This window comes from Prionailurus viverrinus, chromosome E1, assembly GCF_022837055.1.
Source record: "Prionailurus viverrinus isolate Anna chromosome E1, UM_Priviv_1.0, whole genome shotgun sequence".
Lineage (NCBI taxonomy): Eukaryota > Metazoa > Chordata > Mammalia > Carnivora > Felidae > Prionailurus > Prionailurus viverrinus.
The window spans coordinates 44,705,629-44,956,308 of record NC_062574.1 but is presented as its reverse complement, the minus strand read 5'-3'; the positions used below and the strand labels follow the sequence as shown (position 1 = coordinate 44,956,308).

At 51.4% G+C, this 250,680-nt stretch overlaps 1 long non-coding RNA gene across 1 annotated transcript; it reads left to right on the top strand.

The window, feature by feature from the left end:
* Positions 1–8,100: 8,100 nt before the first annotated feature.
* On the top strand, positions 8,101–166,942 carry LOC125151288 (uncharacterized). Its single transcript, XR_007146719.1, has 3 exons — positions 8,101–8,652; positions 146,878–146,946; positions 164,449–166,942. It is a non-coding gene; the product is annotated as an uncharacterized LOC125151288 (long non-coding RNA).
* Positions 166,943–250,680: the final 83,738 nt, after the last annotated feature.

Genomic DNA, 250,680 nt, shown 5'->3' with positions numbered 1-250,680 from the left:
TGGGTGAATGAATGAATGGTCACCATCGTTCAGCGTAGAGACAAAAAGCCATCAACTCTCATTCTTCATGGTATTTCAAGGGCAAACACCATCCTTTCTCTCATGAGGCCATGAACCAGCAAAAATACTGACTGTAGTCGGATGCTGGCATGTAGGTGTAGCCTAATTAATTCTACCCTCTTGGTCAGCTTGCTGTAACGTCAGACTTTTGGGCAGAGCTTTGTGGGTGAGACTTCTGGGGGTTATTCAGTATGTGTGGGGGATAAGTGTTCGTCCACCTGCCAGGGCACTATTTACCTGCATTTACCTTGTTAATGATGTAAGCTTGTCAGTCACATGAAACCAGCCTAATGTTGACTGAGCCCCAATTAAGGAGATTTTTTTTTTTTAAAAAGCATATGATACAGGGGCACCTGGGTGGCCCAGTCAATTAAGATTCTGACTTTGGCTCAGGTCATGATCTCACCATCCGTGGGTTCAAGCCCCACATCGGGCTCTGTGCTGTTAGCACGGAGCCCGCTTTGGATCCTCTGTCCCCTCTCTCCCTGCCCCTCCCTCTCTGGTGCTCACTCTGTCTCTCTGTCTCTGTCTCTGTCTCTCTCTCCCCCCCTGAAAATAAATGAACATAAAAAAATTTTTAAAAAAAGCATATGATGCAGTTCTCGACCCTAATGTCCTTAAAATTAATTGGAGGAGTGAGACATGCACACGTGTAAGTAACCAATGCTGAAATACCACAGACTGCCAACATCAAGTGAATGGAGCGGATAACATTGTGAAGGAAGTACAGAGAAGAAAACCGTCTTTGGAATGGGGGGCAGGGAAGACCATTCCAGAGGAGCTTGAAGGACACACCTAGCACAAGGCATGGCAGAGAGGAGCCACTCAAGGGCAAACCTGAGGAGCATTCCTGGCAGATTGAATGGGTTGAGTTAGGTGGAGGTGGGGGGGTGCGGTTCATCAAGGTGGGAGGTTATAAGGATTTGAACTAGGGTGGGAACAATGGAAAAATGGACATAAGATATGTCAAAGCATGAATCAGGACGACTCAGGGAGGTGGAAGGCGGAGAGCAAAGGAATAAAAAAGGAATCGGGGCATCTGGGTGCCTCAGCCAGTTAAACATATGACTCTTGATTTCCACTCAGGCCATGATCTCACGGTTTGTGAGTTTGAGCCCCACATTGGGCTTTACATGGGCAGCACGGAGCCTGCTTTGAATTCTCTCTCTCTCTGCCCCTGCCCCACTCACTTTCTCTGTGTCTCTCTCTCAAAATAAATAAGCTTAAAAAAAAAAAAAAAGGATTTGTGAGTTCAGCCCTGATGTCCGAGAGACCTAGAAAATCGGGGGCATAAATAAAGAATCCAGAAATGCAAACCAGTTTGTGGATGGGGTCTGACTTTGGATTCTTCTCAAAGCAGACACATAACGTGGGTACCATAAGTCATTGATCAGAGCGTTTGCGTTCAGCAGCACCAGCGGAGGACGAGGGGAGAGTGACTAGGAGGGAGAACAGGCAATCATATAAATGGTGGGTTAATGAGAAGTTACGCCGAGGGCGTCCAGGGCTGAATCTCACTGGAGACCCTCTAGGCAACTGGGTGAACCTCAGAACTGCCAAGTGGCAGGGTGAAGATGAAGTGTTTATCCAAAGACTTCCTTCCTTCCCTCATTGCTTGAGGGCCGTCCTTGGAGATGCTCTTGCCGAGAGCTAAACAGTCCCCAGGAGCATCAGGAGACAGAAAACAGGACCACAGCTGGCTGGGGCAGAGGCGGTCACTTGCTAGAAGTGCCCACCGGTGGCGTGGCTCTGTTGGGCGAGGCAGCGACAGTACGTGGGTCAAGGTGCTTGTTCTTAGGCAGCCTGGGGTGGAGACATCCGGCAGGCAGGTGGGAGACAGAGCTGGAGTCGAGCCACACTCCCTGGTGGGCAGGACTGGTGCAAGAGGAAAAGTAACCCAAGGAGGGAGACAAGTGGGCAGCTCGGCCCTGGAGCCTGGCATGTGCCCCCCTTAGTGTGGGGCGGGTGGACCCGTGCAGACCCCAGCACCTGGCACGTTACTGCAGAAGCCTAGGGAAGGAAGGATTTCGGGAAACTAAGAAGGCCCGGACAAGCTCCCTGGAGGCAGAGGAGGGGCTGAGTCTGTGTGATAAAGGCAGGTGGACGGAAGTAAGCAGGTGGCAGGCCAGGCTGTTTGGCCCCAGGCAGGTCACCCTGTGTCTCATCTGTAAGACAGCAGTGATCCTCTTTCCTATTTTTTTTAAGGTCACTGTCTGCCTGAAATGTTTAAGTGCTTGGCACGGAGCCTGCCATTTAATTAGTGCTTGATGAAATTTTTCAGAATCATTTATTATTGAGAACTGAGCATGTTGCCAAGCAGAAAGGGAAAGAATGATAGTCTTGTGACCTGGAGAGAGAGGTGTGGGCTCTGATGACTCCTCGCGTGGTTGCACATGTGACCGCACACAAACTTGGAATTTTCCAGAAATCTAATGGCTTGGCTGATCCCTTCTGAAACTTCCTGGTGGTTCTAGAGCACTCCCTTCCATTTAATTATAGCATTTTTTTCCCCTGAAATCTGTCTGAGTTTGCGTCTCTTAGTTATTTTAATCTCTGCAACCAAGCAGAGAAAAACCGGCAAGCTGGGTTTCATAATTAGAGCCCACAGATATGCCCTGTCTACTTCTCAAACATGCCCCAGTACCTTTGGCTCTTCCCTTGTGCAGTCCCTGCTTTGATATCTTCAGGTGTCGGCACCAAGTTCATCTGCGTGTTTTAACCCGCCACCGTGAGTGTCCTGGGATCTCAGTGCACAAGACGGGGGCCGTTGGGTCGGTCTTGGACTTTGTTGAATTTCTTTCACGTCAAACTATTTCCGAATGCTCCATCTCCCTTGCACTGCTCAACTTATGAAGGCTCTCTAAATCATATTGCTAATAAGAGAAAGGATATTGTGGATCGAGAGGTGGGCATTCCATTTGTTTAAAATCAACAGTCTGTCATGGGGCGCCTGGGTGGCTCAGTCGGTTGAATCTCCTGACTTTGGTTCCAGTCAGGATCTCGCGGTTCACGAGTTCGAGCCCTGCATCAGGCTCTGTGCTAACAGCTCAGAGCCTGGAGCCTGCTGGGATTCTCTCTCTCTCTCTCTCTCTCTCTCTCTCTGCCTCTCTCCGCGTGCCCCACACTGGTACTCTCTCTCTCAAAAATAAATGAACATTAAAAAAAATTTTAAATCAACACTCTGTCCAAGCCTTTTAATTTTTAAAAAAATTTTTTTTAACGTTTATTTATTTTTGAGACAGAGAGAGACAGAGCATGAACGGGGGAGAGGCAGAGAGAGAGGGAGACACAGAATCCGAAACAGGCTCCAGGCTCCGAGCTGAGGGCACAGAGTCCAACGCGGGGCTCGAACTCACGGACCGTGAGATCATGACCTGAGCCGAAGTCGGCTGCCCAACCGACTGAGCCACCCAGGCACCCCATAAGCCTTTTAATTTTTAAAGTAGGATTGTGTATGTATGTAGGATTGTGCCCACTTGCAGAATAAAAAAAATGTTTAAATGTACATCAGATGGTGCAGTTTCTGGGGCCGGGGGTGCAGCCTGAGAGTGTGCGTTTCGAGATGCCCTCCTGCGTGGCCTCCTGATGCTGATGTAACTCTGTGCAGTAGAACTTGGGCAGCGACGGAAATGTTCCATATCTGCGCTGCCCAGTACGTTAGCCTCTAGCCACCTGTTGCTACTAAGCACTTAAAAAGGTGACTAGCGAAAGTAAGGAACTGAATTTTAAACGATTTACTTCTAATTACTTTTTCGATTTAAAGAGCCACACGTGGGCTGGTGGCTCACTGTAGGAGACAGTGCCGTTCTCAACTGTTAACTTTCTGGGATTATGTCTTGTTTATCTGTGTGCCTCTTCGGGATTTGCATGTTGTAGGAACAAGCATGATGACACTAATGTTTCCTTATGTTACACTCAGGTTGTGTTTTAGGGACTCCTTTCATGTATAGGATCTTACTGAAGCTTCCCAATGGTCCTAGTATCGCCCATGTGGGTACCGAGCGATCGCTTTGTGCCAGTCACCGTCCCAGATGTTTTCCAGGTACTAAGTCATTTGTGCCTTGAAACAACCCAATGAATGAGCCCCATTCTACAGATGAGGACATTGAGGCACAGATCCATCAGAACCCTGCTCAAGTCACTGCACTAGGCAGTGATGTCAAAGCTGGGCTTTGAGCCTAGGATCTAGTCTGGCTCAGACCGCCCGCATTTAGCTTGACGCTTTATTGCCTTAGCACATACCTTCTCTTCCATAGGTGTTTCCTTTTTAACAGGTGCAACAGTGCTGCTTAGACTTTCCCAAAGGCGTGACCGGCAGACCAGTGCCCAGCTACCACGTTTTATGTATGTTGATTGATGGAGACAAGGTGACTGGTTCTGAGCACTTCTGTCCCAAGCCAGGTCCCACCGTCACGCTGGCCCTGTGTCCTGCACTCAGGCCGCTTTACATCCGCCACCTGGCTGGTCGCCATCAGCCCCAGGACCTTAGGCAGTGCCTCCTTTCAACCAGGAAGAGTAGAATGGGTGATGGAAGAGTGTGGGCAGGGCAGGGAAGGGGCAGAAGGAAGGACAGGAGGACAGGTGGCCTCCCGCCCGAATGGCTAACATTTATGGAGCGCCTGTAATTGTCAAGGTCGCGCTGGGTGCTTCCTACTTATTCAACCACTCTCACAGCAGCTTGTGCAGAGCACCTGCTGTTCCTGTAACGAACCCCAGGGCGGTGGGTACCAGAATGAGAGGATCAGCCCATGCTGCAGGGAAATGTATAGACAGACACACCATCTGGAACTGTGGAGGAGCCGGGGATGTTTCTGAGCCCTGACTCTGCTATTTGTTTGCTCTGTGACATGAACCGAGTCACCTAACTGCTCCCAGCTTCGATTTTGCCTCTGACAAGTGATTAATACAACACCGGCTGCTGACACCTTGGGAAGTCATATGACACGATATGTCACAAACATTCGGGACAGTGCCTGGCACGTAGCAAGCTCTCAGGAAACGTCCGCATCCATGGCATTGGTACAGGTGCTACCCCTAAAAGCAGGTGTGCAACTGGCTCTAAGAACCCCAGTAAGAGACTACCATGTGCCCTTCCCCCAGCAAAGCAGACAGGAGGATCCTGATAAACAGGAGATAAATGCATGGCCTGCAGAAACTTGGTCTAGAGAAGACTCAAAGCGCTTGGAGGTTGGATGGGGGTCTCTCAGGTCATGGGCTTTTAAGAGGACTTCCCGGAAGAGGTGGCATGTGAGTTGGCCTTGAAGGCTAGGTAGAAGACGAGTCCGACATTCTGTAGCTAGGGCTGGGGGCGTTCTGGCTAGAAGAGGCACAAGCAGCCACAGTGAGGGCTGGAGAAGTCTGGGGTGCTTGCAAATAGCAAGTATTCCAGTTTTTTCGGAGTTCAAGGGGATTTGTTGGTGAGTGTGGGAGATACAGATGAAGAACAGGGTTAAAGTCAGACTGCGGAAGGCTCTGATGCCAGGCCGTCGAGTTTATATGTCATTTTGTGGGCAGTGAGGGGCTTCTGGAGGTACTTTTCTTCCCCAGTTTTCGCTTTTATTTACTTGAAATTTCACACCCATTCTACATTTAATATGGAAAGTCAGAGGTCCAAGAGTAGCCAAGAAACTCTTTTTTTTTGTAAAATTTTTCTTGACGTGTATTTATTTTGAGAGACAGAACAGAGCGTGAGCTGGGGAGGGGCAGAGAAAGAGAGAGGGAGAGAGAGAATCCCCAGCAGGCTCCATGCTGTCAGCACAGAGCCTGATGAGGTAACTCACGAACCGTGAGATCATGACCTGACCTGAGATCAAGAGTCAGATGCTTCACCAACTGAGCCACCCAGGCACCCCCAGATTTCCTTAGTTTTGACCTAACATCCTTTTTCTGGGCCAGAGTGTCCCTTTAGCGTCCTCTGGGCTGTGACAGCTTTTCAGATTTTCCCTGTTTTTGTTGACCTTCACATTTTTGAGGGGGACCGGTCAGGTATTTTGTAGACTGTCCCACCATTGGAATTTTTCTCTTAACTAGATGATGAGGGGGTTACAACCACCCCTCCGCCTTTTATCCTTTACTCTTGAAAGGAAGTCACTCGAGGCAGCCTACACTTAAGGGTTCTACGTCCTTGAGGGCAGAATACCTACGTAAATTTTTGGAATTCTGCACAGATTTGTTTATTTTTCTTCATATATTTATTTATTCAATTATCTAATTGTATCAGTATGGACTCATGAATATTTATGGTTTACTTTGGGTTATAATCCAATAGTACTGGACTTATTTTGTTATTCAGATTGTTCTCAACTTCGGACCAACGTTCAGTTGGTTTTTGTGTCCCTTTGATGTTCTCCCATCATTGTGGGGTGTGTGTGTGTGTGTGTGTGTGTGTGTGTGCGCGCGTGCGCACGCGTGTGCATGTGCGTGCACATGCTTTCTTACTTCCTGGCACTACAGGATGCTGCTCCAGGTTCATCTTGTATATTTCTTGCCCCAATCCTAAAATCGGCCATTGCTCTGAGGAAACCTGGTTCCTTTTATGGGGCAATCGTGATAGAGACAAACCATGGATCCAATGCTCATTGCCACCTGGGTGTCATCGTTTCTACATCCACATACAGCAGAGGGAGCCGGGAGATCTCTGTGTGTATACGAACCTGTCTACATACACGTCTGTAAATATTCTCCAGGACTGTGAAATGATAAGTTCCTGTTGCTCTAAGGCAGCCAGTTTGTACAGCAGCTCTAGGAAATTAGTACAAGTCCCTTCCCCTCCTCTTCAGTGAGTTCCCCTTTCCTTTTTTTTCTTGCAAAAAAATTTTAATGTTTGTTTTTGAGAGAGAGAGAGAGAGAGAGAGAGCGAGAGAGCACAAGTGGGGGAGGAGCAGAGAGAGAGGGAGGCACAGAATCCGAAGCAGGCTCCAGGCTCCGAGCTGTCAACACAGAGCCCGACGCAGGGCTCAAAGTCACAAACTGTGAGAACATGACCTGAGCTGAATTCAGGCGCTTAACCGACAGAGACACCCAGGTGCCCCTGCCTTCTTTCTTCTTTACCCTCATGGTGTCCTCCACATGGCCAGCTCTCTGCCTGCCTTTGTCGTTTTGTGTTTTGTGTGCCTCTTTGGCTCCTTCCTACCCATTCCTTCCAAACTCCACTCAGAGACCAGCCCTCTAGATGCCTTGGCTCATGCCCCTGAGCGGAGTTAGGTCCCCTGTTGCATACGGCCCTTTGCACATCCCCACAGTTACCGCCGTGTTGTATCCTCCTCTTACCTGACTGTCAGCTTCTTGAGGGAGGACTCCTACCTTTGTGCTTCCGGGGTGTGCAGGTGCTCAGGTGTCGGATAAATGAGGAGGCAGCTGCAGAAACGGAAGCCTGCGATTAAGTGCCTGGCAGCTCCAGAATGTGATCTGGGAGCGTCTTGGATGGCATTTGGTTTGCAGAAGTTGAGCCTTGAAACTGAATTTGCTTAGCACTTAACAAGTGTAAGGAAATTATAGTTGTTGAAATTAGAGATGGGGAGATCAGGCCGCCCTGTGCAGGCGGGTCAGCAACGAGTGTGGTCGCCTCCCTCTACAACCCCATGGAAGCAGTCACCAGTATCCTCTGTGTCGGATGAAGTATCCAAGGTGTACATGGGAACTCCTCCGTGAAGGTCATACACAGCTAGTTCGCGCAGGCTGGGACTGCAACCTAGCTGGGTTTGTCTGACTCCAGGGCTAACGAGGTTTGTCATCCTGGGCGGCATTTAGGTGCTTGAGGTCACCCACCTTGTGCACAAAGACCAGTCTAGACCTAACGGAGGTGAGAGCGAGGCCGGAATCCCAGCCTTACGTAAGACGGAAGGGTGCAAGGGAGCACAGCTGTTCCGTGTGGACCCCAACCGTTCCCACAGCTGTTCTGCATTTGCTGTGACTGGGTGAAGAGAACTACACCTCCCAGGAAGCAGCGCGGCGCCCTGGCTGCCCCCTCCCTACGCCCCGCCCCGGGGAGGCTCATATATAAGGGCGGAATGGCCCGGCCTCCGGCAGAGCGCAGGGGCAGCGAGGGCGCGCGGCGCGGCCCTGGGCTTGGGGGAAAGCGGCCACCAGGGCTGGCCTCCGCGGCTCCGCGCCTCTCCCCCGGCCTCTCCTGCCCCGCGGCGTCCAACCTGCGCCGCCAGGGCCCCGCGGACCTGCCAGCCCGAGGCCAAGAGTGGAATTGCCCTGCCGCTTTCCCGGGCTTGGCGGAGGGGATCCCGGCGGGGAGCTCGGCGCTCGCGATGGCGATGCGCAGCGAGGAAAGGCGAGGAGCTGCGTGCGGGCTGGGTGCCCTCGGAGCGCCGGGAGGCGGGGAGCGCCCGCCGCCGGGCCGGGGGATGCTGCCGCTTGGGAACCCCCGCGGCGAAGTCCCTCCATCTCCGCGGGGCTCCAGCACAGAGGTCGGGGCTGCAGGCCCTTTGGCCTTGGATGGAAAGTGGGAAATGGGGCGCGGGGCTGCGGACCCCCTAACGTGGATTACTTGGTGCGTGTCAGCCGGGCTCAGAAGACCCACGACCTCGTCTCCATCCTCGGATTGATTCATTCCACCTGGCAGTCGGGCCGCTTTACCTGGAGGTAAGTTTCCCTGCGATTCGAGGGAGGGGGTTTGAGTGGACTCGTCTGCCCCCTGCCCCCCTACCCCGCGACGCTTTCTGAAGGTCTTGGAGTAAAGTTTTGTCGTTGTACTGACATCTTCGCAGAGGTCGTTTGGCCGTCCTTCTGCCTCCAGGCGGAGCCGACTGGCCGGGTCGCGGTGGTCAGCGTTCATGCCGGGCGTGCGGGGTCATCGCCGTCCGCCCCCCAGCGCCGCCAAGCCTCTGGCTGCCCCGCGGTACGGACCCTCCGCGGGGGAAAAGGCCCCTCGCCCTTACCTTTTCCCTTGTCGCCCTCCGGGGCCCGTTACTTCGGGAGCGGTGCCGCCTCGGGGAGCTCCCGACCTCTGCCCACGGGCGACCCAGAATGCGGCTGGGGCGCAGCGCCTGGCGGTGGCGCCCGGGCCGAGCCCCTCTCGCCGTGCGGGGTGGGGGCTGGGGCGTGTCTGGATGTCCCTGTCGCCGGTGCCTTGGTGAGCGGCTTTGCTGCAAGCCCCCTCCCCCCCAACTCCGGGTCAGGCGGACGCCAGGGTGGTGTGGGCAGGGCTTTCTGGAGAGGTGGGAGACGGCAGGATTTCGGTGCACCGCGTCCACCCGCGCCCCTACCCCGTACGCCCCCACCCCAGCGCAATCTGTTTCTGGAAGGGGTTTCAGGGCCAGCGTGGCGGGGTGGGGAGGCGGGGGCACTTAGTCTTGAGTCCTGAGCTAACCGCTCTGAATCCACATCTCCTTCCTCTCCCTGTCCTTTTGTGTCGGTGCTGTTTGGGGCAACTCCGTGCCTGTCACTGCACTGAGTAGGCGCGGAATACTGTTTGTTGAATGAATGACTGAGCGACTCCGCCTTGATGTACAGATAAAGCCGGGTCCCTCCTTTACCTTCTCCCTCCTTGCCACTTGTCCTCAACTCCAGGACAACCTCCGCCCCCCCCCCTCCAAGATGGCTTCCTGGAGATGCTTTCCCAGATGTGGGACTCCCTTCCTTCCTCCCAACCCTGTTGGCAGCCTGTTGGCGATGGTCCTTTCCCACCCAGAAGTCCCTCCTGCGCAGATAATTTATGGAAGCTGTCAGGGGTCTCCCTCAGGGCGCCATGCCTCCAGTGAGCACCTGCTTGGGGAAGAAGGGAGGGCCAGGCGTTGCCGGAGGGAAAGAGGTAATATGTATTAATACTGCCCCCTCCCCCCAGGAGCCTGTGCCTGTGGCAGTGCCCAGGTCCCTGGACCTGTCCACGTTGGTGTGGCTCCTTTTCTTTTGGCCCTTCCCCACCCTCGCCCCCTGCCAGCCCCTGGGAGACTGTTAAACTGCTCCACGATTGGATTGACTCGTAGCTTCACCACGGCAGCTCACTCTGACCTTAGAAGTAATCCGCGCACTCTCTCTCTTTAGGAAACTACAAAAAAAGTGTAAAGAGCAGGAAAAAAAATACCCAGTTCCAAGTTGTGCTGGCAGCTTGACGTATTTGCTCACTGCTGAAATCTTGCGCCAGAGACAACTTTGTTGTCTTTCCTCTCGGTTTTACTTAACAGTCCCCACGTGATGACTGGGTTCCACTGCCCGCGTCAACTCACGATCTGCTTGAAAGTTCCCCTACTGTTGGGCGCTAAGGTACTTGTAGATTTTTACCCTTAGAACTAAGGCATCAGTGGGGCGCCTGGGTGGCTCAGCCGGTTGAGCGTCCAGCTTCGGCTCAGGTCATGATCTCGTGGTCCGTGGGTTCGAGCCCCACGTCGGGCTCTGTGCTGACAGCTCAGAGCCTGGAGCCTGTTTCGGATTGTGTCTCCCTCTCTCTTTCTCTGCTCCTCCCCCGCTCACGCTCTGTCTCTCTCTCTCAGAAATAAATAAACATTTAAAAAATGAAGAAAAAAAAGAACTAAGGCATCATTGAGCATCATTTGTACATAAAGATGTGTCCACTTTTTGGATGATCTCCTTTGGAGAATTCCCAGAAATCACTCTGTCTGCTTTTAGTCAGAGTCATGGCTGCAGTGGACATTCCCAAGGTGGGCTTGAAGAGAGCCCCATGTCCCCATCAGATAATATCACAACTGGGAGCCAGAGTACAGGAGCTGGGAAGACACTTGCTGAGTAAATGCAGTGTTTCATTTCGAGTTTCCTGAAGCCCAGGGTTGACCAGCACTGGTGTGAGAGTAACTTAAAAATTTGTGTCCAGGATTATGATGTAAATTATTTTAGCAAGGCCCCAAGCTAAGATTTAGTAGGCAGCTGGATTAAAAATGCTGTCCTTTTTAAAAAGAATTAACTTTTGGGGCGCCTGGGTGGCTCGGTCGGTTAAGGGTCCGACTTCCGCTCAGGTCACGATCTCACACTTTGAGTTCGAGCCCCGCGTCGGGCTCTGTGCTGACTGCTCAGAGCCTGGAGCCTGTTTCAGAGTCTGTGTCTCCCTCTCTCTCTGCCCCTCCCCTGTTCATGCTCTGTCTCTCTCTGTCTCAAAAATAAATAAACGTTAAAAAATAAAAAATTAAAAAATTAAAAAAAATAAAAAGAATTAACTTTTGGTTTGGATGGAAATCTATATTTATAGGAAAGTCACAAAAATAGTACATGGAGGTCCCCTATACCCTTTACCCAGCTCCCCTAAATGTTAACATCTTACGTATCCACAGTGCTATGGTCAAAGCCGGCGGACTGACACTGACAGGATACTTTGAACTCACCTTCACGCCTTATTCAAGTTTCTCCAGTTGTCCCACTAATGTCCTTTTTCTGGTCCAGGATCCCGTTCAGGATCTTGCATTGCAGAAAATTCTGTCTTGTAAAAAAAAGTGGGAGAGGAGAGGGATTCAGAAGACCCTCTTCTTTCTTTTCAACCACTTTATCGAGGTGTGATTGACAGACACAAAGCTGTACATATTTAATGGATATCACTTGATGAGCTTGGTAATAAGTATACACCTTGAGACCCTTACCGCAACCTAGGCCACAAACATCCATTGCCTACAGAAGTTTCCTCCGCCCTCTTTATTATCATTATTATTTTGTTGATAAGAACACTCAACGAAAGATCTTCCCTCTTAGCAAATGTTTAAGTATACAATGCAGTATTGTTAACTGTGGACGCTGAGAGGGAACACTAGGCCTTGCTCATTTCAGCAGACTGTCTTTATTCTGGAGAAGGTTTTAAATGGGGACTGCTTTCCTCTTTTTCCCCAGGTTAACTTGCCCGTGTCCTCCCCCCCCTCCCCCCCCCCCCCCCCCCCCCCCGCCCGGTGACAGCACAACAGCTGAGACCCTTCAGAGCCTAGAGGAGACTGGAGACCTGACTGTGAATGGCCGAAACTCCTCTGCGCACCCCTCCTTCCTCCCCCTCCCCCCCACCCCTCCACTGGGAGTGAGTCGTTTAGTAAAAATCGGGTTATAGCCTGATCTGTCCCGACACGTCTTCCAAGGGGTAGGTGGATAGATGACATCCGGTGTGCGTGAGAATGAGCTGCCGAGCACCGAATCGGCGGCTGGCAAGTCCGGCGTGCAGTGCCTGTGTGGGTGACTCACGCGGGCCCAGCAGCAGGTGTGCTGGGGCTGCTAAGCGTGCAACCCCGCCAGAGACCGTGTTTTCTGGTTATCCGGGCACACGTAAAGGTTGCTCTTGCCTCAGACTGGATGTAGGGAATTGTCAACCGGTCTGGGGCTTACGAAGTGATCCCCTTTTCTTTCGGGGACTTCTTTCTCCTGCCAGGGGTGAGGAGAGCCAGCCCGAAGGGGTTTGGGAAGCAGCTGACGCGGATGCGGGCTGGCTGGCCCTCGTGTGTCTTTGCAGAAGAGAACATCTGAGTTCACAGCTGAGGAAGCCCAAGAAACAGGCCCTGCTCCTGCCCCTACAGCAGAGACCACGTTAGCCTGAATCTTCTGCCAACAGTGTGCACTCAAATTAGGGCTGTCCCTTCCAGCTTGGGGTGGCTGCCCGCACAGAGCGTAGGTGCTGTTTATTGGGAGAAGGACGTTTTGAGTTGCTTGGATCTCAACACAACAGACTTCAGTTGTCCAGGTGGAGTTTCTGTGCTGCCTTTAGGGTATGGTCGCCTAGAGTGGGTTTTTCTTTTCCTCTTTGAAGCGCTTCTGGCCTTCCTTTTCTATCTCGCAAGCTGGAAGATCCCCCTCCTCTCCCTCTCCCCGTCTCCCATCCTGCACCGGCCCAGACGTTTTCCATGACCGGGCAGCTCCAGCGAGGAGCATAACAGGAAGTCTTGGTGGGAGAGGGGTTGGGGATGTTGTGACTAACCAGCTCTGGAACAGCCCTTCCGTCTACACCTGCCTTCTCTGTCTCCTCAGTGACTCCTCACAGGCCCTCCCTCCGGAGCCTTCCCTCCGGAGCCTCTGCTCTTCCCAGTTAAGACCGTTCACCTAGCACTACTCCACCGCGGTCCCTCAGGTTGTGGTTTGCCTGAGAACAGATTGCTTGGAGACCTTGTTTAAAAGGAGTACTGATAGCAGCCATCCTGCCCTCCCCGACCTTAACGGTTTGCTTTCTGTACAGGTGGGGGCAGGGGAGGGCTCTGAGGTCTCGCCATTCCAGGACAGATGGATACCTTTAAGAATCAGAGAGTTGACTGACGTCTTGGCCAGCAAAAGTCCGAGCTGAGTTTTTTTCCCTCTGAAACTTACCAGGCACAAAGCTGCATGCTCTCTCTCTCTCTTTTTTTTCCTCCTCTAGGAAGCCTTCCAGGCTTACTTCCCTCCACCTGGTCTGGGCCTCCACATGCACTTAACTTGGTTTGTTGGTTTCGAAACGTAAAGTCTTGAAATCAGGTATCCTTTATGCTTGGTTAGGACAGAAATGGCTGCCTTTGGGTGAACGACAGAGGATCTTCAGTTCTGGGCTTTGGGAATAAATTAGATCTGCAGGTTTCCCCCCCAACCACCCGCCCGGGTCTGTGAGTTCCCCGGGAGCTTGGAAGAAGGTGCCTGGTGATAGGCAGTTCCCGGTCTGCCTACGCAGACCACTGCCACTTCTGTTTCTGGACAGCGTCATCCTAGGCTATGTCCTCGATCGCCGTGGAGCTGGTCGGTGTCCTCCACGGCAAGGGAGCACCCCCTTCGTCACGTGGTACATGCACCCAGCTCACTTTATGCGAGGAAGACAATGGTCCTGGACGAAGGCCCTCGCTTCGAACTATGCCGTCGGCCAAAAAGGCACCCTGTTCAAAATCGCTCACTCTGCAGACCATGTTTGTGCCCGAAAAAATGTCTATACAAAACCAATCTCGGTTGATCACATGACCCGCGAAAGGCCTGGAGGGAACATCCAAGCGGTGGAATGCTGAAAAGGCTAGTTTCTGTCAAAGCATTCTTTCTGTGATGTGAATCATCGCCTACTCCCGCATTTGATTTGTTGGTACAGGTTTTCACATAGAAGCCTTGAAACCAGGTGCTTTCTGTCGTTGGTTAAGGCAGAAGTGGCTGCACTGGGGCGAAGGATAAAGTTCTGGGTTTCCAGAAATCAGTCAGACCTTCAGTCTCTCCCCTCAGCTCTGTGAGCACAACACCCCCTCCCCCACCATCCCACCATCCCACCATCCCACCATCCTTTGGAAAATGCCCCTTACAAGGGTCTGATTTTAGTGGTTTCCTGACCCATTTCCTTTCCTAAAAAGTGATGTGGTCTCGCTTCAGAATTGCCATTGCTTTCCTTTGACTGGACGGAGAAGCCTGAGGGGGACAGGACAGGGCAGACCATCTCTGCTGCCCCGCCATCCATCTGGTAATGCGTTAGCCATGTCGGTGCGGGCTTTTTTTTTTTTTTTTTCAGTTTATTTATTTTGAGAGAGAGAGAGAGAGAGAGCGCGCGCGCATAAGCAGGGGAGAGGCAGAGAGAGAATCCCAAGCAGGCGCAGCATCGTCTGTGTGGATTCTGATGTGGGGCTTGACCTCGCAGACCACGAGGCCACAGCCTGAGCTGAAGTCCGACACTTAACTGGCTGAGACACGCAGGTGCCCCGGTGCATGCTTTTTGAGCCTCCAATGGACTGTTCCCTTTCCCTCGCTGTGGACATGTTGCCAATCATTTGCCAGTAAGGCTCCCCCTCTCTTAACTTCTGCAGGTAGTAAGTGCCTGCTGGATGCTTCCTCACGGGTTCCTCTCCTGTGGCCAACTAAACAAGTTTTACCCTTTTAGTATGGGCATGCGCCTCATTCACACTGCCTTTCCATCTTCCCACCATCCGTCTCCAGAACTTTGTCAGCGTCCCCAACTGAAACTCTGTGCCCTTTAAACACGAACTCCCTGTCCTCCCCCTTGCTCAGCCCCTGGCAACCACCATTCTGCTTTCTGTCTCTATCAATAGGGACTTCATGTAAGTATAATCATAGAATGTTTGTCCTTCTGTGGCTGCCTTCCGCCACTGAGCATAATGTCCTCGAGGCACCCCCATGTCGTAACAGGTGCCAGAATTCTTTTCCATTTTAAGGCTGAATAATTTTCCGCTGTACGTGGAGGCCACGTTTTGTTTATTCGTCCGTCCGTCGATGGCCACTTGGGTTGTGGCTGCCTCTTGGCGATGGTGGCTAATGCTGCTTTTGAACCCGAGTGTGCGGAAAGCTGTTCGAGGTCCTGCTCTCAGCTCTTTTGTGGGTATGCCCAGGAGTAGGACTGCTGGATCCCAGGGTCATTTCGTGTGTGATTTTTATTGATTGATTGATTGATTGATTGATTGTTTTGAGGAACCACCAGACTGTTTTCCACAGCAGCTGCAGAATTTACATTCCCACCGGCAAGGCAGAAGGGTTCCAGTTTTCCCCCATCCTTGCCAAAATGTTTTTGTTTTTTGGTAGTAGCCATCCCATTGGGTGTGAAGCGGCACTTTAATTTTAAAGGCAGATTGACCGGGATGGTTAGATATTCCCCCCCCCCCCCCACCCCGGTTTACACTCAGCGTGCCCGCAGATCTCCTTTTAATCTCGGAGGAAGAATCTTCACTGGGAGCGAAGTGATGGGAAGAAAGAGCAGCCGTGGGCAGGCAGCCGTCAGCTCCCAGCCAGCTGCATCTGTTCTTGGTAAATTAAAAGGTCTGGTGATCTAGTGAGTTCTTAGGTCCTGATTATTTGCACCGGCGTTGTTCAAGCGATTCTGTGTCCATATCCCATCTGGTACCAGCCCCAACCTGGTGAAAGGGTCAGGTGTCATCCCCACTTTTCCGGAAGAAAATGGAGATCGGCATTGCCACTGGAGAGCACTCTAGGGGGAACTCTATCCTCCATGGTCAAGTTTGTGTGGCTGTGGGATTTCGTATGTGAAGTTTGCTGGCTGTGGGATTTTTTTTTTTTTTTTGAAAGAAAAATTTAATTCTTCTTCTGTGGAACTCTTTTCTGCACGGTCACATGGCTGAAGAAATGCCTTTCTGAGCACGTGGGTGCCATGTCAGATTCCTGTCGCAGCTCCCGCGGAGAGCCCTGGTTAGTAGCTGGGTCAGGGTGACCAGCTCCCTCTTAGGGTTTGCTTCCTGAAGCTGTGTGTGAGTCCCGAGAGCTCAGTCTGTTCTGGTTGGTCATTGGACATCCCAGGTGTGAGTCCAGCCTTGAGGGGGTTAGGCGTTTGCAGTGAGTGATGTTAGTGGACTGGGGACCGACTGTTCCCCAAGTTTGTCTCTCCCAGCCTCTGCACCTTCCCCCATGCGGCAGAAGGAAGGTGACTTTGTGTCCCTGGAGCCATAATGAATGTAGTTCTATTTCATTTAATTATTTTTCATTCTGATGTTCTTTTTCTTATTTTAGAGAGAGAGAAAGCATGAGTTAGGGAGTGGGGCAGAGGGGGAGAGAAAGAGAGAATCTTTAAAAAAAATTTTTTTTAAATCTTTATTTTTGAGAGAGAGAGAGAGAGAGAGAGAGACAGAGCATGAGTAGGGGAGGGGCAGAGAGAGAGAGAGGGAGACACAGAATCCAAAGCAGCCTCCAGGCTCTGAGCTGTCAGCACAGAGCCTCATGCAGGGCTCAAACTCAGCCACCAAAGCACCCTGAGAAAGAGAAGCTTAAGCAGGTTCCGTGCTCAACGTGGAGCCTGATGCAGGGCTCGATCCCACAACCCTGGGATCATGACTTGAGCTGAAATTAAGAGTCGGATGCTCAGCCAAGGAAGCCACCCAGGCGCCCCTGTTTCTTTTTATTTTTTAAATTAAGCAGCAAGAAACAAAGCTCTTATTCCTCTGGATGGGGTGACAGAACAGGATGGTCCCAACCCCGAGGAGGCTGTCTTCTCTCTGGGAGGGGAGGGGAGGAGGAACCTGCCCCTGACATGTCCCCATGGCCCTGCGTGTGACCCTTCCTCCTCTGACTTCACACAAGACTTGTCTAGTGGCCCCAGAGTCACCCTGAGGGAGGCTTCTCTGAATCTAAGGAATCTGTGGCCACTGGCAAGCCAGTTGGGAAATTGAGATGTTTGGGTTTTTAATTAAATTTCTTCAGTAGAGACCAGGAATGTGGTTAACCAAAGAGCTGAGATGGTCCCGGTTTCTAATTCCACCCTGACCACTGTGCTTTTCCGCCTTTCCTGGAATTGCTCTCTTGGTCACTTTCCGCTGACCTGGTTTTATCCTGTTCCCCTCCCTTCCCCACCCGAGCCCCTCATGCTGCACCTGAACTAATGTCTTTCCTCTCCTCCGTGTTCGTTCTCTCTGCCCTTATCATCCTGGCATCTGTCCACTCGGGCTCTGACTTGGAGAAGATGCTTGTGTGGCTGCATTCATGGCTCACAGTCGAAATGGCCATTTGATATCCCTGTCCCCTAAACTAGGACCTTGTCCTGTTCCTTCCGCACCCCTGTGTAAGGGTTCAACAGATGGAATCCACCAACCAGTGCCGGCCACCAGAGCAGGAGTGTTCTGTTGGGAAAGAGCGAGAAGCCAACCTTTCACAGGCTCGTAGCAGGTGTTCCCAGCATCTCTTTCTTAATCCTTGTAGGCCTGGAGGTGGGCATTATTACCTCTGATGTCAGATGTTTAGAGACTTGAAGGAACACCTTAATGCCCAAGAGCCTGGCAGGATGGAACCATGGTTCCGTGTCATGCCTGACACTGGGGTCCCATCCTGACCTAGTCACCACTGTCTGTGTGACATTGGGCAAGTCACTGGGCCTCTCTGGGCTCACTTCCTCATCCGTAAAAGAAGAGTCTGTTTTTAGATTGGGTGCTTTTGGTTGCGAGTTAGAGAAACCGATTCTAACTGGCTTAAACAATCAAGTTTGGGGTTGTTCATCTACCTGGAAAGTCTAGGAGTTGTGCCTTGGGGTGATTTGGCTCTCTGTTTTTCTCCAGTTCTTTTTGTTCTTAGGTTTTAATTCCCTGATGGAAGCAGAAAGGGCAGGGGTATTGGCACATCCCTGTCTCTACAGATCCAGAGCAAGAGAATGCCTTCATTTCAGCTTTCTGGAGAGCTGGCCCGTCAGCAGGGCTCACCCCTGGACCCATCCCTGTGGCCCAGTGGGATACACTGATTGGCTGTCCTGTGGTCACATGCCTCACAGCGCCTCTGCAGGTGGAGCCGGCTTCCCTCCACCCAAAGCCACTGGGATGTGCAAATGGGAGTGAGGGCCGTAGGAACAGGGAAGGACGCAGAGAAACATCGGAAGTTTGCTATGAGTTAAACTGGACTACTGGATAATCCACCAGAATGAATGGTGGGCAGGGGGTTACTTGTGTTTCCCATTGTATAGCTAGGACCAAGGGGGGTGGCGAGGTGTTGTAAGGCTCAGTGACAGGTGGCAAATGGATGGACCTCGCCAGTTCTTTCCTCCTCTGAGCTTCTGGACCCGAGATTCTATTTTTTTTCACAGGACATCCTCTTGCTCCATCAAGAAATGGGATTTGGCTCTTGGACCTCCAGATCTGGCCTTGCAGGGGATTGCCCATGTCTGGGTTCTCATTTACCTGCAGGAAAGGGTTACTGGAATAGCAACTTGACGCTTGGCGTGGCAGCTGTCAGCTGAGAGGACACATTCTGTCCTATTCCTGATATGAAAAGCCCAGTGATGGGAGATGGGGCTAATGGATGTGTGCAGACTTCTTGCGAAGCTCCTGCATGTGGCAGCCTGGGGAGGAGCCTGAGCGCCCCGTTAGACGAGACAGAGGGCTTGTCCTGGCGCAAGCACATATGTGGACTTGTCTAGATGGCTCCTTTGCGTCCACACATTCACATGCCAACTGGTGTCCCAGCTTCCGGGGGCTCCGTGTTAAAGAGATGGCTTTGCTCTCCAGGCCGTTGAACTCCAGGTAGGGGGCCGTATGTGCTTGCTTTGTCTGCATGTCAGACAGGTAGGCTTTGAGGAGCACTGATTTATGCTCGTGGGTCCTGTGAGCTCTAACGGCCGCCACGCTGCCCTGGCAGGTGCTCTCAGCTGCCCTCGTTTGCCGTTGTGAGGGGGAAAGTTCACGGTCATGATGAGAGATCATTTCTACCCCCGAGCATGAGTGTGATTCGGCTTTTTCGCAAGAGTGGTGCGGTGGAGGAGAGGGGGTGATTATCTTGATTAAAGTGATGGAGGTCCTCAGACGTGTGCTAGCTTCCGCGTTTAGTACTGCTCCGTTGAATAGACGAGGAAGCTGAGGCTCCCAGGGCTTCCGTCACTTGTCCAGAGTCACCCTGCCGGCCAGTGGCAGAGCCAGACCTCCATCTGCTCCAAGTTGGCACTTGACTGCATCTATCTCGCCTCAAGCTGCAAGCGTGGATCCCTGCTTCTTTTGGAAAGTGCTCAAAGTCACGGATCAGATGGATTTGATAAGGTCTCCGTAGCTGTGATTCATCTTTCACCCCTTCCTCCGGAGCAACCGCAGACAAGTTTAAAACAGTGCTTCCTTGTCCCTTCTCAGTGAAGTCAATGTTAAAAAATTTACACCAAACCAATCGAAAGATTCTTCTGCCAGAGTTTCGCTGATGAGGAGCTATCGTCAACTTCTCCCCAGGTTCCAGGCCTTTCCCTGAGGTCTACCTCTTCTGTTTTGCCATCTTCCCATTATTCCCAGCGGATGGAGGACCTGGCTGGGAGAGCTAGAAACCATTGCGTGCCATTTCCCAACCGGCAAGCATGGAGTCAGGATCCACATGCAGGTAAACCACTACCTTTCCCTATAGTATTGTCCTGACTCTGTTCACGGGGGAGATGCTTACGTCCCAGACCCGCATCCACGTCCTCAACCCCCTTGTTGCTGAAATCCCACCAGGGATGCTCGGGCCACATTGTACTGAGTTGGGTTCCTGTGACTTTTTTCCATCTCCTGCGACCACTGGCATTTAGAGTGATGATTGTGGGGAGGCCTAGTGTCCTCGCTCAAGGAGCCTCACGAGGTTGGGTGCACACGTTTGAGGGGGACAGGGAGGTAGATTGGCCCACGATCAAGGTGTTTAATGGAAGTGTTTGTGTTGAAGGATTGTAACTGTCCTATAACAGGGCAGTGTCGTGTGCACTTTACTCCTTGAGCTCAAAGCTGAGCTGGGCTTTCAGACCACACCTGTGGCTGGCCTGTCCTTCTGATTGACGTTGGAGGGTAGAAATAGAGCCTGGGTGGCCTTGGGGCTGGGGAGGGGTGGCAGTCAAGGTGTGTCTAGTTCACTGGACCAGGTGGACTGCATCTTGGATTCCTCCTCCCACTTCTTTTCTTGCCCCTTCTTGGCTGGAAACCTGTGTAAATGTTATAGAAATGGACGAGCTCCATGGCTATATCTGCTTGGGCTGCCGTTGTCTCTCTACTGTGATGTCGCTGGATTTAACTGGGGAAGGAAATTTCCACTTTCTAGTCGAGGAGTCCAGTTCTCTTTGGGTTTTCTTCTCAGAAGTGAAGAATTTGGGCTACAGAGGGGAGAACTTGGGGAGTCCAGGCTTAAGTGCAGTGACCTGTGTGAAGGTGGTTTATGAGTGTGACTCACGAGTCTCGGGAGCTCTGTTGGCCTGAGGAGGCAGACAGCAGCAGGGTGTGGGGGAGGAGGCGGTGAGGTGCCCTCGATGGTTCTTCCTGGGGTCTGCATCGGGCTTGACTCAACCCACTCTTCCCTGTGACCCGTGAGCCACTCCTTTCCTTAGGGGTTGGGTCCTTCTTGTCTCTTTCCCTGGCTGTCCCTGTGCTTAGTCGGTGACACTCCCAGGTGGAGGGGACCTAGGGTCCAATACTGCTGTTACAGTGGTTGCTCAGGTTGTACTTAAACTCACCGATGGGTACTCACCCTTTCTTTTTTCAAATTTCTCTTTTATCCAGTCTTTCCCGTCCCTGAATTTGTATTACTAATGATCTAATATATACCGCCATGACCGGTTCACGTACGTGGATTTTTCTTCTTCAGTAAAATCAGAAGCGTGCTTTCCCGGCGCCTGGCCTGATGCCGACTCCAGTGAAAACAGTGTGTGCTTGATGAGGTGACAGGTCAGGGGCCCACGCCACCCTGCCATTTTGCTGCTGTGTGTGGCTGTGGATGCTGGGTCCGTGGACTCGGGCTGGTTTACCCAGACACATTGCGTTGGAAAAATGGCTTTTCACATCTTGCTTTTGGAAGGCGTTGCTGGTCTTTGCTCCAAGTAGTCCTGGGCATTGCGCACCTCTGTCCCTTGTGCCTACAAATGGTGGCTCAGCCAGGAGCGCTGGTTTTGCCTGTTTTCAGTCTCCTAACTTGCCTTGTGGCTTTGGGCAGGTTCTGTCACATCTTGGGGCCTCAGTTTCCCCCCCCTTTGTACCTTACTGTGTACTCGATGGTTCCTTGATTAATTTCGGCATAGAGGGTGCCTCCTTGTCTCCCTGGCTGTTGTTGGCAGATTTCCGTGAGCCAGGTAGGCGAGAAGAAACACCCAATTGTTCTTGGTGGACACATCATTCCCAGCTCTTTGTGCTGTACCGCTCAGCTTCTTGGAGAAGTACTCAATTAAACATAAATGAAATCAAAACATACAACGGTCTCGTGGGGGCAGTTTTTATAAAACATCATTTGTGATAGTTTGGGATGCCTTCAGAAATAAGTGAGGGTGACCTTGTACCAAAATAAACATCTAGAAGAGTAAATTACCCTCTTTGCCCTGTGGCTGGAGAGAATTTTATTTATTTAAGGGCCTGTGGCTGCTTGCCTCCCCCTTTCCACAGTGAACATTTGGACCCAAACTGCCTTCAAAGGATCGATCCTTTAGTACAGTGTAACAGAGGCCCTTCACTTAGGTAAAAATGAGATTCTTTTCTGCTTGCGGGCGGTTCCCGAGCTGGATTCGGGAAGCAGACCCAGCTGCCGGGCACACAGCCGTGTCGCCAGAGTTCTGCTCCGTGGGGTTGCCTCTTTGCTAGCATTTCTGTTGCTTTTGAGGCTGAGATGCCTGGTTATAACCTGAATTGTTCTGGGAGGGAGCCGTCCTCGCCACGCCCCCTTTTCCTTCCCGCCCTCCCCTCCCTCCCCTCCTCTTAGGGGGAAAAAAAAAATCCTTCCCCTTTTCTGCATCTGTGAATTTAAGAATTCCCTCCATTGTAGCCCTGGGACAGAGACCCTTCTGTGAAAGTCTGTTGGAGGCCTGTCCTCTGTGACACCCCGCCCCCCGTATTAAAAGACCATCGGAACAAGCTCCCCATTCTCCTCTGGAGAGGGTCCCTCTGTCCCAAGCCAAGCAACTCTTAAGGGAGCGTTTATCCTGGGACACTCAGCTTACAAAGACTGTTGCAGCTTCAGATAAACTCACTCAGACCCGCGGGGAGGAGGACAAAACCCCCTTTCTTTTCACCCCTGCGGAGAGACCAATAGAGACTTTGTGCTGGAGAGCAGGGGTCTGAGCAAACAGAGGAGGGGTCTGTGGTGGGGCTGGTGGGGGAGAGCCTCCTGGGTTATTATCTTATCAGTTTATCTTTCAGGGGGAAATCTCCGCAGGGGGCAGTGGACTGTAACTCTCCCAGAACCGCTGCCTCAGCTCTGGCTCTCCCCTCCACTCCCCTCCAGGTCCGCAAGACTCTCTTGGGCAAGTTTGTCTTGGTTTGCCTGGAGGGATCCGTTTTTTGTTTTTTCTTCAACCTGTTGGGTAGGGCAAAACTCACCCGCTTGGTGGGCCAGGCCCCAACTGTGTGTGTGTGTGTGTGTGTGTGTGTGTGTGTGTGTGTGTGTGTATAAAGATTCTTGGTCTAGGGGTGCCAGGGTGGCTCAGTTGGTTAAGCTTCCCAGTCTTGCTTTCGGGTCAGGTCACAATCTCACGGTTCATGGGTTCAAGCCCCGCATCAGGCTCTGTGCTGACAGCACGGAGCCTGCTTGGGATTCTCTCTCCCTCCCTCCCTCCCTCCCTCTCTCTCTCTGCCCCTCCCCAACTTATGCTGTCTCTCTCAAAATAAATAAATGAACTTAAAAAAAAAAGATTCTTGGTCTAAAGGTCTTCAGGTGGCAAGCATCATTGGTAAATTTGGCCGCCTGGGAACGTGTGTGTGTGTGTGTGTGCACTCATGCGCCTCATCTGGAGGTATGTGGGTGCCCCTGGCCCTCACATGTGGCCATTGCCGTAACTCTGGCATAGCCTTTGTTATATGTGGCAAGAGGTAAACCACAAACGTCTGTGATTCGCTATTCAAATTGGAGTCCGAGTCGAACACTGCAGGTTCCTGGCCTGGCGTCACCAGGCAGTGGGGCGCCTGAGGTTCGGCCCTGCTATGGCTGAGCCTGGAGCTTCTGCCTGCTGCTGAGCTGGAGGCCACGCGCGAGGGTCCAGCACAGCGAGAGGGCCAGCGGGGAAGAGCTGAGGGTGCCAGGGTCACAGCAGAATGAGGGTGCTACCAGGCCCTAGCCTTCCCGCCTGGCTTTGGTTTTGTCCTCTGCCTCCTGCCGTTCCTGCTGCCTTCCCCCAGGGTTGGAAATCTACTCACGGCTCTGGGTCCCCGTCTGTCTCGCACCCACGTAGGCCTGTGCCCTTGCAGTGCTCGGCTCCCACGCGTGCCCGCTGTGGTGGGGAGACGGCAGAGAGGCTGGAGCCTGCGGGGCCCAGTTGCAGCTGGGAGGGAGATGCCTGGCTGCTTGTGCACACAGGCTGGGTCGAGGCGCCTTGCTGGAGCTGGAGGAAAGCGCCTTCCCCACTGATGTCTTAGAGAGGAACTCTGACCCAGCTCCCGGCCCCAAATCTGTGACTTGGTCTTCCCATTTTCTTTTCTCAGGGTGGGGGACCCTGGGGGCCGACCTGTGTGCGGGAGTTGGGGGGTGGGGACAGGAGGGATGGCTCCTGAAATGCCCGAGTCACCTGTGCTCTGTCTCCGTGCATGATCCTCCTGCGATGCCAGGGGTGAGTGCCTAGAGGAGGCAGGGTGGGGGTGCAGGGGCAGTGAGAGAGGCCTTCTTCTCTGCAGGGCTTTATGGCCAAGGGCAGAGTCCCTGTTCACATATCACAGCTGCCAGGGCAGTCGGGGTCTCGCATCCCAGGGCAGGAGGCTCCTGGGCCTTCCCCTTGTCTGGCGGAGCCTGTCTTGGCCGCGGAGGGCTGGCTGCACCCTGGGCCTGCTTGCCTCGTGAACCAGGAGGGTGAGAGTCGCCCTGAATCACTGCACATGGACCTCCTGCGCGGGAGAGGCGGTCTCAGAAGCAGGCGCTAGGCACCCATGGGGGTGGGGAAGAGGGGTTTGCAGAATTCAGGATGGAGCCAAGAGGGCGTTGGGCGAGAAACAAACCGCGCTCCTTTGCATGGCTGTGCGGACCCACTGGGACCGATGACGGCAGGAGGGAAGGTTGGCCGGTGGCAGGGTTTGGGGGGACGGCATGGAGCAAAAGAGGGGAGTCCAAGTTCTTGTCTTGGGGATGGGGTGGGAAGGGTGGTGACCTCGGGGGCGAGGACGCGGAACAGCGGCCAATGTCAGCCCTGCTGGGGAAGCAGCAGCATCGCCATCCCGGACATCGGAGAGTGGGTCTCTGCATCCTGGGGGCGTTCCTGGACTCCCAGGACAGGGCCAGGAAAATGAGTACTACTGGCTCCAAGTCCCCGCCAACCGCGGGATCCAGAATAATCCCCAGGGACATTTGCACAATGGCAGCGTGCGCCAGAGGGGACCAGGGCCGGATGGGCAGGTCAGGGTCACTCCTGGCAGGATGTCTGCCTTTGTGGGGCTGCCCAGGTTGTTTCTGTACCTTTGCCACGGCGTGAGCCCTCGTTTCGTACAGGCCGGTGTTTCTGAACCACTTATTGCCGTAGATGGAGGCGGTGGTGCCACGGGATCTATCGATTGGCCGTCTGAGGGAGGGGGAGACGTGCCTTAGGTCCGGCCGGGGTCTCCATGTTTGCTTGCTTCTCTCCCAGGCGAGCGAGAGATCTCGGATCGCTCACCCTGCCTCTCTGTGCCTCCGCGCATCCCATAGGTAAAATACCGAGGATGTGTTCCCAAGTTCTGTCCAGCTCTAGACATCACGCGATCCCATGTTTTATGATGTGCGTCCACGGGGGGCTGGGAGTGTGGCTGGGCATGTGCACGGGCTCCCTTGTCCCTCGGTTCTTGTGCACCTTTCCCTGTGGCTCAAGTCACTTCTGCCCCGGAAGGGTGTCATCCCACCTCTCCACCCCGTCCCAAGGAGAAGGGGACCCTTGCCTTGGCGACGGTGAGGATGTGAGAACCCATTGGCCCGTATACAGCCTGGCGGAGGGCAGGGAGGGACAGGAGAGTCAGCTTGGGATCAGAAGTCAGGCTGCTGGTCTCCTGGGGGGACTCACCTCCATTGCGTCCGCCCCGATGGGTGGTTGGTGAACGGGCAGCACCGAGCGTGAGGTCCGGAGGCTCGGAGCAGGCGGTCGAGGAGGTAGGGCGGCTGCTGTCCCTTTCTGGCTTCTTGCACACCCGAGGAAAGCTGGAGGCTCTGGGGATTGTCCGGTGGGCCTGGGACGATGCTTGTGTGAGTCTGTGTCTGGGCAGGGTGACGTGTGCCTCGTCCTTTGGCTCGTTGTTCACACACACTGGCACAGCCCACATTCAGGCAGCCCAGAAGAAGCCCTTTTTACTGTATCCGACCTTCCTTGGGCACCAACACGCCCTCCCCCAGCGTGGCAGGTCGGCCTTACTGATCTGACTAGGAAAAAAGTCTGCTTGGCTTAATTCCTCCTGTCACTGACTTTTTCAGTGGGCGAGGGAGCTTTCTTGATGAGGCGTGTGTTTTGGAAAACGGACGGACGGAACATCCTTATCATCGGCGCTCTTAACTGCCACCTTTGTGTGTTCCCTTTGGTTCCAGGCCCGATCAGAAGGGAGGAGGCTGGGTTTGGGAGTTGCCCACAGGCGCAAGCCTCTCTTTGGACTGAAGCTTCACCTGGTAACACGTGGATGGCACCTTGAGCACAGGGCAGGGCTCTCCCTGCCCTGGACTCGAGCCTCCCATTCTTGCGTTGGTGGAGGGCGACACTTAGCACAAGGGAGACTTTGGCGGGAAAGGGGGAGCTGGGCGGGCTAGTGAGATAAGCAGCAGGGGGTGAGGGAGTGTTGTCATTTATTAGTGAAAACAATACAGGGTTTGTCTCCAGGGTACGGTGGTGCCTGGGGAGGCGAGTCATGTTGGTCCCAAGCAAAAAGAAAATCTGACCCCAGGGAGCAGGGAGAATAGCACCTTGTTTAGGGAGGTCAGGGCAAGTGAGGGGCGGGGAGGCCCGGAGGAGGCGGATGAGGAGCATTCCCAGGCAGGGACCATATGTCTCGGGAACCTGGCCCCCTAAAAGGACCGCAAGCTGGGTGGGATTTGTGCGGTGGCTGGCCCCCAAGGCCTTGCATTCTGGGGTGGGTTTGGGGGAACCGTCTCCTTATCAGCTCTGCTCCTTGAGGGTGGCCTAAAGAAGGTCCCCCATTGGGAGGGAGGATCCTAGAGGGGTCTGCCTTCATGTGGGGGCCCCCGGTGGGCTCCCGTCTTGCTTCCCACTCAGCCCGACTGCATGATCTGACTCCAGGCAGAGAAGCCCTCTGAACCCAGGGGCAGGCCCTGTGGGAATCTCCCGGGGCGCCCCTCACCTGGCCGCACTGTGGGGACGGAGACCTTAGGGGTCTGGGGGCTGTAAGAGGAAGCACAGAGACCTCCCTGCTGCAGTGTTTTCTGCCTCGGACCCTCCGTGACCACGCCTGTGCACTTCCCCCAGCTGTATCTTTCCTGCAGACACCCTGCCCCCTCCTGTAGACGTGTCTCCCCAAACCCAGTGACTCACTTCTGTTTCTAGCTAACAATTCCTTATCTTTTAAAGCAGAGGGGCTTGTAGACCGTCCCTTCTCTCATTGGCAGAAGCACTCCCCTGTCTGGTGTGACCCTGCAGCTCTTGGTGACTTTGCCCTTGCTCACCTGATCCGTGACTTCAGCAGGCTCAGCAGTCCCTGCCCCCCCCCTCTTCAACCCCGACCCCCTGCTCTCTGCTGAGGGATCTTGTTCCCAGAACAGCAGCCCTCACTGCCCATAAGGAGCCCCGAGCTGGGTGAACTTGGAGCGCCAGCCACCTGCCAGAAGGAACCGCGATGGAGAATCCCGGTGGTGGGTGTGGACACTCAGCTCTGACACGCTCCTCGCAGGGTGTGGGGGGTCTGGATCACACTGGGGCCGGTACAACCCCGTTCTGAGAGAGGGGTTCTGCACTGTTGAAGTTCGGTGGTTGAGGGTTAACAAGAAAAGCTAATACTATTAGCCGATAATAGTTGCTGACACTCCAGCATGTTCTGTGTTCCGAGCATCCGTCATTCTAGGACACACACATACAGCATACGTGTAAGCTTGCTCAGACACACGCGTGCACACGCACACTCCTGTATCCCTCACAACGGCCCTGTGAGGAAGCCGTCATTATGATCCATATTTTACAGATGAGGAAAGTCAGGCACAGAGAGGGCAAGTAACCTCAAAGATCACACAGCCATCACGCGGTGCGAGCTGGCCCCAAAGCCAAGCTCTCGGGCTCCGGGGGTTGCGATCGAGCACCAGGCTGTGTTCCCAGGGAGCCGGAGGACGGCTGTGTGCCAGCTCCGTGGTCATGTCCACCCGCCCTGTAGCCTTGGAAGGGCTTTGTGTAGCCTCCTTCTCCAGTGGCAGAGCCTGAGGCTCACGGAGGTCAAATGACTCGGCTCAGGGTCACCCGCTTGCGCCCTTAGCTCAGCCAGCTCGAAAAGCCGGCGCCCCCGCGCAGAGACGAATGCTGTGGTTCCCCCCTACCCGTATGCGGGTTGTCTCGCAGGAGGTTTTGGATCATCCGATCCCTGTATTTTGTTTGAGGGAGGGTCTGGAGAAGCCGGCATCATCCCCGGCTCACTGAGGGGGGCGGTGGTGGGAGGAAGAGGGGTTGGCTCTGCCCCCTGCCTGCGGGGTGCCCTGTCCTGCTGTTTTCCTGGCTCAGCCCCCAGGGTCCCAGCCCCTGGGCCTTGCACACTGTCGATGCGAGTCCCCCCCCTTTTTCTCCCCCCCACTTCAGATGACGCGTCAGCCTCAAGAGGCGGCCCCCTTCGGCCCATGGGTGCCAAGTGGGACCTGTTTGTTCCTTGAAGGAAATGCATCTTCCCTGTTAAGTGTTTGGGGTCCGCCTGGCTTAGCGGGGCTTCCTTCATTGCAGGAGCTAGGGTGGGAGGAAGGGGAGCAGAGGCGGCCCTGGGCTGGGTTCCTGGCCTTGAGCAGCAGGTCCGGTGGGTTTTCTGAGGGAGGAAGGGGGGGATCAAGGGTGCAGCGTTCTGTGAGGCTGCTCCCTTCCTGGCCTCCCCTGTGAGTCTTCATCTTTATTGATTTGGGGTGTGCTCCCCCTGCCCCCTCCCTCCCCCTCCTCCTCCCCCCCACTTCGTCCCCACCTCGTCCCCCTCCTCATCCCCTCCCCCTCCTCATCCTCCTCCTCATCCCCCTCCTTGTCCCCCTCCCTCGTCCCACCTCGTCCCCCCCTTGTCCCCCCTCATCCCCCCCTTGTCCCCCCCTTGTTCCCGTCCCCCCATCCCCCCTTCATCTCCCCTTCATCCCCCCTCATCCCCCCCTCGTCCCCCCTTGTCCTCCCCATCCCCCCTCCTTGTGCCCCCCTCTTCGTCCCCCCTTCCTCCCCCCTCCTCCCCCTCCTCTTCCTCCCTCCTGTTCCCTCATCCCCCCTCCTCCTCATCCCCCTCATCCCCCCTTCCCCCTCATTCTCCTCCCCCCCTCATCCTCCTCCAACTCTACCTCATCCCCCCTCCACCTCGTCCCCCCACCACCTCCTCCCCCCTCCACCACCACGTCCCCCCTCCTCCTCCTCATTCCCTCCTCCTCCTCGTCCCCCCTCCTCATCCCCCTCATCCCCCTTGTCTCCCTACTCACCCCCCTTGTCCTCCTCCTCCTTCCCCTCCTCCTCGCCCTCCTCCTCCCTCTCCCTGCTCACCCTCCCTTCTCTCATCCTCCCTCCTCCACCACCCTCCTTTGCTTCACTCTCCTCCTTGCCCACCCTCCCTCCCTCTTTATCCTCTTCCTCCTTGCCTTCCTCCTCCTTGTCCTCCCTCCCCCTGTTCACCCTCCCTCCTCCTCGTCCTCTTCTTCCTCCTCATCCTCCTCCTCAGCCTCCTTGCCCCGCTCCTCGCCCCCTTCCTCGCCCCCCTCCTCGCCCCCTTCCTCACCCCCCTCCTCGCCCCCCTCTCCTCTCCCCCCTCGCCCTCCCTCCTCTCCCCCCTCGCCCTCCCTCCTCTCCCCCCTCGCCCTCCCTCCTCTCCCCCCTCGCCCTCCCTCCTCTCCCCCCCTCGCCCTCCCTCCTCCTCGCCCTTGCATGGCTACCTCTCTTTAAAGGCACCCGATGATAGCTGAGCACGTACTGTGTGTTGGGTTCTGTGACATTCTCTCCACGTGCCACATCACCCCTCCTGACACAGACGTTGGAAGTGATTCCATCTTGCAGCTGGTTCTGCTGATGTGGTCGAGATGTGCAATATCCTGCCCAGCATCCCAGCTGGTGAGGGGCAGAGCAGGGATTTTAAATCAGGCTTGGGGTCTGGAAAGCCGTATTCTTCCTGACCCTCCTGCCTCTGTTCGAAGCTGGCTCAGCCCCTAGCTCCCCTGAGAGGCCCTCCTGGGGACCCCTTCCTCCCAGGCCATGGCTCCACCTTTGGATTTTTCGGCACTGCGAGTTTTTGACCCTGATGATGAGGTTTTATCCTCAGCCACTGTGAGTTGCTTTTTAAATGTGTCCACAGGTTGTAAGCCTGAAAATACAAGGCACTTTTTTCTATTACTTTTGTGTCCCTCAGAGCATCCAGTACAGGGCCAGGCACACTGTAGAGATCTCTTTAAGTCTTGTTAAATGGAAAGGAAAAGCACTAATGTTGAGTGTGTAAGACGTGTCACCTTCTGGTGGCATGATGCATGCTTGTGAATATTATTAGCATCGTCACAGGTGAGAAGACAGGAAAGCACGTGCAGGATCAAACTGCTGATGAGGGGCTTGGCTGGTCTGAGCCGGGAGCCCACCGGCTGCAGCCCAGCACTGTCGGCTGGGGCTTTTGGCCCCTGGGGGGCAGGAGAGCAACATTCGTGGTAAGGCTTGCTGGGGTGTGGGGTAAGGCTTGCTGGGGGTGTGGGGTTCGGCTCTGAGCATGATGCCTCATTCTCTTACCTTGAGCTGCCTACCTGCACACCAACTCTTTTTTTTTTTAACAGCTTTGTATTTTTATATTTTATTTTATTTTATTTAAAAAAATTTTTTTTCAACGTTTTTTATTTATTTTTGGGACAGAGAGACACAGACCATGAACGGGGGAGGGACAGAGAGAGAGGGAGACACAGAATCGGAAACAGGCTCCAGGCTCCGAGCCATCGGCCCAGAGCCCGACGCGGGGCTCGAACTCACGGACCGCGAGATCGTGACCTGGCTGAAGTCGGACGCTTAACCGACTGCGCCACCCAGGCGCCCCTACAGCTTTGTATTTTTAAATGTTTGTTTAGTTTTGAGAGAGAGCACGCGCTCGTGATCACGTGTGTACGCGCTAGTGGGTGAGCGGGAGCGAGACAGAGACCAGGATCCAAAGTGGGCTCTGTGCTGACAGCAGAGAGCCTGGTGTGGGGCTTGAATCCATGAACCTCGAGACCATGACCTGAGCTGAATTCGGACGCTCAACTGACGGAGCCACCCAGGTGCCCCAAAACCGGCTTTATCAAGAAATAACTTAACATCATACAAAACTCATCTATTGTAAACATTCAACTGAGTGAATTTCAGTAAATTTGGAAGCTTGAGTGACCATCACCGCAATGCAGGGGTTTTGTCCCACAATTCAGTTTTGAGATATCCATCAATCACCGCCCCCCCCCCCCCCCCCCCCGCCCTGGCCAACCCCCTGCAGATTTCTTCGGGCTGCCATTCCCCACTCCCCTGGGCAGCCCTAGGTAACCGCTGATATGCTCTGTCACTTTGCCCTATGTGGGCATTTTGTATCCATGCGATTAGACAACATCTGGCTTCCTTCGCTTAGGATGATTCTGAGAAAGTGGCCTCCACTGAGTTTTCATTGAGGTGCGTGTGTGTGTGTGTGTGTGTGGCAGCAAATGGGTTAACCGGAAACGTGCAACACGTTTATGTTATGGTAGGAGGGTGGGGGCTGTACCTGGGGATGTGAGGAGTGTCTTGTCTTCAGTGCTTCCTTCCTGCCTGGGCTCCTGATTGTACACGCCCCACCTTGCCAGCCAGCTTTAAAGGACCTGGCTTCCTCCTTCCGGGCGGTTTCAGCTTAATTAAGTCATAATGACAGACGGAGAAGCTGTTTCCTGGCAATTAAAGTAAGTGGAAGATTGGAACCTGGGCCAGCCCTCCTCTCAGCCGGGAAGGACTTGACCCTCCCGTGGCCTTGTTCCCGCTCCCCAGAGGGGGTCTGGGAGGATGTTGGCAAAGTCCCTCCTCTCTCCAGGGCTCCCCTTTGCTGCAACTGATTTTTCTCTTCCCTTGCTGATTCTCTAGACTGTTGTCTACCAGGGTAAAAAGGCCCCATTTCATGTAGTTTTAGGTTTTTTCCCTCCCCGCCTCCCCAGCCCCGATCCAAGGAGACAGAGAGAGGAGCCGTTTATTCATTCAGCGAACTGGTCTTGGGTGCCTAGCGCAGGCAGGGGAGGAGATCCAGCCCCAGACCTCTGGAGGCTTCCAGCCGGGAGGGGGAGAGGAGGCGTGAAGTGGACAAACTGAGGCCGAGAGAACAAAAGCACCTGTTCCCAGATGGGGGCGACCACAGTGCCGCCTGGGATGGTCGGGAAGAAGAGGACATAGAAACCCGACGGCTCTGCTTTGGGAAGCGGGGAGGGGAGCTCTGGAAGAGAGGACCACGGTGTGGGCTGGCTGCAGGTGGAGGGGAGGCGCGTGGCCCCTGCAGGGCTGTGCCGGGGCCGTGGCCAGAGAAGGTGGGGATGCTCCGCTCCCAGGGTCCCACATCCGCAGATGTGCCATCAGAAGGCTGTGACCGCTGCTAAGCTGCAGAGCCAGGAGGAGAAAGCGGGTGGGAGCGGCCTGGTCCCACGCTCTAGATGGGTGGGGTCTTGAGGAAGCCTGCCGTGCCCCCAGACCCACAGTCAGAGCTGTCCTCGGCTGCCGTCCCTGTGAGTTGTGTGCTGGTGACTTTCCTCCTATTTTACACCACTATTCATCCAAACCATACATTTTCTTCCCAACCACTGTGTCCTTAAGCTGTCCGCAGCGTCCCGCCTCCCTGCTGCGCGCTTGTGTTTTCCCGTCCGTCCAGCCCACTCCCGGTCTGCGTCTGGGTTTCGCAGAGTCCTGATCTCTGAGCCGGCGGTTTGATTCTCCTTCTCAACCCCTCCTTCTGTTCTCGTCTTTCCATGTTCTTGCGTTCCTCGTCTCTGTGTTCGCTTTCATTGCCTGTGTGGTATTCTGCCAAACCAACGCCACAGTTTGCTTCATGTGTAACTAACTAACTCTTCAGCAGAAGACCACCAGCTTTAGTTTAGGCTCATGTAAATGGGGCTACGAAACTTCTTATATTGTGCTTCTTGTGCCTTTTGGTCAAACTGGGTATTTCGGTGGCAGGATGCACGCTGCTGGCGTATTCCTGGTCTCTGGGGTCTCGGGTCTTTCTGCTCTCAAGATGCATATCTGGGAGGCGTTAGGAGAGTCTTCAGTTTTGCTCTTGGACCTGCCTGGCGCTCGGCTGCTGCTGAAGAGATGTTTCTTCCCCTTGCGTGGATTTCCAGGCTCCAGGTGGGGTGCAGAATTCTTAACCTTTAAAGGAGAAACTTGAGTCTCAGGCTTGCTCTGTGTCCCCTCTCCGTGTCCATGTTTCCACGTTGGCTGAGCCCCTCTCTCTCCCTGCCTTCCCGTCCTGGAAGGACCACTGGGCACAGGAGGGACGGGGAGAAGGGAGCAGCTTGCTCTGGGATTCCTTCCAGGCGTTGAAAAGTCTTCCTCTTTTTATAGCCCTGCCCAGGCTCAGGGGCTCTGAGCGTTGAGCAAACACCCCTTGAACAAGAAAAGCTGCTTTGTGCTCCCAGTGCCGATGGCCCGGTCTCAAGTGTCACCAGTGGCCCTGACTTGAGAATCACTAAGGGGCAGTGCAGAATGCATGTGTGTGCGTGTGTGTGCATGCATGCAGATGTACACAAACACGTTTGGGGAGGGGGGCACTGAGCTTTTATTCCAGAAGAGCTCTCGCAAGTCCTGTGGGAAGAGGGAAGGTGATGGGAAATGTTCCGGAGGTCAATGTGACCGTGAGCGATGCAGACACTGTTCCTGTTTATTCTGACGGCCATGGACATTTTAGAACACTGTCAGAAAATGAACCCTTGATGGTGGCCTAAAGATGAAATATGTCGGATGACCCCTTGACGTGCTTGACCAGACATGCATAGTATGGGTCCTATTCTTCTGTCATTTATTTATTTATTTATTTATTTATTTATTTATTTATTCATTCATTCATTCATTCATTCATTCATTTATTTATTTAAAGATGTTTACTGAATCCCTACTACTTGTCAGACACTGGGAGGTGTTGAGTACCAGGGTTTATTTTTTTATTTTTTATTTTTAAAAATTTTTTTTAGTGTTTGTTTATTTTTGAGACAGAGAGAGACAGAGCATGAATGGGGGAGGGTCAGAGAGAGAGGGAGACACAGAATCCTAAGCAGGCTCCAGGCTCTGAGTTGTCAGCACAGAGCCTGACGCGGGGCTCGAACTCACGGACCGCGAGATCACGACCTGAGCCGAAGTCGGACGCTTAACCGACTGAGCCACCCAGGCGCCCCTATTTATTTTTTAATGTTTTCATTTATTTTTCAGAGAGAGAGAGAGAGAGAGACAGAGCATGAGCTGGGGAGGGGCAGAGAGAGAGAGGGAGACACAGAATCTGAAGCAGGCTCCAGGCTCTGAGCTGTCAGCCCAGAGCCCAACGCGGGGCTCGAACTCACGGACCGCGAGATCACGACCTGAGCCGAAGTTGGACGCTTAACCGACTGAGCCACCCAGGCACCCCTGCTGTCATTTCTATAACAGGGGAGATTTTCCTGTGTCCCGGCCTACCTGGTTCATGGTCCTTCATGGCATGAGGGCCCCTGAGTCAATGGGTCATTGTTTTCTTAACACGTCCCCGGTGCTGGGCCTTTGGATTTCCATTTTTCACCCCGAGGCTGTCATAAACATTTTTGTACTTTTTTTTTTTTTTTTTTAAATAATAAGAGCATCTGAAGTGACTTGGGTCTCTGACTTGACAATCATAACCCTTATCCAGTTTCTTAAAACTCGAACGAGGCTGGGGAAAGGAGCAAAGCTGTGTGTGCCCCTGTTCTCTCACTGACTGCAGGTGGGGCGGTGTCAGAAGCCAAGGCTGTGGGAAGTGGCCTTCACTGTGGGGGGGGGGGAGGGGTCTCACTCGCTGTCTTTCTCGGGGGGGCCCTACACTCTTCCTCTCCTCATCCTCCTTCACTTCAGGTAAAAAGCTTTCTCATTTTTCAAAGCTTGGAGCCTCATTCCTGCCTGTGTTCCTCAAGCTTACCTCTGTTCCCTCCCACCCGCCCCCTCCCGAGTCTGCTTTTCCCGGGACACAAGGCTGGTTCTCCCCTTCCTCATGGAGGAGGGAGGGTGGAGGGAAGCCCAGCAGCCAGCGTTGTCCAGAGGGCCAGGTGAGATGGGCTATGGCCAGGACTGTGCAGACCCCCCCTCACCTTGCTTCTAGAATCCCCTAATCCAAGTGCTTGATCAGCACTTGACTTCCGGGCCCTGGATGATGGACCAGAGGGAAGGATGTCAGGGCGGCAGCCAAAGAAAATGTCTGTCTGTATGCACATCTGATTTTGTGCGTGCTGAAAGTTCAGTGTCCCTCTATCTCTGACCGAGCTGAGCGCTTTTAACTGAAGTTTGATGATGTCAATCATAGAGGTTTATGCTTATCCGTTCCGCTCTGAGTGCCCTCATGCCTACCAAGGGGAGAGAAGAAATACAAGGTAGCGTACAACAGAATGATCCTCAGCCATAGAAAGAATTAAGTGCTGACCCTTCCTACAGTATAGACGAACCTTGAAAACATTGTGCTCAGTGAAAGAAACAGAAAAACAAAAGGAACGCGCCTTGTCTGATTCCACTTACGTGAAAGAGACAGAAAGCCGGTTAATGATTGCCGGGTCCTGGGAGAGGGTGGGGGTGAGGGCTGTGACTGCTTAATGGGCGTGTGGGTTTCCTTTTGGTGGGTTGATGATGTTCTGGGACAGAGAGTGGGGATGGCTGCCCCACACTGTGGACATGCTCGGTTGCCTCTGAAACGTACACGTTAAAATGGTGAGTTTTGTTAGGTGAATGTTATACCAATAGGATGGAAAGGGCACACCCGGGACTTTGTGATAGGATTTGTCTCAGGAGAAGGCTCAGAGTTCCATCCGCTTGGTTTTCTGCCCCCATCCAGTCCTCTCTGCTTCTTAGGAGTCCCGGCCCCAGAACTGGATGAGGCCCTTTGCAAGGTGGACCTGATTCTGGAAGTCTCTTGGCAGCAGGAAACTATGTGAGCAAGGTGGAACCGTGCCCTGGTGTGGTGAGTGCAGAAACTCTACCCTCAGGGCAGAGGAGGAGGGGCTCCTGCGGAGCTTTCTGGGGTCTACTTGGAAGTGTGCGTGAGCCGTCCTGCTAAGAGACGCGGATCGTCCTGCTAAGAGACCCGGATCCTCCCTTCCAGGCTGCTCCTGGCTGCATGCAGACTTTGCCAGGCGCTTCTGCCTTCACGGGCCCCCTCTTCCTTAAAAAGAAAAAAAAAAGTAACTTTTATCACTACCAAAATATTAGTATATATTAAGACATGTTCTTCAGCCTAAACGTTTGTGTTCTTTTATTCCTCTGATTTCAAAATAAAACATTTTCATAGCCCTTAAAAACACCATAGCTTCTACCACTGTGCCTCCAGGCCTAAGTTTCCGTGACCAACCCCTCTTACTCTGAGATGAAGGTCCCCAGAGAGCGGCTACAGCACCCCGCAGGAGCTCGGCACCCAGACTGCCCCCCCCCCCATCCTCCGTCCACCCCGACAAGGTGGAAATGAGGGGAGTGGCTGGAAAAGGGCTCCCGTATCTCCGCGCACAGGCCCTGCTGAGCCTTGGTTTATGCATCAGGTGGATGTTGTTCTTGGACAAAGACTATGGTTATGGACCCAAAGCAAAGCTTATCTCCAGATCGTTTTCTCCCGGCGTTTGGGTTCATGCATCGTGGGGGACACAGGGAGAAGCAGGTGCTGCTACCTCCCAGGAATGATGGTGCGTACACACTGGCTTAGCTCGTGCGTAGCCCAGAATTTCAAGGCAGCGTGTGATGCAGGCCGCTGATGGGGACCAGGCGGGAGTTCACAGGCACCTGGGGCTGGAACGAAGGCGGCTTTTCTGATCGAGGGGTGACGTGTCTTTGGGACCTACGTAGGTTCAACAGACTCCTCTTTCTTCTGGATGCGGGAAAGGTCGACGTTGTCCTTCTCTGCCCAGAAACCATGTTGGGGGGATTGTTCTTGACATACGATTTTTTTTTAGTACAAGACAGAAGTGGAGTAAGGACAGAAAATTGGAACCAGGGTATGTAACCGACGTTTCTGTTCCTATTGTGGAGTAAAAATTGGTGGCTGCTTCCTGCTGTGTTAGTTTTGCAGGCCAGTTCGGGCTTTGATGTCCCCGGTGCCCGGGGAGTCAGGCTGGGTGACCAGGAGGTCATGCCGCGCCGTCGGCCTTGGGGGCAGGAACCCCGCCTGCAAAGTGTCCGCCTGTCCTCTGGGGCTTGCACACCTCTGTGAAATTTGGGGCAGGGGCTTGGTTCCTTTCGTGTATCTTCCAAATTTCTGTGGGGCGGAACCTGCTGAGAATGAGAATAGGACGCTGGCCGTGGTGGCCGGACCACGGTGCCGGGAGGGACCCTGACTTTCAGGGCTCCTGGTGCCTCTGGGGGTGGGGAACATGCACTTGAACCAACACCCACACCCATTCCTATCTTACTTTTTAAAAATAATTTCTTTGAAGTTTATTCATTTATTATTTCTGAGAGAGACAGAGCATGAGCAGGGGAGGGGGAGAGAGAGGGAGACGCAGAATCCGAAGCAGGCTCCAGGCTCCGAGCTGTCAGCACAGAGCCCAACATGGGGCTCGAACTCACAAACCGTGAGATCATGACCTGAGCCAAAGTCAGACACTTAACTGACTGAGCCATCCAGGTGCTCCGAAAATGTGTTTTGAGTAGAGCTAGTCTTGGGATTAGTAACCTTTTCATAGTCCTAACTGATAACCCAACATTGGGCAGACACGAGGAAGAAGTTTTATTTGTATTTATTTATTTATAATATTTATTTTTGAGAGACAGAGAGAGACAGAGCATGAGTGGGGGAAGGGCAGAGAGCGAGGGAGACGCAGAATCTGAAGCAGGCTCCAGGCTCCAAGCTGTCAGCACAGAGCCTGACGTGGGGCTCGACTTCATGAACCGTGAGATCATGACCTGAGCCGAAGTCAGACGCTCAACTGACTGAGCCACTCAGGTGCCCCCCGCCCCCATCTTACTTTTTATAGAGTGAGATACAGCGGTGTATGTAGCCTAAGCAGGAGCATAAATTGCAAATGTTGTAAGAACTGGGGGAGGAAGTCTCAGGGCAGATAAAGGGACTCCAGACCTCCGAATGGTGGCTTAACTCCCCCCCCTCGCCCCCCCACCCCCGTTTGCTGGCAATGAGCCAAGTCTCCTGGGGACCCGCCCCTGGGCTCCACCAGCAACATTCACCCCAAGTTTATCCCAGCTCTGGGTCACCGAGGCCAGCACTTCTGAGAACGGGCTCCCATTTGCCTTTTGGGAGGTGCTGGGCTACTGTGAAAAGCACCCCGTCCGGGTGACACTTGCCCAAGCTCGGCCCACAGCCGGCCCAGATCTCTGGCCATGGAGGTGACTTTGCACTCTGGGGATTCGTGCTCCTCATCTGCAAGCGGGGTGATGGAACCAGCCCCCCCAGCTGCTGCTGCTGGTCTAACTGAGGTGGAATGCGCCTGTGCCTGTCGATGTGTGGGAGAAAATGTCCTGCAAAGTGATGTGATCACCGGTGCTCCGTGGCACCACCTCCTTTTATCCTCAGAGCACTCGGCGAGTGTGGGAACTGCTACAAATGCAGACTGAGCGGCCCGCGGTTTGCAGCTCTGGGTGTCCCCGGGTGCCTACTCACTGACCAGGCCCGTGTGTGAACACGAACGGGCGGGGGATGGACAGGTGCCGGGCCGAGAGGGGCCTGCCTCTTGCAGCATCATGTAGCTCAGATGGTTATGGGGTCTGCAGTGGGCCTTTCTCTTATTGTGTTTCTTGTCCCTGGAGCCTGCCCAGGGCCTGGTCGGGGCCGGCCAGACTCATGGGCTATGGTGCCCTCTAGTGTATACGTTAGGTTGTTGCAGGCGCTTTTCCAAATCGTACCAACTTCAGGCTGGGGCTGAAAAGCTGAAAATCCAAGCTGCCTTTTCTCTCCCCAGGTGGACATCGCTTTAAGGAAGTTGTGTCGCAACTTTGCAAGACGTCAAACATACTTATGCCTGGCCTGACAAGGCCAAGTGAATTTAAGGCAGTTTATTTACAATCTTATTTTTATACATAAAGAAAATAAAAGTAGGGAAAATAAAGGTGGAAAAAATAAGATGAAGCCACGAACAAAGCTAGGATCAAGTGGTCTGCTGTAATCCCTAAATGCGTCATGGGTACGATCTAGAGTAGTCTAGAGCTTTCTAGATCAGTTCTATCATTTCTCAGTAGATTACGATCTAGAGTAGTCTAGAGCTTTCTAGATCAGTTCTAGCATTTCTCAGTAGATTACGATCTAGAGTAGTCTAGAGCTTTCTAGATCAGTTCTATCATTTCTCAGTAGATTTCATTGTCCATATGCTTTGATTGGTAGAGATGCTCAGGGCCTCTGGACTCCCTGCAAAATGCCATGTGGCTGAGGCATCGTATTCTTACAGGAATTCTGAACCTCAAGGAACTTCTGGGTTCATTCCGTGTCATTTCCCTTCAAGGAGGCCTGCAGTGTAAACAGCAAAGAGCAAGCCTGTGACTCAGAGGAAGGCCAGAACAGGGCAGCGACAGCCGGTGTGATGAAGAATGGATACTCTTGAATATCCAGAGTGGTGGTTCTCCAGCCTAAGTGCATTTGAGCTGCATGGAGTGCTGTTAGAACACGGATCCCTGCTTCCACCCCCAGAGTTTCTGATACAGTAGTTCTTGGGGGGAGGGGGGGCGGGAGTCTGCATTTCTAATAAGCTCCCATGATGCTCCTACTGCCGGTCGAAGGACCCCCACTGGTCTAGAGAGAATAGATGTATGCTTGCTGGCAACGGAGTTTTATGGTGTCTATTCACTGGCACAACCTTGGAAGCTTTGCTCTGCCAGACCAGGGAGGGTCTCTCTTTGATGCGGGTGTTACAGCAGAAACCCCCTGCTGAGACAGGGCAGACATTTCACCTTAAAATTAAGGGGCTCTCTCAAGAATGGGAGACCTTGTCTCTGCTCTAGCTCGACTGCCTCTAGAAAACATTTGCGTGTCTGTTACACACATGAATAACAAGAATGACAGACTCCAGTTCCAAGGTTTGGATACAGGCTGTGGTATTTTAGCCTAGAAAAAAATATTTTTTTCTTTTTTTAAGTTTATTTATTTTGAGAGAGAGAGAGAGAGAGAGAACGTGAGGGTGTGCGCAAGCAGGGGAGGAGCGGAGAGCGAGGAAGAGAGAATCCCAAGCAGTCTCCACGCTGTCAGCACAGAGCCCAACGCAGGGCTCAAACCCACAAACCATGAGATCATGACCTAAGCTGAAATCCAGAGTCGGATGCTTAACCGACTGAGTCGCCCAGGCGCCCCCTAGCCTAGAAAAAAATTTTAAAGCAGTTGTTCCTAAACATTCACCTTGACCTTAAAACAAAAAGAAAAACATCTCAGTACCACCAGGATAAAACCTTGCCTTGTTGCCATGCAAATTCCTGGTGTCTCCCTCAAGACACGGGTTGCCTCATGTTCTCCCCGCATAAGGGGGTGGTCCGCTGTGGTGGGTTCTTCGAAACTGGCTAGAGGTTGAGACACCCTCCCACCAACTGAGCCTTCAGTTCTTGCAACTGGTTACATAGGGCAGGTATTCATTAGGGCTCCTTCTAGAGCCTATCCTGTCCATATCCTGTCCATGTGACAGCTGGGGGGTTGAGGCGTGGGGTAAATATACCCCCTCAAGAGGGGGGAACGACCACCAAAAAAAAAAAAAAATGGCAAACATTTATGAAGCACCGATTGAAGTGATGTTTCCCCTGTGAACGTATTTAATCACACAGGGCATCTAGAGAGCTCGGCCCTCCTCGCCATCTCCAGGAGCCGGATGAGGAAGTGAGGTCCTTGACTAGGCCAGGTGCCCGAGGTCACTCCTTATAGCAAGTGACAGAACTGGGTCAAACCCAGGCAGTCGGGTTTTCAATCTGGAGCTCCTGAGGTTTAAAAATGGGGTCCAGAACCCCTGTTTTCCACAGTGGTGAGTCAAGATGAGTTCTGCGAACCTTGACTCTGAAGACCGAATATAAAGATCCGTCTCAGGTGTGTGTGCATGTGCGTGTGTGTGTGTGTGTGTGTGTGTGTGTGTGTGCATGCCAATGGCCAAGGAAACACTGCCTAGCCTATAAAAAGCTTTGCTGTTCGGAAGTCTGAGGCAAAGAACAGTGTCTGAGCTAGGGATGGCCACTCCGTGCCTGGACGCCTCTCCTTGACATTGGTAGGGTCTGTCGCCACCTAGTGGTTCTTTGCTGTATCACCTCTCAGTAGAACTCTCCAGGGCCTGGGACCGTGAACGTCTGACAGAGGGCCCCTTCCACTCCTTCCAGTTGGGCCTGTCTCTTCCATGGCTCTGGTCTTGAAAGGCACAGGGGGGTGCTCGTGGGAAGACAGTAGGAGGTGCTCGTGAAGCACCCACATGTGCTTCAGGGCCAGCCCTGAATCAGAGGCACACCTGAATGCCAGGTGACTTTGTCGGGTTACTTAACTTCCCCCACTGTCTGTTTCCCATTTATAGGGAGGCTGATGCTCGAGGTGGTTTGGGAATTAGAGATAATGAGGCGGCCGGCATGTACTAGCTGTTCATCTGTCTTTCGTGATGGACCGTGGGTCTGTGGCCAGTGAAGCTGTGTATACAGCTTTCGGACATCATCCTGTTGTGTAATTCCTGGACGGGTGGTGGACAGGATGGTAATGGTTCTGACCAGTTATCCACCCGTTGTATCCAGTACAATTTCTTCTTATTCTGGAATAATTCTGAATTTACCAAAAAGTCGCATCGGTAGCACAGAGAGTTGCTCTAACGTCTTCCGTAACCCTGGTATAGTTGTCAAAACTACGAAGTTAACGTGGGTGCAATGCTGTTACCTAAACTACAGACCTGATGTGTATTTCACTAGTCTTTTCACCGATAACCTTCTTCTGTTCGGGGATCCAATTTGGATTCCCGCATTGCATTTAGCTCTCTCTGAGTCGGTGCAGTTTTTAATGACCTTGACAGTTCTGGAGAGGACCGGTCGTGTGTTTTGCAGAAGGCTCTTCAATTTTGGTTTGCCTGATGTTTTCTCATAATAGACCGGCATGTGGGGAAGAATACCACAGAGGGGCGGACTATCCTCATTGCATCACATCATGGGTATGTGATATCCACGTGACTTCTCCCTGGCCATGATTATGACCTTCACTACTCAGAAGGTGGCTCAGCCAGGTGTCTCCATTTCAGACTTGCTGTTTTTCCCCTTCCGTACTCTGTTCATTAGAAGAGAGTCCCTGAGCTCAGCCTGCACCCAGCAGGAGGGGAAGCCAGCCTATCTCCCGGACGGGGCAGGACCTGTGTGTGTTGCTGGGAATTCTTCTGTAAGGGAATTTTGTCCCTCTCCACCCCACTAACGTATCTGTTTGATCGTTTATTTATATCAGGATGGGCTCATGGATGCCTGTTAAAACACATTTCTCCTTGTCTTGATTGTGGAATAATTCTTTCCAAGCTTGGAGGGATAATCCCTAAGTTCTGGTTTTGGGGTTTTGGGTGAATACTTCTTGGTCATTTCTTTTAGTGCTATGTTTATAAAAAGCCCGTAATAACGTGGATGTCTAATTACCACTTGGATTTGGACCTTGCGGGGTCTTTGGGTAAGAGAGCTGGGTTTCACGTGGGAGTCTGTTGGTGGCAGTCGAGGCGATACCCCCGTGGTGATTGAGGACTGCGGACGTCTCATTTGTGGGAGGCAGCAGGGTGTGGGCTCCACTCCCGCGGGGAAATCCCGGTGCTGCTCACACTGAGTGTGCCTCTGCGGGGGGGGCCTGCCCTGGTCCCTGCCTCCAGCTTTCCATCTGCAAAGGCAGGGGCCGGGACTGGACTTCAAGTCTGTATACCGCTGGGCACATAGGTCTTTGTTGTTACTACCCCTGAAAACGTGCTGTGAGCAGGGCTCTGGCATCACGCATCGCTCTATGTTCCTGATGAGGAAGCCCGTGGGCCACACTGCTCAGGGTCCTCTGCAGGGTCATGGCCAAACCTCAGTAGGACTGGATCTAGACCATCACTCACATATCACATTCCAGCCTGAATGGTCTCCGTGGTATCCACAGTAGCACATCTTGGGGTGGGGGGGAGGGCTGACCTCGGATATGTATGGGGCCACCCATCCCTGCTTCCCTTGTCCTTCCTCCTGACCTCCCAGCGCCCCAGCATTAAGTGGTGGTCTGGGCTGTGAGCCAAGGCTGACGCCAGGGGGAGAGGGAAATTCAGAGGGCGTCAGAGGCCTCGCGATCCTCCAGGGTCTGGGAATCAGTCTCCGAGGTCCTGGCTCCATCGGGATTGGATGACCAGGTGCCTGGGGACAGCCCGACTCTGGAGGGAAACAGGGCAGATGTGCACATCAGGTGCTGGTGCGTCTGTGAAGGTAGGAGCCATCCTTTTCCAGGTGTTGGAATTCTCAGAGCTTCTGCCATGGCAACCCGCATCCCGGTTTCAGGGCATCTAAGAGGCCCCCTTATTGTTCAGGCTGTTGCCTGGTGAACACGGGGTTAGCGGTTGGCAGGGGGGGTGCCCTCAGCCTCCAGAGTCCGCCTCATTCTCCCTGGGTGGAGGTGGCCATGCACTGCCTCGGTCCGCCCTTCGAACCCGGGATGAGTGTGCATGACTGAGGGGGCATGTGCACACGGGAGCTGTGTGTGTGTGTACATGTGCGTGTGTCCATAGATAACGAGGGCGTGTGTACATGGGTGTGGTTTTGTGAGTGCACGTGTGTGTGGGATGTGCACGCCTGTGCGTGGGAGCGTGCACACGCATGTGTCCGTGTATATGGTAACTGAGTTCAGGTGTATGGGTGTGCACGCACACATGTGTGATCGTGTGGGCGTGGGCATCGAGTATGAATGCGTGCATGTGCACGTGGGTACGTGCGTGCATGTGGGGTTTGTACAAATGTGTGGGGGGGTGTGCGTGCAGGTGTGAGTGTGTATGATGCACGAGTGTGTGCGTGCTTACAAGCGTGTGGACGTGTACATGTGTGGGGTATGTGCACGCGTGTGTGATTGCACGTGTGCGACTCGTGTGCCTGAAGGCCACTGCTTCCACGTGATGCCGCCTTTCGATGCATCCGTGTGACCTGCCAAGCGTCACAGTCTCGCTCGTCCGGGGACTGTCTGTTCTCTTTATCTGCTGCTTTAATTAGTTTGACTTCATAATAAAACATTTTTTTCTTGATTTTTTTTTCGAGTTTCCTGTGACCATCCCACGAGTCACTTACATAGGGTTCCTCCCATGATCCATTTCGTGTTTTCCTGTGGCTAAAATTTCACTTCTATTAAACACAAACGGGCATGATGTCATGATGTTAACGTCCTTCATGATCGGCTCAAAGCTGTGGGACAGAGCACAGCATGGGGCCAGTGCGCCTAAATGTGCGTGTGTGTGTGCGTGCGTGCGTGCGTGTGTGTGTGAGGAGGTGAGTGTAAAAGGAGGAAATGCTAATGGGGTGGATCCTAGGAGGTGAGGGAAGAACTGAGTGGGGCAGAGGCTTTAGGAGCCGGAAGGAGATTCTCTTTTCCAACGGGATTCCGACACCACCCTCCCCCAGGAGTTTATGGGATGGTCGGGCTAAAGCCAGCATACTTCCAGGCATGTAACGTAAGATACGCCAGGAATTCCCCGGGGAGGAGCCTCACCTCTCTCAGTGGAGGGGGACAGGGGAGGAGCCAGCAGCCGTGGAGTTTCTGTGGGATTGTTGGGAGGGGAGGTCAAGTCCAGCCCAGTGGTTTATTTCAAAGGGGACATTTGCACGTGCACTGGGGTTAGGGATGTGGATGTTGGGGACAGTCCTACGGCCGCCCCCCCAAGACCGCTTATCTAGGGGTAACACTGGAGGTCTGGGAGCGAGATGACCAGGAAGGTGTTCAGGACGAGCAATGTGAGGGAGAGTCCTGCCGAGGGTTTGGCTAGCAGCGGAAGGACCAGTGCTGACCTAAGTGACGTGGCCTTGCTGCTCAGGCCTCACCAAGGAAGTTGTTCTTCTTACTACAGTGGGAAAGACTTTAATCAAATCAGGAGATGGAGAGCAATTTAGAGGGTGTCCTGGTTAAGTGCCCCTAAATTACATTCATCTAGGACCTTCTGAGCAAGAAGGAGCTAGATTGCAGAGAGCAGAGACATGAGCACTAGCTGCGGGGGGGGGGGGGGTGGGGGGGGTGGGGAGTGTCAGACACGGCCTAGGGGTGCCCTGCTTAACTTTCTAGACCGAAGGGCGGGGGTCAGCGGCAGGGTCGGCAAGGGGGTGGCCGCGGGGGCCGGCAAGAGCTTGCCAGGCTGAGGAGAAGAGTCAGACTTCCGTGGTGAGTGGGCTCTGTGCGTCTACAGTGGACTTCTGATTTACCCGGTTCTGTACACTAGGTTGTGGCAGAAGGATTAGTGCACAAAGTAGATTCTTAATGCTTTACACGCTGCCGGACGGGGGACGTGGGGGTGAGGGCAGCTCGGGAGGGCCTTCCGTCCTGAGTCACGGTTTTGACCGTGATGTTGCAGGTGTTGGGTAGCACCTGAAAGGCTTCGGACAGGGGGCTTTGGGGAAGGTAAACCTGCACCCCGTCTGTGGGGGGGGGGGTGTGGGCAGGGGAGGACACTGGTCACAGGCTGCTGTCACCGTGCCACGGTGTGAAACTGTGACCAGGACGCTGGCAAGGCGCAGGCTGGCCCTCATGCCGGGGGGTTGTGCCGACCTGGCAGAGAAGTCGATATTTCTACGGTTGTTCGTTTATACCCTGCCTTCATTGAAAAGAGAGTCGAGGTGGTAAGTCATCACCTTAGAATCTAATTTTCTTTCTCTTCACTCGTTCAGCAAATATGCAAGTACCTCCTATGTGCCAGGCACCGTTCCCGGCACGCACTTGCTGTATTCGTGACCTAACGCTGTGTAACAAACCATCCCAAACTTAGCAGCTTGAAACAACATGTATTCTTAAAGTTTTGTTCATGTTTATTTTCTGAGAGAGGGAGGGAGAGAGCATGAGTGGAGGCGGGGCAGAGAGAGAGAATCCCAAGCAGGCTTTGCTCTGTGCACGCAGCGCCCAGCTCGGGGCTCGATCCCACGAATCCAGAGTTGGTCACTTAACTGACTGCGCCCCCCCCAGGCGCCCCCCTCCCCTTTATTTTATTTTTTTTCTCCAGAAACATGTGTCATCTGAGGTTTCTGTGGGGGCAGGGATGTGGGTGTGACTCAGGGTGTCAGGGTGTCTCTGGAGGCTGCAGTCAGGGTGGTGACTGGGGCTGCCACCATCTGAAGGTTCAAGCGGGGCAGGGTCTACTCCACGCTCACTCGAGGGTTGTCGGCCAGATCGAGTTCCTTATGGGCTGTTGGTTGAAGGCCTTGCCTCCTTGTCACGTGGATCTCTCAATAAGACAGGCCACATTGTGGCAGCTGGCTGAGAGAGACCAGGAGAGAGGACGAATGAGAGAGGGTCCAGCACATCGGAAGTCACAGCCTTTGGTATCCTCGACGCCTGTGCTCTTGGAGTGCTGCACAGCCAGCCTGGACGTGGAGTGCTGTCCTGCCCCTTTGTTTGTTTTAAAATAAGGGTAATTAGTATTTCCCAGGTAATAAACGTGTTTTGGGCAGGATGTACTAACTGCGAGACCTTGGGCAAATTATGTGAGTCATCCATGAGATGGAAAGAATAACACCTGCGTCTTGGAGAGAAGTAATAGAAATTCTGGCTTATGGCATAGTAGTGCTAAAATCCTTTCCATTCGCTTATCATATCCTCGTATAGAAAGGTAATTAGAGTAGAGAGCACATATAATTAATACACGGTAAGTATGTCATTCCCCTCCAGGGTGATGTGCTGGGCCATGGGAAGCAGAAATGAATAAAGATGGAATTGTGTCTCACGCTCAGCTCGTGCCGGTGGGGGAGGCAGATACCTAAACGGATTATTACATCGGATGGGTGCGGGCCACTGCTCAGCTCTGCATTAGCAGTGGGGAGTGCACAAGAGGTGGGAGCCACCGTCTGGCCTTGCAGACCAGAATGCAAACACTACCCTCGTGAAAAACCCGAAGGCAAGGCATCCACCTACAAGCTTCAGGGACGGGTGGACCCTCCCTCACCTGAGAGTTTTGGCCTGAAGAATCGGGTCGTGGCCTCCGTATGACTTACAGGACTTTTGTAGGATTGTGGCTTCCTGCTTTGCAGGGAAGCAAGAGGACACAGGTTGAGACACATTCATTTCCCATCTGTAAAAACCTGCCTTACAGGTGACCACCTCAGCATCCTCCACCCAGGAATAGCCTTACCTGCCTGGGCAGGAGGCCCGGGGCTCAGGGCCCACGATACTTTTTGGAGCCCACAGAAATGTTTCAATTTTAATTTTTTTTTTCAGTTTTTTAAAATGTTTATTTATTTTTGAGAGAGAGAGAGAGAGCACAAGCAGGGGAAGGGCAGAGAGAGACAGACAGACAGACAGACAGACAGAGCCTGAGCAGGGGAGGGGCAGAGAGAGAGGGAGACACAGAATCTGAAGCAGGCTTCAGGCTCTGAACTGTCAGCACAGAGTCTGATGCGGGGCTTGAACCCATGAACCTTGAGGTCATGACCTGAGCTGAAGTCAGACGCTTAACCAACTGAGCCACCCAGGCGCCCCGAGCTGAAGTCAGACGCTTAACCAACTGAGCCACCCAGGCGCCCCGAGCTGAAGTCAGACGCTTAACCAACTGAGCCACCCAGGCGCCCCGTGCTTGTTGTTTTGATGAGGAAAATGACTGGGTGCTTGGCACATAGCAGATACTGAGTGAACGCATGTTGAAAATGTCTTTCCTGAGACCATTTAATTGTGCTCGTTTTTACTTTGCACACACTGGTAGCCTGCCCAGACTGTGGATACACAATGAAAACTAACCGAAATCCACAATGACAGAGGAAGACACAAGAATTCTTGTCTATTGGCTCAAAATGGCAGAGACTCCCTTGCACAGATTACGCCCCAAGCTCAAGGGCCCTGGGAGGCCATGTGATGAGCTGGGTGGCTGCCCGGTGATCACGGGGACCGGAACATTGCAGGGGGGCCGAGTCGGGGACCCCCTAGACCACCCCCAGTTTCAGTGGCTCACTGGAACTCACAGGACTCCACATACAGCTATACTCACAGCTCTGACTGATTTCAGCGGAAGGATAAAATGCAAAGTCAGCCGAAGTCAGGGGGAGACGAGGTGCAAGCTGCCCGGCGTCCCTCCCCTGGGGAGTCACCCGGTGCCGCTTCGCGTGCGTGAATTGAGAGGCGCTGTGGTCAGTGCCAAAAGCGGGCGCTGGATTTCAGACACTCGCTACGGAAAAGTAGCACCATCGCTCATGAATAATGTTTACAAATTTGGTTCGTGTCGAAACGAGAAGACTTGAGATGTATTGGGTTCAATAAACATTATTAAAATTAGCGATGGCTGTTTCTTTGGAGCTCTTGCAAGTGGCTGCTAGAACATTCTGGATGACTTGTGGGACTCACGGTCTGCTGCTTTTGGCCCATGCTGGCCTATGTCAAGTACTCTCTAAGCCAGTCCCTCCCCTCCACCCACCGCCACCTGCTCTGAGGGAGACCCCGCCCACATCCCATGATGCAGAGGAGGAAGGCTCCGAGAAGTGATGGAACTTCTGCCAGCTGTCTGGGAAAGGCTAGATAGAGCCGGGACTTGTCCCAGGGTGTCTGGTTCCAGAACTCGCCCTCCGCACCGGACTCCCTTGCCTTTCAAGATGTCACTGTTCTCGGAAAGCTCGCCATATAGCCTGGGAAACCGTAAATCGACACTAATGTCGTAGGGTTTGCATAGTGCTGTGATGGGCATGCATAGGGCTTGCCCAGGATACAGAGGGAATTGGTGTATCATTGAGGAGTCATCCTGGAGGGATTCCAAGAGGAGGTGACATTTGAACTAGGTTCTGACGGCAGTCGGCAGAGAAAGGGGTGAGCGTTCCAAGTGCTGGAATAGCGCGTGCCCAGGCACAGAGGGGACAGGCACCAGGTGCCATGCTTGGGAAATGCACAGTCTGGGATGTCTGAATGGAACGTAATCGTGCGGGGGGCCCTATGGGGAGATGTGGCAGGCACAGGGGTGACAGGAGTCTGATAATCCTGGGCTTTGTAATGCGGTCGAACCTCACACTGATGGCAAAGGAAAGACCTTGCCTCTTATGTAGAGAAACAGCGTAATTTGAAATGCGTTTGAGGAAGCTCACTCTTCTGATGAGGGGGACGGGTAGGAGGCGGGGCAACAGGGGTGCGCATCCTGTAGGAGGCTCTTCAGAGATCGGGAGCAAGATCTGGAGAAACTGGGCACAAGCCGGAGAGGAGGGCACAGGCTGAGGGAGGGAGATTCTTGGTGTGGTTGATGGATTCCAGGGAGACTGTTGGTGTGGTGGAAGGTGGATTCAGGACGAGTCCTGGATTTCTTGTCTCCATGCATCATCACCTGTGCCATGCAGAAATGAGCCGAGGGAGGGCACAGGCTTGAGGGTGATGATGCCAAGAGCACTTGTAGACAAGATGAGGTCCTCAGAGGGACCACGGGTGAGCTGATCTGCAGTAGGTGCTGGAATTAGTCATCTAGTGCCCCGGACAGAGTGACGAACTGGCACTTGGGGCTGACACTGGCCATCAGGGATCGCGGAGCCCTACTACGTGCTGGACATCCTACTGAGCACTCCTCATGTATTCATGTTTTCAAATAACTTAACGGTGTTTCATCCCAATTGTACAGAAGAGAAGACGGGCTCAGAGAGGGTGACTGATTTGCTGTCGGCCACACAGCTCCTACCAGGGACAGGGTTGCGGGGGGTAGGGGTGAGGAGGGGTTAAACCCTGGGTCTGGCTGTCTCAGAGGGTACGCGCTTTCCTCTGCCACGCTCAGCTGGACATTTAAGGAGCAGGTGACGGGAACTCCATCAGCGAGGAACACGGAGAAACAGTGGCCAGCGTTGAGAGGAACACAGGGATGCCAGAAGAGAGTTTTCTGGAGCGGAAATGTAAGGGGTGTAATTCTTCCAGGGGGAAGGGCACTCATTGTACTTGGCAGCTGGGGTGTCATTGGTGACCTTGACTCAGAGCAGTTTCGGGGACAAGCAGGGCATGGCTGTCAATTGCAGAGGCCAGAGCAGTGGCCGGGAGGGGTGAATGTAGAGTGTTGCAGGGAAGCCAGCGGCAGGGGAGGGTGGGGGAGAGCAGAGGCGGATCTTCCCTGGAGGTAATGAAGCAACAGCCCCCACCTGCATGGGCCCTCTGCTCTGCATCAAACTATGTATGTCTAACCTCACATGTGCCTTTCACCTCATTATTTTTCTGAAAGAAGATGCCCCTCCCTCCAGAAAAATGTATAAGCTTCAGGTCCCATAAAACCCAAGTCTACCCCTGGGAGACAGGGGCTGGATGCAAAGAGTGGGTTCAGGAACCAATAAGCAAGGGAGTGGGTTCGGGGCTCGGAGATCCAGGTGTGGCCATGTGACTTACCAGCTGCAGACCTCGGGCAAGTTATCTGGGTCCTTCCCTTTCCTTTTCTTTTTCTTTTTTTTTTTTTTTAATTTTTTTTTCAACGTTTATTTATTTTTGGGACAGAGAGAGACAGACAGAGCATGAACGGGGGAGGGGCAGAGAGAGAGGGAGACACAGAATCGGAAACAGGCTCCAGGCTCCGAGCCATCAGCCCAGAGCCTGACGCGGGGCTCGAACTCACGGACTGCGAGATCGTGACCTGGCTGAAGTCGGACGCTTAACCGACTGCGCCACCCAGGCGCCCCTCTCTTTCCTTTTCTGTACAACAAAAACCATAAAAGTGCTCATCTCCTAAGGTGGTTTGAAGATTAAATGAGATAATGTGTATAAAGGAATTAGCACAGTCATTCACACAGAGCCAACCGCTCAATGCCTTTGCAGCGATTTCCTGTTAGATACTATTTTCCCGGTTGGTGTTCTAAGGATTTGTAACTTTTCCTGTGTTGGGTTCCTCCCGTGGTCTGTGAATGGAGAGCATGTGTTTTTCTCTTGCGTTGCCCCGTAATTTGTTTCAGAGGACCAGATTCAGTCCCGGGAGGCACACGGATGGAATCACGCACCACGTCCCAGGGGAGACGTGTCCTAGTTTGTGGTCCTGGCAGGGCCAGGACCCAAACCCAGATTCTCTGGGAACACGCCAAGTGGCCTGTCTCACAGCCCTGGGGCCACACACCTGATGCGTGGCTGCTGTGTGCCTGTCTGCAGCCCCGAAGGGTGTGACCGGTACTCCTCTGCCCATCAGAGCTCCCCTTTGCTCTGGCCCCCGCTCTTCTTGGGAAACAACCCTTTTTAAGCTTGGAGCAAGTGGCTGGAGGAGAGGGTGGGTCTGGGATTGCAAAAACAGCCCCAGAGCATCCTCTAGGGCAGCCGGTTCCTGGCCAGCCCCGGGTTGCGTAGTGCGCCCGGACAGCTGGTGTCCGTCTGCAGGCTCCTGCCTGCGGGCCTGGAGTGACAGCTTGGCAGGCCCAGGCCCTGCTCCAGACCCTCCCCCGGAGCCAGTCAGGGCTGGGAGCCCTGGACCTCTTTCCCGGTCCCTGCGCGGCCGTTCCCAGAGTGGCCGCTTGATGGCGCTGTGGCTCCACTGAGCGCCTTCGCCGGTGGCCGCGGGCCGCTGCTGCCTCAGCAAGCACAAAGCCCCTGCCGGGTCCCAGCGGCTCCCCAACTTACACCCCGCATGGAAGAAGCTTGGGGCTTTGGCGTTGTTTCCCCTGCCCTTGTCCTGGCAATGCCCGGGACCCTCGCCACTGACTTTATTCTAACTAAAACTTTTTTTTTTTTTTCTTGTTTTGATTTGTTTACTTGCCTGCACCACGTTTCCGCGGTCTTACTAATAGCTATTTACCAGGTCCGGGGCCCCAAGCCCCAGGCCTGCCGAAGAACTACAATTTAATTTAATCTCTGCTCTGATTTTGGGGAGGAATTGAACGGAGCCATGGCCGGGCTGGCCTGTTTCCTTTTTTCAAGCTTTTCTGTGGCTCTAACTTCACTCCAGAAAAAAAAAAAAAAAAAAAAAAAAAAAATCCTTCTTGGGTCTGGTGCTTGGGAGAGAACGGTGTTTGAACACAAAGTTCAAGCAAGCCGCTAGCATGGAATGCAAAGAAAATTAAGAAGAAGAAAAGAAGCTCTTTAAAAATGGGCTTTTTATCTGACTCCAAACATTCTGAAGTGCACATGTATAAAATCGTGCAAAACGCAGAGAAAGAAATAGAAAGTATTCGTACTTTTTCACCCGGAAGTGACTTCTATTTCAGTATCTTATTCCAAGATATATTGTCACTGCACGGATCTGTCTTCTGTAATCCCCCCCCCCCCCCCCCGACTGGATCCGTTGATTCATCGGTTTGCTTGCCCAATTTTTAATTTAATACATGGAGCACGGTTCTCCTTGGCAAGCTGGCTTTTGAACACTCACTGAAGCAGGTCTGTGTTTGAAGTTTTGCACACAGACGGTGCTCAGCTAGGTTTTTGTGTGAAAAGGTCTCCGTGGAGCCGTGATTCAGACGTTCGGAAGAGAGTGGTTGAACGGTAGCTTCCAGGGAGGGCAGAACTCTGTAGATGTGGCTTTCCTCAAGGCCAGAGTTGCCCTGTTTCGATTTGCAAAGCGAGCCGCCCCATTTAACTCAGCAGGTCTGAGGACACCCAGAGCAGGGTGCTTGGGCTCCTGAGCTTTGAGCTTCGCCTCGCAGAACCTCTGGGCATCTATATACAGGTGGTGGGGGGGGGGGAGGGAGGGCTCTGCAGGCTGAGAGGCAGGCTCAGGGCTCACCGAGTCAGGCCCTCGTTCCTCTGGAGGATCCCCAGACAGATGCAGAAGGCCCGGGTGTGTGTGCATGCATGTGTGTGCTTATGTGCACACGTGCGTGTGCATGCGTGTGTGTGTGTGTGTGTGTGTGTGTGTGTGTGTGTGTGCATGTGCGTGTCAGGTTGCTGCTTCCGGCTCTGCCTTCCCTCCCTGGGGGCAGACACAGCAGCAAGCCTGTCTGAGCCGACTGGCCTGTCCAAACCCAGGACTCTGCACACTTGTGCTCCGCCCGAGAGCAGCAAAGGGCAGGGGCAGAAAGAAGGCTGGACCTGGCATTGCTGGGTCCCCCGAGGTCCCCTGTTCCCAGGGCAGCGGGACATCTAGCCCCAGGAGACAGAAAAAGGTTTTTTATTTGTCTTCTCTCTCTCTCTCTTTCCCCTCCTGCTGTTACTCTCCCTCTGCCCTGCCTGGCTGCCCCATGGAGGCACAAGGGGTCCCGGGCTCTCTCAGGACTCTGGGAAGAAACCGCAGGGGATGGGGACAAAGGAGACAGCACTCCGGTCATCAGAGCCTTGATGGCCCAGGTGCCCTTCAGGTCCCCTGTGCCTGCGGTGGCCCTGGGGCAGGAACAGCGTCCCGCAGCCACACTGACCAGAGCTCACACCCTGGCTTTGCCTGCCTCTAGCTTTGTGTTCTTGGGGGAGTCACACAACTCTCTCAGCTTTGGTTTTCTTATCCAGAAAATCGAGAAACGTTGGCCAGTCCATAGGGTTGATGTGAAGAAAGCTGGGGTAAAGGAGGGTAATTTCTTTAAAGCTGCTAGTTATTAAATGCTCCCACGGGCCACTCATCGTGTAAGGATTTTGCTTAGATTATTCTAGTTAATCCTCACAAGACCTAGACGTGGTATTATGGTCCCTGTGGTGGGCAACAGACACCCAGACAGGTCGTTGTTACCGTGCCCAGAGTCACCCAGATGGCGAGACTGGAGCCTCCGAGCTCGACTGGGACACCTTTGCTGAATGGCTCTCACCCCACCTCCCCCGCATCACTTTCCCCTTCTGCCCCCCACCCCGTGTGCTCCTGTGTGGGAGGCATCCAGTCAGATGGCAGCTCATCCCACCCCATGCCAAGGACCTCCGGTTTGGAGCCTTGTGGCTTTCTTCTTCTAGAAGTCATGGGATCCACTTCCTGTTTCCGAAACTACACCAGATACAACCGTGGAGCTTTGAATAAAGGAGCAGCATATTCAATAATGAATATGCACAACTGTGGTCAATAAGACGTGAAAAGTCTCCACTGAGGAAGAACACGCCTTCCAAGGGTGTGTGTGCGTGTGTGTGTGTGTGTGTGTGTGTGAACATGCGCTTGTGCGTATGGAGACTCCTCACCCCTGCAGGTGGAAAGAATATAGGAACTGGAAGACGCGACCCAGGGCATCAGGTAGGGGCGATGCCATGAGATGAAGCATCTCTCTGGAAGGAAGGCAGGGGCAGGGGCGCGTGGGGAGGAGGACAGGAAGAGAAAGCCTTCTAGAGCAGGATGAAAGGCCGGGGAGCCTTCTGGGGCTCCCCCGCCCAAGTGCCTTCTGTCTCCTGGCTGCTGTGGTTCTTCACATCTTTTAAAGAAGAAAAAGTCCTTTCATTTGACTCTGGGGTGGGGGCGGGGCAGGGGAGACTTAACAGGGCAGTGCCTGAGGTGACGCTCCGGTGTGAGTTGCCATTAAAGCAAAATCAATCATGGAGGGAGCACTAGTGCCTTCAGGCCCATCCACTGGCGAGGATGACGGTGGTGGTGAAGGATTGTCACCTGGTGGATCGGCGAGAGGAAGGAAGACACACAGCAAACGCGGGGACGCGACTCGGCCAGGGTGACATTGCTTACTGTCTAGCGGGCCAGGTGTCTGTAGTGAGGGGCCTTCTGATAGCCAGGTGTCGGCCAGTGCGTTTCCTTCTCGGAGCTGGCCAGCTTGATGCAAGATCCTCTCCCTAGGATTTGCTATCTGAGGAATCTTTCCACCGTGTGTGACAAGGCGTGAGAGAGAGCACAGTACGGTTTTAGAAAACACACACACACACACACACACACGCACACACACACACAGTTGTAAACGGAGTACATCTCCAGCTGTGATGAGAGGCTGTCATCGTCTGTGAAAGCCCAAAGTGGCCCCGGGCAGAAGGAGATGGCCCCTTGACTCCCCTTCCCATGTTCCACCCTGAAAACCCACTTGTATGGGTCCCATGTTCCCCTGATGCTCCCACAGGTGACGGCACCCGTTTCCACTTTAGGAAGCTGGTGGTTGGCCCGAGGATTGACGGCCGGGGTGGAGACGCGGCCTTTTCTTGTAGCTCTAAAAATAACCCCACAGCGGCAGTTTTGGGAAACTGTGGGGAAAATGGTCCTGGGTGAATGGTGGCATTTCTCGTCTGTCTCAGGTGGTGCGGCTGAGGCTTCTGCTGTGTTAGCTTGATTATCGCTGGCGGGAGCCTCTCGCGTGCCTGTCCCAGAGACCCCTCTGCGTTAGGAGGTGTGTGTCATCGTTTGTGCCTGCCGCCTGCAGCTAGGGTAGGGCGACAGGCCTATGCTGAGACCAGTACTTCACAGAAGCTATGAAAGGCTGCCCTCCTGGGCTTATCGGCAAACACTCCATGTCGGTACCGTAAGTAACGGCTTCTGCTTATTGACTACACGCTATGCCCAAATTTCACAATTCTGGACAGTAGGTATTATTTACGTTTTATGAATGAAGAAGCATATTCAGAGAAGTTAAGCAACTTGCCTGAGGCCACACAGCTTTAGGGGCAGAGCTGAGCGCACCCGACTGTCATCTGTCTGCCTCTCCAGATAGCGAGTGCCCTTCCTGCTTAGCTCCAGGTGACACTGAGGTCTAGAGGCCGGGCTGTGACGCACAGGGAGGGCTCAAAGCAAGTAAATGACTGACTTGCTTAACCTGACCCTCTGGAGGCGCCTGGGTGGCTCAGTGGGTTAAGCGTCTGACTTTGGCTCAGGTCACGATCTCATGGTGCGTGGGTTCAAGCCCCGCGTCGGGCTCTGTGCTGACGGCTCGGAGCCTGGAGCTGCTTCAGAGTCTGTGTCTCCCTCTCTCGCTCTCTGCCCCTCTCCCCTTCAAAAATAAACACACATTAAAACAAAAACAAAACCAGAAACCTTTACCCTCGAATGAGGCTGCTGCAGCTAGAAACACCCCATTGGACTGACACTGCAGCCCCCCGCCCTTCTGGAGGATGAGGAGGAGGGGGGAAGTGTCACATAGCCCCCTGGGCAAAGATGACAGAGGAGCGTGTGGTTGTCTCCTGAGATTTGATCTTTGCTGTCTGGCAGGTTTTCAGAAACCAGCCGGACGGCTACGTGCTGTGGTTGGACCCCTCTGGGGTTTCTGCTTCCCCATGGGATCTGCAAGCAGGAAAGTGTCTAAGACGCAACCCGCTGACCTCGTGGTGACAGCCATGTGCACATCCCTGAGTCAGATCAGCTCTGGATGTCGATGTCGCAAGCGGGAAGCACGTGCCGTCTGGGGTTTGTACGTCGGCAGCCCTTCTCCCCGCCTGTCGACTTGGGTCCGGGGTCGGCTTCATCTGGCGGGGTTATTCTGAGTGAGGAATCTCCTCCTTGGATTGAGGGGTCGAGAAGCCAGGATCCCCCTGCGGGGGCTTAGGACTTGAGCCTTCAAATACAGTCAGGCTGGCACCCCTACCCCTTCCCGCGTTCCTTCCTGCAGTTAGAGGCCGCTTTCTGAAGATTGTAAGTGAGCAAGAGTGAAAAGCAGGGCGGTTGTTTGCTTGGGCGAGACAGACGGTGGGGAAATTTGCTTGAGCAAATTGTAGGCGGCACACCATCCCCGTAGACTGCCCTCGGGTTGAGGTGTGGGAATGACACTTGTCAACATCTGTGCCTGCGATGAGTTGTGGTATGTGTTTTGTGTTCCAAAAAATGAAGCCTCTAATCTGGAGATCTTCATGGAAAGAAATCGATTCATTTGTTAATTAATTCAACAAATATTTGTTTGGCGTGTATTGTTGGCCTGGCGCGGTGCTGCTTGCCGGGGATACGGAGGTGCGTGCAGATACGTGCCCTCGAGGACAGTCCTCAGATGGTGGAGAGGGAGAAGCTTGAACCAGTAAGCATAATGGCACAAAGTCTGTGCTAAGTGGCTGGAGAGAGAAGTCTGGGCTTCTAGGGATCCACTGAGCGATGTATGACTCCATCTGTGGTCAGCGGGAAGACTTCGTCAGGGACATTCATTCGGTGAGCCTTGAAAGTTTAAGAGGTATTCAAAGAGTGTTGCATGGAGGAAGTGAGAGGAAGGGCATTTCAGGCAGAGGGAACAGCATGTGCGGACGTACAGAGGCTTGGAAGGGAGCCTCTTGGAAGGGAGTGTTTAAGGAACAGTACGTACAGATGCACAGAGGCTTGGAAGGCAATGTCTAAGAAACAGTAACACTGGGGCGCCTGGGAGGCTCAGTCGGTTGAGCGTCCGACTTCGGCTCGGGTCCTGATCTCACGGTCTGTGGGTCCGAGCCCCGCGTCGGGCTCTGTGCTGACAGCTCGGAGCCCGGAGCCTGCTTCGGGTTCTGTGTCTCCCTCTCTCTCTCTGCCCCTCCCCTGCTAATGCTCTGTCTGTCTCCCTCAAAAAACGAATAAACATTAAAAAAGAAACAGTAACACCAGAGCTTGGGCATACGCTGGAGGTAGAGGTTTTGGGGAGGAGAACATGAGGTGGTACGTATAAAATGCATAGCTCAGTGCCAGGCAGGAAGGCTCCAAGAAAAGGTTAGCTCTTACTATCTTTCTGGTATGAAAATGACATCATTACCCCCCTTTTCTCCACCCGTCAGAGTTTATCTCCCTTCATTTTGTATCCTTGGTGTATTTCTTCATGAGATAATGAGCGGCTCTGTGATGGCAGTTATCAAAGGAAATCTTGACATAAATACCATCTTCGTGAAACCCTGGATGTCCTTTTGAACATAGTCATATCATGTGTTGCTTCGGACAGATGTGATCTGTTCCCTTTCAAGAGTGATCATAACTGAGTTTGGGTTGAATCGGATGGCTGGAATTTGAGTTCTGGAGACTTGGTATTACTGTGGGTGACCAATGTGTTTGGACGGTAGAAGGAAATTTGTTTTTAAATCGCTTTTCACACGTTCTGTGTTCTTACGCACGCTGACTTTAGGCAGTGGCCCCTCAGAAAGCGTTCCTATGTATCTCGGAGTTTGCAGGGGGGCTTTAAAAAAAAACTTTTTTGAAATGTTTATTTTCAAGAGAGAGCACATGCAGGGGAAGGGAGCAGAGAGGTTGGGGAGGAGAGAATCCCAAGCAGGCTCTGAGCTGTCAGTGCAGAGCCCGATGTGGGGCTAGAACCCTTGGAACTGTGAGATCATGACCTGAGCCAAGTTGGATGTTTGACCGACTGAGCCACCCAGGTGCCCCTGGAGGGGGGCTTTATTGGGAGGATGCTGAGGTCAAGGGAGAGGCCATAGTGGGTGGATCCAAGGGGAGCTTGGAAGAAGGAGAAGACATTCTCTTCCTTTAAATAATTTCCAAAGCTTTAAAAAAAATACTTATTTTTAGGAGAGCACAAGTGGGGGAGGGATTGAGAGAGGGGGGCGGAGGATCTGAAGTGGGCTTCTGCACTGAAAGGCTGACGGCAACGAGCCTGACGTGGAGCTCGAACTCACGGACCACGAGATCATGACCTGAGCTGAAGTCAGGCGCTCAACCGCCTGAGCCCCCCAGGCACCCCTAAATAATTTTCAAGTTTTAACGTCACAACACTCTCGGGAGATTATAGACACAGAAAAGAATGGAAATTCTCATAAGGTCTAGCGACTTGGCCTGGGTATTTCTTTGTAGCCTGGAGTTTTCTTGGAAGCCACCTTTATCGATTCTCAAAATTCCTGGGAATTCTGCAACCTATTCCCCCGTGAAATGTCGCATTTCACAGTGTGCCCATTGTGTGTTTCCAGTGCCCTCTTGTCCCAAACCCCAGCACCGCCTGAGAAGTTACAAAGGGCGCTTCCTTCCTGACCCTCCCCTCTCTATTAAATTAATTAATTAAAAGGCACCAACCCTTGCAGCCCGAGAACATTCTCCGTTTCTTTCAGTTGACTTCCGTGCACTCAACAAAAATCTTCCCACCACTTGGGTGACTTTACCGGGCTGCAACCTGCAACATTATTTCAGGCTTTGTTCTTAACATCTTGTGCTCCAGATAGCGCCAGCAAGGGAGTTTGTCTGTTTGTTTGTTCATAAAGTGCCTACGTGGTTGGAAAGGAGGGAGGGAGACGGTGATGAGAAAGAAGGGTTGGCCAGGGAGCCGACCTCCTGCAAGATAATCAAAATGAAAAAAGAAACAAATGTGTTGAGAGGGAGTTACTTTAAGCGTCACATGAGCTGCAGGATTTGGGCCAGGAGGGGGTTGTGTTTTCAAGCGCAAAGGGTAACCGAACTTGGGTCCTCGCTTGGCGTATCTCTCCTGCAGCCTCTGGGTCCACAGCAACCAGTGAAAAATCTCATTAGGAATGTTTTCCCCGTCCCCGGTCCCCACCCCTGTGAGATGATCTGAACACCGAGTGGATGGAGCAGATGCAGCGGTTCCCAAATAGCAGAGTAGAGACGAGGGGAGGGAGTTTTGTCCTGGTGGGGACGGGCTGCTTGGGGGGGGATCAGTTTTGGAGGCCAGGTATTCTCCTGTTTGGCTCTCCCTCCATTTTCCAAATTCTCAGGTTAAGTAAGAGCAAAGTGAGAAAAATCGTGGAGTTTGTACTGTGTGCACACTACTGGCTGTGACTTTGAGGGTTAGGTTGACTAGATGTTTCTTTTGGGGTGTTTCTGGAAGCGAAAATGGGAAAGGTGGTAGCGTCTTGTCTGAAAGAATCAGGGAATGGACTTACCTTTAACTGTGTCTGTGCACAAATAAATCTTGCTGCGCCTGATATTGTGTGTGTGTGTGTGTGTGTGTGTGTGTGTGTGTGTGTGTGTTTACATACACCTGGGTCCATGCTTCCTGGCTGGCATATCTGTTTGTGCATAAATATGTGCAGAACTATAAATAAAAACCACAAACGAATGCCTTTGAATGAAACATGAGGGCTACGCTTTCTATTTTGTGCAGGAAATGAGGCATGCACGTCTGGTTCAGAGACCAAGTCTGAACAGCAGCTCTGGGAAGGGACGGACAGGGGGTGCTGGGGCTCCCAGGGCTCTGTTTACCCAGGAGGGATATTTTCCTTATATGGAATTTAAGGAGGGATCCCTCTTTGATGCTCCAAGGTGACACGGCGTGAGCCTCAAACACAGACTGGTCATTCTCCCACGTGTCTTCCTATGGGTGACATTTGTGGGTTTCTGAGGCCACTAGACGGCCTGTCAGACTGGCTGTGCTGCGGAGTGACCCTTGTGAGCAGGTGTAGTACCCACAGTTAGCATTGTTTGAGCACCAAAGGTGTACCGAGCCCTGGGCTAAGAGTGTTATCTCAGCACTCGAGGACCCTGGGAGGTGGGTCATATTGTCATCAGTTTATACACATAAAGAGACAACTGCTAGGAGGGCCCACACATCACCAGTATCCCCCAGATTGACGTAGAGCTGGGATAATAACTCAGGATGGCAGAGCGTAAAGCCTGCATTTATCCTTCCCTCAAAAGAGAGGATGGGGTGACCGGGTGGCTCAGTGGGTTAAGTGTTGAACTCTTGCTTCCAGCTCCGGTCATGGTCTCCCGGTTCGTGAGTTCTAGCCCCGAGGGGGGCTCTGTGCTGACAGCGTGGAGCCTGCTTGGGATTCTCTCTCTCTTTGCCCCTCACGTGCACCCACGTGTGTGCACGTGTACTCTCTCTCTCTCTCTCTCTCAAAATAAGTAAAACAAAACAAAACAAAAAACCTTAAGGGATATATACTAAAGAAGCTGAATAAATGCTTCCTGAGTGGATGAAATGTTCTAGCAGTTTGAGAAGTTAAAACACATACACGCTCTCTTTGTGTTTACCATGTAGTAGACGTTAGCTGTGCACCTGGAAGCAAGGTCTAGAACTTGCTCTCCATTTCTTCACTTGTACACACGGGGAAAGTCAGCACACACATTCATGAGGATTCAACGGGGTAAGGGTCACACGGCTCTTGGGACAGAGGTGCCTAGTGCCACCGCACTTGCCCTTACTAGGGCGATGGCTGCAGTTACCGTCGGGTGCGGCAGGAGCACGTGGGCGAGTGCAGGCAGAGACAGCATGTGTCACGGGTAGAGGGTGGCACAGAGGAGGCTGAAGGCACCCAGGGAGGGGGCACCGGCCGACGGGGTGTCTGGTGTGCACTGGGCCAGGTTCCCGAGGATGGCACGGATGACAAGACCGATACCCCAAGGGTGCAGGGACAACATGTGGGGGTGACAGGAAGGAGCCGGGCCTTGCCGGAAAGGTCCGTTGTCGGTGAAAGTGCCAGCCGAGGAGAGCACGTGAAAACCCTGCTGGGCCAGTAGGCAGAAGGGGAGCCCGGTCAGTGGCTCTGAGCTGAAGAAGCATCGAACGAATGGATGGTATTGGGTGTGTGAGAGGGCAGCCTGGGTATTGAGATCGAGGAGGGGAAGGCGAGATGGGCTCTGCAGGCACCCGGTCCAGGCCCCCTGTGCAGCGCAACGCCCTGGTTCCTTTGCGTGAGCCCGGGTACGTGGAGGCGGGCACGTGAGCCTGGGTGTGCGCTGTGCGAGGGGCGGGGGGGGGGGCGGGGGGGGGGAATGGTCACGTGAGCATGGGCGGGCACTGGGGGGTGGTCACGTGAGCATGGGCGGGCGCTGGGGGGTGATCACGTGAGCATAGGCGGGCGCTGGGGGTGATCACGTGAGCACGGGTGGGCTCTAGGGGCGATGGTCACGTGAGCACGGGTGGGCGCTGGGGGGTGGTCACGTGAGCACGCGTGGGCGCTAGGGGGGATGGTCATGTGTGCATGGGTGGGCGCTGGGTGGGGGTGGTCACGTGAGCATGGGTGGGTGGGCTAGGGGGGATGGTCACGTGAGCGTGGGGGTGGGCGCGTGAGCCTGCGTGTGAGCTGTGTGCATGTGGGGGTGGTCACGTGAGCATGCGTGTGCTCCGCAGGGATGGGCAGGGGAACCAGGGTTCCCTCCGTGGAGGTGAGCATGGGAGCGTGGGTGCGCTCCACAGGCGTGGGCAGGTGAGCCTCGGTGCACTCGTGGGGGTGGGTATAGGGTGGGGGACAACGGGAACGTGAGGATACCTCGCAGTTTAGGTAGATCGGCTACCAGGGCTGTTTAGAGGCAAGACGACATCAGGAGAGTGGACAAAGCTGGTTGGTAGAGTGCCAGACAGGAGACTGAGGGTTTGTGGGTTCAGGCAAGACGAAGGGAGCTGCGCGTGGGCCGGGGAGGTCTTAGGAAGACCTCTGTGGCTGCGCCCCAGAGCCAGCCTTAGTTCGTGTCGCCAGTGCACATCACTTTCGACATCGACTCAGCGTCGGGCTCTGAGGCTGAATCCAACACACATTTGTACCGACCCAAGGGTGGAGCGTGACCCACCCACCATCCCGGGGACTACATAACATTAAAGCATTACGTTTCCCCCGAGGAAACAGCAGCAAGGCCAGTGGGGACGTGAGGGATGACAGAAGAGGATTTGTACACGAGACCAAGAGAGCAGTTTCCTGATTGCGTAGCTGGGAGATGAGGGGGGGTGATGGACGTGGAGAAACGGAGTCTGGAACCTTGCTCCGACTTGATAGTTGTGGAGGGCTGGCCAGTCCCAGACCTGTTGCAGGCAGCAAGCATCCTGATTGCGGAAAATACGATGCTTCTTTTTGGTGTGCTTCTGGATGAGATAAAGAGTTGCAGGGTGGATGGTAGAAACTAGGAACCTTCAGTGTATTTGCATCCCCAGGTGTGCAGACGGGTGGACTTGTTTCGAACCCTGTGGGCTTCGGCAGAGGCTGCTGGCATGTTGTTTGCATCATGCATGTTGCATCATGCATGTTGATTGCATCCCGCAATCAGGATAGACTGGAGCTATGGAATTCAGAGATGGCCCCAGCTGGGAGGCTGGCTGGCACACCAAGACGTTGAGGTTCCACGTGGCCAAAAGAGGCAGGGACTATGGGCTGAAATCAACAGGATGAAACTCAGCAGTGTTGGGTCCTACACAATTGTATAAGGGAGGAAAAGGGGTGATACTTTGGAAGTCGATTGTATGATTAAAATAGGAAGCTGCATCAAGACAGTCACAATGTCTGAGGTAAGGAAAGGAATAGTCAAGTGATTCTGGTCCATACAGAGCCCTAGGGGTAGCTGGTTATTTTGGGGTCCAGTAATTCGAGTGTATTTGGAGGAGGGTCTCCAGGATAGTGAGGGGGTCTGAAAAATCATTCTGTGTAAGAAATAGTTGTCATATCACTGTCGTCCACTAAATATGTCGAATGAGCGAATTGCCTGAATGAACAATACCAACGGATTTTGCTGTTTGAAAGGGTGCCATGTTGAGAAGAGAATGTTCATAAGACGTTCATGGCGTCCTATAATTCAGGAAGAGGACACGTTCGTTAAAGTTCTTGAGTGACAGATTTCAGCATGATTTGGGGGGAGTTTGGGGACTTTCCTTCCTCCAGATGACCTGGTAGAGCCAGCTTGGGTAACAGGAGTGTGGGGCTCAGGGGAGGAGAGGTAGGAGTTTGGAAGAAGGAATTAATTGTTGATTGGGACCTTTTTTGACAAACAGCCTGGCTCTTTTTGGGCATGAAATAAGCCTGTGGAGACTTAAAATTTGTGTGTGTGTGTCTATGTGTGTATATGTATTACTTTTTACTAAATAATGCATCGAAAATAAACAAAGACTGAATGTAGAGCTTGATGAATTTTTACATATGTATACATCTGTATAACTACCATCCATAATCAAGATCTAGAATATTTCCAGCAACCTGGAAGGTACTATTGTGCCAGTTCTTCCCCACTTACCCCAGATATTTCATGGTTCATCGTGGTGTTTTGTTGCAGAAAGGAAGGGTTGCGTGCTCACAGCTAGGTGGTCGACAGATGAGCCCATCCAGCAAAGAAAGAAAGAAGGGCTTCTGGTAGAGAGGTGCCTGAAATGAAAGTGAAATGGAGCTCGATTCTGAGTTGGAATGAAGTTTGGTGGGTCCTAGAACCTTTCTTTTAGGCTGAGACATTTAGGCACTGCATTTTAAGAAAACTGTTTTGCTCATGTGTAGACTTTTATCCGGCCAGATTTCCATCCTGAGGGTTTTTCTTTCTACTTATCTGACAAACCATAAATTTTATTTCCTTTAGGGGCAAAACCAACCTTCGAGTGCATTCATGGCCCACGTTTTAAGAGTCGGCTCCCTTTCTATCCTGGGTCTCTGGTTAAACACATTTTCTTTTTCTTGGAGCAGACTTCGCACAGAGGGGCTGACGATATGTATTCCTCCAGAAGGAACTCCCGCCTGCCCCGCAGGAGAAGAGAAAGCCAGGTTCCACCTCATTCTGCTCTGGTAGCTGTGCCTGTCCTGCTGAAAGTCTTACTCCTGGTGCGCGGGAATCCTTCTCTGCCTAACCTTGGTCGCTTAGCACTTCTTGGTTTCTAGTTTCTTTTCCTCTGCCTCCTTTAAAGAGTGGCAGAGTTTTGGACTTTGGACAATTTATAATGCCGGAAATCACGTTGATTTTCGGGAGTCTGTTTGTTTCCGAAACAGCAGCCCGCTTCCCGGTGAACTGGCTGGCGATTGGTTGATGAAATGAAGGAAGTAGCCTCAGAATGCTGGGGAAGGCTTTAACGCCCCTGGTGTTGTCTCCTTGTCTTGTGTTTGGGACGTCAGAGACCGAGGCATAGGCACCAAGACTTTGATGATGTCTGTTGAAGGAATCTCCTGCCTCTTGCCCTGTTGGGAACATGGTGGTTGAAGACATAAGTTTCTCTTTGAGCATAGGAGTTTCTTTTTTCATTATTTATTTACCTATAGTTGTGGTAACAGTCATACATAATATAAAATTAACCATTTTAACCCTTCTTATGTGTAACACTCAGTGCCATTAAGCACATTCACATCGTTGTGCAGACATCATCACCATCCCCCCACGGAACTTTTTTCATCTTGCGAAACTGAAACGCCGCTCTGTTGAACAAGAGCTCTCCATTCACAGAGTCCCCTGACAGCCACGATTCTACTCTGTTTTTCTGTGATTGGACTGTTCCAGGGGCTTTGTTGAAGTGGAATTATACACAACTTGCCCTTTTGTGACTGGCTCATTTCACTCAGCATAATGTCCTCAAGGTTCATCCATACTGTAGCTTGTCTCAGAGGTTCCTTCCTTTTCAGGGCCGAGTAATATTCCACGATGGACACACCCCATTTAGAGCATTGTCTTTATATATTTTTTAATTTTTATTTATTTTTCAGAGAGAGGGAGACAGAGTGTTACTGGGGGAGGGGCAGAGAGAGAGAGAGAAGGAGACATCGAATCTGAAGCAGGTTCCAGGCTCCGAGCTGTCAGCACAGAGCCTGACACGGGGCTCGAACTCATGAACCATGAGACCATGACCTGAGCCAAAGTCAGACGCTTAATCGATTGAGCCACCCAGGCACCCCTGGAGCATAGTTTTTAATGCGAGTGCATCATGGACCGAGTCTTAATTTCACGTATATGGAGCACCTACTGTGTTCCTGACCACACACCCATTATCTTGTGGCCGGGGGTGGGGGAGGGGTGGACTCCCAGGTGTAGCATCAGTGTTTTTCATGGGGAAACAGAAGTACGCATGGGTGAAGGTGAGCTCTTTGGGGGAAATACCGCCTAGAGCTCCTCCTTTCCAGTGTTTGCTGCACAGAAGGCTGTGAGGTATGGTCTAATAGTTCTCTTTTGGCAAGCCATCTTTCCTAGATTTCCAGAAATATGATTAGGATTGTTTTCCTGGGCTTCAGAGCCACAAACAGTGATGTGGTTTTAGGCATAGGCTATTGGCAAGGCTGATGAAATGTGGGATCATTTCATATCCCCCTAAGTCAGTGTTGCCTGAAGGCTTTTAATGTGATGTGTAGGTAGGTAGGTAGATACAGGGGTTTTTTTTTGGAGAGACTCTAAAACACCACGCTAAGGGAATTGGAAATAAGAGGGTGAACGAGCCGAAAGTTAGACCCAGCTCTTCTGTTAATTCATTTTGAGACTCTAGGGAGGCTTTTCATTGCATTCTCTGGTTTTCTGCTTGGTCACACGTGAAGAGTAATCCTACCCTCTCTGTGTCACAGAGGTCTTCATGGGGAAGGGTGGTTCCAAGCCCAGAAACCTTTTAAACAGGGTCGTCCGTCCGTTGAAATGGAACTCCCAGCCCATCTCCAGTCTCTGGATCTGTACAACAAAATGCGTGCTCAGGTCACATGCATTATCTGTCTCACGGTTTGCCTTGAAAGGCTTATTTGCCAAACGCGTTCACCTGTTCATCGAACATTCACGGACCGATTCCCTGTGCTAGGCACTGAATGAGTGTCCCAATGGAGAGAGGGGTGAACAAAACTCCAGACATTAAGGATCAAACTGTTTTGAGGAAAAAAGGATGATTACCAGATGATTATAATGCTCGGAGGCTAATTCATACTTTGCAGCCTGTCCTTTCCCTGTCCCTCCAAGAGACAAAGAAAAAAAAATGAAAAAAAGCTGAGTTGGACTCTTAGTAGCTCTTTGTCCCTTTTGGATGAGTGTCCGGTGTGTTCCTCATGCTCACAGATAATCCTTCAAGGTCTTGGATGCAAACAGTTTTTCTGTGTCTCCATAGTTTTCTCTATCAAAGGGGAATATCAACAGGTGTGGATCCTCAGGGCTCGGTGGTGACTGCAGGGGGGTGGGGCAGGGGGGTGGGGCAGATAGGTTTTGGTGCAGGGGTCCTTGCTGTCTGAGAAGGAGACTGTCTCAACCCAGACATTCCAAGTTCATTTTGCAAATGACACCTTCCCCTTGGGACTGAGACTGTGGTAGCCACAAGTGTTTCCCAGATTACCGGTCCCATGCTAGGTAAGACTCACATGCTGAAGAACCAAGAGGTAGTCATAAAGATGCACTCTTCTGAGTAGGGATAATAATTGCACCCTGAAAATGAAGATTTGGGGCAGAGATTCATGTGAAGGAACCCTTTTGTGAGGTGATTTCTTGGCCGGTACGGTAGGAGGCAGATCTCATTCGTGTGCTGCTCTCAGTCATGGAATGAGAAGAAACAAACTGTTGATAACTTGGAAAGTGCTGGATGTACCTCGGGGAGACCCGCCACTACCTCCCGGGGCGTCTGCTTCCCCACTGATGAGATGAAGGAGGTTGACCAGATGCCCCTGTGGCTCGTTGGTTTCTGATTCCTACACCCTGTTTCTGGCAGAGTTTGCCAGCTCAGCTCTTGGGCATAGCACGGCCTCTGGTACATGCCTTTGGGACCCGTTTCAAGAGAGTGTTGAATACACAACCCTGAAGACTCGTGCAAACCTTTCTAGGTAACACTTACTTCATTGCACTTTTAAACACGAAACAGAAAGAACACGCCGCTTAGCAGGCTCACGGTAATCGGGGCTGACAGATGTCACTCAGAATTTTATTATTGAAAGCCACAATGATTTTCCAAATAACCTAAAAATGTATAATCCAACCTCAAAACAGTGTCCTGTAACACAGGCCAGGGAACCCTGTAGGAAATGAAGTCAGAATCTTGGCACCCCTGATGTGCTTGTTCAATTGCTTTGAAGACTTTCACGTCCTCCCGGGAACACAGGCACGTGAAACCATATCAAGTTGCTCAGTGTGGCTGCCAAGCTCTCAGAGGACGGAGAGCGCCTTGGGTGTCTCACTCTGGTACCTAAGCCAAGGTGACACCTCTTCTGGTCCCCATGAAGAGCTTTCTCCCCATCCTATGAGAGCAGGGGTGGATAGAGAGCCACGTTAACACACTTAAAAAATTAAGCACCTTTCAGTCTGTAGGTGGTTCTGTTTTACTCGGAATCTCGGGCAGGTGACTCATAGAGACACTTACAACAGGAAACCAAAGTATGTTGAGTGCCTACGATGAATCCAGGCAGGGTGCTTCATGTACCCCTCATGTTGTTTATGTATTCCTCGTAGTGATTTAAGTGTATATGAAATATTATTAATATGTATGTTAACTACATTAACACAGGATGAATTGTCAGTAATGCGTTCATCATAAACAGTCTTGTGGGAATTACTGTCCCGTTCTGCAGATGAGGAAACTGAGGCCCAGAGAGGTCAGGGAACTTAAACCCTGTGGATTACAGCTAGGAGACAGAAGAACAGGAGTTTGACTCCAGGTGGGTACTTGGGGTTTTGGAGTTGGCATGAGTCTCATTGCTGGCTAACTGTCCTGAGCCAGCAGCCCTGGGACAGTGGGTGGGACCAGCGAGCTGTCTTTCTAGGACTAGGAAAGGGGCAGAACTGGTCTGGCCTGAAGGGGGAGGGAGGACAGGTCTGGGCCCCGCCCCTTCCAAGGAGCCGCCAGAAGCCACGCCCCCTGTCCCAGGTGGGCAGCCCCCGCAGCACATCCCGCTGGATGCTATCTCTCCAGATTGATCTCCAGGAAGCCTCTCCCGCGGCTTCCGAGCTGGGGGAGAGGCAGGCGGGGCTGCCAGCATCCGACTGGCCGTTATTTGGTTTTCTCTGACTAGATCTTTGTTTCTGTGAAACCCTTAGCTGCTGAGGCTCTCGCACGTCGGCTTAATCGCTGCCTCATGGAGCGCTAGCCTGGTTAAGTAAACACCGCTGGAATATTACCTGTCTGTTAACCTGTCAAAATTGCTTTACAGCCCCCTTTTATCCCCCCCCCACGGAATTTCCCCTGGAGTGTTCTGCCTGCTCTCTGGTTCCTTTCCTCCCTGCCCTCCATCCTGCAAGGCCTCCCCACCCCCTGAGTCATTAAATATTGTCAGAGTTCCGCCACTTACCGCTGCCCTGTTTGCCCAGTGCAGATAAATTGCTGTTGACTCTGTGATGCAGACCAAGGACACCAGGCTCCTAGCCCCAAGAAAGTAACCAGGATGCCTGCCAGGTGGGCGGAGGCTGGGGGGTGGGGGGGCTGGGGTCTGGAGCTGCCCCAGCCTGGGGGACGCTGCCTGGGGAGGGAGCCCTGCCTTCCGGTTACCCAGTTTGCCTCCAGGCCAGCCGGCACTCTGCTCCTGGCACGCCTTCTTCCTTCCCTTTCCGTCCACTCTGCCTTCTCTCTAAACATGGGGTTTATGAATCTGAGGGTCTTAGGGGAACATCCAGTTCTAAGTCTCGTAGAGGCTAAGCCCTGGCTCCGTGATTTGGTCTCATGCTCCATTGAATATGTTCAAGGATTCCTTGGAGATTCACTTCTTTCCCCAAGTTATGGTAAAATACACATAACGTGAAATGTACCATTGTAATCGTTTCATTTTATTTTTATTATTTTTTTGAGAGAGAGAGAGTACAAGTGAGCGAGGGGCAGAGAGAGAGAGAGAGAGAGAGAGAGAGAGAAAGAGAGAAGTGGGGCTTACCCGAAGCAGGACTCCTGCTCGCCCGATGCGGGACTTGAACTCATGAACCGTGAGATCGTGATCTGAGCCGAAATCAGATGCTTAACTGACTGAGCCACCAAGGCGCACCTGCATTGTAATCATTTTAAAGTGTGCAGCTAGGGCGCCTGGGTGGCGCAGTCGGTTAAGCGTCTGACTTCAGCCAGGTCACGATCTCGCGGTCCGTGAGTTCGAGCCCCGCGTCAGGCTCTGGGCTGATGGCTCAGAGCCTGGAGCCTGTTTCCGATTCTGTGTCTCCCTCTCTCTCTGCCCCTCCCCCGTTCATGCTCTGTCTCTCTCTGTCCCAAAAATAAACGTTGAAAAAAAAAAATTAAAAAAAAGTGTGCAGCTCAGTGACATTAAGTGCATCCACGGTGTTATGCAACCCTCACCACCATCTGGTTCCAGAACTCTTTGACCCCGCCCTCACCCCAAATGGAAACCCCGTACCCGTACCCTTCAGGTAGTCATTGTCCACTCCTCCCTCCCACCGTGAGCCCCTGGCTACCACTAACCCACTTTGTATGTCCATGGATTTGCCTGTTCTGGGTATTTCTGGATATTTCACGTAAACAGAGTTACACAAGTTGTGGCCTTTTGTGTCTGGCTTCTTCCCTATGGTTCTCAAGGTGCCAGAGACTGACTTCTGTCTTCTGCTCAGGGTGGGGACTCCTCCAAGGGACAGTGGGACAGTTGCTGGGGAACCTCTGGGTCTTGTGCCTGGCAGGCGTGAGCCTCTGATCTCTCCATCCCTTGCCTTTTCCACCGGAGACTTTCCAGTGTCTTCTTGGGGAGGACGTTTTGACTTTCAGTAAAGCCACCAGGCCTTCCCCGTCTGCCAGGCTGGGCAGAGGCAAGTCTGGAGCCTGCCAGGGCCTGGGGGAGGACTTCACGAAGAGGCTCCTCTCCCGAGCAGCCCTCCATGCTTGTGATCCGTCCAAGGGCTACCATTCTTTCCTCCTTGGGGTCAGAAATCTGATAAGTCCTGGAACCGTTTCCTTTCTGGACAGCGAGCTCAGCACATGGCGTGGAGAAGATCTAACTTTTCATCGGAGAGTCAGCGGCGTTAGGGGCGTGGGCTTTGGAGTCCGCTGGGCGTTTGAATCTCCTCTGTCATCTCTTAGCTGCATGACCTCAGTTTTTCCACCTGTAAAAACGGGATGACAATGCCTTTTCCTTTAGGGCTGTGATGATTACACGGTGATTGCGTGCATTACTGACCGTAAATCGCTTCACGTTGAGTGCAGTGCGTGAGGTTTAGGACGTGTACAGTAATTGGTTATTCATAAAATGTAGGATAAATGAATCGGTACATCTCCCCGCCCTCCCTCCCCCCCCCCCCCCCCCATCAACCTTTGCCAATCTAGAGTTCTGGCAACTTCTTGAAAATGCACAGGGCTTTAGGGTATCATTTAATTAGATGCATTTGCTGGTTTTCAGGTTTCTGAAAAGCTCTCAACTTTTGGTTTGCGACAAGGAGGAAACCTTGCTTCTATTCAAGTCAGCAACAAGACAGGGTGTCACCATTTTTTTTTTTTTCGTTTGCTTCGCCATGTTTGGAATCTCTCCCATTCTGAGGCCATTCCTGACTCATTCATGTTTTCCATTCCAGTAGCCTGACCCCTGGGACGTTGGTGACACGGCACTCATTAATCACGTGTGACACAGAGGGGCTGTAGGAAGTGTGGAAGAATCGCTACGTGCCCTGCGTGCCCGGTCCCTTCCACGACTGGGGACGAGGGGCTCCATTTCGTCTGCAGCCTGACATGGGGGCAGTATAATCTTTGTGAGGTTTGTTGAACGCCTGCTAGGTGAGCGTGTGAAGCAGGCTGCAGGAACGTGGGTGGGCACGTCGGTGGTTCTGTTTTTTGGCTGTTGTGAGGGATCGGTGCTTTGTGAAACCTCTCTGGCCTCCCGTCTGTGAATCCTTTGCCCTCGGCCTGTGTGTGTCTCATGACACGAAGGGAGACTGTGGCTGAGCGTTTCACGGTACCTGGTTCCCACTCTTGTCTGGCGGGCGCTCTGTGGGTTTTCCAGGAGAGCTGGGCACAAACAAGTCGGAGCTTCTCAGAACAGCCTCTGAGCGGCCTTCTCAGAACTTTCTTGGGAACTTTTTGTCTTTTATTAACACCTCGGTCAAGCAAAAAGATGCCGATTCCCTTATGTTCTCCCTAACTTTGTGCGCATATATGTGTGTGTGTGTGTGTTTCTTCAGGAAGGACGAACCTGTAGATTTTTTTCTAAAGTCATGTTTATTGACATATAACTGACATACAGTAACACTCACCCTTTTTTGGTGTTCAGTGAATTTTCATTTTTAAATACTTCTTTATTTTCGAGAGAGAGCGTGAGCAGGGGAGGGGCAGAGAGAGAGGGGGACAGAGGATCCAAAGTGGGCTCCACGCTGACAGCAGAGAGCCTGATGCAGGGCTTGAACCCACAAACCATGAGATCGTGACCTGAGCCAAAAGTCGGACGCTCAATCGCCTGAGCCACCCAGGTGCCCCAGATTTTCATTTTTTTTTTTTTAAATTTTTTTTTTTCAACGTTTATTTATTTTTTGGGACAGAGAGAGACAGAGCATGAACGGGCGAGGGGCAGAGAGAGAGGGAGACACAGAATCGGAAACAGGCTCCAGGCCCTGAGCCATCAGCCCAGAGCCCGACGCGGGGCTCGAACTCAAGGACCGTGAGATCGTGACCTGGCTGATGTCGGACGCTTAACCGACTGCGCCACCCAGGCGCCCCCAGATTTTCATTTTTGATGCTATGTGCCCTTCCTGCGATATCCCCTAAAAGCTGGTTTGGACTCACATTTACCTGCAGATTCGAGTAACTGGGAAGACAATGCTTGGTACCCAGCCCTGGAGATGAAATTGTTTCCGGCATGATTAGAAAGTGGTCCTAGGGAGAACAGATAAAAACAGATGAAGGACATTTTTTGCCTTGACGGGGGGGTGGGGGTGGGGTACTGAGGAACAATTTCTGGGCATTTGTCGTGGCATTTTAAGGAGGATACTAAGCAGAGAGCTGCGTTGTATGTGAGCAGATGAATTCGGGTGGACTCAGCCGGAAGCTTCCGGAGGCTGACCTGGGCTCTGAGTGCTTACCTGGAAGGCCCCTGAACCATCCGCACCAGGGATCCATGAAATGGGAGGGCGGGCCTGGTTCAGCCCCTTGCTGGGTGATCTCATCTTGCCTTCAAGAGACTGGACCTCATTTTCTTCTTTGGCTATAAAAGGAGCTTCCTGGGGCTTAAAAGTCTAGGCAGACGTTTTGTCGTCTTCTCCCCGTGTCCGAACCCCCGCTCCCCCCGACCGGCACTGTACTGTGGGGGTGTGAGCCCTAGTGACCCCCAGTGCCTTCCAGTTCACTGGCTCGCTGATAACGTTCCAGTGGGTTTTGTGTTGCGTTGCTTGGAAACGGGTGGAATGAGGCCAATCATGATTTAAGTGGGGCTCCTGAACTTTCTGGGGCCACTAGGTTTGAACTGGGCTCTGTCCTCTTACTTTGCTGGTTCGTTCGCTGGCCCTGCCTGCCTCCTGAGGAGAAAACAAACAGAACTCCGTCTACACTCAGATGAGCTGCCTTAAACAAGGGAGGGAACAGAAGCAGAGACCCACTCTGCCCGCGCCCCCCCCCCCCCCTCCCCTGGCTGCCTGCCTTCTCTTCTGGGGCTGAGGCGGGCAATTGTCTTGCCTTCAAGCCATCAAGAGACTGCAGCCAGCCTCTGAATGTCCACTCGGGGAGTATGGCTGGGACTGCGATATGCCTGTCAAACCCAAGGGAGGGTGCTTCAGAAGGCTCCAGAGAGCGGCTTTGTCTCCTCGCAGCAGCTCGTGGGCTTGCGGCCATATCCTGGCTGAGCCATGGTGCATCCAGCTTCTCTGGGGCCAGGGCTGAGTCACCACAAATCCCCCACAGCGTTGGCAGCGGCTGCTTAAAGAGACCCCGCCTGGAAGAACAGGAGCGCTCTGGGGTTTCTCTGGAATCGGGCTGGATGAGGGAAGGCAAAGGGTCAGAATCTATCAGAATCTGCTGGCATAAGGAGTGATCCCAGGGCTCCTGCAGTCAACCTTTCCACCACCTGGTAGACCCCTGCCCCGGCCTGGGCTGCGCACACGTGGAGTCAGGCCCTCTGAACTCAGGTGGCCAAGTTCACCTCCCTCTTGAGAGATGGGCACAGGGGGCTTGGCCCTGCACGTCACACCGTCTCTTCGCTGCAGCCCGGAGGCCTGGGAGGCCGGTCCAGGGGTGCCGTGGCTTTCTCTTCTGCTTCCTCTCACTGCCCACCTCTGAGTAGCCCAGTAAGGAGGGCAGATGAGAGGAGCCCCAGAGTTCCATCAGTGCCCTTGATGCCTGGAAGGGCGGAGAGGCAGGGACAGACTGGGAGTCAGCCATGGGATGAGATGCCCGCCCATTTCCTCTCTGCCTGGCTTCAGGGTGCACTGGGCACTCAAGTCACTTGGTGGGTCCTGGCTGCCCAGGAGATGTGATACCTGCCTCAGGTCCAGGGAGAGGGTTAGGGGGAGGCTGGCAGCAGGTGAAGGGAGAGGGGGATGAGTTTTCTGGACACCTGTGTTCATACACATAACCCCACACACTTCTCTGATCGATCCTGGCTACGAAAGTAAACCGTACTCTGGATGAGAGACCCAAAGCACGTTCTGAGGTATGAAGAGCCATCAAGTTCCTATAGATGTTTGCTTTGAATTTTTTGTTCTTATTTGATAGAGTGTGAGCTGGGGGGGGGGGGGGGAGAGTGGGAGGGAGGGAGGGAGAGAGGGAGAATCCCAAGCAGGCTCCACACTGCCAGCGTAGAGCCCGGTGCGGGGCTCGAACTCACGAACCGGGAGATCATGACCTGAGCGGACGCTTAGCCCGCTGAGCCACCCAGGTGCCCCGCCCTGCAGACCTTTGCTTTAAATTCGAGTGCATACATCCTTGGAGGGATTACAGGTGCTAGGAAGGCGACTAGGCATCTTTGAAGGAGACAAGGACTCCTGTGGTTTTGTTTATCCTGTGACATAGCACCGGGGCGGCATTCTCCTCCAGGGTGCCCGAGTTGGGAGTCCTGGCTAAAGCCTCTGTAATCCAGCCTCTGGAGGGACTTAAAGGGGGTTCTCCGCCCCCCGCCCCCACCTTCCCCTGTTCCCTCCTCCCTTCCACCTTCTGCCCCGCCCCCACCCCCACCCCCACCCCCAGCTGACTCGGAGTCACCGCTGCAGGAGGTTTGTCTCGCTTGCTGGAGTTGTGTGTGTAGCTCAGTGGCACTAGGTTATTCCTAAATGTCAGGCCTGATTCGCTGCAAGTTTTATTTGATGCGAACAGCATGTTTTATTTATAGCACGAGGGTCCGTCCATGTATCTGCCCTCTTACAGTTTGTGCTTACAGGGCATGCGTAACTCTTCACAATTAAAAGCAAACAAACACACGCAGCACCGAGGGAGTATTGCTTACAGCTCGGGGCTTGGGTCAAAGTGTGGTCACTTGACAAAGCCCGCTCCAAGATAAGGCATACACGTGTATACGCTCACACAGTTAGAATCGTGAGGTCCGTCTGATCTTCTCATGGCTTGGGTTTTAATTTAAGCTTGAGGGCACCTGGACGGCTCCGTGTAAGCATCCGACTTCAGCTCAGGTGACCATCTGGAGGTTCGTGGGTTTGAGCCCCGCGTCGGGCTCTGTGCTGACAGCTCGGAGCCTGGAGCCTGCTTTGGATTCTGTGTCTCCTTCTCACTCTGTCCCTGTCCCTCACACTCTGCCTCTCTCTGTCTCTCTCAGTCTCTCTCTCTCAAAAATAAGCAAACATTAGACAAACATTTTTTTAATAAAAACCATAAAAAATAATAATTTAAGGTTGATAGGTTGAATGACCCAAATGTCAAAGATCTCCCGGTCGGCCTAACACAGCTCCGTTAGCGACGTGTGCTCGCCTCACCCTGGAAGACACACGCTGGAGGAAAGGTGCCTTGGTTTTTAAGGCTTTAGTTTCTTCTCTGTGCGGTTACTTGCTCCTGTTAAGTTACTCTAGTACCTGCTCAGCTAACGAGGGGAAATGTCCCCTTTGTGTGAAAGGCAGGTTTTGTTTTCTTCCTCACAGCCAGATTCTGTATGTTCCGGTCCCCTCCTTCCCAACAGCCAGCGGACTGTGTGGGAAACGGGGGTAGGAGTGCATTCCGGGCAGACCCTACCCCTGTAACCAATTCCATTTTTCTCTTCCCTGGGAAGATCCTCTTATCGTTTCTGGGAAGAATTCAAAAGTGAAGTGGGTTTTACCAGCTACGCAACCAGACCGCACAGGCCCCAGGGAGATGACGAGCCTCAGACCCTGGGCATTGTTCTTCTTGGGGGAAATGGAACCTGGCATCCTTTGCCGCAAAGACTTGATCCCTCCTGACCTGAAGGTGTGGCCTTGACCAGAGTGACAAGATTGCAAACATTGGGAGCGAAGAAAGTATCTCATGTTGCAGCCCTTTTCCTCCCAGAATATTCTGAACTTCCTGTCGTTTTTCATCAGTTGCATCGAGAGGAGAGACTCTGGGTTTAAAGCAGTGTTTCTCCCCTTTAAGAGGTTGTGTTGTGTATGAATTCAAGCTGAGCTTGGCATGGAGGAGCATTCCCTCTGACCAGTAGCTTGTTTTTTCTTTTTCTTTCTTTCTTTCTTTTCTTTCTCTTTTTGCAGGCCAGGATGGCACTTAAGAATTCCCCAGCATGGGGTCTGGCTCCGTTTCCAAAACCTCTCCTGCCACCCTCTTTTCCTGGCTCCTCAGATATATAATGCTTTACAGGGCTAAGCATTGGGGACAGAGTGTTTTGCATTGACGAACAGGAGTCTCAAAATAAAATACGGGCTTGTTTCGAAAAGCAAGGTGGTGGTTCCAGTTAGCATGCTGGGTAGGTTCCTGGTTTGGGTTCTCTGTGAGCCGTTTCTAGATACGAAAGCCGCTTTGTGTCTCTACGTCCTTCCCCTATTTCTTCACCATAAAAAAAATAAATAAATAAATAAATACAAAGCCTACAACTCTGCTGACCATCACGTCCTTTTGTCCTTCCTCTTGCATGCATTAGTGCACAACCCTGCTCAAGCTTTCCTTCAGGGACCTCCAGTAGACACTACAGAGAGATGAGAAGGAAATTAAACTCGGTGGGGGTCGCCCCTGCACCTCGAAAGTAATTCCATGATTGAAATGCCGAAGATCCGAAGATACCTCTCTCTGTCAGACCCGGAGAGAGGACGGTTGGGAGTAGCTTGCGCTGAAGGGAATGAAGGTTTAATTTCTAGGTGGCTCTTTGAAATGAGTCTGGTTTGCAAGGGATGTGTGTGTGGCGGGGGGGGGGGGCGGGGTGGAACCTGTCTGATGTCTCTTAACTCTTCCCAGTCTGATGGGTTTTTTTTCTCTAGGGTGAAGGGTCTTTTATTGTCCATATGAATTTAAAGGGACTCATCTATTGGTCATAAGGCAAATGGACTCAGGCTCTCTGGAGGTGAGGGTGGCAATATACAAGAAAAGTCTTGAAGGACATACTCCTGACACACTCTCAGCACACTTTTAGAAATGGGTTCTGAGGACATTGTTAGACACGCACAGCCTGGGTGAATTCGTGCATTTAGGGAACAGTGAAAACCCAAAAGCAATGGGTGTGCCCTTCAAGGGGAGGGGATCGCCCGTCCATTGAGTGGGACATGTGCTAGGAAGCTATTGAACATAACGCTATTGGCGTCTATTCGTTGACTTAGAAATATGTTCATGATGTGCACTGTTCAGTGAAAGCAGTGTGTTTACAAACGCTAGGAGCCCTCTAGTGTGATACCCCAGACTGGATCCCGCAACAGGAACAAGAGATGTTGGCCGAAAAACTGGAGTGATCCAAAAAAATCTGTAGTTCATGGTAGCGTGTCCATGTTAACTTCTTAGTTTTGACAAATATACCGTAGTTACGTAAAATATCCATGACATTTTTTATCTTTCCTGGGTGAGGGACGTATGGGAACTCTGTACTGTCTTTGCAGCTTTTCTATAAATCTAAAATTCTTCCCCCCAAAAAATGTCTGTTAAGAAAAAGCATCTGAGCACGCTTAACACTTTGGAAGGATTTATAACCAAAGAACAGATTACCTCTGAGGGTTGCTGTGATTATAGATGATCTTAATTTTCTAGTTTGCAATGAGAATTATTTATGTTAAAAAAAAGTCAGGGAAGTTTATTCCCTCTGGGGAAAGAAAGTAGCACCCGATAAAATTTTGTCTTTTTTGTTTGTTTGTTTGTTTTGTTTTTTTGGTATTATTGCCTATGACTGTCTTCATTAGACATCATGGATCCTTTAGGGTAAAGTTTTAGTTCATTCTTCTGGGCACAGCCAGGCAGGCAAGATATGTCACAATCAAGAGCTTTGCTCTTAAAAAAAAATTTTTTTTTTTAAATCTATAAAATGGGGTTAATGACTCTTTTAAGGCCATGGCGAAAGCTAATCAAGTCTGCACGGTGTTACTCATAATGGGTGCCATGGTCACCTAGGGGACTCTGTGCCTGGCAGCTGCTCGCATTGGGTGTATCTTACCCCGATATATCTTTTCTGAAATCTTCTACGCTAATCGTTACTTCTGTGATGGATGAGTGTGTGCATTATATTTATTTGTTAATTCACTTAATAAGGATTTATGGGCTGTTACTCAAACATTAAGTATTTGAGGATCATGATTATGCTGTTCCCTTCCTATCCCACTGTCCCATGCTCCATGCCCAAATAATCTTTGCGGGTTGTGTTTGTATATGTTGTGTCTAAATTAGGCCAGTTGAGAAAAATCCTTCAGAGGTGTGACTTTTTTTTTCTGAGCCCAGATTCTCTCATAAAGGTGCATTGACTTCACATGTCCTCACCCTACCTTACCTGCAGACACACTCGAGGAGTCTCCCAGTGTCCCTGGGGAGATGGCCATTGTCATCTTTCCTGGTGGTGACTGAGAAAAGACATTTCTGTAAACTCGCATGTCCAGGAAGGGTGCCCCCCCCCCCCCCCCCCCGATCGTCATCTCAGAGCCTCAGAGCCGACCCGGAGATCCCCTGCGGAGACTGGAACACTCTGCACGTGGCCCTGGGAGCCAGGCCACCTGCATCCTGATCCCAGCCTGGTAACTGCTTACTTCTGAAGCAAGGTCACCACAGCCTGTCTGAGCCTCCCTCCGCTCCACAATACCATCCTGGCCGCTTGGGCTTCCTGGGTCTAATGTTCTGCGATTCTAGAACATTTGGCAAGAAGAAGCACCATCCTTCCCGCACCCCCCCCCCCCCCCCCCCCCCCGCCTCCCCACCCAGAACACAAAGCAAAAAACCTCCCAAACCAACATCACAGGCTTCAAAGCTTTGAACATACCATTTCAATAATGTTTATTTAATATTGGATAAAAATATACTGCTTTACCTTTGAAAAAAATAATTAAATAACCAGGAGGCTTCAAAGCATTTCCTTTCCCCTCTGCTTTCCAGGAGGAGAAATATTTTTCAAAGTCATTTGCATATTAAAGAGCCGGGCCCCAGAAGCCCTTCGTGTAGGGGGCTGAGATCAGCAAGTCAATCAAGTATTTCTCGGAACACCCGTTTTGTGCACAGTTTGAAACAGAGACCCCTTCCCCTTCTCATAATGTCCTCTTCTCCCTTTCCTTTATTTGTATTTTGTTTCTCTTCAGGCCCGCATGTGTGCGGAGAAACTTAATCCATTTGTTTCTGATTCATTGACACTTAACTCACCCAAACGCCGTGTAGAGAGAGGTAGTCCAAGTCCAAGATGTGCTTCATCCCAAGGAACAGGAAATTGCGTCTTGGGTGCAGCGATCGAACGCAGACCCAGGCCACCGCGACCGGTCTTAACCCAGACCACAGAGGGAATCTCTGCCTTGGGAGGCTCTGGGTCAGTTCTGAGCCCTCTGAGTTTTTCCCATTCGCTCCTCTCTCTGCTGCCTCTGAAAGCCTCAGCAGCTCTGAAAACTCACCACAACGAGGTGCCTTTCACATGAGGCTGTTTTGGGGTGCCCTTTCGTTTCTCTCCCCCCCCCACCAATATTTTATTATGGAAGTGTATAAATATACGTAAAAGTTGGAAGAAAGCATTTTACAGCAAGCGCCCATAGACCCTCCACCTCCATGCCGTGCTCGACTTTTGCCAGACTCCGTATCTCACGGCCAGCCTGATTTCCACGCATCTCTCTGCCCCATGTTCTTCGATCCATTCAGAGTAAGTTGCTAATCCCCCCCAAATACCACAGCACGAACATCATTAGCTGGACTTCAATATCTGGTTAGAGATCTTTTGCTTCCTTTCAGGCAACCTTTGCGCAAATCTCAAGTGTCCCTAGGTATGGATGCTCCCAGCACCCAGCAGGTTCCCCCATGTGACTTTGCCAGCCCCTCCCCACCCCGAGGCCCCCAGTGGCAACTACTCTTCTGTTTTTTGTTTTTTGTTTGTCCCTAGATGACTGTGCCCATTCTAGGAGGAACGCCACATAAATGAAGTCATTCCTTACCTATTCCATCGTGTGACTCCTCTTTGACTCAGGGTAATGTTTCAGAGATCCATCCCATTCTTGGACGTCCAGGGCTTTTGTGCCCTTGAGGGCTGCCCCATTGAATGACGGTTCATTCTTCCATTCTCCCACTGATGGGCACCTGTCTTGTTTCCAGTTTGGGGCTGTGTTGAACTAAGTTGACTGGACATTCTTGAACAGAACTTTGTGGACACACATTTTCATCTCTCTCGGGTTAAATGATTATTAGGAGTGGAGTCGTGGGCTCAGGGAGTAGCTATCCACTTAGTGCCATAAGAAACCATCAGACCCTTTCCCAGTGTGCCTGTACCCTTATGCACTTCCGGTGACCATGTACAAACAAACCTTCCAGTGGCTCTTCTCGTCATTAGCATTTGGGGCTGTCACTTTTTATTTATTTATTTTTATTTTGGATTTTTTTTTTTCTTTTCAAACTTCTGTTTAGATTCTGGTTAACCTATAGTACCATATTGGTTTCAGGAGTAGAATTTAGTGATTCATCGCTTAGCATGCAACACCCAGTGATCGTCATAACAGGTGCCCTCCTTGTCACGCATTTAGGGGCAGTCGCTTTTGAGAAGTTTAGCCATTTTGGTAAGTGTGTGGGTAGATCTTGCGTTCTCACTGTATATTATGTGTGTCTCCTCTGCATAGACACAGAGCAGAATGTAATGGGGGAAGGAGGGATTCTTTTAAAAATTTTTTTTAAAACATTTACTCAGTTTTTGAGAGACAGAGGCAGTGTGCATGGGGGAAGGACGGAGAGAGAGGAAGACACATAATCCAAAGCAGGCCCCAGGCTGTCAGCCCAGAGTGCAATGTGGGCTCCAACTCACGAACCGTGAGATCAGGACCTGAGCTGAAGTCGGACCCTTAACCAACTGAGCCACCCAGGAGCCCCTGGAGGGAAGAGGGATTCTTACATGAAGAAGTGCTTATGAACCAGCTTACCTCTGGGGACCTCAGGAGCCTTCCTTTCTCTTGGCAAACTAGAACTTTCTGATTCCACTTGCCTTTCTCTGTCTTGTAGATCTGTGCTCCCTCCTTAGGGGACAAACACCCCCATGGCAGGGGCTGCGTCTCAAGTCAGCTTTCCAGCAGTGCCCTCGGGGATTTGTGCAGGTGCACCTTGTTCCCTGAGACTCCAGACTCACCCTTGTCACCAGACTGAGCCCCTGAAACCTGGGCTCCCTCAGCTCAGCTGGGCCCCCGTGTCCAGCAGAGCGAGAGACCCACGGTAGATGTTCAATACATATCTGAATAAAGGGACCGAGTGGCCTTTTCCTTCTTGCAAGTCGTGATCCATTTATTCAACAAACGTTGTCTAAGGATCTACTTACGGTCTCCGGTGCTAACCCAAGGCTGAGGACAGTTTGGAAGTAGATAGACCTGGTTGCCTGCCCTTGCGGAGCTCTGTCTGGGAGCCCCTTGACTTCCACGCAGAAAGTGAGTTGGTGCCGTGACAGAGTCATGGGAAGGAAGGGCCCTCAGCCGGCACACTGTCATTTGTCAGCTGTGTGACCCGGCCCGTTGGCTTGTCCTCAGAGCCCCCATGTGCTCCCCCGTGCGATGGTTTCTACCTCACAGGATGATTGTGGGGATCAGAACCCCCGCCTCGAAGGTCCTTAGCATACTGCCTGGTACAGAATGACACTCAAGAGGGGGCGGCTCGTACTCGCGTTATGTTTACAGGTATGTCTCAGAAGAGACAAAAGCCATTGGACCCTAGTAGGTTAGTTATGTCTCCCAGCAAAGGCGTACATTCCTTAAAACCTGGGATCGAGGGGCGCCTGGGTGGCTCAGTCTGTTGAGCGTCCAACTTCGGCTTAGGTCTCGATCTCATGGCTCGTGAGTTCGAGCCCCGCGTCGGGCTCTGTGCTGACAGCTCGGAGCCTGGAGCCTGCTTCATATTCTGGGTCTCCCTCTCTTTCTCTCCGCTCTCTCCTACTCATGCTATCTCTCTCTGTCTCTCAAAAATAAATAAACATTAAAAAAAATTAAAAAAAAAAAAACCTGGGATCGATCTGTCTGATTTTTCTGGGCTCTCCTCTTGTGTATGGTGCTGAGTCTGTGCCTGCAGACCAAATAGACATGCCACGCTAAATGGAGATTAACGTGCAAGGGATTTTTTTTTTCTTTAATTTTGCAAAGGAAGCTGAAATCCCACAATGGGTGTGGCATCATCGGCTCTGCCCACAGACCTGGATAGTGTCAGACAGGCCCTTCAAACCAGCGCTTTTAAATTGCGTTACAACAACGGATGCTTCATGAGGATTTGCTGATATTCTTGGACGTGGCACCTAGACTTCTCTTCCTGCCGAGCCGCAGGCTATTGGGCTCACCCGGCTGAGTCTCGTCTCTTCTGAGTAGTTGCGATTGTAAATAATCGCTGTGAAATGCCTACAGGGGACCAGCCTGTGCACAGGATAAAGTCCCAGTCCTGCTTCTAAGAATATGAGTGAGGAGGGAAATGGTGCGTGGATGCGACCCGGGAAGGGTCACCCCAAAGCTGGCCCCTTCTCCCTACAACGTGCGTCTCCCCGGGCTCCCCAGATAGGGTCACCCTCTGCTCTTTTCTTCACCCACCTCGCCAAACTGGGCCGGCTTCCCTTCTGGGTCAGATATCCTCAGCGCACTTCCAGCAGCTGGGCCTGATGTCAGAGGCAGAGAACTGTCTGGATTCCTGTCCCGGCCTCCCTCCCCACCGCCCTTTTGATCCAAGATTGAGTAAGAGACGTTGGCAAGGACCGAGAGAGACAACTCAATTGTTGCAACTTGCAGAGAAGGGGGAGATGGGTCCTCATCTGCAAGATGACTCATGCCCCCCTCCCACCCCCCCCAACCGGCCCCCTCCGACCACGCCCTGCCATTAGAAAGTTCAAAACCAAATACAAAACCAGCAACAAACCACAAGCGAATTGCCCCCTTGTCTGGGTACACACTTGGCATTCAGAGACGCCCTTGGAGAGAGGCTGTCCGGGATGAGCTCCTTCTCACGGGCTGTGTATTTCCAGCTCTGTTTTGTGGGGTCAGGACCCTGATTTTCGGGGTGTGCGCTTTGGAGGCAGGGCCACCCCTGGTCAAAGCCAGGTTAATTGGACCGTCTCTCATGCAGCTCGCTCCCCCTGCTGACTTGCCCTTCCCCCCCCTCCCCACCCCCCCAAGTCCCTTCTCAGTGGAGCTCTGAGAACAGCTTTTTCTCTGTTTCCTGGACTCTGAATGCGGTAGCTGTGGTCCCCGGGCCTGCAGCGCGGGCATATCATGTAACTCCTCTAGGCTTCATTCCTATGCAGGACAGGTAGGCTGCAGGCTCTAACACGCCGCCAGCCAGGCTCCACTGAGGCCTCGGCACCAGTGGAAATTTTAAAAAAAGAGGGAGCAGGAGGGGAGTGAGTGAGAGGGATTATTTTGTTTCAACGTGTTTGAAAGCGAGATCTGTGGCCAGTTGGGTTTTTTTTTTTCCCTCCCCCCCTTCCCCCCTTATTTACACAGTCTGTTCGGAGGCACACCAGGGCCTGTTTGGATTGGGTGTTTGCTTCGGAGACAGGCCAAGTGTTTCAGCCCTGCCCGGTGGCACCAGGAGGCCCAGTCGGTCACAAGACCTCACAGGGCCTCCTCGCTCTCTGCTTTCCTCCTTTTCCCCGCTCTCCCTTCCTTGCAGCGGCTCTCGCTCCGTAGCAACCCTGGGCACGAAGCAGCCTTAGGGAGGCTGTCCGCTAAGGGGACTTCACCTGCAGCATGAGGGCTTTCTGAGTCCCGGGCAGGGGTGTGGGGGGTGTGGAAAGACAGAGAGGAGGGCTGGGGTGCAGACCCTGGGGTAGATGCTTCTCTAGAAGGTCTGGATTCACAGCCCTCCCCCCCCCCCCCGCCCCCGCCAAACCGGGGTCCATGAGCAAACTTGGCAGTGTGTGGAACAGTTTCACATTTGGGGAGCTAAGCCGTGGCCTGGGCCTCTGGAAGTCTGCGTAAGGGGTTTTCTCTCGGGGATGAGGAGCTGGGATAAGGCTTGTCTGGGGAGATAGTGCAGAGCAGAGCCAGCCCGCGCTGTGCTCCAGGTCTTTGCTAGGCCGAGTGGGATCCAGCAGCGAGCTGTAGCAGCCGGAACTTGCTAGAAAGGCAGGCTGTCAGGCCCCACCCAGACCTAGTGAATTAGAACCTGCTTTTACCACGATCCACAGGTGTTTCACGTGCGTGTTACTTACAGTTTGAAAAGCACAGTTCTGGACCTGCAGTTCCCCAAAGGGGGGTTCCTGACCTCCTCCTCCTACCTCGAGATGCTCTTGGACACAAGGATTCTGCGGTCAGTGCCATTGGAGAGAGTTGTAAAATGCACCTCCCACCCTTGGAAATTAATTTATACGTCTGGAATTAATTTTTACGTCTGCAAGAAGAAGTCTGTTTAGTTTGCTTGAACTCAGGATTTACCAAATTTGATTTAGGTCGTCTCCCACCATTTCTCTCCCGAGGAGCATGAGTTGATGTCCCTTGGAACTAATGGTGTGTGGCTTCTCCTTGGAGAAGCACGGCTGTAGTTGATAAGGCAGTTCATCCCAAGGAGCTTACGTGCCTTCGCTGTAGAGGGAGGAAGAGAGCCTAGTGGTTACGACGTAGACTCCGCTTAAGGACCTGGGTTCTAATCCCGGCTCAGCTCCTTTACTAAGGGAGTGGCTTTTGCCATGTCACACAGCTGCTCCGTGCCTTGGGAGGGATGACGATACCTAACTAGATAGAGTTCTGGTGACGCTTAGACCATTGAATGGTGACTTAAATGATAACGGCACCTGGGATGCAGAAACCCCTTAGTGAGCATCGGCTTGTGCATCATTTTGTGTCTTACTTTCTTGGGGTCCCTGCCCCACAAGTAGTCTAGATGAGCCATCCCAAACCCAGCTGTGCATCAGAATCCCCCATGGAGTTTCTGGAGCCCCATGGCAGAGCCACTGAGTCGCTCTCTAGCAGGGAGGCCTGGGAATCTGCATTTTGTAAGCCCCGGGACTGATTCCAGTGCAGTGGGCTTTTCCTTAGGTGGCTGGGGTACAGCTGCTCCAGAACCAGTCTTCCGTAGCCGAGGAAGGCCTGCCCCGATTGCTCACGCTGCTTTAAAGCTAACACTTCCCCAGGGAAGGTGCAGTCTGGTCTGGGGGCTTGAAGTCAGCAGTAGAACTTTCTCCCTGTACTTCATTCTGCTCATCTATCCAATGAGAAGGCGGTGCAAAGTGTGGCCCTTGGATCACCAGCAGCAGAAGCATTTGGGACTTGCTAAAACTGCACTCTCAAGCCCCAGCCCAGACCTACCGAAGCGGAATCTGCATTTTAACGAGAACCCCGTAAAGATCGCGTTAAACAGAAGCAATGCCTCTCCAGGAACAGTTGAAAAAATCAGTTTGCAGAAGTCAAAATGCAGTAGCCTTTTTTCTTAATGAGGAGAACTCGGTTAAACTGAGGACGGTACCGTGTTGGGGGGCATTGGGACAGTGACCAGCTGTTATCCATCCAGCTGGGGAAGAGGAAACAGGCTTCAGGAGCCCCGGGGACTACAATCAGATTGGTGAGAACCTTTCTTGATATTGAAGGTTGCAAGTTCCTAAGAAGGTTTGCAGGAATAAGTAAGCTTTGGGCTGGCTTCTCTAGTATCGATTAATATCAGATTGAGGGCTGTGTGTCCATTTTACACATGTTTATCCAGGTGCCAGCTGTGTGCTAAGCTTGGGTACCAGTGGATGGCAGGGATTCTGTATTGCTGTTTTTATTCATACTCACTCAGGATAAGCACGTATCTCTGTGCTCAGAGCTTTGCATGGACCAGCACTCTGGCATAGCTGATGGCCTTATGGAGGTGTATCAGCTATCTACTGCTGCGTAACAAACCACCCCAAAACTTAGTGGCTTCAAATAGTAACTATTTGGTCATGATTCTGGATTTGGAGCTGGGCTTGACTGGGCAGTTCTTCTACTAGTCTAGTCAGTGGTTACTCAGGAAGCGTCATTCGGCTGGAGATTGGATGGGGCTGGGCTGAGCTGGGTCCCAGGGACACTGGGCCTTTCTCTGTTTCCTCATCATTTCGGGACTTCTCTTTCTTCACATGGTGTCTCCACATGGCCCCTTGACTAGGGTGGCGTGGCTCTCAGATCTCCTTAAGACCTAGGCCTGGAACCAGCACAGCATTACTCCTGCCACGTTATGTTGGTTAAAGCAGGTCACAGGGCCAGCCTCCATTCAAGGGTGGGGAACCGAACAAGGGTACAGTGTTAGGAGGCAAGGTTCACCGCGAGCCACCGACCTCATGGTTAGCGTGGAAGCTGCTGCCGCTGGTCTCCCGCAAGCCGGCTGATGGGAAAGGTCTCATTTTGTATCTAAGAATGACAAGGTTGTCTCTGAACCAGAGGGCCGACTCTCTCATTAGATTTTACTATTCCCTTGACCTTTCTACCTAAATAATTGGGGTGGCTAAAAACCCTTGCTAAATGTTTTTTATTAGTGACAGGTGCCATCATCCCTCTGGTTATCAGAGTCTATTAAGAAGTGGGATTCAACCCTTTCTCTTCTGTCAGGCTCCCGACACAGTTTCCTATCCAACCGACCACAGAGCAGCGTATGAAGAAGGAATTGGCTGGGCTCGGTGGCTGATTTCTGTTGTTACTACCTCACGGAAGCTCTTACTCATGGTGGGTTTATTGAGAGCACTTCTAACTGACCCCTCACCCCACTAGCTCCTGTTGGGTCTGTTCGCTCCTGAAATGACCACTGTCGTCTATGGTGGGTTCCAATGTCCTATAGATCAGTTGGAATTCCTTGGGTATAGATGAAACCCTTCCTCAACCCCATAGGTTCACCCCTTTCTGCTCTGAACGGATGGAGCCTGTGATTCATCCAGGGTGGCCTCCCCAGCGCCCCTCACCTTGGCTAGCTGAGTCTCGCTTCTGCACTCTTGACTTGGTTGCCCACTTCCCCTTTCCTCCTCTCTTGCTGACTGGAATCACTTCCATCTTCGGAAGTCCAGTCAAGTCCTGCTTTCTTCATGATGCCTTCTCTGAACACTTGAGCCACAAATGGTCTCCGGTGGCTTCTGATCTTGGAACGTGTATGGTCTCTACTGGTCATTTGGTGCCACTCACAGTCTGCTTTATTCTCTTGATCTCTCTCTTCTGTGACATTGCAGCCGTTGAAGCCATGTCTCTGTCTTAACAAAAATAATCGTAAAACAAAGCGCTTCCTCAACAGCTTCCTCACTACGTTCAGAGCTATAGCCCTGTAGGGAATGCTTCTTAAACGTCTTTTCTCTGTTGGAGGGATGCACTTTTCGTTCTAGATCAAGCTCTGTTCTCTGCATGCTGAGGTTACCCAAGATGTTGCCCACGAGGCCGCCAATCATTCCGCCGGGAAGCAGTCCATGTGGCGTGAAAAACGTCTTTGAGGCCGAAGAATGGAGTAGTAAGAACAACAGAGGCTCTAGAGGCCAACTTGCCCCAGTTCAGATACTGGCTTTGCCTCTTCCGAAAAAACAAAACCAAAAAACAGTGTTTCTCGACCGGGAAGTGCTGTGGGCGTTCAGGTGGGGAGGTCCTGTGCGATGCAGGTATTCGGCGTCCCTGCCACCTACCTACCGGATGGCAGCAGTGCCCCATGAATTGTGACAACCCAGAGTGTCCCGCGCCATGTGTCCCCAAGTCCCCCCACTTTAAAAAGCACTGAGCTGAACCTGACTAATTTCCTTGGGTGAGCTCTGTATCCCGAGACTCTGCAGTTGAGCCTTGTAGGGCTGTTGGAAGAATTACCTGCGTTCATGATATAAAGTGACTGGTACGTAGCTGGTGTTTGTTGAGCACTTAGGTTATTAATTTATTGAATAATCATCTTGGCCCCTCGGGAAGTCGGGTTTGGGAGGCTTACAACCTGGAGCAGGCCTTGCCTTTCGCTTCTCCATCTGCCCTCTGCCCAGGTGGCTTCAGCACCTCTTTGTGCCTGCTTCCTCCTCTGGGGACACCTGTCTCAACCTGCCTGTGGGGTGTGGTGACATTACACATCCGTGGTAGGAACTCCAGAGCAGCTGTTGGCACACGTGGGACTTGGCAGTTTTGTCTCGGGACCTACAGGACATTTGACAGATGTTTATGGAGCACCCACTGTGCGTCTGCTTAGCTTAAGAACTAGAAAGTGGGTGTTGAGGCCAGGGGAAGGTAAGGGCAAACGGATTCCCATGCACGTTGGTGGCTAGATTGTTTCCACCTGCTCAGTCCTGGAATCGGCGAACGGATGTGTGCGCGCGTGTGTGTGTGTGTGTGTGTGTGTGTGTGTGTGTGTGTGAGAGCGATGTGTTTAATGAGGGCAGATGCAGGGAGATGATGTCGGTGCGCCTCGGTCGGGGAAGGGGTAGAATAGAAGAGGTAAGCGGCCTGCTTCACAAACGCCGTTGTAGGCAACTCGGGAAACACGTGTGGAGGTTGCGCGAGCGACGAGGTACATATGATTTGCTAAAAACGGGAATGTCTTCTCGCCGATGACGTCTTGCGCAGGTAAATCGGTTTCCAGGTTGTGCTTCACGTCACCACACGTACTGCATCCCAATGGATCCTGCCCAAGTGCAGTGAGGCTCGGGGCCAGAGACGGCGACCTACGGTAATGACACGACACCTCATCGCCAGATGTAGAGGGAAGAACAAAAAGACCTGCTCCCCCCCTTCAGGTGCGAGGCACCTTGTCCGAGGTGTTCATGACGTTTAGGGTTTTAGGTTCAATGCTGACTTCACCAGGGTGACAAAAAGGGTCGTCAGGACGGAGGGAGCCCATCCACGGAGGAGAGAAGGGATGGATGGGTTCTTGCGTGTGCCTTGCTGGGGCTGTCGTGGTCCATTGTTTCCTTCAGGTCTGCTCTGTGTGGCCTCTTCTTGTGAACGGTATATGCTGAGTCCATGTAAGTCAGAGGTGGTCCTACCCAGAGGTGGCCTCTTGTAGCGCATCTGATCTATCAATGTGTCTTGCTGGGCTGACAGCGTTTGGGTGTTTTTTTTTTTGTTTTTTTTTTAAGGTTCGCTACCAGCATTGCAAATTGCAGCATCTCATAAAAAACAATCCAGTTTTCCAGCTTCCCTGGAAAAGTCGGAGAATCTGGCGGCAGCGGGCTCCTCTTTCCCATATGGCAAAAATCAGCGGGCTGAGTAATAAATGTCCCTTTAAGACCGGACATTCGCTCTCAATTTATTCCAGTCCCCACCACTCCTGACCTGATCCCCACCATGCCTGGCCCTCGTGGCCTGATTTAAATTCCTGCTGGCCCCGTAGGCATTCAGGCCCGTGATCCCAGTCCAAATGCACGCCACCCCCGCTCGGATGCTGGGGAAAGTCGAGATGCCGCACGGCTGCCGGTTTCCTGGGGCTGGAAGTGGCTGGCAGGAATGCGAGTCTGTGCTGCTGGGTCAAAAGGCCAGGAGTTCAGAAGTCTCCTTCCAGCTGTGCCCTTGACTTTCACGATGACCTGTCAGCAGTCATCTAACCGAGGTCAAGCCGGGTGGCGCTGTGCTGAATACCAAGACTTACTCCTTCATCTGCAGTGGAATCATTTAAGAAGGGCAAAATGTCACTGTGTGAATTTTTACTGACATCCTTCTCCTTGCCCATCTCATCCTTCTTCAGTGTCTTATATTTTGGGGGCAACAAGTGTTCTGGAAGGTCAGTTACAAGTCATTCTAATGGAGGGGCACCTGGGTGGCTCAGTCTGCTGAGTGTCCGACTTCGGCTCAGGTCACGATCTCACGGCTCGTGGGTTCGAGCCCCCGCGTCGGGCTCTGTGCTGATGGCTCAGAGCCTGGAGCCTGCTTCCGATTCTGTGTCTCCCCCTCTCTCTGCCCCTCCCCCGCTCATGCTCTGCCCCTCTCTCTCTCTCTCAAAAAATGAATGAACATTAAAAAAATTTTTTTTAATCATTCTAATGGATATGATCACTTTAGAGAACTGCTTGGCAGCATTTACCAAAGTTGAACATATATATATGTGTGTGTGTGTATACACATATATGTGTATATATGTGTATATGTGCATATATATGTGTGTGTGTGTATGTGTATACTCACACACTTATGAACATCTCTCTATAACCCAGCAAACATACGTTCACATTTTGCCAAAAGATATGAGCCGATATTGAGAGTCAGATGCTTAACTGGCTGAGCCACCCAGGCGGCACTTTCCTATTGCATATTTTACTGCAGTAAAAAATTAAAGGTAAAAAAGGCTAAAAACGCAAAAAAAGAAAAAAAGCTCAACCTAAGAGACACCGCGCTGTAACGTCCAAGTACCAATGCTAGGATTTTTGCACAGAATCCTGTTTCCATCAGGTTCTTGTTTGCAAGCAACAGAAATGACCTCTGGCTCATTTAAGCTAAAAAAAAAAAAAAGGATTTATTACAAGCACATTGCGCTAGCTCAGCATGTCTGTGAAGGGAAGGAAACCAAGCTCGAGGCTCTGCATCCAACAACAGGTCTCAAATGCTGGTCTGATGACGGTGTCACTTGTACCGTTGGGCACGTCTGTCAGAGGCTATGCCACTGACGCTGGGCACAGGAGACTGTGCTAGAATGGCTGCCTTCCAGAGCAGGTGAGCGGTCCTGTGTCAGCTGTGCCCCACCTCGCTGGACTGGGTCTCTCAGGACTTCCAGGGCTTTGTAGCACTCCTTAACGCTCAAGGTCAGGCATGGGCGTGAACCTAAGCCTTGTTGCTCTTTGCCCTGGAGGCAAGGGAGCTGGGGGAGGGGGGGGGAGTGGAGAAGGAACCTGCATCCGGAGCTTCCTGGCCACAGGGAGCTCTGCTTCACCAAGCGGGGCAGCCCCCAGTCCCAGGAGATTGACAGATGTCCCCAGTGTGACACCTGCCCGCTGATGCCATTGGAAGGGCACTTGTCCCCACTGCAGGAATTTTCTGTGTTTATCTGATCACATTTCATGGTGCCCAAGCCTTCCTATTGTTTTAAAAATAAATTTATGTATCCCTAAACTTATCTTTTCCGTGGTCATAACTGCTCTCTATGTTTAAAAAAATTGTTTAAGTTTATGTTTTATTTTGAGGGAGAGAGAGCAGGGGAGGGGGAGGGCAGAGAACGAGAATCCCAAGCAGTCTCTGTACTGTCAGCACAGAGCCCGATGCGGGACTTGAACTCACCAACCGTGAGATCATGGCCTGAGCTGAAATCAAGAGTTGGATGCTCAGTTGACTGAGCCACCCAGGCGCCCTGGTCTCTACACTGAAAATATGTGTGCTCTGGATGGGTTGTCGGTTGATGTGGTTGCTTCTTTGTACTTATGCTCTTTGTCATGGATTCCCTGGGAGAAATAACCCAGTCTTACTAAGCATGAGGATAGTAAGATTGTTGAGAGAAAGAACAGAGAGGAAGCTGTTCAAATTAGTGGCAATAATGAAGGAGAGAAGGGATCCATGCCCTAGAGAACCTGGAAATAAAATGAGATAATGTACGAAAGCACTTAGCACTGGGTATGGTTTGTAGTCAACACCCAACAAATTATCATGACAAAGCAATTATTTACAGATGCAGATGAACACTGTGATCTCAGCCACCAGATAATAGGGTGGGACCGGCAGGCCTGACAGACTGTGGGAGAAGGGTCTCCTCCCTCCTAAGGATCTCCCTCCCCCTGCCCACCCCTTCAGCTGAAGATACATTAAACAGATGAGGAAACCCAAGTCCTAAAAAATCTGGTCGGAGCAAAGCAGCTCAAAGGTGGGAGGCAGGACACATGAGCCCCCAGAGCCCCGTGGAGCCGACCAGGCAGGTGTAACCCAGACCTCTTTGGTTGTTGCAAAGCGGGCATTTCCGGGAGCTGTACTTTGTGCATCCCGTCGAACCGGAGCACCACGAGACGAGCAGGTCTCTTCACCGTATGCTAATCTGTACTCCCATCGTGTAAGGTCCAGAGTGTGGACACTACCCAGGTGCCCTGTAGCTCTCTAGCGACTGTCCTGACGCGTGCGCCTGGGGCCGAGCTGGGAGAAACACGTGGGGGGCCCTCCATCTGCAGAGCCTGGTCTGCCGGGGCTGGAGGGACCCAGGAGCGCGCTGGCGGACCGCTGAGGAGCCTGCTGTGCTGAAGCCTGTGGATCTGAGGGCCTCAGCGTAAACAGGCTGGAAGGAAGAAGGCGGGGTGCTAGCGGGGAGCACCGCGTGTTCCCAGCCTTCCTCTCCGTCCCCTCCCTGGGTCGTCTCTCGTGCCTTTGCTCATGCCACCTTCCAGACAGCCTGACGGGGAGAGCGGCCTGTTTCCAGGGACAGGACGGGCTCCAGGACGGGAAGATGCCTCGCTGGAAGCAAAACCTTTGCCTGCGCGGTTCTGGACACCTGAGCCGGGCCCAGCGGGGAAAGAAAGCTCCGTGACTGCAAGAGGTTAAAACTTGCCCCTGTGTTTACTTTTGTTGGCTGCAACAGTGCATAATAATCTGTCAGCACGTCAGGTGCGGATTTATTTGTGCATTAAAAATTGCCTAGAGCGGACGGATGCAGACGCTCTACAGCACGCTGGAAAATGTGCCTCCAGCACAAAAACAGCCTCTCCAAATATTTCACCCTTTTAATAAGTGCGTTTAATTAAAGTCATATAACTTTTTTTATTATATTAAAAAAAAAAAGCCCTTCACTTGCTGAAGCTGAAAGTAAATTTTAGAACACAAAGGGTGTGCTTCCCTGGTCCCTATTCTTGAGGATGGAAAACTCATCCACCGGTGTGTTCCCTCTTGCCTTTTCCAGGCTCCCTGGAAGGAGGGTATCCTCATGGCTCCGGTGAGAGTGGGGTGTCCCTGCAGCCTAGAGGAGTGTCCCCAGTTGGCATGGAGACACTTACATAATGTTTTATTTTTTAGGTTTATGTGTTTTTGAGAGAGACAGGGACAGTATGAATGGGGAGGGGAGCAGGAGAGAGAGAGAGAGAGAGAGAGAGAGAGAGAGAGAGAGAGAGAGAGAGAGAATATCCCAGGCAGGCTCCACACGGCACAGAGCCCGACGCAGGGCTTGAACTCACAAAACCACGAGATCATGATCTGAGCCGAAATCAAGAGTAGGTCAATTTAACCGACTGAGCCACCCTGGTGCCCGGACAGTTACACTGTTTTGTTGTGCATTTCGTGTTCCTTGCCAAGCACGAGGGTATGAGCTTGGCTCTGTATTCGAAGTCCAGGTACATATATAAGAGGGTGGTGTGGCATCAGCCTTTTAGAGACAGATGACTATTTCTCACATTTATTTTGAGGATAGCCCCGCCCAAAGGCAGGAGGATAGACTAAGTGACCTCTTAAGACCTTGCCTTCCAGTAGGGGGATTATGATTTTGGGGTTGGGAGGGGGGCAGGGGAGAAAGAGGGAAGGAGACGGAGAGGACAGAATCCAGATGAGAGATAAGTATTAGTTTGAGTTCCTGCGTTTTCCTTATTCCCACCATAGCTTTGAAAGTCTCTAAATGGGTTGAGACTAAGTTTGGCTCTGAGTGGTGACAGCAGGGCTTTGTAGACTTGGTCTGCGTTTGCCAGCGGATTAGGGAACGTGTCAGTGTGAGGGTGGCGGCGGCCCTGGGGCTGCCGTGTGGGGGACCCAAGGTTGGCGAGGTGGGGCCCGGGAGGGGTGGGGGGAGGAAGGGCGGGGATGTGTGTGGCGTGGCGGCAGGGGTGGCGCCGGTGAGGAGGGGGCTCGGGGGGCTGTGTTTGGGAGTCGGGAACCACAGCATACCGGGCAAGGGCGGCCTGAAGCCCGCTAATTATGCAGCCCGAGGGAGCAATGTGGACCTGCCCGAGCCGCCCGGAGAGGTGGCAAGGAAAACCTCAGAAGGGGTCTGTGTGCCTTGGGTCTGACCAGGAAATAGCCTCAGGGGCTGGGCTGCTGAGCCTGGGTGGGAAGTGGGGGGTGGGGGTGGGGGGGAGGGTGGGACCGGACGGGACTGGATGCTCTGGCTGCTTGCTTACATGTCAACAGGAAGGGTTTTCAAAACCAGCCCTCTGCAGGTTCTCCGTGCAGGACAGTAGGCAGTTGGAGAGGTCCCCGGGAGCTTCTGAATTCCAGGATGCCCATTCCAGAAATTCTTCGGAACCAACCACCTTGGTCTTCAGCATTCTGGTCCTCACTGCTCCCCTGGGAGTGCTCATTAGGTTCTTTCCACAGCCACAGAAACAGAAATCTCCCGAGTTGGTTACTCAGAAGGCCACCCAGAAAGAGCCAGGTAACCAAAGACCAGGCAGGTTTCTTTTAAAGTTATTCTTCTCTTAGCATCTTCTAATGCCACGGGAGCATTGCTATTTAGGATTGTTTTCCCCGTTTGCAGAGGGTAAACAGATTCAGGCTGCCGTTCTCCACCTTCTTTTTGAAGTAGAAAACCTCGATGCCCAGCCTGGGTTTAATTTTATGACTTTGCTACTTTTTCCCCTGGCTTTAAAAAAAAAAAAAAAAGGTTTTAATTGAAATGATCATGTATTGCTGTTACTGGTTTTGAGCATTTAATAGCTCTCCCGCTCCCCAGAAGAAAATAAATTTCATTTTAGGAATCGTTATTCCGGACGTAACCCAAAGGTATGTCCCAAATATTGTGCTTTGCATTACGGAGACAGTATTACACATAGGAGCTGGTGAAATGCTGTGTTTGTGTATCTTTATATATCCATGTAATATGCACTGTGTGTTCACAGAAAATTAGAAATAGAGGAAGAACCCAGAGAAGAAAATGAAATCGCTGGGGTTTGCCATAGGCTTTGATAATCTGTTTTTTCCCTCCTTACTTAGCAAAATCATTAAATACCCTTCTATAGTGATGCTCCTGCCATTTTAGTCTCGGGACTCTCTTACACACTTAGATTTTTGAGAGCCCAAAGAGCTTTTCTTTTTCTTTTTCAAAGAAATTTTTTAGTGTTTATTTTTGAGAGAGAGACAGAGTGGGAGTGGGGGAGGAGCAGAGAGAGAGAGGGAGACACAGAATCTGAAACAGGCTCCAGGCTCTGAGCAGTCAGCACAGAGCCCGACGCGGGGCTCGAACTCAAAGTGTGAGATCGTGACCTGAGCGGAAGTCGGACCCTTAACCGACCGAGCCACCCAGGCGCCCCAAAAGTTAATTCTTTTTAAAAAGGACAGCATTTTTAATCCAGCTGCCTACTAAATCTTAGCTCGGGGCCTTGCTAAAATAATTTACATCATAATCCTGGACACAAATTTTTAAGTTACTCTCACACCAGTGCTGGTCAACCCTGGGCTTCAGGAAACTCGAAATGAAACACTGCATTTACTCAGCAAGTGTCTTCCCAGCTCCTGTACTCTGGCTCCCAGTTGTGATATTATCTGATGGGGACATGGGGCTCTCTTCAAGCCCACCTTGGGAATGTCCACTGCAGCCATGACTCTGACTAAAAGCAGACAGAGTGATTTCTGGGAATTCTCCAAAGGAGATCATCCAAAAAGTGGACACATCTTTATGTACAAATGATGCTCACTGATGCCTTAGTTCTTTTTTTTCTTCATTTTTTAAATGTTTATTTCTGAGAGAGAGAGACAGAGCGCGAGCAGGGGAAGAGCAGAGAGAGGGAGACACCATCCGAAACAGGCTCCAGGCTCTGAGCTGTCAGCACAGAGTCCCACGTGGGGCTCGAACTCACGGACCATGAGATCCTGACCTGGGCCAAAGTCAGACGCTTAACCGACTGAGCCACCCAAGGGCCCTCCCCCCACCCCCCAAGAGCTTTTCTATGTTGGCTTGTAGTTTTTGATATTTACTGTATTCGAAATGAAAGCTGAGAAAATTTTAAAAGTTGCTTACTCATTGAAAAATCAGAATAACGCATGCGTTGCATTTTTGACCTTATAATCCTTTTATTTACCAAAGCAAAAAATTGGGAAGAGTGGCATTTTTTCCGTGTTTGCTGGGCTCTCTGTTGTCTGGCCGGATGGACATACTTGCTTCTGTGTTCAGTCTGTAGACGTACGTGTTGCTGTGACGTATGTGCAGAAAATCCAGTCGCATTTTACACAAAGGGAGAAATATGTTCATAGCCTTTTTAGATACTTGTGGGTATTCTTCTTTGATATCTCACCCAAACTCTACAAGTGGTATTTTTTTTTTTTAAGTTTCAGTATAAATTTGAAACCATCTTCATGAGCTTTCTTATTCCGTCACCTTGAGGTCACTTTGTTCTTTTCCCTGTCTCGTGAGGGTAGACTTCTTTCCCAACATGGTCCTTGGGCCAGAGTAACAAAATGGTGATGGGTGATAATTGATGGAAAGCTTAGGGCAAAGAGCCACCCAAGTGTCCCAAATGAATGTAGACTGAGGTACGAATAATATTTTTGGCTTTGTTTGGAAGGACAGAGTCTCTTTAAAATTTTCCCATATCCCTGTTACTCCCAATTTTTTTTTTTCTTCCTATGAATGCCTTCCTGCATCAAAACCCTAAAGACTTTACTTATTATCCTGCCCGGAAAAAGCTCTATCATGTTACAGAACTAACGTCTGGAAAAAACGTGAATAACGGAGGGCCTCACTTATACCTTACGGAGAGACCAGAGCTTGCCGGTTATTAAGGGTCCCCTTGCGCTTATCTGGGCTGAGCTAGAACTACAACTACCTGTTGACCAAATGGTGTCACTCGTTTTCACAGAGCGTCCTTGGATCTTTGTGTTCCTAAAGAAGCGGTCCAGTTGGATCTTTTCTGTGTGACCTCGGGGTCATGAACGGCCTCAGGTATGCCAGGAACACTGCAAGGCTTGGTGGCGACCATGGACTTGGAGCCGCTGGCTGCCCAGGGGAGCACTGGCCTGCCAGTCAGCATGACCTCTGTGTGCGGAAGCATCATCGGTTCCCCACATCATCACTCACCATGCATCTCAACCTGTGTGGCTTGAAGAAAGTGCTAGCAGTGGGAAGAGCAAAAAAACTGGTCACTCATTAAAAATTTAGGGGCATTTTAGGCAATATGCTGTAGCCGACAGGAGCACGGGAATCTCCCTTCGGAGAAAAATCCCATTTTTTCCAAAGACAAATCATGACGTACTTCTGGCTCGTGGAGCAAGCGTGATATGTATAAAAGTCCACAGCGGCCTGAAGGGAGAGTGTAAGAAGACTTTTTTATTTGCAAAAAAAAAAAAAAAAAAAAAAACGCTCTGGAATTAAAATACAGTAGAACATTCTAGACTTTCTCTGCTTTTGAAGATAAGGACTGTGACTTTATTCATCTCATCAAAATATTTTAAGAACCTTCTAGGTGCTAGGCATTCTCTTTGCTGCAGTCTTAGCAGGAAATAAATAGAATGAGACTCTGCCCTTAGGAAGCATACATTCAGATTGGGGAAATAGGTGATATCCAAGGACACAAACATACAATCCCGCCGAGCAGTAAGGGATGTGAAGAAAAAGAAAGCAGGACAAGAGGTGAGAGAGGGATATGTGGAGGATTCAGGAAGGACCATTTTGATGGAGTTGTCCCGGAAACCCCTGAGGACGTGATATTTGGGTAGAGTCAATGTTTAATAAAAGTGTGGAGGGGTGCCTGGGTGGCTCAGTCGGTTAAGCATCCAACTTCAGCTCAGGTCATGATGTCACAGTTCGTGAGTTGGAGCCCCGCATCCGGCTGTCTGCTGTCAGCGTGGAGCCTGCTTCGGATCCTCTGTCCCCCCACGCCCCTCTCTGCCCCTCTCCTGCTCTTGCGTGTGCGTGAATGTGTGCTCTCTCAAAGATAGATATTTTTAAAAAATTTTTTAAATAAAGTGTGAATGAATGAACACACAGCTCAAGCCCAGAGTGCCACATCTTGTGCTAAATAAGCCATATGCATGGGCAACATGGCTGACGAGAGGTGGGGTTGGATGTGAGCATATTTGTGTCCTAGGGCCACTGGCCCCAATTGCCACTAACTGGGCAAAACAGCAGGAACTTGTTCTTTCATGGTTCTGAGGCCAGAAGTCCAAAATCAAGGTGTCATCAAGGCCATACTCCTTCTGAAGGTCCTAGGGAAACATCTTCCATGGCCTCTTCCAGCTGGAGGTGGCTATGGGCTTTCTTGGCTTGGGACAGCCCTGCTCTAGTCTTTGCCACCATATCTTAACATGTTCTTCTCCTTGATGTGTCTGTCTTTGTCTCTTCTTGTCTCTTGTAAGGACACCTGTCATTGGAGTTAGTGCCTACCTGGGTAATCCAGGAGGCCTTGGTCTTGAGATCCTTAACCTAATTCCATCTGCAAAGACCCTTTTTCCAAATAAGGACATATACATAGATTCTGAGGGTTAGGATGTGGACTTGTCTTTTGGGGGCCACCATTCAACTCAGGAAAGTGTGCAATCTGGGAAAACCACTTCAACAGGAGGTTTTATTTATTTTATTCTATTTATTTATTTAAATATAATTTATTGTCAAGTTGGCTAACTAACATACAGTGTCCACAGTGTGCCCTTGGTTTTGGGGGTAGATTCCGATGATTCATCGCTTACGTACAACAGCCAGTGCTCATCCCAACAAGTGCCCCCCTCGATGCCTATCACCCATTTTCCCTCCCACCCCCCCACCATCAACCCTCAGTTTGTTCTCTATATTTAAGAGTCTCTTATGGTTTGCCTCCCTCCTTCTCTGTTTGTAACGATTTTTTCCCCTTCCCTTCCCCCGTGGTCTTCCATTAAGTTTCTCAAGTTCCACATGTGAGTGAAAACGTATGATATCTGTCTTTCTCTGACTGATTTATTTCACTCATCATAATACCTTCCAGCTCCATCCACGTTGCTGCAAATGGCAGGATTTCATTCTTTCTCATTGCCAAGTAGTATTCCATGGTATATATAAACCTCATCTTTATCCATTCATCAGTTGGTGGACATTGAGGCTCTTTCCATAATTTGGCTGTTGTTGAAAGCACTGCTGTAAACATTGGGGTACATGTGCCCCTAGGCATCAGCACTCGTGTAACCTTTGGATACATTCCCGGTGGTGCTCTTGCTGAGTCGTAGGGTAATTCTATTTTTAATGTTTCGAGGAACCTCCACACTGTTTTCCAGAACGAATGCACCAGATTGCGTTCCCGCCAACAGTGCAGGAGGGTTCCCATTTCTCCACATAGCGTTCTGTCTGGACATTTCACCAGCACCAGGCCAACAGCGCTCATGGAGGCAGGAGACCGGGTGATCTGCAGAAGTCAGCAGCTTGGGAAGCTAGGACCTCAGCCTAGGATGAGTTTTCACTGCATTGAGCAACCGTCTCTTCCGGGAATGTCCTGGCTGGGGGCGTTGCAGGTGTTCCAGAAGCGACTGTGGCATTGAACCCACCTCCAGAGGGCGGCCACTCTGCTTGAAGACTTGATTGCTTAGTCTTTCCTCAGTCAAGTCTTTTGCCAGAGGAAGGCAGGGAGGAGCAAGTCAGGGTGCCCGGAGTCTGCCTGGATTGGGGGTGATGTTTGCTCAACCCCAGCTGCTGCTCCAGGTGCTAAGTTAGAACCTTGGTAATTAGCGGGGCTAATTTATTTAATCATGTTTGTACTGTTTTTCTTCTTCCAGTTGTTCTTCTTGCCCTGACCCTTCAGGTTTTCCTGGATCCCCTCCCAGGTGTGTTTGCTGGAAGGTGGTGTTGAGAGAGGTGGATGCTCGTTGATGCCAGAGATCAGAGCAAGCTCTGGCTTGGCCATGGTGGTGGGGGATGCTCGTCTCCTCCATGTTCTAGGTCAGAGTTTCCCAGCCCTGACACCGTTGACATTTGGGGCCAAATAATTTGTGTTGTACCATGTTGAGCAGCATCCTTTGGCCTATACCTGCTAGGTGCCAGCAGTGCCCCCCTCTCCATTTATGACCATCAAAAATGACTCCAGACATTGCCACGTGCCTCCTGGAGGGGCCACAATTGCTCCCAGTTGAGAAGCCCTGTTTTAGTGATGGTACTGATCACTGATGTATTTCACTTGGGCTCTCTGGATGAAAATTAGCCTTCGAAGTCCATGCCGTAGGTTGAGATGATGAATGCCCTTTCTCAACCATCTCCCGTTGCTTTTTCTGGGCCTTCCCTGACTTGACAAACTGAATCCCTCAGCCAGGGAAGGGGTTGGCTTAGGGGACAAGAAGCTAAACGCAGTGTCCTTAAACACAAGTTCTTTTCTCCAAGATGTACAATCCCTACGCCAGATGAGGAAGGAGAAAAGAAATCTGTGGCAGAGAGAGGGACCACTGGTTGCAGGGTTAGTGTCACCAGGGAGAGAAAAGAACCAGAAAAGCCACTTGCGTGTTGAAGGTAAAAAACTAAGCTTCACCAGCTGCCCACATGGAACTGATCCAACATGGCGGCCAAGCCAAAAGGGGAGGGCGTTTGCAGTTTCTGTGTTGGTGGGTTCCCCAGAGCTGGCTCTCTCAACTTCACTTCTTAAAGGGGTAAGCCAGGTCCTACAGGTCCTTAAAGGCCTCCTGTCCAAGAGTCTGATTCATTTTGGGGTCCCCCACTGATGCCAACTTAGTGCTTTATGTGCAGAAGACATGTTGGATGTCTTTGGCAAGTGAATTAAGATTGATACACTCTTTAAAAGGATCCAGATAATCTGAGGCAGCTTTGCAAGGAAGGGAGGAGGCAAGGTAGGGGGAGGAAGGAGAGAGCAGAAACTGAGAACCATTAGCATAGAGCAGCGTTGTCCTATAGAAGTAAAACTCAAGCCACATGTGTAATCTTAAACCTTCTAGTAACCACATTTAAAAGAGGACAAGGACAGAGGTGCCTGGGTGGCTCAGTTGGTTAAGCGTCCTACTCTTGATTTCGGCTCAGGTCGTGACCTCACGGTTTGTGAGTTCGAGCCCCGTGTCGGGCTCTGTGCTGACAGTGTGGAGCCTGCTTGGGATTCTCTCTCTCCCTCTCTCTCTGCCCCTCCCCTGCTCTTTCGCTCTCTCTAAAAATAAGTAAATAAATGAAATAAAAAGAGCATTGCTTTGTTATAAAAAAAATTACAAGAGGACAAGGACACAGATGCAGTCAGTTTTAATAGTATATTTTATATAACCTGCTGTATCCCCAATCATATCATCTCAGCATGCAATTGATAGAAATCTAGTAGTGAGATACTCTACTTTATTTTTTGATACAAAGTCTGGGAAATTTGGTGTGTATTTTACATGACATCAGTTTCAGTCTGGACTTATCACGTTTCCAGTGCTCATCGACGAGTGGCTCCTGTACTGGACAGTGCAGGTCTGGAGAGGAAGTTGAAGTGGTTAAATTTGGGGAATAAACTGTTCTCTGTAAACAGGAATAAAAAATGAATTTAAGGACATAGGTGGACAGATTTTATCCACAAGGGCTCATTACTGCCTTTCTCTGTAGCACCTCCGTCTCCCGTCTCCCGCAAAGAGGGTCTGTTCACAGGAATCCATTGGTTGTCGCTCTCCCCTCCCCCTGACCCCTTTGTAGCCCCCTCTATTCGCTTTTGTTTCAAACGAATGAGCACACAAAAAAGGGCCCTGCATTCCACCGGGCCGGCTAATTCACGCATGGCATGGCTGCGTTTTCTCAATTAATCAGGAGCCTGCCTTTCTCCTACTGTTTTCTCAGCATCTTTAATCAGGAGCCTAGCTTGACTCTAGCTTCCAGGATCATTTCGGGGGCCAAACCGACACCTGCCCAGGTAAATAAAAACCATTGGTAGGCCTTTCGGGGTCTCTCCTCCTATACTAATCAGAAACCTCCAGAAGACTTGGCCTCAGAAGGAATGAAGGGCCATGTTGGGGACGGGGGAGGGATGATGGTGGACAAGTCGTCTCCCTTATGAGATGCGGATTTCAAAAGGGGCCCTTGGCTTCTTGGAAATGTCTGCGTTCGGCTCCCATTTCCATTGCCCCATCCATTGTCCCGTCCACAAAGATGGAGACCTCCGGCTACCTTGATTTTGCCTTGGCTTTTTCCTCTGGCCCAGAAGGCCATTTCATTCTCTCTGCTGGTATCCCCATGACGTTTCCAAAATGCCTCGTGGTCAGAGTTTTCCAGGTAAGCCTGATTAGGCAGCTGCCCGGGTGGTATGATTTGATGGAGCCCTTGTTCCCCAGTCTCCCCGCCCACGCCATTACCTCAGTGTTCTCAAACCAGGGCCAATCTTGCACTTCAGGGCATCATATGCAATGTTTGGAGATATCTTCTGATTGCCACCGCTTAGCAGGGAGAGGGGTACCCCAGACATCACAAGCCTGTCCCCTCAATAAAGAATTATCCATCCTAGGAGCTCAGTGAAGTGTCTGACTCTTGATTTCGGCTCGCGTCACGATCTCATGGTTCTCGGGATTGAGCCCTGCATCAGACTCTATGCCGATAGCACAGAGCCTGCTTGGGATTCTCTCTCTCTCTCTCTTTCTCTCTCTCTCTCTCTCTCAATCTATCTCAAATAATAAATAAACATAAAAGAATTATCCAGCCTAAACTGTCAGTAGTACCAAAGTTGAGAGACGCTATGTCAGCTTTCCTCTGAATTTTCAAAGACCTCTCTCTCAAAAATAACCTTTTAATCTACAAAAGCCCCTGGGAGGGGCTGGCTACACTTAGGGATATAAATGACTAAATCACTACCTTGCTTATCAGTTAGCACCCTCTAGGACTTCATGGGCAGTCAGCTGAGAATAAGACCTTCGTCCAGGCTGGGTGCTTGCGGGAGGGGTGGGTGGCCCTGATGGAGAGAGGGAGGGAATGGGAGCTGAGTGGCCACCTGAACTAAATGTCACAACTTCCGAATTTTTTAAGGGAGGGCGTATGCTTTCTCGGTAAGTTTCTCTTTCATTCTGCCCCAGGCCTTCTTCCTCGAGAGAGCAAAGCCGGTGAAAATCCAGTTCAGGATCCATTACTTGTGTCTCTACCGTTAGGATAATGAGCCAGCCTTCCCGGAGGTCGCCGGGAAGGTGCTTGCGTAGATGAGCCAAGGCGAGCACTCAGCACTTGCCACTGCTCTTAGTAGGGTCAGAGCCAGCCAGCAACATTTGTTAGGAGGTCCCAATGGGGAAAGAGGAAAATCCAAAAGAAAAGAGGTCGGCCTCCTGGTCTACCAAGCCTGAGTGTGGGTTGACCGTCACATGTACTCAGGGTGGGTGGAGCCTTTGTGCCAGGCCGCCTGGTCTGGATTTCATCTGATTCCACGAGATTCTCACCGCTGACAGAGGCGTAGATTCTGCCGAAGCAGACATTTCAGTTCCAGGCCATTCAGTCAGGTGACCTCTGATGTCTGGCACCAGAGTGGGTATGTCCTGGGTCCAGGTACTGAGCTACTTTCTGAGCAGGGAGAAAGTAGCTTCCCTTACTGAGCGGGGGTGTCTGGAGCCTGAAGACCCTGGCATCACCTTGACTCTGCCTTGGCCCCACCCAGAGAAAACTCCTCCCAGAGGAGCCATCTGGGTGACTTGGCCGCTGGGGAGTTTCTGCAAAGGGTTTCCGACCTCGTCACGGGAAATCTGGAGTCCGTCACGCCTGGCGATCTCCTGCCCACATCTCCCCTTCTTGTATTGCTGTTGGGAGGATGAAAAGGCATGTAGGGCCTGAAGGGAAGGGAGAGAACATAAGTCTTGGATACTAAACCTCCCGTTGTTGAAAAGAAATATCTGTGGCTTTCAAGATACATGCTCGGCAGTTTCTGTCCCTGTGTCATCTGAGATGGCCTTTCTAAAAATCAGTTTCTAAAATCAGTCAATGCAAACTTTTTCATTTTAATTGTGAATATTCGCACTTGTTCTTGGTTAGGAGTTTTGGTTTTGGTTTTGGTTTTTGGTTTTTTTGCCAGACTCCAAACAACTGTGATGGCTGTACTTACGGGGGGCATAGTTCCAGACTTGGGGCTGAGAGATCTGTCACTAGCTAGCTGTGTGATCTCTGGCAAGTCATCTAACCTCTCTGGGCCTCAGTTTCTCCTTCATAAAGCGGAGTCCCACTGCCCTAGCAGGGGTATTGCAAGGATCAAATGAACTAATGTCAGCGAAGGAGCTTTGTGAAGAATGACAGCAGATGTCTAATTACCTGCACTGGGGGATGTTCTGTTCTACCCCCCTCCCCCCACACCCAGGAGACCTCATAGTCTCAGGCAGGAGCCTTCACCAGCAGGCCTGTAACTTCTAAGACCTTCCCTCACTTCGTAACCCCTGGCCTCCCGGGTTCAGAGCAGTCACTTCTTGGAAAAGACCAGAACTGGGTGGGAGCAAGAAAGGGGAAGAATTTGGAGTAATTGTAGTGGTGGTCTAATTACAGATCCCGGTCCCCATTAGTCCCCAAGCTGTGTCCAAGGATGTAAATCATTTGTGTCTCCCTTAAGGGGATCGATTCTCCCATCCCCTGTGCCCCCCACCCACCATTGTCTGCAACATTCCAGTTTTTTTTTCCACTAAAGGTGGGATTATTCACATGAATAAATTCTTTCCCCCAATAAAAGCCAGACGGGAGCCTAGGAAAACCCACATCTGCCAGGCCAGCCCTCTTCAGGCTGCGGCCACTTTCCTCTACTGCCCACTCAGCCCATCCCTTTTGTTCCTTTACCGTTTGGTTCAGCCCGTAGCATTTTGCCACCCGGGCTCACCGGCTGTCCCTCGGAGAGGAGAGAGCAGAAGCAGGAGAGGGTGAGCAAACCCAGAGAGGAAGAGATTAGAAGGAAGGGGAGGCATGGCAGCCCATTAAAGAGAAATAAATTCTGCACAAGGGAAGCCAAGGTCCCTCCCCGTGTCTCCGTAAATCACCTTGTTTTATGGACGGGATGCAGAGGAAAGTGGGGACGCCCTGACTCTGATAACCAGTGTCATTTCTCCTACTGATGTCTGTCTGAATTTAAGGATGTTCCATCTGAGAGCCACCTTGAGCTGCCAACCGCTGGGGCTCCTCTCCCTAATTTACTGTCACCATTATTACTCCAGAATCAGAACCGCAGTTACTTAAGGAGAGCATTTTAAGAGCTTTATTAGAAAAACATAGCTGGTTTGTTTCTACTGTCTGTTTTCCCCAAGACGCCCTAAATCCTGAGCTTCTGCCTAGGCATTATGGACACAAGTGTGTGTGTGTGTGTGTGTGTGTGTGTGTGTGTGTGTGTGTTGAATTTTTATTTCTTTTTTTTTTCTTTTTTTTTTTTTTTTGAGAGAGAGAGAGAGTGAGCGAGCAAGCAGGGGAGAGGCAGAGAGAGAGGGAGGCAGAGAATCCCAACCAGGCTCTGTGCTGACAGCAGAGTCCCACGCAGGGCTCAAACTCACAAACTGTGAGATCCTGACTTGAGCTGAAATCAAGAGTCAGATGCTTAACCGACTGAGCCGCCCAGGCGCCCCAAGAATGGGATTTTTGTAGGTTGTTTGAAAGCGCCTCACTTTTAGATGTTACATTTTGTACTAAATTGTATACTTTTAGACTCAAAGTTCATTATGACCTCAGGGTCTCAGCCCTTGCTTTCCTTCTTCTTGTTAACTGGTCTTTCAACCGGAAAGGCATTCTTAAGGGTCAGAACGGACCAATCTATGGCCCCAGGGACCTGGGTATGGGTGTGATTGTTTTGTTTTGCTTTGTTTTACTTATACGTTGTTGCTACAAAGGTTTGAGTGTGTTGCCAATACTGAAGTTGTGGGTATTTCATAGGAAATTTTGGATCTCCAGCTTTACTAGGAAAAGGGAGGCACTTGAGGAAGAGCCAGTATTCCCCGTTGGCTGCAGACCCTGAGAGCTGCAAAGTGCCACCTCCTTGGGGCCGTCACAGCTCTCCCACCCTCCTAATTCATTCGTTTTTTAATTTTTAAAATGTTTTTATTAAAAAAATTGTTTTTAATGTTTTTATTTTTTTTTTTATTTTTGAGACAGAGAGAGAGCATGAGCAGGGGAGGGGCAGAGAGAGAGAGAGGGAGACACAGAATCCGAAGCAGGCTCCAGGCTCCGAGCTGTCTGCACAGAGCCCGACGTAGGGCTCGAACTCACGGACCGTGAGATCATGACCTGAGCCGAAGTCAGACGCTTAACCGACTCAGCCACCCAGGCGCCCCCCTCCTGATTCATTCTTACGCTCAGCCAGCTTGACTCGTTTCTGTGTTACCCCTGCTCCCGAATTTGAGACCCCTCTGTCTTAGGAGAAGCCTTGAATCACCTACTGCAAGAAACGAGGTGGATGATGGAACCCATGGATGCAATTGGGGTGGCTGCAGGGTGCGCTGCGGGGACCCTCTCAATTGTGGACTTACTTGTCAGGTGCAGGTGTGTTGACCAATCTGGGGGTATATGGGTGAGGGTGTAATCTCCCCTCACCGGTAGCTGTGTGTCCTTGGGTACATCATCTCCCCTCTGTAGGCCTCACCCTTCTCTTGTTGAAGGTGAACTGGCTGGAGTATATTAGTAGTTTTTTAAAAAATGTAGCCACTTATGCCTTTATGTCAACAAAATCTTGCACGGACGTCAAAGGTATGGGGAATGGTTGATTGTGGCCGCTGGAGGGGGACCGGCGGGTCGGGAAAGGCATGCGTGGGTTTTCCACCCTTCCCCAGGCTCCCACAGCCCATCCTTCACAGGGGTGAGACCTACTTGATGTGAGCCAACGTGAACCCTGCTGCCTGCCGGGTAGTCACCTGTAGAGTGCTCAGAGCCTCTTCCAGGGGTTGCCGCGTGAGAAAAAGAAAAGTGTACTTATGTATCCTCGTAGCACGTATATGCTCACAGTATACGAGTGGCTGCTACGTGCACAGTGTTTCTGCTCAGCCCAGAGGTGTGAGATCTGGTCCCTGTCCCCACGTGGGGTGGCACACTGGTATAACACATGGCAGAACATGTGCACGCCAGGTTAGTGATCCAGGGCACTTTGTTGGAAGACCCAGGCAGGCAGAAGTGTCTGGGAGAGGTCTAGAAAGTTGTCAGAGAGGGATAGAGGCTGCAGAGGACCACTGACTTTTGTAGCAGAGCTGAGGTGGGCGGGAAAGATGGCCATGTCAGGTGGAAGCTTGCTTTGAGCAGGGGGCCCGAGGTGGGTCAGGGCACGCGTTCCCAGGAGTTGGCCGGGGCTGGAGGAGCGGAGTGGAGGAGATGGGGTTACAATGGTGGGTGAGGTCAGGGCGCCTGGGTGGCTCTGTTGCTTGGTCCTCTGACTCTTGATTTAGGCTCTGGTCATGCTCTCGTGGTTCATGAGTTCGAGCCCCGAGTGGCCCAGTGCTGTGAATGCAGAGCCCGCTTGGGATTCTTTCTCTCCCTCCCCCATTCATGCACTCATGTTCTCTCTCTCTCTTTCTGTCTCAAAATAAATAAGTAAACATTAAAAATAAATGGTGGGTGGGGTCAAAAAGTGGGAGGATCTCGACAGCCAGGGCCTGGGAGTTTGCAGAACTGGGAGGGCTTTTGAGCTGGGCAGGATTTAATCTGTGCCCCACCCCCCCCACCACCCCTGACATTAGGATAGGGGGAGAAATGGCTGGTGAGCAAGGAGCTGGTCACTGGACTGTGGAGCAGTAACAGAGCATCGGCAATGGTGGAAAAGTGGGCGAGGAAGCAGGTGACACTGGGGGAGGAGGTGAAATTGACAATGTGGGGACTGAAGGCTTGTGGGGGAGAGGGATACATCCAAGATGATGTCTAAAATGTCAGCCTGACCCTAAACTAATGGGTGAGTGGTTTCATTTGCATTTACTGGGTATCACCGATGTGCTAAGATCTGGATGTAATGAGGAAGCTGAGACAGAGAACACAGGAGGGATTACCATGGGTTTCTGGAACTTCCATGATGTTCGTGGGAAGATGTCTACCTGGCCACTTGGAGATGGGAATTCAGAGGCAGGATGAGAGGCCCAAGGTAGTGCTTTGTCTCCACATTTGCTGGGTTCCTTCTTTGCATCAGATCATACCAGGGATAAACTCATGCATCCATTTTCATTCCTTTTGGCCCAGCCAATGACCGATGGTGGCAGATAAGCACGCGAACACTGAAATTATGCAGGGGTGGAGCACAGGGTGGAGTGGGGCCCCGGGAGACTGGGGAGACTGGGAGTGTACATCTGCACCCAGGAAAGATGTTACTTGGGACAGGCCTATTGTGGGAGGGCTGGTAGATGAAGGAAAGGAGGCCTGAGGACAGAATCCTGGAGGACGCAGTGACAGTAAGGTGGATGGAGGCTGATGAGCCACTGGGGACACAGGAGGAAGCCCCAGGTGTGCAGGGTGGTGGGGAGCAGCTCCATGGTGGGGACAAAGGCTGGTAAGAATAATAAATACTCATAATTGCTGGTTGCATGTGCACTATGGGTCACATGGTCTTCTAAACACATTACATGTACCGCTTACTTATTAAACAACGGTAAGCACTGTTTCTACCCCATTTTACAGATTGAGGCCCAAAGAGCAAGAAGGGGTAGCTGACCCCCGAGATGACGGTATCTTGCATGTGGGGGGGGGGGTGCTAATATCCCAAAGACTCACTTTCTGATGTGAACAGCAGCCATCGGTGTTGCCTGAAATAGAACTCACCCAAGCCAATGCCTCTTCTGAGATTCTTGAACTCAGTCGCACCTCACCCGTTTCCACCTGGCCTGCCCTGACCCTGCCACACAAACGCCAACATGCCAGCAGAGGCCAAGGGGGAATGCTGTGTTACAAATGTGCCATCTGGTTGGTTAGAGGACTTTTTGGCTGTTCAAACAAGCCCTCTGGGACCTCTGAGTTTCTCACTGCAGGAAAGGGGACTTGGTCTTTGTGCCTTGGGTCTGAGCGGGATGAGGCAGGGAGGTAGGATCCCGCAGGTGTGGTTGCTGGCCAGGGTTTGGTATGTTTCGCTGAAGTTCACGGCTAATGACAGGGCACGGGCAGGTAGGAACATGATTGAGCCCTTCGGCTCGCACATGTGTGGTTGGGCAAAAGACAATCGCAGATGTTCCTGGAATTCCCAAACCGGATACAAAATTGCTAGCAGGATGCAGAGAAAGAGGAAGGAGCCAAGTGCTTTACATAATGAGAAGCTTGCCTCCCTCCGCATCGGCCTGTTGGAGCGCCCCGGCGGGTCGGGCCTCCTGAGGATTAGGAAACCCGAGTGCGTGTCTGCAGGGCAGAGCTCTGCTCCAGCAGCCGGCTCTCTCTCGCTTTGGTCGGTTTCTATCCAGGATCCGTGGCTTTCCACCGGGTGTGGTGGCCTCATGGGCAGCCAAGGAGTTCTCTTGCACCCACATGTGCCTTGGTGTGCCCGGGATGGAGAACAAATCGGGCAGCGGCTCTGAAAGGAACTGCGAGCAGCCACCCAGCTCTCTTCCCGGCTCCGGCCCCTTTCGAATGGAATTCTCTCTGGGGGGAGCAGCAGAGGGGGGCTCTGCTAATTTTGCATCTCGCTGAGAAGGTGGAGGCTGGCAGCAGGAAGGCTGGGGCCGGGAGGAAGGCAGAAACAAGGAATACTTGGGAGACCAGAGTGTCTGGAAATGGCCGAGGCTTCTTGTGGGGAGTTGCTTGCAGGGCAGATGCTACTTTGGGGATCCCAGTGAGCCAATTCCTGCACCAGCACTGAGAGTGATGGCCAGAGATAGGCTCATATCCCTGCAGTCTGTCCCTTCACTGCACTTCTCTATGGCCCTCTGTACAAGGTGGCACTTAGCTTTTAAAATGTACCCCCCCTCCTCCCTCACCCCAGTGCTAGATGATTCTTAGAGGTCCCTTCAAGCCCTGTTTCACTTGGGAGAAGGTTTGAGAAGGAATCGGTACAGGGAGGAGATGGGTGTCCCTCCCCATTCCGTGGCGGCTCTGATGGGAGGCTTCTCTGAACTCATCCTACAAAGCTCCAGGCAAATGGCTTCCCGGACCTCCTCTCCTCACGTCCTTCTTAATATATTCTGTTGTTGTTTAAGGATGCCAAACCCGTGCCTCCTTGTCTCTATCTGGAGTCAGATTTCTTTTTAAGTTTTTTTTTTTAATTTATTATTTATTTTAATGAAGACAGAGAGAGTGCAAGGGGGGATAGGCAGAGAGAGAGAGAGAAGGAGAATCCCAAAGCAGGATCTGCATTGCCAGCACAGAGCCCGACGTGGGGCTCGAACCCATGAAACTGTGAGATCATGACCTGAGCCGAAATCAGGAGTCAGAGGCTTAGCCGACTGAACCACCCAGGCGCCCCTCGAGTCAGATTTCTTAGATGGATACCCTTACTACGTGAGCTTGGCACATTGTCTTTTCCTCAGCCTCAGTTTCCCCATCTACTAAACAGGAATATTTACCTACCTCGGGTGTTACCACCAGTGAGAAGAGAAAGCAGTTTTCTTTGTCGAGTCCTTCTGTGTAATCAGTATTCAATAAATGTTAGCTATTACTATTGTTACTGTTATTTTTTTTCAAAAGGAAGAATTCGCAGAGGGTTTCCTTTTCCACGGGCCCAAACCCACCTGCTACCTGTTTTTGTGCACCTCATGAGCTAAGAATCATTTTCACATTAAAAGTTTTTTTTAAAAAGTGATGTTTTCTGCCACGTGAAAATGATACGACATACAAGTTTCAGTGTCTGTAAATAAAATTTTATTGGATCTCCGCCATGCCCATTCGTTTGCACGCCTTGCCACTACCAAGGCAGAGTTGAGTAGTTGTCATGGAGAGCACACAGCCCACAAAGTTGGAAGTATTTACTGTCTGGCCCTTTGCACAAAGTTTGCCAATCCTGGTTCTAGATCCCTGATTATTTAAACAGGCAGGGTACGCGTGGGCACTCAGAACAACAATTAGAGGGCTTCGTGCACATTGGAGTGAAGCTCACTAACAATCAGGAAAAGGAGATAAAGCTTTGCTGTGTTAAGCTAAGAGAAGAGGGAAGAGGGTCAGAGTTTTGGAACTCCTACGGTGGCGTTTATGACACGTTCTCTGAAATAAGCTCGGAGTTTCGGGATAGTAGGCTGCGAGTATTAGCAAAGTTGCACGTTCTGAAGTCCCCTTAAGGAGAGGAAGCCCCTGGTTGCTGAACGAGTCAGTTCTAGTGGGGGCAGAGCTGCAGGGGGAGTGGGATGGGACAGAGAGCAGGGGGGGAGGTACGACCTATTCGTCCCCCCCCACCCCTCCTTTTGCAAGCGGGGTCCATTCATTCCACCTTGCCCTAGGAAGAATTTATGGCAGCTGGGACCCTTGAATGTTCAAAATCACAAATCACAGAAGAAACAAAGCTTAGAGGCTGGCTGAGAAGAGTAAGCTGAGTAGATAGAGTGTTATTGGTGATTTTGATTAATTTATTGTTTTAATATTTATTTATTTTTGAGAGAGGCAGAGTGTGAGTGGGGGAGGGGCAGAGAGAGAGGGAGACCTAGAATCCAAAGCAGGCTCCAGGCAATGAGCTGTCAGCACAGAGCCCGATGCGAGGCTCGAACTCGTGAACCATGAGAGCATGAGCTGAGCCAAAGTCACCTGCTTAACCAACTCAGCCACCTAGGCGCCCCTCATTGCTGATTTTAAAATGGTGACCCTCGGATCATCTGGATGGCTCAGTTGGCTAAGCGTCCAACTCGGCTCAGGTCATGATCTTGAGGTTTGTGAGTTTGAGTCCCCTCATCGGCCTCTGCACTGACAGCATGGAGCCTGCTTGGGATTCTTTCTCTCCTTCTCTCTGTGCCCCTTCTCCTCTCACTCTCTTTCTCTCTCAAAATAAACAAACATTTGGAAAAAAAAAAACTTAAAAAAATAAAAACAAAATAGTGACCTTGGACCTGAGCTTCAGATTTTTCAACCGAGGGAACGGAACGTTGTTTTCCTGCCTTCTTCTCTGAGCCCACAGTGACACCGTTCCCCTTCTCCTCCTAGGACCCGCTGTGTGTGCTTGGGTCCTATCGACCAAGAGAAGAGGCAGAACTGAAATAAACCTGAAGCATTTGTTTGGGATCTTAGAATTGCACTTTGGGGAGCACAGATTCAGGAAGCATTTGTTTGGGATCTTAGAATTGCACTTTGGGGAGCACAGATTCAGGTAGCAACCCCTTGAGGAGGACATGGGGGCCAGGAGGGCTTTATTGGCAAATTACCCAAGTATCAGGAAACTCACACAAGTTGTTTTCCAAAAATTATGATTGGAAGATATAGTGACATTTCACGGTTCATTGGTTTTCTGAGTGCATCGTGACGGTCACTAGAAGAATATGTTTTGCACAGTGTCCGACTTTTATCAAGAACGTGCATGCCGCAGCCCTCCGTTCCGTCATATACCTCTGCCCAGTTCAATAGCTAAGTGTAGTTTCTGTTTCAAAAATACAAACCAGAATGAAGTGTTAGTCCCAAAACAGAGTCTCTCGTGTCGAGAAGTTTTACCTAGGTTCCCAGGGTCCCCGGTCTGATGGAGGAGAGAAGGCAGGAAGGAGCAGAGACTGCCCTAGGCAGGTGTCAGTCCCTGCACGAGGGCCGGTCTGGAGCAGCAGCCAGTGGCCCTGACTCTAGCTGTGGGAAGGGCTCAGGGAAGGCTGAGTAATGGAAGCTGCAGGTTCACGGGTGTCCCGGCTGGGAGCTCAGTTTATGAATCACCCCACAGCGGCTCTCTGCTCGCATATTCCCAGGGGAGCCAGTGTCTGGGAGACCGGGAGGAGAGTTTCAGCCACGTGTGGCCTCGGAGGAACTTGTTCCCATGGGTTACGCCCAGATCCTCAGCATGAAAAGTCCCAGGCGAAAGAGATGGGGCCCTGAACCTCCTGGAGTATATGTGCATGTGCATGCGTGTTTTAAAGGACGCGTCTTGTCCGTTCTGGGACCGCATTATTAGCTTCTGACTGTGTGTCCGTCGAGGGTGGTGAGAAGTCTCGTCTGCACGATCGTGGGGGAGGAGGTGGCTCTGATGGACCGCCCGCCCGCCCGTAGCCATCCTAGCATTTTTCCCAAAGACGCTCCCTCCACAAAACCCTGCTCCAAACCCACGATTTGCACGAAACATTGCCTCTTCGACCGCGATGTCTCCTCATTTGGCATGCACACTCGAATCGTGTGGTTAGAGGGGCTGGCCACCTTTAATTGATTTCAGAAGGGCAAGGCCAGCCGTGTGCAGTCAGTCTGCTTACTGTCTCCCAGCCTCTGACGACTTTGCCCATATAAATTGGCCCGTCAGACCTTCTTACCGCAAGGATAGTCGATAGAGGCAGGGGAGAGCTCACAGTAGCCTCATGCCCCTGCACTTTTTCTTACAAACCTGATAAACACCCCGAGCCAACCAAACCCACAGATACCACGGAGGCTTTCCCTTTGCACTCTCACCCTTCGTTGCTTAATTAAGCCATTCTTTGATGTTTTTGTAAAATCTTTGTTCTCCTCACCTGTTTCGCTCTCCTATTGAAAAGCCCTCGGACCGTCCCTGCCTTCCTGGGTAGCAAGAATAGGAAAACCTATAAAATATAACGTCCCTTACAGATAACAGAACCACAAAGGGGACAAATCTAGTATGTGCCTTCTTAACAATTAACTGAAAAAACCAAGAAGCTGACATGGGGCTCCAGTGACGGTCGGTGGCGTGGCATATGAACCGGGGACGTGATTTTGTGGGGGGAGCCCACCCATCCGTAATGTTTGCAGCCCACGCTAGTGCACAATACTTATTTAAAACAAAACCAAGGGGGCGCTTGGGTGGCTCAGTCGATGGAGCGTCCGACTTCGGCTCAGGTCACGATCTCACGATTCTTGGGTTCAAGCCCCGCATCGGGCTCTGCACTGACAGCTCGGAGCCTGGAGCCTGCTTCCGATTCTGTGTCTCCCTCTCTCTCTGCCGCTCCCCTGTTTGTGCTGTCTCTCTCTCTCTCTCTCAAAAATAAATAGAAAACAAAACAAAGTTTCCCCAAAATAATAAGCAGCAGTTACAAACTCATACTTATAAACTCGTTATTTCATGAGCCTGTCTGTGTGACAGCCCCTGTGGGTACCTGTGCAGGTTCATCCTAGCATAGATGGGGAAAATTTCCAGTGAGTTCCTCATTTCTTTGTGTTCTTTGTGAGTGGGTGTAGCTCCGGTGACCTTCCAGTTCCTCAGAAGCGGAGAGGACCTTTGCGGATGCTAAGCTAATACCCAGGAACTGGGTTTGGTTTTGTTTGCCCCACCCACTCCCAGTAGAGGTACAGATAGAGAGTGGCCACGCCGTGGGCACAGCCAACACAGAAATGACCAGCGCTGTGGGGATAGGAGGCCCGAGGGCCATGGTGATCCTTGGATCCCGGAGCGGTATCTGCATCACATTTGAAAAGCACTTTCCTTTTTTTCACCTCCCCCCCCTCCCCCCCCAACGCAGACGACTTTCTCTTTCCTTCCTGCCACACTCCTCCTGAACGCGAAAACTTGTACCCGGCGAACCTCCTCGTACAGGGCGATTTGCAGAGCCTTTAGGGGTGCCGGACTGACCCCGCCTCCTTCGTGGAGAGCTGCCTGGCAGCCGCAGCTCAGCAACTTTCTAGCGTATTGTGTCTTGAGACAGGTACGAAACACTGGTCAGGTTTTTCATTTCCCAAGGCTGCTGCTTTCTGACACGCTCAAAGCACTTAGGGTTGAATACAGGTGGGTTTCTTCCCCTCCTGCCTCTGTCACCTGGACATCACCATGGCGATAATCCTCCCTGAAACAAAAATAAGGAACAGAACCGGTTGGACAGAAAGTGTGACCGCAGACTCTTCCATTGAGACCAAGTGGTGAGGGACCTGGGGGCTGCCCGGGGCTCCTCCAGGTCATGTCCAGAGGACGGGGTGGTAGGAAAGGTGAGAAGCCCGGCGGCAGGGAACAGCCACAGATTGGAGTCCCATCGGGTTGCGTTTTTAGGGGAAGGCTTCAGTTGGGTTCCTTCACGGATTAGGTGGGATTGCTTTCTGCAGCGGGCTGTCCTGTCTGGTCTCCCTCTGCCCTTGGGAGAAACAGAACAGTAGATCCGTAATCTGTCAATGGAGCTTAGCTGGGCTGTGAGTCACAAGGTGGGGAGGGAGACCGGGGATTCTGATCTGTTCTGCAGAGGCTTCCGGGCTGTACCATGGTAGAGGTTTGGCTCCTTGAGAAGGTTTAGGAAGGCAGGTTTCACTGTGTCAGCACTGAGAAACCAGTTTGGAGTTTAGGAAGCAAGGACCCACAGTAGGTAGATGAAGAGAGGTGGGTTTTATTCTCTGCTGAAAAAAATGTATTTGCTCAGTCTCCTGGAGAGCAGTGAAGCTGGCTTCTGGTGGATGCAAGGGTGAGCCATCCATCGGGAGTTGCTTTTTTTCCCCCTCTTCTCTGTCTTAGAGCCCTGCGTGGAATGTTCCGAGGGGATTGGCAGGTTCTAAGAGAAAATGCTGTTGGCTTATGGGATCTTCTCATTGGTGGCACAGAGCAGTGACCTGGGATTGCTACCAAGGAGTGTTTGACTGTCTGATTTCTCTGAGATTCTCAAAAGAGAGAAAGAAAAAAAAAAAAAGATCTGCGCAGGGTGATTTCTCATGTAGTCTCCCTCGGGGCAGGGAGGTGGTCTGCTAACCTGGCTGACCTTTAAGTGTTCCCTGGTCCTAAAGTATGAGACACATGCATTGTTGCCTGACGTGGGCTGATGGATGGGGCAGTCACTCTTTCCTTCACCCAACAGATAGTCACTAAGTGCCAGGTGCTAATCACAAACAAAACAGAAGAACAAATCTTGGCATCACTGGAGGGAAAACAGACTTAACGGATAAACAAATAGAACCAGAAGTAATAAATGTTATGAAAAAAATTAGGGATAAAGGGATAGAGTGACGGCAGGTATTGTTGCGTGTGGCCAGGAAAGGTTTCTTCAGGAGATAACCTTTGAACAGAGATCAGGCAGGTATCTGGGGAAAGAATGTTCTAGGCCAGTGGTCAGTAGATGATGGCCCTCAGGCCAAAACCCACAGCCACTTGTTTTTGTAAATAGGGTTTTATTGGGACTCAGCCACACCCACTCATGTACGTATTGTCTGTAGCTGCTTCCTCACTGTTGCTGCCGGATTAAGTAGTATCTGGCCTTTGACAGAGTTCTCGGACTTCTAATCTAGGCAGGAGCAAAGTGCAAAGTGCAGGCACTACTCTTTGTATCTACTGTCTTGGTGACAGACGCCTAAGTTGTCCCCAACTCTTTGGCACAAGACACAGCTCTTCAATAAGCATCCTTCCCGTGTCACTGGGTTTACCTGTGTGAGATTCCAGGAGTGGTGATGTTTTTTATATTAGGATGAGCAAGGGAACATAAAGCTGTGGACAGGAGGTTTTAATCACATTATAAAACCTGCCTCATCCTGCCACGCATCCTGCCACCAGGGCTGTGGATTCTCTCAGGGGCAAATGTGGCTCCTTTGGACTTTGTTTAGGGACGGTAATAAACCCCTGGTTCATTCTCAGGGATTTGTATACATTATCAAAAGGGACCGTGTCTGTGCAGACGCCTGGAAAATGAGGAACGGCTAATAAATGTTGAGGGTGAGAGAGAGGGGTGTTCTTAACCTCAGACTTGAGGTTGGTAACTTATCCATAGCACAGGTTTTAAAAATCTCTTTCTCAGGACGCCTGGCTGACTCAGGCAATAGAGCATGTGACTCTTGATCTCAGGGTGGCGAGTTTAAACCCCACTGTGGGCACGGAGCTTACTTTAAAAAAAAAAATAAAAAAAAAAATAATCAAAAAATAAATCTATTTCCCGCCTTCCCTCAACACCTTCCAATCTGGACTGAGAGCTTCCTAGAAACAGTGGGATCTCTACTTTCTCTTCCCATATCCTAGCAAAGCACTGGAACGTAATAGGGTCATAACAGATGCTTTTTATAGGAAGACATGCCATTTCCTCTTAAGCTATCGTAATAGCTACCTTAAGTAGGAATGTTATTGCTTTAAAAAAAATCCTTTAAATCCATTACATTCTAAAACTGAAGGGAAATGAGTTCAGGTACTGGTTTTTTTCCTTCCGTTTTTTGTGTTTGGTGGGAGTGTATCCTGCTTAACAGACAGTTGGTGTAAAGCTGAGCAGCTTTGTTTCTTGGTTGCAGAGAACACGGATGAGGGCACAGAATGATCTATTCTTCCCCTGTGCTTGGTCTTTGCCCACACCCATTCACCAGCTAGGAATGCCCCGCCTGGGTCCTATGTGCAGGCCTGTGGTTTTTCTTTTTCTTTTTCTTTTTTTTCTTTCATAATTTTTTGTAAGTTTATTTATTTTGAGAGAGAAAAAGGACAAGTGGGGGAGGGGCAGAGAGAGAGAGAGAGAGAGAGAGAGAGAGAGAATCCCAAGTAGCCTCCGCACTGTCATCACAGAGCCTGATGCGGGACTCGAGCTCACAAACTTCCAGATCATGACCTGGGCTGAAGTCGGATACTTAACCGACTGAGCCGCCCAGGGGCCCCAGGCCTGAGTTTTTCTTACATTCCCAGACCCAGCCCTTCCATAAAGAAGCTCTTCCTCATCCCTCAGAGATGTTCCTCTTGACTTCACAACATTTAATAACTGTGTCATTCCTTTGGCAAAGAGTCACATATCACCCTGCGGTATCTCTCTCCGTGGTTGCTAACATGCAGGATTCTCAGGGATCAGATCGTGGCTTTGTGTCTGGCTGGTCCTTGCAGGGCTAGCACTGGGCTTCCATGTGGCAGGCTAAGTGAATATCGATTTAATGATTGATAGGGCAGCCCACTGACATTATAACCATTGTAGGTTGCCGCATTAATATCTGTCACTAGCCTACATTGCTTTGATTCTCCAAATCACAAAGTAGATCCCCTGGGTGCATGGCCTTCAGGTTTCTTATCTGCACAACGGGGGCAGGAAAAGCTGCTTCCCCAGGCTGTCCTCAGGAATGCACGGGAGCATCGTGCTCCAGGGACTGAAGGTGAAGACTCCCAGGCAGACAGGGCTCGCTTGCTGTGAGGATGTGCTGTCCCGTGTTTCCCTCGGATCCTTTCTGCTGATGGTTCAGAGAACCTCCTCTTGTGAGTTGTCTTTGTCTTTGCTGTAGATGTCTGATGCTGGTCCCTGACACAGAGAAGTATTGGAGGCACAATTTTCACAATTAGACTGTTTTTTTTTTTTCCCGGTGTCTGTGTAATTGACAGTCTTAACTTTGCATGAACCAGGAAGTTTGGCCATTTAACTTCCTGGTGATCTGGGGACAAGCAGGTGAGGCATGAGGAATGCAATGCCACATAGGAGAGAGAGGCATGGAAGGAAAACATCCCGTGGAAAGCCCAGAGATGGCCACGCCGAGGAGCCCGTGTAGCGACTGTTCACGGCCTGCGCCCGGTGGGTGCTGGGACCATAGGTGGTGACGGAATAGGCTTTCCTCATGCCTGCTGGGCAGCTGCCAGTGTGGGGTTTAATTATTTCGTTTATATAGCTTTGCTGCCACCGATTTGTAGCGATTGGAAGCAGCCCCCTTGTAAGCCCTTTCTTTGCCTTGGATTGTGACGCTTTCTTTTTCCTGTGTATTGCCATGCACGGCACCGTGTTGAAGAAAGTGAATAGCGTTAGGAGGCCTTATACTCTAGGCCTGTTTTGCTACAGACTGAATCTGTCCCGGGGCCCAGAGACTTTCGTCCTGGGCCACAGTTTCTCCTTGGAAGGCCCTTCTGGGACCTTGAAACATTTCTGAATGGGCTCCACCCATGTTTCCCAATGACTGCCCTGGTCCCATCCTTTTTCTAGCTTCTAGGCAGGCCAGTCATGACAAGCAGGTGTCCACTGAGTTCTGGAGATCTGATAAGTGGGGCATGACCCCTGGGAACGGCCCGGAATGAAAATGATTTCTAAACATTCTTGTTTGCGACTTCCAGAAATGGTTGAATCTCTTGTCCGTCAGTCAGCTGTTTGTATGTTACAGGTTTTCTTTTACTGGGGCCATTTTAGTTCAGTCTTTACTATTTAAATCTGTTGTTGTTGTTGTTTAAAGTGAATTGAATGAAAAACAGTGATTCTCAAATGGGGGGGTGGGTGCCTCCCCTCACCCCACCCCGGGAGACATTAGACAATGTCTGGAGATATTTTTGGTTGTTGCCACTTGGGTACAGCAGTGTTACTGACATCTGATGGGTAGGCAAGGTCAAAGATGCTGCTAAATATCCCACAATGCGCAGGACAGCGCCCCCCCCCCCCCCCCCGCCACCGGCAAAGAATTATAACCAGCCCCCCAGTGCCCATGGCTAAGGTTGACAAACGCTGATTTAAAGAAAGAAACATGACCTTAAAATAGAATTTACTGAACCCATTACCACTTCCCATACAAAGTAAACCTAAAAATAATGAGCACAATGAAATCTCAACCATGTTTGTAAATTCAAGGGAGATGGCGCTTGTCTGCCAAGCCTCTGGCCTCGAGATTATCTTTCTCTTTGCCACGAAGAGAAATCAGCACGTGAAGCCATGTCACAGACCTGCCTGCATGGAGCTGAGCCTCTCTCCTTAAACGCAACCAGGATTCAAAGAGAAAGGGAAGGGGGTTGCTTCGATGCTACATTGTGCCATCTGCTGGGCCCCCCGTGATGGTCCCCATCCCAGACTTTGGGGACTACTGCCTCAGTGCTGTGGACATAAGTACAGCTGCCCAGAGTAATTGCCCACAAGGATCTGCTCCCTGCCCCTCTGACTCCATGGGTGCTAAGAGCTGATCATTACACATGGATTCCCATTCTTTTCTCTCTTTTTTTCACAGGCAGTTATAATAATAATAGCCCCCTTTAGGCACGGGCTTTTTCATCTTCAAAGCACTTTATAAACATGAGCTAATCTCCCTGCTCCCCAGTGAGGTCAGGAGTCCCACGTTTTACTGGATGCTGCCACCAGGGCGAGAGAGATGAAGTGAGTCACCGGCAGTCCGGGCTGGGAGTTAGGCGAGGTTAGAACCGGGATTCAACTTTACTGTTGCTGGCCTCCTGGACATGTCCTTCAGCGAGAGCCACACCTTTCTCTTGGCCAGCCCTGTCCTGGTGTTTGAGCCAAACCTCAAATTCAGGCGGGTCTAGAGAGACAGAGAGAGAGAGAGAGAGAGAGAGAGATTTCTTTTCCCCTCCTCTCCGTCGGCTGCTCTCACAGGGGCCGCTAAATGCTTTTCTTACCAAAAAAAAAAAAATAATAATAGTAATAATAATTCCCTCATGGCAGGTAAACCCCCCGAACCAGGGAGTTACTTTAAGAAAATATTTTCCTTGTAGACCCTGTTTCCCAGGATGGTGGTAGGGGCCGATCTGAAGCAATGCTTCTTTTCACAGCCTCTGTTTGAAGACGTCTGTGGTTGGCAGGGCCCGAGCGGAGCCGTAAGGACCGAGGGTGTCTGGCCGCGGGCCGTGACCGCTTCAACAAGGACCACCATGGCGCACGCAGGCCCTCGGTGCCTGTGGCCGCTGGGGTATTTCCTCTGCGCTCATCCCAGACACTCCTCGACCTGGCCGGGAGGGGAGCCAAGGCGAGGTGTCAGGGAGAACCAGGGCCAGCTTGAAAGGCAGAAGCTACAGGCAATGGCAGCCATTTCGTACGATTTCCCAAGGGTTAAAAAAAAAAAAGAAAAATCCTGAGTGTTCGAGAGACATGTGAGCCTGCCTGTGGATTACCCAGGGTCTCTGAGTCTCCTGGGGAGACAGTCCAGTCGGAGGTGCACGGGGTCCTGTGCACGGGACCGAATAAATCTAGAAAATGTACAGTGAGTCAGACAGAGCCGGAGGGTGAGAATGACTTTGTGGACGTTGGTCAAGTTACCGGTTTTGGGCTGAGTGAACTTTTTGTGGCCCAGAGACCCTCGTGTGGCTGGCATAAGGCTTCCGACCTTGTAGGTTGCTTTAAATCTTGTGGATGGACGCTAATACCTTTTGTATTAGTCAGCTTCGGCTGCTGTAACAAAGTCTCCATAGACCCGGTGGCTTAAACGACATTGATTTCGTGGGGTTCTGGAGGCCGGAAGTCCAAGATCCGAGTGCTAGCATGGTCAGGTTGTGGGTGAAGACTCTCCTCAAGGCCGCCTTCTCTCATCATGGGGGCTGGGGGGTGAAGAAAGCAAGCTCCCTCTCCCGTCTCCTCTTGCAAGGGCACGAGTGCTCTCGTGGGCCCCCCACCCTCGTGATCTAACTACCTCCCAGAGGCCCTATCTCCCAACACCGTGACACCGAAGCTTAGGGTTTCAACATAGGGCTCTTGGGGGGATACAGTATTCGATCCGTAGCACCTTTCTACGTGACTTGGGGGTTTCACAGCACTGGGTATGGATGGAGAAAAGGATACAGAGCAAATGACTACTCAGACCCCAGAGCAGCAGCAGAGTCTAGACCAGGTTTCTCCTGCATCCTTTGATGACGTAGATCACCTGTTACTTGTAGGATGTGAAGAAGGACCACGCAGGGGGGCAGGGCTGGGAAGCTGGAAGTGAGCCGGCAAGGAGGGAAAGGATGCTCCCAGCACAAGGTCCCCAGAGCTGGGGTGACATTGGGAACCTGGGCTTCGGTTGCGCCTGGTCCACAGCTGCCGCCAGCTTGTTTGTCCCATAAAGGTCAAATCCGGCTGTGGGACAGTGGGCAGCAGCCCGTGTGACATCTCACTCTTTGTTGCCGAAGGATCCAGTTCCCCAGAAAACAGAAGTATGGCCCCATGAGGCACCGTGGCCTCCTAGCATTTCAGTACTTCTTCATGCTTCCTGTTTCCATGGTTTCTAACTAAACCAGGTAAATGATATGCAGGTAGATGGGGAGGAAGACAAGGGGAGGGGGCTCCCACTGGGGTAAATATACCCCTATCAAGGCACATGGCCTGCTCTCCTCCTGTCCTCTCCATTATATGCGGGCTCTTCCTGTTTTTCTCTCCCAGCGGCTTCTCTGCGGCTTTTCCCTTGTCCCACTTAACCCCTTCCTTCCCCAAATCACAAATACGAACCAGAGAGCCCAGAAGCACTGCCTCTCAGGCATGTTCCTGCCTCATCCTTCACTTTGACCCTTTTCAGCCCATTCATTCTCTCTCTCACCAGCTCCGCGAACATGTCCGAGGGCCTTTCTGAACTTAAAAATGTTCTTGGGGGCGCCTGGGTGGCGCAGTCGGTTAAGCGTCCGACTTCAGCCAGGTCACGATCTCGCGGTCCGCGAGTTCGAGCCCCACGTCAGGCTCTGGGCTGATGGCTCGGAGCCTGGAGCCTGCTTCCGATTCTGTGTCTCCCTCTCTCTCTGCCCCTCCCCCGTTCATGCTCTGTCTCTCTCTGTCCCAAAAATAAATAAACGTTGAAAAAAAAAAAAATTAAAAAAAAAAAAATGTTCTTGGACCTGGCCGCTTACTTTCTTTATTTTTGTTTTTCCTTCCGTCTACAGAGAGGTAAAGATTTCTGTGAATCCTCTCTGATTTTAACAGCTCACCCATCCTTCCCTCTTGGAAATCTCACTCTGGCTTTTCCCACTCTTCCGTGTGGTTGCCTCCAAACCGCTTCAGATCTAGTTGCCTTTTCTTAGTCCTTCTGTGTTCACGCTGGCCTGTTCAACACCGACCACCCACAGACTCCCCATGCCACCTCTGCCCGCTGGGGATGAGCTTCAGCCCTGCGTTTCTATTCTACAGTCCAATCTGCTGCCAGGGTTTTGGCCACACCCCTCATTAAAAAAAAAAAACAACAGCTCTGAAATTTGCATCTTTGGTCTTGCAATTTCTTCAGGTGTCAGCTCTGTGTATCCCTTTTTACACCCATCTCCTCAAGTTCATTACCTTTGCCCCCACGCTGGGCTCTGCCCTAGGTTTCTTTCCTGTTGGGCTACAATAATTTGTCTGGACATCAGTATGAAGTTTTGTTACCTGTTTACCTCTTGGCTGGCATTCAGCTGGCCACTATAATTTAATCTATACCTGCAAGGTTGGCTCTTTAAAAACAAGGTCATTATGTCTGTCTTGTTCCTCTCTGGACTTCCTGGGAGTTCGTTACACTCTGCTGTCTTAATAAATGTATGATAATTAAACAAAGTATTGTTCCCTAAACTTGTACAGCACTTACGATCCTCTCTTCCTCTTATTCCCCCCTCCCTGCCTCCCGCCCCCCCCCCCCCCCCCCCGCCTGGTTCTCCACAGCCCTGCCCTGGACAGGAACTTGACACCTTATCCCCAGAGCCTCTCATCCTTTTGAATGTGAAGACCCACATTAATATTATATATTTTCACAGGCTCCTCTTGACTGAGTAATGACTTAATATTTTATCCACTAAATATTTGAAAAACTCAACATGTTTGTGTAAGGCATTATGTTGTCAGTCTTCTAACAATGCTTAGCATGCCTTCATCTTGTGGGACACTGGCGTTAAATTTTGTGGCCATCGGCTGACTGCCAGCCTCGACTTGGGCAGTGGTCCCCAGCTGGTTTTCCTGGCCACGTGCCCATCTCTCCAGTCTGTCCCACTCACTAGTGGGTTGTACACCTTTTTGCATATGCTACTTCCTGTTCCTGCCCTAGACTTTATCTTGACCGTAAGCTCCCTAACCTGCCATCTGGGTCCACCACTGGCTTTCAGTCTCTCCAGCCTCAGAGTCCACTCCCCTTGAACATACATAGTCCATTTGGGGAACTTTTCCCCCAACCCCCTCAGCAGACACTTGGGCCCCAGTTGCTTGATCTTGGCACCTGCTGTTACCTGTGTGTGGAAAGCCCCACCAGTCCGTGGTGTCCAATCCTCTGCTCCGAGGGTCTCGTCCCACCGATTCGTGCTCAAAGTGTGTTCGTGAGGTGTCTTGCTTTTGTAAACATGCACGCGTGCACGTGCCCACACGTTTTTAAACTTTTAATGTGGAAATAATTCAAGCATTCTAACAATAGTACCAGATACTCCTACATCCTTTACCCAGATTCACCTGTTTTTAACACTTTATCCTATTTGCTATATCATTTACTCTATTTTTTCCTTCCTTAACCGCTTGAAGGTAAGTTACATTCATCATGGGCCTTTACCTCTCAATACATCGATGTGCATTTCCTAAGAGGGATATCCTCGTTTGAAGAGCGACCGCCTTCATAAATTTATACTGACGTGCTACTCTCGTCTACTCTTCGTCCATGGTCTGGTTTTATCAGTTGTTCTAATAATGTCCTTTATGATACCATTTCCCTCCGGAAGCGAATGCAGGCTAGAGAAAGCGACTGCGATGGGTTGTCGTGTCTCCTTGGGCCCCTTTCATCTGGAACATTTCCATAGCCTTTGTTTTTTTATGACATGGGCATTTTTGAAGAGTACAGTTCCCCCCGCCCCCGTCCTCCATTTTGCTAATGGAAAATTCCTCATTTTGTGCACGCGGTTTTCTTGTGGTTCAACTGAGGTTATGTGTTCTTGGACTACTCAATAGGTAGTGTGGTGTCTTTCTCAGCATGACACATCTACAGGTACCCAGTGTCCATCTGTCCAGGATTGGTGATGTTAATTTTGCCCACCCGTGTAAGGAAGGTATCATCTGGTGTCTCCAATGTGTAATTACTGTGTTGGTTTTTTTTTTTTTTTCTCTCTTGCAACTAATCAATGGTCTGTTGGGGAGATACTTTAAGGTCAGGCAAAAATTCTCATCGAAATTTCCTCCTAGAATTGGCATCCAGTGGTAATTCTTGCCTGATCCAATCACTGTGATGGCTGCAAATGCTTTTCTACCTCCACTGTTCCCTCAACATTTGTCATTTGGTTCTTGGCATTCTACTATTATCAAGAGTCTATCCGCCTCCCTATTTATTTGTATAATAAATAAATGAGTCTGTTCACTCTTGGCAGGCACTCATGGATACCTAAGTATTCATTGGTTTATAATTCACTACTTTACTTAATTATTTTGGTGCTCAAAATATCCCAGATTTGGCCAACAGGAGCTCCTTCAAACTGGTTCCTGGGTCCTTATACAAACACACTTTCACTATATTGTAGCCCCTTAAAAAGATGTAAGCCTCTTGAGAACACATTAATATTGTGAGCCACATATGATAGTAACTCAGATGTGGCAGAAAGAGAGAGGGAGAGAGAGAGAGAGAGAGAGAGAGAGGTGACCTGTGTCTGTTGGATACCTTTTTGGGTCCCTTCGTGCTGCTGTTAAGTAACATCTATGGTGCACAGATCTGAGACATACCTGCTCAAATGATTTCATGGTTAGAGACTTTGAAGTGTCATAGCACTGAAAGTTCTACTGCCTTGCACCAGGGAACTTAAGAGGGCCAGTCACTGATGGTTACCTCTTCTCTTCCCTTTGGTCCCCTTTTTACCAAGCCATGTTGTTTCTCCGTAGGCAGGAGGGCCGGGTGGGTCAGCATCTTCTTTGACATTGCCATGAAAAAGACCAAATGAGAAGCATCTAGTGGAGATGATTTTTGACCAGAATTATAAATTTAAATGTGTTCAGGGGCCACGGAGGTAACCCAAGTGAATGAATAAGGCTGGTGCTTTGGCATAGCATAGATTACCGCACACTGGAGAGCACACGCCCTGCCTTAAAGAGACTGCTGCTTCTCAACTCGCTGCCTGCTCCCGTGTAGGAATTCAAGGATGGGGTTGCCAGATCGTCTCATTTTTCAAGACCATCCCGGAATCCGGATTTTTGTGTGCGATCTAAAAATCTCCCATCTTTGCATCTCACCACCCGATTCCAAGAGAATGTCGAAGCGCACTTCGGGTCTGTATGCCGAGCCAGCTAGCGGCACGCCTCGCGGGGCCCCCCCTCACATCAAAGTACAGGGGTGGAGAATTAATGGTTGTTGGCCTTTCACGCATCTTCCTGAGGATGTAGTTCAGCGATTCTGTGGCTTCTTATCCAGAGGAGGAAAGCTTTAAGGTTCGTCTTAAAGTCCCATTTCAAAAACAAAACAAGGTATAAAATCCACATACGTACAACCCAAACTTGTGCAAATCCCAAGCGTCTGGCTAATGACCTTCCCCCAGAGCGGCAATGCTCACTGGCTTACTGGATCCAGTTTTCATGCAGATGTGGGTTTGTTACTCGGTGTTTGGAGATGAATTATTAGCCTCTTCCCTGGGACCGAACAAAGGTGGATTGTAGTGACCGCTGCCCCCTTGTTGAGCCACACGCCCAGCCCGTCACCTTGCCAAGCCATTTCCAGGGGGAACATCTTCAGTGTGTGCAGTTGGTCGCGACTTCACAAATATTTCCACTGAATTGTTACCAAGAAAACCTTTGCCTTATGAATTTTTGTTTTATTACTTTGCTTAAGCAAATACGCTCCAGAAAGACATGCGGTAAATGCACGTCAGTCAAACGCTATGTCTACCGCTTCATCTCTCTCTCTCTCTCTCTCTCTCTCTCTCTCTCTCCCTCCCTCCCTCCCTCTAAAGAAAAAGCAAAAGAAATGCCAGCTGCTAACACATTGCGTTTTTCAGAGGTCCGTGTTGTTTTCTCCCCTGCTCCTCACTATGGACAGATCAGTGAGACTTCAGATTTCCAAGGCCTTCAAGCCCCGCTAGTTTTTTGACCCACAGAATCACATGAAACCTATTGATCCGTTTTTGGACCGGACAGACCTATCTGTTTACACTTGACCCCTTTGCCTCTTTTCTGAACACCTCCCCGTCTCCTCTTTCTGGATAAATGATACCAGGAAGGTGGATCTCATGATAGAGATTTTTAAAATTCTTTCTGATCTGAAGACCTCCCCCCACCAGGCTTGGGTCCTAGCCAGAACTCTCAGAGAATACCACTCGGACCCCCTGGGCCAGAGCAGGGGGCCGGACTGCGCACGGCTCTGAATAAGGGGCCACATCACTGCATTCCAGTCCTTACCCTAAAATTTCCACAGGACGTTGGCCTCTCTTTCCTGCTCAGAATAGCATCCCTACCTTGAGGAAAGCTGTCTCCTGGTGTCTCATTGAAAAGGGCAAATGAGTCTCCCTCGGCTATGGTTTTGCAGAGTCAGCCTCACGGGGCACAAACCTGAAATACAGTGGTTCGTGCCCTGTGTTTACTTTTATTTCCAGCCCCATCCGGAGGCCAAAATTCATAAATTTATCGCCAAGCCTGACAACAGTTTACTGACTTCGTACGTTGAGAGAAGGGGGGGGGAAGAAACGGTCTCCTGACTTGTGGCGTGTAAGATGGATGGAGAAGTCGACGACGGGCAGGGCAGACCATGAGCCCCAACTGTGCTTGTTAGCATCTGAGGCCTGCCTGCAGCCAGTGGAGGTGTGAGTGGGCCGTGTTTGTCTTGGGGGTTTAGCCCAGAGAGCTCCATGGTGCACCCCCCGTATATACATACACAGCCAGGCATCTCTTTAACCCTCCAGAGACTGAGGGAGGGAAACAAGAGCTGTTCAGAGGTGGAGGACCACAGATTCGATAGGGGGAGAGAGGCAGTGGGCGCCCGGCCGTGTTTACAATTGGGCAGTACAGTGGGTGGGCCAATTCTCGTGACGTACTTGAGGCTTTAAAAAATGGTCATAAATCTGATGTCTGTCAAACAGGGCTGGCATTTTCTTTTCCTTTCACAACCAGGTTTTGTGTGACCAAAAAAAACCCCACGATTTTTTAAAAGAAGAAATCCACTAGGCTCCTGTGAAGGGGGGGGGGTCCCTCCAGATCCCACCGTTAGGGTGAACCACCCCCGCTCCCCTCGACCACCACTGCCGGGAGCACGTTGGAGTATCTGGGTGGGAGGCTCACAGGGGGGAGGCGGTTGCCAGAAACGCTGGGGTGGGTGCCGCGGCACCCACGGAACCGAGACCTGAAGCTCTGTGTTCAACAGCTTGGCTCGTCGCACCAGAGATTTGCCCAACTTGCTTTGGGTCAACCTGGAGGACCTTAAAGAAGCCAAGAGCCCTTTCAGGCAACTGCTTTTTCCACCCCAAATAAAGCAGGAACCAAGGGAGCCACTCGGGAGGGCCCCGGGCTTGGGGGGGGGGGGGCGGGGGAGGACGTGCTGTTTGTGGCCGCCAGCCACGGACCCTCTGACTAGAAAGAAATGTGCTGGGGGTGTCCCTTTAGCAGGCGGTTTGGCTCTCCGGGACCTCACGTCTGAGGTGAGCCCGCCAAAGAAAAGGGCGCTTTTTGTGGTCAGAGCCTGGGGCTTGGACGAAACCCTTGGACGGAGGGAATATGTGCCTGGGGGAAGGCGTGGCCCCACTGAGGAGGAGAAAAACCCCCCTGTCTGGGAGGAGTGCGGCTGCCAGGCCTCTCCGCTCAGGGAACAGTGGGCGACTGTTGGAGAGCTTGGCCTGCCCCAGCGTCCAGGTGTGCCCTGGCCGGTCAGGTATGTCATCTCACGAAAAGAGGCACGAAGGTCCTGGTGCCCCCCCCCCCACCCCTTGTGCCCCACCGTCGCCCACCTCTGCCTTCCCATTCCAGAACTTTCTGTTCACGCGGGAAGCGCCCCCTTCGTGATCACCGCGTGTCCCGCGGCCCTGGGCCCCCTGGTCCGAGGCCGGCTGCAGGGTGCCGAGGCCTCCTTCCCCTCCTCGCTCCACCAGACCTTCGTGTTCGTTTTCCACACGGGGCGGTGTCCCAGCCAAGCTGTGAGCCGTCTGAAGAGCTCACTGCTTTTCAAGGCATTTTTCCTGGCCGCTGGCCACACTTGACTGCTTGGTTGTTTGGGCAGGGTTGTTCAAGGCTGTGAAACCAGTCGGGCCGGAGGGGGAGGCTGGGGCTCAACCCCGTGCGGTGGGATTTCCCTGTAGGGTATGGGCAGGGGGGCATGGACGTGTCTCCAGCAGGGACCCCTGGAAGAAACCCAGCCACCCCATATGCCAGTACTTTTCCACTGGCGGGTGGGGCTGGGAAGAGGAGAACTTTGAGCCCCAGTGACCTAGCAGCCTAGGGATTTTCCAGGCTTGCCTTGGGGGGTTATCCCAATGAGGGACAAGGAATCCGGAAGCCTTTATCTTACTTATTTAATTTTATTTTAACTAAGCTTCACTCACGGTGATAAAATGTTGAGTGGTCATGCTCGAGGCCCTCATCAATGCCTTCCCAGAACCCAGTGGACCGGAGGGGTAAAATCTCACGGTTCTGCGTGGTCCCTTTAAGACCTGTTGCTGTATGCCTCAGTTCAGCGGTAGGTGCTAGAATGAGGCATTGGTCTCAAGGACGCTCTGAGTTTCCTACCTTACCTTGAGGTCATGTCTGCAGTTTGCGTTCCCCTGGCTTGTATCCTCATGGGTCTTGTGTTCTCTCAAGCCTAGTTATATTTTGCTTTAACTGTTTCAGAATTTCCACTCTGCAGTGTGGCCTTGGAGTGGGGTCCACCCCAGTTATGCCTGGGGTCCAGCCAAAGGCGGGAGCTCCCCTATGTTAGCTCACACGGCTCGTGGCATTCCCTGAGAGGGGCCCTCTGCTGTCACTGTAACTCGCTTCCCGCCCCCACATCGTTCTTCTGTGCTTCTTCCCAGAAGCTTCTTGATTGATAATTGAATGCCTGTGTGTACTTATTCACGACCGGTGCCCCCACCTGGGACTGTGTCCGCTGTATGACTGACGGAGCCCCAGCTCCCAGCACAGCGTCTGACACACCGTGGACGCCCAGTCACTATTTGGGTTAATGCCTCCAGGACGGGTGCTGGGGGAACGATGTACGTGGGTACAGTGGGACATTTGTGCATTCTGGCTCCTAACGCTTCCATTGGCTCTGGTGCGTGCTAGGCCACTCCCAGAAACGGGAGAAAAAAGGAATGCTATTTAACATTCTAGCCTGATTCTTGATCTCTCAAATGGACGGTTGTGATCAGAGGTGTGGGGTTATGGTATGTTTATGTTAGATGGAGACACAATGCAGCACGATCATGGGTTCTGTTTATTTGTTGTTGTTGTTGTTGTTGTTGTATATTGCAGAGGTGGGTAGTTACAGGGGCATTTTTCTGATCCAAAAAGACAGGTCTGCAGTCTCCTGGCCACGTGGCAAGTATCTAAAAGTCCTGAGTTCTGACGTGGTGTTAGTACAAGGTGAGCCGTTAGTTCCTGTCGCTGTTGGCTAGTGAGAGGTGACCCCGGTCACCTCCAAGGCCGCCCATGACGTGACCACGTCACGTGGTGCTTTCTGCAGAAGGGCTCAAAAGGCTTTGTGTGCTTTGAATTACTCACCAGGGCATCCTTTTAAATTAAGAGTTTGGTTTTGGTCACGAATTGTCAGGTGCCTCCTTATTGGCACTTTGGAGTCAGCTCTAAGCATCCGCAAGTAGCTGGAACCTTCCGGTTGAAAGGCCCAGTTGGTATGAACGTTTTTTAGGGGGAACAGCACGCATCCTACAGACTCTGAGTTCTAGGTGATAACACCTGTGCTCAGCTACCTGCGTTCTAGGCCCTGTTCTGCTGCCTCCACCCTGGGGCCTCCCTCGATGCTGAAGCTGGGCACCCATATTTCACAGCTAGCAGCTGAAATAGTGTAGACAAGCAGAGAAGAGAATGCAACAAGCAAAGAGCTAATTTATATAGTTTGTGAAGATGTACATATGGCAGGCATATTAAGATGTATGTAAACACTGATGGTGATGGGACGCCTGGGTGACTCAGTCGGTGAAACATCCGACTTCGGCTCGGGTCATGATCTCACGGTTCGTGGGTTCAAGCCCCGCATCGGGCTCTGTGCTGACAGCTCAGAGCCTGAAGCCTGCTTCAGATTCTGTGTCTCCCTTTCTCTCTGCACACCACCCCCCCACTCGTGCTCTCTCTGTCTCTGTTCTTGAGCAGGTATATCTGCATTTCCTGCCCTGCAGGGAGATTCAGGAGTGCAAAATACAGTCACCAAACTAGCAAATCAATTTAAGATGATGTGTTAGTTTGCTGGGGCTAATATTACAAAAAGTACCACAAATAAACTGGCTTACACAATGGAAATGTATGGTCTCACAGCTTTGGAAACTAGAAGGTCAAAGGGCTGGTTCCTTCTGACGGGTTTGAAGGAGATGTGTTCCATGCCTCTCTCTTGGCTTCCGGGGGTTTGCTGGCAATCTTTGGTGTCCCTTGGTGTGTTGAGATATCACCCCGTCTCTGCCTCCACTTCCACTGTGTTGTCTGTATGCAGATTTCTCCTTTTTTTTTTTTTTTTTTTTAAATTTTTTTTTTCAACATTTTTAATTTATTTTTGGGACAGAGAGAGACAGAGCATGAACGGGGGAGGGGCAGAGAGAGAGGGAGACACAGAATCGGAAACAGGCTCCAGGCTCTGAGCCATCAGCCCAGAGCCTGACGCGGGGCTCGAACTCACGGACCGTGAGATCGTGACCTGGCTGAAGTCGGACGCTTAACCGACTGCGCCACCCAGGCGCCCCAGATTTCTCCTTTTTATTAAGACACCGGGCACATCATGGCAGGGGCCACCTTCAGTAGGACCTCATCTTAACCGATTACATCTGCCACGACCTGATTTCCAAATAAGATCACATTCTGAAGTACTGAGGATTAGGGCTTGGACATATGAATTTGTTCAGTGGGGGGCACGATTCAACCTATGACAGATGACAAATGACCAACCTTTACAACCGAGCTATAGAGGGAACTCGGATTCAAGAATTTTCAAATTACTAATCTTGCCTCATGTCTTGAGGTTAATGTTAGGCACCCAAGAAAATGTCCAGTGGGGAGTTAGAAATTGATGGGGGAAGAAGGGCAGAGTTAACCCTTCCAAACACTTCCTAAGACTTTTGTGATTTTTGCCGTGTCACCACACACACTATTATTTTCTTTTTATTTTTTATTATAAATTTTTCAAAAAAATTTTTTGAGAGAGAGGGAGGGAGCACATGAGTGGGTGAGGGGCAGAGAGAGAGACAATCCCAACCAGGCTCCACTCTCACTCCCCACGGAACTCAACATGGGGCTTGATCCCATTACCCCTGGGATCATGACCTGAGCCAAAGTCGAGAGCTGTCCGGATGCTCAACCGGCTGAGCCACTCAGGCACCCCATACTATTGTTTTCTTAATAGTTTTCTACGTGGTTTCATATTTTCAAGTAAACATACATTAAGAGAAAAATCCACATCAGTGTCAGAAATGGAATCAGAGGCCATTGGACATAAGTGGAAAACACAGTGGAATCATAAAAGATTGAGATTTTGTGACTTTTCCCAAGTCTCTGTGCCTAAGAATTGCTCTCTCTTCTTATAGTTGGACTTGCAGAGGTATTACTGAAAACACCAAATGGGGATGCTTTTCCTGCTTGGAGCAGTATGGAAAGAGAGCAGAAAAGGGAAAAGCATTTCTGCGTGACCCGGTGTTATTTAATGCCATATTAGAGCATAGCCAACATTTATCTCAGGCACCCCTAGGGGGTGCATCACCCCTAGTGTGGGAAACACCGGTACAGTCAGGGTCCTCATCTCGCGGTCTAGAACTTTAAGGCCTGTGGGAAACAGACACCCCTGACAGCCTTCAGATCCCATTGCTAATCTGTGGCCAACCTGACTCTAGTCTAGTGGTTCTTAACCAGGGGCCATTATGCGTCTTCCCCCAGGGGGAGCATCTGCATCTTCCCCCGGGGGCACATTGGACAGTGATCTGGAGACATTTTACATCTTCCCAGCTGGGGGTTGCTACTGGCATCTGGTGGGTGAGGTCAGGGAGGTCCTGTAGGGCACAGGACAGACCCCACCACAAAGAATGATCCAGCCCCAAATGTCTCTAGTGCTGAGGTCGAGAACCCTTCTCTAGGGGCGGGCTTCTTGGCTCTTGTCTTCTTTTTGCCCGCTTGCTCCCTGCTGCCTCTTGCACTTGACTGCAAGTGCTGTCTGTTTGCAGAGCTAACCAGTAGCTTTTGCTGTACCAAAGCAGGAGTGGAAAACATCATCTTCTCTAATTTATGAGGCTTCTAAGCCATTTGGTGGCATAAGTTACCACCTCCGGTTCTCCCAGCAGTCTCTTGACCATGTGTCGTTAAAGTTTGCCTGTCATTCGTTGGAAATAGCGTGAAATCGGATGGTGGCAGGATTGGACTCCCCTACGTCCTCCTACACACAAAACACCAGAATGATCTCTCCATCCCCATCCTAAATAGAGGAAGTTTGGGGAAGTGGGGTTTCTTAGGGTGGGACTCTGAAGGATTTTGCATTCAGCCAACGGCATGAAAAGGTAAGTTGACTTATGGCTTATGCCTTCAAGGGGCGTCCTTGTGAGGACAGTAAGACAGCGCCACTAAGTTCCTATAACACAGATCCAGCTAGAAATTCGCAGGAACCATGAGAGAAGGGTGGCGGGCAGCGGGGGTGTGTGGCTGGGCCCAGAGCAGCTACGTGGAAGGACGTGAACGTCCACCAAGTCATACGGGAAACCACCTGTGCCAAAGCTTGTGCTGATGCCTGTGCAGACGCCGTTCTATCCAGTTCTTTCTGAAACATCTAAGGCGACGGGCATACCCAGTCTCTCCCCAGTTACAAACGCGACCCTTCACCTCCGTAAGTTGATAAGACTTTGCTTGTGCGAGTCTCGCTGTGAGGCATGGTTCTGCAACCTGTGTCTGTGCATTGTGAGCCCAGTACAGTTGGGTTTTGTGGAGTTTCTGCATTAGACTCTGAGCCCTTGGTGGCAAGGTGTGTTTACTCCATGCTCCTCTATACGCACGCCCTCATGTGCAAATCCCCGCTCCCCAGCAGGCCGGTTGGTTACGTGTTTGGGGGTTTCTGAGTCTTGGCAGGAGGTCGGACCTCTCCCAGTTTGCCCTCTGTCTCTCCCAATCCCCCTCCCCACGAGCCTTCCTGCCTATCGACTGGCGGACTCAGCTGTGTCCCGGAAGGTCCTGGGTCTCACTGGAAGCCTGGAATGACCTCTGACTCTCAGTGTAAGTCACTCTTTCTGAAGATCATACTCCAAACAGAAGTCGGTGATGCCCGGTCCTGAGATGGGGGTTGGTTGCCGTGGGATCAGGGAGCCAAGTTAAACAAGCTTGTGATCTATCCGGCTTCTGGTTACTACTCAAGGCTTTAAAATCAGCTGAGCTCAGAAAAGGAGGCATCATATTATGGGGCTTTAGTAATTCCGTTTAATATTTTTAAATATCTGCACATTCTTTCCCGGTCTCCGTTAAGTAACCTCTTTTCTGTGAGGATTTCCTGATAAGCCTGAAGAAATCGCAACCGTTGTCCACGAGTTAAATAATCTTCCAGCTCACGGCTTGCCTTTCTTCTGAAATCACAGATCTCTTACCCCACTCTCTGCCCCAGCTTGGTTCTCATGTGTCCCCAGACATCCCCGGGAGACAGGAAGGAGGAGGAACGATGGCCCAGATTTTGCCGACGGGGCTGGTAAAACGGCATAAAAGCACGGCCGGGGCCGTGCTGCCACCGGGCTCCCATGAGGGCCCCTTGCTCGCTTGTCTGACTCTGAGCCCAGCCAAGCACCTCCCGACGGCCTCATTCGGGCACCGCCTCGGCCAAGCTTTCTCGCTTTTCTCTCCTTGGCAATTAATTGATCACCTACTGCCTGCCTGCTGCGTGGGGGTGTCCGTGCATCATGCGCTTTTTACTGATGCTTGAAAAGGTGTTAAAAACCCAAGATGGTACAGCGAGAAAGTGCCAGCGTGATTCCCGCGCAGAAATGCCTGCCATCCTCCTTTCCACCGAAACCAAGTGAGCCTTCTGGCTAATGACCCTGCGACCGTTTCCTCCTCTCCTGCCGAGGTGCCCCCACCCTGCCAACCCACGGAGGTGGGAGCCTCCTTCTCCCCCAGCTCTTGTAGGTATCCGTGCATGTGTACATATGTATGACATATATATTATAATATATAATATGCACACATAATACATATCACGAGATAAAAGTGTCGGTTGTTTTGGACCTCTTCTCTCCTACCAGGTTTTCTGCTCTGGGGAGCCTGGGACCTTCCTTTCTGTGCTTTGTATTTCTTTCAAAAAAATTTTTGTATTGAGTTTATTTATGTATTTTGGGGGGGGGGAGGGGCAGAGAGAAAGAGGGAGACAGAGAATCCCTAGCAGGCTCCATGCTGCCAACGCAGAGCCCGATGCAGGACTTGAACTCGCAAAACTGTGACATCACGACCTGAGCCGAAACCAAGAGTCAGAGGCTTAACCGACTGAGCTACCCGGGTGTCCCATGTGCTTTGTATTTCTGGTGCCTGTACTAACATCTGGCACACAGTAGGTGCTACGTTGACATTGACATGCGCCCATGGTGTCTGTGGTGTGCAGTGAGTTTAGATAAGGTCTGTGCCTGTGTGGGTCGTATTTTGTTGTCGTAGGATTGCTGGAAGGCTTTGTAGTGGTTTTTCCTTAAGAAAACCCCTCCTTGGGGCACCTGGGTGGCTCAGTTGGCTAAGCGTCCGACTTGAGCTCAGGTCACGATCTCGCAGTTCGTGGGTTCAGGCCCCATGTCGGGCTCTGTACTGACGGCTCAGAGCTTGGAGCCTGCTTCGGATTCTGTGTCTCCCTCTCTCTCTGCCCCTCCCCTGCTCACCCTCTGTGTCTCTTTGTCTCAAAAATGAATCAATGTGAAAGAAAGAAAGAAAGAAAGAAAGAAAGAAAGAAAGAGAGGAAGGAGAGAGAGAGGGAGGGAGGGAGGAAGGAAGGAAGGAAGGAAGGAAGAAAGAAAGAAAATAAACCCCTCCTTGGGCACCTGGGTGGCTCAGTCGATTTAGCATCTGACTCTTGACTTTGGCTCAGGTCATGCTGTCACGGTTGGTGGGTTTGAGCCCCAACTCGGGCTCTGTGCTCACAGTGTGGAGCCTGCTTGGGATTCTCTCTCTCCCTCTCTCTCTCTGCCCCTTCTCGACTTGTGCGCACGCACTCTCTTAAAATAAATAAGTAAACTTTAAAAAAAAAACAAAACCAAAAACCAGAAAAGAAAACCCCTCCTTCCCTTCAGCGTGGTGGCTGCTCTCTGTGTCGGGCGGGCAGGCAGGTCACAGTGTGGTCCTGAGGAAGGGCTGGGTGGTGAGCGTGTACTCCCTCACCAACCTCGTGCCGCACCCTGGCCGGCCATGTGTCGTCGGCCTGCCCCTGGACACCGGCTCCTGGGAGAGCTTCTTTGTGTTTCCACAAAAGACTTTGTGGTGTGGGCAGGCTTGTGGTGTCAAATGGCAAGTCGAGTGCTTTCAGGCCTCAGCACGAGCGGTGGCTGTCACACTTTGTGCCCCGGGACCCTGCGGGGCCTTGGAGGGGCTGTGGTGGCCCCCTGGAAACAGAAAACCTGGGGGAGGGGGGTGGCGGATGGCTGCAATGGGCAAGGCCTGGCCTTCTGTGCTCCTGTCAGCCAGGACAGATCCAACTCTGTTTTCAGTTAAATGCCGGGTCCTGATTCGTGTGTGTCAGGGAGGAGTGAAGGCTTTTAAACGTGCAACATCTATCATGCCCCAGATCCTGTTGCAAATGCTTTACCAAAATTAATTTAACCTTCCAAACAACTGTATAGGTAGATATTATACTTACTGCACAAATTGTTGACGGATGAGGAAACTGAGGCACAGAGCAGTCCAAGACTTCTGGTAAATGGTGAAGGTGGTGGGATTCACACTCACACACTCCAGCCTGGTTCTGGGTTCTCCCGCTTTAAGAAAGAAGTTTGAGAGCTTAAGAGCCTAGTCCCCACTGCCCTCAGACTCCTAAGTTTGCCGACATAGCACCCCCCCCCCCCCCATTGGATATTTGTGCAGGAAGTAGCCCTTCATTGGTGGACAGGGGGTGTGCAGCCCAGAGTAAAGTTTGGGAGGTTCTGCGGTGCGTCCCAGGGGAAACTGGTTGCTGGGTGTTGGGAGAGGGGAGGAAGTTGGAGACAGCCGTGGTAGTGCCCTGGGGCACTTCCCTCTTCGCCAGCCCCGACCCCAGCCCCGGGGACGTGGGGGCCTCTTTCTCCCCGAGCCTTGCTGTACAGCTATTAAGTGGGGATTGGCCAATCAATAAATCAAGGCACCTGAAAAATGAACTGGGGAACCACACCGGCTCTCTCCCTCTTCTTGATTAACACAAACAACCTTATGAAATGTCAACCTGTCAGTCGTTTGGAAAGTTTGTGGCATGGAAAGGCGATTACCCAAATGACTTTTTAAAAGTATGAGAATTTGCCTGGCTGAACGGTTTTTAATTAATGCCCCGAGTTAATGTTAATAACTATTCATAGCTCAGGGAGCTGGACTTGGGGTGGGTTTAGGAAACATTTGGTATCTCTGGCAGAGGCAGAGTGTTGACCTGGCTGGCAAGAGCGGGGTGGGGGCTGTTGGCAGCTCTTGTAAAGCTAAAGGGACCTCGGGGTCCCTTTGGGCCTCAGAGGGGAGGAGGCTATTTGCAGGGAGGGTGTGGGTTCAGGTAGCATCATGACTTTTCGTGGCAACTATCAGGGTCGCTGCTGCCCAGGTAGCCTCTAGGGTAAGGTCTCCCCAGATACATACCCCACCCTCAGGGCATTCTTTGAAAAAAAATGTGGCTTGGGGTTACACCATTTCAACTTACCTCCCTGATTTTCTGTGATCTCATATTCCCTTAAAATATCATCGGAAAAGTGTTTTTGAGTTGAGCATTTTATTTTCCATTAACCACGGTGAAACCGACGCACGTGGAGGCCAAGACTTGGCGGGAGGGCGGGGGACCGGGAGCCTCGCGCACCTCTGCCCAGCAGCCCTCGGCAAACACTTGGCCCCAAGGCCGTGCTGATCCCTGCCAGGGATGCTCCGCCTTGATGCTCCCCTCCCGAGGGGTACTTGGGAGGGTCCTTTCTGACACCATATGCGGAAGGTGTCCCTGGGGGCAAAGAGGTGGTTTTAAAAGAGAAAACCGGATGGGCTTGTAAACTTTCTTTTTTTTTTTTTTTTCCCCTCCCTTTTAAGCCCAGTGGGTTAGGCTCTGTCTTTAGGTTCATGTCAGAGACTCTACTCAGGGAAGACCCAGGAGAGAGTTCAGAGTAGCCCTAATGTTAGCAGTTCCAGGTGGAGGTGGGGTGGGAAAGGCTTGAGAAGCCAGCCTCCAAGGGCACTAAGTGAGAGAGTTTTGCTGTTGTGCCGTCACCCCATCTTTGTCTTTAATTTTTGTTTAATGTTTATTTAGCTTTTTTTTTTAAAATTTTTATTCATTTTTTGGGAGACAGAGAGAGACAGAGCATGTGCAGGGGAGGGGCAGAGAGAGGGAGACGCAGAATCGGAAGCAGGCTCCAGGCTCCAAGCTGTCAGCACGGAGCCCGACGCGGGGCTGGAACTCAAGAACCATGAGATCATGACCTGAGCCAAAATCATACGCTCAACTGACTAAGCCCCCTGGGCTCCCCAGGCACCCCCATCTTTGGAGGACTGCAGGCCAGAGTATGGCACATAGCAGCAACAAAGTTCCTCTCATTTAGGGTTTATACTGGGCTCCAGGGATCCCAACGCAGGAGGCATGTTGCCCGCCCTGAAGGAATTTAAGGTCTCTTTGCAGCGGGCAGGAGTGGGGGGAGACAGGATAGGGAACTTCTTCCTTCTTTCACCTCATGTTCAGGGCACCTGTGGGGCGGCCAGTAATACTGTGGCTCAAGTGCGAGCCACCACCGAAGGCTGGAAAGTCCGGCGGCTTCTCGTGGGAGGTGGGACCAGGGCTGGGCCTCAAGGGAAGGTGTTAGGGAGAGGCAGAGGGAGGGAGGCGTTGCAGGTGTGGGGAACGAAGATTAGATAAGAAGCAGAGAAATCCTGCAGACGAGGCTGGGGAGAGAAGAGGAAGGACAGAGCGTAGATGGCCTCTGATTTCAGGCGGGCGCATGCAGTCTGCGTGGAAGGCAGTAGGGAGCCGCTGATTAACGGTTGAGCAGAGTTTGGTAGACGTAGTTGGTATTTTAGAATGATAAACTAGGAGAGCGATACAGAAGGGTCTGGATCAGGCAGGTGGAAAGCCCACACGGGGGGTTACTGCAGCGTGGAAGGCAGAATAGCAAGGTGGCCGTCAGTTTTCCCCTTGGAGCCAGAAGAGCTTTGGTGCAAGTGTGGACTCCACTGCCTAGTAGCCTCGTGACCGGGAGCGAGTTGTAAATCTTTCTGTATGTCAATTGCCTTACCTTTCACGCAGGGGTACTAATAGTCGTTCATTTAGCCAAAAGAGGGCTGCCTCCTACAATGTATGCTGATCGTACAGTGGAGAACCAAACAGATATCATCTCTGCACGCAGGAATCTCATAGCCTGGAAGTAAGATTGTAGGCAGACACACAAACTAAAATGAAATAAATACATCTGATCATTTCAGATTAGGTTAAGTGCCGTGAAGAACACAGTGGGTTTTACTGCTTGGGTGGCCCGTGTAATAGAGTCATCATGGACGGCCTCTGCAAGAAAGTGGCAGTCTAAGCTGAGACTTTGGAAGTTAAACAGAGTGTTTCAGGCTGAGGACACCGTACGTGCAAGGGCCCCGAGGCACCAAAGAACTTTGCAGAGCTTTTCAGCCCAGACATAGAGTTCGTGTATAGAGGGAGAGAGAACAGAGTGAGACGCGGCAGCACAAGATGAGGGAATTAAGTAAAGGAACACATGTAAAAGACTGGGACACAGTAAATGCTCAACAAATGACATTTTTATTATGGGGGTGTTCTGGACCTGAGGTTAGAGAGAGCCTAAGCTATGGTCAGGGCCATGGGGACAAAAGAGAAGACAGATCATGAACACCACCTGCAGAAGAACTGAGCAGAGGTAGGGTGATTCACGTGATTTGGGGGAATATTGCCCATGTGGATAACGGAGGGAGTGAAGTGAAATTCATTTCACAGAAAATGGAGAGGTTCCGAGGGGAGCCTGGTTGAGGGGATCAGGAGTTCCCTTTGGAGGTGGAGAATTCGAAGTTCTTTGGAAATCGGTGATCAGCCTGCCCTGCGGCTTGCACGCTGGGGCTTGGGAAAAAGGACTGGGGCAGGGATTTGAGAAGTCTTCAAGAACGGGAGGAAAGGACAGCCGTTCAGCCGGGCTGAGGCCTGAGCCGTGGGGTCCCCCTGTATGCTGGACCCAGGAGGAAGAGGAGGTTAGGGGGACACTCCTGAACCTGGGCACCCCGAGTGAGGCCCATGAGGGTCCTGGTTCTCAGGCTCAAGTCCACCCTCCCTGTTCCACGCTGTCATGCAGCGGGCCCTTAACTGCTGGCGTGGCCTCCGAGTCTCCATGGAGCTTGGCCTCTGTTTCCAGCCCGGGCTTATGTAACAGGCTCCGGGAAGTGCACGGGGCCGTGGGTCCTGAACCAAAACGGCTAGTGTCATCAGAGCCCTCTGTCTATAATGGCACAGGTATTTGGAAAATGCCACGGAGCAGGTCTGTTAACCCTCTGGCCTGCAGCCTGTCAGCTGAGTTCGGATTCTTGGTCAAGTTTACCGTTCAAGCCAATGTTGACTGTATCCTTCAGTGGAAAGTGCCGCTCTCCTGTCAGTGAAGTCTGCGGGCTGTTCCCCTCGCCGCCTGGGTGTGTCTGACCCCTGGTCTGTGGATCACACGGGAGGTCCCAGGGGGCACCCTTGCCAGATCTGGTCTCAAACCCCAACTTTGGGGCGAGCTTGCAATATCTCTTTCTGATTTCACAAGCAATCCTGCAACTTCTGTTTTGACTGTTGTTTTTTGTTTTGTTTAGAAAGAGAGTGTGAGCGGGGGAGGGGCAGAGGGAGAGGGAGAAAGAATTTTAAGCGAGCTCTGTGCTCCGTGTGGAGCCAGACGTGGGGCTCGATCCCACCACCCGGGGATCATGACCTGAGCGGAAATCGAGAGTCGGACGCTCAACCGACTGAGCCACCCAGGCGTCCCTCGGCTGGTTTTTAAAAACTGCATTTATAGCTTTATTTCTACTTGAAGACGATGAATGCCCCCCCTTTTTTTTTGTATTTTTTTTAAATACCAAGACTTTTTTTCTTTACCAAACGATGCCTATTCACTTTCGACATGCAGAAATGAAACAAATTGTCCATAAACTTACCCTCCAAAAATGGCAATGGTTAACCTTTTGCTTTCTCCTTCCAAGTTTGTTTTTCTTTTTTTTTTTTTTTTTAATCTTTTTAAATGTTTATTTATTTTGGAGAGAGACACAGAGTGTGAGCAGGGCAGGGGCAGAGAGAGAAGGAGACACAGAATCCGAAGCAGGCTCCAGGCTCTGAGCTGTCAGCACGCAGGGCTCGAACCCACAAACTGCGAGATCGTGACCTGAGCTGAAGTTGGATGCTTAACCAACTGAGCCACCCAGGCACCCCTAAGTTTGTTTTTCTAACTATGCAATTCTGTAACCTATTTGTTTTTACACTGATAGCAGTTATATTTATCAGTTACTTTCCATTGATCAGGTAATATGCTACACAGTTGAACAAATGGTTTAATTTAGTAGCAAGAACCCATTTGTGAAATACAGACCAGCGCAGCCCTGTTTTACATCCTCAAATAGAAATAACAAGAATGATCATGGCTAACCATTGTGGAAGGCTTACTAGTGACAAAGAATGGTCACTACTGCTGTCTCTGCTTTTCAGGTGAGAAAATGGACACCCAGGAAGGGGTCCACGGTGATACAGCTAGCTGTGGTCAAACTAGGATTTTAACCTTAGACTCTCTGACCCTAGAACCCAGAAGTGTGTGACATACGTTTGATCATTCGCCAAGACTCTGTGTCGTCCGTCTGCGACGGATTTGACGGATACTCGACATCCTCTTGCCCGTCTTTCTGGGCTTAGAATGGTCAGTGCTTCAAAATAAAGCCTGCGTCAGCAGAGTCACTGTTCGGAAAGAGAGACGCTTTTCTTGGCTGCTTCCCTCCTCCTTCCACGACCCCTCAAAGCAGTCAGCATGGAATGGATGTTTGTCTCCTTCTTAAAAGCATACCCTCGTCTCAACCTTTTTGGAGTCGGAATCTGAGATTTGGCTGGAGCTCTTTACAGAGATTGTAATCCAGCTGACAGTAAATTTGCACGGTCTGGCGCCCCTTTCCTCCGCTCTTAACTGGGTCACCTAGAATCCTTATGGATTTGGTACAAGAAAACCGCATGTCTGTTGCTTTAAGTCAGAGGCTGTTGTTTAGAACGGGTTTGTTTTCCCATAAACTCATTGTCCTGGGTGTATACACATATATACATAGCCACACACAAAGACACAGTCACTCACTCACCCATATGTATATTTTTGAGCTGAGGTTGTCCATATACAATAAATTCCCATAAGAGCAAACGTTCTGTGGGCTCCACATCAAAGCCTATGGAAGCACGTGCTTTTTCTCTGAGCCGGGGCAGTCTCCTAGAGAGGCACACCGAAATAATTTCTGGGGTAGATCATGCTGGCATCGAGTGGTCCTCTGCCTCTGTGCTCATCACCTCCTTATTTCTCAGACAGACTTCCCTCTGCAGTAGCCACTAAGGCGTGAGCACTAAATCCCGCTCTGTTGACCAGTGTTTCATCTTTCATCTGTAGGGCTGACTTAGGAGTCCAGGTAGGGAATTTATTGCCCCAGAGGAGACCCCCAGAAAGGTACACTGGGAAAGAGAGGGAAAACCTCACTGTCCTGCCACAATGCTTTTTTCGGTTCGGTGAAGGATAATCCTCACGTGGTGTCGGCTTGCCCTGACCTTCCGGTAACAGGTCTTTGGTGATCTGGCTGTGTATGAGCTAAGGAGGTAGGACCCGACTCTTAAGAGGCCTCTCCTCTTGGAAGGCTCCTTGGAAGGGAGGTGGGAAGGAGATGGACAGAGAGAGAGAGGGAGAGAGAAACAGTGTATTTAGGGAAATGTGTATACATGATTGTTCTCCAAGTACACATTTCACAGTTGAGCCAGAATAATTAGGAGGTAAATTGCCAGCTGGGCATGTCAGTTCTTTTGTTTACTTGTACTGAGTTAGTGCCAACTAATAAAATAAAGCCCTTGATTTGGGTTTGGGATGTCCCAACTTTCCTTTCGTGAAAAATTAACTGGCTGCCTGTCTACCTACCTACCTACCTACCTACCGATCGATCGATCGATCTATTGATCGATCGATCTCTGTATCTATCTGTCTGTCTCTTCTAGTTGTGCTTTGTTTGATATTAGCTAGAGTGACTTCGTTTGTGGGAAAGATCACTGGTCAGCTTGCTTGTCTAAAAGCCAAACCTGGATGGGGTGGGGAGGTGAGGGCGGGGCCGTGGGGGTGGGCAGCAGAGGTCGCCTTTCTACCCATCCCCAGCAAGAAAATTAAAGAAGACCAATAAACCCTAATCCTGACCTGGGGGCGAATCCCAATAAAGATCTGGGTTAATTTTTCCTGCCGATACAGCCCTTGAATTCATTGTAGGAATTAGACGTTCTGTGGCCCTAATTTGCCAGATCAGATTGTGTAATTATCTTTTATAGGCCTGGGTGTGAGGTGTGCTCAGTGTTTATGCTGCAGGGGGCTGAGTGCGTGTTTGGATTTCAGAGATGCCTCTGTGTCTGCCAGGCTGAGCTGCTTCCACAGAGCGGGGGTGGGAGCTTGTCTGCCTGGTCCAAAGCAGGCCCAGCACACCTGCATGGAACAGAAGGACTTGGGACAGAGTCAGCGGAGGGTCGTTAGGAGGCACTTGGGGGAAGGCCTCCGGGCTGGGGTGCGGGTCTCCGAGAAAGGGCATTCAACAAAGGATCTGCGTAAAGGGTGGCAAGGTTGGAGTTTGGAAGGAAGTCAGACTCTGAGCTGGATGAGCTGCTCATGACCTTAGGCCCTTTTGCCTTCGTGAGCCCCTTCCCCACCCCTCCCCCCAAAAAGTTCAAAACGACATTTTATTACTTAAAAACAATTGTTTAAGTTTATTTATTATTTATTTATTTATTAATGTTTATTTTTAAGAGACAGAGAGAGATCGCAAGCATGAGTAGGAGAGGGACAGAGAGAGAGGGAGACAGAATCCGACGCAGGCTCCAGGCTCTGAGCTTGTCAGCACACAAGCCTGAGGCAGGGCTCGAACCTCCGACCGTGAGGTCATGACCTGAGCCAAAGTTGAATGCTTAACCCACCGAGCCACCCAGGCGCCCCTTATTTATTTTTGAGAGAGAGAGAGAGAGAGAGAGAGAGAGAGAGAAAGCGAGCACACGAGCGGTGGAGGGGCAGGAGAGAGAGGGAGACACAGATTCTAAAGCAGACTCCAGCCTCCAGCTGTCAGCGCAGAACCAGATGCGGGGCTCGAACCCACAAATTGCAAGATCATGACCTGAGCCGAAGTCAGACGCTCAACCAACGGAGCCACCCAGGCACCCCTAAAAATGACATGTTATGATTGCAGTGATTTTAAGGGTGAATATCATCCAGGCTGGATTCACTGTTATATAGGCATGAAAATTATACTCATTTTATTGCTTCTAATTTTATAAGAAATTAGAACATTTTCATGAATCGGGGTCCTGGGCACTGCATCCTGTGCTCAGTGAGTATCGGCCTCAGGTACCTTCTTAGAAATGGGGCCCGGGGGGTTGGCCAGCTGACAAATCCCTGGCCTGTTTTGTAGAAGTCACTCCCCTCTGATACTGGACCCATTCAGAAGGTCCAAGAATTCTCCTAAACTGCAACCCTTGTTTTGACCAAAGAGGGACCCAGTGTTTGATCTTGCCCTCCCCTAGTCTTCTGCACCGTGTGGCCTTCTGTTGTCTGCGGGACTGACAGCGTGGGCGGAGAGGAGAGACCAGCGTGGGCTGGCGTGGCCTGGACGTGTTCCAGACTCCTGTCTTCTTGTGGCCTCACCTGCTGAGCCTTCAGTGGCTCAGTCGCAGGTATCCGGGAGGATCCGCCCCTTCCATCTTGGGCCGAGGTGGTTGGGCCAAGAGCCACTAGGTGGGGTTTGGCTCAGGTATCCCTGGAGATGTCTGGAAGGAACTGGTCAGGGTGGGGGGTACAGATGGAAGGGAGGGACCTTTGGGGCAGGCTGTGGGTAGCCCGATGCAAGCTCAGAGGTTTGGTGCCGGGCGTGGCCGGCTGCCATTGGCCACCTTCTAGGGAACACCATCCACTCCCTGTCCTGCCCTAGTCTGCACCGAGAATGAATAGGCAGCTGGGAGGTGGGTGTGTGGCCACAGAAGGGCTCCGTGTGGCAGGTGCTGAGCCACTATGCCGTGGGCAGGGAGAGGCTGTATCCATGGTCCCCCAGGCTTCCCGCCTGCCCTGGATAGGCACCTTGACACAGAAAGCAAAGGGGAAAACCCCCAGAGCAGAAACAAACTGTTCCGTTGAACGCAGTGTTTCTTAGAGTGTGTTTCAGGCTAGCGTTTGGATTGCTGAGAACTGGGTTAAGTGGGGAGGGGGAGAGGGGCAGCTGTCTCTTGGGATGTGGCCCATCTGGCACTCCACAAGTCAGCGGGGTAGGTCTTGGGGCCTGCTGGAGAGGTGGCGGGGAGAGTGGGGCAGGGTGGGGTCAGTTTGCCCGAGGTTTCTGCGGAAGGGGATGTAAAGTGTTTGAGGGCATCCCTGCTAGCCCTGACTACTGAGCATGTTCTGTGGGACCACCAGCATTGGGCCGGCCCAGGAGCGTATTAGAAAGGCAGAATCTCAGGCTGCCACCTCAGACTTGTTGATTTGAATTTTAACGGATTCTCCAGTTGATCCTTACATTTTGATGCATGTTAAACTTTCCTGGGGGAACTTAACGTGTTCCTTAACCCAATGCTCAGACCTTACTTTATACCGACCAGAGCTGCTGGGAGTGGGACCCAGGCTGCTGTAGGATTTTCCAGCTGCCAAGGGGAGTGATTTCAGTGAGTAGCCTGGTCTGGGAGCCTAGGCAGGGAGAACCATTCCTCCCCCTCTGTAGGGTTTAAGGCCCCCACTCCCCAAAGTCTACTACTACATTGGCTAAATCGAAATGTCATGGGGGCACGGTGAGCTTAGACCTCCTTGTGTTAAATGTCCTATGTCCCCTGGAAGGGTGAGACTGGAAGCATTTCCACTCATCTGCCCTTTGACTCGAATGGGGTTATCGGATGCTTTCCACCTAATGAACTGAACACAGGTTGGGCGTGGGGGTGCCCTTACATAAAGTAGTAACAGGAGGGGGAATCCATTCTGGTGCCCAAGTTGAAGTTGGAGGATACGTTGTGGTTTGCTTTGCTTCTTTTTGATGAACTTTCTAGCATGGGTGAGTCATTTAGTTATGTCTCAAGTATTGCATGGCTCAGCGGAGCTAAAATTGTTGAGTTCCTTGCCCTGTACTCAAGAGCCCTACATTGCATTTGAGGTTGCTCTTGGGATAAGTTCTTGGGCATGGTGGAAGAAGCTGGCTCGGCAGATGCGTGTCCCCAGGACTGGGGGAGGGAGTTGTGTGGCTCAGAGGATGCCGATCTGCTGGCGGGCATTGGTGGACGGGGTTGGCCACAGAGTACCAGCATGGACCCTGTCTTCCATAACTCTAGAAACCGCGGGAGTGATTCGGGCCCCAAGATGATGTATGTGTGCATCCAGCAAAAGAACAAAACACCACCCAAACAATCCTTCCCCTTGTGAGTGAAGGTTACAAGTTTTCTGTTTCAAATCTGATGGTATTATTTTTCCCCCTTTTCTTTCTTCTCCCTGTTTTCATTTGCCAACCTGGGGGTCTAGAGTGATTTCTTTGAGCCTAATGATGGGGAAGCTTAGAATAGGGCTATTATCTTAAACACCTTTTGAAATACTACTCTTCCTGGTGTCTGAATCAGGTTGAACAGAGGTTGGATTTAAAGATTAAATATCTATTTTAGCAGCAGCAGCAGCAACTATGCTCAGGAATTATATGGATGGCATGGAATAGCCTTGCTCTCTAGAAGCACGTAAAGGAATAAATGAAAGTGAAGCTAATAACAATGGTAGGGGGCAGGCACAGAGCTAGATGGTCCTCCTGATTTATCCCATCTGATGAATTCAGACATACCATAAAGTCAGAACATACACAATTCAGTAGTGTCATAGGAGTCTTTGAGTAAAAGGACCCTGAAAACCAGAACAACTCAGGCCTGTGGCAAGAGATTATTATTATTTTTTTTTTTTACTAAAGATTCACTGTGAATGTAAGATTTAACTTGAAAAAAAAATTGCTATCCAATGTAATATCCGTTTCATTTTATTGTAGGTGTTGTTTATTAAGATGATAGCCTGTATTTCTTTTTTTTTTTTAATTTTTTAATTTAAAAAAAAATTTTTTTTTCAACGTTTTTTATTTATTTTTGGGACAGAGAGAAACAGAGCATGAACGGGGGAGGGGCAGAGAGAGAGGGAGACACAGCATCGGAAACAGGCTCCAGGCTCCGAGCCATCAGCCCAGAGCCCGACGCGGGGCTCGAACTCCCGGACCGCGAGATCGTGACCTGGCTGAAGTCAGACGCTTAACCTACTGCGCCACCCAGGCGCCCCAATAGCCTGTATTTCTTTGACAGTATTCTTCCATTTGCCATGTCTGTGACGGACATAGGAAATGGATTTTTGCCTTTATTCAGAATGAATGTAATTTTATTTTATATTAAAGAATAATCAGGGGCACCTGGCTGGCTCAGTCAGTTGAGGGTCAGACTCTGGATTTTGGCTCAGGTCATCATCCCTGGGTTGAGTGAGCCCTGGGTTGGGCTCTGTGCTGAGCGTGGAGCCTGCTTGAGATTCTCTCTGTCTGTCTGTCTGTCTCTCTCTCTGTCCTTCCCCCCCTCCCATTCGCTCTCCCTCTAAAATAAGTGGGGAAAAAAAGAATAAACAACTATTAAACTCCTATGTCCTTGGCAGGCTGTCTGGCATTCAGAGACCACTCCCTCTACATTTTAAGCTTGAAGATGAGTTTTATTGTCTTATTTCCTGGTGTAACTCTCCCTTCTTTTTCTAGGTGAAACCAGACGTTTGAGGCTGGCCTGCGTAGGTGCTCCGAACCAAGAGAGAAGGGCAAGACACAAAGGTGAGCTGCAAGAAGGTAACCCCTTCTTGCTTTGTGGGTTTTGTTCCTTCTACAGCCAAGTTCCTCTTCCCAGACATCCCGAATGCACCTGTACCTGCACGCCAGCCCACAGGGGTGATTGGCAGGCAGGAGCCTTGCAGTTAGCTGTCGGAGAAGGTCCAGGGACACAGGTTAATAAATACTAACGGTCATTGCAATTAATTCCAGGCAGGCTGTGTTCTCACAGCTTCTACCTGGGCAAACTCGTTCCCACCTGTCACAACCCTAGCAGGTCAGCGTGTTCTACCCAGCCTGCAGGTGAGGAGACAGAGGAACGGTCAGTCGCCCAGGGTTGCCTTCCATCACTTCCTCCCTTTGTGACTATAGGCCGATGGCCTTCACTTCCCTAGACCTCAGTTTTCGCCGCTGTTAAATGGGGACGATGCAAGGAAATCCCTGCTATGTTGGGTCATGACATGAGAGGATACAGAGTTAAGTGCTTGGCCTAGTGCCTGGGATGTATTAAGGCACACACTTAATGTCAGCGGGGTTTTTTCCCTCTTTAGCTCCGGATACGATCTGGGGTGAATTGGTAAGCCTCTCACCTATGAGATGGCGATGCTAATACCTTGTCGTCAGGGGAGGTCACGAACTAAATGAGACACTACAAAAATACAAATGAAAGTCCAGATCATAATAGATGCCCTGTCTGTTCCCTTCCTTATTTATCTTATTCCTCATGGATCATGTAGAAGGAAGGTATCCAACCGCGTTAACTCCCCCATCCCCTAGAACCCTGAATCCTGACCATTGCTCCCCAGTGATTTTCGGAGTTGATCCTTCCCCTCCCTTCTCCCGGCCACCCTGCTGATCTTGACTTTGGTTGCACACACCGGGATACTCACTGGGGGCGCCAACCTTTAGATTTCCAGTCTTTCTTTCCGCACATAATCCTACCTGTGCTTTCTCTAACCTGCTTTCTTAAACCCAGTATTCATCATGGCTACTTTCTGATTGGAAAAAAAAAAAAAAAAAGATAAAACAGAAAAGCAACCCTGTCATGCTTCTCTAGTTGTTATCTGAGCAACCAGACCTCACTGGATACTTAATCTTATTGCTACGACTCCCCACTCAAATCCGGATCCTTTTAGCCAAACTTATGTGCTTCGTATCCTACCTCCAAGACTGGAATGTTTCCACGCCACCCCCCAGCGCAACCCCCCTCCCCCCGCCCCGCCCGCCATATTGCCATCTATGTGCTCACCTCCTCAAAACCCCGTAACCATGGGGGCCCAGGGCACTGGAACCTCATCTCACCTTTGCCTCCCTCCCCCACTGGTGCCTTCACAGATGGGGGCAGGGGCAGAGTGGGAGCTTATTTTCTGTTGGGTGTGGGTGTTTCTTCCATCTCATCCCTCCCTCCCTGCATGTCTTCTGCACACACCGGGTGCTCAGATGGCAGTGGGGACGAAGGGTGGGAGGCTGGGCCTGAGAAGGAGTCAGTCGGGGAAGTCAGTGTGGCCGCCGTCTACAGTTCGGGTGACTGGCAGGGGAGCGTGAGTGGGGGGCGGGGTGTTAATGAGTGACTCCGAGGGGATTTCCAGGCCAACTGTGGGCACTGCCTTTGTGAAAACAGCTCCCTCTGCCTTAGCCCGCCCTCTCCCCTCCCTCCCCAGGTGACCTCAGCCTGAATAGCAGTTCGTTCCCTGAGATACACAGGCCTCCATGCCCTTGGGAACGGCAGCGAGTTCCTCATTCTTTCCTTCATTCGCTCATGCATTCATCTAACGGAGCGTTACTGGGTGCCCGGGCCGTGCCCGGGTGCTCAAGGCAGAGGACGCCATCCTGCTGTCACAGAACTGGCCGAGAGTGTGGGGAGGGTGGATGCTAAACAGCAAAATAGTAAATATGTTAATCACCTAGTACCTGGGAAGGTGCTGGGCTCTGCAAAACAACAGAGATGTAGGCAGGAAAGGCAGGCCGAGTGTGCGGGCAGGGGAGGGGAGGGCGGGTTGCAGTGTTGAATAAGGCAGGGCTCCTCACTGAGGAGGGGACCTCTGAGCACAGGCTCGAAGGAGCTGGCCGCGTGAACACTTTGGGAAGAGCTTCTACAGAGGGAAGAGGGACGTTGAGACCGAGGCCCCCGCCCACCTGGTGTCTTTGAGGACAGGGGCACCGGTGGGGTTTGAAGGAGGCCCTGGCCAGCGAGAGCCTGGGGGGCATCAGCCTTTCCCACTGAGGAAACTGGGAGCCACATGTGTGGAAACGGAGAGGAGCAGAGCAGCTGAGGGGTGACGGCACGATCGGTCGGGCCATCGGGGTGCCTATCCCTGTCCCGCCCAATCACATACGTGTGACAACGGGATGACATTTAAGGTGGGGATGAGCTGAGAAGCTCCGAGGCCATTTCTCAGGAGCTGTGATTGCCCCGTTTAGGCTAGCCTCTTGCCCTGGGGTGGTGGCTCCCTGCGAGGGTCAGTCTCCTCTCCTCCCTGCCTTCGAAGCCATCGGGCATCAGACCGGTAGGCTGCGGGCTCGGCTCAAAGGGAAAGAGGAAACAGAGGGAATGGGGGAAGAATTCTGGGAGGAGAGAGGCCAGATGCCCCTGTTTTTCCCGTCCAGTAGTGGAAGGACAGGAGAGGGAGCAGGCTGCCCTCAGGGGACACCCGAGAGGCTGATCCCAGCCATCCCTGTGGTCTCCCTGCCGCCCTTCAGGGGGCTCTGCCTGGTGCCCTGCAGCACCTGTGTCTTCCTCACCTCTTCCTCCTGCCGTCAGAGGGAGCCTGACGGTGACGGGGCTGTCCTCACTCCCCGTGTGTCTTTCCTGTCCTGCGGTCAGAGTGACCGCCTGGCTGGGGCAGGCTCTTTGTGCCCCAGAGCTCACCCCTCAAACAGCCTGTCTCTTAGAATGCTCCCGTGGGGACCTGAAAACCTGACACCCAGGGAGGACCTGCTCTTTCCTCGGGTCCAACCGTCACGCGTGTGTGGTGGGGACAGAGAGGTGGCTAGGATGCGGACTTCTGCCGTAACCGTAATTGAGAGTGAAAAGCGGGGGCTCTGGGAGAAAGAACGAAACAAGCCCCAGTTCCGAGCGCCAGTGGGGATGACCTCAGCCGGGGGACGGGAGCCGTCCAGAGGACTCGCGGATGGAACTTCCCCTCGGGGTCCAAATGTGAGTCACCGTGGCTCGCGTCTGTGCAGCGGGCTCCGTCCCCGGGCCTCCCACTTTTCACCCTGGGACATCATGGTCACTGCTCAGGCCTGATGACTCACTTGGTGTCCCTGAGCCAGCCACGGCGGGGTGGAGCCTCTCTCTCCTGGCATCTGCACCCTCCGTGCTGTGGACGCAGCTTGGCCGGCCACGTCCTCGGACAGTATGTGCGAGACGTGTGTGGCAGACACAGCCCCTCACGCCGCACGGGGTTGAGCCACAGCTGCCAAAGCCGATTTCAGAATTCAGTCTGGAAAGGCCGGGGGGCTCCGGGCCGCAAAGAGCACGGCAGCCTCGCTCTCTGAGCCCCGGAGTGAGTTGCACTCTGACACCTGAGAGGTGGGGGACACACGCCCGCCCGCCCCAAGGGAGCACCCTGTCACCCCATCTAGACGAGCGGAGTTCACCCAAAAGGCCAGCGGCTGGCGGGGTGTCAGATTTCCCACCACACCCGGCACTCAGCCTCTCCTCTCATCTTCCCCCCTTGGTTTTCATCTTCTAATGATAGAAAGAGTGTCATCTTTTCTCAACCTGTCAGTCTCACACCTGCCGGGAGCCCCTGGCGGTGAGGCGCCCAGTGCTGTCCAATCTGATGTCATCTGTGTTTACCGTCTGTTTTAGAAACCAGGTAGCGGGAGGGACTTTCTGAGGATTAAAAAAAAAAAAAAAAAGTAAATCCCCAGACTATTTCAGTGAGGTGTTTGGTTTGTTGGTTTGTTTGTTTGTTTTTTTGCCTCCTGTTTTTTTCATTTTCATAATTTTCATTTTTTCCCCTCTTTCTCTTTTTAATTAAAAAAAATTATAGGAAATACCATGCAAGGGTGGGGAAGGAAGGGGCACCTGAAGAGGGGTCCACCTTCCCCCAGGTGAGGTTGATTTGGTGTATCTCCAGAAAACACAGAAAGGTGGCCCTGCCAGGCCAGTCCTGCCTCCCACCTGACGCAGGGCATAGAGAGTATGTTGACAGTCATGGGACTCAGTTTACCACCCACAGCCTCTGTCCTTCCTGAGGGTGATGGAGCTAACTTATGGCCTCACAGTTTTGTCCTTTGGCTCATCATCTAGAACTTTCCACTTCTGGTCATGCTTGTGTGCAAATGGAGGGGTGGGCAGGTAGGAGAGCGCTCTTTAGGGTAAAGGTCAAAGGTGACAGACACCTGACCCACTGTCAGGCCTGGGTGACCACCTGTCAAGTACCCCTCTCTCAGACATCTCTCCAGACTCCTTGGGTCCGGGGTTACTGTCCCTACTGAGGGAGTGGGGAGGGATGGGGAGGGGCAGAGGCTGGGGCACGGGGACACTGTTTGGCCTAGACCTTGAGGGTCCACTTCACAGGGCCCAGCTGATGCGGAGAAGAGGTGGTCGAAGGTATAGGCACGGATGCCACTTGGCCCAGGTGTGAGAACTTGTGTGAAAGGGTCGGCCTCCGGGTGACTCAGTCTGCTAGCAAACTATAAAAGGGAAGTGACTCACTGTCAACCCTGAGCAAGAACTCCTAAGGCCAGGCCGCCAGCACCTGTCTGGGACGTGGTTAGTTATTAACGCTGCCAGTAAGAGTGTCATGGGAACCGGACGCTGGCCTAGATTGCTGGAGGTGGCTGGGCTTTTTCACAGCCTGCACACCTTCCACTCCCTTCTTATGGCTGCCCTCCGGCTTGAACCCAAAGGCAGAAGAGCCCATGGAGCTCTTTGTTGCACAGGGTCTCCCAAGGGGCCTTGAGGAGGACACAAAGTCCCACACGGGATGAGGAAGGGGACAAAGCAGTGGTTTGGTAAGGGGCAACCTTGGCTGGAAGGTTAAGTCCACAGAGCCAGCCTGAACCCGGGAATTCCAGAAGGAGTGGGCTGTGGATAGGGCTGGCCCTGCCCTGCCCTGCCCTCCCCGCCCTACAGGTGCTGCCCAAAGGGTTCTGGTTCTGGGACCTCGATCAGCTCTGCCGTGAATGCCTTGGGGCGGTATGGGCTGGTCTTTCCAGCGGCCCTGGGAAAGGAACCCTGCCTCCTCCCACGGAGGGCCAACCCGAGGATCATTAACTCCTGCCCTACTGACCTGTGGCCCCAGAAGAGGGTAGTGTTGTTCTTGCTCTGCTCTTCTCTGAAGTCACCCAGCCACTTCCTGGGGCCGCTTGAGACAGCTTGGTGAACTCGAGGGCCCGGCTCTGACGACCTCTACGGGGCAGGTTGGCAAGGCTGTAGCTCGAGAGCTGAGCCCGGCACTCGGGTCAGCTCTGCGTGCCCTCGGTCTTTCCCCGTGCCCAGAGAGGTACACACGGGCTGCTTCTGCTCCCAGATCCCAAAAGGCGTGCTCCGCCGCTGTCGCAAGGGTGGCCCGGCCTGGACAGGGGTCATGCCTGCCTCTGCCGGTCCACCTCCTGCTGTGAAGCAGGAGGAGGAAAGTTGATTGAACAGGAAGAGGTGGGAGTTTTAGGGAGTCACGCTCCCCAGGGTCCAGAAAAGAAGCCCAGCACCGAGAGAAGGAGGTGCCATCATCTGATCTTTGTGGTCTCCTGTGTAAAACCCCAAAGTACTCGTGGGCAGAACATAGGTGGTGGGGATGCCATTTGCGAGCCTGGGCTGCAGAAGGAGCACTGGGCTGGTGACCGGGACATGTACTCCCTGGGTGGCCCTGAGCAAGTCCTCGAAGCGCTCAGGCGGTTTCCCCATCTGTAAAGTGGGAATAATAACAACACCTGTCCTGCTTACTTGACAGGGTTTGTGTGAGGCCAGCTGAGATCACCGAGCACGTGACAGGCTTTGGGAGTGGTTAAGGGCCACCCAGATCGGGGCCGAGGCACTGTGGTTCTTATGGTGATTAGCAGTCAAGCAGGGCCTGAGGTCTGGGCTCCCCTGGGAGGGTGGCTTTACGGGCACCCACCTGCGGCTTAAGAGCTTTTTGGGCCTCCCACAGCTGATAAATCACACCGGTAGGTGTTTTTAGTCTGGGCTGCTGCTGCAGAAAATGCTTCTCTGCCTTCTCTCCCTTCCTCAGTGGGCCAAGGAGGAGCAAATACAGATCCCAGGACCTTATCTCTTAGGCTTTCCCCAGGAACCCACCACCTGCCCCTATACCGACTCTGGTTGTCCCAAGTCTCTTTCTCAGTCCACATAATCACTGAGGTTCAGATTGAGGTGTCTCTGGCCACGTGATTTGCCCTGGTATGTCACTGGCTTGCCATGAGGGAAGAGACAGGCACACGGGAGTGTCCGATCGGTATCTCATAGGGCGGTTCATCAAGGAGGTGCTCGACAGATAGTCGTTGAATATACAGATCATCTAATTCTTAGTTTAATTTGCTCCAGAATGTCCCACACTTTCATTGAAAGGAGGAATGTTGAGATTTAAGGGGGCCTGTCTGGTGAGGCAGTAAACATCTATCGAGTGCCTTTTCCTTGCCCAGCACTGTGCTAAGTGGATTGGGTACAACTCCTCGGCTCTTGTAAAGCCGTACTCTCCCTGGCCACCCAAATCGATCTCCTCTGCAGACCAGGATCTCCTCGGAGTCTTTCCAGGCGGGTGTTCTCTGCTGGGAACGCTGGCGTGGTGCAGAACCTCTCTCTCGAGGCTGCCCTGCCCGCCATCGGCAACTCCAGCTGCCAGGAAGTTCGTTCATTTAAGGAGACTCTGTCTGCCTCTGGGTCCTTCCAGGCGGGATTGACGTCTGGGACCTGGAGGACTCCAAGAAGGCCTTGCGGAGTTGCCGAGACCCAAAGAAAAGGCTGTCTGCAGCGCATCCACGAGCGTCCTGCAGAAGCCACGGCCACCCACAACCTCACATTGTGACTGTGTTTGTAAATAGGGTCTCTGCAGATGTGATTAGTTAAGGACCCAGTGACAAGTCCTCAGAGGAGAGAGAGGGAACAGAGAGACGCAGAGAAGAAGGGGATCTCAAGATGGAAACAGAGACTGGAGTGAAGCATCCACAGGTCGTGGACGGCTGACAGCCAGCAGCAGCTGGGAGACCAGCCTGGAACGGGTTCTGCCTCCCGGCCTCTGGAAGGAACCAGCCTTGCCGACACCTTAATTTCGGACTTCTGTCCTCCTCAACTATGAGAAGAGAAGTGTCTGTCGTTTCATGCCACCAGATCGTGATCATTTGTTACGGCAGACCCCGCATGGCACGTGAGGCAGACATAAACACGCTCTGTGATGGGTTAGGGGAACAGGCTTGAGGTGAGGAGTCCAGGGGACCAGGCTACCTGTCAGGAGGGTCTGCAGGCTCGTGGGTCTGTAGCTGGAGGGGCCGTAATGCAGGCTGAAATGTGTGTGGAGCAGAGCCATTCTGCCAGGAGACGGTCTTCAGAGCCCAGAAAGGTACCGACCTTGGATTCTGACTCTCTCTGCCAAATTGTGACTTACATGATGCCAGAGGCAGTTATAAGATGCTTACCATTAGAAAATTTTATAAAAGGGGGCACCTGAATGGCTCAGTCAGTTAAGCGTACGACTCTTGGTTTCGGCTCAGGTTGTGATCTCGTGGTTCATGAGATCGACCCCGCGTCGGGCTCTATGCTGATGGCACGGAGCTTTCTTGGGGTTCTCTCTCTCTCCCTCTCTCTCTGCCCCTCCCCTGCTCTCTCTGTCTCTCACTCTCTCAAAATAAATAAATAAACTTTTAAAAAGGTTTAAAAAAAGAAAATTGTATAAAAGGCAAGGAAAATATTCAGGATCCATACTCGATTATGTCAATGCTCTCTTTTTAAGGAATAGCATCACGGTGTTTTTATGGTCATATGGTATGCCATAGGACTGTGGCATAGCTATTTTGGAACCCTTCTTTGATGTTTCCAGCGGTGTTTTCTTCTGTGCCGAAAGGCTCTGAAGAACATCCTGGTAAGAACTTGATTCATGTCCATTCTACTTTCCGGGGGCTGCTGTAACAAATCACCAGGAACTTGGTGGTTTAAAACACGAATGTATTGTCTTATGTTTCGGCGGCCAGAAGTCTGAAATCTTATGAGTCTCATGGGGCTCAAAGCAGGTTGTGGACAGGGTCTCTTCCTTCTGGAGGCTCCAAGGAAGAGTCCTTCCTGGTCTCTTGCAGCTTCTGGCTGCAAGAGGCTGGCACATTCCTTGGCTTGTGGCCACATCACACCAATCTCTACCTCTATGGTCAACGTCCATTCTCTCTGTAGTCAGATCTCCATCTGCCTCCCTCTGATAAGGACCTTTGTGAAGGCATTTAGGGCCCATCTGGATAATCCAGGATCATCTCTCCATTTCAAGACCCTTGATGTAATCCCACCTGCCAAGTCCCTTTTGCCATAGAAGGTAACATTTATGGGTTCCAGGGATTAGAACGTGACTCTCATTCTTCTGGGGGAAGGGAATGTTGTTATAGAGCCTATCCCTATGTCCATGACTGCTTCCTCATAGTAAATTCCTGTAAGTGGGAATACAGGGCACAAGGGTCATACTGATGCTGCGTGAAGTGTTTGGAGAAGGCACTCCGTGTCGAGTAGATTGACTGGCGTGGTTTGCTGCTGTCCCTTTAAGAGCCCTTCTTAGCCCTCCTCGGAGTCCAATCCGATAGGGAGGCTGTGGACTGAAATCCCCATTACAGGAATCATTTAGAGTCAGCCTCTGGGAAGCTCGGGGCTAATGAGATAATTCCCATTAGGAGAGGAAGGAAGTGAAGGTGGCCTGACATCCTTTCTGTCTCTAATTTATATGATTCACTGAAACCTCCCCCTCTTCCCCCGTGGGGCCCCCCTCCTCCGGCTGCCCCTTTGAATTCTGGTTCCGCTGTCCACCCTCATTCTGCCAGCCGGGGCTCTGGTCTCCAGCAAGTCCCAGCATGCCGAGGAACCTTGGGAAGGTTGCCTTCCGCCCAGATGAGGCCTTCAGGCTCTTTCCTCCGCAGCTCTGCCAGAGAATCTGTTCTTCGCCTCTTTCTTCCCTTTTCCCAGAGCCTCACCCAGTTCCCCTCTCCCCCCATCCCTGCCCAACCGGTGACCCACCGACCCGTGTCTGCAGGACCCAAGAAAGGGAGAAGAGCTTTCAACAGAGCACAGGCGGGCCCCAGGGTGCCCAGAGGTACCGAAGCGGCCAAAATTTTGTTTGCCTCCCCCTCCTGTCCCCCTCCCCCCACCCCATACTTTTAGAGGTTTAGAAGGGAGGGAGAACGAGAGAGAGAGAGAGAGAGAGAGAGAGAGATCTCTTCCTGTTTTGTTCCACTGCCTACACTTTTGGTCAAAGTTGTCTCTGTAAACATGAAAATCCAGTTTGGGTCTTTAATAGGCAAAGTGTGAAGTAGCCCAAGGTCCAGGGTGTTTGAGGTTCAGATCCAACCCTGGGAACCCATCTGGGGGCTGCAGAGCACAGAGAGGAAGACCCCATCTCATCGTGGGCATCATTGCTGCTGTCAGAGTTCATTTTGTGACACTCGCTTGCTTTTCTGGGACCTGCTGCTGGGGACAGTTCCAGCCTCCCCTCCCCCAAGCCCGGGAAGGGTCCCTGGCGCCCAGGGGGAGGTGTGGCTCCTTCTTGCCCATCCCCCGTTTATTCTTTTCCTCCCTCTCATCCTCCCTGAGGGAGGCCATATGGTGGAGTGTTCCGAGTCAGGGCCAAGGGCCAGAGCCGCGCTGGCCCCGGGGACAGTCCAGCGGTCCTGATGTGCCGTGTGGGTGGCCTGTCCTGTGAACTTGCTGCCTGACCTCCCCCGGCCTCTGAGAGCCCAGCTGCAGCCTTGGTTAACAGCCTGGCCCCGCAGTGACGGGAGGGTGCCGAGGCCCTGCTCCCCCACCCCCCACCACCCTGTCACCTTGGCATCCGTGCCACATGCCGTGCAGGCGGGGCTGGGGCTGGGCCGGGCAGACCATTCAGAGTCCCCAGAGGCCCCTTTCTGTTGGGTTGGCCTAAGCTGGCTCTTCGGGCTGTAGTGTCTCTAATGGGGGGGGGCGGGGGGGGGTTAGAACACGCGGCCAAGGGTTTGAGGAGGAGTCAGGGACTCCAAGTTAGGAGGAGGAGAGAAGCAAGGGCAGGACCCAGGAGCTGGAGGTGGGCAGAGGACGTCCGTCTGTCCATCCTTCCTTCTGTCCATGTGCTTCCAGGTTAAACAGCGTCAAACCTAGAGGCCTGATTTACGTCAACTGGGTTGGAATCCAGGTCGCAGCCCTGTCCTGTCCTGTCCCGTCCTGTCCTGTCCTGTCAGTGGCTGGGCCATCCTCTTCTTGGTGGGGGGGGGGGGGCGCGGGGGGACGGCTCCAGGAGGAGGGGTGCTGGAGGGAGCATGGAAGGCGTCGAGGTAACGGTTAATCTAAATGCTACAGACAGCTTTATTGGTTTAGCAAAAAGAGTACCAAGGATGAGGCTGGAGTTTTTATACACTTCTTAGGTCTGGTCTACACCAGGAAGATAATCGAGGCAGTGACTTACAGTTCCTCCTTCCCGAATTTTTTAGTAGAGATCGAGATAGATGCAATTACAGGGACAGATTCACTTGTTGAGCCGTTAGTCTTTCACTCCGTCCTCACAACATGGATCCTTCTCTTCTTCCCGTTTAACACCTGGGTTGGAGAGAACTGAGGTAACTGGCCCAAGATCCGGGACTCGAACCTCGCTTTGACTCCATTTCAACAAGCTGAGGTGTCCTCCGTGACATGTGCTGCCTGACGTCTTTTCCTGTTGGTAGGAGTGACTGTCCGTGCCTCACGTCCCTCCCGCACTCGTCGGGTAACTAGCCTCTGTTTCTGGTGATTCACGTGTTCGGTCATTCATACGTTCATTCACTCATTCGTGTGCCTCTTCAGGGTCAGACACTAAGGGTCCTCTGAGCACCGAGAAGGAAAACGTGGTTGCTGACAGATGCCTCCAGCTGACCGGTGACCGACCTGTGAGGTGCTGAGGAACATTCAGGGCCCTCGAAGCCCGCCAGCATGGGTCCTTGAGTGCACGGGCTCTTTTCTCTCCCATGTGGTTGACAGTCCTTGGTGTTCTAGATCCAGACAAGCCACAGGTCCCACAGTGTCCTCACTGCAGGCTGGCTACGGGCCCTCAAACATTTAGGTAGACAGTAGAGTCCAATAAGAGACTTTAGGGACCAAGCGAGGGGACCTATCCATTTATCCCTCCTGAGGAGAGAGGGTAGCACGCGCCCTCCTGTGGAACCCCATCCCTGGCATGATTCACAGAGGACAGAGGAGCTCCTGCAAGTTCTCCACATAGGTGTCCCTCTGTCCCCTTGGTCCTCATGGTTGCAGCAAAGCCGGACCCTCTCTGGCCCAGTCCCCTATTAGCTACTGTTAATGGGCCATCTGAAGAAAGAGAAGAGAAGGGCCTTGTGACTGGCCATTGGGTGGCCCCTGAGGGACGTGCTGCATGATAAGGAGAGGGCAGAGGGAGTGTGGGACCGGGGTCCGTATTATCTTTAAAGTCCATCTTCAGGAACAGTCTCCCGCGGATACACAAGGGATCCAAGTCGGCTGGTTCAGAAGGGTCTTTGATCCACCTAGAAGTTAATGCTTTTCCACGGAGAACCGCAAAGCAGCCCCACCCAGGGCAGCCGAGATAACAGGCTGGTGCAATCACAAACCACCAGTCTCTCGATAATGCCCAGTTTTATTGAGGTCTGGTTTTCACCCAATGGGAACACATCCGGCGAACATCAAAGGGAGCAGGCGTCACCTTGTGCAAAGAATCCCGAGCCCTCAGGTGTGTGTGCTGGGAAGAGTGCGTGTGGGGCTGTGTGTGCACAAGGCTGCCCGTTGGCAATTACCTTTGTATAGATCAGAGGCCACCAGCCCCAAGGGGCCTTGGCCAGCCGTGAGCACCGTCCCCTTATTCCAGCTGGTCCAGCTCCTCGGATGTCCCTGCAGGTGGGGATTTCACATCTTACATGTGTAAGGGACGCTCTGTGTCGTTTTGTACTTGAGTCTGCCTCGGAGGCAGTTGGTGTAAGCATTTTGAGGGTGCTCTGAGGAGACAGAGCCCGAAGGCATGTTATTTGGGATCTCAGGCTCGCTCTTTTGGAATCTTTTGGAGGTCTCTGCACTACAGGGAGCAAACCTCAGGGGCATATGTCTCACCCATAAGGGTGGAAGAACAAAGAGGAAGCGCACGGTCGCATCTCTGCAGGGGGAGGGTTGGTGCATGAATTGGTCGAGTGTGGCCCTGGGGGAGGGGCATTTCCCCCGCTACCCCCAGGCGGTGGTGCCCCTGGGCGTCGTGCACTGGCCTCCGGAGACAGGAGCAGAGAAACACCCCCATACAAACAGAACATCTGGAAGCTTTTTAAAGTTTATTTTTTAACACATTTGTAAGAGTCAGGACATTTGCACACGAGGTTTACAGGCTGGAGGGAACCAGGAGTTTCGTCAAGCGGGAGACACACTTTGACTCTGGAGAAGGCCAGTAGTGTAGGGAAAGGAATGGGGGAGCCCTGGGAATGGCCGGTGTCAGCAGCAAAGTCCTATATGCTTTGGGCTAATTGGTAGCACAGGAACTTGTTAAGAGGCCCTCGGAGCAGAAAAGGGACCCGAGTCCTTCGCCTCTTCGGCACCCCTGGTAGAGAGCGGCTGGATTTCTTCTACTTTGTTCCGATCAGCTGCATTACGTGGTCAGGACAGAAATCAGGTCCTCTGGGAAAGAATGGGAACATGCTGGCAGACTCCATCCCGTTGAACCTTAGCTTCTGAGAGCCTCGCTAGGTGGGGAGGGGGGCTTTTTCTGTGACCTCTTCATCTTTCCATCTAGGCTAGCCACTGGGGGGCTGACGTAGGCAGGGGACAGAAAGGCCCACTCATCCAGGTGCCTCTGTGAAGGGATGCCTAAGAAGGTCAGAGCCCTGTGAGCTGCTCTCTCGCCCTGCACTCTTTTGCCCCACCCCCTCCCTCCCTCTCTCTCTCTCTTTCTCTCTCTCTGTCTCCTCTCCTCTGCTCTTCACCTCCTCCTCTTCCTCTTCTTCCTCCTTTTTTCTCCACCCCCCCACTTCCCCTAGTGACATCCTGGCCTTAATGGTTTGGGCCAAGGGAAACAAGGAAGAGCTTGGCTCAGCATTTCAGCAGGGTAGGCAGGGAGTGAAATAATGGAGGAAAAAGACAGTCCCAGCAGGACAGACAATTTACACATGACTTCATCTTTCTTTTCGAGGAGCCAGAGCATCAACCTGTTCGGCCCTCCCTTTCTCCATTGCTGGTTTCTCATTTAATTCTTTCCTTCCTTTCTGCTCCAACCCAGTGTGGAGCCCCGGCCAAGCTGATTTTCAGGGCTCCGTTAAATAGATGGGAAATCTCTCCTTGCTCCGGGGGCATCCTTGTGGGAGGATTGTGGTTTCAGTGCCTGGGGAGTTTACCCAATTGGAAGGAGAATTAATGCTCCCCGTTTCTGAATAGGCCCCACTGCCAATCCCACTGTCTTTATTAAGACAGTTCTTTTCGTTGAATGAGCTCATGTTTCTCGCTCGTGGGAGCTGGTTCATTGTGTGCTGTTTATTAGGGGAGGAAACTGAGGCTTTGTGTGGTTATTCATGGGAGACACTGAAAGGTGTCCACCCAGTTCTGATGGGAAATGAGGTGACACAGGGAATAGGAATTTCTATTCCACCCCATCTAGTCACCCCCATCTGGCGACTAGGATGCCGGTTCCCAGGTCCACAGCAAGCCATGCTTATTGTAGCTTCTTGTGTGCTTCCCATAGTCAGGATTCAGGTGTGTCCCCTTCCCCAGCTCGGAGAGGTGTCTCCTCCGGGCCCACTGGCCTTCTGCAACGTGCAGTGCTTCTCGGCATTGGCCGCACACTGGGATCACCCAGAGAGCTTTAACTACTTCCTGATCCTGCCCTAGTAGATTCTGATTTCTCCAGGTTGGGGCCAAGGTCCAGCCACTGGAATATCGAAAAGCATCCCAGGTGATTCTAATGTGCAGCCAAGGTCAAGAATGAACCACCCCTGAGAGGCAGCCTTTCTCAACTGGGAGAGATTTTGATGACCCCCCCTCCCTTCCCTTTCTTACCATGCCCAAGACAGTTTTGATGACCACACGGGGAAGAGGGTGCTGTTGGCATCTAGTGGGTAGAGGCCAAGGGTGCTGCTAACCATCTTACAAGCTGCAGAACAGCCCCCTGTGGTTTTGATTCAGTAAGTCTGGGGCAGGGCCTGAGAATTTGCATTTCTAACAAGTTACCCGGGTGCTTGCTGAAGCTGCCGGTCCAAGGTTACACTTGGAGAGTCACTACTCTAGACTGACTCTGAATCCTGTTTTTCTAGATCTGTGACAATACCGCCTCCATCGTGGTTACTAGAAAACTCTAAATTGGCAATGACTTACTAAGACAGAAGAGCATTCTGTCCCACATAACAGAAATCTAGAGAAAGGCTACAGCTGTTTTTCAGTTGACGGAACTGAGGCTTTCAGAGATTAAGCCACCAGCCCGAGTGACAGTCACAAACGTTATAATTTGAGAGCCTGCTTAAATCCCGGACTGCTTCTTGCCTCAGTTGCTCTCAGAGACCCGACCTTTCCCTTCTGAGCCTGCAGGGTGTCTGGTAGACGATTCTGAGCCAAATTTGGGACCCCATCCCTTCTGACCGGCTGCATTCCGTTGTCACCTGTATCCCTAACGCAATACCCTCTTCTCTGGATCCGCCGGGAGACAGGGGCATGGTAGGCCCGATTGACAACATTAGTTTCCTGCGGCTGCTGTAAAGTTACCACAAGCGCAGTGGCTTGAAACAACACAAATGTATTCTCGTACATTCTGGAGGCCCACTTCACCGGGCTAACCTCAAAGTACCCACAGGCCTGGTTTGTTCTGGAAGGGCTAGGGAAGAATCCTCTGTGTTCTGAGCCCTTCCTGAATCACTGCAGGCTCCTGCTTTCATTTTCATATTTCATTCCCCCTGCCTCCCTCTTATAAGGACACCTGTGGTGACACGTGGGGCCTACCCGGGTCTTCCAGAATCACCTCTGTATGTCAGATCTCTTCTGCCACAGAGGGGAACATTCACAGGTTGCCCAGATTGGGGCATGGGTGTCTTTGGGGGCTGATATTCCGCCAACCACAGGGGCTATCTTGCTCTTGCCCCCATCCTCCCATTCTTCCTTCCTTGGCCCCAGTTTTTCCTCCATCAGCTGTTCCCCACACAGACTCTCCATACATTTAACTTCTGTCCCGGGAGTTTTCAAAAAGGCCAGAGACTGGTTCTGAAGGGCAACACGGTGTGTCGGAGGTTTGTCTGATCAGCTCCCAGCGGCCTTGGCAACGGGCACGAAAACATTCACGTGGAGAAAGGATTGGGGGAAGGGGATCCTGCCCTGGACGTGGCAGTGCGACTTCACCTGGGCGTGATGCACGCTGAAGAAGCATAAACAGGAGATACAGTTGTCGCGTAGCAAGCTTCGCAAAACCGTCTGGTTTGTGGGTAATCTCTCAAATCTCTAGCTGCCTGCTAATCCCTGAGCCCCCTGTTTGTTGCCTTTCTCTAGGCTAACGGAGGCGTGTCTTTGGCCAAATACAAATGCCACTACCCGGAGCAGAGTTATGTGGGGAGGGAGGACGGGGGTGTGCTTCTCTGTGGGGCTGGTTCTTCCCTAACCTTACTTTCCTTCCCTGCAGTGATCCCCTCATCGCCCCCCCCCCATCCCAACCGCCACCCCCACCCCCCCCCCCCCCCCCCCCGCCCGCCTTGGCTGGGTCTGCCTGCTGGGATGAGTCTGGGGTGTTGTATGTTTTACTCTTTATTTTATTTTGCAAATGCCTCCCAACATTCCCCTCTGTGTTTAATGTCCCTCTGCCAAGTGCATGAGGTTGCCCGGCAACAAGAAGGAAGTCCCAGTGTGATTCACCCGCTGTTGCCAATTAATTTGCTAGCTGTGTGCGTCTCCCTGGGGAAAAGGCTCCTCCTGGCCCTCCGTGAGCCTGTGCAGAGGGCCGCTGCCCGGGAGGGGGAAGGAGACCAGAGAAAAGTTAGCACAACCTTGGGGCCGTTCGGGGGTGTTTTCGGGTCCAAATGAAAGAGTGTCTGGAGAGCCCAGGCCACACCTGGGTGAGACTTACGGTTTCCTCTTGGCCGCCAATCAGAGAGCCTCCTGGAGTGCCAGAGCACCTCTGCGTAGGCACATTGGCTGGCTTTCTGCGGGTAGGTGGCTCTCACACGCACACTCGCCCTTTGCGGTTCTCCTGCAGAGCAATGTCCTCTGAGTTCTCTGCTCAGTGCCTCCCAGCCCGCGGGGACCTCCTCCCGTCTCTGACAGTTAGCACCTTGTCTCTGGGGATCACGGCAGCTGCACACATCCCTGCCTGGGGTGTAGCCAAAGCCCGCAAGAAGGAGAACACCCCTTCGTAAGGTGCACGGGGCTAAGCTGTGACGTCCGTAGGTCCTCAGAGGGGCGGAAGGGGGCCTGTTGGCCCCTGGAATCCCCAGCGTGCGTCCCTCGAGCTTGGTCCGTGTCCCCTCTCTCCCGAGGCCTGTGAGGGCCGGTTTGCCTGTGTGCTTCAGCTGGCCCGGTCCGGGACTTGGGTTCCCCGTACGGATTTGCATGGATTTGCAGTTGTCCAAGTTGTTCCGTGTGAGTTGACGGTGATTGCTGCTGTCGTGAGGGAGGCCTGGGCTATCTGTGCCTGTGAGTAGGCCCCTGGCTTGCCTTGCTGGGCCTCGTCAGTTTTAAAATGGGGAAGTCCCCCGGGGGCATTTGGTGGCACTAGCTATATTTCTCCGAAAAGGGAGCCACAGGGGGTGGCGGGAAGTGACAGAGGTATGCAGAGCCCAAACCCGTCTTCGTTCATCTGCAGTCAGCATTAGGAAAAAGAATGTGTTAAGCTGTGTCTTTCCCTTTCCTCTAAGGAGCCCCATCTGCCCTGGATCATTTCCTCATTAGTTGTCAAGGGATTTGTGAGAATAGACAGAAGTCTCAGCTAAGGTGAACATTGGGATAGGGACCAGGCCCTTGTCATCCTGTACTGAGAACACCGGCACCCCCTGCGCCTCAGTTTTCCCAGCTATAAAGTGGGTGACCTAACACCCCATGCTTCTTACACCATGTCTCACAGACTTCACAGTGAAATGCTGAAAAAGGGAATATTCTACTTGCTCTGGGTTGGCTGTATTCGGTGTGTTTTGGTTTGTTTTTTTAAGTCAGCTGTGGGTATCGCGGTGAGGTCTGTGTGGAGGGTTCCCCGTGATAATTCCGCGTAGGAGTTCCTTGAGTGGTATAAATATGCCTTTCTTTTTTTTTCTGTCTTAGCTCAAATAGCGCGGTTAGCACTGGAGGTTCTGTTCACCGGCTAGAACATTGTGGACTAAAGACAGGAAAGTCAAGCTCACTGCTGAAAGAGCAGAAGCCAGACTCTAACTCTGATGCTGTGTTTCGGTCCACAGGCCTGGAGAGGAGGGGCGGCTAAGGGCTGCTCTTCCTTGCCCACACGTCCCGCCAGGAAGCCGGGCGGGGCTGGCGTGTGCCGCCAGGATCCCCGGGAAGGACCCGGCTAAGATGGGACCATCTCCTAAGAGGCAAGCGCTCTGGATCTGATTAAGACTTCCTCTTCTGGAGAATGAAGAACGTTCTAGATTGGAGAGGACATTGGAGGAGAAAGTAAAGACTCGTGCACTGAGGAGTAGTCTGTGTCTGGACCCGCGTGAGCCGGACGTGACCTGCATATAGCTGGCGAGACACCATCGTCACAGACCTCGTCCTTCCTTCTTGTGGGAGACATTCCCTGTACCGTCGCCTGGTCTTAAGACTCCGCCCCCCGCTCCGCGCCCCAACCCCCGGGAACCACAGGGCTTTCTACCGCACCCTTTGTCTTGCCCCCCGGCTCCCCCGTCTTCTGTGCCTTTGGACGCAGTCATTCTTGTTTGCTCCATTATCCTCCAGCCGGATACAGAGTGAATAGTTAACTACACTTAGGTCAAATGGGATTTTAATTTTCGTTCCTGTTCCTTCTAAAGCGGCCGGTGTTTGCGTTGCTCTGTGAGCAACATTGGAATAGCACGTCCTCTCCCTTATTTGGGATCTGGCCCCCTGGGGTTCCAGAGCGAGGCAGGTGAGTGCTGAAGTTCTTCAGGGCTCTCCAGTGTCAGGGACACCGGAGGGGCTCCTGCAGGGGAGCTGGCTCAGGACGGCTGGCGTCCTCCGTGTCCAGCTTCTTTCGTTCAGATCACATGCAGGTGTATGTCTGGAAGAGTGAAAAAGACGATTTGTTCATCCCAGCTACCTTCTACCTTTTTTAAACTGTATTTTTGACATATAACTGACATACTGTTATGCTTGTTTCCCACCTGTCTTCTGTTGAGGCAGATGCACCGCCCGCTATGAAGACCCTCTCCCCCCCCCCCCCCCCCCCCACCTCGCAGGTGGCAGTTGGGACCCATGCCAGAACATGGTGCTTCCTTACAGACAATCTGGCTGCCAGAGCTGGTGTGTTTATTGAGGATCCTCGTCCCCCAGAATGCCGATGACACTCCTGACGGCAGGTTGGGCCCCGTGAAACACGAGTCAAATATTCTGTCACCACCGTGCGCGTGGCTGAAAGCACTTCTAGATTCGATCTTGTCTGCGTTGCAGAGCCAACGATGTCTGCACGTCCTGCTTCCCCAAAAAATGGATGGCTCATTTTTGTAGAAAGAATTAAAGCTGTACATATCCACCTTCTCTATGTTGTAGGTGATGGGTTTCTGTGACCGTTTAGTGACTTTGGTGTCTTCTAAGGGGAACAACGGGGACCTTCTTGGCATCTCAGATTCACCACAAAATGAGGGAGGGGACCCTCTTGAGGAAATTTCATGCTGTTGAAATGTGAAGCTTGTCTGTGGGCTTTGCCTTCCTTCCTTGACATGCACACAGACTCCTCGTCCTGGTTAGATTCCTTCAGGTTTCAAGGAACAGAGATCCACTTACATCACTTCCGTGAATGAGGGTTTATTCCAAGTTGCATTGGAATGGAAGTAAGGTAGACAGGAAACAGTCTACCCAGCAGCTGCCTGGCAAGACGTGTCTAGAAGCCCAAAGTCATTCAAGATATCCATTCGCTACAGAGTTTCCAGGAAGAGCAGGAACTCTGACACCTTGGTCATTTTGACCTTCTGTTCAGCAGCAGGAATCACTGCTCCTGCTTCTCGCATTCGGAGCTGTTCCAGTTTGCCCAGGGCTGAGCAGTTTTCCGGGACACACGACTTTCAGCAATAAACCTGGGACAGCCCTGGGCAAACCAGAATAACCGTCACCCTAGTGGGTGACTTGATGACACTGCCTTTGCTGCTGCTTTGCCTGCTGTAGCGAGCCGATGCTCTCGATTAGTCTGGCCAGCTGCCATTCGGAACCCTTGTGTCTGACCACGTCATTGACCACCGGGTAGGCTACAGATGGATGCCATTGGATCAAGCACCAATCTTGACCAAATCTGGTGTTTCCAGGGTGGTGGGGTTCCATGATACTGAACAAAAACCTGGGTGTCATGAACCAGTCGAGACCACATGCTTCAGAAGAAGTGCTGTGGGTAGTGGATATGGCAGCCATTCAAAGTATCAGGGATTCCTCTCCAATACAGTCCTACTTAAAAAGATGAACCTAACCCTTCATATTAAGAACAAAGCAAATCAGTAGGAAACAAAAACAGCTACCGGGAACAGGAGAAAACAGACTACGATGTGTGCATGCGCATGCGTGTGAGATACACGCACATACCACATAGAATAAGCCAAGAAGAAAATTATGCATCTTTGCAAGATGGAGGCTAAGAGCTAATAATCATTGGGATGGATGGGGCACCTGGGTGGCTCAGTCGGTTGAGCATCCGACTTCGGCTCTGGTCACAATCTTGCTCGTGGGTTCAAGCCTTGCGTCAGGCTCTGTGCTGATGGCTCAGAGCCTGGAGCCTGCTTCAGATTCTGTGTCTCCCTCTCCCTCTCCCTCTGCTCCCCCTTTACTCACACTCTGTCTCTCTCTCTCTCAAAATAAATAAACATTAAAAAAATTTTTTTTTAATGATTGGGATGGCATTGTCTGGAGAGCAAAGGCGTTGGCTGGAGGACTTCCTGAAATTCCTTTGAACTCTAGGATTCTTTGAAATCTCAAGGGTATGTAAGTTGGACCCAAGTGTGTACTTTCTCTCCAAAGTCTCCTAGATAACCTTTGAGTTCAACTCCGATCATGTTGAATGGGACCTCCCAGCTCACTCTTACCTTCCCAGACACTGACTTTATCTGGGATAAAGGAGCGGAACTTGGTGGTGGTCGTGGGCGGTAGAGGACGGGAAGGTTGTGTCTGCCCAGTTTTCGGTGTTCATGACAAGTAAGAACAATCTGAAGGTAAATTACAGGTTCTTTTCAGGCTAGGCAGATCCAGGCTTTCGGGATTGCATGCCATTCTGAAGTTGTTGCTTCTTGTCAAGGGATCAGGCCTCCATCTTTGCTGTTGAAAGATGGGCACGAGTGTCTGCGGTACTGGAACACGAGCCTTCGGCTAATCCCGCGCCTCTTGCACGCTGTGGCCACAGGGAGGTCTTCGCCTACGTAGAATGAGCACGCAAAAGTTTAGGAACCAGTCTCTCATTACTCCTGTGTAAAAACTGAGATTCCCCCGTGCACCTGAGTCTTTGCCCTTGTTCAGACTCTCTCCGCCTTCACCGCCCTTGAAGGAACACTAGCCCAGCTCCTTGGGCGCTGTTTTTCTTTTTAAAAAGACGAACTCATTTCAGACATTTCCTTCATTTATGTCCCACGTACAGTCTTTGGTTCCAGAAGTCTCGCTGTTGTGCCAAAGGCAACAATCTCCTCTTTCTCTCTCTCCTTATCTTCTCATTCACATAGAAACACAGAACCCCAGAGCTCAAAGTGGTCTGTAGCATCACCTTTATCTAGATTTACCTCTGACTGATGCAGGAATCCCCTTTCCAACATCAGACGAGGGACCGTCCAGGCCTGGGGGAGGCAGCCATTTTGGCAGAGTGGGAGAGAATGGTGAGAGAGGGGTGGCTGGTATTCAGCTTGGTGGAGAAGTGGTAGGATTTTGAAGAGCAATTCATAGACTGTCAAGAGACCCTGAATGTCAAGTTCTTAATGAGATTTCCAGGCAGATGCTTCTTGCCCTCTCCCTGACGCACATCAGTCTCTCACTTCTGGATCTCGCGTGTCTTCTGCTGATAAAAACCACAGAGTGGGGAGACCAGGAAACCTGAGTTTTCATCTCAGAGAGCCCCTCACCTTCAATCCTTCCCTGTAAAATGGAGGGGTCGGGCCATGTGATCCCCAAAGCCTCTTCTGTCTCTGACATCCACAGGCCGTCCTATTTAATAGAGTCCATGACTTGGAAGATTTGCTGGGGTTTTTTGGCTCAATATGAGAAGAGTAAATCAGATGTTGCCCGAGGTACAGTGTAAAGCCATTTCATCCACATCCTGAACCAATTCATCTTGCTGCAACTCGTTATGAACAGAACCTCAAATTAGCACCCCAGCCCCAAGATTTTGTTCAGGCTTCCCTGTGAAATTTTTCCCGTGGCACTGAATCTTGACCCACAGGGACTTTTGATCATCTACAAAGGGAAACCCTGGTGGTGATGGAGAGATAGGAGCTTCTAATCGTGAAGTAAGGCCCTCTGCTCGGGAATACGCTTTAAAGGGCATCACACTGACCTTGGGAATGGCCCTTGACCTTGGACAAGACCCTTCATGCCAGGCTGGTGGAAAGCAGGGCTGGTTCCCCCTACCTCTGCTTCAGAGTGAGACCTTCTTTGCCCAGGCTATATCTGTACTCTCGTCCTTCAGCGTTAGATCCGTTTCTGTGGGTCTCAGTTTTCTCCTCCACCAAATGGGAGAAGGAAGTTGGTGATCGTCTCGGGTCCCTCCCATGTGTCAAGTTCGAAGCCTCCTCTGACCCAGCTGATGCCTGCCTTTCCTCTGCCAAGTAGCTCCTCTCCCTTGATCCTCGGCTGCACAAGCCAAAAACCAGGGCTGTCCTGGGAAGTCCATTACCAAAGAATACTTCAAAGCTGTTTGCACTGGTTGTCAGTTGCACTAAACTTGAGTTTGTTGAGGCAGAAGATAAATAGACATACAGACTGATGGCAGGCACGGGGAAGGGGGAACTACTATTTGCCCGGGTGACAAGGAGGAGGGGGGAGACCTGCCTGCAGTTTTGACCAATAAATAAAAACTGGGCGCTCTGTGTGGCTACAACTGGAGGGGATTTATTAGTTTGCTTAGTGAAAAGCAAATATTAAGTCTTAAGTTGACCCGTCCTGGGACCTGCCTTTTGGCTTTTGTATGCCGTCCGGCACCGATCACCATGTACTTTGGGTTATCGAGTTCTGTCAAAGGGTGGGGTTTTTTTTTTGTTTTTTTTTTTGTTTTTTTGTTTTTTTGTTTTTTATTGTTTTCCATCTCCTCCTTTTCTCCGTCCTTTGCCTACCTTCCTCCCTGTTACTGTAACCTCAGGTCTGGGTTTTAAAGGCATGGGGATAGCAGGGTGTGGAAGATGCATCGTCCTGGTCATGAAGCTGTCTATATTCAGGGCTCCCACCGGCCTAGGGACTGCCCAGTTCCCGGAACGGAGGCTCAGGGGGGAAGGGGTTGTGAGCCCACCAGGTGGTCCTTGTGGGGCCCCTCCGTCCTTGGCTCTGAGCATAATTATGGGCAATAGGAAAGGCTACGCATTCATACGTGACTGTTCATGCTGAACAGTGATTTCAGCCAGATGCACTGAAAGACGAACCACCAAAGGTAGCACTGTGAGTGCTAATTGGGGTCTGACCAAGGTTTCTCACGATCCGTGGAGCGAAACGTCCAGACCAGAGGGGCTGGACAGACACCTGATCTCTCCAGTTTCCAAGTATGAGCTGTAATGAAGCTCAACAACATGAAAGATTCTTTACCCTTTGCCTCAAGCGTCCTCAGTGCGAGCCAGTCTGTTCTAAGTCACTGCAGTCTGTGGCTTCTCGGGCCTCATGGGTGCTGCTCACTGATACCTACCACGGTGGGCACAGTCCACCAGGGCACAGGGCTGCATGTCAGACCCTCAGGGCCCTGGCCACTCTGGCAACTGTCCACAGAGGATGCACCTTAAGGGCCAGTTCAGGATATAATGGTTCACTGCCACTACTCCTGTAGCCAAGAGTTGGGAACGTTCTGGAATGGCTTAATTAAGAAAGTTCCTTTCACATTCCATTGGTGATTTTTGATTGAACTCGGCACGATTTTTAACCCTCTGGCAATTCTTCCTGGATGAGTCTATTTTTAAAAAGGTCGATGTTGGGTACCCAGGCTGCTGAAGTCCTACTGATCCTTCAAGGCTCAACTCAAAGGCTCCCTTCTCTGGGAAGCCTCCCTGAATTCCTTCTTCCCTGTCAACCAGGCACATGTCCTTTTAAAGCAGCTGGCATTGGACGGGTACTCGAGAGATGCTGATCTCTCCTTCCTGGACCCCGGCACTTTTCATATGTCTTTTACTGAGCTTACGCTCAACTTATTTTAACTATTCCTTCTTCCTTTTAACTATCTCCTTCTCTCCCCCGTCCCGACCCTTGTAAGAGCAGGACCTGGGTCACTCCTTATACATTGAAACTTATCCCTGAGATGCCCCCTCATGTTAATGATCACATGGCAGGCACTGTGGTTGACATTTAATCCTCAGAAAACAGAACCACATGGATCAATCGCTTGGACCAATTCTTACATGTGAGGGTTCAGATCAAAATTGAGGTCATTAAGGGGCCTCGAGTTCAGAGCTCTTCAGTTGCTGCATGATGACTTGAACATGGCAGATGTACAAGAAGGCTGTCGAGTTGAGTTTTCCTACTCATGACCCGTCACTGTGTCGCCCACCAAACTGCCAGTTTCTTGTTTGCCCACTATTCATCAATAAAGTGTTTTCTTTTTCTGAACAGTGGAGGAAATGTGCTTGTTGCGTGATGGGTTGTTTTCCCTGTAGAAACTTTTCTCGAAATAGAATGTGTCTGTTTTGTGCTGATTATTTGAGAGGTAGGTTCATTTTTACAGTAGGAAAGAGAAATTGAGACTCAAAGTTCTGGGGCACCTGGGTGGCTCAATGGGTTAAGCATCCGACTTTGGCTCAGGTCATGATCTCACAGTTGATGAGTTCGAGCCCCGTGTCGGGCTCTGTGCTAACAGCTCAGAGCCTGGAGCCTGCTTCAGATGCTATATCTCCCTCGCTCTCTGCCCCTCCCCCCCCTCATGCTCTGTCTCTCTGTCTCCCAAAATGAATAAACATTAAAAAAAATAATAAAGGATGGGGCGCCTGGGTGGCGCAGTCGGTTAAGCGTCCGGCTTCAGCCAGGTCACGATCTCGCGGTCCGTGAGTTCGAGCCCCGCGTCGGGCTCTGGGCTGACGGCTCGGAGCCTGGAGCCTGCTTCCGATTCTCTGTCTCCCTCTCTCTCTGCCCCTCCCCCGTTCATGCTCTGTCTCTCTCTGTCCCAAAAATAAATAAATGTTGAAAAAAAAAATTAAAAAAAAAAATAATAATAAAGGACAAAAAAAGAAACTCAAAGTTTAGGTCAAAATTTCTGAAGAACTTCACAGCGTCTAATAGGAGAAACACACACACTAAAGGAAACACACACACACACACACACACACACACACACACACATGAGATGCTCCCTGCCTTCAGGATCTTACAGTCTTAATCTCATTTGCCAGATGAACTCTTCGTTAGGGTTCCTGAATGGATGGATAATGCTGCCTGTCCTTTACCCTAATGCAAACATTTCCACCAAGTCATGGGCAGAAAAGTTGGCTAATGGTGATTAGATCCCCTGCTACAGGGGATGGGCCTGGGTTCAAGGGCTTATCACCTGGGGACAGAAGGCAAAGATGGAAGAATTGTCACTCAAAAGCAAGCAGGCCCCAGGGAGAGAGGCTGTGTTCCCATTTGCTCTCTGACTACCCCCTCTCAAGGGCAAGAGCATAGGAAGGAAAAGAGAGGGGCAGAGATCTATGTCGGAGGTTCACTTTCTTTGGGAAGAGGGGAAGAACTCAAAGCCCACCCCCTCTTCTCACTTCGTACAAACAAGTAAAATTAGAGTTTGGGGCACAGTGGATGCCATCTGTGGGCTGCGGTCACCAGCACCGATGTTAGATATGTGAGAGATGACAGGACGTTCAGCGGAGAAAAATCAGGCAGTTCAGAAATAACATGTTCAGTGTTCTACCGTGCTTTACAATTTTAAAGCTGCTCGTTTGAATCTCACGGCCACAGCGGGAGAAGGTTTTGAGACTTCGTTGTTACAGGTGAAGGGACCACGCTGAAGGGGTCGGTGACTTGCCATAGAGCGTACCCCATGAGGACCCTGCCCTCCATGCCATGTTCCGGTTTCTCTACGGCCACCTCAAGGAGGGACTGAAAACGCAAGCCGTGTCAGCCCCAGGTGGCTGCTGTAACAAACCACCCCAGATCTTTGTTGTGTCCGTGAGTTTTTCCATTCACACCTCCATGGTATGTGAGGCAGCAGTGGTGGGGGCAGAAGGCTCCTTTTCCTGCAGAAATTTAGGGACTCTGACTCCTATTTTAGGACACAGCAACCTTAAAGAGAGGCTGAATGGCACAGCCTCTGGCTTCAGACCGTCTGCACCGAACCATCCCAACCACCCTAGTCATGAGACCTCTCAGAAGTGTAGGAAGACCTCTAGTCGGTTGCCTCCGTGGGCCTCAATTTCCCGATCTTTAAACTGCTTCGTGGGGTGGCAGCAAGGTGTAAGTGAGTTATTGCAGGCAGAGCACTGAGAACGGTGCCAGGGACTCAGCCCTCAGATGACCCGGGGGATCTGCTCGCCAGTTCAGTCAGCGTAGGCTCTACATACACGGAGCCAGTGGCCCGCCTGCCATGACTCTTGGCCCAGATGATCTCTGTGCCTGGATGGGAAGAGAAACGTCAAGTGTGGACTCTGCCATGGAGTCTGTGTTTTCCTGATGTGCCATGGCATTGCTGCTTCTCTCTGGCTGTGAGCAGGCTCTCTGGCCTGTTTGGTTTGATACTGGGGATAGAGCTGAGCTGCTGGCCGGGGGTATTGATGTGGGTGATGTCTGGACCCTGACTCTAGGAGCACTGATTCTCCTTCCCGGGCACACTCACCACCACATTCCCGTCATCTCACCCTACTACCAGTCGCGCTTTCTTCCCCAGAGGCCAAGTTCTCTCCAGCATCTGTCCGTGGCCTCTGCCGACTAAGGGGCCCCTACCAAATGCCCGAATGGACGTGCACGTTGGGTACCCAAGCCCCTTTCTGTTGCCTCTTGCACCGGGGCAGAGAAGAGGTGATTTCACGAGCCAGACCGCCTTCTCCCTGTCTCCACACCTAGACTTCAAATCATACCCCTCTTCCGTCTCAGACCCCTGGCTGGGCGTGGCCGCCTGTAGCTGGGAGACCTCAGTCGTCCAGGATTCTGGCCACAGCTCGGTCTGTTCCGTCTTTGACGACTCTCCTGGCACCACTGGAGAATGGAAAAGCTGGTCTGTTTACAGGACACGGGGCCAGAGCAGCATTAAAAACTAAGGGGCAAATAAAATGTGGTAAACAAATTTCCTTTCCAGTAAGGATCACTCCTTTCCCCCATCCCTCCAACACGAACCATTTTCCTCCTGTGTTTGGATAAACTTTCATCCTGTGCAATTACCATTCCCAGGGAGGGGCCGCCTATTTCCGTTGGCTATTTATTTTGATTTTGACCATTCCTCTGCTTTTTGAGCATCACACACCTAATAGTGAAGAAAATACGCTCCCTATCAGGACAGAGGGAGCAGCTCTACCCTACTCTTCCTTCCCACTGCACCCTCACCTTCGGATTTCATTCACTTCAGGGTATAGACACGGGGGACGGTCTGCGCTGGCCAGACGCTGCTCTCCTCCAGGAGAGCTGGTAGCATTAGTTAAGTGAGAATCAGGAAGGAGGGAAGGAGGGAAGGAGGTGAAGCAGAGGAGAGAAATGGTTCCCAGGAAAGCTAGAACAGATACAAAGGGGTTGTGTGTGGGCTGACCACCTCTCTACACAAAGCTCTTCGAATCCCCTTCGTGAGTTTTTATGTGAGCGGAAAGCCATTGAGCTCAGGTTTCCTGACCCCGGCAGGTAGCTTATCGTAAAACAGTTCATCCAGAGGGGGAAGAAATACCTGGTTCCAATACCTTGTTTCAGCACTTAAATTTCGTTATTGTTGTTGTTGCTGTTCTGAATGAAAGGAGAGAGGAAAACCTTTTTTTTTTTTCTTTCTGGCTCTGAGATACATGAAACTGTGGGGACGGGGTGGGGACACCAAAAACCAAATCCCCCCGAACCAGTTTTGAACGATTATTCTTGTTTATAGATGCACTGCACTAGTAAGGGCCCCTATTTGCGTATTCTAGACCTACCCTCTGCCCTCTGCTGTCCTGGGTTGGCGTGAAGGAGGAACACCCCACGCTGTCAGCGATATGTGTGGGTGGTCCCCACTTTCTATTAAAGTTCGCTTCACTTTCTAAATCCCTTGCCTTTGCCCGGCTGGGCGAATCGATATTCTTGGAGGTGCTGAATTCAGAGAGGCCATGGAGAACAGAGTGGCGTGGCTCACGGACAGGTCATGGCATCGGTTTGACTCCAGATTCCATAAGATCGAACTCAGTGGAGGCTCCAGGAAGTGGCCTGGGGTGGAGGGCAGGGTCTGCTGCACCCCCACAACTTCCCGATGGGCTCCCACCGGCCTCCTCTGTTCTTCCTGACTGCCCACCCCCACACCGGACCTCTGACAAATCATAGAGCTGTCCCAGGGTCCCCTGACCTAGGCTTGGTACTGGGGTTGGGAGTTGGTGGCATGATAAAGGGGAAAGCTGGACACCCCCCTTTGAAGTATGCGGGCCTTCTTCACAGCCCCGTCTCCTGAGGCCTGAGGATTCTTATTCCAGAAGGTCTGAGGACCTCACTAGTGAAACCTGGTTGACACTGGAATGATTTCCTGGTGTGCGTGCTGAAGAGTGAAATACACAGAACCACGTGCTTTACCCAGATCCCCAAATGTGCCACTGTTGTCGTGCTGCGTAGGTAGGAGCTTTGGGTAGACTCTTCCAGAATGCAGGAGGAATGTCTGCAGACCCCCAGTCTGGTGCCCAGTCCTCCTTGAGAGCAACAGGAGACCCTAAATAAAAATTAGCACGCAACAATCTAATGTAAGACAGAGACCACAGTGGTCCTTGTTCTCAGACGTTGGTTTCGGGAACGCTGAGGTGCAGGTGGGTCAGTGGAGCCCCCCAAGCTCACTCAGCAAACTAATGGTGAGCAGTGATGGGAGCAGGCCTCTGAATCCCTGCCTGGAATAGGATCCCCTGGGTACCTCCAAGGGTAAATGCAGGGACAGGAGACCAGAGGAGGCATCCGAGATGCCCGAGAGGGAGGAGGGGTCCAGCCCAGGCAAAGTGCTGCAGAAGCAAAATCCATTTGTGGTGGCTTCGCGCCTGCCGTCAGGCTTGGGCGCTCCGGGGTCAAGAATGCTTTGAATAAGAGGCGCTGGGGGGAGACCAGCCCTCCATGGGGGACGCCGGGCTCTCGAGGGAGGGGAAGACTTCATCCGGGCTGTGGCCCCATTCTCAGTTCCGCTCTATTTAGAACACTTTTTTTGTGGAAAGCAGATTGCTGAGGAGGGAAGCAGCAGGCCAGCGGAAGAGGATTCTGCAGTGCTTCCAGAGTAGGGGGTTGGGGGGAAGGCCGAGAGAAAGGCCAGGACTTGGAGCCGGCGGACTGGCCCCATAGGATTCTCCCCTTCCTCCGTCTCTGTGCCCATCACCCTCCTCCAGCCCAGCAGCCCATCTCCAGGCAGGGTTTATGGAGGCAGAGTAGAAGCGTCCAAAATTATTTCTACTTCGACAGGTGAGACAGGCAAGCAATGCTTTGAATTCCATGCATCCCTGGAACAGAAAGCCCCATTGCAGTAAACATGCCCTCTGTGGTGTGCACTGTTGAGTGGGACTTAGCACGCCTGCCTGGCTGCAGGATGGCATTATGACGTGATCTTCTTCTGGAAACGTGGGCGGCCTGAGTTAAAGGCGATCCCGGCACATCATGGACGTGCTCGCCGGCGAAGATGGCATGTGAGGCGATTGACATTTTGACTTCAGGACTCAGTTGATCCTCCCCCAGACCCCTACCCTGCAAAGGGACAGCTGTGTCAAATACAGATTAGGTCCTTGCAGACTCCGTAGGCCGAGTTGGGGGTGGCCAAGGGGTCTCTGAAAACGATGTCTTTAAAAACCATTCCCCGATCCCCTACCTTCTCCTTCGTCTTTGCCTTGCAAGAGAAGCCTGGTGTCTGAGGAGTGACCCTCATTGGCCCCATACGCGGCTCACTTTGGAGCCCAGTGAGACTGGTGGCTCTACCCACTGGACTCCAGTTGGCGTCTGGATGTCCCTTCTCCGGAGACTTCTTCCTTGAAATGGATCCTAGCTTCCCAGCGAAGGTGACTTTGAGACCACTGGTGACTGTTTGCGGAACTTTGGAAGTAGCCTAGCTGTGTGCTCGCTAGTTCGCTGCTAGGACCTCCGAACCGACAAGATCCCGGTTGTGTCGATCTCGGTGCTGACAGGTGGCTTTCTGCTGAGGTCCTGGTAGCACACAGCTATTAACAGCCAGCAGAGGTTCACATGCCTGAGATGCTACATTCCTTTCCAGATGGCCGGCTGTCTGGCCCTCTGAGCCTCCACCACGAGCTCATATGTGACTTTCAAACTCGGCCGTGCTCCTGAGTTTAACCAGTGGTTCTTGACCAGCGGTGGTGTTGCCCTCTGTCCCCAACCCAGGGGCCATTTACGCTGTCTGGAGACATTTTTGGTTGTCATCGCTAGAACGGAGGGTGCTGTTGGCATTTAGTGGGTAGAGGCCCGAGGAGGCTGCCAAAAACCTTACAATGAACTGGACAACACCCCACACTGCACGGCGTTACCCAGCCCCGAATGTCAATAGTGTTGGACTTGAGAAACTGCGCTTTAAATCTCCGCTGCGGGGTTGAACCATGTGCCAACTCTGGGCCCCCGCCCCCCCACCCCCCTCCCCATCACTTTATTTACCAAAGGGGGAAAATATCTGTTATTTTTTCCGAGTGCATTTCCACCTGTATCTTATCAAGAACGACCAAGTTCAGCACACCCTTGATTAGTCACTTCCATTAACAGCGTTTACTTTGGGGTTTGTGTTTATTTTTGAGATGTAGTCTCCTTCTCCCCGCCTTCTTCCTTACGCACCAGTGGTGTGCAGCCAGCTTTCTGGCACCGACTTGTCCACACGTTCGTCGGCCATCCATAAACCCCTCCGGCCAACTTCTGAGGACATCTCTCCCCCTCCCTTCCTCCAAGGGGGTCATGGGGGCGGGGAAGTCTGCAACTATCTGAGGTTCTCTTAAAGCGGCAGTTGTCTTCTCCCACCCCCCAATTTCTCAGACGCGCTTGAAGATCCTTTTCATTAGTGACTCCGTTGGCCAGCTGACCTGTGACAAAGCTGAGACTTTATTCCTAGCCATCCACATTCCGTGAAACCAAAGACTCTTGGTGGTTTTCTGCATTGAGTCAGAGGCAAGGAGGTTTTTGCTTTGCCGGGTCCCTCCTGTTTCCCTGCACCCCTCCTCTCCTCACTGCAGGCTAGTCTCTGGACTATATTTAAGTGTTTCTGAGTCATAGAGAACACTGGTGCCTGTTCCTCGCCACTCACCCACCCATCCGCTCTCCGAACGGCACCTAGCACTCCATCCTCAGCTGGAGGGATTTCAAGGCTTATGGCTGAGTAACTAGGAGCTCAGAGAGAACTCCATTCCGGCTTTGGACGTCTTGTTCTTTGCCTGAGCATGGCCCCCTGCCTCTGCTTCCCTGAGCTCCAGCAGCCAGAAGCTCCCCAGAGATGACTGGGGACCTCTATAAGTCATCTATAAGATGACTTATAGACCTCTTTTTTGTTTTAGGAAAGTTTTTTTTTTTTTTAATGTTTATTTATTTCGAGAGAGAGCGAGATAAGGAGAAGCAGAGAGAGAGGGATACAGAGAATCCCAAGCAGGCTCTGTGAGTCAGTGCAGAGCCCTACTCGGGCTTGATCTCACTAACTGAACCATGAGATCCTGACCTGAGCCGAAAACAAGAGTCAGATGCTTGACTGACTGAGCCACCCAGGCGCCCCGACTTTTAGAACCTCTTAGCCCATGGGGTCCCTCTCCATTCTGGTGGGTCTCCCTTAGTGTTGCACAGAAGTCCTGGCCAGATATTTGCAAAGAAACACCGGCCCAAGTTTGCTCCCGGCAGGGAAGGCCCAGAGTACCCTTCCTCCTTCCCCCACACTCCTTCCTGGGACATTTATTTGAATACCACCGGGGAGTGGGTCACTTTGGGGTATTTATTTGTTTAAGCATGGGTGGTTCCTACAGAGGAGGGTGTCAGGTTTCAAGGTTGGAGGACCAAGGCAAACAGAGAGTGGGTGGTCTGGAAAAAGAAGTGGGCAAGGGGCAGGGGGCGAGAGAACCCATTCACCCTTTTATGTTTGTAGGTGGAAATGCTGAATGAAGCGTGACCTGACTTGTGACCCAGTTATCTCTGTCTATAAGAGCAACTTCGAAGGTGGGGGGGGGGGGGGGGGGGGGCGTGTGTCCAGACTCTCGGAGCAGGCTTTTCAGAGACTGTTGAAGAGTATTTGGAAATCATGGGGTATTTAGGGGCAATACCTCTTAACTAATTTATCCTGAGGGTTCTGGTGGTTCCCAGATCACCTTGGGAAGGAGCGGAAGTGTGCAGGCTGGACTGCAGACCCAACTCCGCGATTCTGGAAGATTCCTAAAAAGCTGGGTGCAGGAGTGGAACAGCATGCCGGTGTTGACCAGAATGGATGTTCCTGCCTTGTGTCCCAGGGCTCGCCTCTTTTCTGGTTTAAAGTAACCAGAAAAATCTCTCTGATTAGTTTTTTTTTGTGGTTCACATCAGGCTAGACTGACAGAGCTTGGAGTTTGACTTTTGGCAGGTCACTGTCAAAAACAAAGACAAGGTGAAGGAAGACCAGAAGTGGAGGTGACATGGCAGCTGTCCGGTCCATGATATCCTGAAACCCGGCAGCCGTGAGTAACGGCAACGTCGCGTGTTGTCCCTAAGGCCATTCCAATGTCCTCGAGTACAGGATTGGCAGGGGCAGTGGCAGGCTCACCATTAGTCTCCACAGATGGGATCCTAGTGCCCTGGAGGGTCTGCCAGGAGGGTACACACCAGGGCAGGTGGGGGGGACATGGCGGTATCCAGTGAACGACATTGTTAAATACGAGAGATGCAGGAAGTGTGTGGCATTGGCTCATGTCCTGCCAAGGGAAAGAGGAGGTGGGGCTGACAGAGGAATGTGGAATGAGGTCAAACACCAGCATTCATCTCCACTGTTCCCTCTGGACAGAAAAAAAAAGACTATCGCTAGATGAATAGCTGTACCAATTGGAAACCTTGTTAAAAATTGATGATGTGAATACCGAAGTGTTTAGGGATGAAGGGTCTGGATGTCTGCAATTTACTTTGACGTGCATTTAAAAAATGAGATGGGTTGATGGGTAGATCCATGCATAGATCCGTGACGAAACGACCATAGCGAAGTCTCGACGATCATAGAATCTAGGTGGCACGTATGTGGGCACGATATTTCTACGTGTTTGAACATTTTCAAATAAAATATTGGAACAGAGCGCCAATGCCTGGGCCACCCATGGTGATTTCGATCCAGTGAGATGGTGACGAGATCTAGGAATTTTTCAAGCATTGCAGGGAATTCTGATAATGAGCCAAGTTGGGTCAGGCATCTGTGGAATACATTGGTGTACCTCCAACTCGGATGTACACAGGAATCCCCGGGAGGTTCTGTCGAAATGCAGAGGCTGACCCAGCAGGTCGGGGGGGTGGGGTGTGGGGGGTGGGCCTGGGAGTCTTCACTTCTCGTAAGCTCCCAGGTGATGCTGATGCTATGAGTGCATAGACTCCACCTTGAGTAGAAGAAAGAAATGAGAGGGTCCTCCCTTGTTCTCCCCATCTGTGTAGTCCGGTGGGTCTCAACTTGGGCTTCGCAGTGGAATCTTCTGGGGAGCCTCAAAATAAACTGATGCATGAGGGTCTCACCCCCAGAGATTCTGGTTTAAGAGGTTTAAAAGCTCCTCACATGATTCTAATGTGCAACCACTGACTTAATGTCATGAAGTGAATCCATGGGATATTGAATTTTAGGAAATGAGGTTTTGCACAGAAAAACACCAAGGACCCTCATCACCCAGGTATGCAGAGTCTCTTTCAACAACAGCGAGAGACTCAAAGCCACTACCCACCCTGGAGTCCACTTCATTCCCATCATAATGAGAATTCTTAGAAGCTGGCATTTATTAAATGTCAGGTGCTCTACTTGGTTCCATCATTGCTGTAACCTGGTGAGCAGGTAATGCCATTCATTAAAGGTGGGGATGAGCTTGACTAGGTGGCTGGTCCAAGGTGACCCAGCTAATAAGTCTTGGACAAAGATTTGAACTAGGGTCTGCCTGGTTTCAAAGCCCATATTCTTCAGCCATCATATCATTCCATTGTCTTGAACTGTGCCAAGGTGTTGGAAAATTATAGCCTGTGGGTCAAATCTGGCCAGCTGCCTGTTTTTATAAATAAATCTCCCCCCTTTATTTCTAGATTTTATTTTTTTTTAATTTTTTTAATGTTTATTTTTGAGACAGAGAGAGACAGAGCATGAACGGGGGAGGGTCAGAGAGAGGGAGACGCAGAATCCGAAGCAGGCTCCAGGCTCTGAGCTGTCAGCACAGAGCCTGACACGGGGCTTGAACTCACGGCGCATGAGATCATGACCTGAGCCGAAGTCGGACGCTTAACCGACTGAGCCACCCAGGCGCCCCTCTAGATTTTATTTCTAAGCCATCTCTATACCCAGCATGGGGTTTGAACTCACAACCCCAATATCAAGAATGGCACACTCTACTGACTGAGCCGGTCAGGCGCCCCTGTAAATAAAGTTCTCCTTAAACGAAGCCATGCCCCTTCATTTATGTATTGTATCTGTTATCACGCTACAGTGGCAGAATTAAGCATTTGTGACAGAGACCCTATGGCCGGCCCCAAAACCAAAAATATTTACTATCTGGCTTTTCACATTAGAAGTTGGCTGACTTTAATGGATTGGTGAGGCAGCTGATGCAGAGCCAGGGTGCAATCTTTGGCTGGGTTCCAAGCAAAAGGAATAGCCTGTGGAGGATGAACTTGAACTCATGATCACTGCAGCTCTGTTTCTGCTCAGACTTTTCACTTCAACCTTGTGGCCTGCGTTTCGCTCTGAGGGTTACTTGCTTCCTCTCGACATATTTTATTTTGATGCCAACATTTCTGATCTGTTTTCTTAAGAGCAAGAGGTCTTGATCCCAAAGCCCGGGCCATCACACAGGTCTCTGTGGAGTGGGGTGAGGGAGGCCAGCTGCTGGCCACCTCCCCCTCCCACACTGTGGGGGGCCTTCGTGGAAAAGCTCTGAGCCCTGCTGCTCCTGGGAGGGGACAGCAGCTAAGCGGCTTCTGTCCCAGTCCCATCCCATCATCCATCCAAGGAGAAACCCTACCAAGAGGTCAGGAGGGCAGGGGGAGGGGAGGAAATGCCAATCAGTCCATCAAAGCCCCACCCTCCCATGGCTTCTAGCTTGGTGAGCGGGACCTGAGGACCCTTGGCCCACCCCCAGGGGCCGAGGGCAGGGCAAACAGGGGAAGTGCATTTGGTAATGATTCTAGATTTCCTGTTTGGTTTCTGCCCAGGGGGCTTTGGGATATGCTAACTTGTATTATGTGTGTATACATGCGTGTTTTGTTCTTCTTCTCCCTGCCTTTTTTTTTTTTTTTTTTTTTTTTTTGCTAGTTTTCCTCTTGTAGGGCTTGTTTGCATTTTTTTTTTTTTCTTTTTTATGATTGTTAAATGGTTTGGGGGCAGAACAATGGGCCAGTTCCCAGCCTCCTTTGGGGAAAATTTGTGGAAAAGGAGAGATGAGAGGTAGGGAGAGGCTAGGATCTCTGGCCGGGGTGCCTGGGGATTAGGCTTGGGTGTCAGATAGGCTTGGGGTATCCTGTGCCCCTCGGACACACATCGTAGCAAAGCTGTAAAGAGTCTGTTTAGGTAAACACACACTGAGTGCCTACCGTGTGTATGGGATACAAAGGCACAGGCAGAAAGCCCAATCTTGCTTTTAAGAGATCAAAGGTGAGAGAGAGAGAGAGAGAGAGAGAGAGAGAGAGAGAGAGAGAGAGACTTCCAAGTAGTATAATAAGTACAATGGCAGAAATAGGCAGGGATCAAGATGGGGTTTGGCAGGGGCCGGGGGGATGTCAGGATCCTTCTCTTCCAAGCAGGACTGAGCCTTAGTGTTGAAGGCAGTGAGGGCACCTCTCACCAAACAACCCTCCAAGAAGTCGTAAGACCCAGCCTCACTGCTCAGCCTGTCCCAGCGACGCCCAGAGCAGGCGGACAGCCTCAGCAGCCACCATTCGCTCTCTGGGATCCAAGCCCCAGCCTCTGCAGGGCCAGGAGGCTGGGTCCCTGGGCTGCTTAGCCTCAGGGAGCCTGGCGCTCCTGGGGGAAGGAGCCTGCACTTCCTTGGGGGCACGGAGGTGATCGGCCTCCTTTTCATGAAGTGAGGACTTTGATCTCTCCAACTGGGGAGAAAAAGAGAGCTCTCCTTTTCAACACCTTCCAATATTTTCCGCCCTTGCTGTGCCTGGCCCCGCTGTCACCTCACCTACAGGGAGACAGGATGTGTTTCCAGCTGGGCCCTTTCTCCTCAGGATTTAGACTTGGAGTGAGTGAAGCTTATGATACTGATTGTGGCTGTGGCCGCGTGGCTTAGGTTGCCCTGAAAGGAGCAGGTGGAGGGAGTGGGGGGCGGGGACACAGGGTTCTCCCTTGCTCTGCTCAGGTTTGCCCAGAGGCTGGGGGCTGGGAGATGTGGGGCTGGGGTAGCTCAGGACGCAGGACTGCAACTCAGCGGGTCAGGCAGGAGTCCATTGCTTCTGAAAAGCCCGTACAAGGCCAATCTGCCTGTGTCATTCAGCCATGCCTCTGGGTTTTCAAGCTGGTGGGGTTGTCATCTCCCCTCTTGACCTCCTGTCCCCTCTCACCAGTTGTTCTAAATACTAAATGGTTAAAAAGGAAAAAAAAAAAAAAAGAAAAAAAGAAATCTTGGGCAGGATGCTCTGATGTTAGCGTTTCCGGTTTGTGTGTGAATTCGCCACCTGAACTTGTTTCAGAATCGGGCAAACCCAAGCAGTCCGTGAACTCTGAACTGAGGGAGGGCAGAAAAACAAATAGAATGCTTGCCTCCGTGTGCAACTCAGAAGGCCCAGCCCATCGGGCTGGAGAGCGCCCTGGAGCCTTTGTTACCCCCCCCCCCCCCATCCTGACAGCACGTCCTCAGGCAAGCGGCTTTCAGGGACTCACCACCCCCCTCACCGCCCCCTCCCCCTGCCGCAGATGCATGGTGGGGATGAGGTGCAGGTGTGCTTTGCTTCCCGTGAGAAAGAGTGTGGCACAGCTGGGTGCCAGAATCTTCTAGAAGTCCTGGGCTTTCCCCAGAAATGAAAGGATTTCAGAAGCAAATGGATTTCGGGTTGCTCTCCCATCTATCAGCTCAGTTTCTCTGAAATTTCCTTTCACACAGAGTCCCATGCCCAAGCCCCAACCTTGTAGACAGGAATGTCACATTTGATCATTTTGCCAAGTGAGGATTCTTGTTGAAAGGTGAATAATTACCCCCCAATTGATCTCTTTGGAGAATTCATATACATATATGTATATACATGGTCTGTAAACATACACCTTTTGTGAACATACATAACGTATAAAGAGTTTTACCAAAGACCGAAGCCCCCTATGTGCAATAACAGCTGGCCCCCCAAGATGCGCATGCCGTGCCTGGAAGGGTGACCAACTTGTCCCGGCTTGCTGGGGAACGTTCCTATTTTAAGCCGGGAAGTCCTACATCCAGAGAACGCCCCCAGACTGGGGCAAATTGGGAACTCTGGTTGCCATAGAGCCGGGCATTTGAAGTCCATTATTTCACACATCCTTATGACGACACTGTGCATTAGATGGGTCTGCACAGAGAAGGAACCGGAGACAGACATGCCGAGTGAGTTTCTCAAGGTCACACGCCAAGTCAGTGGCTAGGGCAAGGCCTACACTTAGGCCTCATTCTACAAGCGTGCATTTTTTATGGGGACACCTCAGATCTTGCAAATACAAGTGGGGAAAGCCCTGCTGAAGATCCAGAATGATGGGCTGTGGCTCCTGGGGTTGGAAAAGGGAGGGCAAAGCCAGGAGGAGGAGGAGGAGCCAGACCTCCAGGATCTCCAGCTTGGCATTCTTAAGGAGGATGGAGGACTTGCCTCGAGGACGCTCGCCCGGGCCTTCTACAAGGAAGGACGCGTGAAAACTCCTCCCTCTTGACCGGTGTGCAGCCCGCGTCCTGCAGCCCAGCCCGTGAGCCTCCTTAATTGGCACCAGAGGAGCCTCGATTGGAGACGGGAGAATTTGCTGGGAGCCCCCCTCACAGGAGCAGCCCGCATCCCTCTCCCCCTCCGCCCCCAGCCCCATCCCAACCCATCCCCTTCTGCTGCCCCAGGGGCTTCCAAATAGGTTCTCCTTGCCTGTCGGCCAGACCTGCTGGGCCTGGTGAGCAGAGAGAGGGAGAGCTAATTACTGTTTTCTCTTTTCAGTGCCCGTAGCTCTGCCAAATGAGGATCCCCATTCTGTAGGGACCCTAATCCTCTGCGGGTGCCCAGAGGTGCCGCACGCAGATTTCCATCTTGCTCATTATCGTGGGCCCTTTTCCAGAACGCGTCCGGTCCTGGCTTCCGGGACTCCGCCTGCCGCGCACACCTGTACTTCCTGTCGCCTGCCTCCTGGAGGAAGGGGTGCTCGGTTTTCCGGGGGTCTCCTGATCCCCAGAGTGGAGCTGACAGGAAACCAGGCCAGGTCATTCCACCGACGTGGCCAGAGGAGCAGGGGCCCTCTTGGGAGTTTCCTCGTTTAAAAAGAAAGGTATGGCGGAGGACTGGGGCGTCAGTATCCTGGAGGACAGTGGTCTGGGGTAAGCAAGAGTCACAGAGGACGCAAAGGCCAGCAGGAATCAGCCTGGGGAGAGCTTCCCGGGCTGCTGTGCCGCATCCTAAGGGGGAAAAGCATAGCTCCTGTCCGTGCAGCTGGGTATGGCTCCCGGCACCCCCTGTCCCAGCCCCCTCTGCCCCGATCCCGTTCCCATTGAAATAATCACAGGGTAGGCCCGGCCTGGTAGCGTTGTCATGACAACTGTCTAATTTCTTTTAATCCCAGTGTTCCTTCCTAAAGGGACCTCCTCCAACCCCCACTCCCCCCTGCAACGTGTTTTAATTGTAATAACCCCTGGGTTTTCGGGAGGTAATGACCGTGTGTGGGGAGCCGGCGTTGGCCTGGCCCCATCCCCAGCGTGGCCCGCCCAGCGGCGCCAGGCGGCCCCTCCGCCTCCCAGCGGGAGTCCTGGAGGAGCCCAGGGCAGGCTCAGGCAGGGTCTGCCAAGGGGGTCTGCGGCCTCGGCAGTGCTAATGAACGCAAGCCGGGGGAGCCTCAGCCCCGCGGGCTTCGTGTCCCGAGGACATTTTATGGCACACCGCCCCTTACCCCCATCTGCACACTTTCCCCCACCTCTGTGCACACCTTGAAGGGAATCCACGGGCCATTACTCTGCTCCGGGCCCCAGCCAGCCACGCTGCTTCAGGGATGTGACCCTGAATGTGTGCTCATATCCCCCGGGGTCCTGTTACGATGCAGTTTCCAAGTCTCCATGAGGCCCAAGATCCTGCATTTCTCACCACCTCTCGGGGGGACGCCCAAGCTGCCTCGCTCCAGACCACGTTTTCAGTAGGAAGAGTCTGGAGCGCCCTTGTCCAACAGATCTTTCTGCAGAGACGGAAATGCCCCATATTTACACTGCACGACGTATTCGCTAGGAGCCTATACCCTTGAAGAGTTGCTATAGCACCACTGAGGAAGGGGACTGTCAATTGTATTTAATGGTCATGCATTTAAATTTAAATAGCCACACAGAGGCTGGTGGCTACCATGTTGGAGAAGGGGCAGTGCTCGGTGAGTCCCCGACTCCGCTTGAACCGTCTCTGCAAAAGGTGTCCCTCGGATGCAGTCACCTGGCCAGCGCCTGCATCTGCTCCCTGGACCCTTCCATTAACCCTGCGCTGCGGGGACCCAGCTCCTCTGCTCCACACGTGCTCCTCTCTGGCTTCTGTCCTGCTGAAAATGGACCGCAGAGAAACAAGCATGAGATCTGGTGGCCTTGCTTGGAAGTAAGAACCTGAAGTCTGACCAAAGCCTGCAAAGGTCTGCAAGGCGCCCAGCTCTTCTGGGAAGCCCGTTCTTTTCGAAGCGGCGCTGAGGTTCCCCGGGGCCGCTACGGGCTATCAGATACTGTCTTGCGACTGCTCTTTCACTGCTAATAACTTAAGGGACAGTTTGGGATTGATGCAGTAATGTTGCGGGAGCTCTCGGCCCACATTTGCTTCCACCATAGCCTTCCCATTCGCACGCTGAAATATTAGATGTTCAGTTGGGAGTCCAACAGCAAAATATTTCTGAAATTGTGTGTGTGTGTTTTTCTTCTAATTTAATGTGCCAGACAAGCCTCCCTGTAATTAAAACCAGAAACAAGGACCAGACTTAGACAGAGATTTGAAGGCTGTAAAATTCTAGGACAGGTTTATGTAAAGCAATTAAAAAGGGAGTTAAAAATTGTTAAAAAATTAAACACTAATTACTTTTTTTTCTCCTCGCATTTCTGCTGAGCTGTTTTGGCCGTGGAGCTCGAAGGACGATATAAAAAGGAGAAAGTTTTGCCTCGTTGCTGTAAATCATGTTCAACAAATGCTTCTCTGCGTTTTGCAGCCGGACCCATCTGCTCTCAATTAGCCTAAATCATGCCTTTTCAATTAAACGGGCTTAGGGAAGTCTGGTAGCGAAACGGGCATGTGTGTGTGCATGCGTGTGTGTGTGTGTGTGTGTGTGCGTGCGCGAGCGCATGTGTGCGTGTGTGTGCGTGTGTGGAGGGGGGCCGGGAGGGGGGTGGTTGTGGAGGGCGGGAGAAAGGTGAAGTCTGATTTCAGGCTGCGAGGTGGAAATATCTTTTAAAAGGTGTGATCCTATTTTAGTGTTTTCCATATAAAATGGGGTATTATTTGCTGTGCTGCGGGGAGCAGTGAAGGGGGAAAACACCGTGAAGGAGGTGAGCCTTGAGAATTGGGAGCAAATTAATTCTCGTGAGCTGAGTGTGCTGCCTAGAAGACACGGCGTGGGGGACTCCGGGGTCGGGAACAATGGCTGCGACCGGGGGCCCCGGGGGTTCACAGGCAGAGGCTTCCTTGGAGGGACAGGGGGCTGAAGTCCAGGACCAGGTGGCCTGTGGAAACACGGAGCAGGGAGGGAGGGGAAGGTGCTGTTGTCTTTCAAAACAGAGTGGACTTCTAACACCGGGGTGTCCTGGGAGGCCCCGTCTCCAGGGACTTCCTGGGGGGTACCTGTGTCCGACTCCACTTTCCTTTTAGAGACCCACAGGCCATGCGGCTCTGCGTCCTGTGTCCTGGTGGGTTGTGGCTCCCCCAGAGGCCAGGGCTGTTGAGTTTAGGAGCGGCGGGACGGGAGTGTTTGTGTATCTTTGCACGTGGGACCCCTCTGTGTGCTCACGTGCCCACCTCTGGCTTCCCAGCCTGCGATGGTCCCGAACCTTCCCAGCTCCTGGCTCCATCCCAGCGCTCGGGTTTGCCAGGTGCGGCTGCACCTGACTGACGAGGCGATGCTCCGGGTGGCAGTTTGCGGCACTCGTGTCCGATATCCTGTGGCCTCCTCTCCCCGGAGGAAGAAATGCGTTTGCCTTGACTCAGCTTGGTTGGAGGAACTTGTATTCTCTCCTCCCGTCCTCGGTGGGAGGGGCGACAGATGAAGTGTGTGGTCTGCTGACGAGTGTTTATTTTTAGTCACCCAGCCTCCTCCCCCGCTGGTCCCAGCTCCCTCTGCGGGACTGCCCTGAGCAATCAGCAACCTGCCTGGAAACCTGCAACTTGTTTGGGGTTTCGGAGGGGGATTTGGTAACGGAAGGTCTAGTGACAGGAGCTAGGTCTTTGACATCCAGGCTGGCGTTGACGTTAACTGTAATGCTAATAACTGTAACACTGATTGAACATTTACAGTGTTCAAGCACTGGCCTAAACGTTTCACCCCAAATCTCTCATGATCAGCCTCACAGTCGAGCTCTGACGATAGACCATCCGTAGCTCTATTCTTCGTTAAGAGGAAGCTACGCCACAGAGAAGTTACGACATTGGCCCAAAGTCACACAGCTTGGAAGCCCAGAGCCAGGGTTTGAACGCTGCTCTGTGCCCTTGCCTTCGACACGACACGGCCTCTTAGAGTCAGTGAGGCTCTGAGGGCGTCTGTGCTGTCTGCTGCTGTGCTCCCGGGAGGAGGGTGTCAGGGACCAGCGGTGGTCTTGGATATGATGGGTAGAGTTCTGACTTTGGAGTCGGGCACACCTACGTTTGAATCCTAGCCGTACCCCCCCGCTACGTCGGTAACTGCTTCGGTCATCACTTACTGTCTCGGCCCGTGTGTGAAATGGGGCAAAGCCTGACCTCCTCCGAAGGGTGATATTTCACATGTGCTGAGTGTGCCCAGCGTGGAGAAGACACTCCACAAACAGTGGGCTCTTTGCCTTCCTTCCTGGTGGCCTGATTCCATGAAGCTTGACCCGGTTTCTTTCTGGCTCTTGGCCTGTGATTTCCTGTAGGATACAGTTTCAGGTCTCTTTCCAAGTGATTCTCTCTAAACAAGACCCGGGTGGGAGCAGGTCCACACCCCTCCGAGGACTCTGGCCACGAGAAGCTTTCCTTTCCCCAGGAAAGGCCACCTCTGGAACCCAAGGGCTCTGCCCTTTGGGACAGCTGGAAGGAAAGAGTGAGGCCCGTTCAACCCCTGTTCCCTGTCCACAGCTTCTCAAGGCTGCCTGGCATCCCGTGGGCTGGGCAGAGGAGGGCAGGGCCGCCTGGCCTGGTTCCAGAACAGCCCAGCAGGCCCAGCCACGCAGACTGCCCTCACTCTGAGCCCCTTTAATCCGATGGCTGAGTGCAGTGATCCGTGCCTGGGGCTTCTAGGAGCCTCCCCGAGCCAGGCACCAGTGTTCCCAGCCATCTCCGAGGGTGGCGGAGAGGTTGCTGCCTGGCTCCAGGGAGCTGGCAGGATGTGGGAGAAGGATCCAGGGGCCAGAGGCTTCAGTTGGATGCACAGAGGTGCCAGGACCCCCGGGAGGTCCTGTCCGGGCCACGTGAAGGAGGGTGTGAGCTGCCCGTGCGAAAGAGTGCCCGGTGAACACAGGACGGGTGAGCTGGGGGAGCCCACTCTGCACGTGCCGCTTCCTTCCCATCCCGGGCTCACCATCATCATCTTCCCCCCGAGGGTGGCACATGGCAGTCCCCAGGCTGAGCCCGGATGACCACATGGTTGAGCCTTGTTCTGGCCGCCCACTCCCTGTCCTCCTGTTCCCTGATGTCAGGACGAGCTGAAAAGCTTTTCTGATCAACAGAGGTGTGAGTGAGGTTAGAAGGGGGGCTTCTGTTCGGGCAACATCGTGCATGAGGAAAGCAGGGGCTCTGGTGTCACATGAAGCAGGTTCCGACCTCAGTGCTGTCACTCGGGGCTGGTTGACCTTGGGCAAGCCATGTAGCCTCTATGAGCCTCCCTTCCTTCGTCTGTTAGCCGAGGACAAATCACACCTCTCGGTATGATTCAGATGATCTAAAACGATGTATGCAAAGCCCCTGGCACCGTGCCTGGCACAGGTTAACAGGCAAGGAGTGAATTGTTCTCTGTCCTGTCTCCTCTCCGCAAAAAACCCTATGCTTTGCACCCACTCACCCCCATGTGGTTGTCACAGGCCTTCCTCTGTCAGACCCCATTCCACAGGACCCTGTCGGAGCCCAGTGGCCGAGCTGGGTCTGCCCCTCCTTTGGGAAGAGCCAGGCTGCGTCAACATGCTCCCCGGCCCGTCGTCAGTCACAGGATAGGGTCGACAGCAAACTCAGAGCTGCCTGTCACACGCTCCTGGTGGCCACCTGGGAGGTGGCCCTCTTTCTCGTGTGCAGACACAGTCTCTGGGCAGGGCCGAGCCTCACCGTAACTGTGGAGAGAAGTTCGGCGTCTGGAATAACACCACCGGCCTTTGGGTTTTTGCTGTGTCTCCTCATCTGGGAAGGTAGCCAAGCCAAATCGGCATCTTGCTCTCCAGGGGCCTGCAGAGCCAAACTCTGGTGGTTTATCTGCTGGTCCCCAAGCTCTCACTCCGCGGAGACACAGTCCTGAGGAGCTCAGTTTTGGGGTTCTTCCCCCAGCCAGCATGCTGTTTTCATGACGACAGCTGCCATCAGAACCCTCCCTGCCACCTCAGCTCTCTGGGTCTCGGGAAACTGATGCCAACCTTGGATAAAAGACCAGCTATTGACTTGGGGGCGGGGTCCCTGGAGACCCTGGTGCTATTCCCAGGAGACTGCATCTACTGGCATGACCTGGAGTGTCTGGTGGGTTGGGCTGGCCCAGATGGAGCCAGCAGAGCCCTGATTGGAAACAGCATCTGTCTGATCCAGGGGCTATGATTCCAGTCCAACATCACCTCCTCCAGGGAGCCTTCCCTGAGTTTTAAGAATGTTTAAAATTCTTTCCCTGGGTTTATAGTCTGCCCTGTGCTTCCCCCATCACATGAATCCATTTGAATGGTAATTGTCTCCTTGTCCATTTAGCTCCCTAGGCCATGAACTCCTTGAAGACACAGACTATATCCTAGGGGTCGACCAGTCCTTGGCTTGCAGGGAGAGGTCATCACGGTGGACATGACAAGGTTTTTAAAGATGAGCCAGCTACCCCGAATGTGCTTAAGACTCGCGGGCAGAGCCTTGGGCTTGGCTGCGTGGGTCTCAGGTATCTGGGGACTTAGCTGTGCTGGGAACATAAGGTGGGCAGAGGACCCAGCAGTCAAGCACTGCTGCTGGGGCTGATGTAGGGTTAGACATAGAGTTAGAGAGTTAGATGTAGAGTTAGACATAGGGCTGGATGTAAGGTTAGATGTAGGGTTAGACGTGGGTTTGGATGTAGGGTTGGACGTAGGGTTAGACGTGGGGTTGGATGTAGGGTTGGACGTAGGGTTAGACGTGGGGTTGGATGTAGGGTTAGATGTAGGGTTGGACATGGGGTTAGACGTGGGGTTGGATGTAGGGTTAGAAGTAGGGTAGACATGGGGTTGGATGTAGGGTTGGATGTAGGGTTGGATGTGGGGTTAGACGTGGGGTTGGATGTAGGGTTAGAAGTAGGGTAGACATGGGGTTGGATGTAGTGTTGGACATGGGGTAGACGTGGGGTTAGATGTAGGGTTGGATGTAGGGTTAGATGTGGGATTCAATATAGGGTTAGAAGTGGGGTTGGATGTAGGGTTGGATGTAGGGTTAGACGTGGGGTTAGACGTGGGTTTAGATGTAGGGATGGATGTAGGGTTGGATGTAGAGTTAGATGTGGGCTTGGATGTAGGGTTGGACGTAGGGTTAGACTTGGGGTTGGATGTAGGGTTAGATGTAGGGTTGGATGTGGGGTTAGACGTGGGGTTGGATGTAGGGTTAGAAGTAGGGTAGACATGGGGTTGGATGTAGGGTTGAATGTGGGGTTAGACATGGGGTTGGATCTAGGGTTAGATGTAGGGATAGACATGGGGTTGGATGTAGGGTTGTATTTAGGGTTAGACGTGGGGTTAGATGTGGGAATGGATGTAGGGTTGGATGTACGGTTAGATGTGGGGTTGGATGTCGGGTTCGACGTGGGGTTAGACGTGGGGTTGGATGTCGTGTTGGTCGTAGGGTTAGACGTGGGGTTAGATGTAGGGTTGGATGTAGGGTTAGACTTGGGGTTAGATGCCACGTGGCAGGACAAACGCCCAGTTTCTAAAGCATGAAATGGGTTGCATTTAGCCAGAAAGCCACTCAGCCCACCAGCTCAGGAGAGCTACAGTGCCCTGGTGGGAGGGAAAGATGGCCACGTGGTATGGCCACACCTTCCAACACAGCTAGCGCGAGTCAGGCTCTTGGGCTACTTTAAAGGGCAAAGTTAGAAGTGTAACTCAAGGTCCCAGGTCTTAGACACCCAAACACTATTTTGGAGTCAAGAGTTTGGGTATTTCGAGGTCCTCTGCCAGCAGGTCTGGGTCTCTGGGGTTGTTGTTGTTGTTGTTCTTGTTGTTCTTGTTGTTGTTGTTGTATCCCAAAGTAGAGGGTTTGGGAGGTGACTCTTGGGAGGCTCAGACCACAGAGACACTGGCAATAGTCAGAAAAGGGCTATCTTTGGGTCCAGAGGCCTTGGCCTAGTGAGGGCTTTACCCCCGCATCACTGGGTGACTTTGGTGTAGTCCCTTAACTGTCGTGCACCACACCTCCTTACTGCTGTTGAAGTGTTCTGCCTCACGTAGGTTCCAGACTTGGCATGAGAGTTATGTCAGATGATCCATGTTCAAAAGTAGCTTCCAGAACAATACACTGAACCTGTCAGGTGCTTTTGGTATTTAAGCGGCGGTGGTTAGCAGGGCTCAGGAGAGCTCAGCCCTGATCCCCACCTGCACCCACCCCACCCCCGACTATCACCATTAACTGGGTTCTCTGGAACTTTCTCTAAACCAAGAAGTTGGTCTTGCCTGTTTGTTTTGGCTTCTGAGGGAGACAAAAGCCTCATGAGAGGTGGAAAGCCTCTTGACAGCCAGGCCGATGCTCAGGACTCCTGGCCTGGATGCCGCCTCCGGGAAATTAAGGCCCTTGTGACCGGTGCCGCTGCACGTGATTTCTCTGTAGAAAGTAGGTGGGCGGGGAGTTTGGCAAGCTTGCTGTGCCATCGATCCTTCCAGCTCCTCCTGGAAAAAGCCTGGTCCGTGCCCCCAGGGACGCAATGGTCCCTTTGAGCTGGGCCAAGTTATTGTTGAACCTGTTCCTAGGTTGTCCTGTCCTCTTAGCCTGTTGTCCTGAAATACCACTTAAGCCAACACCACTCTCTCCCCAGGGCCTTCTGACTTAGCCCAAACCCTCAATTTTAGTGTATTGGCAACTCTTTATAAAGAAATAGCATTTTATACATTCAACTTGAGTGGACACTACAAGCCAACCTATAGAGGAAGTTGATGAGTCAATTAATGCAAAAAGTACAGAGAACAACAGGCTTTGTTTCATCTCAGGGACTGAGAAATACGAATTTGGACACAAAGTGTGGTATAGCAGAGGGATTACGAGGCGAGACTCAAATCCGTGGACGTTTTCAGATCTCAGCAACCCCTAATAAGCTTCTTATTTTTGGAGGCCCCACCCCTCATCTTATCAAAAGTCTTTTTTTTTTTTTAATTTTTTTTTTAACATTTTTATTTATTTTTGGGACAGAGAGAGACAGAGCATGAACGGGGGAGGGGCAGAGAGAGAGGGAGACACAGAATCGGAAACAGGCTCCAGGCTCCGAGCCATCAGCCCAGAGCCCGACGCGGGGCTCGAACTCGCGGACCGCGAGATCGTGACCTGGCTGAAGTCGGACGCTCAACCGACTGCGCCACCCAGACGCCCCTATCAAAAGTCTTAAAATGTCCCCACATCTCACATGTAATATAATTTTATGTGTGGGGGAGGGGGGAAGGAACAAGAGTTTTATTATTTTTTTTGAGATTTCGGAATAAAGGTCTATTCTCATGATTTAAACTTTATTATATTCATTAATAACTACTTGAGAATTGAGTTAAATTACCATTGGCCAGTTAACAAGGTTATTTTGAGGATATGTAGCTAAACATTTGGTAAGAATGGATTTTGTAAAAGTTCTTTTCTTTATATTTTGGAGCCAATGCGTTTTTCTTTTCTAGAAGGGTTCAAATGTTTTCTCATGGGTCCACAAAAAGCCTGTTGGCTTAGGTCCCTGCCCTTATATCTCCTAGAAAAAAGTAAAGTCTTGCTGAAGCTGGAGGGCTGGTTTTGATTCCTGCCTTGGTAGAAACTGTTATTCACTGTGCGATCCATTTCAGCCTCACTGTCTCCATCTGTAAATGGGGCTGATTTGCTCTTGGTGTGACAATTAATAGAGATAATAAATGAAAGCACACAGCCCAGTGCCTGACTGCTACACAGAAAGCTATCCAGTTCAATATGTTAGCACTAAAAATCATATATGTAGGGGGATGCTTGGCTGGCTTAGTCGGAAAAGCATGCAACCCTTGTTCTTGAGCTTGTGAGTTCAAGCCCCACATTGGGTGCAGAGATTCCTTAAATTAAAAACAAAACAAAACAAAAACCCTATAAACAAAAGATGCATGATTCTAGAGTTCGAAAAAAATTAATTTGAATGATTTCCTCCCATTCTCAAGTAAGGTCTTGAAAGCTCAGATTAAAAAATAAATCATATACATGTATTTTATATATGATTTATATGTATATGTGTGTATATATATAATATATATATTATATATATAGTAATTATCAGGGATTTCATTCATTAAGAATTCAGAATAATTTCAGAGCACCTGGGTGGCTCAGTCAGTTAAACACCCACCTCTTGGTATCGGCTCAGGTCATGATCTCACGGTTCGTGGGTTCGAGCCCTGCGTCGGGCTCTGTGCTGACGGTGCAGAGCCTGCTTAGGATTCTCTCTCTCCTTCTCTCTCTGCCCCTTCTCTGCTTGCTCTCTCTAAAAGTAGAGAAATAAACTTAAAAAAAAAAGAATTCAGAATTATTTCGCTATGTTTTAGGTTTACCTCTAGATTTTCTGTGATAAAAAGTGTAGCCCAGGGAGTTAACGACAGAAACGATATTTGGTGGAGAGAGGGAGGGTTTTGGTCTACTTGAGGGAACAAGCTTTTCAGGCCCTTAGAAACATCTACTTGGAAACAATTAGTGTGTTAATTAGGAGGGATTCTTATCAGATCTCACAGAACCTCTTCTTGGCTATGCCCTCTTAGGTGAAGTACTGTGCAGTTGGAAATCATACAAGCATCCCTGTGCTTGGCAGCTTTTTTGTACCTGGGAGTTTTCACTAATCCAGACCAGTCTTCCTCCCTGAATTTGACCTCGGGGGCTGTAGGGGGGTGGACTTTGATAGCCGGTGTCATGGGCGTCCCCCGGGAGGCCTTCCCTAAGCACATGACGAACACACACGTGACATGAGTCACACCTGAGCCCAGAGAGTTTACCCAACATGATATTTGGCAGTCAGAGTTCTTGTCTTTCTAATTGGAAGGGCAGAACGGTGGGTTGATGGATGGGAAGCTGCAAGCTGGAAAATATGTGGGCATTTCGGGGGAGGAACTCACAGCCACGTGGCCCCACTTCAGTTGGGTCGGTTTCTGCTTCAAGACCATGTGCCTGGGTTGTCTCAGAGTATTCTTGACGATATGGGAAGCACTGAGATCCAGGACACTTAAATTCCCCTGGGTTTCTGTTAACAATAAACCATAGATAAACAACAACGACAAACTATGACTGTGAATTCGTTAGGGTTTATAGCCTATTGAATTCAACAGGAGCGATATATTGGGGTAGATTAGATACTTTCATAGAGTGAGCTCTAAATGAACGAGGTTTCATTTGACTCTATCGTCTGGTTAAAAGAGTACATGTGAGCTGTTGAACAGTTTTGTTCGGCAGATCCCCAGATAGTTAAACAACTCTACCCAACGTATCAATCAAAGCCCCATTTCAAACATAGTTGCATTGTGCTTTAGGCCTCCGTGGGCATCTGAATTTTTATCAGTGACCCAACTAAACATCAAGAAAGTCTGAAGATGACCCTAGGCTAGAAGGGGAGCCGGGATGATGCGTGCTCGCATTCACATCCCTGATAATCTCCGTGGACCCAAATGCTCAGCCAAACCCAACAAGATAGAAGGCTTTCAACTCCTGCTGCTCAGTCTCGTGTGGTTTCAAATTCAGAAGCACAAGAAGCAGATTAGAGAGTCCTCTGTTGGCAACAGTTCACATGAAAGAGATGGGGAGGTTTTCGTTGACCACAAGTCTAATACGATCCAACCGTGTCACTGTTGCTGAAAATGCTAGAATCCTTGTAGGCTGCTCTAATGGACATATGGTATCCAGATCCAGAGAGGTGATGCTTCAGGGTCTCCTGGACCAGGCCAGGCCACGTCTAGGGAAGCGTGTTTAATCCCGAGCGTCACTTTCAAGGGAACCAGAGTGACCGTTGGAGGCGTGCAACGGAGGAATTGCCGAAGATGTCGAAGTGGGGCGAGCGGTGCGGTAGAGACCCCTAGATGCTCCTCATCCCACGTTCTCTTCGGAGGCACGCTGGAAGTCGATATTTCCCGGCCTCCCCCCACCACGGTTAGTTTGGGCTACGGCTGACAAGCTTCTGGATGACGGAATATGGGTAGCTCTGACGCACTCCATCTGTACTGCCCTGCGAAATGTCCCCACGACACTCTTCCCTTTCACTGGTCCTAAGAGCATGGCAGAACAAGATCGAAGAGCCGGGCACCCCTGAATCGTTTGAAATGCCACCTGGGAGGCTCCCCATCAGACGCAGCCACTTGGTCTGTGGCAAGAATGAAAAATAAAGCTTTCCAGTGTGAAACCGCTGAGGCCTGGGGAGTGTTTGTTACGGCAGCTCGCGTGAGTCGTCCTGATTAATACACTTGTGGGAGAGAGAACCCCGGGGAGATGTGACGGTTATGTACTGACAACTTGGGGGGCAGCACACTCTATTGAGATACTGCCTTGCTCTCCCAACTACAGGACACTTAACAGAATGAAAAGGTGATTTTATCCTCCTGGAAATATTCCTGGAAAACAGCTCCCGGAGGAGCAATTATAACCCTCCCTCTCTCTGAACGTCCTCCGCCTGACAATTTCTTTTCTTTTTTCTTTTTAGTTTATTTATTTTGAAAGAGACAGAGAGAGTGCACGTGGGGGAGGGGCAGAGAGAGAGGGAGAGAGGGAGAGAGACTCCCAAGCAGGCTCCCCTGGCTGTCCGCACAGAGCCCCATGCAGGGCTCAGACTCATGAGGTCGTGACATCATGACCTGAGCTGAAATCGAGAGTCGGAGGCTTAACCAACTGAGCCACCCAGGCGCCCTGAACATTTCTTTTTTAATGGTCTAATCCTATTGCCCCCACTTGGCAGCTGTGTGGCCTCTGGCCAGTTACTTGAATACTTTGTGCCTCCGTTTCTTAATCCATAAAATGGGCACAAAGTAGCGCCTACTTCATGAAGTTGTTATGAAGGTTCAGTGTGCTAATCATATAACATTCAAGAGTGCCTGGCTGTGTTGTTTTTTTTTTTAAACCTTTTTTTAGGGGGCTGTCCTCAAGAAACTCCTCACTCAGGTCTTTTGGAAAGTTGGGCAGATCAGGTTCTTCACAAATGAGAAAGAGACAGGTTTTGGCTTTTCTACAGGTGACGGAGTCAAGGCCTGTCTGGCCCTTTTTAGCCTTGGATAGAGGAGAGTATTTCTGCAGGAGAGGGGTGGCGGTGGGGAGCGGGGAGGGTTAGATGCACAAACAGTGGCGGAACCCTTGTTCCAGGGGAGAAGCAGCCTCTGACAGCGGGGGGAAGAGCCACCTGTGAATCCAGTGCCGTGAACCTGAGTGATGGAGGCCGCTTTCTGGAACACAAGGACTCCCCTGCGTTCAGGGAGCCACATGAGCCCTCGGAGTTTGGAGAGAATGTCTTCGAAGGGCACTGCTAGCGGAAAGTGGGGGTTATCCAGCCCTGGGGCAGATCAGTATGCTGATACGGGGACACAGTGTGTTTATTGCTGAGGGCAGGAGCCTCGTGCCATCCCTGCCCCTGGCCCCCATGACCTTGCCTTATAATTGCTGTGTGCTCTCGGAAAAGCCACTTAACCTCTTTAAAATGGGGCTAACAATACTGCTCTGTCACTGCCAGAGGAGGTGATGTTAAGGAAGGCTGTGTCTAGGGAACATTTGCAAACTCACCTGCCAGGCACAGAGCGCTCCCCCCAGGTGCCCCTGTCTTCTGTTTTAGCCTCGAAGGAACTTCCCAACCTCTTCAGGGGACTCGAGATATTTTACCAGGCAGGGAGCACCCCCCCCCACCCCCCGCCACCACCAGAAACCGGGAGCCACCAGAGGTCAAGGACGCAGGGGTTCTGGCAAGAATGATCGTGGAACCAGGCATACTCCTTCTTGTCCTCTTCTTGGGGGTGTTTTCAGGGCAGGAGCCCTCGAAGGGGCCGCCGCCTTGGGGCCGGATCCCAGCCCTGTTGCGACAGCATGCGCTGCACTGCCCTTCTTGGCCCATCTCCGTCCTCACCTGAAAGTCCCTCAACCGGCGGGGTGGGCGGGCGGTGCAGGGAGGGGGGCTGCGGGGAAGGGGAGAGCCCAGGCGCCTGAGCGTCTCACGTCATAATTCAGGACTGCCTACAGCCCAGGGAGGTGTTTCACACTCGGCAGAGGCAGATAATGAAGCATTCTTCCAAAATAAGAGAATGTGCCTTTTCTTTGCCTCCCCCGCCCCTTTTCCCAATAAAATAATTAAACAGGGATTTCTGGAGGCCTGACACCTCACCGCCCTAGCAGTTTCTGGCAGTTTCTGCAGGGGAGGGAGAGGGGAGCACTGAGCTTCGGGTGGGAGGGTAGAGGCTGGGCTGGGAAGGGGCCTGCTGGTGACAAAGAGAGAGCAGGCCCGCGGAGAAGGGCGTGGGGTGTCAGAGGGCACAAGGGAGGGGCCTGCTGATTCCTCGCCGCCCCAGATGACATATGACTTAGCACGTCCCCAGGTCTCCAGGGCTGCAGCCTGCTGTGTACTTTCAACATGTGTTTGGTATTATCAGTGTTTTTATAATAATAACTGTGGTCTTGAAAGGGACTAAAATTAATTAAAATGCAGCACTCTGCCATATTCTACATTATTATCATAGGAATGCTCGCCTGGGAAGGACCTCCCTTGGTGGGGGGGGGGGGATGGGATGAGCAGAGGAGTCGGGGGGGGGGAGCCAGGGTGGGGGGCATCTTGCCCACCCCGCTCTCTCTGGCTGGGTCTCTACCCCATTTGGCCCTATCAGCCAGCCTGGAAGATGGCCAATGGGACAGTCTGCCATCTTGAACGTGAGAATTGTCTCTTTTAAGGAAATCTTTCTTGGTATCTTCACTACACGAAGACAGTGCAGACATTCAGATGTTGTGCTCACAGTTGTAGGATTACACCTGTGAGGTGTAATCTCACAGCCAGGAGGCCCCACTGGTTGTGCTTCTCAAACTCTGCTGCAAGCTGTCACCAGAAGGCACCTGCCTGAAATCAGCCCGTGGTTCAGAGGTGCCCGCTGGGATCCCTGAAATAAGGAAATGGCTGAGGAAGAAAATTCAGGAGCTCTGGGGTGGGGCCCGGGGGTTTGCTTCTCTAACGTGTTCCTGAGAAAAGCTGAGATTGCCGGTCTGGGAACCAAACCTGGAGACCCTCGACCCCAGGTGGGCTTCCCCAGCCTCCGCACTGCTGACATTCGGGGCCGATTATACTGGGTGCGCTAAGCATGTTTGCCCGCATTCCTGGCCTCTGCCCATCAGATGCCACTCACATTCCTCCCAAACTGTACAAACCCAAAATGTCCCCAGACACTGCCAAATATCCCCCCGGGGCACACAGTCGCCTCTACCTGAGAACCACTGATTTAGGGCAGCCTCCCTGGAATTGTTGCTGAGAACCCAGGTGTCCAGGTGGGGAGAGAGGCTGTTCCTTATTTCAGAAAACCCCACTCCTTGATCACCCCCCTCCAAGGAGAAGTGACATGTGTGTGTGTCACCGTCACTCGTGTGGAGGGGAACAAGTGACTTGCCATGAATAACGTCCTGAGGTCTGTGAGTGATTCACTCTTGAAAACAAATTCGAGCAGGTACTAACATAGCAACATGGCTTGCAGTCTCCCGGATTCCAGCAGGGTTTTCTGAGTGGCCAGAATTGGCCACTCTTCCAGGCCTGTCTCATTTAGGTCACAGCCCGGACTGACAGGAAGGGAGAGGAACTTTTGCTAATATTGTCCTGAATGGTGTCAGAATTACAAATTGCTGCCGTGTTTCACTGTTGCCTCACATCTGGGTTTGTCCACGGGACCGTGCTGCACACAGGATGGCCACCCTCTCACTCCACGTAGAAGAGCCCCTGGCCCCTTGGTGGGATACAAGGTGCCGCGAACCCCCCTGGCTCATGTCCTGTGATATCCCATCACTCGTCTCCTGTGCTTCGGCAACAGTCCCCCCCTCTACCTCTAACGCACCTCTCCCTCCCCATGCCACCTGGAACCCTCTCCCCGGTCCTCAGGGCATGGCTGACTGCCCCTCCTCCTTCCTGTCTCCAGTCCAACGTCACCTTCTCAGAGAAAGTGGGTACACTTGGCATCTAGCTAATATTGTCCTCTTTGGCCAAGTCAACTGCTGCCATCTTGCCTTCATCTCTTTCCATAGTAGCTGCCAGTCCCCATGGGATGGGTTCCCCAGGAAGCAAATGCTGAGATGGGGTTAAGGTTATATTTGCTTCTATAGAAGAAGCAGAGGGGGAGAGCAGCCTTGGGCAGGAGAATGCCCCCCATGTGGGAATGTGAAGACCTGAAAAGTCTCTGCCAGCCCCCGAGGAGCTCTAGGGCAGAGACGGCCTGTTGGAGAAATCCCCTGTGGGTGGAAATGGCTTGGCTCTTGGCCCACCACCTTGCTCAGGCATTGGCCAGGGGCTTCCCCAAGAAGCGCATGACCTCAGCTGGAAAGCCGAAGAGGAACTTGGAGACACCAGTGCTTAGGTGCCGGGGGCCAGTCAAGCTCCTCGGTCAGGCAGCGAGTCCTTTCTTGAAGGGGGATCTGAGTGCCACATCTCCGTGCCTGCCCTACCAGGCTAGAACGTACATTCTCCAAGAGCGGGGATCTTGGACGTCGTTCTTGTGGCTGATCCCCACTCGCTAGAACAGAGGCTGGTGCATAACAGGTGCTCCAACGATACTGTGGAAAGACACATGCATGTTTTGGGGGTGGGCAGAGAACCAGTGCTCTGAGCCAATGTCAAGCCATTTTTTACCAAGGTTTTAAAAGCTTAAAAAAAATCATGATGTTGAGGCATCCTGCTGCCTCTTGGGGGGTTGGAGGACGCTGGTGGGGTGACATCTCCTGAGCCTGCTTTGTAAGTCAGGAAGAGGAAGGGTGGGGAGGGGAGGGGAGCAGCAGCCCAGGCATCCCAGAGGAAAAGGAAAACAGAACTATCAGGTGGGCCAAAGGCACATACCAGGGGGCTGTGGGTGCCTGTCAAACCGGAATGGTTATCTGGTCTGGCAGAGCCCCGGCACCTTGGGTGGCCAAACAAACCTCCGATACGGTGTTCCCAGAGACGGCGGGCGGGGGAGATTGTCCTTTTCTGGTTCAGCCTCTCTGCCTCCCCAGCGTTTTCCTCTGCCAATGGATCGGGCTGGGATGGACTTGTCACCAGAACGGCTGCCCTTGTAAGGGGGAGGCTTGAAGCCCCAGAACCCAAGAGAACAGGCTCCAGGGTGCTGTATCCTATGTGTGTGCAGCACGCAGTGATGTGCAAGGGTCTTCCTGGGTGGTAGAGACGTCTGTGGGTGGGTTTTGGGGGCTTTGGGGTAAGGAGTAGAGGGTGTAAACTCTGCACCCTTTGAGGAGATTGGGGGGCAGAGATGCCTGGCCCGGAGGGCAGGTGTGAGCCTCTGTTTACAAACTCAGAAATGGGGTGCCTGAGTGGCTCAGTCTGTTACGCATCTTGATTTCGGCTCAAGTCCTGATCTCATGGTTCGTGAGTTCAAGGCCCACATCGGGCTCTGCACTGACAGCATGGAGCCTGCTTGGGATTCCCTCTCTCTCTCCCTCTGTCTCTGCTCCTCCCCTGCTCGAGCGCTCTCTCTGTCTCTCTTAAAATAAAGAAATAAACTTAAAAATATATTATTAAAGACAAACCCCTCAGGAATGCAACAGCTACAACTTGATTTTTTTACAACTCCATTCTACCAGGGCATTTCAGGGTCCTTCCTACACTTTTCGTTGGGGCTGTGCTGAATTTCTGGGGAGGGGGAAGGTTAGTGGGGGACAGTAGCACTGGAGGGGGGGCGGCAGCCTGCTGTGTCTGTGTCATCGTCCCCACTGGCCTCCTTTGACGTCTCCAATAACTAGTCAAGAGCCATTAATCCACACCAGCCACTGCTCAGTCATCTTTTGTTCCCAACCAGAGACCCTCAAGGGCCACACGCTTCTAGAAGCCTTGGAAGCACCCCTTACCTGGTTCCTACTCCTTCCTTGGTGTCGGGCTCCCTTTGCCCTCCCCAAACACAGGGACTCTCTCTTAGTCTTTATCCAAGGGCTTCTCTGCTCGTCTTCATCCTGCGTCCTCCCATGTGTGATGTATTTGCCGTACATTTCCAAAGCCTTCTTTGAAACTCCAACTGGAATTTATCATCTCTTTGATTTTCACTGTGCTGTCCATTCTCTAGTGCAGTGGATTCCATGGGGCCTCCCCAACTAGTTGAAGAAAGGCCAAGGGGCGCAAGGCGACACTGTAGCAGGGAAGCCATGTGAGCATTGGTTAAGATTTGCAAAACATTATCCCTCCACACCTGCTTTGGGAGAGCTTGTCCTGCTTAGAGCCCGGCTCCTTTCCTGCCTCACCTAAAGCTCCTTTCCCTTTTGGGGGCGGGTCAGGCCGGCCCAGCTTGGAGAACTAAGCAGTTGGTGCCATTTTCCATCCTCATTGGTGGCCAAGATGCAGTCAGTTACCGGTCGGGGGTGGGTCCCTCCATTCCTTCCATTGGCGAGTCCTTCCTTTGCAACGACCAGACCCCCTTGTCCCGGGGAGGGTGGGGAAAGTGGCACAGCCCACGGAATAGAAACGTACCTCGGGACACCACTTGGGGGTCTCAGATGCCGTTAGATCCAGATTGACGTCCCCTGAACCCACATCTAGGTAGTAGTGTGCTGGTGTGGATGGGGGCAAGGGCTCCAAAAGGAGAGTGACTCAGGTTTAAATAGTAGCCTTGCAGGTGAGCCGCGGTCCTGGGAAACCTACTTCGTTTCCCAGGGAATGTCTCCATTTCCACATCTTTAAATGGGCATAATAATCGTAAAGATAAAATACGGTGATGTTTAGAAAGCCCTTTGGCCTGTCTATTCATGACCAATACTGTTCATTCGCTTCGCTTTCTCCTAGGACGTCCACAGATGGGGAGACAGCCCCCGTCTCTGTGATCCTCAGTATTTAGTGCTGAGAAGCCATGGGACACTCAACCCCCCCAAAATGAAAATCAACCAAACGCGGAGGAAGGAAGAATTACTCAGACCTTTCTATCTTTTCTTTTGTAGCTCTAATACCTGAGAAGATGGGTAACTGAGTATCTCATCTGGGCACAGATCCTAGCACGGGGTGACTCAGTCTCTTGCAATGCCCTGCGTTACTGGGGACTTATTTCATAGCCGAGAGTCTCTCGCTGGTAAGACATGTTTCCTTATTCAGTATCAATTTCTTCAGCTGACTGGCACCATGCCATCTGTCCTTGTCATGGGTGCCCAGCTAACAGAAGTACAGCTATAACACTGTAGAAGGAAATGCACAATAACATTCTTGCCTTTAAGTGAACTCACCATATACTAAAGCCAAAAGTCTGCAGGAAGGATGGTGGGAGGGATTTTTTTCTTTAAGTCATGGAAGAAACATCTGGGATCACCACTACAGCTCCTTCTAGGCACAAAGCTGGGTTCTGTGCCCTTCTGACGTCAGATGACTTCTCAGCTTTTGTGCACTCTTGGTTCAAGGGCACTGCGAAGAGCCCTAATGCTCTGGAGGTAAAAAAGGAGTCCTGGGATGTCAAGGGAATGGCTAGTTTTGTGAGAGGAGGAGAGCTCAGAGTCTAAGGCCTCAGAGGGGCTGGGCCAGACCACAATGGGGTCACTTGGGTACTAGACCATCCTCCTGTTTAGGATGTAAGGGGGCCAAATAAAAGGTGTACCGCACATTACATTCCTTAGATGTGAGTCTTTGGTTGAGGAAGGAGGGTTCTTGGCAACATTCCTCAGGAATGGAACTGTCTTTCTTCTGACTCAGAAGGTTGGGGCTGAGCAGGGCACAGGGGAGGAAAGGGGCACCAGACTCAGTGAAAGTCTGTTATCTGTTTTCACCTTTACCCAGTCACCTGCCCCTTGTCTGAAAGTGGTGAATCAAGAACACTGCCTGTGGGTCAGTGGTGTGGATTTCACTTACTGACCTTGAGCACGGGCACAGGAGGCGCTAAGGACCGGCCCATTTTTTACCTTCTTTGTGCCGAGTAGAGGGGGCAGGAGCTGCACAAAAGCCCCGCAGACTCACGCGCGGCCCGTCACAGTCCTTCAGAGTTGGCTCTTTCCCTGCTGCCGGTGAGGTGATAGGTGTCACCAGAGTTTCCCAACCAGTGGCAAGGGCTCAAGGCCCAGGCAGAGGTCTGGACTCACAGTCATGGGAGTTAGAGCTGGAAGGCATCTAGAAAATAATTTGATCCACTCAACACCCTCGTGTTATACATCTGCACCTGGGTGGGTCTGTCGGTTGAGCGTCTATCTTGATTTTTGGCTCCGGTCGGGATCTCAGGGCCGTGGGATTGAGTTTTGTGTCGGGCTCGCTCTGAGCATGGGCACTGGAGTAGGAGGGTGCCTAAGGCCACAGAACCAGTTAGTGGCAGAGATTCGTGCATACCCAAGTAGATGTGTGATACTGGAGCTAAACATCTGATTGTGGTCACGCCTGTCTTCCTGCATTCGAAGGGACACCTGTGCCTGTGCATTTCCCCTGTTTGCCCCTCTCCACCCTGCCCCACCTGCTCTGTGCCCCAGGAGACTAACCTCCATGAGCTGCATCAAAAGTTTCCCTGCCCCGGGACTCCTGGGTGGCTCACCGGTTACGAGTCCCACTCTTGGTTTCAGCTCCGGTCACGATCTGATTCGTGAGGTCGAGCCCTACGTCGGGCTCTGCTCTGACAGCATGGAGACTGCTTGGAATTCTCTCTCTCTCTCCTCTCTGTCTCAGCCCTTCCCCCACTCACACTCTGTCTCTCTCAAAATAAATAAACTTAAGGGGAAAAAAAGTTTCCCTGCCCCTCTGGCTTCCAGACATTGGCTCTGGACAATGGCGAGTTTGGAGGAAGGTGGCAGAGGAGGGAGGACAGTGAAGCTGGGGTGTTCACCGCCCCATTCTGTCGCCCTCTGTGTGTGTTCACTGGTAACTGTTCTCTCAAGGGCAGCAGCTGAGCCCCTATGGATGGTGCTACCCCTCATGATTTCCCTACACCTGCCCACACCTTGTAAAATAATCCTTTTACTAACTCACCTCAGATTACCTAATTTGAATGTGTCATGCACTTCCTGCCAAGACCCTGACTGACACCGGAACTGGAAGTTTGATGGAAGAATTTAGAAATTGCAATGGCATTTACCAACCCTTTGCTTTCACATTCCTTACGAGTAAGCTAAGCTTCTGGGAGCCTCACTCAGGAGAACCTGGGGAGCCGGGAGGGTGGACAACTCACAGGTAATCACAGGAACTAGCAAAAGGCTAGTGACTCTCCTTTGTTTTGCCTTTTATCAATACTGTCCTTGCTACTTTTGTTGTTATTCAAATTATGCAGGTGACATTCCAGTTGTAAACAAATAAAACAATACGAGAGGGTGTAGGTTGAATAATTCAGTGTCCCTTTCTGCCATCACCTCCTTCCTTCATCCCAGTGCACTTTGTAGTAGTCTTTCTCGATATTTTTGTATACACACACACACACACACACACACACACACACACAGATATAGAGCTTGTAAAAGAGAAATTTGGCTTATAATATATGCATTGTTCTGCCATTCTCCCTATCAAAACATATGGACCCCTCGTTTTTTAACTGCTGTGTGAAATTCCATCACCTAATATATAATAAGTTATATAACCATTTTGTAGATGTATGGGCTTTTTGTGGTTTTTCTCTGCTACCCAAAAGATTGCAGTAAGCATTCTAACACATATGCACCCAAAGGTGGGTATTTCCTAGGGACAGATACCTATACATCGAATTAGGTTGAAGAAGGGGGGGCCTGGGTGGCTCAGTCATTAAGCGTCTGACTCTTGATATAGGCTCAGGTCACGACTGCATGGGTTTGTGAGATTGAGCCCCTCGCGGGGCTCTGTGCTGACAGCGAGGAACCTGCTTGGGATTTAGTGCCTTCCTCTCTCTCTCTGCCCTCCCCCCTCAAAATAAAGAAATAAACATTTAAAAAAAAAGAATTAGGTTGAAGAGTATAATTTAAACTTGGTAGATCTGCCCAGGTGACCTCCAAAAAGGTCCCACTGACAGTGCAAGAGGATCTTTCGTCACAGTACTTTTTAAAGTGTTGATTTCATTTTTTAAAAGTTTTTATTAGAGAGAGAGAGAGAGAGAGAGAGAGAGAGAGAGGGAACGTGAGGGGGAGAAGGGCAGAGGGAGAGAGAGAAAATCCCAAGCAGGCTGCACACTTAGCGCAGAGCCTGACACGGGGCTCGATCCCACAACCCTGGGATCATGACCTGAGCCAAAATCAAGAGTTGGGTACTCAACCTACTGAACTACCCAGACGCCCCTGAAGTGTTAATTTCTATGATTCCCAGGAGACTGAGCATCTTTCCCTGCCTTTTGCCATTTGGATTCCTTCCACAAATCTCCTGTTCCATTTTCTGCAGTATTGTCTTTCTCCAGGGTGGCTCTTTGACTTCATTATCTTTAGGTATGGAGACAAGGATACGTCGTCTCCAGACTGTGTACTGAAGCTATATCCAAATTCAAAGCACATGGTTTTGCCAGGGGTTCTTAGCAATGAAAGAGAAAAATCCAGATCTTAGAACACATGAATCACATATTCCCTATCAGCTTATATAATTTTATATTCTATTTGATATACTTAATTACAGATTTTATCTATCTATCTATCTATCTATCTGCCTACCTACCTACTTCTTAGATTTGCTCTGATGTTCTCTGTCATGTTCTTGGGGTACAACTGTCCCCTGAAAACATTAAGGCATGTTTCCTCAAGGACTTGTGGGACAACAATTATTGATGAGGTTGGAGAAGATTCCACTTAACTTCTACATATCCTACCGAGGCCCGGAGAAGAAAACCACCTGCCTGAGGTCCACCACCAACTAATGGTAAAGCTAGAACTTGAATCTGGCTCTTCTGATTATAAGAGCCATGCCCTTTCCATGACACCAAGTTAATTGTCTCAATAGAATTCAGTTCAGGGGGCATTACTGGGTGCCTACTCACAGTAGCAGCTCATGACAGCATCTCACGCTGTCTCTCTTTCTCTCAAAATAAATAAATAAACATTAAAAAACGGTATGTATATCTATCATCTGTCGACCCATCCATATCATCATCTACGTAAAGATACACACACGCAAGCGTATGTACACACATGTGTATCTTATTATTGGGTCTAGTTCTCTGGAGAGCTCTGATTCAGAGTGTTACTCTCTTGCCCGCGTTTATATTTTAGGAACGGGGGGACGGGAAGAGCCGGCGGCTGCCCAGACGGCAGAATAAACTCCTGAGGCCAGTCTGGACCGTGTCCTGCCTGTTGTCTCCAAACACACCGCCCCAGTCCTGTTCCCGTCGATGCTCAGCCATACTCTCCCCTGGGTTTCCTCGCTGGCTGGTCCCTGGTCCTCTTATCAGCAAGAGAGCTCTTCTCCAGTCCTTTCTGGTGTCAGTGAATACCATCCCTGGGACAAGTCCGTTCCGTCGTTCTGTAATCCTGGACATCTGCAGGGAAGCATACGTCCCCAGACTTCTTCCAAGTTGCCAGCCCCAGGAGTGTGCCCAGCCGTCTCAAACGGGCTAACTGCTGGCAGTCCCCCAGCCAGTGACGGCTTTTCCCCACAGGTGCTTGTGCGACGTGAGCTCTGCAGAGGCTGCCCAATGGGTGACAGGTAAAGGGGCCAGCTGCCACCAGGACTAATCTCCACACTGAACCTTCAGGGCAGACATGGCTCGCTCTCGCTGCAGCAAAACGACACCAAAAAAAAAAAAAAAAAAGAAAGAAAAGAAAAGAAAAAAGTGTGTCTCAGAAGAGATTTGCCCCATTAAAAAAAAAAAAAAGTAATAAAAAGAAAACCTCTTGGGCCATGTAGCTTTGGGGTATGGAAGAGGTGGAGATCTCGCCAGAGTAGGCCTCCGAAGCTTCCTGTTTTCAGGCAAGCGGGAAGCATAGTGCAAACATCCTTCTTCATTTATGGGCTTTGTTCTTGCTCAGCCAGTGTGCTGTTCAACAGGGTGGCCTTTCAGACGCATGCTCCCTTCTGCGTTATCTGCCTCAGATCAAAAGAGAAAATGCATGAGAATGCGCTCGGAAGGCCTGGTTACCACACACATGCCAGTTATAATCATAATCATAAATGCTTGGGCTGGGACCTCTTGGGGGAATCTAGGACTGTGTCTGTCCCTGAGATCGGTCTCCTCCCTCAAGCTCGGGCCAGCCGACACTGGCTGCGTGTTAATGTGCCACGCACCAAGCTGAGCGCTGGGGGACTCCCTCTCCAGTGGGACCCTTGGTGAGCCCCGTTGGAAGATGAGCGTTGCCATTTCTCCCAGGCAGCACAGCGACCGAGGGATCCATTCATTCAGCCCCTTTGGGCATCCACTTTTCAAATGCTGTTTGAGAAAGTGCACCTGCCTCCTCCCTTATCCCCCCCAAGATCTAGAAAATGCAAAACCACACCTCCCCATTTGGCTCGAGACAGTCCCAGTTTACATGGGTTTTCCCCATGTAGTTATTAAGAGCATGTTTCTGCTCTCAAGAGTGTTCGGATTTGGGTGAACAGGTCTGTGGGCTCACTAGCTGTAACCCCTCTGTACAGCCATAACAAAGTCAAGGACCTTCCCTAGGAGCTAGAACAGGGCTTGGCACCAAGAAGGGACCTCAGAAATGGCAATTATCCAGCCGATTTGGCTGTTGGATTATCGTGGAGATTCGACGCCTGTGGAAAGCACAAGGCAGGGGGTCTGGGAGTGATTCTGTTGCATTGCCAGGACAGCCCTCGAGTGGTTCAATGTTCAGGAAGAGTGGATGGCCATTTGTGCGATATCCTTATACTCTGAGAAATTAGCCCCTAACTTCTAAATCCCATCAGTGAGGTGCCTGAATCAAGTCAAGGTCTTCGTGGAAGAAACTGGGCCTTAGGAAAATGGCAGAGTTGAGTTAAAATACAAGCGTGAACAGAACAGTGTCTGGGCCCCTACGTTGACTGCCTCACATCCAGTGAGCTGGACAGCTAGGAATATGTGTCATTTGTTTAGAATTTGGCAAGTGAGGAAGCGTATTTGAATATGGTTCTGCTCTGGGCTGACAGCGCTGGGAGGTAGGAAGGATCAGTATTCTCATCCCCACTTAAAAAAAATTTTTTTTTTGTTTGTTTAATGTTTATTCCTGAGAAAGAGAGAGACAACACGAGCAGGGGAGGGGCAGAGAGAGAGGGAGACACAGAATCCGAAGCAGGTTCCAGGCTCCGAGCTGTCAGCACAGAGCCCCACGCGGGGCTCGGACCCACGAACCGCGAGATCACGGCCTGAGCCAAAGTCGGGGACGCTTAATAGACTGAGCCATCCAGACGCACCCCCCCCCCCTTATTTTTAAGCCAAGGAACCTTTTGCAACTGCAGGCTGATCTGTGGCGGAATCCAGAGTCTCCTCCGAGCCTAGCGCTCTTTCCACTCATTATCATGGAGGTGGCTTTGGCTTCCCAAGGGTGTTTTGACGCTCTCTGCAGAGTGAGTTTGCTAGTGGGACCAAGGTTGGGGTTTCGTTCTAGCAGTTCAGGCAGTGACCCGACAGATCTGGGGGCGGGAGTGGGGGGGGAGGGGTGGTCCGGACAACCGATTTCCGTGCACAACTTGCCTCCTGCCCAGCCCTGTGAGTGGGGAGCAGGGGACAGACGTCGCCAGTGGGTGCCAGGCTGGCGCTCCCACTACGTGATTGGGAACATGTGAGGGCAGGGCGAGTGAACTGCGGGTGACCCCGCGGAGCAGGGAGGCTAATTAAAGCTTCTCTTCTCCGTTCTTCAGTCACAGCCCCCTGCCTTCCTCCTGATGGTGCGGCTGATAAGGAGGGATTGAATTTATGAAAAGCGATGATGTTTGGATAAGCCGCAGTACCAAGGCAAGCCGGCCAGACGAGTTAGGGCCTGATGAGGCACCGGCAGAGGGGGTGCCTGAAAGCTGGAAGGGACAGGTGAGGCCCGGCCCGGAGGAAGGGGGCGGGGCCTGAAAGTGACAGCGCGTGGGCGTGGCCTCCGGCGGGTCAGGTGGAAGCGTGCTCCCTGAGCGCTGGGGAGACGGCTGTGTTGGCCTGTGTCACCTGGCGACCCCGACAACGTCCAGACCTGCCACCTGTGTCCCGGGTTCCCAGGAGAGCCTGTGCGGGCTGGACAGGAGAACGTGGAGCCCATGAGTAAGGAAGGGGTGAGAGGCTAGGAAAGAGCACCTCCCTCCCAAAGGTGAAGAGATTAGACTTTCCCCAGGGGACAGGAGCAGGAAGAGGAAAATAACCATGGGGTTTGAGCATTTGCCACCTGCCGGGCACTTCACAGCAGTGGACTTTATATGAAATATCTCACTTAATCCTTTTTCTAAAAAGTTTACTTTGGAGAGAAAGAGAGTGAGCAAGGGAAAGGCAGAGAGAGAGAGGGAGACAGAGAATCCCAAGCAGACTCCACACTGCCAGCACAGAGAGGGACACAGGGCTTGAACTCACCAACTGTGAGATCATGACCTGAGCCGAAATCAAGAGTCAGACGCTTCACCCCTGAGCCACCCAAGCACCCCTCGCTTAATCCTTTGATATGAGTGGTGTGGTTGTTATATCCAGTGTACTGCTGTCCATTGTACTGTACTGGAAAATGAAGCTCAGAGAGGGTGGGTAGCTTGCTCAAGGCACACAGCTACATCTGGGAATCAAAACCAAGTAGTGAAGAAAAAAGCAAGTAAGACCCTGCAGACTCTATTCTAAATTAGTGTGCCCCCAGCCAGTCCCCGGTGCCACATGGCAGGGGAGGGGCAGGTAGGTCTACCAAGACTGGAGGGTGAGCTCTATCTTTTGTCCTCAGATGCACTGACTCATTTCTTAGCAGGGCTCCTTACCTGTCTTTCCCCACTGGTCTCTCCAGTCTTCCTCGGGGAGTAGATGCTATCTGCCAACCGGAAACACCCCCAAACCCTCAATACTGGCTCATGGGAGCACCAGCTTTGAAGGGCTTTGGGGTGAAATGCCCCAGTAGCTGCCTAACCCCGAATACCCATGCTCTCCTGTCACAGAGGAGCCTCAGGACTCCGTGACCACCTGGCCTCCTGGTCCGGCCCACGCTTGCCCACCTCAGGGCTGCCTGAGAATGAAGGCCGCCTGCAGCTCTGTTTCTCCCTGATGCTCCCCTCCCCCCCCCCCCCCCCCCCCCCCCCCCGCCCTTGCACAGAGTCTGTGATTCACAGGCAGATGATGCAGGCTGAGTGGCTGTTTTGGGCCGTGTCCCTAGGGCCAAGGGTGGGACCAGGAGGAAGGCAGGCTGCCTGGTGTGAGTGTGGTGTTCTGTGGGATGAATGCATCACTTACTTCTAAATTAAGGGAGACCACCAAGCCCAGCGTGCTTGGGAAGTGGTAAAGGCAGCAGTGGGGCAGCCTTCTCTTCCTTGGCAGGGTTTCTGCAACTCAGCCCTCCTGGATCCTGACCTTCTCTTGCCTCCTGGAAGCCAGCCTCAAGGAGGTGAGAATGGTAAGCGACCCCTGCTGAATTGGATCCTCCCCGCTGGAAGAGCCCTCCTAAAACTGGGTACCCCTACCTTGTTTTTTTTTTTTTTTTTTTAACCATAGTGAAGACTCACACCATTTGAATTAGTCAATTCTATAGCATGCTTATCCCACCGGATTCCAAAGTCACATGTAGTACATCATTTTCAACCCTAGATTTTCCAAGAAATTTCCCCTCTGTTGGGAATCCCTTTTCACCAAGGAAGCAGAACTATGATCCCAGCAATTAAGGCCGGGACCGTCTGGTGTGGTCTGGTCTGATCCAGTTGGGGCTGGGATGTAGTAAGAAAGAATAAAGCCAGGGTGGAAGAAGTGTCCGTGCATTTTGATATAAAATACCCTCCATTCTGGTTAAATGCAAGGCACGATGTATAAATCAGCCTGGGTCACTTAAGTTAACAGTGTAGACTTGGTTTTCATATTGGTCATGGTGCCCGAGACTCATTAGTGTCAGTTTAACAGTTGGATACATGGGCCAGGGGTAATATTAATGATTACTTGTTAGTTAAATGGACACGGAGCTCTTACACAGAATGCCAGCGGCACAGAGACCTTGACGGTGGCTGTTTCGGGCAGGTGCTTCTCTCCGGCGAGCTGTGGTAGGCAGGGCGCCGCCACGGGTCTGGGAAAGCGGGAGCTCCCAGGAGGACAGCTTACGAAGGATCCCCTAAAGCCCAGCAGGCCTGGCCGGGCCTCACCTGGAGCTCGGCCCAGGAGGCCCCTGGAAAGGTGAGCTTCCGCCCCTTTGGGGCTGAGTCACTGTCTGAGCAAGAGCTTTCTCTACAGAGCCAGAGACAGCTCCCCAGGATCCAGAAGAAAGGAAGGGAGCCGCCCCTGGGCCTCTCTCTTGGGGAAGAAGCCACCTTTGCAGCCTGGGATGGGTTTTTCCTTGTGCCAAGATGGGAATGCCCACCAGTGATTTATGCAGACATTTATATAGAAAGCATACAGGTTTGTTCATTCATAAAATAGAAGAACGGCGTGTTTTTTTCCTTTGCCCTGGCAGGGCCCTGGGGCAGCTCTGCGGGTAGTGTGGCTGATTGCAATCATTTCTGGAAATGCCCTGATTTGCCGTGGAGGGGAAGGCCGGGGTTGCATGGGAACAGGCCACAGATGGAGCCTGAGTACAGACCACCTGCCCCATGGAACAGAGCTGAGCTGAACTGTTAGGAAGGATCCCCTGCCTCTCACGCTGCCCTGCAGCCCTCCCCTTCCCCCATGCCTCTTCCAGAAGACAAGGAGGAGGCTGCGGCCAGGGCCACATGACAGAGCACAGGAGGTCCGCCTTATCAGAACAGTAAGGAAGGGCATTCTTCTTGGCCTTGTCTGATCAGTCAGCCCCGGGGGTTCCGGGGAGCCCGACCCGACTGTGGCCGCCAGCCTAGTGGGGGTTCAGGCCCACCCTCCCTAAGCAGCCATCGTCCTTGGTTGAGCCGAGAGTGACTCACCACACCGGTGTCCTTGGTGTGCAGCCTTACCTGCGGGCCTGGTGGGTGGGTGGGTGGGTGGGCAGAGAACCCGTTCTGTCAGAAGTCAGACACCAGTAAAGAGCGATTTTATTCCAATGTTGCCCTGACCTCCCAGCTGCGAATGCCCCGCACTGTGTTCCATGGGTTGTGGTTGGTGCACGTATCACGTCACAAGTGTGGCCGGCGGTAGTCTTGGATTTTTTTTTTTTAAGCACAAAATAGAATCCGAGGAAAACGCAACGTCCTGCCTTTTGGGTTTTTCCACCATCTTCTTTTGAGTCAAAGGCTCAGAAACTGGAGGCCTGGACCGGGTGAGCCGTCTCACCTTGTCCCTTGAGGAATGCTACCAGTAACACGTCAGCCGTGAGGCTGTCCAGAAAGACCCAGGGGAGCTGGGAGCACGGCAGGCAGAGCACAGACGAAGAGAGAAGGGAGAAGGGAGAAGGGAGAAGGGAAAGGCAGGGCAGGAGCTAAGGGGAAAGGCAGAGTTATGGCACATGTCTGTCTTCGTCTGCTCAGGTTGCCCTAACAAATCACCACAGCCCGAGTGCCTTAATCGCCACTCTGGAAGCTGGAACTCCAAGGTCAAGGCATCAGCACGGTTGGTTTCTCCTGAGGCTTCTCTCTTGGGGTTGCAAATGGCCGTCCTCTCGCCGCGTCCACTCAGCGCACACATGTCCGTGTCCCAATCTCCTTTTTACAAGGACACCGGTCAAGATGAGATTGGGACCCACCCGTATGTCCTCAGTTTGCCTTTATTACATCTTTAGAGGCCCTGTCTCCAAATACAGCTCTGGTTTCTGTGTTCTCTGGGCTAGACTGAGCAGAGCAGCAGTGGGGGAAATACGTTGTCTGATTTAACCACAACACAGCCCCGAGGCGGAGGGATCCCTCTTCCCATTAACAGAGGAAACAGGCCCGTGGAACCTCAGGTCAAGGTAGGTTATTCTGGTTGCCCGATTTCCAAAGCTCCCCCTTTTAGGCAAAAGACAAGTAGAAGGGCACAGGAGGACAAGAATATGAAAATAAGGTTTACGTGAGGCCAGCATCAGAAGCGCTCCTGCAGACTCTCCGTGGGCCTCTGGTGCCCCTGTTTTACTTAGGGAGGGACTCTGAGGTCAGGATCAGTCGCTGTTCCCTGCGGTTCTGGGATGGGGGACCAGGTGACTGCAGTCTTCTCTCTGGACCATCCTCCAGCCAGCACCGGCTGACCCGTGTTACTCTCCTAATCTGTAGGCCTTGTCCTCACTCTGACCCCGGGGAGAGGGATGCATGGTGGCCCCTGAATGGACCCCCTTCTGCTGGGACATCTGGAGCCCTCACTCACCCTGCTTTGGGCGCGGTTCCTGGACAGCTGCCCTGGTCTCATCAGCGTCTTAAGTGTGCTCCAACAGGGCGGGTCCTGGGCCGCATCCCACTGTTTGCTTCTGGACGTAACTGTAGCCCCGACTCATGCTGTGTGTGAGTGGCACAGGAGAGCCGGCTGGGGGGCTTGTTTCAGTGTGAGGTCCTCAGCCGGATACACTCTTGTGCATGTGAAGTGGGTGGGGGTGACGAAGAGCCCAGAAGTTCCTGCTTGTTTGGGTTTGCTCTCTGTTGACATGAACTGACCCAAGTCAAGGAGAGGCCAGGCTGCTAGTGACCAGATGCCCTGCCGTGCGACTGACTAGGCAAGTCTCCTGATGTTTGGGGACCTCAGTGCCACCATCTGTAAAATAGGAATAGGAAAACCTTACCTTTCTTTCTTTTTCTTTCTTTCTTTCTTTCTTTCTTTCTTTCTTTCTTTCTTTCTTATTAAGAGATCATGTGGGAGGGAAAAGGCAATAGCACAAAGAATTAGACAGCTCTGGTGCCCAAAATGAGGGCAGTCAGAGGGACTCTTGTATCCAGGCTGCTAAAAACTGCACAGAGCGCCACAAAAATGTGAAGAATGTGGCATTTAGAGCTGTAACTAGTGCAGGGGAATAACTAGTCCTGCCTCTGCCTGTGCCTCTAAATCTGTTACTCTACGGCTCCGAGAAGTATCTCAGAAAGGGAATGGCAAGTGAGCACTTCTATAGTCATTTCTTTGGCTGTGTTTCTTATGTTCTTGTTAAGGTTTGTGTTAAGAGGGGCACGTCAGCTCCTCAACAAAACAGATTCCTTCCTCTCCCCAGGATGTTGGAAAGGCCAAGGGGGGCTTCTTCCTGCTGCCTCGAAACTCTCCTGCCTTCCTGGAGTCTTCAGCTGGTGATCCCACCGGAGTATCCAAGTGAATAAGGTCCTCTTGGCACCAATTTAGAAAATGATATAAATTTAAAAAGGGATGGGGGGGGGTGTCACAGGGACACAGAAATCAGCTTGAAGGAGCGTTCCCCTTGGCTAAGTCTGGCACAAATTTGAACACCGCAATGATTTAATACGGGAATGAATTATTATCTTAGCTCCAGCTGCTATAACAAAAACACCAGAGACAGGGGTGCTTAAATAACAAACATTGATTTCTTCTAGTTCTGGGGGCCGGGAAGGCCAAGATCCAGGCACCAGTGGATTCAATGTCTGGTGAGGACCCACGTCCTGGTTCAGAGGTGGCCCTCTCCTTGCTGTGTCCTCACATGGGCAAAGAAATGGAGGGGTCCTCTGGGGTCTTTTTTATAAAGACACCAATCCCACCCTCATGACCTAATCGCTTCCCAAAGGCCCCCCCTCCCAATACCATTTTTAGCCACGGAGACTTGGGGGCTATTTGTTATCTTAGCGTGACCCATCCTGTCCCGTCCTTACACGCTACATCTTTGCAAATGTGGCTACCTCTGCTTAGAATATTCCCCCGCCTTCCACCTGGAAATTTTTATTTGCCTTCCAATGCCCGGTTCAGGTATCACCTCCTTGCTAATGTCCTCCAAAGATAGAAACATCGTTCATTCTAGGCACTGCTCCTCTGTGGCCATATGGCCAGAATTTATTGAGTGCCTGCCGTATACCAGGTACTACTCGAGGTGCTGGGATTATACGCCGTGAATACAATCGAGTCTCTGTCTTCCTGGGGCTTTCGGAGGGGGATGTTTTGCACACAGCCTCAGTGTCCTTTTCGCGATATAAGTACCGTGAGGGTAGACTCAGACTTGGCCATTTCCATTTCAACACCTGCCACAGAGTAGGAAGTCAGTAAGCGTTTGCTAAAATATGCACGTTCACCCCTTCCCTCGTGCGTCTTCAGCCCTGATTCATAACGCCCGTGTGTACAATTTGCACATATTTTCGTGACCCCTGTTTTGTCTTCCTTCCTGGATGTGGCCCCCTTGGGAGCCTGGCTGTGCCTTGTGGGTCTCTGTGTGTCGGGACTGCCGATCAAGGGGTGGGGGCTGGATGTGCAGTAGATGTCTGCAGAGTGATTCTTGCTCACACCTCATAGGAACGGGTCTGGAGATCATCATGCGGTTCCAATGACGTAATTACTTATGCAGAAAATGGTAAACAGGTGACGCCGACATTGAAGGCTTTCCATCTTCCAGGGCTACTACTGTGTCATGGGATTGTCTCGAAGAATGAACAAGTGGGCAGGAGACAGAGTTCCGGGTCTAGTCCCAGATCGACTGGTGACTGTGTTAGTCGTTTGGCTGGTCCCTTCCTTCTCTGGCCTTGATGGCCACATCTGCAAAATGGGGAGGAGACATGGATCTTTCTTTGCCTCTTTGTTTCCTCAAAGACTTAGGGCTAAGTGGGGCCACGTGGGCCAACTCTGGAAAGACTTCAGAAAGACCAGTGGGGGGAACCTACACATTTTGCACGGTTCAAGGGCAGTGGGAGGGCAGCCCTGGCCCGGTCTGAGCCCTTGGACGCACCGTCCTGTGGCCTGGGCTCCTGGGAACATTTTTGCGAAACAACACCGCTTCCCAGTCCCAAGAGAAAAATCTGGCAGAAGAGAGCCCTGCGCGCTCACCCTCCCCTCTGCGTGGGGGTAACACTTCAGTAGGCGCTATAACTCGCCAGCTCCCCTCCCTAAAGCCATGCTTGTTTTCTTCTCCTAGGAACCTGGCACAGAGCCCTAGATACTGTCATTGTCTTGGGGACAGACGCCCCTCCCCCGGCACCTTAAGTGGCCCCCCCCTGCCAGGTTGGGTGGCTTCACCCCAAAGCAGCCTCCCACCCTGGAGCACCCAGAGCATTTCTTCCGTCCCCGTGGCCGCAGGGAGCGGCACGGATGGGTTCAGCTGGTTCTGTGTGAGTGCCTGCGTCTTTCCGTCTTTCCGTTCAGCAAGTTCTCAGGCCGGGCTGGTGGGGGCCGATCTGCAGACACTTCATTCACAACTTGTTGTTGGTTGGTTTTTCTCTTCCAAGGGAGGCGGGGGTGTGGCTGCAAAATAAATCTCAGGGTTTTTTCTTCTCCCCAAAGAAATCATTGTGTTGTAATGCAGGGAGAGCCCAAGCTGATGACATTTTTATGGGGCTGCCTCTAGTGAAGACTGTGGTGTCTGTTAGGGCCATCCAGAGAGCCGGTAGATCCCTCTCTCCTCCCCCCCTTTGCCACTGCCCGCCCCCTTTCTCTCACAGCAATACAGCTTCAATACTTGTCTAGAATTCTCAGTGGGGCTACCTAGGCCTAAAGGGGTGGGGGTGGGGGAGATGACATCATATCCTCACCAGCTGATTGGCTGCTTTCAGGCTTCAGGAATGATATCATCTCTGCTTCTGCCTCCCCACCCCCCTTGGCTTCCAGTCCTTTCCTGGCCGGGCAAGCCCCCCTCCCCAGCACCCCACCCCAGGATACCCCGTTGCCTTGGAGACCACGAGTTTCCAACCCTGTTGTCTGAAGCAATGGTAATTCATTATATGTCTGACATGGGGGTGAAGGGTACAGGGAGGGAGACCCAGGCTGGACGGTTGTGAGGGGAGGTTGTGGACAAAAAAAAAAAAAAAAAAAAAAAAAAAAAATGAACAAAAATATGTTTCACACATGAGAAACTGTCAAAGATGGTGGAGAGGGAAAGGTCATTGCAAACGGCGTTTGTGAAATCGAAAAATGGAGACAGAATTCTAAAAAACGAGCAGTGGCCGAAATATGGTTGAAAATGCCCCACCCCTCCACCCACCCCCAGACAGCTCATTAGGAAGGTTTTGGAGAGAGAATCACAGGCTGTCTGGGGCTGTTGTGTTATCTTTGGAGGAAAGGCCATCCCCTCATTACCCTGTCCCTAGATGTAGACACTGAGACAACTCTCTTCTCCCACAAGCTTCGCACAGGGAGCAAGCTGTTTCTTGCAAAAAAAAAAAAAAAAAAAAAATAGGACCAGATAAGGATCCACCCATACCCTTGGTGTTTGTGGGTGTCTCCAAGAACAGGAGCACCAATGCCTTGGGTTGAGTCCCCAGGAAACCAAGGCAGGAGTGAAGAATCGCAGTTAAGGTTGCCTGCCTGTGTGTAGGTATATGTGTATGTGTGCGTGTGTGTGTATTTCAGTTACCCATAGGTTCTCTGTCTACATGGATCATATTCAGTAGGGGATAATTCAATCTCTGATTTCCCTGGGGCGGTTTAAAGGTACCATATAAATTCACCTTGGTGCTACCCAGTCTCAACTGTGTCTTCTCCACTCTCTTGTGTCTGCTTCGCTCCATGTGCTGCTAGTGTGTGTCTATTTGTGGTTTCCCCTATGCATGTTCAATGTTGTTTTTTTTTTTTTTTCTCTTGTCTGGACATTCTTCAGAGTCCAGAATTCCAGATGTGTGGATTAGAACATTGGCGGGGCACCTGCCTCTTTTGGTCCCAACTCCTTACTCCTGACCCCCAACAGCTGGCCCTCCTTGGTCTTCTCAGTCCCTGACAGGGAATTCTGAATCTACAGTGGTAGAAAAGAAAATAGCAAATGACCAAAGGAGGTGTTACAGACATAGTTGCTGGGCAATAGAGTCTATAGGTTTGTTTTAAGAATAGACTCTTTTAGATGTGCTCGTGTGTAGAGATTGATGACTGTTTTACACCTAGAACATACTAAGAGCTCAATAAAAGTTGGGTATCGTTAGCTTCTTATGTATCCATACGTATGTGTGTATTCATACAGCTAAAAATATATTTTAACATAGTAGCTAGAGATGGATGAAAACTCTAACTGTATAAATATGTTAACCGTATGTATAAATATATATACACATACACATACACACACGTGCACATCCATATGTAGGTCTGTGTGTGTGTGTGTGTATGTATGACTGCATTTCCTTATTTCTGTTTCTGAAGTTTCCAAATATTTTGCAGTGGGTAGGTATTGCAAATATAATCAGGGGGGAAAAAAGCTATTTAAAGAAATCAGTCATTGGGCAGGATGTTCCAAAGGCCAGATGAATATAACTCCCAAATGAAGTAACCGGATGTCTGTCAACTCGGCGTAGCAGAGAAAACAAGGTATGCGTTTGTCCCCAGCGGGGTGGTGACGTGCACATCTCTGGAGTCCTGTGGCTTCTCTCCCGTTTTGCCATGGCCTAATTTCCGAACCTCAGAGGGGAAGCAAAAATCACCGAGTACCAGGATGGAGGTGATCTTGGATGGCCTTTTGATCCACCCCGTTCACATCTAAATTGGACATTTAATGGCTCTTGAAAAAGGGAATATTAATCCGAGGTTTGACACAAGCTGTTGCCTCAGAATCCACATGGCCGAAGGCAAAGTCATAATTTCCCCAAACCGTCTCCTACCACCCCTTAACTTTTCCCACGTCTGCCCCCAGAACCACTATTTTTGAACAAGCTAGAAAATTTGGAGTCACTTTTGATTTATCCCTAAATGTCAGTCTCCAAATGATCTGTCAAGAACAGTTTGTTTTTCCTTCCAAGTCTGCTGTTACATTCTTCCTTCCCAACATCCCACTCTCCTAATCCAATGCATCCTTCAACTTCCAGCCAAAATGCCATCTCCTCCATGAAGGCTTCCTTGATCATTCCTGCTTTCACTGATAAACATCTAACCTGAATTCCAACAAGATGAACAGACTTAGTAGTACCATCCACCCTGGATCATGTAGCCTTGATTTGTTTGAGGGATTTGACTTGGTTTCTACCTAGACCACGTAGCTCTAGAGAGCAGGGGCTGAGTAAGGTCACATGGGAGGAGCTCAATATAAGTTATTGATTAAACAAGAGGAAACTACCTCCTCTCTTGACAAACCACGCTGGTGTTTCACCTTCTTCTGTTTATAGGTATTTTGCCAAACACCTGATCCTATGAACGCCTGCTTTTTAACTTAAGCAAACTCTTCTCTCTTGCATGTCCACGGGATCTAATGTCTTATATGTTCTTATCCTTGAAGATATTAATTAAACTCTACCTCTAGATTTTAATTGTTCTCCTAATAAGTAGTTCCAAATTCTCTCAATTGACTTAAAAGGCAGGATAGTCTAATGTTTAAGAGTGTGGATTCTGGAGCCAGACTGCCTAGATCTGGGAGTCCAGTATGGTAGCCACTGGCCACATGTGGCTGCCCGAATTTAAATACATTAAAATGAAATAACATTAAGAGTTCGGTTCCTTAGCCACACTAGCCTCAGGGGCTCAATAGCCACACGCAGCTAGTGGCTTCTGTTTTGGAAAGCACTGATATGGGACATATCTACCCTTAGAGAAAGTCCTATTGGATAGCTCAGGCCAGATCCATATCCCAGCCCTGCCACTCACCAGTTAGGTGAGCTTACACAAAATATTTGGCTTTCTGGGCCAATTTCCTCATAGTGCCTACCTCGTTGGGTTGTTTGAACCTCATAGGAGTTAATGCATGTAAAACAGTTATGTCCAGAGCATAATAACAGATCAACATCTTTAGCCATGATGGTCCGCACCAGTCTCCTTTCCTAGCTATTGACTCGCCTACATGACCTGAACTTTATAGTCCGTGGATCCATATCACATTTTTCCTAACAGCGTTCTTACAATCTCCTTCCAAGAGTTCTCTTTGATCGCCCTTAAAATACAGCTTTATCCGGCCAGAAACTATTCATGGAGACCACCTTCTTTCTCACTCACATATCAATTACGCTATAAAGCCGTAGGCAACCCTGGGAAGTGAGAATCACTTTCTGTTGGACCCTGATGGCCGTTAGGCTGGGATCCCAGTCTTAGTTACAACCCACCCAGTTCTCCCTTGGATCTAGGGCAACGAGTGGAGAAGCTCGGGTGACATTGCATCAGGCCGAGCATTCTTCACCGGTGACTTAATGAGCCGGCATGACTGAATGACCATTAGCTGGATGTTTGTGTGAACTGCAATAGAAAAGTTCCTCTAAACTTCCTGAAAAGGGAGATAATATATCTAAATAGCTTCCTGTCTCTCTGCCGCCAAGCAGCAGCAGAGGCAAAATAGACTCTCCAGCAGGGAAATATTTAGCACGTTGGGTGCGCTCGGCCTCTCCCTGTCGGAAGATGGAACCAAACAGGGAAACGAGGGAGCCTCCAGGTAATCCCAGATGCCCGTGGTATTTGGCAAATTGTTTCCGAGCTGGATGTCAGGAAGCCATCGAGGGTGTAGGGGAGGGTAGGAGGGGACATGGGACACAGATGGGGTGACTTTCAGGCTCCTTATTGCTCACCTTGATGTGGTGTCGAGCAATATCAATCTTTGCTTTGGCTCCTAGAAACCTCAGTTTGTGTCTTAGCAGGACAGAGGAGAACAGATTGCTTCCTGCCTGCTGGATGATTGCTTCTGAGCCTCTGTGCGTGTTGCTCTGGAAGACCTTTCCATTGCTATTAAAAACATGTTTGGGGGCTTGACTTTAAATAGAAACTGCTACTTAACACAGCCAAACCACAATGCGGACTCCAGAAAAGCCCCTCTTCCATTTGCCATGGTTGGGTGTGGGCATGGCAGAACTTTGTCAGAAGTTCACATCATGTGTCCCTCCAACCCTCACCCCCTGAGGTGTATGCAGGGGGGACGAGGCAGGTGGTTTGAGAAAGGCAAAGCATGGCCTGTCCTGCCCCACCGGCTGCATCCCCAGGGACTAGCTCATGCCTGTTTGCCCAGCAACCTGCATTCAGCCCAGATGTGAGCTTTGGGGTGCCTCTCTCAGCACCCGTCCCCAAGCGCCCTCTCCTCCCTTTCTCTGACTTCCAGCTACACGAAGCCCCATCAACAGCTGTCCTGGGGATCTAGACCTGAGGTTGGCAAACTTTTTCTTAAAAGGCCAGGGAGTGACTCTTCTAGGCGTTGCAGATCAAGAGGCAAGGTCAATTACATTATGTAGGTACTTATATAACCATTTAAAATCTAACCCTTTCAACGTTAAAAAACTAAATAAATAAACAACAACCTTCTTAGCTTGAGGGCTATCCGAAAGTGGATGGTGGCCTAGATTTGGCCTATGGGCTATATAGTTTGCTGACCCCTGATGCAGGGGGTAAGCCGTGATGCATCATTGCTGTTTCATGGATGGCGAATATTAATTGAGAAGTTACTATGTGCTAGATGCCATCCTGGGTATTGGGGACACCACTGAAAAGCGAAACAAAGTCAACAACAGGCTGTGTCCTCAGGGTTCACTTTGTAATGGGGATGATAGGTTTATAAAAAGATCATTACAAGACCAATGCCTAGGAGCACATGTTCATAGAGACAAGGTTGCAGAAGGGCCAGCTCCCCCAATTCAGGGGATTCTCAGGCTGAGGCTTTAGGACCTTGTAGATTAAATTGGAATCACTGAAGCCAAGGCAGAGGAGCAGGGAAGCAGGGAGTTTCAGGAATGGAGGGGGAAGCATGGAGGGGGGAAACTGCACAGCATTCTGGGAGCAGAAATGCAAGCCAAGAAGCGCAGGAGTGGGCCATGCCAGCTATAGTCCTTATTCTCTGGTGGAAGAGGTCACTGGGGACCTCACATATGTGCTGATAATGACTTGGCGTCCGTTATCAGGGCCTCAGACACAACCCTGGAGTGTACTTGTGTGATCATCTAGAATGGTACAGAAGAGTTCTAAACCATCCTGTGGTTCCTCACTGTCATCACAGGGCCCCCAGACTCTATGGCTGACCCCTCCTTGGCTCTTCCAGCTCAGCCCACAGGGCTTTTGACAGGAGCCCTGGCGTAAGTGGCTAACGGCTACCATATTGGATGGTGCAGGCATAGTACATTCCCATGATCGCAGAAGGTTCTACTGGCCTACAGGACCTGAATTGCGTTCGTAGCTTGGCTTTGGGGAGCAGTTACATAAGAAAAGAAAGAAAGAAATCTGTTAAAGAAATAAAGAAGGAAAGGAAAGAAAAAGAAAAGAGAGAGAAAGAAAAAGGGAGAGAGATGGGGCGCCTGGGTGGCTCAGTCGGTTGAGCGTCCGACTTCGGCTCAGGTCATGATCTCGTGGTTTGTGAGTTCAAGCCCCTTGTTGGGCTTTGTGCTGACAGCTCGGAGCCTGGAGCCTGCTTCAGATTCTGTGTCTCTCTCTCTCTCTCTCTCTCTCTCTCTGCCCCTCCCCCACTCACACTCTGTCTCTCTGTCCTTCAAAAATAAATAAACATTAAAAAAATTTTTTTGAGAAAAAGGGAGAGAGAAAGAGAAGGCAAGAAAGAAAAGAAAGAAGAGGAAGAAAGAAAAGAAAGAAAGAAAAGGAAGAAAAGAAAGAATGAAAAGGAAGAGAGGAAGGAAGAAAGAAAGAAAAAAGAAAGCAAAGAAAGAAAAGGAAGAAAGAAAACCAGCAAAGAAAGAAAAGGAAGAAAGAAAAGAAAAAGAAATAAAGAAAAAAGAAAAGAAAAGAAAGAAAGAAAAAGAAGAAAAAAAAAACCCGCAGCTCTTCTTTGCAAACCAGGGGGTCCCTCGTGATGTGGGAATGTCAGGGCCTCTCAGTGAAGTGAGCAAGACAGAAGGGAAACAAATGGAGCTAAGGTGAGGACTTGGTGTTTTCCCCAATATTACTAAGCAACCGTGTCCTAAAATCTGCAGAGCCAGCGACAGCATTTTGTTTACCAGGAAGAAAACACTTGAAAAGGAGAATATTTGGCGGAAATGCGCTTGGGATTAGCAGGGTTTTTTCTTTCTTTCTTTTTTTTCTTTTAATGCTGTTTTGTTTTTCTTCTGGGTTGTTCAAGGTACTGACCTAGCGCTCAGCCCCCTTTGCCAAGAAACTCCTTCCCGGCCTAATTAGCCTGCGGTATTGTGCGCCGTTCTGGGGAAGAGGGGGGTGCAGCAGGACCAATGGGGCCCGCAGTTGGCCCAGGGAGGCGGGGGGGGGGGGGGCGGGGGGAGCCGGCTGGCCATTAGATGCCGAGGTCTTGAAAATCCCTCTGTAATTAATTTTCTCCTGCATTAATTAGAGAAATGTTGGACCGGGTGGGAGAGGGAGGGGTTTGAGGGGAATCCAGTTTAAACCGGGGCTATGGGGAGGCATGAGCTTTATTTGGCCTTGGGCAGGATGATGGTACATACCTCTTCCTGAGCCTGGAGTGTCTGGGTGCGTGCACACACACACACACACGCACACGCATCACTCTTGTCCATCATTTGCCCACGCACTCTGAATACACAAACATTTAGCCCAGTTCTCTAGGAAGAGTCCCATTGCCCCTCTCCCTTGCCCCGATCCCACAGCTAGCGGCCCTGGAATGTAAATGGGAACCCCACTCGGTTGTATCCCCTCAAAGGACTCCATGTTCTCCTGAACAGAAGCCGTGGTCATTTTCCCTGTGCTTTTTTTTTTTTTCCCTAAAGAAGCAACTACGATTACCCTCCCTCAAGTAAGTTTCTAGCCCTATGGAAAGACGGCCCTGAGAAGATTCTAATAAAAGCTTCTGGAATCATCCAGCCCACAGATTTTCTATCCGAGTCCCAGTGTGCTGAAAATGACGTTTGGGAGGCAGGAAGCCAGCACACTTCTAGAATCCAATGACAGTTCCCTGGTCCCTGTTAGACACTTTTATGGAAATTTGAATTGAGCCCAGCTCCTTTGAGACTCTGGTCCCGTATGGATTTTATTAATTTGACCAATGGCTTTAAGAGTCGTGTTCGAGCTGGTGGGCCGCTCCAGCGAGCAATGAGCCTGTGTCTTCGGGCCTGTCCCTGGGGCCAACACCTTCAGTGAATAATTCGGTGGAGTCCTCCCAAAGAGGAAGAGCCAGCCTAAGTCCGCTACTATTTTCAAAGCGGGCAAGCCAGTGCAAAAGCTTTGGGCCCAAATGCAGGAGCCTTCTTCGGGGCTTGCTGACTAAAATCAATACATCTTCAGTAGAAAGAGGTCTCATAGGATGGACGGGCCAGTTGCTGGAATAGGGTGATGGCCGGTTCACCTGGCAGAAGCTCTTTGACTCCTCTCTCTCTCTCTCTCTCTCTCTCTCTACGGGCTTGGGTCCAAGCAACTGGACCGGGGCCCCCAGACATTCCATCTGCCATCATTATTGCCCACTGAATGCACTGCTTCCTTAAGTCTTTCCGGCTGTAGGTTTCTTCGCTAGGGCAGAGAGTCTCAGGATTCAGGCTCCCTTCGCTGCTCATGACCAGCAAGCCTTCCAGCGGTGGGAAGAATCTTTGACCCGCTCTACTTGGGCCACGTGACTCTTATGTCCCTTGAGGGAGGGATGAGAGGAGATATGAGGAGAGTGTGGGGCAAGTTCTCGGCAGGAAATGGGGTTGGGAGGAAGGGTGATAAGAACGAGATGGAATCTCCTGGAAGCTATCAGCACCTCTGGGAAGCTGTCCGTGCCCTCTCTCCTCTCTCTCCCCAGGCCCAGCCCGACCACATTCTTCCCAGCAGCTGTTTCAACTCTTCTACTCCCTCCTCAGGCCTCTAAATCCACCCCCATCATTCACAGCAGATGACTTCACCTCCGGCTCTACCGACAGGATGAAGCCACTTGTCTATACGGACTCCAGGCAGCCTGTGAGCCTGGCTGTTTGTGCTGTCAGGAGGACCTGGGTTTCAGTCAGGGCTCTGCCACCTCCACTCTGCCACTCGTGGGCAGTTTCCTTCGCCTCCCTCAGCCTCAATGTCCTCACCTGTAAAATGGGTTGCGGTGAGGTTTAAATTAATGCGCGGAACTTGCACGTAAACAAAAAGTGATGGTAGCTGTTAACCGTTGGGACGTGTGACACATGAAGACCGTCTCGACTGTTACCACCACCGCCGCTGCCACTCATGTCACATGCCCCAGTGTGACAGCCGCACTTCCTTCCAGCCCTTCTCGATGTTGGGGAGTCCCGTCTCTGGTCCGTGGCCAGCCTCTCCACCGAGGCAGATGCCATCTGCCCCTGTCTCATTCCTAGCGAGCATCTCTGGCCTCTTGGAACTGCCTTCCCCTCGCAGGCATCTTCTTCCTTCCCTGGGGTTCAGATGTGCTGGGGTTCCATCTCCCCTCCCACCCCCCGCCCTCCCACCCCCCGCCAATCCTGGCCTTCTCTTGATTATTCCCTTAAACCACAGTCCCATCTCTTTCCTTCCTTTCACTAACACGTCTCTCCAAAGAATCGTCTGTGCTTTGTTGACACCACTTCCTGGCCTCCCACTCCCTCCCTGCCCACTGCAATTTGCCTCCTGCCCCCGCTGCTCTGGCGAAATGGAACTTTCAAAGGTCTTTCTAATGGCCCTCCTCCAGCCGACTCAGTCCGTCGGGAGCGTCTAGCTCTGAGGATCTAAACGGTCAGCCCCAAACTCTCTTCTCCCTGGGCATCCACGATTCTGTTTCTCCCTGGCTTCTCATTTCTTCTGCACATGACTCATTATCATCTGTCAGTGAGCCCCTGGAGTGTCATCTCGTCTGTCCTCTTCCTGGGTGGTCTTACACACTCCCTCTCCAGCCACGATTTCACCCAAGAGTCTGCCAGATCCACATCTCCAGCTCTGACCTCTCCTGTGCTCCAGATTCCCATTTCCGGCTCCTTGCTATGCTTCTCCACAGAGTATGTTGTTCACCCCCTTGGTTCGACTCACCTACCACCGAAACACCAGCCAGCTCACAAGCTCCCTCCTTGTCTCCTTTACCAATGCACCTGTCTTGTTGCGCTTACCCTAGAAGCGGGTCGTTGATCTGTTAATGTTCTTTCCGTGCCCATTGGTTTTTTTCCCTTTGGAGATTCTTATTTCCTACCCAGATACTTGAAATGGCTTTTGCACAGATCTCTCCGGGGCTAGCTTCTTTTTGCCCTGGCTTCTCCCATTGATAGCACGGTGAAAAACTGCTGTCGCCACATCATTAACTGTCCAAACAGAAACACTCTGTGCGTGAAAGGGAGTTCTATTAATAATTACACAGCGGGACTGTCCCGGGCAGATAGAGATGCGGGTTCATGCTGTTAACATGACATTCGGACGATGCCACTTCCTGGTTTCGAAATCTCGTGGCCCCCACCGATGACGTGTAATCTCCGCACAGTGCTCATGGATCCCTCCTGATCTGGCCTCCTCGGTGATTTTAGCCTCGCCTTCTTTCTGGGCCCTCGTGCACCTGACCGTTCAGTTCACCCAAATGCGTCCTCATTTCCTGACATGCTTTGTCCCTTTCTGTCTCTAGCCTGTGCTCTGACAGTTCCCGGGCCCCGAAGCCTCTCCTGCACCTCCATCCCGGTCCTTTAAGGCTCAGCTCAAATGTCACAGGCTCCCTGAAGCCTTCACCACTACTACTGGCTAGAATGAATCGCTCCCTCTTCTCTGTTCCAATAGCACATTGCACGGCCATGCCTGGTACCCAACATTGCAAGCGACCTGTGCATATAAATCTTGCTCCCTAAAGACCCAGCGCTTGGAGTGCAGGGCCAGGTACCATTCTTCCCTGCACATCTCGGAGTTATTAGCACCATTCCCTGCTTAAAGAAGGGAAGAGGGAATAAAATGTTCCGTCCTACACAGTGCCGGGTGTTCTCATGCGGTCTCTTGTTCCAACGTGACAGCTCTGCACGACAGATATCATTGTGCCTCCCGCCCCCACACAGTTCTTTTTTTCTTTAAATAGAGGAAAGATAAGGCTGGGGAGATTAAGTAATTCACACAGCTGGGAAGTAATGGAACTGCATTTCAAACTGAGGCCCGTCTTCTATAGCGAAAATGCCTAAGAAGCAGGCTGCATGAATTACTTCTAATCCTGTGGGCTTTCAATACACCACGCTACTCCTAATATTTATTTATGGAATGGGATTTAAAATAAAAAAAAGAAGAGGGCACGGTATACAGCAACAGGGCCCCTCAACACGCCCTTGCTCCAATGAAACAGTAAGCGAATGCCTCTATCCCTGGGGAATCAGAGAAGGGTGTGCATTACGGTCTTGAACAGGAAGACACGTCACAGGCAGGCAGCTGAGTGGAGAGTGTAGGTAGAGGAGAGGGTTTGGGGTAAATATTTTCTGTCTTAGTAACGGTGTGAGAGGTGTTTTTATGAGCAAAAGAAGCCATTGGGGCTTCTAATTTTTTTTTAAGCCTTATTTATTTATTTTGAGAGAGAGCTTGCGCAGGGGAGGGGCAGAGAGAGAGGGAGACAGAGAATCCCAAGCAGGTTCCACACCGTCAGTGCAGAGCCCGACTCGGGGCTCGAACCCACGAACCACAAGATCATGACCTAAGCCAAAACCAAGAGTCGGATGCTTAACGGACTGAGCCACCCAGGCACTCCTCTAATTTTTTTTTTTTTAATGCAAAATCTCCTTGTTCTCTTCTCTTATCACTATTTAACTGCCAGGATGGTGGAGTCTGTATGGAAAGCTGGCCTACGCCAGTGCCTATATCCTGGACTCACAAGCTGTGAGTTGGGATTTAGGGTTAAGAGAAAATAGGACTATAAAACTGAACCACGTCAGGGAATCAAAACCAAGAGCCAGAAGAGGGCTTCTGGAAAAGTTCCCACTTACTGCTTTTTCTTTCCACTTAGGCCTTCTTCACTTGGTGGTTCTCAACTTGTTGTTTGATTTGGTTGTAGGGCAAAGTGACAAGGAAATAAAGACCCCTGGAATTGGTCACCTCCATTTCATAACCTCCTACCACATCACTAGGTCTGATAGGCAGGCTGCTCTGAGATGCCGTTCCTGCCTCCTGGACAAGGGTCCCATGTCTAAAATGGTTTAGATAAGGTGTCCCCACTGGAAACACACACCAGGAGTTGGGGCAGGGAAAAAGAGGTGGGAGAGGAGAGAAGGACTACCTACATCGTGATGACCTGTGTCTATGCCAAGGTGAGTGTGATGGATTCCAATCCCAGGAAGGGGGATTTCAAAGCTTCATATCGTACATAAGTGTATATACAAGTGCATCATGTGCTCTCACTGAGGGTTCAGTTTTTCTGTCTACAAAACCAAGCACCCTGCAAAACATCTCTTTGCACCCCTTTGAAAATGGCTGAGGATGCAGCTAGGGCACAGTCAGCCTTCCAACTCTCTCCTCTCCTCCCTCTGGAACACAGTGGCCGGAAGAAAACAGAACGATAGACCTAGCACCCCGGAGCCTCTACAGCCACATGGATGGCAGAGAGTGGGAATCTCTAACCAGCTATCAGCTGTTCCAAGTCTGCAGTCTCAGCTGTCATCACTTGGACTTCTGGCTTTCTTCACACCCCACCCCACCCCACCATCAGGACCCGAGTGGGTGGTGCAGAACAACCCACTTGGAAGGTGGTGTCCATGGTGGGAAGAGGAAGCACCTTGCAGTGGTGAGTAAACAGGACCCATAACGAGAGCCCTTCGCTGACTGCTTCTGAATAAAGGCTTCAGACTGACTCGTCAGGAGAATGGGGAAGAACTTTGTCTCATCTGATTCTTCTAGAAGTCTGAAACTATAGTTGTTGGTTTTTTTTTTTTTTTTTTAGGCTGGGAGAAATTCAAATCACCCAGACCAGGAGTCGGTGAACCAAGGTTATGGGCTAAAATGAACCTGCTGCCTAATTTTGCAAATAAAGTTTTATTAGAACACAGCCATGCCCACTTGTTGACGTATCGTCTATGGATGCTTTTGCCATACAACAGCAGAGTCGAGTAGGTGCAACAGAGACTGTATGATCGGCAAAGCTTAAAATGCATTTGCTATCTGGCCCTTTCCAGGAAAACTCCACAACCTTTGATCGTCCATTGTTTAGGTTCTGGACAATGTGCTATGGCAGGACTGGGGCCATGCCGAGCTACTTAGAAACATACATGAGGCCACGCGAGCTCTTAAATAATTGTTTTAGTTATAAAATTATAAAGAAAATAAAAAAGCACCCATAATTCTATCACCTTCTAATAAGAACTGTTAATATTTTGCTGTGTTTGCATTTAGTCTTTCCCTATGCACATATAAAAGTATAAATATATGTAATTACATAATTAAAATCCTACTGTGTTTAGTTTTGTATCCCGTTGTGTGTCCTTGTGTTCCGCATTTTATGGTGGCCACTCTGCATGTCCTTGAATATTCCTTGTTAACGTGACTGCTGATAACTTGTTAATATGTGTCACCGCATCACTGAACTTCTGGGTGGTTTTACTTATTCACAAATCAAAATAGTGTGTGCTGTCACAAATCCCACGGAGCAGAAATCTTTGTCCGATTCTTTGATTATTTCCTTGAGATAGATTCCCAGAAGTGAAATTACTGGGTTAAAGGGTAAGGACAATTTTCAGGGTCTTGATAACATATTACCAAATTGCTTTCCAGAAAGACTGTACCAATTTATGTTCCCACCAGCAATGTACGAAATTGCCACCTTAGCCTACTCTCACCAGCATGGAGTACTATCATTAAAAAAAGTTACCAAATTGATAGGCAAAGATTGCATTTTGTTGTTTTGATTTGGATTTCTTTGATTACCGGTGAGGTTAAACATTTTTTTCATATGTTAAACACTTCTTCATATGTTTATGGCCAAAGGGAATCTTAATAATGGTCTTCAAGTGTGCAAAGGGGTTATTTCGTAGATTGGGACCAGCTGTTCTGGAGAAGAAACTGGAAATGTTGAAACTTGAGCAAGAAAGCAATCTGCGGAAGGTCCTTCAGTGGAGGATGATCCCGAGCGTGGTCAAAGTCAAATGGAAGTCTGTGCTCCTCAGAGCCTCTTTCCTCAAGGTACAAGGGAACTGATGACAAGTAGCTACAAATTGTGCTTTGCAAGTGATAGGAAGGCTGCTGACATTTACATATGTTTGCATTTAAATGCTCACAAAAACCCTAGGAGAAACGGGGTGTGTGGGGAGGGGAGCTTAGGCATAATTTATTATTAATTATCCCAAGCAGTCTTGACATCCTCACCCCCAAATCCTGGTTTCATAACCACCCGACTACACTACCTCTGAGAGAATGAATTAAATGAACATTTCTGGCTGAAGCGTTTTGCAAAGTTTTCGTAAACAAAAGGGAGTGTGAACCAAATCTCCCAGAAGACCTCAGGGAGACCTCACCTCTCAAACAAATCAGCGCATAGACCTTTGCTACCAAGAGCCCACTCTCTGCTCTGATGTTTGCACTCTTCATTTTTGTTGAATGCGTGAGCTTGCATAGCTGGGCTTGGTTCTTTCTTTTCTCATCTTTGTCTCCTATCCCCACCCTGCTCCATAGCAGGTGTGTGCCTCCCTACACACTGTCATCCTCAGCAGCACATTGGCCAGCCGGGCGATGCTTTCTTCCTTCTGCGTCCTCCCCTGGCCATGCGGATGGTGACGAGGGTAACGAAAACCCTCCACGGGCTCTCCTCCTCTCCACCACTCAATGGTAGCTTTGTCTCTGCAAAGAACAAACCTGAAACCCATCCGGCTGTGGCAATTGTCGTCTGCCGACTCCCGCGCCATTTGGATTCTGACTCTGTTAGAGATCTTGTAAACTTCAACCTGCTTATTAGAAATTCAAGGAAATCATCTAATAGTATTGAAAATCTAAGGAAAAGCAGGCGAAGCCTCTACTCCCCCAGCCCCCTTCCTCTGTCCGTCCCTCACTTCTCCTTCTAGAGGTGCTCTGAGATCCGGGTTCCAGACACGGTGATGGGCATTTATTCACCTTCAACAAATACAGTGAATTGCTCACGTGAGCAATTTCCAGGGTCGCAAGGACAGGATGGCCAGGGTTCTTTTATTCTGGGGGGAGGAACTGAGGGCATCGACTCTGGTTCTTCTGTCTCTTTGGTTTTTCAACTGAGAATTTTAGTGCTCTCATCTTCCAGAAGCTTGGAGTTCTTCTTTTTTTTTTTTAAAATCTATTATTGTTATTTTTTTTAATGTTTATTTTTTGAGAGAGAGAAAGAGAGAGTGCACGCAAGCAAGGGAGAAGAAGAGAGGAGGGGGAGGGACAGAGGATCTGAACAGGGCTCTGTGTTGAGGGTGGAGAGCCTGATGTGGGGCTCAAACTCACAAACTGAGATGATGACCTGAGCCGAAGTCGGGCACTTAACCCACTGAGCCTCCCAGGCGCCCTTGGAAGCTTGGAGTTCTTTATCCTGTGTGGCCCAACACAAGTTATTGCTCTGACTAGTGTTGCTATATAAACAATGATCCTACATCTTACCCACTTGTTCATTTCCCACCCTCTGTCTCTTTGGAGTGCTGGCCCTCATGAACCCATGTGTGTGCGCGTGTGTGTGTGTGTGTGTGTGTGTGTGTCTGGGGGGGCGGAATGGATGGAGAGAGGAGCTATGTTTTGCTCACTTATGGTTGAGATGACAATTCAAGCATCATCATTTCAATAATGGGCTTGCTTCTGCCCTCCTCACCTCTGAGCATAGAAGGCACCTGTGCTGCCTTGAGCAAGGAAGCGTCACTCTACTATTGTAGGAAGCGCCCTCTGCTATTGTAGGAAGAGCCAGAAAGGTTAGGTCACTGTGGCTCTGCCCTGGTTTGCTGTGTGAGCTGCCTCCTCCCACTGGGTTCTCTTCCTTCCCTTTTACAACGAAGTGGTTTTGGCCACCATGGTCCATTTCATCTCCCTAAACCTGTATTTCCACAATGGGGAGCCATTTCCAGAGTGGCAGGTGACTTGTGTGCCCAGTGTCAAAGTGTCAGCCTCCTTGGCCCTCCTCCCCCAAACCTAAGCTCAACCTTCCCCAGCTCTCCCATCCAGCTTTGTCTTCCATCTGAGTAGAGAAGGCAAGTCCTAGTGATGCCTTGGCTGCATTGGATGCATGAAAGGTGATCATCTAGGGGAGTGTTTCTCCAAGACTTATCCAGGACCAACAGCATCTCATCACCTGGAAGCTTGTTAGAAATGCAAATTCTGCATCCCAACCCACACCTACTGAGTAAGACGCTGTGGGGATGGGTCCTAGAAGTCTGAGTTTTAACATCTAGAGAATTGGAATGTGTGCCCAAATCCCACACCCACTGCTCTGGGCTGAATCTGCAGAGGAGAATCCAAAACATCCCAGGTCCCCTCGGTCCCACCACACTCTGGAAAAGAAAAGAAGAGGGGCAGGATCCTTTGTCCTCCCATGCATGGGAGGAGAGCCAGGTCCTGCTGGAGAGATCCGATACTTTCTAAATGAGCTCAGGCTCTTTAACACTACTTCCCTCCCCCCCCACCCCCACCCCCGCCCCGGAAAAATGGGCTTCTCCTCACTCTGGGGTGTGGCAGCAAGATTGTTTGGAATTGGGAAAACGGGTGCCTAGGGAGTGAGGATACAGTAAATAATCAAATGGAGACAATATGGTTTTCAGTTGGGCCACACAGTTTAACACTAACTGATGGTTTAGTAGTTAGTAGTGATTAATATTCCTTTCACATGTATGATCTCAGAAACCACAAGGCATGCCTGAGTTGAAAGGAACTGAGGTGCAGAAGAAGGCACGGCACATGACCCCATGGGCAGGTTTAATGTTAAGGCCTCCTGACTCCTTATGCTGGTGATGAAGGGGGTTATGCCAGGGATGTCCTTTCCTTCACCCGCAATTAAGCTGCTTTCATAGGAACTGAGTCTATAAGCAGCTGACTGTTAGATCCTTAATACATAAAATGTTATTTATCAACTGTTTGGTCATGGGTGTCTCAGTACTGAGCATTGCTTAAAACAACCAACCAAACAAATGAACCAAACCCCCAAATAAACAAAGAAGGTCTTACAACGCTGAAGATAGTCTTACCGTGCAATCCAGCAATCGTGTTCCTGGATATTTACCTACCTGAGTTGAGAACTTATGCCCTACACACAAATGTTTATAACAGCTTTACTCACAATCATGAAAAACTGGAAGCAACTATGATGCCCTCCGGCAGATGAAATTGATTGAGACACTTTGGTGGGTACCCCCAATGATCAATGGAATGCTATTCAGTGGCGAAACAGGACTAGATTACCAAACCACACAAACTACACCTCGTGACGTGTAAGGAAGCAGCCTGAAAAGCTACATACCGTGTGATTCCATTTTTATGATATTCTGGAAAAGGCAAAAATACAGGTGGCAAAAACAGAGGAAAAAAATCAGTGATTGCCAGAGGTTCAGGAGGGAAGGAGAGTTGAACAGGCAAAGCACAGGGGATTTTCTGGGCAATGGAAGGAACAATTGTGTTGGATACAGTAATGGCATATACATGACACTATGCATTTGTCAAACCCATAGAACTTTACAGCCCGGAGAGCGAACCTTAATGTATGCAATAAAAATATACATATTTAGGAGGTTGGGGGATCCTAGGATGGAAGGAAAATGTGATAGTGGGATCTAACTGTATTGGAAATATATGCAACAATCTCATGGGAGGTTTAGGGCGGGAAAGGTGTGAATCTAAGCGACTTTGCAAATGTATCTATAAGACTAAAGGCAAAAGGAACTGCACGTAATTGTACTGTGGTTCATTAAGTTGGTTCCCATGGGAGCATGGGTTAGCAGTTCTCATACTTGTACACGCTTCCTGGAACTGAACAAGTAAATAAATAGACAGCAAATGGTGGGAGCCCAGCTTCTCACTGTTGGAATGGACGTTTCAGATAAAGAAAGGGAGGAGGCTAGAATGATCCATGTGGTCATGGATTAGAGTTGGAAATATTAGTATGAACTCGTACTAATATGAGCTTAATATACATACAGATGATTACATACAGAAACATTTATAAATGCGTGTGTGTGTGTAAACATGGATTAGTATACACATGTATTTCCTTGCTCTGTCCATTGAAAGGACTTAGAATTAACATCACCACACTCTCAATGAGCGCACTGAATGCCCTTTGTTTCTGGTCCTGTTCTCCAGTAACGAGAACCAGGGCTCTTTAGAGAAATGGCTGATTTCCGGGCTGAGGCAGGAAATATCCAAGATGAGCCTGGAGCATCTGTCTTGCCAGATAGGAAGGGAATGCCTAAACTCCAAACAAATAAAACAAAACAAAAACCAAAACACACATACACACGATGATGAGGATATGTCAAAGGAACACAGGAGCCAAAGTGAAAGAGCTCTCAATGGCCAAATCTGAATCAACTTGAGCAAGAAAATAAATAATGTAGTATTGGATTATAAACCAAAGTATAAAACAAATATCCATGAGAGTCCATACTGATGTAAATAAATATTTCATAAATAAATAAATGGGAAAGACAATTCTCTGTGCAGAAGAATTTCAAAGAACTTATGTAGACACTCAACCATCAAGGACATGGGACCTAGTGATTTCCCTCTGAAGAACACAGTCAGGAAAGGAGGAGAGAGAGGGGACTTCCCAGTGGAGAAGCCTGATGAATACTACCTCAACCAGGAGGTCAAGGTCAGTGTCAACAGTAATAAAACATGTTGAGAGCATGTAGTCTTGAGATGATATGATAACGGTGGCACTTTACCTCTGTGTCCTTCTTTCCCCAAACTTGTAACTCCTGTCTTACCGTGAGAAAGCGTCAGATGAATAAAACCAGAGGGAGATTCTCCGAAATATCTGACCAGTACTCCTCAAAACTGCCAAGGTCATGAAAAGCAAGGGAAGCTTGAAAACCATCACAGCCAAGAAACATGGGAGGGGACAATGATAACTAAATGTAATGTGTTCTGGCTGAGAAACTGGAACAGAAAAAAGACATTAGGAAAGACTGAGAACATCTGAAAAATGTATAGGTTTCATTTAATAATAACGCATCAACATGGGCTCATTAATTGTGACAAATCTACCACAGTAATGTAAGATGTTAATAATAGGGGAATCTGGAGTGTATAGGACCTTGCTGTATCAACCTCCTGACTTTTCTGTGCATTGGAAGCTATTTTAGAATTAAAGATTTACTAAAGAAAGACCAGAGGAGATTCTCACCTTTGAGATTAAAGTCAAGAACACAGACACGGATATGAAGTCATACGGAGAGCAGATTTGATATTGAACTACGAAAGAAAGAAGTGAATGAAGTGAATATATTTTGTGCCTGAGTAAATATGTCAAGCTTATATAAGCTCCGTGAAAGCAACAAGTCATTTTATCTCCTCAGCTGCCATGTTCCCAGCAGGTAAGGGGATGGATGGCTTGGGAGTGCTGGGGAAGTTGCAGTTTCAAATATGGTGGTCCGAGAAGGCTGTGCTAAGAATGTGACATTCAAAGGGCGCCTGCCTGGGTGGCTCCATCGGTTAAGCATCCAACTCTTTTTTTTTTTTAATTTTTTTTAATGTTTATTTATTTTTGAGACAGAGAGAGACAGAGCATGAACGGGGGAGGGTCAGAGAGAGGGAGACACAGAATCTGAAACAGGCTCCAGGCTCTGAGCTGTCAGCACAGAGCCCGACGCGGGGCTCGAACTCACGGACCGCGAGATCATGACCTGAGCCAAAGTCGGCGGCCTAACCGACTGAGCCACCCAGGCGCTCCAAGCATCCAACTCTTGATTTGGGCTCAGGTCATGGTCTCACGGTTGTGAGATCGAGTCCCGCATCAGGCTCTGCACTGACAGTGTGGAGCCTGCTTGGGATTCTCTCTCTTCCTCTCTCTCTGCTCCTTCCTTGCTTATACTCTGTCTCTCTCTCAAAATAAATACATAAATTTTTTTTAATTAAAAAAAAAGAAGGTGACATTTAGTGAAAATCTGGAGGACAGAATAAGCCAGGTATTTTTGGTGGGGCAGCATGGTGGTGGGGGGGGTACTGAGCTTAATAGCATGGAGATAAATTTTTTTTTCATCTAATGACGCCAGGGTAAAAATGGCAAGACTGGATTTAAACAATGAGTTAAGCGTTCTGCTATACAGAATGACCATACATGTACTAGAACTTAATGAAGGGAAAAGTCATCAGGATTGGAGAAGTTCAACAAGGCTTTGGGGAAAGCTGAGTTTGTGCTAGGGCTGGAGGAATGGGAAGGAAGTAGGGAGAAAGACTGTGCTGCCCAGAGGATGTAGCAGGAATGCATGAGGCAGAAAGTAGCCAGAGAGAACTCACCTGGGGAGAAGCAGGAAGTAAGGCTGCCAGCGGGGGAAGGTGAATGTGATAAAGGGAAGTTGAAAGTCAGTGAAAGTTCTTGATTTTGGTAGATGGACGATGAATGTGGTATCTGGGGAATGTTGTCTTTAAAAAAAAGGTTTTTTTTATTTGCAAGAGAGAAAGAGAGAGAAGGAGAGAGCATGAGCGGGAGTGGGGCACAGAGAGAGGGAGAGAGAGAGAGAGAATCCCACGTAGGTTCCACTCTCAGCAAGGAACCTGATGCGGGGCTCCATCCCATGACCCTGGGATCATGACCTGAACCAAAATCAAGAGTCGGTCGCCCAACTGACTGAACCACCCAGGTGTCCCCAGGGGATGTTGTCTTGACAGGAGGAGATGGAAGGATTGAAGGAGGAAGATGGAAAGAGCAGGCTCTTCCTCTAGAAACAGCTAGGGTGTCTGGATGAAGGATGCAGGGCACGTCACTTTGGGTGGTGGTGGTGAGAATGGAGAGGAAATGGTGAGTGGTGAATGGGGGATTAACTGTTGAATTGGGGACAGGAAGCGTCAGAGAACTGATGGAAGGGGTGGGGTCAGAGCAAGGCTTCTGGAAAGGCTCTTGAAACTGGCAAGAGGAGGATACTGGCGATAATTACGCTCTGTCTTTAGAATCAGTAAGAAAGCCTGTGGGCTGTGCACTTAACATAGGTACTGCTCGTGGTCAGTGGACCATTCTCATCGTCTAATGGAATTGATTGGTTATTGTCACTGAATAAAAACAGAAGGAAGCTGGTTGTCTCCAATAGTTACAATTCCCTCTATCCCAACTATAAGCCTCATACTGTCCTGAGTGTTCTGTATCAGTGGTTCTCAATGGGGGGGGGGGTGCAATTTTGCCCCCCAGAGGACATGTGACAATGTCTGGAGACATTTTTGATTGTCACAGCTTGGGAGAAGGGTGCTCCTGGCATATGTAGTGGGTAGAGGCCAGAGAAACTGCTAAACACACAGTGCGTAGGACAGCCCCCCCATAATAAACACTCTCCAGTCCAAAATGTTGATGGTGCTGAGGTTGAGAAAGCTTGCTCTCTGTATGTGGAAATCTCTAGGTCCTCATGACTTGAACACAAAGATAGTCTGTCTCTTTCTCATTCTAGAGGTGAAGTTTATGAGACTCTGAATGATCCAGTGGCTCTCCACTAAGTATGGGACTATCCCCTAAAGATATTTGAAATGTGTGGGATGATTTGGCGGGAGGGGGGGGGGTTCCCTCTAGGTGGGGCACTGCTTGCAGTGAGTGGGCTGGTGGCTTTTAGGGTAGGTCCTATGATGAATGGACCCTCCTGCCATTACCCTTCTCATGGAGGAAGCTCTGGAATCCACGTGCCCAAGGCCGATGGCTATGGGGGAAGAGCCAGGCTCGGAACCTCGGCCTGACTGCCTACCTCTTCTTCCTCTGGGATGTGTTTCCTTAGAGCAGGGAACTCACAGCTCCGTGACCACCATCTCCTACCAACTATGAGCAGAGTTCATCTCAAGAGGACTCTCCGTTGGCCAAGATGCACCAGATTCCCCCGCCATCTATCATGAACTTCATGTACTAACGAATGTCCTTGATTCCTCACCTGTAAAGTGGAGGAAACAATAGAACCCGTTATTATCATGAGGATGAAATGAGGAAGTCCTATAAAGTCTTACATATTGACTACGACACAGTGAGCGGTGACAGTCTGGGAGGGGGACGAGTTCACAGCCCTCATCAGAGAACCATGAGCGGAGAACCCAGTACGGGAGTCGTCCACGACTTCAAGTCCGTGAGCGTCCTCTGCAGGGCATCAGGGAGGGCCCGGGGAAACATAATAATCGCTAGAGACCTGCCGTGGAGTATAAGCTGCTGTTGGTGAGTGTGTTTGTTCCCCGGGCTGCCATAACAAACCCCGATCGGGTGGCTTGAACAACAGAAACGTAATGTCTCACAGCTCTGGAGGCTGGAAGTCTGCTATCACCGTGTAACTGGGGTTGGCTCCTTTTGAGGGTGAATAGGACCCTTCTATCAGAAATCACTGCCCCTCTCAGCCCACCCAGTTCCTCTCCCGACCATTCTGAGACACACGCTGAGGGTCCAGCGGTGAAGGAAGCCTAGATTCTGGCCCCTCCGTGGCCAAGTGCAAGGCCCAAAGCAAAGCAACAGTGCTGGCTGTTATCCTGGGAAGGGAGCTCTTCCAGAAGAGTGACTTCAAGGAGAGAAACCAGAACTGCGTGGGCCCCTTTACCACCACCACCCCTGAACCTCACACCAGGGAGCTGTCGCGTGTGGCAAGAAGCCCATCCAGCAAATATTTTTCGCCTTTGAATTATGTGTCCCCTTGCAACGTTAGCGGATGGCCATACACAGTGGCTGCATGCATGCAAATAGTTTTGCATTGGGTGTTCCTCAAAGGCACACGGAGAACCGCATTTGGTTAAGTCCAGTCTGCACCCCGATTAATCCCAGCTCCCTTTTCGCTTTCACACATTCCCTCCAACCCTTATCACTTCCCGCTTTGGGATGCCCTTGCTCTAACTCTCCGGGTTTCTGTTGTTCCGTTGCCATGAATCACCTACTGCTGTTATCTCACGCAAATAAGCAGGGACGGGTCGGGGGAGAGCTGGTGCGAGGCACCTCGGCAAACATCCCTGGTCCCCGCGCGCAGCAGCTAACATGCAGATTGCAAAGGGCATAAAATAGAGGAGTCAGTCGGCCAGGGCAGAGCCCCGGGGCGGTCAGCCTGGGCCGCTTCTGCGGGGCTCGTGGAGGTCGGGAGCTGCTGGCCGTGACTGAACTCTAACCTGCTCTCGTGACCTGCCAGAGCCATTCATCCCTTCCGAGGTTCCTCACGGATGCCACTGCCCTGCCACTTCCCGCCTCGCAGGAGGACGGTCCCGAGTCTCGTCCCTGGCTGCCTCCCGGCCTCATGCCCACACTTCCCCTCACTGGCCTCCGGTCTGGGTATCTGCCTCAGCCATTTGCACACACGGTTCTGTTGTTTTGAATGCTTTTCCTTTGAAGGGCCCAGGGTGGGGTGCTGTCTTCATGGAGAGGTCTGCTGGAGTGTTCTCTTCCCAGGGAGGCCTTCCCCCTGGACTTTGTGCACGATGGCATCTCACGAGCTCTCCGTCGCTTGCCCTGGCCTGGCCTGCCTTTCCTCCTAGCCCTTGGGACCACTCTGTGCCATCGGCGTTGTCTGCTGACAGCATGTGCCTCGGGCCTTCACCTTTGTCCCTCTGGTCACCGCCGTGACTCCACAGTACAGAGCGAGTCTGGCCTGGAGGAGGCCCGCTGTGTAGATTTGAAGGAAGGGACCACTAGACCACGCTCTCCCAGCTGTGAGGCGCTTTCACATAGGACATGTCACTTGTCCCTCACCGTGGCTCCGTGAGGTGTGCGGGGCGGGGGGTGGGAAGGGTCGGGGCCGTTGTGTAGGCGAGGAGAAGGTGGGTAGAGGGTCTCTTGGTCTCGGGGGTCAGTTGGCGCTGCATTCGAATTGCAAGGCATGCAGATGTAGAGAAACTGTGTAACATGTGCCTGGAAGACAGGGATGAGTCCACCTTTGGTCTCATATATTGTTGGCAGATTAACTGAGGCCTTGCATGTGAGATGCTTAGCACCTTGCGGACCCAGGACGCCCTTCACCCTGGGGGCTATTATAATTACTGCTGCTGTGGCGGTTATTGGGGCTCTCCTGACCGTGGCCTGCGGCTGCTGGTTCCCGTGACTCTTCATCCGACGTCTGTTCCACCGGCTCACGGAGGGGTCCCCATGTGGCATGTGGAGTGTAGGGGGCTCAGAGCAAGAGGGGGACTTGTGAATCTCACCTGCACGTGCCCCACCTGCCTTCACGGCACTCCTTTTCCATCAGATTCAGTAACTATGTTTCTGTCTTATTCCCTTCTTTCTAGACTTTCCCATCACACCCCTCCTTCGTTTCCTCATTTCCTGCAGCATTTCGAATCATCACTCTTTCATATTTCCTTTTCTTCTCTGATCAGATTGAGCTGGTCACATCTTCTTTATAACACATTTTTTTAAAGCCAGCCACCGTGCCGAAGTGTCTTGAACCCAGCACCGAGCCATCAAAAAAGAGATGCTCGGCCGGCTGCAGTAGACAGCCGGGGAGGGCGCAGTCCAGGTGCCCCGTGTCACAGATGGGTGGAGAGGCTTTCTCTAAGCTTTGAAGCTTTGGTGTCAGCAGAGAAATATGATCTCGCTGATTTCATTTTGCATTTCCCAGCTTTTCTTGGTAAGTTTTGGAATTTGGATTTTAAACCGTGCCTCTAAACGGCTTGAAGCCCTAAAATCTGTCCTTGCAACTGCTCTGGGGAACAAAGAGGGATTGGAAGGAGACACTCTGGTCCCTGCCCCACTTCCATGACACCCTCGTGACTTTGTTTTGCCGTATGGCGCGGGCATTCACATGTGAGTTTTCTGCAACTCAGCAGCTAATATTTTAGAAAATCACCATAGTGTATTTTTATATGGTTTGGAATCATTTTCGGAGATCTCACTGTACCATGGTGTAACCTTCTTGTTCTAGAGAAATACATCTCCAGCTCCTACCATAAATGCCATCAGGGAAATACGATTTGATCCTTAGGACTGTGCTTAGAGAAGACTTTCCAGGAAAGGGAGATGTTGCAAATGGGATATTCCTATCATAGCCTGGGAGTGTTTGGGACAGATTATGTTGCACTCTGACTTTATTATAGCATTTATTTATTCTTTTAAGTACATATCTGTTGTGTACTTATGGTAAGCTAGGCATTAACCAGATAGCAGGGAATAAAGACCCAACATTGGTGCCCTTATGAGGTTTACTGGTAGTGAAGGAGACAGACAAGAAATATATTTGTACCATTCATGTAGATAGTGATATACTGAGAAAAAAATAAAGCGGGGTCAGAGGACAGAGTAACCACAGGGCTGTCGCAAGTAGAATGGCCAGGGGAGGCTCCCCAGAGGGACACAGGGAAGCAGAGACTGAAGGAAGTATGGGAGCAAGCCATTGGCATGTCTGTGGGAAGACATTCCAGACAGAGGGAAGAGAAAACGCCAAGCCTCTGAGGCAGGAACATTCTTAGCGTTTTCAAGACACAGCCAGAAGCCCCGAGTGGCTAGAGTGGAGTAAATGAGGCAAAAGTCCTATGGCACGTGTTCAGAAAAGTAGGTAGGGACCAGATCACAGAAGGTCTTAATGGTCAGAGAAAGGAGGTTGGATGTTATTATCATTTTAAAATACATTTGTCCCGGGGCACCTGGGTGGCTCAGTCGGTTGAGTGTCCAACTTCGGCTCAGGTCATGATCTCACAGTTCGTGAGTTCGCGCCCCGCGTCGGGCTCCGTGCTGACGGCTCAGAGCCTGGGACCTGCTGTAGATTCTGTGTCTCCCTCTCTCTCTGCCCCATCCCCACTCATGCTGTGTCTCTCTCTGTCATAAAAATGAATAAAACATTCAAAAATTTTAAAAATAATAAATAAAAGACATTTGTTCATCTGTTACCTTTACAGACTCTGCATTCCTGGAGAGAAGGAACATGGCTTCTTTGTTTTGCATTTTGGGGATCTGGGGACAGAGTGAGTGCTCAGCAAATACATGTCGAGGGGTCTCTTTCGGTTCCATGCGAAAATCCAAGTGGGAATAACTTCTCTCCCTCGTCTGTCTCCTTTTGGCCCGTGAGCTTGGAGGAGGGGTGTGGCGGCCATCAGCAGAAGAATCCAGAATGTCTTTAGGGTGCAGCCTGTATGGCAGCATCTCATATCGCTGCTGCCCATTTTCCATCATCCTTTCCTCAAAACTGTGGCCATAAGTGCAAAGGCCCTCTGTGTATTCTCCACACACTAGCCCCCCCACCGCCCCTGTGTGTGTGTGTGTGTGTGTGTGCGTGTGCGTGTGTGCGTGTGTGTGTCCATGCAGCCTCAGGGCAGAGTCTCGTGGATTTGAATGGAGAATAACAACAGCCCGATTTGTGGATGTTCCTGAAGTTTTTAAAGGCCTCTTACGGACACTGGATCCCGACTGCCCGCGGGAGCGAGTGTGGGCTGGGCGGGTGGATAAGGGGACGCGTGGAGTTGAAATGCAGGAACCGATGTAGCACGAGAGAGAGCTGCAGCTTGCACGAAACGCCACGAAGGACGGCTGAGAAATCACCATCCGCAGCAAGCATTTTGCTTCTTGATTCCTTGAAGGCCCTTTCAAAGCCGGATGGGCAGGGTGTGGAACCGGTCATTTCCCTGTTGGCCCCGGGGCGGGGATGGGACGCGGCAGGGGGGAGATGGTGTCTTTCTCTCCTGAGTGACTCCAAGAGCCTGTTAGTCTCAGCCTCTGACCAGAAACCGAGATTTATTTCTCACTGGCTACAAGAGAATTATTTCAAAATCTTCTTCCTCCATTACAAAACTCCCCTCTGGGAGCGTGGTTGGCTAAAGCGGCCACAATCTTGGTTTCTCTGTCTTCTATGCATCTAGAGTTACATGCAGAAAATGAGGGTTGGGGTTATGGAGGGGCAGGCTCGGGGTCCCTGCTGTCCCTGTAGCTGTCAGCTGGCCGCCCTGGAAATGGGGCCGCCTTCTGCTGCATTCTGGAAGCCCCGCCTTCTCGTTGTGCGTGCGGACAAATATTCCCTCTTGGTAGAGACGCCAGCGAAAACAAACCTCCAGCAAAAGCGTGGGGAGTTCTGTTTGTTTTTACATTTCTATTTTATTGTTTTTGTTTGTTTGTTTTTCTTTTGCTTTGCATAGCTCTCTTGATAGAATGCTCAATTTTTAGCCACAAATAACTATAGCTGAGTCCCAGGAAGTTAGGGAATCTTGGAGTGGGGTAGCTGAGCCATTCACTTGAGGGAGGCATTGCTAAATGACCGATCCTTTTCGGCACCGTGCCCAACGTTCGTGTCCCGTGTTAGCGTGATGTCTGGCCCTGCTTACCATTCTTTATAGCGGGTATCGCCGTCTGAAGATACCATATGTTTCCTCGGGTGTGTTTGCTCTCGTCTGCGTCCATCCCCATTAGAACATTCATTCCACGAAGACAAGGAATTCATTCTAGTTTGTCCACTGCTTTATTTCCAGTACCTAGAACAGAACCTGTCCGGGGCAGGTTCTCGCTGAACATCTCGTGAAATGACAAACAAACGTGCCAGGCACTCAGCTGTACCTGTAAAAGGCTTACCTCACGATTTTGTTTTTCCTCTCCAACCTCTGTCCGTAGGCATGGCTGTTCTCCCAAGCGTTTGGATGAGGAAACAGGCTTAGGGAGGGGACGGCACCTGCCTGGGCTCACAGGGCAGGTGAGCAGTGGGGCGAGGGGGTTGGGGGGGAGGTACCTGAAGTTTGGCAGGGGCACTGGGACTTGGCTGAAGCATGTGACCCCCACACGTGAGCACCTTTGGAGCTTCGCTCGCTCTGTCGTGGTCCAGCCCTGCCTGGCTGAGCGCCCGTAGGACCTGAGCTTCTCCTCACGGGACGGACCGGTCTGTCGGGTAGGGATTAACCCAGACACACTTGCACACAGTCACCGACGCTCACACACGCTTACACACCCATCCGCTCACACACGAACGCTCTCACGCTCACAGTGTGCGTGCACACACGCGCCCACTATCATGTTCATACTCACATGGGCACACACCCACCCTCCCCCGCCCACAGTCTGACGCCGATGCACCCACACCCCCCCACACACAGACACACACAGACACACCATGGCCTTTGGTTGTGCTGCTCCTTACCGGGGGCCGAGAAATGGGCCCGGCTCAGCACCTTTCCGATTCGTGTCGTAGACGGGAAGCATGCTTCCTTTGGGCCCACCGGCTTTAGAAGAACCTAGTAGAAATTACATTTCGACTAAGCCTCAAAGAGAATCTACTGGTGGTTCCCAAGTCTGGATGCCTTGACCGCTCCCTGGAAGCCCGTCAACCAGAACTGTTCCCAGGCCCCAGCCTCAGAGAGTTTGATTCACAGTTCTGGGCACGATCCGGGGACTGGGTTTCTTTTAAAAAAATTTTCTTTTTTTTACACGTATTTATTTTTGAGAAACAGAGTGAGACAAAGCGTGAACGGGGGAGGGGCAGAGAGAGTAGGAGACACAGAATCTGAAGCAGGCTCCAGGCTCTGAGCAAGCGGTCAGCACGGAGCCTGATGCGGGGCTCGAACCCACAAACTGTGAGATCAGGACCTGAGCCGAAGTCGGACACTCAACCGACTGAGCCACCCAGGCGCCCCCGGCGACTGGGTTTCTAATCGCTCCCCCAAGTGACCCTGAGGTTACCAGTCCACGGGCCAGCCGGCGAAGCTAAGGATGCCTCCTTAAGGACAGAGCAGGCCTTTGGTGTCTAAGGCGGAAAATACGCTGTCACTTACGGCCGCATGGACGGAGCACCCCTGGAAGATAGGTAGGGCCGAGTCACCTTTTAGCACCAGTGTCTTCTTCCTCCTAGAAGATTCTCCCTAAATATTCGTTGAAGCCGTTTGCCATCAGAGGAGGGAGCAGTAGCCGATTCTGAATCATTGCCAATTCTATAATTACACAAGGTTTCTCCCAACAAAGTCTAGACCTTAGCAGCATAGAAATCTCGTCATGCTTGAGGCTACCCCTACCCCATTCTCACTTAATTGACCTGGGGTGGGCCCACATCAGTTATCTTTGCAACTTGCCAGGTGATTCTAATGTAGCACTAAGGTTGTCACTGTTCGAGGCCAGGAGCTGGCAAACATTTCCTGGACAGGGCCAGGTTTTGAGGGTCACAGGATCTCGGTCACAATTATTCAACTCTGCCATTGTAAAAGCAGCCACAGTGTACAAACGAGTGGGGATGGCTGTGTTTCAATAAAACTTTATTTGTAGAGACAGGCCATGGGCCACATTCTGCCCATGGGCTATAGTTTGCCAATCCCTGTTCGAGGCTATCCTAGCCTCCTGAAATGTGTGGTGAAAAGCCTCAGAAGGATGTTTTAAACTGCTCGTTTCTTTCTTTTTTTTTTTTTTTTTAACGTTTATTTATTTTTGAGACAGAGACAGAGCATGAACGTGGGAGGGTCAGAGAGAGGGAGACACAGAATCCGAAACAGGCTCCAGGCTCCGAGCTGTCAGCCCAGACCCCGACGCGGGGCTCGAACCCATGGACGGCGAGATCGTGACCTGAGCCGAAGTCAGCCACTCAACCGACTGAGCCACCCAGGCACCCCTAAACTGCTCGTTTCTTGAGGCACCTGGGTGGCTCAGTCAGTTGAGGGTGAGTGTCTGACTTCCGCTCAGGTCATGGTCTCACACTCTGTGAGTTCGGGCCCCACATCAGGCTCTGTGCTGATGGCTCAGAGCCTGGAGCCTGCTTTGGATTGTGTGTCTCCCTCCCTCTCTGCCGCTCCCCCACTCATGCTCTGTCTCTGTCAAAAAATGAATTAAAAACGTTAAAAAAAATTTTTTTAACTGCTCATTTCTTGGCCCCCTTTGATGGTCTCCTGAGTCTAGGTGGAGGGCTAGGAATCAGCATTGATCAGAAGCCTCCCAGGGTCTGGGGCTATTCTGACATTGGGAGCTGGTGACCCACACTTCGAAATACCCAACAGTCATCTGGCTCATCAGCCAAGGCGCTAATCTTTCTCCAACGCCTTCACCCTGCCAGGGTGTCTCACTCCAGAAGTGTGTCAGATTACCAGCCCGTGTCGCCTTCCTTCTCTCTTCCCTTTCCGTTCTTTGTGCCCTTGTCCTTCAAGCCCTTCTCAGACATCAGTTATTAACTCCGACCAGTGCGAGGAGAGAGTTGGTGCCAGGCCTTTTGACCTGACAGGGTGGGAGGGAGGTGGCGAGGCAGGCTATGGGGACAGCAGGAAGGTGGCCCACTTCGAGGCTGCCCTTGCTTCACTATCCACAGGCGTGACTCTGGCTCCTTCGAAGCCCAGACTCTGGTTCTCTGCACCCTGCCGCTTATCGCTGGCTTGTTTTCACGGGGCGAGGTGACAGGAGCCCCTCCCACGTTTCTGTTTCGTGATAAGATGCTTCTCTCCCTGGCCTTCTCCAAGCTCCGGAGTGATGGCTCTGCAGAGGCCCCAGCTTCTGCTTGGGTGTTGTAATTAAATTTGAAATCGACTTGAACAAGAGGGCTTTGGGAGCTCGGTGGGCTGTGGGCCAAGGGCCTGAGCAGCTACCATGGAATAGCACCACCTCCCACAGTCCTGATCCCCGGGACACGTGTACAGATTATGGAGAAATCCTTCTGCAGTGAAGTTATGTTAACTCTTTAGCCTGGGTGACAGATTTCAAAAGCAACCACAGATCAGGGGCAGAGAACCCTGGCTTTGCTTGCTGAGTATATGGAGGGGTGATCCGGGGCCATGGGAATCAGGATCGCCCCTGCCCCAGGACTTCCAGTGTGGTGACTGGGGATCCTCGAGTCCTAAAACATGATTCACTGCACCAACTGTATCCCCCCCCCCCCAACATTTATTAGAGGATTTTCCCTTAAAGTGACCTAAGGAGTTGGTATATCCAGAACAGAATATCTGGGGCTTTTAGGAAAACTACAGAGTACAGAGGTCGGGGTGGTGTGAGACTTCTACAGACAAGGGACAAAGAGTCAGCCCCCCGCAGAGGCGAACACTTCCTGGTACCTCCACACGTACAACAGTAGGTTCTGGGGAGTGCTTGTGTGTCTCACACACAAAGCAGTGGGAGTTGTGCAGGGCACAGTGGGAGATAATACCCAGCACATGCTTTAGGTTCGCTCTCTTATTGAGTCATTACAATAACATTGGCGGTCACCATTATCTCCACCAAAAGATGAAGAAACTGAGGCACCGAGAGGTGAAGCAATTTGCTCAAGGCCATACAGGTGGTAAGTGGCCAAACTGGTATCCCATCTCGGGTTCGCCTGTCACCAAAAGCACTGGGAAATGTTTTAAGATTTTACTTATTTATTTTGTTTATTTATTTATTTTTGAGACAGAGAGAGAGAGAGAGAGCACACGTGGGAGAGGGGCAGAGAGAGAGAGGGAGGGAGACACAGAATCCGAAGCAGGCTCTAGGCTCTGAGCTGTCTGCACAGAGCCCCACGTGGGGCTCAAACCCATAGACTGTGAGATCATGACCTGAGCCAGAGTTGTGTGCTTAACTGACTGAGCCACCCAGGTGTCCCAGAACTGGGAAATGTTTTTTTTTTTTAATCTTTATTTATTTTTGAGAGAGAGACAGACAGACAGAGCATGAGTAGGGGAGGAGCAGAGAGAGAGGGAGACACAGAGTCCAAACAGGCTCCAGGCTCCGAGCTGTCAGCACAGAGCCAGACGTGGGGCTCGAACCCATGAACCATGAGATCATGACCTGAGCCGAAGTCGGACACTTAACCGACTGAGCCACCCAGGCACCCCAAGAACTGGGGAATGTTTCAAAAGTGACAGTGTATGCCCCCTTGTCACAACTGGAAGATGCTTTCGAAGCAGCCCAGGAGCAAATGCAGTGTTGCATGTGAGGGTCTGGAGGGAGGTCAATGCGATGGCAGGTTCTTGGGATGACTGAGAACTTGGAGAAATGGAGTTACTAGTGAATACCTCCGAATTCTGCCTGCTGCCTATAGCTGCAGGGAAGTGACACCAGTGTGTCACCGAGGGTCACATGCAGTGTGACAAGCAGTGGCAAATATAACAGCCAAATGAAGGATGAGTAAGGACCATCGAACACTGAGACCAGCCCTGGGCAGCACTGTGAACCCGTGTCCCTCTCCCCTCCTCCCCTGCGGCGGCTGATCCTTTCTCTCAGGGCCTTTTCTGACCTTCAGGCTTTCTTCCTCCTCAAGCCTCTCTCTGTTTTGCTTCTGTCCCGATGGAAGGAGGTTGACTAATAAGGGTTGTGTTGTGTCCCCCTCTCTCGAAATTCACATGTTGGAGTCCTAACTCCCAGTCCCTCAGAATGGGACCTTATTTGGAGATGGGGTCTTTACAAAGGTGGTCAAGTCAAGCTGAGGTCATTAGTGGATGGGCCCTAACCCAATATGACTGGTGTCCCTATAGAAAGGAAATCTGGACACAGGGACACACATAGAAGAAAGATGATGTGAAGAGACACAGGGACAAGACGGCCATCTGCAAGCCGAGGAGAGAGGCCTGGACGACCCTTCCCTTGGGGCCCTCAGAAGGGGCCAGCCCTGCCCACACGTTGACACTGTCTTGACATCGACCTCCAGCTTCCAGAAGATGATAGGCTTGTATGAAGCCACCCGGTCTGCGACACTTTGTGACCACAGCCTCAGCAAGCCAAGACAGCAAGCGATTTATATCCCAGCATGAAGCAGGGTTCCCACAATTTCAGGAGAATTTTCAATTTAAAACAAGAGAAAAAGGCCAGAGAAGTGCATCTGAAGGGATGGCATCCAAGGCTGTCTGCAAGGCTGTGGGGCAAACGTGGGTGTGGGGAGTGGGGGTGCAGATCAGGCCCCGGGCTTCCTGGCGTCTTCCCTTCTGAGAACTTGGTGTCTGTTTAGCTGCTTAGTTTTGGTATCCTGGAAACTGAGCAGTGCTAGGCACCACCCCCCCCCCACCCCCCAGCAAGCAGGGCTCCCTAGAGCTGTGACTTCTGGAAACAGAATGTTCCTGCTTTCCCGAAGGTGAAAAAGTTCCCTGGGGTCACTTTCTCCTTAGCGGCCAACGGGTAGTGGCCAAGCTCTGCTGAGTTTTACCCAGCAGCTCTATAGCCTGCCCTGCTCAGCGTGTGGCTCTCACGGGGGAAGCTGCACATTTAAACGTAGGGCTGCATGAGGAATTTGGGAGGGTTTGGGCAGTCTTTGGTGGTGCCTTTATTTGTGTCTTCTGCGGGGCAAGCGGAATTCCTCTGTTTAGCCGTGTGCTGGGGAGACCACCGTGAACATGTCTGAGGCTCTTGGGCCGTCCATCCAAGGTGGGGGAGCAGATTTTCAGATCTGCTCATTGTTCAGAAAGGGAGAGTGTGGATTCCGTGCTCCGTGCTCCTAACCTGATGTCTGTGGACCTTTATGTGCTATCAATCTTAGATTATAAACGTTGAGG